The sequence below is a fragment of the Diorhabda sublineata genome, chromosome 8 (genome assembly GCF_026230105.1).
Source record: "Diorhabda sublineata isolate icDioSubl1.1 chromosome 8, icDioSubl1.1, whole genome shotgun sequence".
Lineage (NCBI taxonomy): Eukaryota > Metazoa > Arthropoda > Insecta > Coleoptera > Chrysomelidae > Diorhabda > Diorhabda sublineata.
Window position 1 is genome coordinate 15,360,296 of NC_079481.1, and position 288,358 is coordinate 15,648,653.

The following is a 288,358-nucleotide window of genomic DNA, read 5'->3' on the forward strand; positions in this document are numbered from 1 at the left end:
ATTAAAATCCAAGACTTGATATTTCTTTTATATAAAACACGCAATGATGGTACACTGAAAAACGTGGTTTTATTACGAAAAATTTCAACTTTAAAATTATATCTCTCGCTTTCTAAATCATCTCACTAATTGTGTTTAGTAAGTTCTCACTAATTTTTTGTGCAATAATGATTCTTTAAATGTATTTATTTTGTTATATCTATTACAGCTACTTCTCTATTATATGATAAACATTTATGTTTGTGAACAAATTTAGCCCATAATACTGATTTAGAAATTTTAATTTTTTTCCCTATATTCCTAAAAACTATTATCATTACCGAACGATCACGACAATTTCCTGTCGAAGTAAAAAATATAAACATAAAAGAATGGACAGCTAGGAGGCGACATGCTACCGGATCTCTTCCCCGACTAAAGCTATTGGATCGCCGCTTTCTCGTGAACACTGGATTACCAGGGTAAATTTTTGGCTATGTTTGGAAAATAGTGGATTGGAGTCGAGTATTCTTTCTGATAACTCGCGATTCTGTTTTACATATTGAAATAGATATGTGAAAGTGTAGCGACAAGGCGAAATATATGCTCAAGCGTGTATTATCCAGAACTTATATTTTGTGAAAATCAGTTATGATATGGGTGGCATATCAATCGACGTTCACATGGAGTTAGTCTTAATTAAGAACGGGATGTTAACTGCACACAAGTAGAAGACCATCATGTATCATTGATGTTTATTCTTGAAGACGACGCAACATTTTTGCATGATAATGCACACACTGCTCGGATAGTTACCAACTGGTTTCTCTGATTTTTTCAAACACTTCTGTGCACCATCCAGAATTGACCGTCCTACGTTGCTTTCACAGAACGGTGCGATATGTCCAAGCGACCATTTGCTTCAAAGTGCTTCGAGCGAGATTTGTTGCATTTGGCTCTTCTTGATACACTCATACTATCAATTGCTGTTTAGTTTCGGGTTTATATCCATAGATACGTGATTCGTCGCTGGTCGCGATTTTATAGACGTCTTTTGAAGCACCGTTATTTTTATCAGCATTTTTTCCATTCCATTTATTAATTGGCCATTGTCTGAGATATAATGAATTGAGTTGATTGGTTAAAAGTTATAAAAAAATATTTAATTATTTGAAGATTAACCATATCTGCAAAAAGCGCGAAACAAAAAAATTTCACTGATGATTAAATTTGAATTGAACCTATTCTTACTTTTTGAAAATCACGGTAAAGTAACTCTTCTTGTAGTCGGAAATAGTCAATATGCACTTAATTTTTTTCAATACATATTTCTCATACTTATATTTGAATGCTCTTGAAAACCCAGTACTTCAATTTTCCTTCTTTTTTATTATTTTCATTGCCGTATTGTAATATTAAATGCTGTTGTACGATCCATTAGTTTTTCAAATGTTCTTTTGTATGCTGACTTACTGGCTGGAAATCTCTACCAGTCTACAACATTTTGTGATATCCGTTGAAATAACAACGAAACATCGAAAAATGTAATATGGTACACTCTGTATAAAAACAAAAGAAATTGTTTCCAATGCATATATGTTTTCACTGTTTATTCGAGATATGTAAATATAAGTGATTATTTTTCGAAGCAGGAGCTCTTGTAATATAAATTATTTAAGTAACCAAATTTATTTATGTTTGGGGAAAAAATGTGTGCCCTCAAAGATATCTTACAAATTCTTCACAGACATGTAGAAATTTTTTTAAACGAAAGGCTATCGTTCAAGAACTAACAAAGAAAAATTCGTTACAACAAATTATGTAGGTATATGTTGGATAGACAAATCAAAACAAATATTAATAATTGAATATTGAGATACCTTCAAAACATGTAATGTGAACGCATCAATCGCGTCTTCAGGTGTAGAAAATCATCGCAATTTATTTTGATCTTTGGGAATAAGAAGAAATGATTGGGTATCAAACACGAGGTCTGTATGGCAGATGACTTATCAATTCGATGTTTTGACCGTTCAAAAACTTTTTGTTTGAACTGATGTGTGAGATCTCGAATTGTCTTAGTAATTTTTTTTCGAACACTTCTGGCACAAAAATGCTGGTGTACCATTCAGAACTGACCGTTCTACGTTGCTCTAATGGAACCGTGGCGACATGTTCAGTTATTCTTAAAAAACAGACGACCATTTGCTTCGAAGTGCTTAGTGTGCGAACAACTAATGCCCAACAATTTACGCACATCATCGATGTTTTCTGGCACATTCACCGATTGCAATGAAGTGCGACAACGATTGAATTCGGTGACTTGTGATGGTGTTTAATCAGCAAAAGTCGAAACGAGTTGATCAATAGACTGCGGTTGCTTTAATCCTCGTCTACAGTCATATAAAATTATCGCACGAAAAAGTTCGCGTTTTAATTTCAATTTGTGAATGTCTGTAAGTGTCTATAAACAACTCAAATAGCACTCGTATGACAATACGTTTACCATTAAAAATGTCATTGTCAAATTTGACATATTCATATCAGTGTTGCCATATGTCGAAACTTGAGTAGCAGCTCTCCTAAACTCCCATTAACGATTAAGTTAGTTTAGTCTACAAGATCAGTGTTAATTCGTCATACTATAATCAAATAAATCAATTCACCAACTTGCTTTTTAAAAACAATTAATTTAGCAAACTGAGGATTTAATGATTTAAAGTTACAATTAGTTACACCAATCTGACAGACTTAATGAGGTTAGAGTTCATAATAATAAATAAGTAATTGATGATGATGCGCCGCTTTGAAAAGGGTTGTTTTGGATTACTTAACTCTATTACTTAACTATAATAATAAAATTATCTCATTCAATCCAGGGGCAGATCCAGATATCTGTGTTGGGGGGAGAGGGAGCCGACAGCCAAGAATTATAAAAAAAAGTTATAGCTAACTGCCACTGGCACCTGTTAGTATGAAAGGGTTATGAATAAAACATTTGACAATTTTAGTGCATCCGACTGCTCACATGTCTCGTAAAAGTTGTCCGACAAGGTTATCAAGTTATAGCAAAATTTTTTTATGGCAGATTCTCTTGGTAATAAATGTTTATTTCATAAATCTGACATAATTGGCCGACTCTTCAAGTGACCCATTATTTTTTACCGACAATTTTTTGTCACTAATTATATGATAAAAACTATTGATTAATAATATTTCCAATGTGGTTATAATTTTTATAATTTTTTTAAATCTTAAAACTTACCACTACTATAATGCGCCAACCAAATAACATATACCTACAAAAAGTTTCAACGGTGTGATCATAAATAAGAAATTTGTCGCTTCGGCCCAAGGACTACTACAAATTGAATACATCAAAATATTGACATTAATTTTCTCGTCAGCTATTTTATTCATATTCTTAAATTGCTCGCGACTTTTTAGCTTGATTAACTATCAAATCGTTTTTTAACTATAATTTATTAATAAAATTAATAACGCGATTTATATCTCCCATTAAAATGAATGCTGCGTCTCTATAAACGTTTTAAGCTTACCTTATCATTTCTTGGCAGTAGAAGATTAATATGCTTACCTGAAACAAAAAATGTTTGTACTTTCACTTGTGATTAATGGCATTACTCTTAATAATAATAGTTATTAACAATCTATATATAAAAACTGAATTGTTGTTTGTTAGTCTCGTGAAAACTCTAGAACAGCTGGGCCGATTTGGTTAATTTTCGTCTTGAATTATTTGTGAAGTCCAGAGAAAGTTTATAAGGTGAATGAATATGAAAATGTTCGGAATAGAACAAAAACAACAATTTTGTTTTTCTTTGATGTTTTTTCACAAATTAAATATCTGAACTATAATATATGACATTTGACAACAAACTAATATGTCGATCCATCCTCTATGTCGATCGATATTTCATAAAGAGTGATAGTGATAGTGACATTTCAAGTTAAGTGCTCTTTTTCTTTTGATGTTTTGTGATAGTGACAGTTCACTGCTAGCCTGCAAGTAACAATGAAATGAAACTGCAAATGTGTTTGTGAAACAGTTTTTAGACATTGGAAATAATAAAGTAGCAGTGGTCACCTCGTGCGGATTCATCACATTACACACATATTTCTGTCACATCATAGACTTAAAAGAGAAGCTTATTCAGCTGGGAGAACGAGCAATATTGGCGGCGAAAAATAAAGATGTCAAGAATGCAAGAATGCAACCATTCAGAATTTTCTTCAGGGTCAGTTGGTTTCCTTCAAATCAGTCGACACTGTTATAAACCAGGATGACGTAGTCAACTATCCCATGGAGTTTTTAAATTCACTGGAATTGCCTAGATTACCACCTTACAACTAGCAGTTAAAAGTAGGATCAGATGTCGTCATGCTGCATAACAATAATCAACCTCAACTGTGCAATGAAACAAGACTGGCTGTTAAAAGGTCATTGAGGCAACAATCATAAAGGGAAAATACGATGACCATAAATAAATCACAAAGCTAGTCGTTGGGAGTTTGCGGAATCAACTTGTAGTTTCCCTGAGTGGCGCATGGACAATTATAAGTCGTATGTTCATGCGTCGAAAAATCGTCATATTCATTAATTTGCGCGCTTCAAAATTAAATAAAAATATAGTTTATCAGAAAGCTTTGAATTGATTAACAAACTGTATCATAACTGTGTTTGTCTTTCAATATAAAATTGGAACCTTATAAATAGCCAGTGTTTCAGGAAAACTCTGTTCTGTAAGTAACAACATCATGTGTAATAAATTTTTCAATTTGTTTTTATAAAAAAATTATTTCTTTCGTTTGTTTCAAGTTTATTTTGTACAAAGTTAGAAATAATAATATACAAATGAAAAACTTGCATAGGCTTGTTGAAAGTTCCAGCATCCTAACAAATACATCATGAAAACAATCCTAGGAAACATAAGATATCAAAATTTCTAGGACATCCCCAGATATTAACAAAGAAAGAATACTACACGATGTAAAACTTCCAATTCACATAACAATAAAAGTAGCTATTCATTTAAAATATTCTTCATTGCCATTAATTCAATAAAGAACTGAAAATAAAGCTTCATAAATTCACTTACAGCTTAAAGTGATATGATATTTATAACATGAATGAATGCTGAAAAGGCGCCATACCATACTTGAAAAATATTTTGCCATTTTTCTTAATAGACAGCGTTTATTTGATATAACTGAAATTCTATACATGCTAGCTAGTGTAATTTATTTATGCAGAAAAGTATAATTATGATATTTTCAGGTCAATAGAAACTCAGAACCTTGTTCTACATATAATATAACCATCAGCAACTGTCTCCTATTGAATATTTTATTGAGAATATTCGTAATAAACCAATGCAATGAGATTGTATTCATTCGACCTCTGTTTTGGTTCACCATCATCTGCTCGGGTAAATTATCCAGTAGTAGTACTGTAAATTCTTAGCTTCGCTACCCTTGAGATATCTTTAGACCTTGATAGGTTTCCTAGAGCATCAACTGTTTTATTGCCTCTTGTCAATTTTATGTCGATTTCTTCAATTTCGTCTCCTTTACTTGTTACCGTCACTTCCAAGTATTCAAGCTCTTGTACTCTATCAAACCGGAACTCCTTGTTTTAAACCGGAGCTCCTTGTTTTGGTCTGTTGTGATTTTTAATTGGTTGTGATTTAAAAAGTCGTTACCCATTTCCATATACTTGGTTTTGACACGTAGGGCGTAATTTTTGGTGTCTTTGCAAATTGTAAAAACATTTTCTGTAGTTCCTGTTTTGTCCAAGTTATGAGCACTACGTCATTTCCATATGCCTTTTGCTATTATGAATAATTCCTTGTGATCGTAATCCACTATCTCTGATAATCACCTCTAGAAGGAAATTCAATAAAACTGTTGATAACGCGTGTTTTAAGCCTTTTTTGTTTCGAATTTTTCGGATAAGCTTCCTTCTATGTTTTCTGTTTTGTTTAGTGTCATTCTCAACAATCGTATTAATTTCTTAGGTATCCTAAGTTTTGCTAGAGCTTGGTACAGGTGTCTTCTTAATTGAATATATACCTGTTTAAAATAGATAAATAAGAGTTTCGAATTAAGTCACTGTTCATAGCTATCATTCTATTGGTAAGAAATATAATCTTTCTAATGGTGTTAGTCGTTATAGCGATTATTGTTATAAATCAAATGCATAACCAGTAACTGAGCGGAAATTAGGAAAACGGCCATATTGGTTCTGGCACCCAAGGAAAACGCGCAAAATTTAAACACGTTTATTATAGCTTCTATTTTATTTTGGCTCATTTTTAGATTCACATACTAAATATTTTCTAGTTGATTTCATAAAAAGATATCATAATTTAAAATCGTGGTTACAAATTCAGATTAGAAAATATTTTTTATTTCCGGTCCGAAATGTCCTCTGGGAAAACTAAAAATACCTATCAAATGCTCCTAATCTTCTCGTTCCAAAAATATTTTCCTTTTTGTCTAAAGTCTTAGGAAAACCTGAAAAAACATTAACAAATTGTTTCGGATTATTCATTGCGCACAGGGCTGTGAGTTGGCTGTGCGCTTGCGCAGAACTTGAATAATCGCAAAGTCTCCATTGGATGGAATAACTGTCGTTTGTTTTGATGTTTGAATCAATTTGATTTGAAGTGATTGAAATAGTGTAGACGATAGAAGATCGTTCTATTTACTAATGACATACTAATGACGTACTGACAGTAACAAATGGATCTCTCAAAAGTCATCGGTGTCATTAGATTATACCTGTACACTTTTTAGACACCAAGATTCTGTTGGTTTAGGTTATTTTTGGACGTTTCCGATTTAATTTCAGTGAATTTCACAATAAGCAAGGAAATAAAACAATAGCTCTTTCAAGGACTCAGGCAAAATTATCAGTCAAGGTAAATCGATAAATTATTTATTGCAATTTCTTTCTACAAAAAACAGTACGTTAATAAATCAAATTGTTTTAGGATAACAAGATTTATAAAACCAGGAACCAATCAAGCTGTACAACTTTACAATCAGCTTTGAAAGCGGGTAACTACAAAAGAATTGCAGAGTTACTTGAAGAATTTTGTTTGAAAGTAGATGACAGTTTTATTAACTATGAAATTATGTGTGTCACTGTAAGGAATGGAAATCCAAAAATAATTCAGTTGCTGCCAAACAATGGTTGTTGTGTGAATAAGTCAAGAGTCAAAATTTACTCTCATTTGCATTTAGCAATATATAAAAATTATCCAGAAATTGTGAAAACGTTACTGGAACATAGAGCTAAAAGTACAATACCAGCTTTTGGCAACTTTGCCTTGATGGTGATGTGTAGAGAAGTTAAACCTTGGCATTGTACTGTTAGCCCTATGTTCCAGTAACGTTTTTACAATTGCTGTTGTTTTACTTTTTACTTTTACTTATTGTGAAATTCACTGAAATTAAATCGGAAATGTCCAAGCATAAATTAAACCAACAGAATCTTGATTTCTTAAAAGTGTACAGGTATAATCTAACGACGCCGATGACTGTTGAGAGATCCATTTATTACTGTGATTACGTTACTTAATTAGTAAATAGAACGATCTCCTATCGTTTATACTATTTCAACCACTTAATTCAAATTGATTTAAACATCAAAACAAATGACCGTTATTCCATATCATGGGGACTTTGCGATTCATCAAGTTCTGCCAACTCTGCGCAATGAATAATCCGGAATAATTAGTTAATTTTTATTCAGGTTTCCCTAAGACTTTAGACAAAACGGAATATATTTTTGAAACGAGACAATTAGGAGCATTTGATAGATATTTTTAGTTTTTCCAGAGGACATTTTGGGCCGGAAATAAAAAATATTTTCAATTTTCTGAATTTGCAACCATGGTTTTAATTAATTTCTTTTTATAGAATCAACGAGAAAATTCGGGGTTTGGATTTTCAGAGCGAGCATTGAAAATCCTTTCGATTCATATATTTTTTTTTATTTTTCCGAAGGCAGAATAAAATAGAAGTTGTAATAAACGTGTTTAAATTTCGCACGTTTTCCTTGGGAAACAGAAACAATATGGCCGTTTTCCTAATTTCTGCTCAATTACTGGTTATGCATTGATTTATAACAATAACCGCTATAACGACTGACACCATCAGAAAGATTAATTTCTTACAAATCAAATCTATGTACACAAATCTCGCGGCAATCCTGATTTAATTTGTAATCAAAGAATTTAACTATGGATCCCTTAAGAGCCCACAAAGTCAAATTCCTTTAGATTTTGATGAATTACACCAAAAAAGGGTACCATTGGATTCGTCATACTCTACTCTATCAAAAAATATATTTGTTGCTTCACGACATTTCATGCAGCCTTCTTGAAGCGTGCCTTCATTAGAAGCCTGGATTCAAGAGTCATATTTCAGTACTAAAGCTCGTGGTGATTAAATACTTAATTCTAAGAGTTGATCACGCAAAAATAATGCACGCAGTCCTCTTGAAAAATTAATTTCTTTAGTATGATGAGTTACCGTCAAACTATTCGGAAGGACACGCGTGTAAATTACAGATTGAGACTTACCCTTCTCAGTCTCGATAAAGCCCATTTTCAAATATAGTTTTAGTTAAGCCAGGGTACTGCAACTAATAGAGACCTTGCAGAGTTTTCACATAATAAATCTTCTTCATTTGACCGGGAGCTTTCCTTGCTGCTAGAAAAACTGCTATTTTCTTCAATGATCCCGACGATCCAGCCACCCAGCCGTGATGGAAGTGGAAAACGAGAAAAATTAGATGGACTATCTGTCGCAGATAAAACGAAGAGAGCAAACGACGCAGGAAGTACTATTATTAGTTGGTCGAGCTTGCATCATTACCGAAGATCACTTGAAGTAGGGAAGCCACATCCACTGATGATGTACATTTTGGAACCGCAGCTGCTATTTAATTGTTGCCACGGACCTCCTAGAAGAATCTGCCTCCTAAGAGGTACGAGGATCGCACGTTTTGGAGCCCTGACATAACATAACCTAACCAAAATCGCGTTGCTCAGCAATGGCAGACGTCATGACAGAAACGATCCTGGTGCGCAAACTCAACGAATTTCGGTCGGGTAAATTTGATGAATACTCAATCATTCATCTCATTTACCAAGTTAAAGAGAGATCATGATAATCACCCATAAGGCGTCGCGTCATTTTGAAAGTAATCATTATGGCTTCGAAACCAGTTTTATTATACACTTTTAATAAACCTCATTCATAAATAATATCATTCAGATAAAAAATTCATAATAAATTATAATATAGACGTTATTTTTAGGTATTACATAAAATAAACAACAGTTTAATCGGTATACATTTATTTTATAGCTTATAATTGCAGGTATTTGTAGTGCTGAAACTTATGTTAATATAAATTAGTGCCATGATAATTGATTCAGTTGTTTTTTAATATATGTACGAGAATTCCTTTTATTAATGAGCAATCGGATAAAGTGAACGAGTTTCGATCTTATTGAAGTTACACCGCTTATCTACAAATTATATCATCAAAAAAAACACACCTTTTTTAGAACCCATTAACTTGTTTTAAGAGGTTTTAATTACATTTTTTTCACTTTGCATCGTTGTTTGTTTATTTGTAAGTGCATCCGCAATTAAAACATTGTAGGAGGATTCCAAAAAACATAAAAATCCGGTTACGTGCATTAGGACCATGAATTTTATTGGTCACGGGTTACAGAGCAAATCTGACATTATGATGGATGCCGACCTCTTTCAGTACGTACCAATCAGTCTTATAAATAGTATATGCTACGAGGATCGTCCTTAGACATGGCGGTAGCTGCTTTAAAAATACCACTGTATTTGTGTAGAACACAAGTTCTTCAGTATTTGTTTGGCAGCCATCAATAGTGAACGTTTTTAGAGTATTTGTAAACATGGAAAAATTGGTCATCGTTATATGACACAATTCTTTTATTTGAAATATGTTGGCTCAACTAATATAGAAGAAGCTGTACTAGATCCTTCTCTGGAGGAGACTGCTCCTTCGTTGTCAACAGTAAAATATTGGGTAGCAGAGTTTAAACGAGGCCATACGATCTGCGAAGACCAGCATCGCATTGGTCGACCAAATGAGGTAACGACACCAGAAATGTTGAAGATAATCCACAAAGCCGAACTGGATGATCGTCGACTGAAAGTGCGCGAGCTAGCAGGCATTTCAAAAAGTGCGGTACATCGCATATTAACTGAACATTTGAGTATGAGAAAGCTGTTAGCGAGATGGATGCCGCGTTTGCTCACAGTGTTTGAGAATGTTTCACAGAATTTTTTTCGCCATTTCATAACTATTGATGAAACATTAGTCCATCACTTCACATCTGAAAGGAACCGGCTCCAAAGTAGACAAAGACAGTTTCATCTGCAGACAAGGTTATGGAGTCAGTTTTTTGGTATGCGAGAGGGATAATTTTTCATTGATTATCTTAAAAATTGTAAAACTATCAACGGCGAATATTATACGAACTTTTGAGAAAAGAAATTAAGCAAAACCCGCCGTATTTAGCTAAGAAGGAAGTGTTGTTTCAAGACAATGCACCAGGTCACATATCCGTTATTACAATTGCCAAAATTAATTAATTGAAGTTTGAATTGCTACCTCATGCACCAGTTTTAGCTCCATTGGATTATTTTTTGCTCCCAGACTTGAAAAAAAAAACTCGGTAGTCAAAGATTTTCCAATAATGAAGAGGTGATGCCAGCAGTTAATTGCTATTTTGAGGAACTTGACGATTCTTGTGTAAAAAAGGTATTGAACATAGCTAGGAGAAGTGTATGGAGCTAAAAAGAGATTACGAAAAAAATGTTTCCACAATTTTTACGTTTCCTTTGTTAGGCCAGGAACTTTTGGAACCACTTATTTGAGAATTGTTTCAACCGAAGAATTTGCGATCGTCACCAAGTGATTCAGAAACTTTCATCTGCAAGTATAAATTTTAAGCCATTTTCAAACAATTCTGAGAAGTTTCCAGTTGAAAAGGATTTAATATTGTTATTTGGTTATTGATAGAAGTAGAAACTTTTGAGGTTGAATACGACACGCTATGCATCAATCTCTCTATTGGTTTCCAAATGCTTCTTCGTCGACTAATATCTATTGTTGATTCCCTGGTATATAATATGTACGAGGGTGATTCAAATATAAACCGGAATTTTGGAATAAGCGAGAAGAATGTACCGGTGTCTTTTGCGCAACATTACTCATTTTTTGATCAGATATAATGTAAAATCAGTGAAAACTTATCAAAAATTACTGGAGCAATTCGAAAATGAGTGTCTCTCGAAGACTTAGGTGTATGAATGGTGTTCCGCTTTCGGAAATAGCCGAGATGTAGTGACAACGTCATCGCTAGAGAAAAACTCATTTTAGAAGACCGAGCAGTGCTGTACGAAATATGGCTGAAAAATTGGGCTTCAGCATAGGTGGTATTGAACAAATATTTGTGAAAGGCTTGGTTTCCGCATAATTTCAACCAGATAGATGCCAAGACTTCTGAATTTTGAGCAGAAATTCGCACGCTGGGAAGTTTGCTGCAGTGCTCTGAAGAGAGTAGATGCTCTAGGAGGGTACAGGAGCGGAGGTGACGTTTTCGGGCTACGTCGTAGTATCATTATCGCCACGTTTGACCGCAGTATCGAAATTCGGTGTGTTTTAAAAAAAACTATAACGGCCAACAGTTTTGTAAGGCGATAACGGCAACATCGAAATATTGTCTATACGGAGTGTCACGTACGTCTTTTTTAATAATGGGTATACTGTTTTGTTGATAATGATGGGAGATATGTCAATGGTAAAGCCAACAATTAACGCCATTGGCATACTTGGCAGAGACTAAGAAATCTGGTTGGTTATTAAATTTAACAGGTTTGGCTAAAGAAATTTAGTAGAACATATTAGATACCTCAGTTCAATTATGAACTAGAAAATTGATTCCATTGAATATTCACCATAGACGGGACTTGGGTACACCACTATATTCCGGAGAGTAAACGCGAGTCTCTGGAGTGAAGGAAGAAAGACTAAGGCGCGCAAGTTAAAGTGGCCATACTGTCATCGGGGAAGGTGCTGTGTACCGTGTTTAGGAACTCAATTTTTTCTCATTGAACAAAAAACTGTGAAAGCGCAACTTTCTATAAAACCCGGTGAAACTTGTCAAAACTATGCGATATTCCTTTCCGTAAAGCAATATTACAGTAAGACAATGCCAGACCACATACAGTTCAACTTACGATGGAAACGTTGAACGGATTATTTGACTATTATTTATTTGTTCTATTTAAAGAGGCATTTGGCGAACTGCGATTCGAAAGAAATGCGCAAATGGTTACATGCAGTAAAATTTGGATTCATATTTGTTGTTATTTTCAGTGGGTTTGGGTCTTTTGTTGAGACTTGATGGAGTCCAAAGTTGACAAAATGTTCAGTTTATTGAACAGAGTTTCAAAAAGTACCTTTTGAATCGTTTGACAATACTTGTTTTGATTAACAAAACTCTTGCTAAACAATCGTCGAATTGTTGCCCAATACTTAACAATTCTTAATATTACAAACTAGAGCACGTTTGCCTGTCGCTACTTCATTTCGCTTATCGCCTGCCAACAAATAAATTAAAAATTAACATGAACATGGCTACCAACTTTGACTCTATATAAAATAAAATAGTATGAGGTAAGGATAGAAACCAATCTTATTTAATTTTTTTTCCACCCTGTATTAAAGAGAACGAAGTGAGATATTTCTGGAATCAGTTTCCTCTTTTATAAAGTAATTCGTACTACATCTTAGATTATTCTTTTAAATAATAAATAATTGCTTCAAGATTTTTTCATTTCAATGTTTATTTAGCTGATAATGAATTAGTTCAACAAATGGACAGGTTTGAATTATTAGTATCAACCGGGTATGAACCAAATGCTATTTTTAACTCTTATAAATTATATTTCTAAAACTTACATACATATAAAATTTGTTTTTGTAACAAAAAATCTATAATAATGTATAACATTGAAAAGACTAATCAAAGTATAATGTTAAATAATATTTATAGTAATATAATTATTTTATGAATAGTGGCTACTGGATATGAAGATATTTTTTGCTCCATGTAAACAATTTGTATCGTATAATTGTTTTTATTAATTTCTCCCACAATTTTCTTTCTCTTTCTCGCATAATATTTATGTTGTCGTCAATGTAATCTTCGACAATTGCACTTTCCTAATTTGGATCTTTCGGTTTAGGAATATACCAATTTCTTTGTCCAAAGTAGGTAACCGGCAGTGTAACTAATTTTTGTCTCTGCCATACTATTCATGACACAATGCTTTCAATCAATATGGTCTGCTGTGTCCACTATAACTGGACCAAATGTTCGAAATAAGTTTTTTTATTTAGAAGAATCCATATCATTGTTGGAAATTATGTCATCATCGACACTCTCGATGTATTCTATACTCACGCTCTCGAAAAACCAACACGGAGCGATCCCACTAATATACCCACTCCAGATTTTCCCCAGACCCCTTTTAGAAACTCGGCAAGTGGAGGTAGGGAGAATGATAGCCATCCATACTCTCGATTTATTAAGTTGCTCGCTACGTCTCAGCAATAATAAAAAATTGCACGTGTCGTTGCTAAGCCGCAGTCAATAGAAAAGTGAATGCGGGAGTATGGTTGATTACCCCGTTTCGCCCCTTGCGTCCCTTGAGTTGTACCCGAAAACCCAACACGAAACGGAGCGAGACAAGGGGGTACGAGCGTGCCCCTGGATCATTCTATTTTGTGATAAGCACTATTTGTTTAACTATATTTTCGAAATAATTTTCCATTTTGTGCTCTAATAAATTCCAATACCTGCTTACTAGTAGTTTTTCTTATTCATCTATTGAATTATAGTTACTGGCTTTGGATTCTTTGTATAACTTGATACAGATGAATTAAATATTGGATAAGCTAGAATAAGGCAACGTTGAGAAACATTACCTATTTACAAGAGCGACTTGTTTAAACAGGATACAATGTAATGATAACTATTTTACCAAATCTATTGATACCTACCAAGTATCTTGTATGCAATCGTTTTCAGTAAATAATTTCAAAATTCAATAAATAAATAAACATCGTAATTTAACAATTCACTGGTTGACATTGTGTGAATCTGAACAAGTACTATGTATTCATATTTATTTTTATCTTCTTACACAACATTTTAAAATTCTTTAGAGGATTCGAAGCCTACGTAAACAGAATTATTATAAAAGCACTTTATATTTACCATTTATATTATTGGTCTCGACCTTCTCTTGGAATAATGCAATCGTGTAACCAGATCAACAAAAGAAAAAATGATTGCGACATATAGTCCAAGAGCTACCTACAAAAAATCCATGTTATGAAGTACATGAAAGATTAGTTTATGGAGCTTTCGTCTGCCGGACCGGATCCGTCCCGTTTAAATATGCGAGCCGCGTGAACTTGATGGAAATTCGAGGAAATAAAAAAATAAGATACTCACAAGATTCGTTTCTCTAAACGTTATTTGAGTCGTAAGTATCAGCGGCAAACCATTGGCAGACGTTTTTTCTATCCTCAAGTCTCCGACAGACGTGAAAAAAGTTGATCGGAAAACTCACCTGAAAAATTACATAAGGTATACGCGAGATTCTTTTTTCTATTTCTTTCTTAAGTCATCAACAGCAGCGGAAAACCTATGGCTGACGTTTTCTCTGCAGCCGAGTCCTCGGCAGACGTGAAAATGAATCGTTGGAAAACTCACCTCAAAAATGCCATAAGGAAAAATGCTACAGGCAAAATTCTTTTTCCCATTCCATCTGTAAGTCATAACTAGTAGGTAATAAGCAATGACAAATATTTTCCCGGTCCCAAAGTCCCTGGTGTCGAAAAAGAAAATTGCTTTCCTCGCACTAAAGTTAGTGTATTTGGTTAGTTCTTACAGTTTATGGAAATTTTTGCAAGCTACCCCAAATTTTAAATAGGCGAGTAGAAAATGCTTATTTTTCCGGTGTCCGGCATTTGAAGCACCTTGGATCATTATTACCCATCTCAGCTCGAGGTTGAGCGGTTAGGCGTTTGCGCGTGATTCATTTATAATTCACAAGCGTCTGCCCGTTATTGTTGACTGAGATGCCGCAGTATCCAAAATTTTTTTATTTTTTATTTATTTTTATTTATTTATTTATTTTTTTATTTATTTTTTTATTTATTTTTTATTTTATTTTTTATTTTTTATTTTAACGATTATATGTATAATAAAAATATTATAAAAAAAGTGTAATATAAATATAATGAGATATTTTCTCAATTTATGGGTGAGAGAGGTGAATGCGACTGTAGGTATCTGAATTATGTATACCATGAGCTGGCACCTCCAAGTCACGTACACGGCGGCTGGGCAGTCCAAATATCCGTTAGTGATAAGATCAACGTCTCCAAGAGCTGAGCGAATTGAAGCTCGAGTTGACGTGATGAAGTCAGTCATTGCCATAGCTGCTTAAGAAGCACACGCAGAAAATCAGTCCGGATGAAGATTCGCGCTGTTTTAATTAATTGAGGCATTGACGTAGATTTTTATCGTGATGGAATCGGAAGCATCGGAACCAGAGAAGTGTTTCCTAAGCCATCATTGTAGTAATATAGACAAACTGCGATCGTTTAACCTTTTCACTGCTAATATTACAGTATCAATCATTTCTGGAATGATGAAAATCTTGCACCCGACTAAAAGGATGGTCCGCAAGCACAGAATATTGATCTGGACCTACTAAAATGGGGCAAAGCCAGGAAAAATTCACTTGCCGGACTATAAAAGGGCGTCGCAGTGAAAAGATTATAAAAAAAAGTTTGAAAGATTTCATAGAGACCTGCACACAAGAAAAACATTACAGCTTCAGTATCGTGATATAATTTAATATCAAATACTGTGGGTTATAATTCTCACATTTTATAGACTTTTCTATGCTATTAAAAGCAAACAGCTAGAAAAAAGCAACGTTGTGAAATCGTATCAAAGCGTAGTGGATCAAAATCAACGTCTCGTTTGAGTTCTTGCTGTGGTTCTCCAAAAAGTACCAGTACTGATGAAATCTGACCCAGCTATGGTAAACAAATGCTTGTCGCCAATTACAAACGTGTAAGCTTGCAGCCGCTGAGATAGATAATACTGAGTCAAGGTGCTTCAAATATCGAACGCCGGAAAAATAAACATTTTCTACTCGTTCATTCGTATCGTATCGTAAATATCAAACTGTAAGAACTAACCAAATACATTAACTGGGCGAGGAAAGCAAACGGGAAAACAGCTGTCATTGCTTATTACCTGCTAGTTTTGACCTGCAGATGAGATGAGAATTTTGCCTGTGGCATTTTTCCTTATGGCATTTTTGAGGTGGGTCTTCCAACGACCCATTTTCACGTCTGCCGAGGATTCGGCTGCGGAAAAAACGTCTGCCATAGCTTTCCCTCTATTGTTGATGACCTAAGAAAGAAATAGAAGAAAAAACCTCGCGTGTACCTTATGTAATTTTTCAGGTGAGTTTTCTGATCAACTTTTTTCACGTCTGTCGGAGACTTGAGGATAGAAAAAACGTCTGCCAATGGTTTGCCGCTGTTACTTACGACTCAAATAACGTTTAGAAAAAAGAATCTTGTGTGTACCTTATTTTTTTATTTTCTCGAATTTCCACTAAGTTCACGCGGCTCGCTTTTTCAAACGGGACGGATCTGGTTCGGCAGACGAACGTTCTATAATGTGTCACGCGAAGTTATGCACTAACCTTTCATGTATCTGATAACGCGCATTTTTTGGAGATAGCTCTTGAACTAATATACAACGGTAAAATAAATTTACAATAATACGTTTTGTCGACATAACCAGTTCTATCTGCCGCGTGTTGGCTGGTGTTTTAGTCGTCTAACTGTGCACGAATATCTACAACTCGATTGTCGGATGTATTTAAATATACATTATTTTCTTATACATTTGTTGTAAATATTACAGAATCCGTTTGACACCCTTTAATCTCTACTTCTAAAGCTGGCTCTTGACATGGTGTTCATTAGATAATTGTTTAGGTATTGCATATGATTTGGACTTGCCGGATGCAACCCAAGCAGAAGTTGAAATCACTATTACCAATATCAGAGCACATGCAGCAAGAATGGGAAAGCAAATACCTTAGCAATTCGGTTTCCAATCAAAAAGAAAACATTGAAAATCGTGCATTCGAGATTGTAGACGATTTTGTATATCTTGGAGAGCAGAAGTGACAACACACGAAATAAGGCTAGGTGTCATTGTGGTTTAAAAAGAGAAGGCAAAGTTCTATGTATCATCCTCGGCATAAAGCTTGAAATTAAGAGATCGGGGCCTCGTCGCCCACCATCTTGACGTTAGACGAGAGATTGTCCGACTCAAGTCAAGGTTAATGTACAGTGTACAATGTTTAAAAGCGCGCCCCATTACATTTTCCTTCATGTTCATAAGAACTTTATCTCATTAAACTCCGAATATAGTCCTCCATCATATTTTCGTAGAATTGAAAACGATCTCTTTGTTCTAAATACGTCCCCATGTTGTTTTTAACTATACAAAATGAGCATACAACATATGTATTGTAAAGGTATTCTGTAGCCCGTAGTTTCAAAATCTGCTGACGTATTATCGAATATTTCTCGAAAATTTTCAATTTCCTAAGAATCCAAAAACTACTACTTTAAAACTGTTACTACTTTTTTGTTTGGCAATGGTGAGTAGTTTTGGAAATTCTCTACTAAAAATTTTTTAATTGCGGACAAACAAGAATTCCAACTTTGGATAAAAGGTTTTCAAAAATGTGAAAGCTTCACATCTTCTAGCTTTTCCATGAATTGTTTCATAAAGCTTGTCTTGATATGTAAAATCAGCATCAATACATTTTCAAGATCAGCAATAGGTTTATAAGTAACCTTCTGTTTCCCAATAAAAATTCAATCCTCAGTGGCCATGATCGTTGACTATAGTTTTCAGCTCTACTATTCCACAAACAGAAATAACACAGATATTTTACACATCCCGTTAAGAATGTTACCAACTGTCCAATGAAATACGATTCAAACTCTTTATACTTTAAAGCTTCTGGTAAATTTTTTACGCTTTTATAGTTTTTTTTTCGAGCGACTAGAGGAAAGGTATTTCCGTTATGTAATAGATCTGCTTTCGTTCTTATCGTCGAAGTATTAATAAAAAACGCCACTGAGAACACAGGGCCATCCTAAATGCTTCAAACAAACCTCTTATGTCGTTCCAACTACAAAGTCTATCTCTTTTGGTAAAGAACTTAGAAAACGTCTTCGTTGGTATGTTATTTTTACATCATAAGCAAATTCCATTGTTTCAAACGGGAACCTCAAGGTCTGCTCTACTCTTATGAAAATTCAAATCTCTTATTAAGTTATTAAAGTCTTCTTTGAACTCAGAAATGAGTTTGATTGAGACAATTTTTTGGAGGTTCAGGTACTGGAAGTTGTGGGCTATTAACGATTGAAGCCGAATAGGAAGCTAGATCAAGATTTTCGATGAGTTTTGCATTCTTGTCTTTACGTCTTTTAGCAGGATTAACTGAGCAAAAATACCCAACGTGGTCTTTTGGCACTCGCCAAAGAATTGGGCTATGAAAGATTGAAACCGAATAGGAAGCTAGATCAAGATATCCCATGAGTTTTGAATTCTTGTCTTTACGTCTTTTAGCAGGATTAACTGAGCAGAAATAACCGACGTGGTCTTTTGGCTCTCCCTAAACACTTAAGGTATGAAAGATTGAAGCCGGATAGGAAGCTAGATCAAGATTTTCGATGAGTTTTGCATTCTTGTCTTTACGTCTTTTAGCAGGATTAACTGAGCAGAAATAACCGACGTGGTTGGTATCTCCACCAAAGTTACAATAAATATTGTACATGTAGCTACGATTGGATACAGGGCTGGACTAAGATTATGAGGCCCCCTTAAGGAATTCGGAAACCCGGAAAAATTAAAAAAATAATATGAATACCTTAGATTTGTGGTATCAATACATCAAAAAATACAGAATGTTTTCCAAAGATAGGGACCTCTTGGACCTGGGGTCCGGGGCTATAGCCTCCCCAAGCCTCTAGCTTAATCCGGCCCTGATTGGATAAACTCGTTTAATTTGAATATTCTTTAATAATTTATGTGCTAATACAAAACTCGTAACAAGGCCTAGTAGCAATAAGTTAGTAAAAATTTAACGAAGCTAGTGCAGTAAAATATTTATACAAATAAAAAAAATACAAATTTTAGAAAACATACAGTAAAGGCGAATACAACAGATACTCAAAATGTTATCCTTTCACTTCAATACAACATTCCATGTAATTTTTAAAACTTCGCAATACATTTTGCAACATCCCTGACTGCTCAATTCTTCTTATCGCTGTGATAATTCTATCGTTTAATTCCTGAATATTGGCAGGTTTGTTTTATAAACCCTCAATGAAAAAGGGACAGGGATTTCCGTGTCTATTAATACAAAAAGTGGCCTCATTGCAACATTACTCAAAGAATTTGGATCGTTTTGATTACAACATTTTTCCATCATTAGGTCTGCAAAATCTTCACGTCTATCAAAATCGTCATCTGAAAACTCTTGAACCAACGTTTTTTTGTACGGATAGAATTTATTATCACGTAAAATTTTCATTAGGGATGTTTGCGAAATATCAAATATCTAGTACTCAAATGTGGATCGTCTTCTAACAGGACACAAACATTTAAAGATTTGTTTACAGTTGATGCAGTTTTTCCGCATCAACATTTCCCTTTTACTAGTTTACTGGCAGTAGATTTTGTTATGGGATTTCGGTTAGGATATAAATATCAATATCAATTCGTTCTTTTTAAGATAAACGATCCATTGTGACTTTCAATATACCTCAACAATACTAATTTAATTAAACGTCAAATTTGTTATATGTAACGCAAATGTAGCTAAAACTCCGAAATTATGGCATTTAGGTATGGAGAGTATTTCATGAAAATTATATAGGGTGATCCATTTGAAATAACAAAATTCATAATTTTTTTGAAAAACGGGAAGATCTGACAATAATGTAAATAAAAACATAATACCGGCCGTATCGGAAGACCCTTGTACAACAAAAATTTATAAAAATCGTTTCCGAGATAATTGACAGGCTCCATATACAAAACTCACTCTGTTTATTAACAACAATAATTGTTGCTTTTAATTAATAATATAGAGTACTTGTAGATATGATTCTGTCTACTTTCAATAATTGCATTAAGAAATTTCGTTTTCATCGATATTCATTTCTAATTCTATACGAATAAAAAGTATTACATCAGCGATGGTTGGGTCTGGTCTATTGACCAACGATGTGAAGGTCAAGTTTTGGAGGATCATTATAATGACGTGGTATCGTAGTATAAATTTCGTCACAGTACATGGCTGGGCGCCGATTAAAATGAGTTTGTAAAAAAAATAAATTACGTAATCCTTATAATTCGATATTTGGCAGGAAATATACAGGTGAATATATTAAGATTGTTGACTTGATTTAGTAATAACAAACTCGATTTTGGTCATTTACACCAAGATTACATAATATTATTGAAATCGCAAGCATTTATTTAATTAATATTAAAAACCATGTTTATGAGTAATACTTATTATTCTATAAATGTGTTTTTGTGCAGTATTAAACGCGATTGTACTATATTTTATATATACCTCTCCCACAGTTTACATTATTATGTAATGCGTTAAGATTTCCCGTTAGATGGCGCCACCATAAATGCATTCAAATGTTCGTATGATCTAAAATATGGGAAAATCTAGAATCCGAAACCAATCGTTTCCCAGCGATTCCGAATTTACGATGTTGTACTATATTAAAAAGTTTCCAGCGCAGAACTAATATACCGGGTCGGACGCATTGTAAAAGTTGTACCCGGTGCGTCTACTAACTTTTAGATTCTATAAACATAATCAAACAGGACCGACTCCATGCTGCTAGTGGACGATGGAGTTCATAACAGTTCCCTATGGAACTACTGCTTAGCCAATATTGAATGTTTAAATCAGCAACTTCGCTTTCTAGTTTTACGAAAATAACAAGTCATTGTCTTCAGTGGGAACTGAAGACGAAGGTTATAGCTAAAAATTGATATGTTGACACCGAAATCATGGAAGATCACCTCTATCATGTTCCTAGCGACTCGCTAATCTAATTTTGATCATAACCAGTTTCTTCACGATTATAGCACATGACCGCGAATGCTTTGAAGCAATCGCAATGGGTGGATCGATCTCGTTTTTTCATTATGTACCGCGAATTGCGTTTAAAACTCAGTATCTTGCCAGGGGCTGGAATCTGATCTTCCAAGTTTTTCTAAGTACCCAAACTTCTTTCGGTTACCAGCACTCGTGTCCTTTTGATACTGGCGGGGATGGCCAGTAAATAATCTCTCGTAAGATTAAAAGAATATTGTATTTGTTTTTGCTGTTGTCACTTCATATCTCGCTTTACCGGTATCTTCGTACGCTCCCACAAATTCTTCGGCAGGCTCAGGCTCTTCTCGGATATGGTCTACTTCGAATAGTGCTAGTATATTTTAGTAAATAATTTTCTTAATTAATTAAAGACCTTTCTATTATTAGTGCAATTTTGGAGATAATCCTTTTATTTAAGGTCGGATTGTGCAACCATACTTTGTGCCCTTCTTTAAAACTGTGGCTTCCGTGTCGTATCGTTTTTTCATTCTGTCTTGAGGATTCAACCACATATTTTAAAAATTCGAAAGTAGCTACTAATAATTCAATTGATGGCCGCTACATATTTTTGAAATATAACAACTGAGGAAAACTTATTTTTTGTCATCAAAACAGATTTTTATTCTGATATTCATGTTGTTGGGGATCTGTAGATAATACAATTCCAGACCAAAGAAGACCAAAATAGCTTAAAACGACAATTGTTTGTTTCGGCCATTGTTTTGAGTGACATATGGATGCACCTGTGGTAGAGAATTATCGCTCTTTTGACATATAAGTGAAGATAGACTAAGACAGGAGGTAGACAACACATAAACATAGTTAAGAATAAATATAAGGAAACAGAAAATGTGGTACGAGTAAGCAGGAAGATGATAAGTAGTTTTGTAACTTATAGAGGAGTGATACAAGGAGGTGGAGAAGAGGGTGGGTTTTTAATTGGTGGGCGTCCGGCTAGCGGACGAATCCAGCACACCTGGGACACCTTCCCAGGCGTTTTTTGAAGATTTTCCCACCCACACCAAAAAAAAAGGTTAGGTTAGGTTAGATTATATATATATATATATATATATATATATACATAATTTTCTCTATAACATACTAAAATTTTAACGAAATCGGAGGGGTGTAACCTAATCTAAAATCTAAATAATAACCAAATGAAATTATATAATTAAAGTATGGAAAATGGGTTTTTGCAATCTCAGTTCTCTTAAGTTACCTTAGTTTTGATTCTGTGATATAATTAATGGAACGATATTAAGTGATTTTTTATCATGACAACTACCATAAACTACGTCTATTGTCTAAAATCAACAATCTCAAAACCTATCATCATATGCCATTATTAATCCAAATTCCAATATAATCAACATTCACAACCAAGGTCAACAGTAATTTATTTAGTTCGTTCTTCTAAGCAAACAAAACCAGATATTTTCAGTAAATTATATCACACAAAAATACATGCTAAAAATTCGTATAAAACTATTTTTACGAGAGCGCCTTAATATGTTTTTGACTTTGAAATTGAAAGCTCTAAACAATTTGTTCAATGTTTTTTCATTTTTTTTATCCCTCTAAAAAAATAAGATTGATAGAAAAAATTAAAGTAGGTATATACGAATTTATCGTTACAATTGTGAAGGGTAGGCGCTACTAAATGATGAATTATTAACGGCGTTAACATCAATAGAGAACATGAAGTGTGCTCGCCAAGTTTGTGAATTCAATATTTTTAATGAATCGAATTATTAGCGATATAGAGATTATAAAATTTATTCTATTTGAATATTATTTCGAATTTGTAACCTAATAAAATTATGCTTTGAGAGCTTTTGCATGAGTGAATAGTGGGAGGGGAGAAAATACATGTGGTACAACAATCATTGACAGAGACAAACAAAATGATGGACACAGGGAGTTGAAAAATAAGTTAGAATCAAGAGAAACTTCTAGTAAAGATATTTGGGAAGGGTAACAGGAGAATCCAAAAACAAAATAGTAGACAGGAGTTGAAAAAATAATTAGGGTCAAGAGGAACTTGTGGTAAAGATATTTGGGAAGAGAAACAGGAGAATACAAAAACAAAATGGTGGACTAAAAGAGTTTGAAAAAGAGCCAGAATCAAGAGAAACAAAACGGGGGACAGAAGGAGTTGAAATTGAGAAGAGCTTGTGGTAAATATATTTGGGAAGGTTTACAAGAGAATACAAAAACAAAATGTTAGACAGGAGCTGATAAAGAAGTTAGAATCAAGAGAAACTTGTGGTACGTGGTAAAGATATTAGGAAGGATAACAGGAGAATACAAAAACAAAATGGTGGACTGAAAGAGTTGGAAAAAGAGCTAGAATCAAGAGAAACTTGTGGTAAAGATATTACGAAGGGTAACAGGAGAATCCAAAAACAAAATGGTGGACAGAAGGAGTTGAAATTGAGAAGAGCTTGTGGAAAATATATTTAGGAAGGTTTACAAGAGAATACAAAAACAAAATGTTGGACAGGAGCTGATAAGGAAGTTAGAATCAAGAGAAACTTGTGGTACGTGGTAAAGATATTAGGAAGGGTAACAGGAGAATACAAAAACAAAAAGATGGACTGAAAGAGTTGGAAAAAGAGCTAGAATCAAGAGAAACTTGTGGTAAAGATATTACGAAGGGTAACAGGAGAATCCAAAAAGAAAATGGTGGACAGAAGGAGTTGAAATTGAGAAGAGCTTGTGGAAAATATATTTGGGAAGGTTTACAAGAGAATACAAAAACAAAATGTTGAACAGGAGCTGATAAGGAAGTTAGAATCAAGAGAAACTGGTGGTACGTGGTAAAGATATTAGGAAGGGTAACAGGAGAATACAAAAACAAAAAGATGGACTGAAAGAGTTGGAAAAAGAGCTAGAATCAAGAGAAACTTGTGGTAAAGATATTTGGGAAGGGTAACAGGAGAATCCAAAAACAAAATGGTGGACAAAAGGAGTTGAAATTGAGAAGAGCTTGTGGTAAAGATATTTGGGAAGGGTAACAAGAGAATACAAATTCAAAATGGTGGACAGAAGGAGCTGAAAATGAAGTTAGAATGAAGAGAAACTTGTGGTAATAATATTTGGGAAGGGTAACAGGAGAATTCAAAAACAAATTGGTGGACAGAAGAAGTTGAAAAAGAAGTTAGAATCAAAAGGAACTTGTAGTAAAGATATTTAGGAAGGGTAACAGGGGAATCCAAAAACAAATTGGTGGACAGAAGGAGTTGAAAAAGAAGTTGAAATTGAGGGAATTTAGAGATTCCAAAACTATAAAGAACAAAGCAAAGACAGTTTAAAAAACATCTGGAAGAAAAATGAAGAAATATGCTAAGGTACAAGCTATTCTATGAAATAATGAAGAATCCGAGGAAAAACAAGTAATAGCAAATAAGTGTAGAGGAATAATAACGAAATAATAATAAATGACCAGGAAATAATACAACGGTGGAAGGGGTGCTTCTATGAATTACTAAACGAAATACTAAAAAAAACCTCCACTAAGAATATTCAATAAAGCTTGGAAAACGGTCAAAGTATCCTACGGTTGGACGATTGGATGAATGGAGTTCCAAAACATACAGAGTGTACACGATCATGTATTCAAAATTCAACATATAATAAAGAAAAACAGAAGTAAGTAGAGATTTCCTTCATAGACCTACAAAAAGCTTTTGACAGTTTGATAACATCAACGGATACATTAGGAAAAACAACTTGGATAGTCTCAAAGTTTCATGATAAAAGATCTCCCTAAAACATGGAAAGGTACTGAATCCTCTGTTGTTTATAATATTATGGATGATAAAATGAAAGCAAAAAAATAGGATGTGAGAATATGAGAATGGATCAAGAATGAGCCAAGAATAATATACATAGCGATAGAAGGGGGAAATAATTGATTAAATATTTAGGGGTGACAAACACGAAGAAAGAATATCTAGTACATCCAAACTGTATCATATATGTTCAAGGACATTCAAAAGCGAAAAAAGACATCAGTAGGAAAACAAAAATAATAGCATACAACAGTATATCGGTCAATATAACAAATAAATTTAACAGCTGGGTACTGATATACAGAGCAAAACAGAATACAAGCAATAGAGATAAAGTACTTATGGAGAGGAAAGCAGAATCAAGAGTTGATTCAATAGATAGTGAGACGCTATATTAGTTTAAACAAATAACTAGTAAGAGGTGAACATAAGAAAAGCGGAATGGAGAACTAGCAGAAAATTGCAGATAAAGAAAAGGAAAAACATGGCACCAAATAAAAACTATGACAAGAATGAAAAAAGAAAAGTTTATTTATAAAAAGAAAAAATTGTAGGGGCTGAGCTTCACACTTTTGAGCAGACAGGGTTTTATGATTATATAAACATAATCTAGACATATATCACGAAATTAATTTGACAGATATATATCTTGAATTAACCAAAGTTACTAAAAAATGGCACTGAAAAACTTTTTTCTCATCTCTCATTTCCAGAATTGTATAAATGGTGAAGCGCTACCCGAAGAGTGGAAAACATCTTACATGACTACCGTATATTAAAAAGGGGTCAGAGAAAACTGCGACAGCTACAGGGGACTTGTAGTGCTGTGTACAATATCCAGAATTTATAGAAAAATTTATAAAAAATAAAATCGAACCGGAATATTGCAACATGGAGGCAGAGGAACAGGCAGGCTTCAGAGCAGGGAGGTCGACTATTGATTATTTATTTACGATCTCGCAATTAATTGATAAGAAAGCCGCCAAAAATCAAAAACTCCACCTTTTGTATGCTAATCTTAAAAAAGCATATGACAACAAATATAAATGCGGCACTAATAAAAGCAGTACAAAAGCTTTATGAAAACAATAGGTCCCAAGTAAAAATAGGAAACAGGGTCTCACAAGGATTCTCCATTAATAAGGGGTTAAAACAAGGATGCTGTTTGTCGCCCACACTTTTCAAGAACACGCACTAGCACACTGGAAAAGAAAATGTAAGAACATGGGCATTCCACTAATTGATTCCACAATATATACCATGTGTTTTGCAGATGACCAAATTATCTATTATGGGATCGGGAAGTAAATTTGAGTAAAACGGAGTATATGTGTATTGGAGGAGAACAATGAAATTTAATACTTGAAGATTAGATGATGCAATCTCACAAAGAAATAACCAAGGAAGACAAGCAATAAGACAGTTAAATAGTGTATTGTGGGACAAACAAATATCCAAGGAAAACAAACATCGAATATACAATAACATAATAAAAAGTATAACAACATATAGAGCGAAGTCTGGCTTCTAAAACAAAAAACAGTAAAAATGCTTGAAGTCACAGAAATGGATTATTGGAGACGCGCGACAGGAATCTCAAGACTTGAAAAAATAAGAAACGAGAGAATTAGGGAGATCATGAAAGTGGAGCATACGATTACATAAGACATTAGGGTGAATCAGTTAAGATGGTACGGACATGTCCAAAGAATGCCTGAAGACCGCATACCCGGAAGACGGCGAAGAACATTTTAACACGATTAATATATATATATATATATATATATATATATATATATATATATATATATATATATATATATATATACATATTTATATGAAAGCAGTTCTTAATGAATTGTTTGAAGATATTCATTCATTATATAACTGTGAACCTTTTTGGACGACAATGTAAATTGAAGGGCGATGCCAACAAGCATTGATTCCTATTACGAGGTACCAATCCAATGTTTTTTTTAAATAGCAATCAACGTTATCAGAAATTGAGGAATTTTTATAAATGTATAATAATGTTTAATAACCATTGTATTAGCTATGACGTAATTTCCTTTACAATCACCGTTTGTTTATTGTTTAAATAGTTATTTGAGTATCATACCAGTTGAATATTATTTAAAATGGACAGTGATGATGATTTCCAAGTGTGTGAGACATCACTGAAGTTGATAAATGCTGTTAAAATTATTAGAATAGAAGACGCTACGTAAATAAATTGTATTACATCCAAAATTTTTGAGCAAATAAAAGAAAATATGAAAAATTATTAGAAGAATTTTATATGGTAGCTGAAAAATAATATGCTTACAAACCTTACATGGACTATAATCGACCTTCTAATCTAAAAAAGCCATGATTGCATAGATTTACCAGTGTATCTTAAAAGTTGAAGATCCAGGATATGATTAAATTACTCCTTGAGAGTTATGCCAAGTACATAAGAAGATATTGATATTACGAATGTTTAGAATTACTTCTCTGAAAGGTCAAAGTGACAACTACGAGGGCTGTTTGATTGAAAAATGACTATTCAGAAGATGACAAATATTGAATACTCATATGAAGAAAACCGTTTCCGTTGATAGGTGTGTACATTTCCGTTCATTGAAATAGCATAAAAGATTTTTACAATTTATGTGAATTTACTTGACATATACAAAGAATAAATTCAATTTTAGTGTTATTATGAACTATGCGAAAAAAAGGGGTCATATATACATATGTAGGGATACATTGTTAGAAAGGGATTTTAGTTCTCTGTTCAGCAACATTAAGTTTTTTTTTCAAATTTAGTGCAATCATAACTGGGAAAATGGATTTTTAATATGTAAAATTTTGATAATGTTTCCATCACAAAACTTTAGATAAATAATAAATAGAGATAATAATGTCACAAAATATTTATAATCCATTTTCAATGTACTTAACAATTGAATTAAATGTTCAAAATGATTGCACCAATTTAGAACAGAGGACTAAAATCATACAAGGTGCCACATGACCCCTTTTTTATTATATTATATCAAAATTTTCGAGGGGGTACTTAAAATCCACGTGATCTGATGGAGGATAATATTTTCATACTGTGAATAGTCGTTTGAAAATAAAAATGGACCTGTTCTAGGTTTTTTCGCAGAGTACATCATCATCATCAAGCCTTTCAATCCTTTGGATTATAGCTATTGCTTTTAGTGCTTTAAAATCCTTTTTTGAGGTGGATTACTCCTCATTTTCTATTTTTGTTTTCGTTATAGTTTATCGCTTGTCTTGACTGTTTTTTTTATTATTTTCCATTCCTCCAGTTTTCTTATGTCTTCCTCTATATTGTTTCTCCAAGTCTTTCTCGGCCTGCCTCTTCTCCTTGGCCACAATAGGATCCATTACGTTCTTCTTTTAATCAAAATTCAGTTGATTTTTTTCTCATTTAATGCCCAACCCAGTTGAGTCTTTGTGATTTTATATAGCTCACTATATTTTCTGTCTCTTGCTTTTTTTCTATTTCTTCGTTTTTCTTTGCTCTTCTTTCTCTCATTATCTTTTTCTTGGTTCTTTTAAGTTTTTAATCTTCCTTTTTGTTGATTACTGTTGCTTCCATCGCATTCGTGATTAACATAGTACATAATAACGCTAAAATTGAATTTATTCCATAAATATGGACCGCATTGTATAATTTGGTAATCTGCATATAAATATGAGAAAATATACAGGGTGTTGCCGTAATAACTATACGAAAAACTGAATAAAATTGAAATAATTCTCAGAATTCTCTTAAAGCATTGTAAAACTGTCTCTTTTCTACGATATACTAACAGAGTTATAAACTACTTACTACATTGTAATATATCTTTACTAATATTATAAATGAGAATGTAAGTTTGTTTGTTACACTTTTACGTGAAAACTACTTAGCCGATAATCATAAGACACCGTACACATATTCTTGGAGGTATTAGAAATAATATAGAATACTTTTTATGGAAAAAAATTGTTTTTTACGAGGTATGAAACAATTTTTTGTTAAAAACCTCAAAATCTAGCTTCCTCAACGCCATCTAGCATTCCAGTGATGGAGCTCCAGCCCTTAGTACTATATTACCGACGGTCATGTCAATATCTAATCCAATTGACTATAGTTTCAACTGTTTAGTAACGTAAGTCGTAAGTAAAAGCCACGTGCGGCAAAAGTTGCGCGAAATAAAGAAACTTCGGTTCACGCAGAGCCGAGAAGACAACAGCGAGCAGAGCGACGAAGTGTTTTAAGAGCAGCTGAAACTTCTCTTCCGATACGAGTTCGTTCAGAAAGACTAGATACGCTGCCGGTAGCTAGAAGAACGATAGAAAGTCCAGAACAATCGCAGACGAGAAGAATTCATAATGCAGAAATGCAGACCACCCGCCTTCGAAATTTCATGCGTAAGGATTTATCAGCATTTGAAGGTACTAGGTTTTAATATGATCCTTCAATTTAACATCATAATCATCCTTTGATGATCTTACTATATTGTAGAACGTTAAATTGTCTATTTTTCTACAAAAAGTACTACACAACTGTCCTCTCTGCGGAAGTGTCATAAAAACATATGTGTATGTCAAAAAAATTGAACTAGGAATAAAATAACCGATGTGAAATTATCTAGTTGAAAAAAAATGGGACATTTCGCAATGAATAATGATAAGTTCATAGAATATTTATCTAATAATATATCATAACGATAATATTTGATAGGAGATAGATAAGAAAATACTTGAAATATTACAAATAGATCTCCGTAGTCACACGAGATTTTCTGTTTAATCTCCTATATCCACAAATTTTAGGTAGAATTAAAATAAACACGAAAAAAAAATGAGCGACGAAAGTGTATTGTTAAGTGATTTACAAACATTTAAGGATAGTTTTTATCAGGCAATAAGAGAAGAAAATGTAGCGGTGTGTATAAATTTTGGTTAAGTACTAATATTATATTTACGTCATTCGACACCCAGTTCAATTTCAATATATAAATTTTGTAGACTCTCATAAAAGTTAAACTCAAAATTTTAAAAAAAATAGTTACAATCTGAATTTATCTCTACATTCATAGTGAATTATGTCTTGAATACTAGATGTTCATAATACTAAACTTTATCATCACCAGCTTCTATTACTTAAATCATTCTTAAAGACCAATTGTACCAAAATTCACGTCAAAAATATTTCAAGTTAAATGTGGTGCTACAGCATTGTGATTTTTGGATTACCGATACATCGTAATCAAACAGTTTGGTTATAGATTATACTCTATTTGGAAAGAGCGTAGAGTAATAAATGCTCATCATAAATTCAAAACCCTAAAATTTTTTGTACGGTAATTTACGTCCAAAAATTGGAATATATAAATATGTCAATGATAAATAAGTAACTGGACATAGATATATTTTCCCCATAATTGATAATCCGAATGGCCATCCTTTTCTTTCCAAAATTGAAGGATATCTTTATATCTCTATTTTAATACTTTCACACCATCCTCTGAATCTACCCAAAAGTAAGATTTTTCCCATCATAGCCGTTGCAATTGGTTTTTCGTAATTAATAAAATATTATAATTGCTTTTTAATATATACAGTTATTTTTATTTGTTTTTCCCAATAATAATTTAGTTCATGTAGAATCTGCGAAAGCCTATTTCTGCTGATTGATGGCCATCCGTTTTCCAAAAAAGACGCTAAAATTTTATCAATGATAGGAATTTTCTTCTTAAATTAAAATGAGTGGACTTTCCTGCGGATTTCATATTTGTAATCTTTATCGATGTAAGCCTTTGGCCTGCCTGACCGAGACTTTGGACTACTTAAACATCCACTTGTTTTTAAAACTGTGTTTCGCTAGCATGGCTAATTTAAAAGAAAGCGTATATCGCTTGGTGATGAGACACGTCCTGGAAAAGACTGTTCTTCAGTTACAGTAAATTTCATTTTAGATTATCTTCATGGGAAATATTGTTAATCGTTGATAGCCACACGTGCTTAACGATTTCCGGACAAAGCCAGTAAGAATTGAGCTTGAAATACTAGAAATGTCAAATTATAGTGAAAATCGTACTTGTTCTAAAATAATAATAAGTAATAAAACATTTTATGATATTCCTGTTCGCTAGAAGAGCTATGTGTAGATCATACAACCAACAACAAAAGTCATGGTACGTCTAGCCTAGTCTACTGATATTACCATTTCTGAAATCTGGTTATTCCTTTACGTGGTCGACGTTGAGAATGAGATAAATAGAGGAATCCACTCATTTTTCGAAAACATGACTATTTTCAGGCAATTAAGTTGTGGAAGCTTTAGTTCCGAAAGTGCATGTAGATGGTGTTTACTTTGGATATAAATTATATAAAAATATATACCATAACTCATGTATTAGTACCCTGTCCGGTTATAATGAAAGATTAAATTTGGCGACAGCGGAATTCGTTTGAGATTTATTTTAATCTATTTTATATCATAGAGGCGATTTGTTTACATTTTTTTAGAACTTATTTCTAAGGAGAATTTTTCATTCATTTGTTCACTTTCTCGAATTCTAGAAGTGCAATTTTTGCTGTAAAATCGAGCATGTTTAGCGAATTTTAGTTAGTTTATAATAAATAGTCCTAGTAAACCGAACAAAAATAGAAAAGTAACTGATTAATTTAAATAAATTATATAAGTTAGTTAAGAATTAGTGATTATTAATCAGAAACTCCAAGGTCCCGACGCACCCTGAGACAGCTAATAAATTTTGAATCTTTCCTTTACTATTCTTACCCTATATTATGATTATTGTCAAAATTAATTAACTTTTTTAAAATTGAAATTTTAGGGTCAAGTCGATATGACAAAGAAGCTGGGTATCTTAGCCGAGCACTTGGGTCAGGAAATAACAAGAACAGAACTTTTGCCATTCATTCAAGAAAACATCGATTTTCATGACGAAATTCTATTGAACCTTTCAGAACAACTGAAAGAATTTATACCATTAGTTGGAGGATACGAGTATTCACAACCGGTTCTTGATCTTCTGCGGAAAATCTGTATCACAGATGAAACAGTTGTTCGAGAAAAATCACTTGAAACGTTGAAGAGTATAGCTAAGGATTTGAATAGCGAACTTACAGAATCATTGTTTCTTCCCCTTTTAGAGACTTTGGCAAACGAAGATTGGTTCACTAGTAAATGTTCAGCTATTGCACTTTTTCCAGTAAGTATTGAAAAATAATAAGTCTACAATATACAATCTCATAAATGGCTACTGTCGAAATTTTAGCCAGATCTGACGCGTAGTGTATTTTTGAAGATGTGCGGAAACGGAAATATCTACGGATTTTAGAAAATATTAGTCGGCGATTCAATTCTTGTTTTGGTAAGAGAAATCATGCAGTGAAATCAAAGAACTTTTGAGCGCTGTATATGGTGACTTTTCTCCTACGATAACGGCCAAAAAAATTAGTTTAACGAGTTATAAAATGGTAGATCTTCGGTTTTTGAAGAGCCATGTACAAGTACCCCTAAAATGGCTACTATGGATGATAATGTGACAAATATTCACGATCTTTTATTGTCATACCTCCGATAAAACAGTTGTTGGGACGATGGGTACAGCGTCTATTTACTCACACCACAGGCGCAGCCACGAAGGAGAGTACCGTTTGATGCTGATTAAATACAAAGGGGTTACTGCATCGTTTCGTGAGGATGGACGAAGCAAGGATCCATCAGTGTACATCAGAGACCAAAGAACAGTCGTAATAATGGACTTTACCAAAATCTAGATAGAGAAGGACAAAATGTTGACAGGCCTATACGATTACGAATTATTGAATCTATTGAACGCCGAAGAGGGGAAAAACCTGGAGAATGCGCCGCATTCATTTAACATGTAGCAATTAATGGTTGAATTAGTTATCATAATTGAAGTGGGAAATTTTCACCTATTGATCTATTGTGTACGCCAACTTTTCATCAGTCAGGTTGAATCGAATTTATAATGTAAGCTACCTGTCTGGGGGCTCTAAGATGCATGAATATAAGTGGCTTCGTCTTTGGACAACTTCTTACCCACAGATGAAGTTTTTGGCTGTTCCCTTCAGTTACTTGAAGAAACGACAAGAGTTGTCGGTATTTTCTCCGATGTTCTTTGGATGGTAACTCACGTCGAGTGAGCTCATGTTTGCTTATCGAATTGGCTTTTAGGGATCAGTTGGTAGAATAAGAAAGAAATCTTCTTAATTACGACCATGATTTGATAGCTTTCTGGAAACCTATAAAATGTTGTTGGTCCATGAACAGCTTGTTCATTGCCGTGCACTCGGATGTGCACGCTACAACACTTTGTTGTTTGCCAAGATTGTGTGCATTCTCATACTAACTTTGAGTCCATTTTCTAAGAGCCAAGTTCTTGAAGGACTTATCTGATACAATAAATATCTTTGCATTCCGGTTGAAGAGTTTTGCCCAATGAGCTGCGCTATAGATAGCGTGGAAACGCAATTATTCAATACTGTCGGTTTGTTATCGTAACTTTCTATTTTTAATAAAACATAATTTGGAAGACATGGCATCTATCAATGGGCACCTTATATTCTGATTTCTTTTATTTTCATAGTAATCCAATTCATTTTATTTAATATTGCTTCATATCACAACCAGAGAATAATTAAATCAATTCATGAGCTGAACGAGATAAAGAATAAAAAATTTAGCAGAATAATAATAATCCAAAATACTTCAATAAAAAAATGTGTTATGTAATGTTGAATCTAGTTTAATTGTGACTTGTTTGATAACAGCTTGCTCGCATTTCAGATCGTATATTCGAAAGTTAAAGAAGATAAAAAAGAAGATCTTCGACATAATTTCCGTTTACTGTCTCAAGACGATTCACCAATTGTTAGAAAAGCAGCTGCAATTGGTCTAGTTGATTTGATACCTTTATTAGACAAAGAAAGTATCAAAAATGAGTTCATATCAGTATTTGACAATATAGCAAATGATAATATGGTAAGGTACTAAATTTTTAATAAAATTTCAAACGTAGAAGATTGAAAATTGTTGTTATTTCATCAAGAAAAACTTATCTTTAGTATTTTCATATAATATGAATTATTTCATAAATTAGTAGTTCATTGTATTCATAATCACTTTAATTCTAAACTCAACTAATTAAATTTTACTTTCATTATCAACTATATACAACTATTTTATAAGATTATCAACTATATATATTTTCTCTCATGGCCTCTGTTTTTGATTATCTAAGACTAGTAGTAAAGAATTCACGCTTTGTTCAATTATTCACATTGTTTGTTTACATAAATTCTTAAACTAACTTTTAAATGTTTAACATTATTGTGAATGTAATTTTGTTTGTATCAACCTTGTCCTCGCGTTGGTTCAATTTGGTTCATATTGGCTTTTTACGACCTTCGGGGTTAATAATGACCACACATTGCTTCACAGGAGAATAACGCGCAATAATTAACTAGTATCCAAGTGTAAAGTTTGATTGAATTATGGGCTGAAAACTTCGAAGGGGGCGGTACTATTTTTGATAGAAAAATAAACAGGGCGACCTCGGGAAAAGAGAAGCGACTTTGGCGCGGGACGATCTACATACAAACACTCAGATGTTTTGCCAGCAGCTCGGACAATCATATGACAGATATTAAAGTTGGATTGAAACTGTAAATACAGCTATTGTAAGAATTGAAAAAAATTATTTAATAATATTTTCTACTCGGAAAAATCCACTTTCACATAAATAGGCATTTCAACATACAAAATTGCAGGTTTTGAGGTAGAGAAAACCCTAAAGTGGAGCCCCAAAGACCTTTACATTCTCTAAAAGTAACGGTTCGGTCAAGAATATCTTCAAAAGGCATATTGTCCACTATTTTTATACAAATGCAAACTTTGCATGTGAGAGACGTTTTTCGCTCCTCTTATTTTGAGGTTTACAATAATAGAACATAAATGCAGCAAGATTGAGCAATATGTCATACATCCTACAAGAGTTTACCCGTGGTTAAAAAACTGTTTACAAGTGATCTCACGTAGAGGAAAATTCCATGGCCTCACCGCATCTCAGATTGCAGCTGAGTGAACGTGAATAATTTAAAAATAATATGCTCAATTGAAATTCGTCAAAAAATAGCTACCACACCCAAGGCTACATGTTGAAGAGTTTTCTAAAATAAAGCTGCCAGATTCCAGAAATGCCAACGGCAAAATGATGATATTATTTTAAGTAATAATTTTTCGTTTTATGTTCTTCATTTCAAATGAACAGTTAAATAGATCGCAGAAAACGAATCATTCTCCACCACTACAATGCGAGCTCTCACACATAAGTTCAAACAAAAACGTTTTTGAACAGTCAAAACATCGAGTTGGTGGATCATCCGCTGTACAGTTCTTGTTTGACACCCAATTATTTCTTATTATTTCCGAAAATCAAAAATAAATTGCGAGGTCTTATTTTTTCACGCTTAAATAGGCGGTTGATGCGTACAAATCACATGATTTGGAGTTACCTCAATCAGAATGGAAAGATTGCTTCGGCAATTGATTCAAACTCATGCAGAACTATATCTATCTCAATAAAGAATATTTTGAAAATCAATAAAGCCAACGTTAAATATTTATTTTTTATGTCTATCTAAAAACTTAAGTAGCAGCCCTCATAGAACTTCCAGTTTCAATAGCAAAGACTCTTCGAACCCAACAACATCGCGTATATCCGATAACAACGTAATACTTTGTTGGGTAAACTGTTCACAACTGCTCACAACCATTCAAGGAATGTCGAGCATTCGCTGTTATAAAATTTATCTAACTATACAATAAACAGAGCCTAGCAAAGGGCCAAACATCGCTACTACATGTTCATGATCTCTCTAGCTAACGTTCTAGTTCAAACTCGTCAAAATGATATTCTTCATGAAGATACCAGATCTGACAGTTACATATGCTGAATTTATTTTCGTGGGTTATTATAATGGAAAAACAATAAAATTGAAAGATGTGGGCAAATAAACCTGTTTGATTTAGGTTGTCGTTAAGTTAAAACAACAATAACTGAGTTAATGACAGGAATTAGGCTCGGCAAGAAGGTCGAAACAAATTTACTGTCTTTTCGTTATAATACTTGCCAGACAATTCGATTATAATGCTGGCTATAACGCTCTCTTTTAAATTTTCGTAATGTAACATATGCAGGAATGCTCATTAAAACTTTATCAGAACCTTAACAGGATAATTTAAAAAAAAATCAATTATCCACTGATCGCTTTCATGTGGCACAAAATAATAGCAGTTTGAAAGCCTGATTCCTTAAAAATCCTTTCCGCTCGACTATGGGACATGCTCTGTCAATTACAAAAGCGGATCATGATATGTCAGTTAATTTCAAGATTATGATCCAACAGAAGCTTCACGAATGTAATTTTGATCAACGAAGATAACAATGGATTTGTAAAGAAGAAGATTACCATCCGCTTTACTTGAAAATCACTGCGAAGTCCTCCAGTTATTGTGTAAGATGGCGAAGTTTAGTATCTTTGGATCTAATATTTTGGTAGCACAATTTAATGCTTTGGAATATAGTACAGCAATAATATGATTTCAACAGAATGAAGTAACGCATCTCTGGAAGTAGAAAAATGTTTGATGTTAGCCTAGTTTCACGTTTGGGTGATCCCATTGGTGACTAGAATTCGAAACTTAGTGTCGTAAAACTCGTACATTTGACAAAAATGTACCAACATAAACTGCAATTGCGTTTTATATTCAAACAAAACTCGCCACATATTCCTATTTACGTTGCTAATCTGGTAAAAATGTATTCTTCCCTATGTTCACACACTAGTTCACAAAATTATATAAATAAAGAAGAAAACAAATAATGAGATTCATGAGAATGTTCTTATATTCGGTCTCCGTGGAACTTGTCGATAGAATTCACATATTGATTTTGTCGCCTACTGCGGCTTACTACTGACAGGGTCAGTTCAAAAACTACACCCTGTGCGTAAATTTTATATTAGTGTTCCAATAACATACTAAACCTCCTAAACCCTACGCCTACGGTCCATTGTTTAACTATTTTCCAGTGATAAATTCTGGTGTAAAAAGTATTTATGTTTCAGGACTCAGTTAGAGTTCATGCCATCAAAGCTGCAATTATTATCTGTAATAGATTAACAGAAATAGAAATAGAGGACTTCATTTTCAAGACTTTGGAACGTTTGGCAGGTAATTCAATTTTCAACTAAACTTTTGTAAAAAGGATTATAAAAATTTGGTATTAAAAAGTTGAAGGGTTATAAAAAACATCATTTATTCCGAAATTTTGGGTCCTGCCTTCAGGCCATATAACTCTTCAGGGATTTGCCTCCAATCGTCATATTTTGAGTTCCTCTATACGCCTCTGCTGTATGTCAATTCTTATGCAGGACACCCTGTATATCATAGACCTAGAATAAATTTCACTTCAAGGCAAATTCAATTCATTTGATTGTTGAAGGAAAAGAATATTTACTATATTGATTTTTTTATGTTGTTATTTTTTGTTTTAGATAGCGATTCCTGGAAAATACGGCAAGTGGTGGCCATGAACATAGCAGAAATTCAGGAAGTAATACCATTCCCAAAATTAAGAGGGAAAATATTAGCTACCTTTCAAAAAATGTTGAAAAACACCGAAGAAGAAGTGAGAATAGTGGCAGTTAAAAACCTAATTCCCTACTGCAAAAATTTGAAAAAATCCTACGAATACCCGAATAATTATGAAAACAACTTTGAATCTGTAGTTGTGCAAAGCATCATTCCGCAAATATCCCTTCTAGTAGTTGATACTTGTATCGACGTTAGGTTAGAATTGGCTAAGCACATATTGAAGTTAAGTACTGTGTTATCTAAGCAAGTTTTTATGGAACACGTAATGCCTTTGGTGATAGATATTTTAGAGTTAGATACGTCGGTACCTGTAAAAGCGAACGTTCTAGAAAACCTAAATGATCTTCCAAATGACGTAGATTTCGCAAAGTCTCTACCTTCTATTAAAAACGTCATGAGGACTTTGATAGTGTATTCACAATCTCATTGGCGTACTAGGAAGGGATTGTTAGTGACATTCATGCATATAGCGCGCTTCGCATCAAAGCAATACTTTTCGGAAAACGTGAAAATATTCTTCGCCAGCTTACTAGGAGATCCAGTATTCGCTGTCAGAAGAACTGCCCCTATTATACTACCTTTACTAGCTAAACAGTATGGAATGATTTGGACTGATAAGCAGATAATACCATACTTTAAAATGTTCAAAAAAGATAGTAGATATCTGTATAGATACGTACCTTTATTTGGAATAAACGAATTATTGAACCCATCTATAATTTCGGATGAAGAGATAAAATACTTGAAAAGCATGGAACAGTATAAAGAAGAAAGTACAACAGCTAAACTTTTATGGAAATTACAATGTTTGTTGGAAAAGTTGAAAAGTAAACTCGGAGAAAAAACTTTTGAAGATATTTTATCTTTAAACAAGAGCATAGATGATTTTAAAACTGATACAGTTTTTTTATACGCTGGCGACACGTTAACATCATTAAAAGAACACTACAACCAAGATCTTTTTACATGTGAAAAAGAAAATATGGAAATAATAGACGACTGGTATTTGACAGGTCTAGTTTCGCTAATCTATAGAGAATTCTTAGAGTTACTTTTAACTTTATTCGATGATAAAATTGTTAACGTGCAAATTAGATCTATATTTACATTGAATAAAATAAAAGTTTTTACGGATAGTTTATCTAAAGAATTTGAAGAACCGTGGATAAAAGAATGTTTATCTTCACTCAATAAAGAAAATAAAGAAGAAATAGTGAGACAAGTCGATATTGAACTAAGTGTACAATGTATGGATGTGGAAGAAGAAAATATAAATACTGAATTGATGGAAAATATCTTCAGTACTAATCAAATAGTGTCATCTAATAATGAATTGATATTCGAAAATTCAAAAATGAGTGCAGAAGTTAATATAGATGTGGCAATTAATAACAAAATTAACGTTGTTAAAAATAGTTCAGATAATAGTGATAACAAAATTTTTTCTAGCGAGGAAGAAAATGGAAATGGCACTTTAACCGAAAATGTTAACAGTGCATTGAATACAGACACTACAGAAGAACATATAACCGACCAAACTGTATCAAATTTGAATGATGCCAGTACGTCTGGGGCAGGCAGTAATAGCATTTCATAAATTCTGAAATAGCGTCATTGATGAAAGCAGTATTTATATACAAGTTGGTACATTGTATAAATTAATTTCTATATAAAAAATGAGGGTAATGCTTTTTGTACACTTTTTTCAATTTGATAAACGATATAAAACCTTTCAAAGGGATTAATTGAGTACGTAATTTGTTCAAATATATAGGGTACTCATTTTTTTAAATATTTATCCATGAAAATAGTTGAAACGATTAGAATTTTTTTTTAATGGCACACTTTAGTATCTACACACTGCTGTAAGCGACTCACGGCCTATTAGACCCCCTTTACCCATAATGCTTCCCTTTGAACGTCGATTTTATTCTCGGGAATAGAGAAGAGTGGGGCCAAGTAGATCCTAACAGATCGCCTTACAGTTGTCCTTTTGCGCACATCTTTTTCATTGCTAAGTTTTCTGTGACGAGCTGAAAAACTTGAGTTTGAGGAATTCTCAATTTATCAGCAATCATTCTAATACTTATCCTACGATGAGTATTCAATAATTTTTTCACTCGTGACCCATTTTCCCCATTTCTTCTTTTGCGTTGATTTTATTCTCGGGAATAGAAAAAAGTTTGGTGAGGCCAAGGAAATCTTGGCAGATCGTTTATTGGTTGGCCTTTCGCTCCTCTGACAACATTCGCGGCACCAACTTCGCGCACATCTTCCTCATGGCTAAGTTTTCTGTAACGTTCTTAAAACCTTGAGTTCAAGGAATTCTCAATTTATGAGCAATCAATCTGATATTCATCCTACGACGAGTGTTCAATATTTTTTTACTCGTGCCCTATTTCCTTGTTGGTCGAAAGGCGGTTAAAGCGGTCTCCTTACTTGCTCAGAACAGCTTGGGCCATTCAATAACACTCGATCTAGCCATAGCAGCATCACAGTATTCAATCCCTAAATTGATTTTTCAAAGCTAGTCCTGAAATGTCTAAGTTTAGCTAATACCAGTCGAATGCTTCATAGTAATATACTATATCGTGAAAATATTCAAAAAATTTAAGCTGGATAAACACTACTATAGCCAATGAAATTTATGGTCCTTTTCACAAATCGCCCTTAAGATTAATAAAGTACATAACTGACTCTATACATTATATAGAAATTATACGAATATTTAACAGAAGTCATAAACGAACCTTCGATTTTACACACATTCTGAAACATTTCTGAGGGAATCTATAATATTGAGCCAAAAGCATAGCGAATATAGCAGGTTACCTTGTAGAGCAACATTATTTTCTTGCTATTAAAATGAGTTTACACTTAGTTTTGGGCAGCTCATATTCCAATAATTTTCAGTCGGTTTGAAAAAAAGTGTACATCAATCAGCGCTTCTATTTCTGAACCTACTATCAATTAATGTTCATAAGTCTAGACCACCTTGTATATATTATCTCGAAACAAAACTAAGAAATGTATTATAAATTTAGGAATAAAATATTTTCGTATTGTTCATTTATTTATATTGTTAGTACCTAAGGTACTCTTTACCATAATTATTAATAAATAGGGGAACGGCAGGTTTTTTTGGATTAAAGTACTTTTTTGCACAAGTCGATATTTTATTGTGATTAGTCAGCTCCTTGTGTACAGGGTGTCAAAAATAAGGTATACTTTTCTCCAAGCCTGTAAGAGTTATCAGAAAACTTTAATTACAAAAGTTCTTTGTATTTGAAGGAATTTTTAGTTTATATTATACAGGGTGTCCCAATTCTTCAGTATCGACATCAATTCTGGAAATTGCGTTTTTTGATTTAGTGGTAAAAACGAAGGTAACTTTCATAGGATTGACCTATTCGATTTCCGCACCGTTTAGGAAATATTAAAGGTTGTTTGAATTTTTATTGAGAAATCATCTTATTTGGAAAATTTAGCAAATTAAAAATGAGGCTAACTAGAATCATTTTCAAAATGAATTTTCAACACATAACTTATGAAATTTTTGTAATTTTCGAGTCTAGAATCACACTGGGTGTCTTTTTTTACTGTATGAGCTTCGAATTTTGTAAATAACAGAATCTAATTTTTTAAATGGTACCCTCTGCATATTATACCTTCAATAGAACGCGCTGGAAAATAAAAATCATTTCATATAACGCGTCAGACAGTATTCACCAAAGGTTCCAGAAATTCCAACTTAAAAGCAGCTTCACTTAAATGGCTGTCACTTTTTTATCACTGATCGAAAAGTCACGAAATTTTACACATAGTCTTCTGAAAGTTGGTACTTTATAAATACCATATGGATTTGACAATGGCAACGCCATCTGTGTGACAGTCACACGACTTAATGAGTGATGTTACACCTTTACTAGCTACACCACTGGTATGTAGAATTCTGTCATTGAGCGTTTGATTTGTGAAATGTTTTGAAGCATACAACTACTAACTTTTCCAAAACTCTGTAAAATTTATAACTAATAAATCAACTACCTAACGATTATATAATAAACTGACAATTTGAAATCCTCACATTATGAATATGGTTTATTGACCTTCGTTACTTAAATCTGGCACAGCATGCAAATCCTAAAATTAAATTTTGATTAAATATTCTTCCCGTCATCCACATTCGGTTAACTCTGATATTAACGTTAAAAATATATGTCTGTAGATTATTTTCGTAACAATATTACGTAGATCGTTCTTATTTTTGTGATTATTTGATTTATGACAGAGACAATTGTTTCAGTGTTCTCACACACGCATTCATTAATTAGAAAAATTATCAATCAGCTCCTATAATTCCTAGAATTAGATAATTGTACATTGATAGTTGAAAAAAATATAAATTAATAAACAAAATTATATGAATTCATTCAAAATAAGATAGAAAATTCAGAGATAAAATTTGCTTTTAAAATGAACTATATCAGTTTCACTAAACCTTCCATGACATGTAAGTAGTAGTAAGTAAGTAAGAATGCATAATGACATAATGAAATAACGAGCAACTTTCAATTAACACCTGTAAAACTAATTTTATTTACAAGAAAAAGAAAGGTGATGTAAATTAACAGTCACTTTCCAATGAAGTAATATCCTGGTTAAACACTTACTTGGATCGACCATCTAGACTGCTAGCTACTGTGGATATATGGACTCAATCTAGAATTACCAAAGTTCAAAACCAGTGACAAACCAAGGGACCAAATGCATTACACACATCCCATTCGAAGTAGTAATCAATGACCCCCAATAATGGACCAAAAAAGATATTGTACAGGCTCGAATTGATTCGCTAGTATACCGATTGTTCAAAGGTTGCGCATGGATCTGTATTGGGCATAGAAACCTATATATAAAACACATTTTCTCCGATAGCAAAACGGCTGAGTTTGAGGAACCTCCCGTGATGTCTAAAATTAATATTAAACTGGTGGTCTTGCGGTCAGAGCAGCTGAAAATACAAAATGACCCCCTAAAAAAATCTACAAACATTATTCAGATATTCTTTTGGAATGTTTTCCCCGCCCAAACGTTAAACCCTTAGCCCCTTTTCCTAGCGCAAGGAATCTGTATACTCTTCGATGTTTTCAATAGCTCTTCACAGATAAAGAATGATTAGAAAAGCTTATAATGGACCAAAAAAGATAGTCTACAAGCTCGAATTGAATCTCTAGTATAGTTCAAAGGTAGCGCATGGATCTATACTGGGCATAGAATCTTATATATAAACTACATTTTCTCCAATAGCAAAGCGGATGAGTTAGAATAGAGAAGAATACTTAGCTTTCGGTTTCACCAATTTAAACGGGGAATACAGATCTCATATGCTACGAAGTTTTGTCGAACAAGTCAACAAGCTTATCGTGAAAAATCAAAAGCCTTTTTCAAAGCTAAAGCCTCGCTATTAAGCAAAAAATAATGATAAAGACTGCTGTTGGGACCAATAACAAAAGTTCTGTATTAGCGAAAAGTATCCGTGCTAGCTGCAAAAAGTGGTAATCCCCACAACATTACTGAAGAATTAATTCGTGCTCTGAAATTATAATTTCTGCTTTGTTAGGCGATAAAGTTTCAAAAAAATCGGACGTTGTATCCTTACCAAATAACATAGTGAAGAAGAGAATTGTTGAAATGTCGAGAAATGTTAAAGAACAGCTGATGTTGAACGTTAAAGCGAACAGATCTTATAGATCTTATAATTAGATAAGAGTACAAATATTAGCAATGATGCAAACTTGCTTGCATGAGTGAGGATTTTTTTATTTTTTTTACCTCTGCCTTTGCACATTACAATTGAAGTGGCAGTTAGCACCGACAATGCTCGGGCTATGACCGGCACACGAATAGGGCTTCGGGCGCGCGCGAAGAAGATAAATCTGTCAACATTGCTGCATTCAGAAACAGTGTTAGATGACATAGTGCAAGTAGTAAATTAAAACTAGGTCTTCAAATTCCCGTATTTTCGGTATCATTTATGAAGAAATGGGAAGCATTCACAAGCAGTTGTTCTTGTACGCTGAAGTGCGTTGGTTAACTCGTGGCAAAGTTGTGTCGCGTATTTTAGAGCTGAGAGATAAGATCTGAATATTCTTTTTGAAGAAATACGTACACGGCGTTTACAAACATGTTCATCACTTCAATACCTTTTATAGCTTACAATGGCAGCATATTTAGCTGATATATTTAGTGCCCTTAACGAAATGAACTTGGATCTACAAAGGAGAGATGACAACATCTTCCATTTCGATGATAAAAGTGAAACGATGCTGAAAAAGCTTTGACCTCGTACAATTAAAAAAAAACTATAACCACTTTCCAACACTTTCAGCGCTTTTGGAATCAAGCAATGAATGATTTAATATGAAGCAATATTGCTAGCGGTTATAGAAACGGTTACAAGTAGAATCTGATTTGAGATTACAACTTAGTAGCAACATCAACCCGAATATCACTGATTTAGTTGCAAAAAAGCAACACCAACTTTCATAATAAACAGATATAAGTACTTATTTTGTATCTGTAATCTTAATATATAAAAATTCAGTGTCCGTGTGTATGTTGAATGAACTCAAAAACGAGTCAACTGATATTGGCATACATATGTAATTAGGTCCAACTTAATGATAAGATAGTTATTATTTAAACTAATGGTCTCAATAATTGATAAATAATAATAAACTGATCATCAACATTGATTGTTGTTATTAATCGTAGTTCCAAGTCTGGAACAGATGGCGCCTTAAGCGAATTTCTTTATGGAGAACTGTAAAATTTTGTTCTTCGCACCTCATAGATAGCGGCACACTTTAATGTGATATATTTTCTTAGACTACACACTGTACATGTCTTATTTTGCTTATACCACTTAACATCGCTTCTTTCAAATCATTGTTCATTTTGTCTTCGTGGCGTACATTACTTCGAATATGTTTTTCTACTTCTAACTTACAGTTATTTAGAGAACAGCGAAATTCATTCACATTAAAAATTCTATATATTTTTAGTAAAATGCTACCCAAAAAATCCAACCTTAATACCCGTATAGCAAGAAGACTCGATGTGCACGTGTTGAAAGAGCTCATGAATCAGTCGAACAGAGAGCAGAAAGAAATGCATCTCGAAGAATCCGCACAGCTGAATCTATTCAAATAACCCTTGAACATTGAGAGCTTGTTGCTTTTTCGAACAATTACCAATGTCCTTGGGTTATTACTACTGATAATTCATTTATGTTGAACCTAGTTTCACCAACCGCTTGGTTGAATCGCTGAAGTATTTGAGGCAACAGACGTCCTTGATCCCATTCATCATGAATATCAGTTTGTTCAAATTACACTCAACTCATTCTTCGATGACTTTCCCGTGCAGTATTTCTTTCTGTCTGCACGAAACGAATAACAGCTCGCAATTCACACTTGACGGAAGGATCAAAACGATAGCCACGTTCATGTGACTGCAACTCAACGGAAAATGACTAGAGAAGGGCACAAAATATCGATATATCAAACTATCGATATTTTTTCAAAAATTAATCGATAAATATCGTCGATACTTTTTTATCTTTAAATATCGATATTCAATATTAATTTTTGAGTATCGAATTCGATATTTTTTTAAGAAAACTTTATTTTATTTTACTATATACTTCATATTCATAACCTCATATTTCTCTTACTGTTGTAATATTTTACCTGTCCTCATATTTAATTAATTAATTATTTACATCAACGCGCAAGCTTTGATATAAGTGCTGCCTCTATGTGTAACACTGACAACCATAGCTGTATTGTGTTATGTTGCTTATGTATGTGTGTGTGGTGTACAGTAAAATGGCGGCAAGCGACATTACGTGGTGTGATTTGTTGTGTCTTTTCGTTGTGTAATTCTAATTTTTTCATTTATAATGTCTACAGTGTGGAATTTTTTCACTAAAAATGGGAACAATCAACCTGTTTCATGTTATTTATGTGGTAACACATACAAAACATGAGGAAATACGACAAATTTAGCGAAGCATTTGGAAACAAAATATTATAATGCTTTTAATCAAATGTCAACAAATTCAAGATCACTAAAATCTAGAAAAGGAACTAAGGATTCTATATTAATAGATAGATAGATAGATATAATTTATAATACTTTATTTAAATAATAAATAGAACTGACGAAAATAAAAAATGCATTAATTTTTTTTAACGTTCGAATAATTCTTTTATTTTTGAATACTCAACGCTCTGATATAAAAATATAGACATATCGATATTTTTTACGTTGCATACATCGATATTCATTGAATATATCGATACGATATTTATCAATATAATCTTTTCATTTGCCTATCCCTAAAAATGACTTGTTAGAATCACCAGTGACAGAACGTGTGAGGCAATCGCCTACTACGCACACCAATTACATGCTACATTACTGGCCATCATACTGTGTGATGGGAGTTTGAAAATAAAATAACAAAACTTGTTGACTACTACAAAGAAGCTGTATAATAAATTTTAACACCGGTATGGACTCATAGATCTCAAATGGGTCAATTTTCATAAATTCCGGGAAAATAAAACGGTCAACAAATTTCAAATTTGCCTAAAATTTTTACCCGAGTTAACCGTTAGCTTTTCTTAGATATGTTGATTTCTTTAAAATCTAATACATAATTCTTTTAGCCACCAAAGTTCATACACTATTTAAATTAGTTATAAAAAAACCTAAAGATCAATGAATATATAAGTATATGAAACAACAAGCGCTTCTGGTCGAATTTTTGCCAATCAAATATCATTTTCCATAATTAACTTTCTTTCGAAATTGTTTATATTAAATTATTGCATAATATAAGCATGACATCGTGCCAGTGAAAGCTCGTATAGATCATCACTATTTTTATAAAGTAAACGTTGGTTCAATAGTGACGTTTTTACTAATATGAAGTCACTGACGAAAAAATACTTGATACAAAAATAAACATACAAAGATTGAAATAGATCGACACAACATAGTCCTTTTCCAAGATAAAAATGTTATACAATTAGAACGAAAATAGCTCACAACTATTTTTCTAAAACAATTTGTGTACATTTTTTCACAATGTGAATCTTCTACAAAATCTAAAACTATTCAACGAGCACCGTTTAATCATGTTTCGTATTGTTTGTTATAATTATTAATATATTCGTTAATTCACATGAAAAAAAAAACGAATGAAAATAAGTCACTTATCTAGAAAACTCTAGATTGACTTAAACTGAGAAAAAGGGGTAGGGGGTTACACTGCTGTGTCCTCCAATTGCTCCAGCTATGATGGAAACTTTTGCTAGAGCTCAATATATTGTTTTATTTACCCATTCAGTATTTCAAAACATTCAATGACCATCTTCGACTTGATTATTTGTGAGATGGATCGCTATATCTTTTGTCCAATATTTCTTTATCGTCCAAAAAGAATTGCTCACACATCTAATTTAAACCTGGATGATTTAATGATTTAAAGCAACCGGATCTTGGCCAATATACATTCATCTCCGTTCCTCAAGCGGTTTTATAATCATCGATATAATGTCTGATTGAGTTAAGTATGTGTTTCTAATTCGTCACTCAGCAATATTGAAAAGTCTTTCAAAAAATTAGCTATTTTTGATCAATCATCTATTGGAAATTGTAGGAAAGATATTTCTACCACAAATTCTTTTCAGAAATTATAAGTCTCTCTTTCCTAAGTTTCCCTTTGGCCATGTCTTTCCACGACAGTATTTAGTAGAGTTATTTCTAGTATGATTTCATTACTCCAATAATGCAAATACATGCTAATTTCTGCGCTTACCTAAAACGTTGCAGTTATTACTGGTCTGAAAATAATAGTGTATATCCGTCGCAGTATGCTGAGGCTACATTACCACCATTTTTGTGCTATTTTGCAGGACATCTTGATGGCTTTAAAGGCGAAATAATCTCCAAGTGCTTTTTCCAAAGAACTTTACTATCTTAGTTAAATACGAATACTTACTGTTTTGTTATCCTTGTTATCTTCATTATCAATACACATTTTTATTGTTGAACCAAAAGATTGGAATAAGATTAAAGAATATAATGGAATGGTAAATTAAACCGAGGTAGGATGAATTTTATTACTGTCGAGAGATTAGATACAGTTAACCAAGACGCGAAGACAATTATTTTTTAATCAAATCTCCAAATACATATTTCTATCGATAAAGGAAATATATTTATGATCTTTGAATAATTATTAAAAAAAATCGTGTTTGAGTTCATACAAGTGTACAATTATTATGGTATCACATTTTTCTTATTGTTTAGGGTCGCATTAAGGCGTATCTGAGGCTTGTCGGAAAGACGAATTAGTGAAAATTTTGAAGAATAAAATTTCAGCTCAAATTCCAGATTCCAAAACACATACAAGTAGATCATTTTTCATTACTCATCCAGTATGGGTGAAGATCATTCGAAACTACGAGAATTTGAGAAAATAACATAGAAATCAATAGATTTTGTGTTCAGTTTAGAGGAGGAATACTAAGAAATAAACCAATTGGGCACAATACAATAGTTAATTTTTCCCAAAAAATTGGTACTTTTTTTTGAATTTAGAGGACTCGCTCGAAGTTTTACAGGCCACGCTCTAAGAAGAACCGTTACGTGACTTACCAACAACGGTGCACATGTACTCCAATTAAAAAGGCTGTGAGGATAGAAATCTAGTATTGTGGCAGAAAGTTATTCTGTCCCAATGTGCGATGTCTTCTGAAGCTGTTGAAAGTCATTTATCGACCAAAGAGAATGAGAGCGGGAAGTAGAGGTGTAGAGGACACTTCCTAACCTTCAATAACGTTGATTACGTTGCAATGCATATCGCACACTGAGAACGAGAGGTTCACAACTCAAAAAAATCGATTTTTGAGTTATTGTCATGAGTAGATTCTTTTCTTATAGCTGAACATTTCTGTAGCAACGTCAATTTTCTAGTGTTCGTATACGCCGAGTGAGAGCGCAAGTGTCTCAGTAAGCAATTTATTGTTGTATTGTATATTTTTTGAAATGTGACTTTTCTTTTCGATTTTCAGGCATGATGCAATGTCATTTTTTTAATTGTAACGTTGCTGTTCTATTTTTCATTTAAACTGATGTCCCCTTATTAACAATATTTTGGCACTATTTGAATTTTGTCTGTATGCATTTATAGTTTAGAGTATGAAGCAACGTCACATTTCGACATGTGTCTTAAGCTTTTTAAATTGGATTGTACGGCTTTGTTCCTATTTACATTGTGAATGAGATTTATATTTTATTCAAATGAAGCAATGACATTTTTTGGGTTGTGACAATTTTTATCGTGTTTTTTCTTTGATGTAACTTTGCTATGCTTCTGTCTCAGTTTGGATAATTCAGCAATTTGCTCTTGAAAGCCTAACTACACTTTCCAAACATAAAATTTCACAATTCATTAAGTACTTCCAAATGATTTATAAAACGAAAATTGGTTTTTATTTGAAATATTTAAGACCATTAAAAACAATGGAATCGCACTTTTAATGACAATTATTGCCCTCGACGGAAGAATCAATTCACTGAGATTTAAAAAAAATTCTCGGATTACACACAAATATTTTATTAAAGGTCACACACAAAATAAAGGGATGGAATTCATTCAACAATTGAAAAGAAAAGGTATTGTAAATACGAAAGTCTGGACCAATTTTCGTACTTACAATATAACAATACATAGAGCTAATTAGAACTTCAAAAAAATCCACCTCTGTAGGTAGTTAATGAACTATTTTTCAATGATTTTTTTTATTTTAAAGTTTTGAATTCGAAGCACCAGCTTAACTAGCACACTGGAAAAGGAAATGTAAGAACATGGGCATTCCACTAATCGATTCCACACTATATACCCTGTGTTTTGCAGATGACCAAATAATCTTGGCACAGGACTACGAAGACTTAGAATATATGACAAGAAAGCTAGTAGAGGAATACAGGAAATGGGGTCTAGAAGTAAATTTTTGTAAAACGGAATATATGTGTATTGGAGGAGAACAACAAAATTTAATTCTTGAAGAAACACAACAAAAAATAATAAGTCATTGTACAAAATACAAATATCTAGGCATGATCATCACTAATGATGGAAGATTAGATGAAGCAATAGCACAAAGAAATAACCAAGGAAGACAAGCAATAAGACAACTAAATAGTGTATTGTGGGACAAACAAATATCCAAGGAAAACAAACATCGAATATACAATAGCATAATAAAAAGTATAACAACATATAGTAGCGAAGTCTGACCTCTAAAAGAAAAAACAGTCAAAATGCTTGAAGCCACAGAAATGGATTATTGGAGACGCGCGGCAGGAATATCAAGACTGGAAAAAATAAGAAACGACAGAATCAGGGAGATCATGAAGGTGCAACACACGATTACGGAAGACTTAGGGTGAATCAGTTAAGATGGTACGGACATGTCCAAAGAATGCCTGAAGACCGCATACCCAAACAAATTTTAAATTGGGCACCACAAGGAAGAAGAAAGAGAGGAAGACCAAGATTAAGTTGGAGAGAAGGTATTGAGAAGGATATTCGAGAGAGAGGATTGGAAGAAGATCTTTGGGAAGATGGAGAAAAATGGAAACTGGGAATCGGAAGACGGTGAAGAACGTTTTAACCCGATTAATATATATAATTCGCTTAGATATGCTCGAATTCTAGCATAGAAAGGTTTGGGGGTTCTGGGTTTATTTGAAAAAAAATTTGGTAATTTCTTGGAGAAGCAGTTTTGGAGGGTCGGATTGGATTTTAGTTTGGCTGCATATGTGAGTTCCCCTGATTGGCAGTACAGACTTGCTATGTTCTTTTGTCCAGAGAAAAGAATGTAACGAGTCTTTGTAGTTGTAAAAGTAAAACCAGTTTTTTGTGACCACAGTTCTAAGTTATGGATAAACGTCTGACTTTGTGAGAAGAGATTTTTAATATTTTTTCCTTTACAGTAAACAACCAAGTCATCTGCGTATAGTCGAGCTTTTTCTGGTAACTTTTTCAGGATGTCGTTGATTGCGATGATAAAGAGTGTGGGACTTATGATTGTTCCTTGGGATATACCATTATTGAAATATGTTTTTCCGGAGGTGGTGCCGTTGGTTTTTACTTTAAATTTTCGATGTCTCAGGCAGTGACCATGTATGTTGAATTCGTATAATTTTTTTATGATGTAATCATGCCTTGCAATATCAAAAGCTCGGTTAGTGACAAAGAAAATATGTAAACAGCTGTTTTTTAGGGCAAATGCGTCGTTGATTTCACTTTCCAAGTCTATTATATTATCCAGGGCGGATCTATGTTGTCTAAATCCGCTGGTATAATAAGGTTTCGTTTTTCTAGAGTCCAGAGTAATCTGTTGTTTATAATTTTGTATAATATAATAGAAATTATTATGAATTCATGCCACTTTTCAGGAAAGTAATGCTGCAGCCAAATAGTATTGAACAGGTTAAGGATGTATTCGTGAGCAATTAAGGGGAGATGTTTCAAGAAGACAACTGGTCCTGGTGACGTTTCCTTCAAGTTTGAAAGAGCTTTATCATCTTCTTGGGTGGTTATTGGGTAAATTAATGGGTTCGTTTTCATCGAACTGTATCATTATCTCAACCTTTTCCTTTTTCTTATAGGTAATAACAATATCATCGTAATTGCATGTGATGGAGCGGTTTTTGTAAGTAGTAGCTAGTATTCAGACTATTTTGGAGTTATCTGTGGTTGTGCGTCCGTCTTTCTCTAGCATTTATATATTATGGTGCTTGTAGAGTCCTGATATTTTTCTCACTCTTTCCCATACCTCAGTCATGGGTGTTTCAGAATTTATTGTAGAGTATTTGGGTTTAGTATTTTTTATTGTACGTCTAGCTTTGGCTAGTGTTTTCAAGAATTCGATTTTGTTTGCTGGTGTATTGTATCTTTTATATCTATTGAAAGCTTTTTTGTTGCTCTTAACTGCTGATTCGCAGTCGCTATTCCACCACGACACAGGATTGCGTCGTTTCAGGCGCGTATTCTTCCGATTGATATGTTTGCTGCTCGCTGAAAGATACTAATAAGGTTTTCTAAAACTTCATCTATATCTGTTGGAATTATGTAAGTTGTCAAACTATTTGAATTGATTGTTTTGATAACGATTGGATAGTGTTCACTGCTGGAGGTATAGTCCAGTCGATCCCAGGAAAGAGCCGGAGTCAAAGTTGGGTCACAGATAGTGAGGTCGATATATGAACCCTGTCCTGATTGTATATTGAATCTAGTTGGTTTCCCATCATTTAAGATGGAGAGATTTGCGTCATCAAGAATATCTCCTAGTAAGTGACCTCTGTGGTTTATTGATGTGAATCCCCACATGGTATTACGGGCATTGAAGTCTCCGACTATTATTCTAGGTTGAGGGATTTGTTCCAATAATTCATTTAATTATTTAGCATCTACTTGATATGCTGAAGGAATATATACATTGCAGATATTTACTTTTGGATTAGTGTGTAGTTCGATACGGCTTCAAGGTTTGTAAGGATCGTGATTTCTGAAGCGTGAAGAGATTTTTCCACAAATATTGCTACTCCTCCCTTAGCTATTTCAGTATTTAACGGCTTTTGTAGAAGCTGTTAAATTGCCTGAGCGGTTCATTGTTATTGTATTTGAAATTGGTTTCTTGAAGACAAATATCTTCGCATTTCTGTTTGGATAGAATGGTTTGCAACATTGGTAAAATGTTATAAAAGTCATTGATATTACATATCCATTAGAATACAGAGAGAAAATAGAAGAAAAGGAAAAAAATATTGAAGTAAGTTATTGGTTAAGTTAGTTCATATTTGTTTGAGATGATTCTCTTTCTGTTTCTGAGAGGTCTGTTTCTAGTGTGTTCATTTCTAGGTGAGAAAACAGTTTCTTCTTGAGTTTAGTGCATCTGCTTTTGATAGATCTGTGCTCAAAGAAAGGGTAAATTTTTGTTAGCATGTCTATTAATGCAGTAAAATCATTTGTTTAGTTCTTTATAATACTTATTGGATCAGATGAACTGTAGACATTTTCAAAAAGGTCAGATATCTGGTTATGGTCCAATATGAAAAGGAGGATTCTGTTCTGAAATGACTTTTCTAATTGGTTCCATGAGAATTTCTGTAGAAATGTCTGGTTTATTTTTAGGCTTTTTACTTGGCCTATTTGGCCTATTTGCGGAATTTCTTTTATGTTTATGGGGGATACATTCTGGGAGTAGCGGATAATCGGGTACTTGGATTGTGGATGGAGAAATAAAGATTTGTCTTCTGAAGCTGTACATGTGGTTATATTCCGGAATTGTGGAGCTAATTTTGAAGAAAGACATTGGTGAGAGTGTGAATGAGACCTATTTTGTTAAGTTCATCGATTAGAGCTGAGTGTGGTATGGTGGGGCATACATTTGAGAGTATTAATCTTTAGGAAGGTGTTATAAGCTTTCGGGCTTGGATCAGAGTGTTGTTGATAATGACCAGCCCTTTATGAAAGGTCATGAAGCGTTCTACAGTATCTTCATTTGCGAGGTACATGCATATTCTATTGTTTGACAGCCTCGATGTGAATAGTATTGTGGACCGATTAGTTCTTCAAGTGATATCAGGTAATCCTGAATTTTCAGGTTATCAACAGCTAGAAAAACAATTGCTTAATGTTTTGTAGGAAAATGTGGTTGGCTAAGTGCAGATGAGTATGTTTTTGTAGGGTTTGTATTCTGAGAGCTTCTGTAGTCAGTAGTCCAAAACGTTTGTATTTGACATAATTAATTTTAGAAATATTTCCGCTTTGATTCGAGAGTACAGACCTGTTTTGGCACAGGCCACTTCATATTAAGTTGATAAGAGCTGGTTTTTTAGCGAATTCTTCTTCCGAACCGGTGTAAAACTGATAGCACTGTGTGTAACAAATTCACTGTTTTGGTATGAATGTATGAAATTCTACTTACCGTAATATGTTTCTGGGTATAGAATACTTCTAAAAGTTGCTATCTATAGTTTTATATATTTTTATAACTGTGATAACTATCGAAAAAAAGTTATTTTTATAGGAACTGACACTTTCACTGTTAACGTTACGGTTGCCAGAGCCAGACTCCTCAGAAATAATCCTTTTTTGGTGCATTTTAATACAAAACTTTAGCTACTGTTGACGATTCTATAAAATTTTTTTGTCCTCCACCAAACAGGACCAGCTAAATAAATCAATATACTTGAAATAATGGACACAAGTCATCACCGGCAATCTTTGTATAGTTTGATCAATTAGATGTTCCTAAAATGTGATATAGATTATGTTAATGTATTTTTTAATAATATTACACGATGTATAACTAAGAATAATTTGTAATAAGCACTAAGTTACTTAACTACATTTTATTTATCTACCTTTTACATTCAACTATATTTAAGAAGTATAAAATTTGGAGAATCAATACTGATTTAAAGAAATTTTTCGATGAATTTTCTTGCTGTTTATAATATATTAAACTTTCAACCTTAATTTCCCGCAAATCAAGTTTTTGGAGCTGTGACCCTCTCGCTCTCAATGTGCGATATATAAAAAATATTGCACGTCAAGAGTAAGTATAACGTTTGAAAAATATTACCATACTTTGAAAATGATTCGATAATTGAGAAAAAATAGAAATATTATAACATGCTGCTCGGCTTATTCTTTTACTGTGCATTGTGATTTTGTACTCACCATATGCCCTATATCCCTATGTCGGGTAACACATCACGTTCATTGTTGTTCGGAAACTGATCTAATCAATCAGGTTCTAGTGATAGGATATGATCTACTTTCTACTCTAGTATACAAAAGTGAAAATTCCATCAGGTTGTTCAAACGGGTCGTTTCATTTGTCTACTGTTTGTTGAAAATTATTCATTTCCCTTAAATAACTGTCTACAATTAAAACTTTCGCGCAAAATCCGTATGAGTTTTAAATCGTCAATAACTACTCAATATCAATTATTAAACATCTAGAATCTATTATATAACTAGATGAATATCATGGAAAGATTGGTTCTGGGCTAGGATCCACAATCATCTGATAGGTGATCTGCTTGAAGTCAGATCATAGTTTCCAATGAGCCTTTTAGTAATCCATAGGTAATGTAATAGTTGTTGATATAATTACACAAAATTTACGTCGTGGTTTTACTTTATTTTTCGAAAATAACATTTATCGTACACATCATAATCATCGCAGAAAGCAAAAGTGTCAACAAACGGAAATTAATACATATTTCATTTAAAAATTAGTATATACTCGTAAAATTTCATTTTTCTACTACCGCGCGTAAAGTACGTACTTTAGACACACTTTCGAGTGCGTGAAACTTTACGCACTAGTGCGTAAAGAAACATACTTTAAGCAGTAGTGTGTAAAAAACGTATTACTAAGGTCTCCGTAGTCAAGTGGCTAGAGTACGAGATTCACATGAGGATGGTCCCAGGTTTAAGACGCGCTGATTCCATTTTTTATTTTTCTCCTTATGAAGTGATAATTATTTTCAGGTGACATTTATACATGCTGAATGTTATTTTGTTCTAATCTTGATTAAACTTTCAAAAATATTAATAAATTTATGAAATATTTTATGATGAAAATTATCATTTAAATATTGTATTTTGATAAAATTTTCGCTAGTAGAAAAAATATTATATGCAATTCGTGTGTGAAGTCATTTTTCGATTCGTCGAAAAAAGGCTTTTTCACACACTTATTACATAAATAACTATTTTCTATTGAGAATAACGGAAAACATAAAAATTCCACAAAGTAATATCTGTATAATATTTAAATTTAATGTTATATTCTTACCTTGCAATAAGTATATGGTAGCTTGATATTCCGCCAATTTTTCGTCAATGTAATCCTGTGATTGATTAGCGATGATTTCGGCAGTTGTTGGTCCAGATTCTTCATCCTCTTCGGGATCATAATTGTGTGGTAATGGCGGGGGCTCGAGGGGTACACCAACATATTCGAAATCGCGATTTGGTGGTCCGAAGGAATAATCAGGAGTGGTAGAATAGGATTGAGGTCCGCTCCTAAAATGATCAGGGGAGTAAGATTGGATCCCACTAAAATGATCCGGTGAATAAGGCTGGATCCCCTTAAAATATGGAGAGTCTAATGGGGAAGCGCACCTGGTTGGAGCTGGGGAAGGCTGAAAAGACATTTATAAATTAGATGTGTGTATGTAGTTAATTTGTCTTACATTTAGTAGTGTGTGTGTGATTTCAAGGGAGAATTTTTTACTGTTATACCAGAAAATCCAGTAGTTTATAGAAAATAGAAAATTATTTCGCTACTCTGAACGGATTAAGCCCAATAGCAGAATAGCTCATCGAAAAATTCTCATTTGGATAACATGTGGAAGATTTTTTTGTTTTGAGTAGATTTTTCTTTATTAATTTTTTCCAAAAAACCTTGTTAGCTTTAGTATAAAATTAAATTCTCTACAAAAATATCTCTTTGGTCGAACCACCAATTTCGAAGTTATAGCCCATCAAAGAATCATATTTAAAAAAAATGCGCAGTAAATTCTAATCAAGTTTCAATGAATATACTTATTAGAAACATATACGGCTTAATATTATTTTGTCAAAACCATTGAGACATAAAAAAATTTGAATCAACGCCCAGCTGTTGACTAGAAATATTTGAATTGAACAAAAAAATTAGTAAAGTTACTAAAGATATTAAGGAATGTGACTGATTAGCAGTTAATACTTCCAGTAATTTATAACACAAATAATATACAGGGTGTTCCACGACGAGTTAAAACTATCTGTATATGGCAAAATACTCATAGTAAAATCATGAAAATTTCTATGTTTGGATACATAGAAGATACGATCTTTTTAACTAAAATATTTTCAAAGATGGCCGACTTCTAGTTACTGTCGACTTCTGCCGAAAGTCGACTGTAACTTTTTTATTTTGAATAGAACACTCTGTATATTAATACTTTTTTGAAATCTATGTAGAATTATAGTATACTTTTGCTTGAAAACTTTTTTCTAAAAATACATACTTTTTGAGTTATCAATTTTTTTGTTGCAGACCCTTATAAATTATTTTTTTACGAGAATAAAGATTAAGAATAAAGATATGAAAATGGTTTTTATTCGATTGCTTTTAGCAGGGTCAGACGTATTTAAATCTATGTTATTAAATTGAGAACGACTCATTTTAACTATTTTCGAAAGTATCAACAATTGACTAATGACAGTTAAATAAGAGTCATTTATTACAAAGCCTACTAAAAATATACCTCAAATATCTCGGAAACGACTAAAAGTTGGAATAGGATTAGTAAATACAATTTAATTTGATTTTTTTACAGACCTTGACAAGATAAAGAAAAATACTTTTTTATTTCTTGGTCAAAAATAAATTTAGACCACACCAGCATCTCTACAAATTTACAGAAAACATGTAATATCGGGATAACGGTAAGGTTTAGGTATAGGAAAGTAAAGGAAAGTAAAAAAATAGTTTATAAGGATTTGCAATAGTCAAATTTTTTACAAAAAAGTTAATATCTCTAAAAGTATCCATTTTTTGAAAAAAGTTTCTAGACAATAACAAAGTAACAGTCGACTTCCGGCTCTACTCCATCTTAGAAAATATTTTAGTTAAAAAGATCGTATAGGAAAATTCAAATATTGTCATGATTTTACTATGAGTATTTTGCCATATACAGATAGTTTTAACTCGTCGTGGGACACCCTGTATACTGGCCAACCTCATGGAACACTCTGTATACTGAACGAGAATATAATAACAAAGAAAAATGTAGCGGAATTTAGGAAAATACCGAGACGCGTCGATATAACATCTGTCATTTTCAAACCTCCAATGACAGTAACAGTACAGACAGTTTTCAATATTTTGACAAAAAAATGTATCTACAATTTCGTTTACATTTTATTTATTACATGTGCAATCTTGTTGCAACTAGTAAGAACTGAAAAAATTCATTAGTGAATTACTAAATTACATTATTCATATTTCAGGTTATGCTTCAGTACAAACATCTCTGGAAATGTTAAATGTTATAATATTTTTTGCGGAAACTGATAAAATACCTTCTTGCAATGACGGTATACGTTTTTTAGAAATGCAGGAAATGGCCAGAGTTAAGGTATTTGAATTATAGTTTCAACAACACTGAAAGAAACTTACAAAAAGTTTGTGATTATCTATACTTAAGTACATAGAAATCGGCTGTTTGAAAGACAATTTAATATGCTTTAATGTTAGTATAAATCTATGAAAACTTCCTATGTTTAACATAGTGAACATTAATATAAAAAGGGTTATTGACAATTTAAAACTCAACACTTAATTTTTTAATAATGATTAGGATCTCCTCTTGTCCTAATCATCTCTCATACGATTAGGCTTAGATTTATCAAATTAGCTATTGTTTCTTAGGGAATGTCCTCTTCTACTACAATAACCTCTGGGATCGTGTTTGGGGTAAGAAGTCTACCTCGAATTCTCCTTCTTAACTCATTCCATAAATGTTCTATCTGATTTAAGTCAGGACTGTATGCTGGCCACTCCATAACCCGAAAATCGACTCCTGCAATGTAACCTTGCACAATTCTGGTGGTGCGCGGTCTGCATTGTTATATATCAAGGTAAATCACTCTCTGGATGTTCTTCTACGGTCGCTACCATAAAGGCATATTCTGGTCTCATCTGAGAACAGAACAGATCCCCATTGTTCCAAAGTCCAATTCAGATGAACCTGTGCAGAGCGCATGCGTGCTTGCCGAGTAGCTGGAGTATATTTTGGACTAATCGTAGGTGTTTTAAGGGTCAGGTTATTTTCCTGCAGTCTACGTCTTACTGTCCACTAACTAATAGGACCCTCCTCGCACCTCACGGAGCTGTCGTTGCAATTGAACGGCATTAAGGTGAAGATTTCTTAATGTTGTTGACACCATAAAGCGGTCATCACAAACAGTTGTAAATCGTCTTCTGTCTATTCCAGGTCAAATACCAAAGGATCCAGTCTCCTCATAATGCTGGCACACTCTGCACGGGTCATATCCAGTTGTCTACTACAGTTTGCAGACCAAATAGTCTGATCACAGCTCGTGACCCACGAAAATTAGTTATGTCCCTGATTTTCTGGATATTTAGGTAGTTCTCAAGGTGCTTAATCGATAAAGTGATAAAGTGATAAAGTTATCATCAAAATTTTGGCCGCTAAACGATATATTTTTGTTTAAATTTTCAAAATTCCGAATTTTGCAAATAACTCGAAATTTATGCCAAATTTCGGAAAAAGTAAGGGTGTCAAAAATGTAGTTTAAGAAATTTGTGATTTTTTTGTAATTCTTTGTAGTTTTTCCCTAAGAGCTGTCATTTCTTTATAAAATGCGCTCAAACTTCGGGGTCGCAAAAAGATTTGGCGCCACGTAGATTCTGAGGGCCGTTACGTCCGCGGCTGAAAAAGAAACTGCTGTATCTCCTCGAAAACTAAACATTTCGGTACGAAAAGAAAGTGCATTTTACTCGTTAACGTCTCTACGTTTCATCTGCACCTACAAAAAAATTCAGACTTGTAAAATTTTCTTGGAAAACAACACGAACGGTATTTTTTGCTGGTTGCCTGGGTGAACTTAAAACACATGTGCTTGTGACTCTGCTACGACCTCAGCAAACCCTTGTTTGACCACCACCACCCTGGGGGTGGTTGCCACCCCTTCTCGATGGTGTGATTTTTTTTTCAAAATAACCTGGGATATCGATAAAAGGCCCAATTTTGAGAAAAAAAATGTTCCATAAAGTTTTTCAAAAAACCCAATACTTTTCATATTATTGATAATTGAAAATTCGGAATTTTTTCAGTTTTCCATTGGTTTTTTGCAATATCTCCAAAAATATGCATTTGAACAAAAATTTTATGATGAAAAAATTATAGCAGATAAAAAGCTGAACAAATGGGCTATTTACAAAGTGTTCTAAGTGCAATATTAAGCAAGATATTAAAGTATAAAGTCGTTTTTTATTTTGTCTGAAATTTAATCGATGTATTTAATGCCATCTAGCGGCGAGCAGATACATTTTATGCATTCTAATGAAATAGGGTTTTGTAGTGCTTGAAATAAGCTTTAAAATGAGCACTGTGAAAAGTATGCATATTTGCACATAAAATCAGTGCGGTGTAATGTAAATAAGAAGAACTTCTAATGGTTTTTTCTTTTAAATCGATGGTTTTCATAAGTGCCATTTCCACCAAAACTAAAATTAATCGTATTCCGTCTAAAATTAACTTTAATATAAAGAATTTGATGGACTCTAGAAGTTGGGCTGCTTTAGGAGGCATTTTTTCAAAAAGACCACAATTTTAAGGAAAATACATTTTCGAATTTTTTAAAAAAAAACACCTTCTCTTTATAATCTCAAAAATTATGAAAGACACGTATAAAAGTATAATTATGAAAAATGTAAGTTTTTTCTGACAAAAAATTTCTGTCACAAAAATTGACAGAGATATGACTGTTTAAATATAGTCTCTCTCGAGCCCTTTGACCCTTCATCGTTTTAAAATAAAAGGTTTTTCACTATATATTGTAATGAAAAAAGTTGTAGCTCTTTTAATTATCTTTGAAATAGTCTTTTAAAAGTTGTTATAGCATCAAAATTGAAGTTCTGGTCCAAAAAATAAATTAAGACTATGGGTTTTCTATGGTTTTTTATGCCTTGTTATGCTCTTGTTGCAAAATTTTTTAAATTGTATTACTTATTCAATCTGGTACAGTTTTAGACAACTTTTAATTGAACAGCTCGAGAAGGGTTGTTTTGAAGGGTCAAAAGGGCGTTAAATATTCAATAATCAAGATAGTGATAGTGAAAATAAAATATTATTTACTCTATACTTAAATCTTTTTATCATACCAAAATAATTTTTCATGATTTTTTCAATTTAGGGGTTGTTTGCAAGGATTATAAGGTTTTCAAGGGGTTGAAAATGATTTTATTATGAGGTAATTGTGTTAGAAAACACTTTACAATTTCACCCCTTAATATTAAACACATTTTCTAGCGATAAAATGGCTCAATATTAATTTTTCTATTTAGGGGTTGTTTACACCCTCAAAAATAATCGGCGGAGCTCAGATCATTTTCACATTTGAAGTTAAGGATAAGATGAGCCACAGTAAAAAAATTCGGAGCAATAACGCTTCAATGACTGCACTACTACAATTTTTCTTAATTATACATTTTTCTCAAAACAACCTATTTATCGAACGTTGTCTTGAGATTAATATACTCTGTTTCAAAATATCATTAGAATAAATAAACTTTTCCATACTTTATTTTTAATATACGACAGTAAAAAATATATCGTAACGTAATTTCAGCGTGGATATGAAACGAAGTATTCGAATAGAAATCTATTTCGAAGAAACCCTCAAACCTGCAAGGAACTTCTTGAACGAAGTCTTGAATCTTTGGTTCGTTTCAGTGAAAATGCTCTAGGGATGAAAACTGCTGGTGAGTAATCGATGAAAAAGCGTTCTACGTCTTCCAACACGTCCTTTCTATCATTTCAGTACGCACCTTCACATTCTTTATTTCGCACATATATCTTATTCTAGATCTTTCATTCTTCTTTTCTCCTCCCAAGTTCTAGCAACGGGGTGTGATCATTAAGTAGCTTACAATTCATTATACTCCCAAAAAGCTACAGTCCAAAAAATGCAAAAAGACCAAAAGCCAAAATGATATCAATAAATCAGAATCGGTACTTTCTGTCTCTTTTTTTCCTTTTGGAACTGTTGTAATGGAAAGTATTTGGATTATCTCCGTCAATTACGAGTGAAATTCTGAAACATCGGAAAGAATCTCCACATATGATCTGTATCACTACACAAAGCATACCTGCATATGATATGTAGGCGGTTGTTTCAACTCTTCCGGAAATCCAGTCCTTTGTTATTGACTAAATCTATTACTAAATTATTTTTCGTACAGTAGAAATAGCTTGTGAGACACTCCGCATTGGTGAAATTTATTTTACATAATCACAAACTCACTTTTTCACATTTTTCTGTTTAAATAACTCGAATATTTTTAGTTGTTAAGACAGAATGTCATCATTTCGTCGCGGCATCTTCAAATAATAACCAATACGAGAACTCCATTCAATATGACCAGACACCGACTTCGAATAAAGCAAAACGTAAAAAGATAAATGAAAACCTCATATTAAGTCCCGAGCATACTGAAGTGTTTAAAATACGAGTAAAGAGAAACATCAGCGGAGGCGAGGAATTTCAAAATCCTGAAAATAGGAAAGCGAAGAAATCTGACTGGGATGTCTTAGATATTATGTCGCATGTGAGATTTTCATTCTTTGGAAATCTGTTTGACAATGGTATGTATTTAAACAATTTGAACAGTTTAGTTCTATAACTATTTTAATTTTTATGGATGACATACTTTTAAACACAAATAACGAACAGGGAAGAACAACAAGGTTTCAGACGAAATAAATCCACGACCGACGTCATATTCATTATTAAATAACTAAAAGAAAAATCGATTGAATTTAATACACCAGCGTATGTCTGCCTTATCGATTTGACCAAGGCATTTGATAGGGTCCGCCTCTCCGACATCATAAATATACTGATATCGAAAGAAACCTCAGACACCATCGCTAGAGCAATCCGCAATCTCGATACAAACAACACGACCAAAGTAAAGGCAGGAGACAATTATACGGAAGAGATACCAACACTAGGAGGCATCAGGTAGGGCACCAGCCTCGGCCCATTTCTGTTCAATCTCTTAATGGACAGAATTATAGAGAAAGTATCATCACTAAATATCATCACTAAATACAAAACGAAAATCATAACTTTTGCTAAAGAACCCGTACGATGTAAGCTGGTAGCTCGGGACAAAATCATCGATAAATTGTAGTACTACAACTTCAACCATCCGTAAGCTACAGTCAAGATAAATCGTACCACTACAATTTCCGCATGTAAAATGCAGTCGAGATAAATCGTAGTACTACAACTTCCGCCTTTAAGCTATAGACGAGACAAATAGTAGTACTACGACTCCCGCCTGTAAGCTACAGTCGAAATAAATCGTAGTACTACAACTTCCGTCTTTAAGCTACAATCGAGATAAATCGTAGTACTACATCTTCCGCCTGTAAGCTGCAGTCGAGAGAAATTGTAGTACCACAACTTCCACCCTTAAGCTACAGTCGAGATAAATCGTAGTACTACAACTTCCGCCTTTAAGCTACAGTCGAGATACATCGTAGTACTACAACTTCCGCCATTACGCTACAGTCGAGATAAATCGTAGTACTACAGCTTCCTCCTGTAAGCTACAATCGAGATAAATAATAGTACTATGACTCACGCCATTAAGCTACAGTCGAGATAAATCGTAGTACGATGAATCCCGCGTTTAATGTGTTTTAATATCCCGCGCTTAAGTGTTTTAATACAGGCCCTACTTCTTTCATGCATTTTTAGAAAAAAAGATGTTGTCCGAAGAAGAAAACGACGTATTAACCAATTTGAACGAAAATTATCCAGATTTGTCTTCATTATTCGAAACTGTGAGATCGACGTTGGATAATCTTCAAGAAACACCTTGCAATGGGTTCCTTATGGTCGTATTCGGGGGACATTTGCACGAAATAAGTGATATTCATAGCCCTTTGACTCAAAGTTTGAAGCATGTTATTGAAGTAACTGATCCAGAAAATACTTTAATCGTGGTTACTTCTGCCTGTCCCGAAATTAAAAGGAATGAACATAATATTATTGAGATTAAAGAGGGTGTGAAGATGGTACAGAATCTTACGATGCTACCTGTATATGCCAAAGGTAAGTCCACAAAAGCAGTTGAACAAACAAATAGTTTGATTTGAACGCATCAAGCGATTGCTTTTACTTATTTTTTTCGAACACAACTAGCAAACAAATGCTGGTGTACCATTCAGAGTTAGTCTAATGGAACAGTGGTGACATGTCCAATTATTCCAAAAAGCAGGCGACCATTTGCTTCGAAGTGCTTCCTTCCTGCGCGAACTTTTGTTGAATGTGGCTCGTCTTTTGTATGCCTCCATCTCACCTTATGTCAAATGACGATCTTGCAATATCAGTTTACGCACAGCATCGATGTTTTCTGGATCAACAGTTGATTTTGGACGACCTTCACGAAATGGCAATGTCAGTATTTCACATATCCACATCAGTGTTGCTATATCTCAAAACTTAAGTAGCAACCCCCGTATTCTACGAAGATATCCGTTGAAGAATGTAGAATTAACTTTACATTAGTTATAAGAGATGTTAATGCAAGATTGTAAAACAGAAAAACCAAAATTGAAACCGATACGAAACGAAAAAAAGACTACATATTACCTATATAATAATGAAAGATGTAACAGTTTTTGACAGTGTTTAATGACATATGACGGTTTGTTTTTGTAAAAGACAGTCTCAAAAGACAATTGGCGGATTGTTTTGGCTAAAAACAGATAAAAAATGATTTCTTTTTAATAAAAACAAAGTTCAGTATCTTCAAGAAAATCTGAAGAATAATGACGATTTTTTTTTGAATAAGACAGTCTCTAAAGAAAATTGTCGGTTTGTTGTTGTTAGAGCCAGTTTCTTAAGACAAATGTCAGTTTGCTTTTGTTGAAGATGAAGTTTGGTTTCTTTAAGATGATCTCCAAAGACAAATGGTAGTTAACTAAGAACCTCATTATTACTTACAACAGCATCGGTATTAGTACACAAACAAACAAACAAAATAATTAGGAAAGTAAATAAAGATATTTATGGTTTAATACAGTCGAACTGATTATGAGATGAATAATAAATAATTGAAAATGATACCTTAATGGGGTTAAAGTTGAAATACAAACAATTTATTGTGATGATAATATAACTAATAATAATAACTAATTGATAATGGAGCGCCACTGCGAGAAGGGCAACCTGAAAAAACGTCATGTTCAATTCTAATTGGTTGAGAAACCGTGTAACTAGCGCCCTATATGAGAATCAGACATAAAAACATTTATGGGATGTATCAGTTTCCAGAATTGTAGAAAATGTGTATTTTAAATACGGATGACGAATTTTTCATTAAACAAACCCCAATTAATTTCCAGTTTCCTAAAATTTACTAAAATAAAAGTACCTTGAATAGGAAAGTAAAAACGTATCTTTCATTACTTGATAGAATATTCTTCCCATTTCAGGACCTAAAAGTGAATGTTTGACACAATGCACAGTATTATATGACGTCCCATTAACTGTGAAAAATATACTAGGAGAAATTTCTCCTACGTTTAAAAGAACTTGAGTAAATATTTTATGGCATATAATATTGTAATAATAAAATCAGTAATACATTATATCGTGAACTTTCATTAAAACAAATTATACTTATCATACTATACATCAGAGTCTCCCAAACTTATTCTGTCTACTGCCCGCTTTTTTACGTTGTAGCGTCCCCCATTTTTTAACTACTTAAAAACCACCATACTGAAGCTTCCAATGAAATAAATTGATGTGAGCTATTTAAGCAGACATTAAACATTTATTCTAAACGAGTCTTTTTATTATAACCCGCAAAAGTTTACTTGAGACCTGGGATCTAGCCTGGCTATACCTGCCAATTAGGATGGTTATTGGAACGCAACTTTATAATACTCAGACAGAATATATTTTATTTAAAATAACACAAACGAGCTGAAACTTACAGCATCAATGACATTACTCATCGACTTTTATATAAAAAATAATGCATAGTATCAATATGATCCTGTTTTATAAGTTTATTGATATCGGATTCCAATTAAGACAACAACAGCCGTAGTCGCAACGTTCGGTAACATGCAAACGATATTTCTTTTTCTAGTAATCGGCGTTGCCACAGCATTAAAGCCATATTCACACAAATATGACTATGGGTATGGTATCAAGAATCCTGGATACAATTGCGCTATAAGTTTTTGTACACAAAATTCTTGATAACCATTTTTGAACTCGTTCGTTGTCAATTCTATAAATTGATGTTATATTACTGTGTTGTGATTTGAAAACTGATCCAACTTCTAGGCTGATATTTCCAAGTTCAAAACGTTCTGGTTTCGGTAGAAGAAGTAATTGTGGAGGTTTTCAAAATGTAGGCAGCAGGTAAACAAGTCGTTGTCACTACAGAAAAACTGTAAAACTCACGTCTACCGATATTCTTTTTGTGGAAAAATAGTTTGGCTGCAAAAGTGGCAACAACATTTTTTGTTTTAACCAAATTTAGTTCATCGCCTCCTGCAGTTGGGTATTCATATCGTTAAACAATTTATATAGGTCAAACAGGTTGTCAAATGGAGATACACTGGTTTCATTTCAATTTTCGTCGTTTTTGTTGAAACATATCATTAATCGTTATTTATTGTTGGTTGTGGTCTTTTTTCACTCTTATGCAATACTACTTGTGTATTTTTAAATTTTTAATTGTAGTAAAATGTCTAGCACAAACACAGCAGACCAGAATTTTGAGGATGATTTTAGGATGTCAAGATACAAGTGGGTATGTCGATTTACCGAGGTCAATCCCCTATAATGAATAGACTAACCGTATTCTCTGGCGAATGATCTTTTGGACTGCCAATTGTTAATTTTTTCTTTTACCTCATCCAAAATTTTCTGTTTCAATTTCAAATTACGGTCACTTTGTCTCTTATAGAAAGGACCCATCTACGACAGAATCCAAAAATAGTAAACAGTAAAAAAGGAACATCCAAGAGAACGCACGCTTACTCTTGGAGAAGTCCTCGTTGCTGACTCTTGGATTTCAATCCCTCTCGAAATCCCTCTCGAATTAAAATTGAATTAACGGCACTAAATAAGTCTATTAAGGCGTGTAAAGCACATAAGGTCAAATTAAAGATACTCCAGCTCTACGGTTCTGGATACTGGCGTAAACATAACCTTTTATCGAAGTCAAACTTGTGAATTAAATGCATAAAAAGTTATAATGTCAAAGTCAAAACATAAAAACATTAATAATTTACTTTTGGCTGAACCGATTTCAGTAAAATTTTCAATATAACTTACATTTGACATGAGAAATTGAAAAACGTGTATAAAAGCACTTGAACACTACCTACTTCCAATAAACTCGTACTCTTAGATCGCGCGTACTCTTAGGCAACCTTACGCTTGTTTCTTATAAACAATTTCAATTATTGTTCAAAAGATACCAAATTCCGTTTAAACCTTTTTTTAAAAGTGCACTTCTACAATAAATGAATAATTGTAATTTTTAAAACCTGAATCATGTTTAAAAAAATACACCAAGCAATTGAAAATGTTTCTAAGAAGGTGATTGACTCTTAATTGGAAAATGTATATTAATAACCGCAGCTGGACTGTACCGGAAAATGAATGTACATATTTTTAAACTTGTCTGCTTTATATTTATAAAGAATATTTACATGCACGTTCGTTTGTAATTTGTTATGAATAATTAGTCTGTGCTAGTTCCAACAGTATGTCAAACCGTGAAAAACAACTTTATGGAAAACAATTTATCTGATAATCGCATTCCCGGCCTTGCTCTCATATAATGCAGACGACCAAATCTAATACCGTCCCAATAAAAATACTTCTAGTCCATATACTAGAATCTATTTATAGTTTAACTATGGGACAAAAATTATAAATCGAATCAAATAAACAGTTATTTTGTTTGTTGGTATACGAACGCTACAGAGCTTAGTCCAATAAGCATTCTCCGAAAAGGATTTAACGTTATGCTGGTGTGGCTAATCCATAAATTTTTGCTAGGTAATTTCGTACCTTTCTTTGAATTTTAGCGGTAACTAATTATGTGTGACAGCTTGAGCTTTTTCTAAAATCTTCGGTGGAGCTCTCATAATTTCATCACTTTCACTACTATCCGACATATTCGTAGATAAAGTTGAGAAAATGTTCGGATACAATCATATTTTGTTCAAGAAATTGACAATATAAATTACATGACATTTATTTTCATAGCATGCAACATAAGAAAACGTGTCCTATTTTTAAAAATATTGCATAATGTGCTGCCTACATTTAGGGACATCATTCTTTCAATCCTAAATATATCTCGCTAATGCTAAATTTTTTATGTTTTTTAATTGAATAAATTTGTGTAAATAGACCAAATAAAGTCTTACGTAAATAAAAATTTTATTGCAATTTAATTAAACAAAGAAGTTTCAGTTTTCTTCTCAAAACGCACGTGTATGTTATAAGATCTCATTACGTGCATGTTATTGTTAAATGTCATTTACAAGGAATGTTGACAGTGCGATTTTTGACGTTTACAGACAGGGTATAAAAAAAATATTTTTTCTACGTCCGTTATAATATTCACGTGTTTTTTATTCATTTGCATTCATAAAGAATGTAATTTGTCAATCTCATGCATAAAGTATGAAAGCAAGAAATTTTAATGTAAGTTTAGATATTATTTGTAACATCTTTCAGGTTGCTTTAATATTCGGAATCGTAGGAGCTCTACGGAGGAAGGAATTATATAAAATGAAGTGTAACGATATTAATAATACCGGAAATGTTTTAATTATGACAGTATCTGATACAAAACCACATGTTTAATGTCGATTTGGAGCAAACCACCCACAAATGTCAAAATAGATCAAGCTGTAGGTATCAATACATTTTCAAAAATTCCTTCGCTCATTGCAACATTTGTATTTACTTAATCCAAAAAACTACACTGGGTATACATTTCGACGCTCTTCGGCGTCTCTATTAGTGGATTCTGATGGTGAAATAATCCAACTAAAGAAGCACGGTGTGTGGAAATCCAACACAGTTGCAGAGAGCTACATAGACGACTAAATAAAAAACAAAATGGATTCCGCAGTGAAAATTTTAACAGGAACAACTAGTTCAACTTCAAGCAACTTTGAAAATGTAGATCCTACGATCCTACAAACAATCCAATAAGTACTAATACGACTATAGACGATGTTATTTTTTCAACATCAAATTAATAATGCTCACATACTTTTAATATTACTATTACAAAATGAACGTTTTGCCGAATTTTTTTATGTCTACGAACGTAGAAACAATTTTGTATGACGCTTGAGCCGTCAAACCGTCCTAATGGTGAAAAAAAGTATCAATTTACTTGTTGTATAAATAACTCTTAAGTAACTAACTAAATTCATAGTCGCGTTAACGTAACTGCCTTAGTAATTCACTTACAAAATAACGTATTATATAACCATCACTGTTTAGGTACTTTTTGTGACCTTAAGATTGAGATGGAAATTCTGCTTTTTCAGCCCCTCTATCTTTTGTGTCTAAGTCTAATTGTCTAGCTGGTTTTTCGGAATGTTCGATATCTGGTGGTGAGCCTTTGGTAATTACTTTATTATCCCTTTCTAGAGATTCGGTCCTTTTCTTGAAAATGCCAAAAATACCTCTTCTTCCAGTGTCATTACTTCGATCCTTGAATTTTTTTTGTTTTTATTTGTTCTTCATTATCGACAACTTGTGACGTGGTTTTTCCAATAATTTGTTTGGCATCATTGTAATTTTCTACTTCTGTTTCTAGGAAACTGACATGTTCTTCACAGTATCTTCTGACAGTACAATTTTTGGTTTTTTGATACCAAATATAGGACTCCTTTTCTCTGGTCTTCTATCTTTCTGAAGATGTATGATTTCTGCTTCTTTATCTTTTGGACTTCCTTTAACATCTCGTTCCAATGATCCTGACGTTTTCTTAGAAATACCAAACCGTCCGCTTTTTTCTTATTGATTTTCTGTATCTTTAGGTATTTGAACAATTTTTTCAATTTCTATTGTTTCTCTCTCCTTATCAACTATCTTCATATCTTCAAATTCTCCAGGAAGAGCTTTAAGGTCCCTTTCGGTAGATCCTTCCCTTTTCTTGAAAACTCCAAACATACCCCCTTATTGTCCACCAGGATACAGTGTTTCCTTCTCTTTCCTTTCCGGTACAAGGATCTCTCTGGGGTTTCAGATCATAGTTTTATCACCCGTCACAATTGCGCTGAGAATTCGAAATACCCACCTTGTACTAATTTTCTCAGAGCACTTGTTTTGGAATATCCGTCTCTGCTGCAATTTCTTTTGCTCTCAACAGCCGATCAATTAAAACAATTTCTTCTACTAATTTAATATTTTCTGGAGTGTTCACCGTAAGAGGACCTCCAGAAGGTGGGTTATCTTTCGAGTAAATCATTAATGTACAGGAAACAGACTTCCGACTACGGCGCTGATCTGTTTCCAAGCAGTAAGCTTTCGGAACCTGTTATAAAATTTTTCCTAACAATTATCGAGATCGTTGGGTTATTACTAATGAAAATTTGGTCCGAGCGTATTCAACACTTTTTTATATTAAAATATGTTTCACCAATTTTTCTGAACAGCTTCATATTTGTTTTTGAATTTTATGAGTACGGAGAGGCTAATGTACCTTGGACATAGTGTACCTTGAAATGATTTATATTTAAAACCAGTGTCACCATCTATCAATCCATAAATGATCCTTATCTAATATATCTAATATCTAATCACTTTTCTTAGCTGTAGTGCATCGGCTGCGGTTTGTAGCAGTAATACGAAAAAATTGTTTTCAAGTCATAAAAGTAAATATTTTTAAAATATTCAAGTGAGATTTTTTGCTAAAGGAAAATTATTGTGGATAAGTGGTGTTTTAGTTACATCTTGCGACTATTGGTAAGTAATTATACACTGTTATTTGTTTCGAACATAACCTCTAAACTATAAAATTAATTTATTGGAAAAATACATCACAGAATGATAAAAAGACCAGAAACAATATATGAAAAAAAAATATTAAATAAAAAAAGATTTACCAAAACGCAACCCCGTCATAAAAATGAAATACATAACTGCCCTGTATATAGGTCTGCCAGTGAGACGAGTTGAATACAAGGATTTTAGATTTTTAGAGAAATCGTGCACTATGACCGCGGAGGTTGGTGAATTCGAAAACTTACGAGCTTTCTACTTCGACTAAAAGCACACTGAGACTCTTCTAGAACCTCAAGCCCAACAGTGAAAAAATGCAGGCTCTACTGGAGCGAAAAGAAATCGACCGTGTCTAAAAGACCTGTTTAAGGGTTAAGTTTCTTTATCAATATATGACTTGGCCTTGACTATTTGAGTTATTATGTTAATCAATAGATAAAATCAAAATAGAAATCTGTTTTAGTAAGAAAAATAAATTTTTTCTCAATTTTTATATTTCAAAAATATGTAGCAGATACCTATTTGCATTAAAATTTATAAAATAGAACCATAAATTTTACTCAAATTGTTTAGTTTTTATCATTGACAGCTTTGTCAATGATACCAAGATACCAGGATATCATGTATATGACCCATTCTCTTTTTCGTGCAGTTAATTCCGTTTTAAAAAATTTTAAAATTGAATGTATGTTTTTTTTATATTTCATTGTTTACTAATGCTGTTTTATCTTCTTTATCATATTGATTAACTTTTACTCTAGTTTATAAGCATTGAGATGTCTGTCCTATGTAAATAGCGTCACAATCATTACAAGATACTTTATACATAAAGTTATTTTAAGGTTTTCAAGTATTTTCGTTTTCTACTAATAGAGAGCTTTACTTTATTATTTGAATAACTTATGTTAGTGCTGTACTTTGCCGTTTGTCACGTGATACTAGTCACATTGACGTAGCTTTAGAAGTTAAGAGGTTTGATATTTGGGTACCTCACGAATTGAAAGAAATTCATTTAACACAAAGAATCAACAATTGCGATATCCATCTTAAGCGCAATGAAACTGACCCTTTTTTGGAAAGAATCATCACTGGTGATGAAAAATGTATTCTGTACAGTAACATAGCTCGAAAACGATCATGGAGTAAACACTATGAACCAGCACAAACCACATCGAAAGCTGAAATTGAAACAGTTTGGTGTTGTGTTTTTTGAGCTGCTTCCAAGGAAGCAAACGATAAATTCTGATGTTTACTGTCAACAATTAATGAAACTGGATGAAGCAATCAAAGAAAAACGGCCACAATTGTCAAATCGGAAAAGTTTAGTGTTCCACCAAGATAATGCAAGGCCTCACACATCTTTGGCAACTCGTGGGAAACTATTGGAACTTGGCTGGGAAGTGATGCCACATCCTCCATGCAGCCAGCATCTGGCATCATCTGATTACCATTTATTTCGAAGTTTGCAGAATTTTTTAAATGGTTAAACTTAAAAAAGGTTGAGTAGATCTATCAGCCAAACTTATTATCACTGATCTTTTTTGTGACATAGGATGACATCAATTGAAGTTTAAATATCTTGAGGACCAAGTTCGTCTTCTATACCATTTTAGTTTTATGTTATTTTTAGTTTGATCAAATTTGACATTAAAAAAATTTTATTATTTTGTATTTCGATTGTGAATTGAAATTTTTAAGATAAGAGCAGAATTTTTGATTTATTTTCAATTTCATTTTTTGCTACAGCAGTAACGCAATTAGCGTTCCAATAATGGAGAAATAATATAATATTAAAATTATTAAAAAAAGTTTGTAATGTGAGAAAAAATTGTTGAAGAATAAATGAACACAGTTATACCATAAAGGATGGACGTTCCATCTATTTTTGGAGGATTATATCTCCCAATGGAATTAATAATAACATTGTTTGTGTTACCGTTGGGTCCCGTTTAACTTGACTCGCACTGTACTATGGGCTTATGCCAAACCACTCTAAAAACCTATAATTATATTTGAATTATTTCTATTGACATTTATATCACTGTTTATTTTTATTTTTTGGCTATCATCCCATAGAAATAATCAATTGTAGTATGTTAATAATTACGACGCCGCGCCGCTTTGAAAAATAGAAATGATACAAAGGATATTTTGAATATACAATAAACAACAAAAGTATTTTTAATGATAATAAATTTCGGGTATAAATTTCCATTGGAAGTACATAAAATGAAATTGATAATCAATTGTTCTAACCCCCTCCAATAATTATTGGAAATATCGGAGAATAATAAAATTAGACTTGATATAGCTAATACTATAGCTAAAAAATGATATAACTCGAATTATATTTAAATTTTGAACTAACAAGAGACAAAAAATTTGAAAAAATTAACAATAATTTCGCTACAATTATGTTACGAAGTTTGCAAACTAAGTAGTGAAACTGAGGCTGTATAAATATATTACATAATTTCTTTTGTGTTGATTTATAATGATTTTAGGTCTATTTTAATATAAAATCGGCTCAAAATACCAGATAAAAAATTGACGGTTCCACCTATTTCGATGATAAAGACCGAAATAGATCGAAACAATTTTTTACCTGTAATTTCGACCAGATTTCTGTTATGAGAAAACTGAAATTATTGTTCGGTTTGTCTAAAAAAAAGACCTTAAAAAATTACCTTCTTTGTTAATATACCCGGATGTTATGAAATGAATTTTTTGAATATGTTTAAGACCTTTCAAAGCCCCAGAATCCAAAAAGATTCAACTGAACAAATAATCTTATTGTAAGTGATCGACGAAATCAAATAGATACCAAGATATTTACTAAAGTTAAGTACAAAAGTACAATTAAAATTAACGTGTGCACGTATATCCGAAGTAGTTGTTGTTAAAGAAGTTTCAAATTGATTTATTCAAAACAACATTCAAAATACTGTTATTTTAAGTGACTCTAAATCGGTGCTTCATAGAAGATATATTTGGAATGTAGTGTTTGTGCATGTGTATGTTTAAGAAACATTTTCGATATTTAGAAGGATAGAAAGATTTCCTGTTATGAAAAGAAATCTATAATTAAAGCGTAGGGCTTGAATGCGAAAATAAAAGTAACATCATCCAATAAAGTTAGATGCCTCAATTTTCAAATAAGCAAGAAATAATACGTAATATCTGAAATATAGAATAATTATTTTCCTGGTTATATATGCCGCTACGAATATTGAATTATATAGAGTGGTTCGCTCTAAATAGTCTCATATTTGGCTATATTCATCAGATGATTTGGTATATTTCCTCTTTAAAAATAAGGAGATTGTAGTGAAAAATAGAGGGAGCTTTTTATTGTGGAAATTTATCCTCCTCATAATATTTATCATTAAGTTTCAGCATTTCCTCAAAATCTAAAGTATATTTTTATTCAGTCAATTCACAACTTTATTAAAAAACAATTTATTAACCAAATTGAAAATATATTTACTCTTGGTTTTTATTATCTGGCTAGTGTACTCGACGAATATTAAACTATTGAGAACCCAGTATCAGTGTACAAACTGCCTTAAATACTAAATCTTTTCGTATACAAAAATATTTATAAATAATTTTAAAATCAGTAGATAGGGATATTTATGATCGCTTAGAGTCACATTAATATAAGATAAATAATGAAAATGGAATCCTCTTTTAAAAAAAATTGACGATTCAAATGTTCTGAATCTATTCCCGTTAGGCGAATTTTTCAATCACCTCTAGATTTTTCAAAGAGATTTTTTTTAACTTTGAATAATTTGGGTTTTTTTTTAAATTTCTGGCGCGTACAAAAGAGTGAAAACTTGTGTCATAATTGTTTACATTTTATATCAAATGTTTTAGTAAATTTTGCAAAAAGTTCATGTTCTCTATATTGGTTTTGAGTTTTTTATTTGTAGTTCATGTATTTGTTATTAGCAAAGCCAATAAATATAAAATAGATGTTTGAAAATCATTTTAAAATAAATTTACGTTATAAAATGCCACGAACTTGAGAAAATTCTACAGATTGTTTCTGCTACATTCGTACTAAAAACACAGCGAACTGTCATGACAGATCTTGTTAAAACACCTCCTTATAATCCATATTTTGCCAATGGTTTGGAGTGAGCTTCAGATTCATGAAAATGATTGTTATTTCTACATGACATAAACACGAGAATTCTCAAAAAAAATAAGATTGTATACTCGAACGTCCTATCTACAAAGAGACCAATTTCTCGTGGTGAAGGCACTTCACCTCCAGTTCCACCAATTAATGAGAAGGTGGAAAATAAAAATATTTCTGGTATAAAATCTCAATCGAGTTTTCTTTCTGCCGGTACATCTTCATCCTCATACACTTTGTCTGGATCTACCAGTCCACCTAAAGAACCTCATTTACTTAAACAAGATGATTTAAATGATCTTGTAAGAGACTTGGGACTTTCAAAATCTAAAGCGCAATTAATTGGATCAAGATTAAAACAGTGGAATATATTGGATAAAAGTACTAGAGTTTCATATTTTCATACGAGGTAAGGAGATTTTACCAGTTACTTTTTCAACGAAGATGATTTGGTACATTATAATGATGCTACAGGGCTTCTTCAAGAGCTGAGTTTTCCAGAAGATTCTAGCGAATGGGGACTTTTTATTGATGTTTCAAACATAAGCTTAAAAGCTTTTCTACTTCATAATGGTAATAAATACCAATCTGTGCTCGTTGCACATGCTACGAATATGAAGGAAAATTATGTAAACCTAGAGGTATTTCTCGAAAAAATTGAATATTTTCGATATCTGTGCTGGTTTAAAAGTCGTCGCTGTACTCATTGGATTACAAGGAGGATACAGAAAGTTTTGCTGTTTTTTTGTGAGTAGGATAGTCGCTCAAGTGAAAAACATTACAAAATAAAATCTTGGCCACTAAGAAAAAGCTTAACTTCTGAGCTTAAAAATTTATCTCAGAAATCTTTGGTGCCAAGTCAGAAAATTTTTCTGCCACCAATTCACATCAAGAAAACTTTATGACAGATATGAATAAAGATGTTGCAGGTTTTCAATATCTACAAACAAAATTTCCTCGAATCAGTGACTCAAAATTGAAGGAGGGAATTTTTGTACATCCGCAGATACGTGAGATAATGAAAGACGAAGCTTTTGATGCGAAGTTGAGCAGAGCCGAAAAAAGAGCTTGGGTGGATTTTGTGGAATTTTGTCATAATTTTCTTGGGAATATAAAAACTGAGTTGAACATGGTGAAAGATTTCATTAGGATATACTGCAGATTAAAAACGCTATAGTGGGAAATGGTCAACAGAAAGGCTTGCTGATTTTTGTTGGTTAATTCGCCGAGAAACTCCAATGGAAACGATCAAAAGGAAAAAACCAAAAAAAATAATTTAGGATTTTTCACACTTTGAATTACTTAACTATATGATTAACAGATCTTAAGGGTTGCGTTGGTTCCCACAAGCAATGGTAAAATAATTACTGTCAAATTACGGATTTCCCTTTATCGTCAATTCCCATAATCCATTTGTGTTTAATATTCCATAAGAGAACAGCCTATTAAACGATTTCGGTAGCATTATATACCTTCAGAGCAAAAATCATAGCAGATACTATGTATTTTGAGATATTACAAGTATTTTGGGGAAATTTCAAATAATCTTCTTTACTCTCCTATGAAGTTTGTGTGGCATCCGGAACATAGATTACATTTTCTTCAACATAAAAATGATCATGTTAATTTGAATTTACTATAGCGGAACCAACATCAACAGTTGCCACAATATTGGTGATTGAAAAATAGGACCTTCCAGATCGTACCAGCAACTCAACGCAGTCAGAGCTCACCACTTAAAGATTGTAATATTTAAAAATGCAGCGTTGCCAGGTTTAACTCCTCTAGTTAAGTATGCCAGTACCACTTTATATGTACTTTCTACTGTAAATGTGGCAGGTATTCCAGTATTACTTCGAGGTACGAGAATATATACCGTTAAATATTTGATTTTAGAGGTTCGCTTGAAACTATATTTTGCTTTGTGGTAAATGAGTCGATTAACATCAAAACTGGTCCACATGCATTATTTGTAAAAATCGATGTTCACAAATAGTTCTTGAAAGTAAGGTTACCACTTATTTTGAGCTATCACACCTTAAGCTATTAAAAAATATTTTGTTGTCTCATTAAGATTTACTCAACTACTAAGCGACAAAATTTTTGTTGGTATACAAGGTGCGAAGACTTATATGAAGAACTGGAACCAATTGACACAAGATGATAAAGCTATTCAAGGATTTCGGATTTTTCAAGATTCACTCAAAAACATGTTCATGGTTATTGTTGTTGTTAAGTGTCCTTTTCGTTGGCTCAATAAATTACCCGTTTTCCAAAAATTTTCAATAACCTTCAAAACTACAGTATTACTTGTAGAACGTTTAGTAAAGCTTTGTGTGAATTAATCAAGCAGTTATCGCAGACTTGATCCATTACGTCCACCGATTCCGTATGAGCAAAAATAATGCTCCACTACAAACAGTCCTCTATACTTAATACCATTTTAAACAATTAGGCCCCACTAATTAATTCAAGATTTATTTGACAGGTCTATACTAGTTAGTGGTGATAGCGCGTACATAGAGATACCTATGTTTCAGTTTTAGTACTGTTTATTCCGGACTATACAGTATTGATGAGCTCCTTGAAAGTTCTTTGTTATAAATAAAAAATATACATTTTAAGCGGAAAAATAAAAACTTACTGGATGCATTGGACGTCTAAATGGCTTAGGTCCAGGAGGTGGCCCTGGTGGAGGTGGCGAAAAAGCATGCGGTGGCGGTACCGGAACAGGCGATAATGCTGTTGGCCATCTCGGTCTCGGACACGGCATCCCGTACGGCAACCGAGTGCCGAACATATTAGCGGCCGGGCTACTCATTCGAGGTGGCGGCGACGGGGCGTAAGGGGAGGTAGGACGAAAGTGAAGAGGAGACCAACCGACCGGTGTGCCGCTCCGATGGTTGCCCGGTACTGGTGGCGGGCCTGGTCCGCCCGACATTTTTATTTAGACAAGCGCGGGTTAGTTTTGTGTAATAATTGCTTCTCCTGCCATCGGATCTATAAAAAAATCATTGAAGTTATATGAAGAAAAATCTAGATTATTCTTAAAACATGTTTCGGCATTTATTTTAATATAAAATAGGATTACTGTAAACACTTGTCAATGAATTGTAGTTAATTCATTCAACTTTGTATAAATATTATAATTTTGAATTTGATAAATTTTTAAAAACATATTTTCGGACATCGAAAATATAACTTTCATTCAAATCCAAATATAAAATAATAATTTTAGAATATGACAAGTCATTCGGAAATGTGTGTAAAAAATTATTATGTCTAGCAGTTAAAATTCATATTAAATTTTGTGTGTATGAAAACAAGATATCGTTATCCTTTAGGGTACGGTAAGAACATGTTGATTACGTTCGAAACTTGGGTATTGTAGAATGATATTTTTTTTGTACAACTGTCAAAAAACTTGACATTTTCGCACCTCTATTGATTCGTGGATGTTCACTTTTTTCACTGCCAAAATAATTTACAAAATAAACATGAAATATCACTTTTTGAAGGATTTATTTTTAACAGATTCCATTATTAATTGATAAATAAAAAAATTTCATTTACTGGAATATTAATTGATAATAATGTTTGAACAATTACTTCCAACATAAATTCCCGGAGATGTTTCATGTTCCTGCTGTTAAGAAAACTATTTCTTGGAAAGTGGATTCCACAATTCTTTCAGATGTTTCAATTTGTTGGAAGATAAACATTAGAATTTTTTTTTTTCGAAATTCCAATATTATTAGTCAAACTATGTAACTAAGCAGATTTTCCACCACCGTGATTATGGATTTATTTTTTTCAAAACAACATGCGCACACTGGGGCAGAAAGATCCTATATCTGGCAATAAATCACCCATCCCTGTACTAAAGTCAGGTTTCTACGGATAGTGTACGTGTACTGATGTAGATTTGAATTTTGAATTTTTTGGGAGGTTTTAAAGCTATATTTTAATAGTTTCTGTTTGAATTTTAACATAGAACCTTTGACTTCAGGTATCTAACAACATTTTAATAAAATTACATCCGCAGAAAAGTTTATGTATTTAGTTAATATTATTTAAAAAAGAACAAAATGAAACAATATTATTTTAACAGTTTTCAAATAATATTTTTTATAATTGGTATTAGTTTAGCTTCTCAAAATTGTGTAGTTTTCTTGCACTTTTTTGCACTTTCCTTTAAAAAAATTTTTGTCTATGTACTGATGAAATGAGATAGTGTAAGAATAATGTTCTAATTTTATCATTATTTTATTTCAGAAACGAAATCAAACACCATGTTTATTTCAAGGAGAGAACTTTTTAATATTCTCAGAATTTCAAATAAAAATGAAATTGATTAACAATTTGATTATTTAAACGATGAAATAACGAAGCGAACAAAATGTGAAAGTGAATAGCTTTTAAAGTGCTTAAATAAAATCAAATCACAGTTTAAATAGCGCTGGATGAAAGCGTTCAGGATAGAAAAAAGGTTTCTCCAAAACAATGCTGAGTGGCTTGATACATCAATTTCATTTATAATGAGAGAAAATGTAGATACTCCTAAAAGAAAAAAAGGGCGCTCAGAAATTCCATTTGAATCTAGTTCCAAGCGAACGAAACGACTAAAAACAAAATAGTTGAGAGAGTCTACATCAATAAATGTATTAAATTATGCCACTCAAGTGAATTGAAGAGCTACTAGACAAATGCAAGCTTCAAAAGTGTTAGATGATATTATCAGCACATCTCCGAAACGTACGAGTCGATACAAAAAAGCATTTGAGAAGTCGCTTGAGAAACAAATTATGTCAGGTGAAGACCCGAAGTTATCTCGATACCAGTATGACATAATCAGGATTCAGAAGTGCTCCAGAAAAATCTCCTTCTTACAAAGTAGTTCAAGCTGCAAAAAAAATTGTTATCCAGAAAAAGAATCTATCACAGTGACCTCTACTTGAGCGGAAGTTACCTTACAAGCTTTACTTAACCAAACTGTGAAACACATATTAATGACCCTGGAACCTGTGATTGGGTCATTTAAAGATGAAGAACTGGAAAAACTCTGTTTATTATTAAAATAGAGTTTTGATGGCAGCTCAGGACATAGTTCATACAAACAGACTTTTTATGCTTGCGATACTAGTGATTCAGCTGTGTTGTTCCAATAAGCCTCGTTTGTGGTGAGAAAATCGTGTGGCAAAATCATCGTCCTGCGTCCACCCGATACTGTCGCCCAAAACCACAAAAATGTTTTATTTGTGTCGCAACTTCCAAGGATTTTAATTGTATTGACAAAATGATTAATATAGAAATAAAAACAGAAAATTTGGAAATCGAATTATCGTGTTGCTTGGATGGATACGAATGTTTGAATGCCTTTTACATCTTTCACACAAATTACCAATTAAAAAGTGGTAAGCTCGAGGTACAGATAAAGAAATTGTTCAGGAAAACAAAGTCCGTATTCAGAGAGAATTTAGTGAACGAACTGGTTTAATCATAGACAAACCTAAGCCCGGTTTTTGTAATTCAAATGATGGGAATACCGCTAGACGGTTTTCTAAGGAAGCAGAACTTTCAACTGAAACTTTCAACTGCTTACATTGACATTAATTTCATTAAAAAGATGCATATTATAATGATAGTAATTTCAAGTGGGCATGAAATTGATGCAGAAAAATTCAGAGATTTCACACACGAAACCGCTCGATACTTTGTTGATAAATATCCTTGGTATAATATGCCTCCTATTTTACATAAATATTTTATACGTGACCCTGAAATAGTGTCCTCTGCTTTGCTGCCTATAAGTAGAGTTGCCAACCGTCCTGTTTTCCCAGTACATGTTTTTGTAGTGTTCTGGGACGTCCTGAATAGTTTTTAAGCAGCGACCTGGGTTTTTAAATTTTGAAAATTCGCGTGCCTCTTTTCAAATTTTTATGCTACGAGCGGCCTCACGGCTCGCAAGTAATTGCGTTGTGGCGCTGCGTGCTGTCTCAAAACAAAGGCGCAACGTGCCACTTGATGATATCTCTTTCGTTCTACTATAGTCGTGAAGTGCTTACTATTCCGTCTCTTTCTTGCATTAGACATTCAGATTACTATTTAGTTATAATTTGTTTGTATAAATGAAAAGAAACATTTAAAAATATTACTGATTGACTTCTAAGAGTAAAAAGTAGAATGACGAGGGAATTAATACGGAAGGATTTTCAACTAAAATTAAAGATTTTTATGATGAAATCAATGACTATTTGAAAATGTGAATTGAACCATTTGAGGATCTAGAAGTTTCGACTGGATTGATCTAACAGGGTCTTATCTGCTAGATTGGAAGAACATTGAAAAATCTTTTGTTTTTTAAAAGATCATAATATTGAAATCGACAACGAAAAATTATTTGACGAGTGGGTTAATTGGAAAAATTTTAACACAAATTTGTATCTTACTCAAAAAGACGACAGCATAAACGCCTTATTACTAACATATTTCAAGCAATGCATTTCTTAGGAACAGTAATCAGAGCTACAGAAAGTGGTTGAATATTTTATACCGGGTCATAAGATTAATGTTGAGAGAGTCTTTTCCCTCATAAATTCACAGTGGTCAAAAGAAAGAAATCAATTGCTGCCAACAACAGTAACTGCAATAATCAAAACTATATATAATTGTATATATAAATGTAAAAATTAATAAATTTATAATATTAAAATGTATTAGGTAGTACTAGTTACAGCAAGTTTCAAAAATTTGTTATAAACTAAAGTGTTTGTTTTATATTTTAATAACTACTTTTCAACTCGTATAATTTTATTCAAATACTTTTATTGAAAAGTGTGATTATTTTAATTATGTACTTGAATTTTATTTCACCTCTTTTTAATAGTTATTTATTTAACTATTGCAACTTTATTAATGCGTCCTGTTTTTAAACTGAATTGTCCTGGTGTTTATAACGTGTGTGTTTATAATCCTGGTTTTTTAAATTTGAGGTTGGCAATCCTACCTATAGCCAAATTAACAGAAGAAGCTCAAGAAGCCATAAACAAAAATTTAAAAAATATCGGGAGCATTTTTCAAGAAAGTGTAGTCGTGAAAAAGAAACGAGTATATTTTTAATTCATATTTACTGAGTTCTGACCTTTTTATAAGCAGTAAAAGAAAATTTCAAAAGAAATGAATTGAGTGCCTTCCTTAAGAAGCATGGATTTATTAAAACCAGGACTTCTGCAAGACTGTGGTTTTGACAAAATTAATAACGCCAACGATGGTAGTGCAAGCGATGACAAGATAGCTCTTTTGATTCTGAAGATGATGAAATGTAATAGCTGCATCTTTTTTGTATGGATATATAATCACGTAAATAAATAACTAGAAGAAAATATTTATATCTTACGATAACGTCTTTTTGAATTAAAATAATAACTATGTGTTTTATTTGTAGTAATAACACATCCTATTAATAATAATCAACATATATTTATAGAGTTCCTGATTCATTTCCAGGTATAGAACGTTTTTTTCCCATTGTGAGTCGTTCAAAAGCGTAAACTTATTGGGACAAAAAAACACGTCAAAATGTATTGGAAGTATTTATTTTCAGACGATGTAAATTCTCATGCACAGTTGTACAAAAAATGTTGTTTGTATTTCGTTTAAGATATTCGTGTTTTCGTGGCACATTCGAGAAAATTTTTGGTCTCGACCTACAATCTCTCAACACTCATTTTACGTTTCAGTTTCCCTTCAGTCTCTGAAGACGATAACTTGGTTATCGAAGTGTCAGACGGTGCAATTGTGAGTGTTGTTGTAATGGTTGTAGAAACAATGTGTTCAGTACAAATATTAGTCTTCGAATGTGAAATAAAAAAATTAAACATTATATTAACCAAAGATTTTGAAGTTTGGTATATCTAGGGATCTAAATACTGATTCTAAACAACTTATCTCAACAAATTTTTATCATATATCCCACATAAAATGCTCAGCGAGTTTTGAGATATACAAAAACAATTTTTTATAATTTTATATGGCTTTATTGTTTTTCAAAATATTCTCCATTGAGATAAATACAGTTATGCATGCGTTTTAACCAATTGTTACATTCCGATTGAGGTACCTGCAAAACTGGTAATTTGAACGCGTCAACTACTTCTTCAGGTGTACGTTGACCTCGCAATTTATTGTTGCAGGAATTAGAATAAATCATTTGGTGGCAAACAAATACTGTACGATAGATCACCCATTCACATTCGACGTTTTGACTCTTCAAAAACGTTTTTCCTTGAACTAATGTGTGAAAGCTCTTTTTTTGGCATAGATAATGATTCATCTCCTGCTATTGGTTTCTCTGATTTTTTCACACATAACTGGCAAACGAATGCTGGTAGACCATTCAGAATTGACCATTATACTTTGCTCTAATGGAACGGTGGTGAAATGTCCAGTAATTTCGAAAAAAGAGGCGTTTCTGTAGGTGTAGAAAAACGTAAAAACACAATATATTTAATCAAGTACTAAACATGGACGGTAATGCAGATGGTCCATCAATTTGATGTTTTAACTGTTTAAAAACGTTTTTTTTTTAAATGATATGTGGGAGCCCCTATTGTCGTCGTGAAAATGATTCTTGATGGTTTCCAAGATTTTTTCGAACACTTCAGAATTGACTACATCGCTCTTATAGAGCGACATTCAGTTATTCCGGAAAAACAAGCGATTATTTACTTCTGAGGGCTTCGCGAACAATATTTGTTGGATTTTGCTGGTCTTTAATGATATAATGATTTAATGACCCATACAGTCGATTGCTGTTTAGTTTCAGGATCATATGCATAGATCAATTATTAGTCGCCTGTTACTATTTTATAGATGTCTTTTGAAGCACCACGATTGTGTTCTAAAATTCATGTGACCTAAGTTATGGGTGGCCCTTTGCTACAGCCTTATAATGAACCTTTTCCCTTATATGCACATGTAGTGCATGTAGAGTAGTAGATGAATTCTTTAATTGTATATTCAAATGGGTGTCTCACATTTACTAATATAATTCCAATGTTATATTAATTCTACAAATGTGAAAATTACAACTATAGATATACGAGGCGGTACCCAAAAGTAACTGGAATAACTTTGTCATGGGTAGAACTTTTGTAATACTGATTTCTCCCGCTAGTGCCTGCCTAGCGCAACTCGTTGCCAGTTCAGTGCCGCGCGGGCCGTATTTTTTTATGATGACAAATTTAAGTGAACAACGTACCTCTGTGAAATTTTGTTTTCTACACGGTAAAAACGCTGCTGAAACTGTTTTAATGTTGAAAACTGCTTACAAAGATGATGCTATGGGGAAAACTCAAGTATATGAGTGGTTTTCTCGATTTAAAAATGGCGACATGTCGATTGATGACAAAACTCGATCTGGACGTCCATCAACTGCCCGAGTCGATGAAAATATTGAAAGCATTCGAGAGCTTGTGCGCACAGACCGTCGACAGACAATTGATCAACTATCTGAAATCAGTGGAATATCTTGGAGCTCGATTCAGCAAACAGGTGACTGATTCTTCCACATGACAACGCACCTACACACTCAACCATCACTGTTAGCCAGTTTTTGGTTAAAAATAACATGGTTCCGCTGCCCTACGCACCTTACTCGCCTAACCTGGCTCCGTGCGACTTTTTCTTGTTTCCACGCATGAAAAGGAGCATGAATGGACGGTGATTTGAAAACATTGAAGACATCAAGAAAAGGACGAGACCGGAGCTTGCAGCCATCTCTAAAGATGAGCTCAAACAATGTTTCGAACAGTGGAAGCACCGCTGGGACAAATGTATTACTTGTAATGGGGAGTATTGAAGGGGGATAAGGTTGTTTTGTAAATATTTGTAAATATATAGCATTTAAAAAATAATTCCGGTCATTTTTGGGTAGCCTCTCGTACATACCGTGTGACCGGATTGTTGGTAAGGTTTCGCTGTAAACCGGAAAGTTTCGAATTTTGAAAATGGTTGCTGTGATGATGCAGCCCCAATTATTTTTTTTTTTCAATTTTTCTAGAGGTATATTATAACATATTAAAACGGCAGATTCCGTAAAAAACCTTAAAAACTCACTTAATTTTCACCTTGCTCACCTTAATCTTGCTCACCTGAGGGACCCCAATGGACAAAATTTTAGCTACCGTAAAATATTTCTTGTCAGATTTAAGCTGGCCGTCCTGTCCAGTTTTAGTAGATTAGAAAGTTCGTAATCTTAACATAAAATGAAATGATTTTTTTAATGAACTAATCAGCCCCTACAGGGTATTACATTTTTTCGTCCGAATATTTTATTCTAAAATAAGATTTTTCGAAAAAAATGATCACTAATGAAGACACTTCATTTACACCGTGTTCATACTGTATACAAATTTTAGTCTTTATTAAAAAGTATGTAAGTTTTAAAAGATTAGTATAATCAAACTACAATTCCTATGATTTAAATGATTGAGATAATTTGATCAAAGATGGGACTTTTACAAATGACACGGTATTCGAAAATATCACAAATTTATCAAACTGATTCATGACGAATAAAATTATCCTTGATATTATTACAAAATAGAGAGCAGTAACGAGGTGTCTGTAGAGAAATTTGTAAATTCATTCGGAGAATATTTAAAAATAACTTCGAAAAACGAGCGAAAATATTTTTTGCAACAGAGTAGGCGTTGTATCTGAATCTTTGCAATCGTATAAAAGAGTATATATAATATTTATTTTTATACATTTGTTCACATATATAGCCTGTTGATCGTAGCGGAATTTTATGTAGTGGGTGGTTTTATGATTAATTTAAAGACAACAAAATCTTTTCTCCAAATAGTTTTTGTGATACGAATGTTTGTAAACGGTATCTATAGTTATAAAAAATTGAAAAAGACCAATTACATGAAAAAGAGGTGATAATACAGATATTTCAGAGATACTACGAAGTACGCAAAGGAAATACTGTCGACACATTCTACTAAGAAAAAATTATTTATTGATATACATACATATATATATATATATATATATATATATATATATATATATATATATATATATATATATATATATATATATATATATATATATATTAAACGCTGTAATAAATGTATCCAATTAAGAGAATATGTTGAGTGATAGAATATTTTGACATTGAAATTTTGTTTGTTTCTATAGTAGCCTAAGAATTTTTCAATATATATTAATATATATGGTTTCGTCCATAGAGATGGTCTTGGAAGGAGACTTCAGCTACGTAATAGTTACAGTGTTGGCAACTCCTAGAACGAGTTCTAGGCCCAAAGTTGAAACTTATTTTTCTTAATAGACAAATCCTGCATTGACATGATATTGTAATGCGCTTAACCGATTTGTACAAGGATTTTCTAAGTAACTTTGCATAAAGTACTAGCTTCAATCTCTGATTTAATGCAGTGTTAGTGCAGTTTTTAATTAAACTCCACTTCACAATCTTCCTGACTGTACTTTTGGTAATTTGGTTGCGATTTGTATACGAATCATTTAATAAGTGAGCTTCTTCTTATTCGGTAAATATACGTGAGTTGTATGAAAAGTCAGTTTTTGGCCGTCCCGAACCTTCATCGTCATTCAAAATGCTGCTCAAAATGGTCATAAATGATTGTACAGAGTCTTCGTACACAATGTTTTACTCCTGTTTTATTGGCGTAATCATATTGCCTTTCGAAAAACAAATATTTTATGACAGTTCTATTCTAATTTTTTCTTAATATTCGCAGGAAAATATTCAAAGTGACTCACTTCTATTGACATTGCAGTGATAATCTATCAATGCTTGCGCAACTTGCTAACAAATTCAGGTTGCAGTCAAAAACTTCTAAGCGTAATTAAATTTCTCCAATAATATCGTATGCAGCTCAAACAAAAGTTATTTTGGATTAACGGTGTATTCTTATATTTATTAATTCTTTTATTAATAACCATAGCCTTTGTTGGCTCGTAATAATGAAAAGTTGTTTGTCATATCGTGGAGCAAGACTTGATAAAACAAACAAATTACTCATCGTATTTCCATTCTGCATCAGGTTTTCCGTGCAGCTACTTCCAATGTGTTTTCTTAATCCAGTCTTTGATATCATTACCGCTGTCAGTGTCGTTACTGATTTTTGAGTACATTTGACCGTTACTGCCTCTGCGAGATCATCAGCATATCCAATCACTAACTTATTGAGAGATACTGCTTTTTTATTTAATAAGCAAACACTCGAGTTAACAGTGTTTTCTGGAGATGCCTGTGAATATTGATCTTGAACTTCTGTAAGTTATAGTGTTCGGGAAAGACGGACCTTGGTAGCTGATGCCACAGGCTTGCACTTCTCCAAAGAAATGAGTCCTTATTAATTGAAGTTCTTATCTTCAGCAGGTGAAATTGGTCTTACAGAAACTGCTCTAGGCGATATTATGTTAGACAGCTTGGAAAAGAATTTGCCATGGTAGTTTTCGGTAAAACAGAGTCAATTCGGCGCTCATTCTGTCTGAGTTTCTTATAAACTCTGGATTGCCTATAAGTCGAACTACTCTCTTCCTTATTGAGTCGAGCATCTTCAGGGTATGCTTGGAAGCCGAACTCTAAATACGGAAGAATTTGAGCCTTGTGGAGGATTAGAAGCTGTTGCTCCAAGTTCTTGTGAAACTGCCTTGGCTGAATCGACCCCGTGACTATGCAAGGGCATATTGCTTCAAACTTTAACACCAAACAAGCGAATTTGCGGTAATGGTGACAAATAATAACTGTCGCTCTGGAGATGCGCAGATTAAACATGACGTGGGCATCATGATCAAAAAGGAACTGCATCAACATGTCGCCAATTTCGTGCCCTACAATAAGAAAATGATGCTGATTCAAATGCGCACCAAAGCACAAACTTTGTACAGGTATATGTTCTCATAGCCGACAGCGATGAGGAAACTATAGAGAGATTCTACGCAGACCAAGAAATTGAAGAAACAGGAGCTTAATATTACTATAGGAGATTTCGACGCTAAGGTTGGTAAAGGCCGAGTCTCTGGTAACTTCGGACTGGGCGGTAGGAATGACAGAGGTGAGAGGACAGGAAAAAGACTTGGTCATCACTAATACTTTCTATAAGCTATCTCTTCGGCGTCTCTACACTTGAACATCACCACGAAATAATGAAAACAAGATCATGAGGAACCAAATTCTTTTGTATCAACAAGCGGTTTAGGAATAGCATTAGAAGCGCTAAGACATACCCAAGTACAGACGCCGACACCGACCATGAACTACTCGCAGCCAATGTAAAAGTAAGACTGAGAAGGCTACAACGAGTAACAAAACCAAAAATATTGAACATAGAAAAGCTCAACGAACACCAATATCAAGCAAAATTTAACGACTCAATTTCAAATGATTTTTCCGAAGCAGCTGCTTGAAATAAAATGAAATCTATGATTCTGAATGCCGCGGAAGAAATTGCAGGCAAAAAAGAGTATATTGTGAAGAAGCCATGGATGGCCCAAGAAATTATAAACCTTATAGAGGAAAAGCGTAACTCTAAGAATATTAGCCCACAAAAAGATATACAATTAAGGAAACAAGTGGAACACCGCATAAGAGAGGCCAAAGAAAAATGGATAAATTGAAGCCAGTTATCACAAGAAACATCGAAGGAGATATCCAGTTGACAGAAGATGACAAAAAAGGACTTGGAAAGATTACATCAAGCGCCTATTTGTACCAGAAAAGCAGCCGGACCTGACGACATTCCAATAGAATACTTGAAGGCTTTGGACGATAGGATCTTGACCCATTTAAAAAATTGTTCAATAAAATCAATAAAACAAGGAAAATTCCAAAAGATTGGCTTAAATCGGTATTCATTGCCTAAAAAGAACAAGCTTAAGTCCTACAACGAGTATCAGATGATTAGTTTGATGAGCCATACACTAAAAGTACTCTTGAAAATAATCCAGCAGAGAATATATCGAAAATGTGAAGAACAACTAGATGAAACGCAGTTTGGCTTTAGAAAAGGGTTAGGAACTAGAGAAGCATTATTCGCTATCACAGTACTACTAAAGAGTGCGGAGAATACAACAAAAATGTATATGTCTGTTTCATTGATTTCCCGAAAGCCTTTCATAAAGTCCAACACGATAAACTTACGGAGGATTTAACAACTATTAACTAAAATCCAAGCGATATACGATTAATCAAAAATTTCTTTTACAATCAAACGGCAGTAGTGCGTGTTGAGAATATGGAGACAGAAGAAATCGAAATTCAAAAGGGAGTTCACCAAAGCTGCGTTCTTTCTCCACAACTATTTAATCTATATTCTCAGTTTGTATTTCAGAAAGTGCTGAAGAACAAATATGAGGGGGTAAACATCGAAGAAACATTAAGCAACAACTTACGATTCGCCGATGATACTGCTATAATGGCTAAGAGCAAAGAAGAATTTCAAATCCTATTAGAGAGAATCAACCGAAAAAGGCATTTGTCAAGTATTCCTTAATGGTTGTAAACATAAATCTAAACCTCCACGTCAGAATAGGATACATGGAATGTTATGTGTAGTCAGTACTGTGTACGGAGTGAAAACCTGGACCTTGAAAGCTCAAATTATTAACAATCCTGAAGATATCCTGGGCTGACACAATCACCAACGACGAAGTACTAAGACGCATTCGTCGCAAAAGAAACCTGTCGACATTTATTAAGATAAGAAAAACATCTAACATAGGAGACATCTTACGCAACGATAAATACCTATTGCTACAGAACCTAATGCAGGGCAAAGTATAGGGAAAAAAAGACATCGGCAGGAAGAAGAAATCCTGGCTCCGTAACATAAGAGAATGGACAAATCTCAGAGTTGTTTCATGTTGCCAAGGACAGAGGCGCATTTAAAAACGCGGTCACCAGCCTTCAATGAGAAGACGGCATGAGAAGAAGAAGTGACAAATTCAGGTTGCAGTCAGAAACTTCTAAGACAATCAACTTAATTAAATTTCGTGTACCGTTTATTTTAGTTATTTTAGTCTTGATTGAGCCTCGAAGAGTGTAACAACCACAAATAATTTTGTTTTCATGAGTAGACGGAAAGCAAGTACGAGTGGAAATGTTCATACTGGTCGTAGTAGAAAAAGAAAGTTTAGTGTTTGTGTTTTATCACCCAATATGAAACGGCATTTACATCAGCTTCGGCGAAAAAACTTCAAAATATCATGAACATGGAGATTCCCATCGCATCGAATTTCGCGTATTGCATTTTGGAGTTTGTTTCTGTATTCGCTGCAATTTCTGATGTAAAACTTGTAAAAGTGATGTGTCTATTTCGCAATCAAGTTTCCGTAGCTTAGGTCTTAAAATTATTTTATGGTGTGAGTGTAAAATACAGACAGTTATAAACTCAGGCCCATTGATCGAAAATACATTTGAAGTTAATCGCTGGTTTGTATTTGCAGCTTCATGGACATATGTTCGGGTATTGGAAATTCAACTTATACTGCATTAATAAAAAACATTCATATTGCCACGTCTTCACTGTGTGATACTTTATTATCATTCGCTGTGACGCAAGAAAAAACTACGAATGAAGAATCAAGAAAACCACAGGATGAATTGATTGTGTTAGGTGACGGTACTTGGAAGAAAAGAGGCTTTTCATGTCTATTTGGAGTTTCTACATTGATTGAAAAGTACACTGGGAAAGTTTTAGATTTCATGGTTATGAGTAGTTTTTGTGATGCATATAATTTGTGGAGAAGTAAAAAATGGATCCTTTAAAGTACGAAATTTGGTATGAAACGCATGTAGATGAATGCACCATAAACCATTCCGAAAGTTCCGGTAAAATGGAAATAAGTGCCATCACGAAAATATTTTTGAGGTCTATGGAAAAATATGGCGTAAAGTATCTTACATACATCGGCGATGGTGACAGTAAAACTTACAAGAGGATCCTAGATGCCAAGTAACAAAAAAAAATGGATAAAAAAAGGGTAAAAAAAATAAAGGAAAAGGACTAGGTAAACTTATTGTTAAAGTTATTCAAGAAACGACGAAATTCTACGGATTAGCTATTCGACGTCATCTAGATTCGCTGGAAGATATGAAAAAGGAAGTTTGGGCAACGTATTATCACATTTTTTCTTCAGATAAAAACCCTCAACATCAATTTTGTCCAGAAGGCGAAGACAGTTGTTGTAAATGGCGTAATAGAAGCTACGAATGAACTCGACCAATTTCATCCACCTCTAATACAAGTAAAAGTAGCTATCAAACCGGTTTTCGAAGATTTATCGAAAAACGAATTATTAATTCGTTGTTTAGGAGCAGAGACACATCTTTGAATTTGTTGATTTGGACTTCAGCTAAGCATCTTCATTCTGGCCTCCAGATTGTTGAAATTGCTAGCTACTTGTCAGTTATCATCTTTAATGAAGGTGTTTTAAAAGTAATGTCGGTTATGAGATGCCCCATTGGCCGCGAAGCCCATACGTATGTTGAGAAACGTGATGAAAAGCGAATCTCACGTTCTGAGCGGCGCGTAAGTGATGTCGTTATACAAGCCAGGATTGACTCAAGAACTGAACAATCTTCTTTAAAAGAGTTTCAAGAGGAAGAGGAAGGAATACTCTATGGACCAGGCATCGCCGATTGAGGGTAAGTTGAGATTTTCATAGTTTTAAATGGACTTGAAACTTTAAACGCGTTTTTCACAAAACTGTGTTTTTCAAACTTTCCTCCATCGTATCTCAAAAACGGCTTCTCCGAATGAATTGAAATTTATAAGGCACACTCAACACATATAAACGCATGGAATGAACTATTATGAATCGAAAATTTCCAAAATTTTTATTTTTTTATAGCAAAAAACAAAAAAATTCGAAACTTTTATTTCAATTTTCTACCAAAAGTCCAATTTTTTGCACATTCTTTTGATGATATTCCATTCCGTGCATTTAGGCTTACAGATTAAAACGCAATTTTTTTTTCAAATAAGCCAATCAGCCGGAATCGTGGAGGAAGTGCGAGCACATTTTTTCGAGGCGGGGGGTGTTCAGAACGCTGTAACTCAAGGTCTACAAAATATTTTTAGCTTAAAATTTATATTTATACTGTCGAAATATATGTTAATAAATGATAATAAACTTAAAGCTTTATCTATTTACTGGTCGTAGAAAAAAAATCCTAAAAAACTCCTTAAAAAACAGGCCGACAGTCACTTGGGATTACCCACCAAATATTTTGGATTAACGGGGTATTCTTATATTTATTCATGTTTTTCGTTAACTCACTAGAAATAGAAATATTAGTTACGTTATTTTATGAGCACACTGTAAGTATAACTGATGATTACGATGTAGAAAACTGATTTATTCAATCAACGATCCGGATGATAGATTATAGCCTCATTTATTAAAACTAAAGTAAACCTATATAATTTCATTAGTGTAAAACTGGCAGTTATTTCTATATTTATGAGAATCTTGCGAAAGTCAATCGAAATTATCTGTAAAATTATAAATGTCAGTTGAATATATTCTGAGCAATGCATCTACCACAGATGTGTAAGAATATATTTTTATACTTATAATGTAATACGTATTTTTAGGTTAGCAAAATAGATTTTAAAATCATACCACGTCTTAAATTTCCTCGATTTCACTATTGTCAATAAAAAAAAAATTCTAAAAATAGATTAATTCAATACACTACACAATTGAAATGAATTAACTATCGAATAAAAACATATACACGGTGTTGTAACGAAAATTCGATCCCTTCCCACATAAACTTTAAAACCAACAGTTTTTTAAAAGTGTTCGTTTTGTTAATCTCATAAAATTTAATAGTTTTTTGTCCTCCTATAGAACCTCCTGGACATTTCCATAACATTCTTTGTGAAATAGACGCTATGGAGGAAAAAATAATTGTCTTTAGAGCACGATTCTGGTGACAGAGAAATATTATGTTTCAATACGTTTGAAAGTATTCTAACGTGTGTGTCTAGTTTGAACAAATCATATTAGAAAAACTAATTTTAGAATATTTCTCCAACGAAAACTTTTAATATAAGGATGAAATTTATGAGACTATACAATTCGATGAATACAGATATCGATAACCATCTTTTTGTAATTAAAAACATACTAATGAGAAAACAGATAATTTGACTAAAACGTTGTATTCTCAATCAACTGGAATGTAGTCACGATTGATCCTTGGGGTGCACAAGGCCCCGGCAGAACGATGCTAACGCCATCTATTAAGCAGTCATGACAACAAGGCGTCGGCCATGTTGTTGATGCGTTTCGAGGAGCATTTCTAGTAATTATTGTTTGATGAGGTATGTTCTTTGTTGAGGGAATATAGTGAGAAATTGACTCATCCTGACCATGAGCACTATCAGAAGAAAGTTCAGGACCTTGGATATGACCTGTTTGAGCTGCAGTTGGAAGGTAAGTGACCGTGACCAAAGTAGCTATGAATGATTACAAGAGCTCAGAAGCTCACAATTTCCTCACATCTAATCTTGTATTTCCTTCTCGTGTAAAAGTGCTGCCAGGGGAACGTGTGATAGTGTCTGGCAAGGTTTGTATTCCACTTGTTCTGCATGAAGCACCATAGTGTTCTTGTTTCCTCTTGGTCGTCTAGAATCAGGATTTAATACTTATCACATTTTATCTTAATGTCCGAATAACTTTTCTTCTACTTTCATTCCTTTCAATTCTCCTAAATCATTTTATGTGTGTCCTTATATATTTTTTTATACTTGATTTCAATTTCCCCATTAAAATTTATGTCTTGCGTCCCTAGTAGGAACTGAGATTTTTTTCAGACATTTAGATATCAAAATAATAAATTCAGGTTCTCAAATCATCTTTGATATTTTCGATGTTTCCAATCTTGTTCAGTTCCATTATTTTCTATGCGGAAAACCAAAAATTTTCTCTTTTATATTCATGTTAAACATTTTCAACGGAAATAAGGATTGATGATTCGTGTAGAGTAGATGTAAAAAAAGCAATATGGGGAATTAGTCCTTGGTACTATCCTTTCCAGCAATCTAAGCTTTTGAAAAGACTAAAAAACGAAATTTGTCGTAATGCTGAATAGCAGTTCATATATATGAACGGTTTGATTGCTGATAGAAATTTCACGCGTCCCATGACTCATTTTTTAGACTGACAAGGAATTATCTGTCCTATGAATACAGTTCTATGATCACCTGGTTTGTTTACGAAAAACACAACAATATGGCCGACGCCCAGTTCTCGTATCTGACCGCTAGATGGCGCTCGCGTCCTGGGACAAAAATACAACCCGCATGACTTGTAAACCCCAAGAATCGTAGATTGATGATGTATATCAACTCTATTTCGTTATTCGTACTATCAGTTTTGCTGTTAATTCAAATATTATCGAGCGTTCGTACAACCAACACTGAAAGTACTGATTAATTTGAAATACCTTGGCTAGATACTTCGGCAGATCTTAGTAAGTAAGCAGGCTGCTGATTATTGTACGAGAAGTTTTGCACAAAAAATGACACAGGACAAAGGCATATAGGGCCCAAATAATGACAATTGGGGCAATTTATGTCTATACCAAGCTGCATCCTTGAGAAGTTATAGAGCTTCAAAGTGGGGCCCAAAATTACGAAAAAATTTAATTTCTTGATCTCATAAATACAAAATTTGATACACCGCAAGACTGTTGAGGGTATTAAGTGATGGTAAATAGAAGGCGATGGGACCATTCTGGAAGATTAATCAGGAGTTTCCTAACCTTAAAAATTCTCAGAAGTTTTATATGTGTCATATGTCATGTTTATTCGTCCTCAGCTGGTTCCCGTGAAGAATTGTGAAATTGGAAATCGCATTACAAACAAATGCTATGTAATAAAAATGATCATCAGCTATTGGCCAGAGTAAAAAAATTATAACAATTGAATTACTAGAAGAACTACATTGCATATTGTCATATTTCATGTTTATATCCATAGCGGGCTCTTGCATTTAGTTAATCGACTTGTCATTTTCTATGTTTTATGAAAAATTAAAAGAGGAGCAAGTTTTAGTATTAAATTATGCATTGTATGAAAATGAAATTCTTTAAATCAACTGACTGACGGATGGAAAACTATAAAATTTTAAGGTTATGCACTCCTAATCAAACCCCCAGAATGTTTCGATCACCTTGTACATTACTTAATGCCCTTAACATACAGTGTACCAAAGTTGGTATTTATAAGATAGAGAGTTGCAAAGAAATTAATTTTTTCAACATTCTTGGTTTTGCTTTGAGGCCCTATAATTTCACAGGGTTTCAACTTGGTAAATTAATCCCAATTGTTATATTTTGAGCTCTCCTATACGCATCTGCTCTATGCCCTTAACTGGATACCCTGTAGAGAATGTGCAATTAAGTTTTATATAACTTTCTACTTATTACCTGAAATTTTAGTTTGGATAGAAGATTTATTCTAGTTTTTTTCGTACTATAATCAATAAATGTGATAGCAAAGTAAAAAACTTATATGACGTATTTGAAGAAATGATTGTTTAAAAGTTTTTTTGTACCAAGTGCGTATATGAATGTTTTTTTAATGGCACAAGAAAGTGTTCATTTTCGCCGAGACCCTAAGTCGAAGTTAAAAATTTTCTCGAATGTGCTGTGGAAACACGAAAGAAAAACTACATTGTCGCTTTTGAGCGACTGTTGTCTTCAAAAAAATAAGTCCATAAAACGTCACGGTCACTAGAAATCTGCTACGTTGCAGAAGCATATATAAAAAATAGTTTGCTTAACAAAAATGAGATTTTTAACAAAATATTCAAACGTCCATATTCTTTCAAACAAATTGGAATATTGTGAAATCAACTCTTCAAAAAATTGATCTGATCTGCAGCAACATAGAACATCTTCGGGAATTGTTATGATGAATAATCAATTGAAAATTAATTAATATTATTTGATTTTTATTTTGTGAACTATTTTGGAAATAAAAAAAAATAACATTTATGCATCGATAGGATGTTTTAACAGTTGTAGAAAAAAGTAATTGATTTTTCAATTTGGCCAAAGTGACTTTCAGTATTTGAAAATTCTTTAGTATAATAAATTAATAACAAATTGATAATTCAAGGTATACTAAATCACTGTTGTACCTAAACATCACTTCCTTAATTAAATGGATTAATCGGTATTAAACTTCTACGTCCATTCTTCAAATCTTATTTAAAGTTGGCCTGATTTTCCATGCAGAATTTAATCAAAATCAAATGAATTAAAATGGTAGCCATTATAGCAATAAAATTTTGAAAATATCAACTTTTGTCCACTAGAGATTGTATAAATACTCTGTAAATGTAATCATATTTTTTTAATAATACGTCGATAAAGTGTTAAAGAGAAAAACTTTTTAATTTTATCATGAAGAATTGAACTTCATTATAAGATCGTAATTAAGTACATCACATGTTCATGTTTCCAAAAGAACTTCTATTTCATTAAAAGTTAACTCATCACAATCACCCGATAAAATTACTAAGTAGAATAAAAACAGAAAAAAAAATTACCGTCAATTTTCGTATACGCGACGTCCTACCGTACGTTGGTAGCACTTAAAAACTGGAAAATCTAGACGGAGACGTCTAATACTTGGTATTAGACGCCCCTTCCTGTAGAGCAAAATTTTAAATATAGATATTGGCACCGCGACGCTTTCGTTTAACGCCGCTTACGTTTTCTAAGATCTAGATCACGAAATTTCTGAAATATTAAGTTTTATACGTTTATGGATATTTCATCACGTTATATATTGCATGAATACTAAATTTGATTTAGTTATTCGAGATAACTTGTATCACGTGACATATATAAATTACTTAACTTGTAGAAGTTTTGTTGCATTTGTTAAAGTTTTGATTTTAGCAGCTCTTGTACTGAAATATTGGATTATTAAAAAGGTTAACACGAAAGAAAAATATTAGTCACCAAACATGTAATATTGAAAAATGTCAACACAGATTTAACCGTGTTGGAAGATTCTTCGCAAAACTAAGAGATGTTTCGGGTTCAAGACAGAACCTCCATTGAGATTTTACAATTAATCTATTTCTTATACATTAAATATAAAATATGATCTTTTGGGTATTTCTATAATGTCATTGTCGGAATTATTGTCCTCGTTGAGGACTCAAAATAAAACTGTCGCAAGAGTTTTTTAAAATGCCAAGGTTTCGATCTTTTATTTGATCTTTTCCAAGGCTTCAACATTCTTGTTACCTCTGTGCCATATGTGTTGTAGATAGTTTTCAAAATCTCAGGTGAAGATGTCTTCGTTGAAATTATTGTCCTTCCTAGTATGTAATTTCGATGGTGTTGCAGGTTGAGGACTCAAAATAAAACTGTCGCAAGGGTTTTTTAAAATGCCAACATTTCTATCTTTGATTTATTGAGCCCTTAACCTGCAGCACCATTCGAAATTACATATTAGGAAGGGTATTAATTTCAACAATAACATCTTCACCTGGGTTTTTCAAAACTATCGACAACACATATGGCACAGAAATAACAGGAATGTTGAAGTCTTGATAAAGATCGAAACGTTGGCATCTTAAAAAACTCTCGGGCAGTTATATTTTGAGTCCTCAACCCTCAACACTATTCGAAGTTCTTATATAACTTTCGCACTGCTTTATGATTGAAATTGTCTAGTTTAGATATAATCGTTTTTCAGTGTATGGTATGAAAAGATCTGTTAAACGATCTTCGGTCATCGAATTTCTAAGAAACGTTTTAATTCGATCTAGCATTGAAAAACATCATTCGGCCATGTATGTTGTCATGAAAATAAATTTTTTTGTCTCTTTCAGTGTATCTGAGATATTTTTAAATAGGTTTTATTAATTTAACCTGAATATTTGTAACAGTTTTTACCTTATTTTGAGCGATCAGACTTAATTTAACCTTGTCAAAGACTGATGAGAATACAATAATTTGATCTGATTATCCGCGCAGTTCCAGACTTACAAAATCTAGATGCAACCATCAAACCCAGGTTAGGTAGGTAGATTTATGATTCTTCACAATTTCATTAGACAAAAATTAGGTAATCCGAGAAGATACGTTAATGGAGGGTAAAATAAGGAACACTTTGTATCACTTAACTAGATGATTAATGGTTCCCATCACCAGTAGTGAGATAATTCCCTTAATTTTTTGCATAATATTTTTTTCAATGCTCAAAACGCCTCCTAATCCATTCCACTTGGGTTTATGATAATAGGACTCTGAAGTAAGTGGAAAGAGAACGATCGTGATTGTCGTGAGTGCTTAGTGGAATGCACCCTAAATCACTTATTTGAGTTATTTCAAATTTTACATTTTAAGAAAATCACGAAATCGTAATTATTAATCATACACAAACAATGTTTGCATTACTCCAGAACTACAAGTTCAAGTAACAAAACTGGTGAGAAGCACCCTGTGTATTATTACACAACCATTTGGAGCCACTTTTGACCCCCTCATAACTTGAAACTATTTCATATAAATGTGTCAAATTTGGCTCATTTATTTAATTTGTGAGATACATATGTGCTCTAATTTCCTAAACACATCTCACAATGTTTATTTAGATATCCAAAAATCATCTTTTTTATCCCTGACTGATAGATCAAACCTCTAACCCAGTTTCAGATGGTCTAGAGAAAGTTTAAATCCGCTATGCATGATAGGTACTAAGGTGAATAGATCAGAAACTGGTAAATTTCTATCATTTTATTATAATTTTTCACTTAATTGATTATATTAAGAAAACTCAACTTATTATTTAGTGCATATAACTGTAATAGATGTAAGAATCAATCAAAACTTATGATGGCCGGTCTTTATGTGGATTTTAAGATTTTCACGCTATAAGGTGGGCAACTAAGCCCTTACGCTTATAACTGATATAGAGCCTATGTTTCATTTCTTGAATAACTTATGTTAGTGCTGTGATTTGCCTTTTGTCACATAATACTGTAACTTTAAGCAAGTACTGCACGATTTTTATAAAAGCTGTTAATTGTGGGTTGACTTTGCTTAATAGTTAAATGTATAACACAGCAATTTATATTTAACACATCTATTCAATATTTATACTACTTCTTGAAAGCATTAAGTTTGCATCCAGCTTATCTCAAATGTACAATGTACATTCCAGAGCCATTATTAGTAGTTAGTAATAAAAAATTCAAATAAAATGTCATTGAAATAGGAAAGTTGATGTATTTTTTACAAATTGTCTGTATTTATTAGTATTAATTCCATTACATTCATTTAACACCAAAAATTAATTCTATCATACATTATAAACTGAAAACTATATCCTATCCAATGCCTCCAACATTATAATGCTGTTTCCACGAATAACCTAAAAATAAATTTACCTGAAAACAAACTATCTATGCATAACAAAGTGAATATCGTTACGTTAATTATGAACACGGTCGACCGAACAAGATAGTAAACTTAAGTGATTGTAAAAAAATGTTGAATATCACAACTTATCAAATATAACAAAAATATTAAAGTTTCAACTTACCACCATCCCAATACTAACTTTACTCTTATCTTTAAATTCTTCAAAAGATTCATCAACTACTAAATTCATAAATGGATCAAATCCTCGTAAAATACCAGTAACTTGTCTACCACCATTCAATTTTAAGGTTAGCCTCTTATCCATAAATCTAAAAAATACAAATACAAAGTGATCAATTTAATTTTTTGAATAATATCTTACTTTCTTAATTCTGGTGGATGAGCTTTAGACATTTTATAAGCTTATAGAAACTGGGGAAAATATACGGCTGGCAATTTTTCAATTTAAACCTGTCATCAACTTTAATCAAGAGCAAGCGGCATAAAAGGGACAAGCTTTGTAGAAATTTAGAAAAAGAACAAGAATGATTAGTGACTAGAGTTAAAGAGAGATAGTTTATAACATGGGTTATTCTGTATTGATCATGAATATATCTAACTGCGCATTACTTTAATTTGACAGCCAACAGTTTTGAATATGAAAATCATAGACCTTGTACACATCCAGTTTCAATAGCATGTCATGGAAATATATCAACACCTTAAAACTATAGTGTTCCTAATTATATTTTAATTCCATTCCCTATTTTATTTTAGAAGAGTCATCCATCAAAATTAATATAATATAATTTGATACATTTTTCCATCGTCATTCCAAATGCACAAAACACTTGACTATAGATTTGAAGTTTAAAAAATAACATGTAGCTAACAGCAATGAATTTTGAAATGTATTTTAAGTGTATATTAATGCAAACAAATGAAATACGAAATCTCACGCTCTTGTCTCAGCAGAAAGCGAAAATTGATCTAATTTTTTGATATCTATGACTACTTTTTTCTTCGCAATAAACAAAATTAAAACGGTAAAAAGTATTAATGAAGCCTTGCTAAATAAAAAAAAGTACTTTATATTTCAAACGATCATCAATTCTATTCAACTCTATAGATATGTAACTAATAGAAGAACAGTGTGGTGGCTGCAGATTAAATTTAACCACGTACTTAAGGACATTAAAAAAGAAGACCAAACAAAGTGGCAAGTGACATTTCTCTCGTTTTCCTTGGTTACCACCTCCATATGTGAAGTTCGTTATTTATAAGACAATTTAGATAGTTATTAACATTTATCGTTTGTAAAGGTATAAGGTTCTTCAAGGAAGATTTAGTGATCAATTGATTGGAATAATGTATTATGATATAATAGCCTCGTAAATTATTTTTTTTCTCAAGATTAGTGCATCTATCATCTGGTATTTTATGAGTAATAAAATTTGTGTAGGCAAATTAATTGATGAAATCATAAGTCTTGTATAAATTTTTGTTTTAGGATACAATGTCAGATTCGGAGATAACTGCACCTCCACCTCCTAGTTTGAAAAATACCATTGAAGGTGATTGGAAATGTGAAGATTGTGGAAACCTAAATTTTGCCCGTAGAAGTAATTGTAACAGATGCGGTAAAAGCAAATCTCTCAGCTTGGCGGCAACAAAAAAACGTAAACTAGGCACTGAAATAGGTAAGGCAGCTGCAGAAAAGAGTAGAGGACTTTTTAGTGCTGATGATTGGCAATGTAACAAATGTGGAAATGTTAATTGGGCTAGAAGACAATCTTGTAATGTTTGCAATGCTCCCAAATTCGGAGATGTTGAAGAGAGAACGGGATTTGGGGGTGGATATAATGATAGAGGTGTAGTTGAGTACAAAGAGAGAGACGATTCTGATGATGAATACGATGAGTTTGGAAGGAAAAAGAAAAGACGTAACCTCTCTGAAACTGAAGATAGAAACGAAATAAGAAAAGAAAAACTCGTAGAAAATGAGGAAGAAGAAGAAGATGACGAGGAGGAGGATGATGATGGTGATTTGTCAAAATATGATCTTTCTGATTGGGGGGACGTAAGTGATTCCAAAAATAGTAAATCTAGGTCACGCTCGCGTTCCCCAATTAGCAAAAAGTAATTTTTTAGCATTCACAGGAATATTTTTATATAATTGTGTGATGGTCAATTCAATTTGTGGTATGTTTTATTTTTAATATTATTATGTTGAAAAGTTGTATTTCCATTCATCATAATTTTAATTAGTTGTTCAAACCTTTCTGGGCCAACGGCTTAGAAGTGATTTTCAAAATTTTTGTTGCTTAAGAATTATTCATCATATTTTTTCTCCTAGCAGATCCATTGCCTTTTGTATTGAACTCCAAATATTTGACTAAAAAGAAAACTATAGAGTGATTGGTATGGACTTATTAAAAAATTTACTTTATCTACATCTTCCATGTTGTTATTGTAGATTTTCACATACTTACTTCAATGTATTTCTTTTTAGTTTTGACCCAACGATGACAGTTGTCTTAGTATCTTGTCAAATATAATTATGACTGAATTGTTGTCACACCATTTTGTGAATAACACTTCAAATTTATACTTAACAGCAAATTTAATTGTACAAAATTATTTTAATTTTCAAATATTGATTATAAAACTATTCAAGTGTATGGAAAATTTATATCGAAAAGACTTACAAGAAAGATCGTGAATTCAACTTTCGTGTAGGTTGGCAGAAAACTATAGTACTGTCGCACAATATACTATTTGATATTGTCTATGTCATTTATGCAACTTTTCAACATCTTAATATGGGCATTTTACACCCCAGTTTTAATTCTGTTTTATTATATGATATCACATTTTAACAACTTTTTATTGGCAAAATTTGTAATTTCTGTTATTAACCCTTCAGTACTAACATGATGTTAACAACAGAAACTGAATAATGAGTAAAATGTTTTTCTTAGTCCAACAAGGATGTTTAGCCATTTTATTTGGTTGCCACTAGGTTTTTACAGTTTCTGAACTATTTTTCGCTACATTTCTGAACATCTTTACTTGACCCTTTAAATACAATTTGTTTTATTTTAATAATTCATAGCACAAAATTTTTATTGCTAATTTAGTTTGACAGGAGAAAACAAATATTTAATCAAATGATCATATTATTTATTGATTATTGCAAAATAATAATTGGGACATATTGTCCCAATAGTATTGGTGAGTGGGTCGTATGTATGCAAACAGTATTTTGTGATAGTAAAATAATGGAGAAGATAAAACATATGTTGCGTTGAATAAAAAAAAATAAGAAAAGCAGCGTTGTAATACAACATATCATTTTTTATTGCATATATACAATGTAATCAAAAAGAAAACTTAGCAAAACAATTGTTACACTGTGCACATTTGTCCTCTTTTCTTTTTTGAATCCAACACATTGTATACATGGTTTTCTTAAATTTCCCAGAATAGGCAGATGATCCCAAATATTATCCATCTTTCTTCTTGTTCAGCTGGGAATTGCCAGTGGTTATCATATTTTTTCATAGTGGTATAATAAAGTTTATAAATGTTAGTTTTGAAAATCTTGTTTGTAGGCCCCCCTCTACTTCTTAGCTCTGCATTCATGCATCGCGGCTTACTTGATATCAAATGTTCAACAAAATCTTGCAGTATATTCTACCATTCTTCAACAACGACCTCTATGAGTTGGTTGTGATTAGAAACAGGGGGACAAGACTTCAAATCCTCTTTTGGAGATAGTCCCATAGATGTTCTATAGGATCAATATCCTGACTGTTAGCTGGCCACTCTAATAAAAGGATATTGACATCATGTAAGTAGTCAATAACCTGTCTAGCCACGTGGGGACGAGCGCTGTCCTGCATGAATTTAAAATTAGGGCCAACAAACAGATTACATGTTCAAAAATAATTTTGTCTAAGTAATATTGGTCTCATACATATAAGGATCAATTTCCTCCCCAAATCATTTTAGAGCCACCACCAAACGGCACTTTAGGAGAGATATTGCCGGGCAAACCTTTCTTCTTACCTTGACAGACATGCTCAAGTCTATCTTGAGCTTAAAGGATAACTCTGGTTTCATTGGAGGACAGACCCCATTTCCAATCATGGATGGTCCAATTCTGATATAGTCTTGCAAAATTTAATCTTTGTGTTTCTGTTAAGCAACGGTTTTTTGGCTGATTTTCTGTTCCTGAGATCATTTAAACCGCGAAATCTGAATTTAAGGACGTTTTTGTAAGAAACGCCTCAATTGTTAATGGTGATTTTTCTCTTCGAAACTTCACGACATATCAAATAAAACAGAAAGAGTTTCTGTTCTTCGTGGATATCAATATTTAGAACCCAATAAATCATTGCACTGACCAGAGCGAATATTTTTATACCGTTATCTCGGGTTTGCTTGAGGTGTATTACTAAAATAAAATTTTTGGAAATATTTCACCTGCAGTCATGTACTCTGAAGACTTATTATTTACTTTGCTATTCTCAGAAATTCAAATAAAAAATTTAATTCGCATTAGTGACATAGTTGGTCTGAACATTTCAATTTATGTGGCGTTCATTTTCTATAGATTACATTCTCCTGCTAGATTCATTGGTGGCCCTTTATGTTTTGTGATTAGATTTTTTGAAAAAATCTCATTCTTTTATTGGAGGTATGTCCCTTTTTGTTAGCTGGACTCGAAGAGTAGGGAAGATATTGATCATTTGTTCTGAAATGGGTACAAACTCCACATTCGTCAAGAAAAATAAATCTGTACCAAACTAGCGCGTTATTTGCTTCGATAAAGAAAGAAAAAAGTGACGATTGTTAGCACTGAAGGGTTAAATTTGCACCTTTTGATAGTCTTCTATACACCACTGAAAACGTGCTAAATAAGTAGATAAATTGATGATTATTAAATAGTTTTAAATATCTACAAATATACTTCTGAAAGTTACTTTCAAATTCGATAATATTTAGATCACTATGCTTAAAAATGATAATCTAAGAACTTGATATAACTGTCAATTATTCAGTTACTTCATCTATATCATCTTGTGTATATTAACTCATTAGAAAATCCGATGAAATTTCCCAATTTAAAATCGTTCGTTTTTTCAGAAAGATACTATGTGCTATATGTGAAAAACTCCCTAAAGTTTTCAATTTTTTATCACTTTTATACAAAACGAAAATTAGACATTTTTTGTGGGACAATATATCTGCTTGTTTCATCAGTCATTAGGGTAGTGACCTCTTTGGAATGTCTCTATTCCTTTTTTTTTATTGTCTCCTTCCGAATTTCTCGATCTTCGGCATAGTTTCATCAGACTATCTCATAGGCGATTAATCTTTACTTCTCCCACGGCTATAAGCCTTCTAGCAACAAAATATTACAGCACTTTCTCGACTGATTAGTTCTTTTTATAGCACAGAGACTTAACATTTTCCTGTAGCAATTTTTAATAAATGAAAATATTTGCGCTCCTTAGTTCTAAGTGTGCACTTTTCTGAGTTGTATGAAAAGATTGGGAAAACTAACGTTGAGACCGGATTTATTCTAGTGTTTTTGGTTATGTATGAACTTTTCGATATTTTATAAGTCACAGCATCGCATTATTCGTCAAGGCTATCCTTCTTTTAACTTCGTCTCTTGATTCAGCCTTATTGCTTATTATTGGTCCCCAGATATGTAAAATGTTTTACCCTTTAGAGATCGCCAATCAGATGGGTCCTGTTCACTATGTTTTTCGATATTCAAGAATGATACATTTTGTGAATATTTTTCAAAATACAACTCTCCTGCATCAAGACACTTTTCCCATCGAAATTTAATTACATTATGAGTTTCCTGGAAGACTTCAACAGGAATTTCCTTCAAAGACCTCGTCTTAACGGCTCCAATATTATCCAGGATCTCCAAATATCTTTTCAGTGATCTCTTAAACCTTGGCGAGATCGGGGCAGCAGGCCACCTGGGAAATCTCGTTTTTTTGTCAGTTAGTCTGTCGCAAGGTATGTCGAGTGAGAGGGCGTGGAGCTTCCAAAAATCCTTAAGAACAGGCCTGACGCGGTTGACTCTTCGATTTAATCTTTGTAGCACTTCGATGTAAACTTGAACAGTAACGAGTCCAGGTGGCAGAAATTCGAAATGTCTTCGACCTTATCTCGTAACATCTTGTGCTTCCTCTCCGACTGGAATTTCGAGAGACAATCATCCTCAAAAGCCTGATGTATAGCTTACGATTTCTTGAGTCTCACGCAAAACTTGATCGTGTATCTTTTTTCGTCGACCACCCTCCAAGAGACGCGTGTACCAATCCAAACGTCCTGTCGCTACAGTAGCTCGTAACTCATTGCGGTTTTTTTGTTTAGATTTAGTGACAATTCTCGAATCTCTTCGGGTTGTTAATCGTCCCAAATGCATTAAACCAAAAATGGGTCTTATCAAAGGTGGATCTTTTGAAAGCTTGTCAAATGTCCAACGTCTAAAAAGGAAACAATTCGGAAGGTTGATCGGCTTCAATTTTTGTACTAATTCAAGTTGTTGAATACGACAAATCAAGCTGTTGAGAACGGCGACACTGCACCGAAATAAGTCTTTTCATTGCCATTATCCTCCAAACCGCAATCTTCTGTCATCTGCGTCCAATCAGGAACGATGGTGATATTACTTCTAATTGAGGGATATATGTCTGATTGTTCCATTGGTTCGATGTCAGTTTCAGTATCATGTCGAACAACCGTTTGCATTGTCTCTTTGTACCAGTTGCCACCATTCTATGATGTGCAGCATCACCTGGATAGTATTATCAGGGGTTATGCTACCAACAGTCTTTTCTAGTTCCTCTCTCAAATACCTACAGTAGTTACATACAAAGTGTGTTCACCATCATCTGACTCGTGTTCTTAGTAGACTCAGATGTCTGTCCCTTTATTTCATGACGATTCTTTTCTTGATGTTCTCTTCCTCATAAATCATACATGAAGCAATGTGGTATCTTTCTGAAAAAGTATTTAAGATCTAATATTAGTACAAACTATTACTTAAGGTGTCAATTAAATTTGGCGAGCTGAAATTTCAATATATGACACTAATAATGTATGAATGTGGTGTATGGATAGATCACCTGTAATAATGTTTTAAATATAAAAATTTCTGTGTTTTAAATATGTAAGGTAGTTCAAATTAAGGATAATGTTTTCATATGTACATGAAATAAATACGTTTAGATCAACTCAGTTATTTATTGTATTGTATTGGTAAAAATTAAAATAATAGTTTTGAATTTTACCCGTGTAAAGTTATACACGTATTTCTATCACGAAAATCTTTTTTGCAACATAATGAACTTTTACGACGAAATTTTGATAGGATACAGACAGAGGTCGCTATAAGTCAGACAACGCTCTAGAAAAATCGACGTGAGTCTGACAACACTGTCAAAAAATATTAAAACAAACGAACATGATAATAAATAAATAAAAAGAAATCTAATCGTGTTAAATCACACACAACTACCAAAGATGGTAGTGGCAAAAATAAAATAGTTGATTCCGACAATACTAAAAATAATAAATCGGCTTACTTTCAAAATCTCCTTAGTCCGATGTTTACGGTTTATCAGGTTTTGATACAATTCGATTTAAAATGTCTCTATTTAACACCCTTCAAAGCTCCTAATTAATGGCTGATAGACTTCCGCAGATGGCTCGGACAGACGACTACAGAAATTTTCGGAGCTGCGGTTTCTCGTGCGATAATAGCCATTTGGATTGCCAACCTCCGCAGGAGACTGTGTCGTAAGAAGAAGAAAGCCCCTAATAAATTGGTTACAACGATATCTATCGGACAATCGCAAACCTTTATATACCGTTGCATCTCTTGAAATTAGTTCAAAAGCTCCTAAGTCTGCATTTTGCGTTCGACCGTCATTGTTCAAAATGTGCTTATGATTTTGAAATAAATACTAAGAAATATTCAAGAAAGTGACTGGTTTCTATTAAAACAAGATATATGGGGGCACGAGAAGAAATGAATATATACTATATCTAGTTCCAAATTCAAATTGAACTACTGGTAGATCAATTTCCTACTTCCAATAGATACTACCTCAATTGAAATGAATAGATTCCTAATAATGATGATCTGGAAAAAAATAAAATCAATAGGAATGAAAGGGAAAATTATTGCGTAGAAATAATTTAAAGAAGTTTTTGATGGAATCTCACTAGTCTAGACTTTCATCGATTAAGAAGTATTTGGCAAAGCAAAGCTGCATTGTACAGGAATTATGTTGAGTACTGCGCAGATAAGAACATTAAGTCTCTTTCCTTAGTTTGCTTTAAATAATATAGGCTAATATTCTCCAAAAAAAGATCAATGTGACATTTGTGTCTTCTATGAAGTTGGAAACGTCGTTAACAGTTATATAATCGACATAATTAAAAAAAATGGAGAACACATGAAAATTCTTTAAACCAAAGTAATGCCCGGCTTGTTTTCACAACGGATTTTCAATCAATACTTCTTTGTCCAATGCTTAAGGCATCAAAAATTTATCACAAAAAATTGGTGGTCCACAATTTACCTTTTATAATTTGATAACAAATGATGCAGACAACACGAAGCTCGAGGAAAAATGACTTCAAATGAATCTGCAACAATTTTTTATAATTTGATCGAATCTATGTATCACAAGAGAAATAAATCATTTTGTATAGTGATTGATGTGTCGCGTAAAATAAAAATGTAACTATCAAACGCACTACTGAATCTATCAATAAACAAGAGCGTAATAATAACTCAGAAGTAGTTGGTAAGTGGACATACATAGATGGAATGTGATAGCATGCATTCCACAATTGAGCGAAGAATCCGTAATAGAGAAATTTATTCCTCTGCTGGGTATATTGCTTCTTGTAAATCGGCTCGCTCAAATCTTCGATCCTATGAAATTAAATATTTAAATAATAGATATTTCAAAAATTTTTCGTCTCTGAAATACTACACTGATGATAATTTGTGTAACGTATTTATTAAAATCCCCTTCGAACTAAAAAAAGTAAATACGACCGTTTACAGCAACTGAAGGAAGGAAATCTTTTTTATATATATATATATATATATATATATATATATATATATATACATGCAACTCATAAGTATGTAATTCAACTGATGGAGAAATTTACCACAACAGGGTCTGTTTGCAATAAAGTGCATAAGCGAGAGGGACTCGTAAATAACGAAGCAATCCAAGTGGCAATTTTAGGGCAAGTCAGCTTAGAGGCTCAACAACCCCAATCGTTGTCAACAATAAGTAGAGCGATCGGTGTTTCATCTTCTACAGTTTTCCGAGTTCTACATAAATTCAAGTACCACCCATACAAAGTTAAGTTGGTGCACGAGTTGAATGAAGATGATTTTGATCGACGTCTAGAATTTTGCGAATCAATGACGCAAATTATCAATAACAATCCACAATTGTTAAACAATATTTGCTTTTCTGATGAATGCTCATGGTCATTAAATGGCTTAGTAAGTAGGCATAATTGTAGATATTGGGCTGAAAGTGATCCACATATTATGCGTGAATTCCATACACAACATCCCCAAAAGTTAAACGTTTGGTGTGGTATCCTAGGTGACCACATTGTCGAACCTTTCTTCATCAACGGAAATTTAAATGGTGAATCATATCTTGAGTTACTCAGGGAAGGGGTTGATCCACGTATTACAACAATAATAGAAAATGATGATAACCTTTCCGAAGATTTACTGGTATTTCAACAAGACGGAGCTCCCCCACACTATGCTATGCCTGTCCAACAATTTTTAAACGAAACATTCCCCGCTCGTTGGATAGGTAGAAAGGGGCAGATGATGGAGTGGCCACCTAGGTCACCGGATTTAACACCCCTAGACTTCTTTTTATGGGGGTATTTAAAAACAAAAGTTTATGCTACCCAACCAGAATCTCTGGATGATTTACGAGAGAGGATAGAAAATGAATGTCGACAATTGAATCCAGCCGTATTAAGCAATGTCAGAGAGGCATTTCAAAATAGATTATACCATTGTATGGAAGTGAATGGTACTCATTTTGAACACTTATTGTAACTTCATAATAAATAGCACAGTTAAAAAGATTAAAGAGTTTGAACTGTTGTACAACCCATTTTAGTACAAGCAAATAAGGTGAAAGTAAATAATAAGTAAAATTTGTGCTCTTAAAAGAAAAATTGTTTATCTCATAAACTAACCAGTTTAACCTACAAGTATTATACATTTTTGAAATCAGCTCAAAGAGGAGTATCCAAATTTTACATAAAAAATATGAAAAGTAATTTAAAAAAATAAAGGGGATGCTGCTAGGGGTGAGAGGGTGGCTTTTCCAGTAAGTTTAAATAAGCCATAATGCTTGCCCCTTCCAACATAAATTGACGTGTTTTTGGATTTTTTCTAAATACCAGTATTACAAAAGTTATTAAAGGTGGATACTTTTATCTGAAAAGCACTGTATATAATTCTTCTGTACATGTGTTTACAGTGGACTCCTCCTAATCGGCTGGACCGATTTGAATGAATATTTTTTTGTGTGGATTCGAGGATGGTTTAGATTCACAAATAAGCCCGGCAGATGGCGCTGCATTCGGTATCTATGTTATCCGATTCGAATTAATTATTTTATGTGTGTTCAAGTGGATTTGAGGATGGTTAGGTTAGGTTAGATCGCATAGTGGTGGCATTTGGTGGTGGGCCACAATAATACTTCAAACGTTCTTGATGTTAGGTCTCTTTTGTTTCAAAAGATTTTGATAAAAGACTCAAAATTAGCCGAAAGGTCAATGTTTATCTTTCTTTTAGAAAATTATTTAAAAAACTTATTTTAAAACAGAAGATACCTAACATCAAGAAACATAAACATATCAAAAAGTCTAAGAAAGAAGAAATTAAATTAAAAACTTCAAAAAATGGTACAGGCACTAATAAAACAGTTAATTATAATATGATATTGAACTTCTAGATATACTTTTAATTCCCAAATTTTTTTCTCATTTCCCATTGTATTAGAGGAAATCCTCGACTGGATCAGTACTACAAACTACATTTAAAACTAGTGTGATTCAGATTCAGTCCTTTTACTGCTATAAGATTTCTTGTTTTATATATTCAGTTGATGATGTTGAGTTCTTTGCCAAAAATTCTATATCATGTTCTAGAATAAAAAATTGCTAGAATAAGGTCATTTTTGACAATGGATTATTATCTAATGAGAGTTGATAGCTCTTTTAAATACCTGGCTGGAAAAACGTTGCATATAGCGGAAATTCAATTTTACAGGAACAGCAACATACAACGTTTTTCCACTAAATAAAATTCACTTAGTTGTAAAAACATACTTATTGGTATGTTCATTCAAGTTTTGGTGTTCAACAGAAAAATGGAATATTGGAGGAGCGATAAGAATAAAATTGAAGCGGTTGAACCAATTTTATTGTCAGAAAATAAACAAATACAATTGCACAAACATTTACAATGAACACAAATTAGTGTTACTGTAGAAAACATAAACGGGTGCTTCACTCAGCTTGCTCATAAATACTACTAAACTGATGGAAGAGTTTCATTAAATACCCTTGGTCAGAATCTGTGAGATACCGACCCATAAGGTCTTTCTTCTTCTCTTTTGGTATCCGCAGGAGTGCTGAGTAGAGGTCGGAAAGATCCTTGACGTCACATTGATTAAACCGTCACCTGTTCTGAAATCTAAGGGCATAATATGTTGTGTCTCTCACATACAGTGCACTGGGTCATCGGCAGTTATCTTCATCCAGACGTATTTTATCTTGATTTTTTTAGGATTTTTCTGGAGAAAGTGGTTCAATGTCTTTAAAAGCACTTTGATCCATTTCAGAGAGTCTTATATGCTTGGTAAGCTTTGCAATGATGTAGACTACTGTCAACTTAGATCGATTTCCTCTCTTTTCCATCCCGAGACAGTACTAACTTGGCGTAAAATTGATCGCACTGTTTGCATATGTCAAAGCGAGGTGTCCCAAACCTCACATTAAACTCTGTTTGAAAATCTTACTATACAAAGTAGACCTTGCTGGATTATCTGGGTATTTCTGCTTAAATAAACGACATATTTTGGAGACACTGAGATAAGGATTCAAACATTTTTTCTATGAGACATTTCTACTATAATGATTAATTTCTATAGGGAACGATTCAATGTGCTCTCTAATGTTCCCTCTCACTGTAGCATCGATCGCATGACGACGGTTCAAGTGAGTGTCCTTATCTTTTGGTGTAACCTAACCATATTTCATTTTTTTGTTGTAAAATTTGAATTCGCCTTGATGTGATGACAAACGTGTTACGACACACATGTTTCCTATCTAATGAATAATCAAAAGAAGCTTGTAGTGTTGATGTGGAATATGATTTACCGGTACGCCTTTTCTGTGGTTCCCATAGGGCGATGAATTTAAGGAGTAAAAGACTGTTCATTGTACATCAAACCGTAAAACTGACGAAATAAACTATGTGGGTACGCAGGACTAAGAGAAATGAATTATCTTTCTCACTATCCGCTGAACAACCAACAAGTATTTGAAGATGAAATCTTTTCAGCAATGACATTATCCTTTCCGCGATTGGCTTTCATAATTTTACTCTTCTTGTCACTCCATTCCGCGAACTGTACAAGTTCACACAACAAACACTATGAAACGTCACAGAACCATACAACGTAGGTATCAACGCTGCCAACATGAAACGTTTTTCCATCAAACGCAAGCATGATTCGCCTCTCTTCTAGTGCATTATAGGCTATCTAGCAGTTTGAAAACTAACTACTTAGAGGTTGGATTCGATCAAGCAAGTAACAAAGATCGTTTATCCATCAAAAACCGTCTTTGTGAAAAACGACATGTAACATTTTCCCGGTCACTCATTCATTTAGGAAAATTATAACTCCCAATTTCATTGGAATTCAGTGCGTTGCCAAGCGTTTAAAAGGAGTTAATCCAAACAAAAAATTATTTCAAAAATGGAAAGGACATTTGCATAGTTGTAATTGCGAGGTTTCAGTAAATTTAACTTACAATTTACTAAATATCCTGTATAAGAAACGAATGGTGAGATTATTATATACAAAGTAAGGCAGAAAATGTTCCTACTTTTAAGTAGGCTTGCTGAAAAAGTATCGATATTATTAATTCAAAATTGATCGAATGAACAAAATTTCCAGTATCGAAGAATATATAATTTTTTATTATGGAGCTGTCGTCGCTGGAATCCAAAACCATAAAAGATAGAAACGAAAATTAATTGTATTGTCATGACTGTTGATTATGTTTTGTTTACCTTACATATAGTTGTCCCTTGTTTTTCGAGCGATATCGGTACTTCGATAACCTCAATCTCGACACTTTTCTAATTCGGAATTAGTGTTTCACGAGGTAAATCATGTCGTCGTCCAGCAGTAGTGTTGGATGGAAATTTTTTTTAAAAGACCAATAAGCTCATGTTACTTGTAATTTGTGTGGTAAAAATGATAAAACTAGTGTGAATACAACAAATTTTACAGTTTAAAAATGCTGATGTCAAGTCAATCTTGGATTCGGAGCATGAAACTAAAAAACCTGCATTGGAACAATAATGAAGACTATCAATCGGAACTTGATCGTCTAATAACAAGGAATACTGATAAAATATCTTCATGTTTATTGAGATTTTTGTACATTAAGATATGTATATTTTAACAAAAATTATTTTTTTTAATTTAACCCAGTGGTCGTCAAACAGTCGATCGCGAGCCCCCAGTGGCTCATGGGGCAATTTTTATTACTTTTAAAGCAATGTGTAAAACACTATCTAAATTTGGTTTCATTTCCTAAAAGCCTCTCTGCACGATCATATTATATGTCTCTTACCACTTATCTAGTGGTCAAGGAAAACTTTGAATTCTTATTCCAACATAAAAAAGTAAAATTTTCTTTTTCCCCCAAGTGATTTTCCTGGTGGTGATTATCAAAGCTACACATATAGATTTTTAAAAACCCGCATCGTGGAAGTTGCTTTTTTGTATATTTCTCATAAAATATATTTTGGGATTATAAATTTGAAAATCTATGTTAAGGTACATTACTATTAAAATATTATATTTATCAAAAAATGTACACAACCGAATGAAAATTATAAATTTTAAAGCTTAAAATGATTTTATTACAGAATTATCAGTTGTCAAGACTTTAAAAAATCTAATTAAATACTTTGTACGAATAAATAACAAAATCAATATCAAAAGATAATTACAAAATAAAATTTCATTCATACACATATTCACAAAAACTAAATATTTTAATATATATTTACAAATATTTTGAAATGTGACTTTTAGCAGATCATTAATCAATTGAATACTACAAATTATGAATAATAAAGCTGAGATCGTTCAGACCTGCTGAAAGTCTTTCTTCGAATCTTAATAATTATTCAAAAAATCTGTTCATTTATTATTTTCATACAACTTGTCTCGTAAACATTTTATTTTATTGACGAAATACGCCTCCAGGGATTCTGCACATTTATAAAAAGGAGATTCCTTTGGATTGTAATATCTACAGTTGTCAAATATTTTTGTCATATCTCCTATGAATTCGCTTAATTTAGTGTAAACTTGATCGTTGATTTTACCTTCGATCATTTGCAAATCTGAAAAATTAAAAGAAACATCTTTAAAGCTACCTTTAAAAAATTACACCTGAAACATAGATTACACTCAATAAAAATTCATACAAAAATTTCTTCTTACAAGCTTGTGAAATTACATTGACTACCAACATGGTAGTCATAGGAACCATATCTAGACATGCTCTTATTTAGGAAGAAAAAGGTTAAACTCACTTATATAATATTTTACGTCGAAATTTAATAAATCTATACAGAAAAAAAACTGAGCACGAAATTGTATTTTTCATTATCAGCTCATCGCTAAGAATTCAGGCTCTTACTGGTGTACAAGTTCAACAAGAGTTAAAGCAGCTAGCTTTTAGTCAAAAAGGCCAGCTACTGGCCCCAAATTAAACCCAGCTCATAGAGTATATCGTTTAAGAGTTTCCAGAAAACAAGTTAATAGGAATGACAAATAATGAGGCTCTATTCTCTTCTCAGACGAAAGAAAAGTGTGCCCGCATGTTGGCGATACACGAGGACGAATCTAAAGACCTGGAAAAAGAATCGTGCAGTTTGCATAAAAGAAACGTCGCATTTGGAGGAAATTACTGGATAGTTTGGGCGAGAATTTCAATAGAAGCAAAAAACGAGTGAATTATAGCAAACCTATAAGTAGAATAAATTTTGGTAAGTTTCATCGATGAAAACTTCATCCACATACTGCAGGTTCTGTAGAGTAGCATTAGATTGACTAGAGCATAGCCTGGACTTAAACTGTATAGAAAAGTTCGGGCTAGAAATCCTGCACCAGTCACGAAATTGGACCTCAAAATGACACTCACTGAAGAATGAGGTAGCAATGAACAAGATCGAGTAAAGAAACTTAACCAGGGAAGGGAGGGAACTAAATATTATTGGTTAATTTCAAATGAATTATTATTTTGACGAATTTAAGATTTTCTTTGCTGTTAAATTATAACCCTTTCTCATTGTTTCAGTTTTTGCTCACGAGCGTAGTTCTATTGACTTGACTTACATTAAACTATGAATATTTGTGTAACTAATCCTAACAATCCTAATATTAACAAGAGGTGAAGGGGCTCAACACATCTTATGAAACTTTAGTTGGAGGTAGGAGAGTTGAAAATAGAAAAAAATGAATGAAATGTTTTTAGCAAATCTTCAAAAGTGTTACGAATTTTTACAGTGTAACCGCGCCAGTTTATGCAGTGGTATTCTCATCTACAGATTAAAACACCACTGATGCCAGAAAAAACTATTCAGTTGATTTTGACTCTTGTATAAAAGGCAATAAGTAAAATCCCAAATATTCTTTTTCATTAAGATAACTTTGAAATAAATCACTGTCGATTGCTTCAAGCTACTATCTGAAAATAATTTCAAATAATTTCGTGGATACAAATCAATCATTTCATTTAGCAAGGTGTCTGAACAGTGGAACGAAATAAAATCGTAAACTGTAATTCTCCTTGCAATACAATACAATTTTGACATGGCTTTTGTGTAACAAAATCCTCATAATAAATCCAGAAAAATGAAAATTCAGATTTTAATAGTTGTGAACCAAAAGCCCAGAATAACGTATCAAAGTTCAAAAATCAAAATTTAATAAGAAATTGTGGATAAATAAATTTTTCTTCTCACCTCAGTCAAAAGTACATACTTTCGTCCCTTCACAAAGTACTTAGTTTTGACCAACATATAAAGAAAAATCGTATAAACTACACGGTCCTAAAGTTGAAATCAGGCATCATGGCGTAAACTTTCGGCTCATTTAGTGTGGTATACCACTCCGCCATCAAAGTTGAAATTTAACTTATCTTTTCCCACTTATCACGCGTTGCTTTTATAGCCAATATAAAACTTTCTAGAATATCCTTAAGAGCACTCTAGAATATTCATTTGGGCAAAGTTAGACAGAATCTAACTAATTGACTAACTAACAAAGCTAATCATCATCATATTGGTACAGTTTAGAGAAATTTCTAGATCTCTCAGAGATATTCATATCAATTGCTTTGAAAACAAAGTTACTACTTACGAAATTAAACAACTTACGACGATTATTAGGAGAAATAGCAAATAAAGTTTAAAATACTGGAAAAGCAATGAAACAAAAACCAATAATAGGTAAATTAAATAGACAAGAAATCGGGAAACCACAGTAGACAAAGAGAAGAATTGAGGAAGATAGCTGAAGACAGGGAAAAGAGACCAGTTGGATCCAAACCCTCATCCACAACATGAGAAGGGATAAGAGATCAAAATTTGACAGACTGCGATCAGTAAAAGCATCAAAACCCATTTTTGGTGTAGCCAAAGCTGTAACTATTACATCTCTCAGTAGTTTGGAGACTAGAAACTTCAATAAAAAAACTAAAGGGATGATCAAGAAAAAAAAATGGATAAATCACATAAGTAATAAAAAAAAACTTGGGATAATTGAGGAAGATGGCATAGAAATGAGAGGTACAGAAAGAACCAAAACCCTTATATAACACCTGCAAAAGTAATTGGAATTTCCGGAACTGTTTGTGATATTCACACTGATTACCGCCACTACTAAACCAACCCTCGCTAACTGTTTACCTTCGGTCTCCAAAGATAATGAATTGTTTATTGAAACGCGAGGTGTGGCAGTGCAATGTGCTCATTTCAGAAAAGGTGTAAGGTCATAACGACCATTAAAATAGTGGACAGGAAACTCTAAGATCACAATACCAAATAATGGTAAGCAGTTAGCTCCAAGATGGATGGTTGCAGAAGAAACCTGAAAAAAGTAGAGTGCCAAAAAGTTCTACAAGAACACACTGCTTACTTACTTGATCATAAACTATATCAAAAATCTTATTAAATATATAAATTTTCACTTACCCATAGGTTCCTTTATGACTTTATAATAATCTGGTGCTTCCGTTGGATCCACTGGTTCCATAAAAGGCCAAGCACTTTTGTGAACCTAAAGAAAATAGCAATTCAAAATTAATTGATCACAAACTGTTGTAGAAATATATTAATTAAATTGATAAAAAAAATTTACTTGTAGTTGCTTGATGAGTTTTTTTAAGCCATCAAAATCTTTAGCTTGTAAATCTTTCATATTGGCAAAATTGACGGAATTATTCCTTTGACATCGTGGACAAATATATTCATCGATATTATCTGCTTCGGATTGTAAAATACCCACACACCTACCATGGAACCAGTCTTGACATCTATCACAGCAGATATAAAATCTAAAATAACATAAAAACGTCTATGAATTGAAGCTTACAACTTCTATATCTTTCAAACGGCTGGTAGTGACAAATGAGAGCCATAAACTGTCCCTATAATACATCATTTTCTCTAGCAATTTAAAAATTTGAGGCTTAAAACAATCAAGTTTCATTTTCATAATTTTTTTCCTGATTTTTCTTGAATTTAAAAATTAAAAAATACAGATAACGAAACAAAATCTTTTGGATTTGAACATTGTATACAAATGAAAAAAAAAACTAAAATATACAGCAAACATCGGAAATTTTATTATGTATTAAAACATTTATTTTTTTGTATTTCTGAAAACATGAATCATCTAAGCAACTAGCAATTCATTCAAACGGGAAATATAAATAAATAAATTCAATGTCTTCCTTTAATAGTGATTTATTGGAATAATGGCGATTTTTATTGAAGCAGACTTTACTTTTAATAAAGTCGAAAATATTAGAACGTTGTCGCATTCAACTCATAGCTAGTATTTCTAACCTGAAATTTTGTCTTTTTTATAAACTGATAGTTAATTTATAATTTTTTTTCACTTGATAAATTATGAGGGTTAACTATAGTGTTAGCAGAAATGAAATGTCAGTAGAAATAATGATTGTTTGAATGAAAACCTAAACCTAACGGTATTGAGTTATTAGAGTATTTCAACACAAAAAAAAATTCTTCAAAGATCCTAGGTTTTCCGAATCAACAAAGAGGACACCACCCGACACGGTAAATCCGCACTTCATAAGCAAGGTCATTGGGGACATCTGTAAAGAAGGCAAAGAACCAATCATATTAGATCTTTTCTTGTCGAAGAAGTTTGGAAATGACTAACCCACGGCAGGGAAAACGCACACTTTAAGTCGTCCAGACAACCAAGAAGACAAGGATGTATACCCAACAAGGTAACCCTTAACAAAAAGATAAGACCTCCAGAATGTATTGAATTTTTATAAATATTGTTACCTTGTCATGAATCAGTGAAGTAAAATATACAACCTGGGATTATACAAGGTAATTATATAGCCTTGTGTGATTAGGAGTCTTTAGAACAAACTTTCTAAAACTCCTTGCCCAATTAACAAGGCACCCTCACAGACTTATATACCATATGCATTGCTTAAATTATTAATTATACTTACTGTGATTCATCGTATGGTTGTTGGCATAAACAATACAATTTATGTGTATCTCTGGCTTGTTTACATTCGTTACAAATAAACTCCGATAACGATTTGCTATTTTCCTCCGTTATACCCACACAATCGCCATGGAACCAATTATTACAAAGATCACAACCGACGTAAAATTTAGTTTCATCATAGGGTGTCCTGCAGATGCAATAAACCTAAAATGGATAGATGATTCATGTAAGCCATTTGAAAACAAAAGATAAAATAATTTTGTAATGATAAAATTGAAAAAGATGAAAAAATTTCTCTCGCAACTTTTGAGAAAGGCATTATTTCTAATAGGCAATCAGATAATGGCTTCATTTCACTGTGTACAGGATGTATTAACCCTTCAACATCCACCTTTACCATAAAACCTCCATGGGATCATCTAGCATCCTGCAATGATGCCTTACCTCAATAGCTGCTTGTCTATAGGTCAAGATGATGATCTCCTGTTTGCGATACTTCCTTTCAAGATTGAGCTGGACTCATTTTTCAATTGCATGTTTCTGCTCAATGTGTTGTCCACTTTCAGTTTTTGTGTCTAGGCCCATAGGTTATAAGTATTCAATTACATACAAATTTATTGTGCATTCTATGTTAATTTATTACAAATTAAATTTAAATTCAATATTTAGGAAAATATTCCAACTGACAGTAAAAATTAAAAGTATTCACTCTCGAAAAGCAAAGAAAAAAATGTGATGCACTATTTGTTTTTTCTAATATCTTGTAACCATAATTTAGGGTCAGTCCAGAATATTGTACTGCCTGACAAAAAAAATGAAATTTTACATATTAAAATCGTGCATTTTACCAACCTTTTCTTTTTTATTATGACTTTTGGAATGAGTGGCCGTTATAGTGGGCGACACTTGAGGCACTTGCTTCGGATTCTTTTTATGCCTAGAGGATGTTTTCGGTTGCGGGGTAGGAATTGCGGCGGTGGTTGCTGTAGGGGCAGATTTCCTTTTACTGCTTCCAGTTCGAACTTCATCTTGTTTTGTTCTTTCGATTTTTGTACGGGCGGCCAATTCTTCAGTTACCTCTCGCTAAATAGAAAAAAACAATTACAAAACATATTGTTACAGATGGTACATCCAAAAATTGTTGTGAATTATTTTTTTTTCAGAGCATTGAATTTCTCTCATCGTTTTTCAGACGGGAAAAGAAGACAAAAATGTATAGAATCATCATAATATGCAAAATTCGTTATAAAACACTTAATTGGAAAGAAATTTTACTAAAGGTCACCACGTGGTTATCCACCACCAGATTATTGGATAATTTCGTATTATTAAATTTAAAATTACATTAAATTGCACAAAGTAGTACGAAATTATTATATTTTATTAATTCAATTTGGAATATTTCAAATAATACGACAAAAAAAATCTTCAACACATGTCGACTTACCGAAAGATGAGCGAGAAATGAATGAAGGCAACATGTGGATGACGGAAATCGTCATAATTACATTCAAGAGCGCAAGCGCATCGAAAAATAAGTTTTAGTTGTTAAAAGGCGGTTATTTTAAATTTATAAATTAATTTAAAAACCGCTGAAAATTGAATTAACCAGTTTTATGGTTGATTGAAAATATTTGATACTATCTTTTAAAAGAGAACTTTTTATACAATGATAGAATATTATTTTTCAATATTTTCATGCCTTCATTTAGACATTTCAATCTATTTTTGTTCAATAATAGATAATAAATTTCTTTAATTTCTTAGACCTTTTGATATATTAATGCTTCTAAATGTTCTTGATTTTAGGCCTCTTCTGATTTAAAATTAGTTTCTTTTATAATTTTCTAAAAATTTCCTTCTATCTTTAAAAAATAATAAAAGAAACTAATTTTAAATCAGAAGAGAGAGAATAATTATCACCTGAGACAACTACTCACGGGACATGGACGTTTCACGGTTTATTTGTCTTGTTATAATATTACAGATTCACAAATTTGTCTTTAATGTGAAAGTTACTGCAGCGCAAACTTTTTGCAAGTCAAAGATGGTAGGAGGAAAGTAAAGCAACCATACATTAAATCGGGAGCTTACTGTCCCCAAAAAATATTGTAGCGAGGAAGCCAAGAAAGCTCTATCTAGGATGGTGACACAGATAATAAATCAAAAACAAAAAATCTATTAGATAGACCAAGACAAGTCCAAGCAGTATGATGAATTAATACCTTCCGGTGTTTTTTATACTGTCTGTTGAGAAGCTAGAAGGGTGTTTTAGTAGATAAAAAACCCACACATCTTTGCAATTCCAGCAGCCGAGATGTCTTTTGTAGATTTTCCACAAAAAAATATTTGCATACAAAAATCTATAGTTTTTTTTGTTTACCTCTATCAATATATAATTTAACCAATCGCCCGACTCTTTAGGTTTCGGTACCGAATTTTTTGATGGTATGTTCTATAAATTTTATTTTTATATACCCCACATTTCTCAAAATGAATTTTTATTGAGGATATTGGCAAATTTGGACACCCTCGTTCCACAATGTTAATTTTTGTTTATTTATTGATTTGTTCAGTAATAAATTGAAGATTCTTGTTGACTCAATGACCTATTAACTAGAAATTAACCATGAAAACTGTCTGAAAATGGATACAATCCCCTCTCAGTCTTAAATTGTAGCACCGAATCAGGCTGGATTGACTCACCAATTCGTGGCCATTTAATTCAATCAACAGTTAGGCAAGTATACCAAGAATTTTTAGATACTGTGAGCTGTAGATCGAGATGATTGTTTTTTTGGGGTATCATAAGAATACATACTTGACTGATGTAAAGGTGAACTTCGTAATATCTGTGGAGTGACTGTGTGTGATTTGGACTACACTTTTAACTCCTACTGATTTCATATGAGGGTAAAATAAATTTTATTGGTACCTATATACGTAAAAAACTATACTGTAGACAGGAAAGATTTATACAAGCTTGTATTCGGAAAAGCCTTTTGGAAGAAGTTGGTGGCTGAATTTCTTCACAAGGAAAAAATGATCTTCAGTTCGTATCCAATCCTTGTTTAGGCAATTTGTCTACACAATACATCCAAGAGATGCTAGAATAACATGTAGTACAAGACGTTGGTTTTTTAAAGAAGTGAGGTAGTAATAGTAACAGTAGTACTGTTATGAAATAACCAGCAAGGAATCCTAACTTTAATCCTTAAGAGAAACGTGAGGGTCAAAATTAGCTCCCAGAAACCGCATTGAAGAGGAGTAGGAAGGTGAACCACAAAAGTTCCTAAAAAATTAATACGATTGATTAAAACTACAATAAAACCAAAGTGAGACAATTCTAGTTATTGTGTCAAGTTTTTTTAATAATTGATACATTTTCATTACAAAATTGAGCAATTTTAACTTAGTTTGTTTTTCAGTATTTACAATAAAAAACCTCACTATAAAAATGTCTTATGCGATTTATCTTTTAATAAATAGGATAAAAATTTATTGTTTACAGGGAGGATCGATTTTATTGGACGCCAAATAGTAAAGAATTTATCTCACCTGAATTTCATACTGCAACTCCTTTTCTAAGAGAGCCCGTTTCCTGAGTATATCTTTCTTCAACATTTCTTTATGTCTAAATAACGTAACCAATATTTTTGTTTTCATTGTAACTTTCTTTTCTGTCTCAGATACTTCTTTAATTTTCACTTTGCTTCTGGGCGATACGATTTTTTCTTTAACGGGTTCTGGACTAAAATGCAGTTAATATAATAATACCAACTTATTTGAAATTGTGAAACATTGAATATAATTTTTTTTAAACTGTAGATTGGTTTTAGCAGTAGAATTAATTGATCCAAATGAAGTGTAAATAAGATAGAGCCTTAAATGCATCCTTTACAATAGAATTGCAACGAATTTTCACAAAATGATTTCAGCTATGAATCTTAACTCTTTCTTAGTATGTGCTAATGAAACAAAGAAAAATCCAATGACAATGTGTTGTTTTAATCTATGGATTAACAGCTTTTATAATCTACTAGGAGAAAAAAAAATTAACATTAAGCCAGTTGTATTTATGCATATATTTATAAATTTCTTTAATTTCTTAGACTTTTTGATATGTTTATGTTTCTAAATCTTCTTGATTTTAGTTGTTTTTTGTTATAATTTTTTTTTATAATTCATCATGAGTATGTAAATAAAAATAAAATCAAAATAGAAATTTATTTTTTCCCTTAAATTTACAACTCAAATTTTGGTTCTACAGTATCGCAGCAAGAAAGGGGGACACGATAGATCCTTCGGGTAGCAGTGAATATTCTTCTTCTTCTTAAAGTGACATCTTTGGACGAAGATTGGCGATCATCATGCCTATTTGTATTTATTCACAGCTGATCTAAGCAATTGATTTAACGTGCAGTTAAACCACTTCCTTAAGTCTCGCAGCCATGATATTCTTTGTCGTCCTATACCTCTCTTTCTCTCTATCTTTCCCTGCATAATCAATATCTGGAATTCGTATCGTTGTCCCCTTATTACATGACCAAAGTACTTTAGTTTCCGGGCTTTTATGATAGTCTATAATTCTCTTTGTGTTGCTATTTGCTATTCTATCTGTCCATGATATTCGTAATATTCTTCTCAATATCCTTATTTTAAAGACTTTCAGCTTTTTCATTATTGCTTTCTTTAAAGTAAGTGCCTCTGTTTTATCATTCTATTTTTAAATTCTTTATTCAAGTTTTTAAATCGAAAGAAGTTTTTCATTTTATAAAATGTACTTTCCAATTTGTAACTGTCCATTCTGATCTTGCATATATATATATATATATATATATATATATATATATATATATATATATATATATATATATATATATATATATATATATATATATATTCAAAAATTCCGGTATACATTTGAACATTTGAATCACCTTCGTAATATTAACTATACATTTAATAATGGCAATTTATTTCATCTTCATGAGTAATAGCTATCATTATACGTTTGATGAATGAATGAATGAGAAATACAAATTGCTACTTACTGAGTTTCAACTTCAACTTTTTTAACTTCAATGATTCGGTTTGGTCGGCTCCTTTTCGGCGTTTCCATTACCCAATCGGCATCATCGTTTTTGGATGTACTTAATGGTCGCTTTCTTGATGAACTGGGATGTCTAGAATTAATTATTGGTTGACTCAGTTTAGTAACAGAAGCCGGTATTTCTGGTTCGTGTTTCATTTGTCTTTCCTGGTACCTCTGAAGTTGGAGAAGTTTCTCTTCGATTTCGGGATTAAGGTTTTCTTGTTTTAAAGCAGTTTTTATAGCTAGAGTAAAAGTAAAATGATACATAAATGAAAGTTTAACTTTTCAATTAAAAAGTAACTTTAATGTGAAGAGAGTTTCCAATTTTTTCAAATCAACCAAAAATTTATTGTTTCAGTAGTGCCGTATAATACCTCTTCACCTGCCGCTTTGCACTAAGCCATTTTTTTATGTTTGTAATTAGAAAGTAATCGGAGGGAATTAGATCTGGTGAATATAGTGTATGAAGTAGGCAGATTTTTCTGCAGCAACAGGAGACTAATGGAAAGCTTCACTGGCCCGACTATAGAAGGGCATTAGTTTAAAGTCAACTTTTAATAGCAGAAAATCACCTAGAAATCATTCCTTGGAACAGATCTTTTTCAGAATAATATTTACGTAACTTTTCCTTAATTGTTTTACCAAGTATAAAATGTTTCATTAACTCTGTTAATGCATTTTAGCTCCATATTTATCCAACAATGAAAAAAAAAATCAAATTTATGGAAAAACATCAGCACATCCGAATCGAAAGTGGTTATAACTATCAAAAAGTCAATCTTTCGTTAAATTAATACATATCCCTAATCACTTATCCTGCTGAAAATTGGAGGTTCTACTAAATTTTCAAGTACAGTTTAAATATGAAATAGGAATTGTCGCAAAATTTCTTAAGCACTGGAGAAATAGAAAGTAATTCACTAAATTATTAAAACCTGCTTGTGAGACAAACGATATAGGATTTGAAGGGCCTTGAACCTGCAACGTCTCTAGACTTTTAAAAAAAATGTTTCTTTTTCTCTGCAAACCAGACCTCCACAGTTTTTATTACCTCCTCGTTGGAAGAAAATTTACAACCTTTTAAACTTTTTTTCAGATAAGGAAAGATATAATAGTCGGATGGAGCCAAATCTGGTGAATAAGGGGGTGTTCTAGTGATTCGAACCATAAATTACGAATTTTTTGCATAGCAACATGAGATTTGTGTGCAGGCGCGTTGTCCTGCAAAAACAAAACACCTTGTTTTCTTTATTTTTTTCCCGACTGACACAGAAACTGGCCTTCTCGATCGGTCATCATCTTCAATGGAAAATTTACCTCTTTTGAAGCTTGCACTCCAATTTTTCGCGGTCGCATACGAAGGATATTGATCACCAATGGCATTAAGCATATCTTCGTAAATCTGTTTACTTCTTAAGCCTTTTAAATACAGGTACTTGATGATGGCACACAATTTTGTTGGACACCTTTTTTTATTTACTTTATTGCGTAACTCCGGTTTACTTCTGACTTACTTCAAACTTTACACTGACACTTCTAATAAGTTATTGTTTGTTGCTATGGTAACTAGATATCAATACATCCTCGTATGTATGTAGATATTGGGGTATCATATACACTACACTCAAAGGATTTATTGTGTCTCCCATTCTTGCTGCAATACTTAAGAGCCCAGTGTTTACAGCCGATATGTTAACCCCGTTCCTTTCAGGAAGTCCAGAATTCTTACTTAGGCTGATACATTCAGCAGATCTTCTCTAGTCATAGCCTTCCAGGAGTCTTTGCCTGTCTCGGCCCCTGTAGGTTGACACCTATCTACATTCTTTTCCAATACTTTTTCTAGGGTTCTGCAGCTGTTCCCACAGAAGGGTTCATGTTCCACGCAAGGTTTTAGATGCCTTATCAGCTATTTCATTTCCGTTCGCTCCGGTGTGTGCCGAAATTCATTGCATTATTTTTCTAGGCAATCGCAAACGAGTTTGGATTTTATAATATTGGAGCTTAAAGCTCTAATCACTGCTTGACTAACGGATAGGATGATGATCTCCTGTTTGCGATAGTTCCTCTCTAGATTGCATTGGATACATTTTTCAAAAGCACCTTAGGATACTTTCTGCCTGATCCAAGCAGTCTTCTGTAATTGACATTCGTTATTGTTATGTTTTGGAACCATTTCTGCAGTTTCCAAATCTGCCTTGATATTTAGTTCGTCTGTTATCATTCGAACCGTTAACCGACTATCTAGAAGGCTTAGGGCGTGTTCGTGTCGGCGCGCACCCTCACACCACTTGAGCCTTTTATGTCAACAAAACGCTTGCACGACTCATAGAATCGTCACCACACATTTTTAATACTTTACTATGTGTTTCAATAGTTGAATCGTCTGATTTAACCCAAAACTTAATCAAGACGCGTTGCTGGAAGTTTCGATTTTTGTCAACAGCACCACTAACTTACATGTATAAAATGCACAGCTTTGAGAGAACTAGAGATCGCACGCAACTGAAAAAAATATGTATGGGTAGAGCAGGATGACTACAATTTGTGGTACAAGTTTCGTTGTTCAAGTATTACCACAAGCGCAACAAAAAAATCAATCTTATTTCTACATAGACTTAAGTTAGTGCCTCCTGGTATGATATGAGCAAGCTGTAATATCATGTATAATATCAAATAGATTCTTATTTTAGTGAATATGCTTAATAAATTATATAAAAATAAATGAAAAAAATAAAACAACAAAAATTAAATCTAAAAATAAACCCAAAGCAAAACGATTACAAAATATAAAAAAAATAAATACGATTTGCAAGGGTTTTAACACAAAAAAAGTCCAAGTAATTGTTTAAACGATTTTATTGTTATAATTTCGAGTACAGTCTAAAACATTTACATTTATGTAACGATATTGGTCCGAAAACGAAAAATACCTCGATATGAGGTTAAAAAAGCGGGGAATACCTGGCACGGTTCAAATTAATTTCGTATCTAATTCCCAGCTTTTTTTTGTACGAAGTTGTTTTAATAGGAACGCTTCAATAGGATAAAATATCAGTCTTCTATTCATTTCTTAAATGATTGAGAACATACTTGTTATTTACTTTTATTTTTGAACACATTATTATTTTTAAAATTTGAGCTGTCAAATTTTTGGCTAATTCACTCCATCATTTTTCTAAACAATAAAGAAGAGAAATCCATATGTCGATGCTGAAGTACTCAACAATCAGAGAGACCAAAAAAGACACCTTCTAGAATTGTTTATGAGTCTTGAAGCATAGAAACCTTTCCATTTCTCATAGTACATGCACAAAGGAGCATGATTCAGAGGTTATTCAAGATAAAATGTTACAAGCATACATCTGAATAAATTTAACCCAGAAAAAGCCTTTCAAAGTGAGCAACAACAATCGACTAGTCTCCGTACATTGCGATACATCAATGAACAAGCCGAACATCTGGCGAAAAAAGGCGGGACAATTCCATTCATAGGTTTCCTAAAAAGCCATCCCATCAAGCCATAGTCATAAAGAAGTGTGAAAACGATAGGAAATCAGAAACATGGAATAAACCCTACGTCTGAAAGATCCCTTTCATTGAACAAATACGAGCTAAGGAGAGTCACTAGTATGCTTACTAGACACCATTTGAGGTGAACTACCATCTGAAGAACATCGGAAAACTACCGACAGTTTTTGTCGTTTCTGAGAAGAAGTGGGAAAACGAGAGGAAATCAGAACCATGGAATAAGACCCTAGGTCTGAAACAATCGAAAAGATTTCTTTCCTTTTTCAGCAACTGGTCTGAAAGATCCCTTTAATTAAATAAATACGAGCTAAGGAGAGTTAGTGGTATGTTTACTAGACACTGTCCGGTGAAACACCATCTGAAGAACATCGGAAAACAACGGACAGCTCTTATCGCTTCTTTGAAGAACCAAAGGAAACCGCCGAGACCTCCTTTGTGAGGGCGAGGCAATCCCTAAACAAAGACTACGTCTCATGCACTTAAGCTTTTCAAAGCCAGAAGAAGTAAGCACAGAGAGGTAGCTAACTTTACAAAGTTACTACCTGACAGATAAACAATTCGGGGCTATCAAGAGATCAAAGTAAGGTAATAGTTGGATTCACGACCCTACGCCCATCTAATCTATTCAAATATTGGAATCCAAACGATATATTGTTAATCAACAATATGTGATTATAACTGTATTATAATGGATCGATTGAAGATGTTAATCACAAAGAAGCTGATGCATATGCAGAAGAACAAAAATTCTCTTTATCAAACAATGCAACAAGTCAAAAAATCGCCTTGCAAACACCTTATTTTCTGGATCTGTAGACAAGCGACTACCAGCTATTTTTCAGACCAGAAAAAAATGCTTCAAAGAAGTAAATGTCAATCAAATAATCTAAATTATCATTATATTACAGTGGATATCTTTTATAGATAAAAAATGAGGGATGTCTACCACAAAGCTGTCAAAATGTTATATAATTATCGAGTCAAATGACTGAGGTATTACTTGTATACAATAACTGGAGGCATCCTTTATACCTACCACATTAACAAATTGAGCGAAAGATCAAATTACTAATCACTAGACGTTCATAGATACATGTTGAAAAATTTTCCGCAATTACTTAACCAAAGTAAAAAGTATAAAGCAATTTAGAAAACGCAAGGAGAAAAAAAATTGGGACCAGAACTAGGCCAAAACAGTGATCATATTAAGTATTGAGATATGTCAACACTGATGTAAAAATTGTGCCCATCAACTTGCTTTGACTTTTGGTGATAAGGCACCATCTCGATCCATCCTTTTTCGTTGGTTTTCCGAATTCAACCGTGGTCGCACTTCGCCACAGGATGAATTTCGTGAACTTCGTCCAAATTTGGCTGGTGTGATACAAAATATCGATCCTGTGGGTAAACTGATTGTGCAAGATCGTCATGTGACATACCGTGAGATCGAGGCATACTTGGGCATTAGTTCCACTCATATACATTCAATATCGCATGAACATTTGACTGTCAAAAAGGTTTGGATACTGTATAATTTGACAATCGTTCAAAAAAAAAGCTTGCGTCGATTGGTACAATAAAGAAATGCTGAAAAAATTCAATCGCGGTGCTTCTAAAGACGTCAATAAGATCGTGACAGGTGACGAATCATGGATCTATGCATATGATCCCGAAACTAAAATAGGTTGTATGGATCTTTCAAGTCGAGCCAAATCCAACAAAAGCTGTTCGGAATAATTGGACATGTCGTCACCGTTCCATTAAAGCAACATGAAACGGTCAAATCTGAATGGTACACCAGCAATTGTTTGCCAGAAATGTATTTCCGGTTGATATTTAGTTTGTTTGTTATCATTAGAACCGGCGGATTAGGGCAGATTTACGCTGCTTGTTCGTATCAGTGCGCATCCTCCCCGCAATTATATATGATTCATATAATCATCACCAAACATTTTTATTATGAATTTCGATATTTGAATTGTACAATTGTAGCACAAAATGTGATCGCGATTTCCATTTTGGATCTTTGTGACGAACACCACTAACTCGTATAATATACAAGGTTTAGGGAGAACTAGAGATCGCACGTAGCTGGAAAAAAGGTAGAAGTTTCGTTGGCGCAGCATTCCACAAGTGCAGCAAAAAATCAATCTCATTACCTGATTGTGACAGAATGGAATTGTGTCGAACTTATAATGGAAAAAAAAGAAGAAGAAGAGCTTCGAACTAATAGAGAGGTTAAGTCATTCGACTCAGTTCCTTCACCTTGTAAAAGGTCATAATTAACTTTGCTGATACAAGATTTTTAAAGTTTCAAACATTTTTTGGCTTATTGAAAAACATAATGATGTCATGTTTGTAATTAATAATTAGATTGCTGTTTTTTCATAAAATGATGATAATGCAATCAATTTGATTTGTCTCGTGTTACTATATGACAACTTTCCAAAGTGGGACGTCTTGTATACATTATTATTGTATGTACAAAATCGCGATTGGAAATATTAGTCTCATTTTTTTAACGAAGTTATTCATAGATTAGTAGATTCTTAGTATTTTGTCAAAATAAAAATTCACATTGAACTCCAACTTATTATAAATACGAGGACCGATTTTTTTAAACCTCCGACAGGTTATAAGAAAAGTTCATATAAAACAATAATTTTTTTTCAAAAGATTGGTTACTTTTCGACATAATCACCTCTTCAAAGAAAGTTGCTGCCAACCGTTCAGTAACAATAGAATACAAAACAGACCTTAAAACTTCTGGAAATTCCATAGACAAATCAGTAATGGTGAATCTCTAACCATTCTGTCAAACCGTTGAACCAGGTCATCTGGAACGACAGATTTACGTCCTTGGTCCCCTTCATCAAGCCATCTTTAAACTTTCGTCACAATTCTCGCTCAACATCATCACTGATGAAGTTTTCCCCATACACACGACTCATTCACATCAGACTTCCCAATTCACACTTGGCGCACAACGCCGACTGACGCTTGAATGTCAACAATTGCGGAGTGTGTAGTGCGAGAGCTTCGCAGTCGCCTACAGCGCATGCCGACTTTCTTCTGCCCGCGTAACGTCTGCACGGTGCGATCGGAGGTTGAAAAAATAAAACGGTCTTCGTATTAGTTCGAACTCAAATTAATTGAAACTATTGATATTAGGAAAGTATAGAATACTATAATTGAAAATCAATTGATCTAAAGTACAAATTAGAAATCAGGTACCTTAGTAACAATAAATATGAATTAAATTATGATATTATGTCACTAATATTCCAAAGGTTAATTATTTATACAGTGTGCTTGATGTGCAGTAAATTTTGATTTCTGTTAGGTTTACAGAAAAAAATGTTCAATAAAAGTTTTTTCGAATAATTCAGCCATCTGCGTAAATTGATTAAAAAGAAACACCAACCTATTAACATATTTTTATTCATAGATTTAAATTTTTTTCATGACTATGAAATTACAAATACAGGGCTGCATATTTTTATAATTTTTTTTCTACAGTTATTGAAAACATGAACTTGAGTAACTTTTTTGTTTTAAAAATCATTAATAGAAACCAATAACTGATTCAACTTTATTTAATTAGATGATCAATTTGTCTTTCTTTGTCCTTTTACAAGTATTCAAGTCTGCTATAGAAAGCAATTACATCACTCAATAAGTCGTGTGACTGAAACACAGATGGTGCTGCCATTGTCAAATCCATATGACGTTTATGAAGTACCAACTTTGGAAAGACTATGTGTCAAATTTGATGACCATTCGATTAGTCAGGAAAAAATGACACAGATTTAAGTAAGGCTACTTTCGTTATTTAGAGAACAGTGGATTCAAAACAATTTTGTGTGTTAATTTATCATTTAGTCTTGATGAAAAAAATACTGTACAAGCTCAGCAATGCCTTCAAAAGAGTTATACTGACTCCGCTCCAACGAAAATCCCCATTTTTGATTGGTTTGCTGAATTAAAACGTGGTCGTACAGACACCGATGATGGCGAACGTTCTAGTCGCTAAATTGGGGTGTTTACTCCAGGAAACATCAAAAAAGTCCACAAATTGGTTATATCCAATCGTAAATAGAAATTACGTCAAATATCTGAGGCAGTAAAGATATTACAATTATGCATGAACATTTGACTATGAGAAATCTTTACTCACAGTCAATCAAAATTAACAACGTGTTGATGATTCAGAACAGTGTTTGGCCAAGTATACACGTAATAAATCAGATTTTTTGCGTCTATATGTGACAATGGATGAAACGTGGATTCACCACTTCACTCCGGAATCAAAATAATCATCAGCTGAGTGGACTGCAGCCTGTGAACCACGTCCGAAAAATCCAAAGGCCCAACAGTCAGCTGGAAAGGTTATGGCTACAGTATTTTGGGATGCGCATGAAATATTGTTCATCGACTATCTCCAAAAGGGAGAGACAATCAATAGCGAATACTACATTAAGTTGTTGGATCGTTTGAATGCAAAAATAAAGGAAAAATGGCATCATATGTCGAATAGAAAACCATTGTTTCGCCAAGACAATGCACCGATTCACAAGTCGATGGCAACGATGGTTAAATTGAACAAATTACACTTCGAATTGCTATCTCATCCACCGTATAGTCCTGATCTGATCCCAGTGACTAATGGCTATCTCAAAAAAATTCTCGCCGCTAAGAAATTCGATTCATATGAAAACTGAAGCCTATTTTGAGGGAAAAACAAATCCTTCTACAAGCACGACATCGAGAAGTTAGAGAAGCGTTGGAATAATTGTATTGATCTTGAATGTGTTTTTCGTTAATATGGTTATTTAAGAAGACGTTATCAGGTTACTATTTTTCAGTTCATCCCGATTACCACGTTATATCTTGTACATAATATTTTATAGATATGAGGGTGCCTTTTTTAACCCTTTTTTCTCTGTCCCATCATGAAAGTCCTCGACGGAGGGGTGTGAAGATTTCCCCTTTGAGAAAGCACAAAAACTGTTGATTTTTATTTATAAATTTCTATAGTTCAGTGGCATTTCATACCAACGCTTCGACCGAGTTTTTTTTCAGAATTGAATGCTCTACAGAAATGTCCAATGCGGCCATGCCGTAACTCGAACCGGCGAGGTAGTTTAGGCCTCTAAACTTCCGTGAAATCACTTAAGACAAAATGGTCAAAAGAGGTGGAAGATGATCGGCAGGACAAGACAGGACATAGAAAGTTGTTACGGGAAATAAACTAGAAGGTATAGACATTGTTCAAGGGGACTGATCCGCTCCAACAAGAGGATCTAAAGAGCATGTTTGTGACGTGTTTATTCATAATTTTTATTTTTATGAAAGTAAGTTGGAAATGGCATGTAAAAATTTGATATTTCGACCTACTAGTCTTTATCAAAATATATATGGTACACTCCTTAAAAAATATTTATTGGTTATTTTGGAGTTACAGTACACTTCTAATCAACTTGAATCATTTGAAAAAAACTTTTGATCAACATTTTTTTGGTAATTTAACATCAACAATTTACATTCCTTTATGAACACACTATAAGAGATATGTATATTTTGTTATAATAGAGAGAATGAATAATTATTAATACTGTAGTTTCGAAAACGTTCCTATTAAATCATTAAACAATACTAAACAAAAAATCAATAAACAATTCAGTCTTCATTCATGTATAGAACGAAAATATCACAGAATATAATGTAAAAATTATTTTAAATAAAAACGAAATTGTGAAAACCCTTGCTTATCCGTAATAACCGATTGATAATTGACTTGTGGAGAAAGTGTTATCCATTTTGGAACAATTAGACTATAATATTTATGATTAATACTTAGAGTACGTTTCATTTCTAAGCCATGATCTTTCATTTGTGGAAACCGAAAGTATATACCAAAAAAAGGTTTACCGCTCAACAAGTGAATTGAAAAAAATTTTTCTTTTCGAAATCGATAGGTAAGTGAAAAAATGTCGATTGCTTGATAGAAATCCGTAGTGAAATCGTTTTTCCGTACCTAGGCACTGAAGTAACCGAACTATCATCCACTACAGTCAACTAGCTTACAACCTTTTAACATTACGAACACCTCAAACCGTTCTATTACCATTAATATAAATAATTGAAAAAAAAATAAGATTTGCATGCCGATTTTTGAAAAATAATCATATTATTCAACTGAGTAACTAAACACGGTCATAAACACAAACATAACCTCGGCAACTAATCTCCAACCTCGTGACATAACTTTAGTACCTTGATACATAAATATATATTTTGTAGTCGGTAGGTTGAAGCATTTGATACCATTAATAAATAAATAAATGGGATTAAAAAATAAGTGGACAAAGGTGTCATGTAACATTTTAAAACTTTCACATGTCATTTCATCAAGGCCTAGTGCTGCCAAATGGCCACAGTAAACAAATAATTTTACAACACTAATTTCAGAAAGCGTAGAAAAATATTGGATAGATGGCAGCCTATATATCTGCTTGAATGTGTATAACGTCTTCTCTATTCATGGCAAGTTGCAGATAGTGGTCGAACAACTGTTTATCAGCAGGGTAACAGAATTCCTCGTGGCCGTGTCGATAAAAATGGACATACGGTTCGAGTAAGTACAAATTCTCTTTTCACCAGAAACAAATATTGAAACTTTTGTAACGTGGTATTTAAGTAAACACAAATAAATGTTTCTATAAGAAAATGTGTGAAAGAACAAAAGTTACGGATGCAGTTGAAAAAGCTGCAACATTAGTAAATATTGACAGATTCTCCAGATTACGCTTATACCAGCATGGAGACATTGTGTCCAATTTTGAACACAGAAAATTTTTATAAGCGCATGGCGTTAACCAAATCATTAATAATAGTACAAAAGAGGCAAGAACATAGACAACATACGTTCTAGAACCAATTATAATCTATGTACTCGCAAACTCGCTGGTAATTTAACGCATTAACCGTGATAATAGAGAAGTTTCTATAACTACAAGGCTAGACTTAACTTATTAGATTCTCAAGTCCAAATTCGTCCAAGCTGATCGTAATATATAAGGTGTTCCATTATAAAAAAAAATCAACTTTGATTTGGTGTGACTTCATGAAATAACCTTTATATTATAAAATGCTGATTGCTAAAATTTGTAACAAAATATGACGTGATAAGATAGTAAAAATTTGGAAAAAAAATCAAACACTTTCATCCACATAATCCTCAAAAAAAAAATATTCATCGTTTATGAAATCTCACGCCAAAATCGTTTTGCAATGGGTATATACAGTTAGGATTGTATACTATAACAGACGGTTGAAAAATTAACATACTTTGTTGTATATAATCTGGAGTTACCACAAACTGCTTGTTAGCATCAGCATTCGAAGTCACCACACGTTGCTGTTGGGGAACTTGAGATTGGGACTGTAATTGCACTTGCGAGGAAGGTTGTTGCGGCAATACTTGTTGATGTTGTAGTTGGGGCTCCACATTCGATTTGAGTAGTGTAGATTGTGATTGTTCGCCATTCACTAAAATTTGACGAACGTTGGTGGGAGTTTCTATAGACTGAAATAAATATGAAATATTTTAGTAACAGAATTGAGTTTGACGTGTAAACGTTTTCATTAAACAAATTAAACAGTTTATGAACCAATTTACGTCGAATGCATAACAGTTTAAATCATTTCCAGATATTAGAGTTGATTAAATATGTTTTATTTTGGACAATAGAGCAAATTTAAATACAATAAGTAAAATTACATATATTCCTCAAGAAAACTACCAATGATGACCTTTTCCCAAAGAATTATTTTTTCATCGCCTACTTAATACTTTGATAAATAAGTTCCCAATTTCTCCTTAGATATATTAATTATCTTGTCTTGATAAGACATTGAACTGGAAGCAGCATCTGCAAGCAGTTCCTCCGATCGTATCTTATCGGAAGAACATGGAACTTAAGCCCCAAAATTATAATTTGGATGTATAAATCCGTTGGGCGACTTATGATAAGCTATGCAGCTAATAAAATCCGAAATGAAGAATCGTGTAAAAGAACAAAAGTTACGGATGCAGTTGAAAGAGCCACAAGTTTAAAACGGAACTAGGCTGGTCATGTCACAGAAATGTCGGATAATATATAGACGAAGATAATACTAGAATGGTGTCCCAAGGATGAAGCATATAGAAACAGGAAACAGCAAACGCGACGGATGAAAGGTTTGGTAAGGATATCTTTCAACAGGTTCCAAGATACCCAAGACCGCGCAAAATGATCTAGGATAAGAGAAGTTTATGGAACCTAAACCTCAACATTATGATCTGGATGTATAAATCCGTTGGGCGACCTAAGATAAGCTATCCAGCTTTCATATGGTGGCCAAGAACAAAAACAAAAATTGGAGAAACAACTCTAGATAAGATGGAAAAGGCGACTTGCTTTGCAATAGCTGGAGTAGCAAAGTCATGTCCCATGGTTATACTACTAGTCATATTAGACTTGCCCCCTTTAAAAACCTTCACACAGAGTGAAAAAATAAAATGGGCAATGAAACATACAAGGAAGAGAACAGGAAGCCCGGCGACCTGTCTGAGCATCTACGCATTCTACAAAAATGTAAGGTGGCAATTAATACGATCACTGATACAATATCTTCCAAATTATGCTTTATCAAAAACTATGAAGTCACAATTACAAGTCGACAGTAATGTACAAATGCAAAAATTACGTTCCCACAAGGTTCAATAGTTTGGAAATGGTAGGGGCAGGAATATGTGGTCGAGAACAAAGCTTCCTATCTCAATGAACTCAAAATAATCGATTTCCCAGACGAAATATTCGTAAATGCAAGCTCATTGCGCACGATGCAACCGCAACGCCAAGATATTTATGTGTCAGACAGCAGAACAGCCCTCCAAGCACTTGATTCTCATAAAATTAAATCCAAGTTGGTATGAGAATGCACACAGTCGCTGAACTCACTAGGAGCAAACAATAAACTCACTCAAATGCGGGTATCCGACCAGATGAAGTACACGGTAAAAGAGAAGCTAATAACTTGACAAAGAAAGGTGGAACAGCTTCTTTCATAAGACCACAACCTTTCATAGATTTCCAAAAAAGCCGTCAAGTCTGATAATAAAAAAGTGGGAAAACAAGAAGAAATCAGAAACATGAAATAAGTCCCCAAGTTTGGAGCAATCGAAAAGATTGTTGTCTTAATCTACCAAGCCGTTTCCTTAAACAAAGATGAGTTAAGGAGAGTTGGAGGCTGTCCATCGACAAAGACTACGGTATTCGCATTCACATTTCTCCCAGACAACAGGTACTTTAACAAGTAATTGCTACCTAACTAGTAAACAGTAATTCAAAGTATTAGATAGGCGATCGATTTACATCCCTAACGCTCCAGCTCATCTAATCTAAGTCCTAAGCATGGAAGAAAGAACTAGCCAAAAAAATATATCTGTCAAAGAGTATTTCAGCATACACAAATTCTTTATAAATGAGTACTTTATGGCGAAATAAAAACAAAATGAATTGATGATTCATAGCGCTGTTTTAAGCTGTTAAGACAAAATAAAGAGGATTTTTTCGTCGATATGACACCATAGATGAGACCTGGAGACACCACTAGGAAATGAGGTAAAAGTGAGAAGAGGGAGAAGAAAGAAGGTAATTAGATCGATAATTTAGAAAACTATATTTCAATGAGACAATGCACCAGGTCAAAAGACAATGAATTACTTCAGTGCCCACCATATTCTCCTGATATGATCCTCAGCAACTACTGTCTGTTTTCATAGACAAAAAAGGACTAAGGAAAAAAATATGAATCAAAATAGGTAGTAATAAGTAATCGCTGATGTAGGTTATTTTGAGACCAGGTATTATATAGAAAGATTGGGAGAGCGTTGGACTGATTGTCACAATGTCTTGATGATATAAAGAAATTTAATAGAAAACTTTGCGTTTACTAGAGCAAAGACTTATGAATCGATAACTTAATTCTAATGCCTTTCTATCTTTTCAAGTGTTGAAATTGAGTAATTGCGTGGGTTTCTTTTTTCACAGTTGTTTCCATTCCTATCAGGTGTTTTTGTTTTATTTCCTGCCATTTCATTTATCGTTTTCCCCTGCAATATTTGTTTACTCTGTCCATCTCCTCTTCGGTCTTTCTTTCTCCCATCCTCATGACGCGGCCAAACCATTTTAGTTGTCTTTCATCGATTTTGTTTAAAATTGTTTTTAAAATCAAATTTTTTCTCATAACGATATTCCTTATTACGTAGCTTGTTCTATTCCCTATTTTTCTTAGAAATTTCATTTATCTCTACTCTGTACTTCTCTTTTTTGTTTCTGTGTACATATAATCGAAAGTTCGGAATATATTAGAGTTAGTACACTTTGGTGTTTAATTTTGCCACAATCCCAATACGAAAACGTTATAACGTCCTGCGACGTTGTCAGATGTCCATTGGTGGTGTCTTCACCAATGCAGATATATTCTGTTTTTGTAATATTGATTTGAAGACCCAATTTTTCGTACTCTTCTTCAAGTTTTCTCACAATGTGATCAAGATCCTCTTTCTCGTTCAACCTCTATGCCAATTGCTCTGCATTTTCTTTTTCAATGAAAAAGGGCTTTTGCCGCATATATCTTAAAAAGTATCTGAATCAAAAATGAAAATTTATAATTTTGGTATTTCAAGGTCAATGTTTGAACACAAAATATTTTATCATTATCTTATATTCTCTTCTGAATATTCATAATGAGTTAGCTGGTATACAAAATATGTCATTTTGAAGATAACATTTCTTGTCCACAGTGTATAAATCTTATTTTACTTTTCAAGGGATTTCAGTAGATTATTAGAATTCTCTTATCCAAGACGAATCAGCAGAACCCCATGTTTTGTGATATACATTTTTCTAATGAAATTACAAGTATTCTTTTTTCTAATGGAACTGTTTCAAAACAATGATTTTCTGGGTTTGGTCATTTATCATTACGGGGGTTGTTATTCATATTTTTGGCCTTGATTCTGTTTCTGTCACTATTTCCTCAACCACATTTAATTGCGATTTTTGTTATTAGTGCAATTATTCATCTTAATGCACTGTGAAATACTATTATAATTAATTCAAACGTGAACCATGTTCACTCCGGGATAAACTACGCAGCAACCGTTTAAAAACTGTCGTTGTAGCTGAAAATGTCGATGATGTTCTAGAACGGATTAAGTGGATCGTCATGTGACATGCCCTAAACGTGTGGCATTGATATAACTAGCATGAACATGACTCTACATAATCATTTGACCGAAAAAAGAAAGGATGCTCCTGTCACCTGGTCCATTGGAATTTTTTTCAAGATCAATGGCTGTACATGAAATATGCACATTTGGTATGATGAATCTACGCATATGACCCCAAACAAAGTAGCTATTAACTGTGTGGGTCTTTTGAAGATGAGCTAAATCCAAGTTGTTTGTCGAAGAGGCACTTCGAAGTAACCATACCAAAGTTATTAGAAAACTTCAATGACAATGTAATCTCTCAAACTGCTGTTCAAACAATCGAATTTTTAACAAGTCAGAAGGTCGAGATTATGGAACATAAAGCCATAAAGCCCCGAATTGGTATCCAACACAACAAAAACAATAAACACGGTTAAAGATTTTCGTCGGTCAAAGAAGACCTATTTTTGTTATTCTTATTTGTCATACTTCTCGTTTCTAGCAACTACTTCTATTTTCTCCAGAATGTTTCCTTCATTTGACCAATTCATTGTCTGCCCCCTTTTTCCACTGTTAACCTACCTCCATTACTTTCCTGGTCAATATTTAATGAATCATACTCAACATATGTTACAGCACATCCACCATAACGTCCTGAATTGGCACTCAATGATTTATTTGTTTCTGCACAACAAAAACAGACTGCGTGGTGAAATAGTTTCATCGCCAGAATAAGTTATTTATGTGTTATTCTCCTTGTCTATTTTTGTCATTGTTTTTCGACCGAGGCAACTACTTCTATCTTCTCCAGAATGTTTCCTTCATTTTCTGCTATTTCCTCCATTTGACTAATTCATTGTCTGCTCGCTTTTTCTTGGTCAATATTTGATGACTCATTCTCAACTATGTCCATACCAATTCAACTGTTTTTGCTTAATCATTTCCCCTATGTTACCGTTTTTGATTCTATATTCTTCTTATATGTTTCATTTAAATTCCTTAAATTTGAGCTTCATGCTTTTTCTGAATTAACCAATTGTCAGTTGAATATGACTAAATACCCCCAGATACACATATGCCGTTTCTCTCTCCGAAACGGTTTCCTCTTAATTTTTTTCTTTACTCTTTTAGTCATTTTTGTTTCTTTTCTCGTTCATTTTCATATCTTCTGACTTATTTATATTCCCATTTCCATTGTATCAACCTCTGTATTTCAATATATTTATTAATTTCTGTATTGTTTTATCAACTGTAGATAAGACAAAATTTGTATTTTGTTTTCCTTTTTATTTAATTTTCTCGCAATTATCACATCGCCAAAATAAATGCTTACTAGACCAGAGACTTATTGATCGATGTGTTATTTTTTGAAAAAATTTTTTACTGAAGCGTTTAGACTATTCACTACAATTAAAAATACAATTTGAATTTGAAAAAAGAAAAACAGAAAATTTCCTTCCTTTTCCTTCCAAATAATTTGAATTGAGTATTTAACATTTTCAACAAGATCTCATTATTAAAAATAAAGAATTTATGAAAAAAAAAGATCATCAAGGATTTATTTGCATGATTATTTGTATCAAATTCAGATCTTCTGGAATTACATTAAAAGAAGATATCAATAGAATAGGCAAAAATAATAACTAGAGAATAAATCGGCAAGTACTAAACACTATACAATAACATACTACTAATAAAAATGTATATAAGTAAAAATTGGACAGTGAGTAAAAGGGATAAACACAATTTAGATGGAAGATGAAGAAGTATGTGTAGCGGAAAAGAATCAGATAAATATAAAAATAAAAAGATTAGACAAACAAGAACCAATAATAAGAAAAATTAAAAAAAAACTGTTAAATTGGTAGCGGCGAATTTTTCCTTTTAATGTTTTGCTATTTTTGTCCAAAATCTTCTGTTGTCAATTTTTGGGTTGGATTTATTTCTTCTCCAAATTCTCTCTATTTTGATTTTTGAACACTCTCTTTTGACGTGTTTCTTTTTATGTGATATCTTCTTGTATCTTTAGTTAGTATGTGATTCTCATATACTATTTTCTTTTCCTTGTCTTACCTCATTATTGTTCCAAACTGTTCTTCTGTTCTTTTTATGTCCCATACTCTACTTAGTCATCAAACATGATCTCTTGAGGAAAATTTCCCTTCTTGTCAATCTTCTCATATAGTTGACGGTTCTGTTTTTGTGTGATGTCGATCTTACAAAAGAGCAAGAATGTTCTTAATCGAATGAACCAACCAGAGATATCAAGATGTACAAAAGAACGTAAATTGCTAAATCTATACTGATAAATATCGACTACTCCAATTGATTCTTCAGGGAGAGGTAGCTGGATAAAAAAGAATCTTCTGACTGGTTAATTTATTTAAATAATTATGGTGTAACATTTATTTGTTCAGATCCGCAATAATCAAAATAAAACTGGGAATATATGTACCGCACAACGCTAGGGAGTTTTAATGAAATTAATAATTGAATAATTTTCGATAAACTGATTTACTAAGTTAAAAAGTTTTTAGCAAATGACATGCGATGAAGCCAAAGAAACAGAGAAGGTAGAAGCAAACAAAATGGTAAAGTTAACACATTTATTAAATTGGTTTCACAATGTGAGAAAGTGAAAAGCCAATATCGTTAAAATTAGTACAATAAATACTGAACATAAAATGTAAATAAAGCAAATTCGAGTACATGTTAAAATATTAAATTCTTCCGGTGGATGCTTACTGACTTTATTAATATAAATGCATTTTCATTTATTTTGTAGCCTTTCTCATGGAATTGTTTTTGATTATATGTTAATATTTTTCGAGAACTAAGAGTTCGTGTATTCAAAAAATGTGTCAACAGACTAAAAATTACAAAAAAAATACTAGAAAGTCTCCTAGCTCCATATGTGATTTCGTATTTACAGTACCTGTCGTGAAACAAGGAATTTGAACAATGCATTTAGATCAAGTTTTGATTCATGTTGAAAAACATTTCAAAGAAGCTCAAAAAGTATTAAAATTTGTTTATGGTGATAGGTTAATAAGTTCGAAGATTCTTTACAAGTGATATGTGGGTCGGTTAAGAAATAAAAAATTGACAAACGTACAATCCAAAAACTGGATAGGGATACTGGAAAGTTTACAACTTTCTCAAATTGTTAACCAGCCAGAAGGTAGAGTTTAAGGACCATTCACCCTACAGTTCCAATTAAGTACCCAATGATTTTCTTTGTTCTTAAGGACGCAAAAAATTGACAAACGTATTAGTCCAAAAACTCGATAGGGTACTGGAAAGTTTACAACAACTTTCTCAAATTGTTAACCAGCCAGAAGGTAGAGTTTAAGGGCCTTTCACCCTACAGCTCCAATTAAGTACCCAAGGATTACTTTTTGTTCTCGCTCATTAAAAACCAACTGCATGGTTAATGACTTTCGACATTAGAAGAGAGTTTTTGTTCCCATAATTCTATCTTATCCTTATGACTTATGTCTTCTTGGTCTGCCATTTTGATTTTTCTACCATTTTTTTAAATTAATGTTCTGTCATTTCCCTTAATCGCCTCTTTGAGTTTGAAAACTGGTTACAAGTCTTTTGGGCGAGTTGAAATAGGAAAAAATCACTTAAAAATGAGGATCTTTAACCTCTAAATAGGTGATCCAACAGCTTGCTTCTTTTTCATGATGAGAATGCACCGAGTAGGAAGTTGATTCGCAACATTTTGGCTGTACTGTACTGTCTATCAACTTCCACCTTACTAGATTTAGCACAACGTTACTTGTGGCTTTTTTTAGCTAGATGGAAATGATGAAAATATGAGTAAACTTGTTTGTTCAAATAGGCGAAACGTAACTTGTGGCTTTTTTCGAAAATATTAAGAGCTAAATGGAGAACGTTTGGATACCATTCATGTCAAAAAAATTTAAACCAGAAAGAAGTCTACTAGAAATGGATTTCCTGTTGGGATTTGTGCTAGACAAGAACTTTAAAGCTGCATTTTTCACTACACCCTCTTTTTTTATTTCTTCAAACAATCACTGAAGTTTTCAAGATTACGACGAAAAATATTTCATTCTTAGGTTAAAGTATCAATTTTTTCCACGAATATAGAAGAGTAAAGATCCACAAGAAGGAATTTATCCAAATATTAAGATTATTAATGTATACAAGAAAATGCAACATCCACATACACATTAAAAAAATTATTTATTAAAGAATGGTTTTCAGCTGTAACTAGTCAATTAGTTTAAAAAACAAATAAAATGTAATTAGTAGTACAAACCGAACTATTAACAAAAATAAATAAAATATGTTACAAATTCATTAAATATTCATAGTCTCTAACATTTATGCAAGAGTATATTCTCTAACGTAATGTAAGTAATAAAAGTTAATTAAGTATGAGGCATGTTTTTTTATTAAGGTAAACACCGTTATAAAATCCCACAACTACGCCATTGCGTTGTGTATTTAAGATGCCCCCGAAATCGAGAGTCTTGACTGGTTTGGTATGAACGCGCATATGATGCGCTATAGACGTTCATGAATGTCAAAAATAGTTTAACTTATTGAGAAACTGTAACAACGCACATAATGATCCTCTTGTACGCGCTCTTGACGTCGAAATTAACCAACTTTCTAATTTTTACGCGCTGAACGTCAAAAACATTAGCTCACTTTTCTAGTGTAGTTAGGTTAAGTTAAAAATTGACTCCTCTGAGTGAAAGGTTGATAGAATTCGAACGTGCTCATGAGTGTTTATATAACAAACAGTCGGCTGGATATAAGAAAAATAAAATTTGGTAGAATATAGGGAATCATTTTCCCATTTGACAGCTGCCATGGCAAAACTGGTGATTAAATTCGTGATCCAATCCACAAACAGGTTTTCTTATTGAATTTTTTGTTAAATCTCTGCTCAATAAGTTCAAAATTTGATCATATAAACCCCGATTCATTCATCTATGTTCAAAAAATTCGTCTGGATCTATTTCTTTAATTTTAAAATATGTTGTAGTAAAGTAACTGTTCAAATTGAGGGATCTCACCCACCAACACCGTGTCAAATGACTCTTTGTCAAAATTGTTGATCAATGTTCAAATTTCTTTATATACATGGACTTTTAAGGTTATGTTTACGAGCATCATGTTCGCGTTCATTCTGTGTAGCTTTTAAAAGCGATCATTTTGACATATGTGCAGTGTACTTAGAAAACCGCATGACGAATGATTCGAAAGTAGGTTGGAACACACCAATATGTGTCCTTTCATTATTAACGATTTAGTCGAAAAAACTAACAAAAAAACCCAAAAAAAACCATAGATTATGATTAAATCATAAAGCGTCTAAGACTGACAGTTTATAAAAAGGCGACATACGACTTAACCTTCTAACGCCAAGGTTGAAAAAAAATTGTCATGTATGGTGTATTTTGAGATAGAAAGGGGATCGATTTTTACCTCGCGGGGAATAAATTTGATTAAGTATTATGAGGGTATACGGACGGATCAATCAAAAACAGCAGACGGAACTGGAATAGGAGTGTACGGGCCAAGCACCAAACACTCTAAGGGCCTGGGCAACGCATTAAGCATTTATCTATGCAATTGAAAAATGTGTCCAGTTCAATATATAGAAGAATTATGGGAAACAGGAGATCAATATCTACAATGGATTCCGGGACACAACGGAGCTAAGAGAAATAAAAGTTCGCTAAAGCGGGGACAGACCAGCTCTTCTTGAGACCTGAACCCTTATGAGGTATCAGCTACAGAACAATGGAAAAAACACTTGAAAAGAAGGTAGATAGGAGCAAAACCAAATATTGGGACAACCTACAAGGGCGGAGACAGGAAAAGACTCTTCTGGAAAACTAACAGGAGTTTTATCGGAGCACCATCACCTCAACAAACACCTGAAGACGCCATAGGACGAAACCTCTATCCACATTCTTTCGAAGTGTGAAACATTAAGTAGCTCTAGTGCACTACATCTGGGAGCGCTTGAAATAGAAGACTAAGATATTTGCATCCCACATTCTAGACTTTTTAAAAGCAGTGGAAGGAATGGATCAGCTGTAAACACAGGGTTCGTAGCAACAAAGGGGGATACAATAGATCCTTTGGGTCGCAGTGAATACGATTCCCCAAATCTATATATACATATACAAGTATTATGAGACTTTGAGAAAATTCTATTGTGGTTTACAAGCGTGTCATGGTGAGTAAAGATGCAACCTTTGGTAATGTTTGTCTCCATGCAGCTAATCAAACTCAAGTTATAATCAGATTGGGAAATAACTTGATTATACTTCCTACAGTCTCGATCTAACGCCCAGTGAATACCAAATGTTCCTCAATTGATTTGACATCTACTTAAGAAACATGCTTTGTGTATCTAAGCGTTTCTTTTGAAGAAGCCCTACACTTAGTTGGTTTTATAGTGTTGTTTATAATATGAAATGATTCAATTTTATAGATTTTGAGTTATACAGGGGCCTAGCACGATTGCACGTTTATATCAAACCCTGTTTGTAACAGCTGTAGAAACAGGAGCCAAGGAGTAAAGCCGAGGCAAAGTATTAGCAAAGTGAAAGTTTCAATATTTCTGTAGTTAGTTTATTATTATCGTTTTAGTAAAGACATAATTATGAGCAGCTAACTTAAGTTTAATAAATCTTGAATTATTTATTTACTTTTATCGAAACGCAAATGTTGCTGTTATTATTTCGCATGAAGAATAAATGTGCAGAAGTTTATCTTTAAGAAAATTGAGGTACCGCAATAATTTACAATCTGTACAAATTTATGTTATCAGAGGAAGAATATGAAGACCTTAAAATGTCTTTAAGAAAGGGTACCAATGGAGTGTGGAATTGGTTTTAATGTCCTAAATTAGATTATTAGAGAAGAAACCTTCAACTTCCAGAGGATCAGTACGTTTATTTGAAGAATAAATAGTTCGCAGAATCATTAATTTCTATACCGTAATTATTCATAAAAGGAGACTAAGAAAAAGAATTTCAAGAAAGATATGATATCAAATCAAATCGATATCATTTTCTTAAAAATAAAATTGGAAAAGTCTTTTTCAGTTCAAATTACATATAAAACCCATTTCTGAAACAGTTTATTCAAAAAATTCATTTTGGAAGTCGTTTTTCACTAAAATTCAAATTGTATTAGTCATATTTTTACGAAATATTAATTGCACAAGTTTTATTTTCCAAAATGAAATTGGAAAAGCTAATTTTGTCAAATTAAATATGTAAAACCAATTTTTCCAAATGAAAATAGGAAAGACCATGATTTTCTTCAAAATAAAATTGGAAAGCTATTTTTTAACTAAATAAGCAATATCATCCATAAATGTCGCAAAGTATGATTGTTCAAATTTTCTCAGGAAAATATATTTTTTCGAAACATTAAATTTGGAAAAGCCTCGTTCTGTCAAAATTATCAATTATCCAATAAGAAAAAGCTATTTTTTATAAAACTCAATTTGGAAGCCGTTTTTCACTCATTTCACACTTCATTCAAATTGTAATAGTTATTTTTTACCAAATATTCATTGCACAAGCTTTTTATCCAAATTGAAATTGGAAAGCTAATGTTGTCCAAATTAAAAACATTTTTACCAAATTGAATCATACTTTCGTTCCACAAAAAATTGTAAAAAAATGTTTTGTTCGAATTAGAAATGAAGCCCACTACTGCTACAAAACTTTTTTGTGAAAAAATTAAATCTATTCATTCAAAAAACATTTTTTTTGTAAATTGATTTGGCCAAAACATAATTTCTCAGCTTCTATATAGAGAGATATTTATTTAGAAATTTATTACTCAAATTTAAATTTAATAACTTATTTTTTGACAAAATTTTATCTAGAAAAGTTATTTTTTCCAAATTGAATCAGACAAATAATTTTTTTGGCATTCTAAATTAAGATAGGGATTCATATTTATTTCCAAAGTAGAAATGCCATTTTTGGTACAAATTAAAAGTGGAAGAGTCAGTTTTGTCCAAATTTAATTAGGAAAAGCGATAATTGTTTAAAGGAAATCAGAAAATGATAAAATTAAATCAAGAAAATAACTTTTTTGTCCAAATTGAATTAAGTCGTTTTTGTCCACATTTAATTAGCCAGTTTTGACAGAATTTCGAATTGTAATAATTTTTTATATTTTTTATAATAATAATTAATGCTTTAGCTCCAATTTAAATATACAGAAAAAAAAAATGAAATACGAGGCGTGTTTTTAAAGTACCGTTTTTAAGCCATTACTGCACTTCAGTCGCTGTTTAGCGGAACTATCCGATCGAATTTACGTCTGTTTACGTGATTTTACTGTCGCTATCCATTGAGAATCCCGCCATCTGCAAGGTGCCTGATGTAATATGTTTTCTTAGTACTAAAGTCCTAAATCATTCATTTTTCTGGTGAATAAATTAGAAATGGATTGAAACCGCACAAAGATTCTTGATAAGGAAAGAAGTTCAGTAATTACCAATGACTTGATTAAGAAAGTGGATGGTAAAGTGAAACAGAAAAAACTATTCACCATTTCGTCATTAAAGAATTTCCTGTTATCTCAAGAAGTGTCTTTATGAAGTTATATCTGAATGTTTAAATGATCAAAATTTGTGTCCACGTGTTCAGGTTGACTGAGGATCATAAAATAAAAAAACGATTGGACAGTTTCCTCGAGGATTATGGTAACAAAGGGGATGCTTTTCGTTATTCTACGACGCATCAGGACTGTTCGACGTCAGTTGAGCAGGACGAGGGAGTAGATATCCCTTCACGATAAGGGGCCTGCTCACTATGCAATCCGAGTGAGTTGATTGTTGGCACAGCGTGGTGTGACTATTTTCCATCATCCATTATACTCCCTCGACCACGATGGAATCGTAAAAGGAAATCGTTTTATGGACGTATCGACCATCCAAGTACGAGTGACATCCGTTGTGCGATCAAGTCCACAAGGGGCATTTTATGATTATTTTCAGAAGCATTATGAACGTTGTCAATAATGTGTGGTATACAATGACGATTACTTTGAAGGCTAATGAAGGTGATTTGTTTCTATCTTATCCTTATATCATTCACCACACATTTTAGATACAATTTGTCCGATTTGGTTTACCAAGTTTAACGTCCAAGAAAACACCATTGTTTATAACCATTTTTTGCAAAAGGACTTAATAAAGTAAGTAATAAAAGCGACAAATGAGGATATCCTAAATAAACTTCTGGTCAATTCTGATACTAGGATTTCAAGGCTTTAGACCAAACTGTTCTTTTCAAAATTTTATTTACAAGGAACAATTCCCAGAAACACAATTGTTGCTTGTTGAAGATAAATTGCCTCAAAAAGATGACTATGATGATAAAGATGATTCTTTGATGATGTGTGAACCACTCGGATTATTGGATGAATGTGGATTTATTTAAATGAGTGTAATCAAAAGGACTTCATCATTTGGTGTAACATATAAAAATACAAATACATGAACACTCCAATTTTGAAGTGAAAAAACTGTATTATAAGACCATGTCCAAATAATTACCGATAATGATGAAGTTAAAACGACCTTACTGCATTGATCATTATCCAATCAATTGGCAATCTTATTTGACGATGGAATTCCAAAAGGTGACACTATGATACAATAACTGCCTTAATGAGAATTATGTTTAAAAGAAATGAAAATTCTCAGAAGGGTGTCGGGAGAAAAATTAATAGATCGAGAAAAAAGCGAAAGCAGTCAGGATGAGGAAATATATCAAAGAAGGAAGAGGCGATAGAGCTGTTATGGGAAAAAGGAAAAGATGTTTAAAAGTAGAATAAAGTATAGTCTTAAAAGTGTTTAAATTATTTTTGAAAATACAGTAATTTCTCTTTATAATGATTCCCCCTAAGATGATAATTCCTCTTCAACAATTGGGCTCTACGAGTAACATAGAGCTTCGCTTACTACTAATCGATGAATAAGTAGAAATGTACCAAGATCCACAATTTCATCAAAAGGTGGTGGTCTAATCGAGAGCAATCTATTAAGATTGACAGAACGTCACTTCTTGAAACCAATTCCAAGGACCAAAAAAAATCGGCTCCAACACTTAGAGTTTCACTTACTACTAATCGATGAATATGTAGAAATGTACCAAGATCCATAATTTTATCAAAAGTTGATCGTCTAAGCAAGAGCAATTCATTAAGATTGACAGAATGTCACTTCTTGGAACCAATTCCAAGGACCAAAAAAATTGGCTCCAACAAAAAAATGTGCTACCTGCTACAGTAAACAAAATGAGAAGAGGAAGCAAATTCGGCGTGAAAGTCGGTATTATTACCCTGACTGCAACGTGGGTTTATGTTTGACACATTGTTTTAAGATTTATCATACAAAGTTGAAATTTTAATTTTTTTAAAAAATTAATGTTTTTTTAAGTTTATATTATGATTTCTACTTTATCAATATTATAAATAAAAACAGAAAAAACTGCTTTTTTGATCTCACGTCACAGAAACAACCCCACATTAAGTGGTTTTAATGGAAATGGTCAAAACATATCAGGAACTATCAGGCCAGTATCTTAAACGTAGTACAAATGATTAAATAGATAGAAGACCAAGCGGCAATAGAAGATGACGATTATAACTTACCATTAGCAGTGTAGGCTGGACAGTTAGAGCTTCCCAGTGTTTATTAACCTGAAAAGCTGCAGGATTTTGAAACCGTCTATGAACAGTTGCTACCAGAGCTGAAATATCAGATGAAGACATGTCCAATGCTGTCCGTGTAAATAAAGACGAAGATAGTGATAGAGGAATTTGATATATAGTTAGAACCAGTTCCAAGGTCTTGGAGGCGGTTAAAATCTTTTACAAATTTTTCACCTATCACAATGATAATCCAGTGGCTATAGAGAATTTTTTCCAGTTACAAAATAAAGTCAGTGCTATGGAAGACGAGAAAATGTCAAACTATGTGGAAAGACTTCTCTCATTACTTAATTAATAACATTAATAATTATTGTACTTGAAAATATGTACTGTATGTTATTATTCCACCTTGTCTTATTAAATTTTTTAAATTGGTTTCGTTAATACTCTCTCTTTATAACGATCAAATCGTCAGGTCCCTATAATATCGTTAAAAAGAGAATGTGTACTTTTTTCATGTCGAAACAGTGTTTACCTTAAAAACACGCCTCTATATACCAGTTTATATATCTGCCCTGTCCAAAAGCCATGAACAATCAAGTAAAAAGCAAAGGATCTAATTGCTGCACAATAACTTTAGGTTGTTTAGGTGATTTGCATACCTGATTTAACTGTTTAACAAGCGTTTGCTTCGGCGTTACCACAGATGGATTAACAGTTTGTTGAGTAACAACTGATTGAGAGATTTGAGACTGAGGTTGTACTGGCGTAAGAGGTGGAGGATTAGTAGACGTCGCTTCACTTGTTTCTTGATTTGTATTAGGTTGTACAGCAAGATATATTTTTGTTGGACCAAGGACACCTTGTTTACCAGTGGATGCTTGAGCTGTAAATTGAATCATTTTAAACACATTATAAATTATAGCTCACAACTTCACAATTTCTATAGTGGAAATCTTTCAATTGCAATTAAAAATGTTAGTACCTTTGAGTAATTGCTGTTTTACTTGCTGTTGCACAGCCGTCAACTGTTGAGGAGTGAAATCTGCTCCTTGTAAACCTTGCAGTACAATCCTCGGTCCTTGTTGAGTTTGTATAACCTGAGCTGTCACACATTTGATAACGGTACCCTGCGGTTGACCGATCATCAATTGGTCCATCGTTGCTTGATCGATTTGGTTATCTTGTACCTAAAAATATATTGCAATTAATTTGAACAATTACTATATACAGAGGTGGAATTAAAACGTGACAAACATACAATTAATAAATAAAAATGGATTTGAATATAAAAAGCAACTCATTTTAATAAGACATATTTCCTCCTCTACAAAATTACACCTTGATTGCATCTAGCGATGATTTGAATCTAATTTTTTATTTCATTAATGTTAAGTGCGTTTTAATATTTCAATAAGGTTTACATTTTGATGTCTACAAAGCAAGCCTTCCCCTATATGGTCAAAAGCACTGTTATCATGGAAAAAAATTTTCTTCGATAAAAAAAGCATGTAGCTTTAAGGTCAATGATCACCATGTAGGTGAGGTCCTCCTTTTAAATGCCATCCAACAAAATTACTGATCCATAACTATGTTAATACCTTAGTTTTACACAGTATAGACTAGAAATAGACCTATGCGCCAAATTCTTACACAGAAAAAAGTTGAATGTGCAAATCAAAGATCATGATCTGGCTGATTTGTTTTTTCATCATCAAAGGTATTATAACGCACAAGAAAATTGTTTCCCCAACAGTGTCAACCAAAAGCACCCCTGTTGATCTTCAACTTCCTATTCAACTGAATCAAGTCCTTGTGACTTTTTACTTTTCCAGAACTTGAAACATGTCTTAGATATTACTTTGGAGCTCAGGAGAATATTTAATAGGACTGAGAGGGACTAGCTAAAAGCCAATTGAAGACTTTTAATGCTGCTACCAAAAAACAATCCGCCGAAGTATAGCTGTCCAAAGTGGATAATTTAAAGGAGACAACATTATTTGAAGCGAATAAAAATTTTGGTAAATCAATCTCATTACTTTTTTCGCGTATTTATTTTGTTTATATTTTCAAATTGTTTGTTAAGGTTGCTTAATCGTACAACAATTGTTTTACTCCAAAGAAAAAATGATGCAATTTCGTTTTAGTGGGTGATTATAACATGAAGAGCCCTTTTCCAGTTCTTCCCTTTTTTAACATTAAACCCAATTTTTGAAAAAATGTTTCCCATGGGTTTTTATTTTTTCTAGACGTTTTGGAGATAATTGATAACATTTTATAATGACTTTTAACCATTCGTTGTCAATACTAACCGTTTTAGATGGACTCTGCAACGCTTGTTGCAGAGACTGTGGTGACGATTGCTGCTGAGCTTGTTGGACAGCTGGCGTAGTCTGTTGGATTTCGGATGATCTAATAACTTGCTTAACTGGAGTTTGGACTTGTAACGATTGACCGATGGGACCAGGAGTCAATTGTGCAACAACTTGTGCTTGGTTGTTGCCAGTTGGTCGAATCAAAACTTGCTGACCATTAATAGTAGCCACTTGAACCTTACCGGATGCTAACTGCTGAGCTAGAGATTGATTGTTGACAACTATTTGATTCGTGATGACCTGCAAGTATGTGACAAAAATTAGTGTTAAAATATACGATACGATATGAAAATCGCGTGGGAGTTTATCTGCTAAGATATTCTATTTATATTGATTCATCTATCTATAGATTTCCAATTGTTTTTTGAAGTTTTGAACCAGAATTAATGATTTGTGCTAAAAGTCCAAACGTTTCTTGTACAAATTGTGCAGCAATATTAATTAAACTGATAAAAAATGAGTCCAAACTAACCTGCTGTCCATTTTGATTAGAAGTTATAACTTGATTTGTGCTCAGAAGAACCTGTTGTTGCATAACTTGTCCGCCGGCACCTAATACAACATTTCCTGGGGCAACTTTTTGCACCAACTGTTGACTGGGTTGTTTAACAATAACTTGTTGCTGTTGCGACTGTATTTGAGGTTGCGGTGACTGTTGCGAAACTGGAGATTGTTGAATTTTATTCAACTGTTGATTTTGGACTTGCTGCTGGCCGATAATCGTTTGCTTCCCTGGAGTTGTTTGAATCAACGTTTTGGTACCTGTAGAAGTTTGTATAGCCTGTTTAACAATAGCTTTTGCAGTTTGTGGTTGCGCAGGCGCTTTGGCAGGCGTTAACCCCGATGATTGCAATTGAGAAGTAGTAAGCACCTGAAGCTTACCATCCGGATATTGTACGAGTTGTTGACCGGGCAAAAGACCTTTGACGGTGATGCGACCATCGGGTGTACGCATTATTTGAACGCGTTGTGGTGTTTCTTTGGCGACCGACTGTTGCTGAGTCTGTTGATTTGCTACAGTCGTAGTTGAGGTAGCTGCATACAAAAAAGTACCGAGTTTAAACAAAATATGTACGAAAATTTGAAAATAATAAAGAAAATATGTACATAAAAGCATACGTGTTGAATACACTTCTCAAATTTGGTATAAATTTCAAAATAAAACAACTCCGTTGTTTTATTTAACAAGTTATATTAAAAACTAACAAAGAAATGAATAATCAAATAAAGGTAGAGGTAAAGAGAGGAATTGAGAAGAATGGAAAAACACATAGGTAGGGTAAGAGGGATTGGAACCTTCATCAAACGCCTGGCATACTCTAGTTGCAATACTATGAATAAATATAAATAAATGACATAGACAAGTTAATAAATAATTACAAAATATATTAAAATGGGATAACACACTTTAATTATAATTTTTCGAATTTTTTTTCTGGGATATATCAAATCAAATGATTTGAATTGTACGAGGTATGACTATTAAATAACGAGACTGGTGATATAACACATTATTCAATTCCTTACTTTTTAGACCTCTTTCATATGGTTTCAGCTTTATTTTAATTGAAATCGAAAAAATTTATTAACAAAAACATTATATTTGAATATTAAGTATGTTACTTTCAATATATACTCCTCCTTTGCCCCTACAAATCTCCATGCAAATCTTCCATTGTTCGAAACAGTGCAGGAAAACCTTCCATTATTCGAAGCAGTGCGAGGTCCTTCCATTATTTGAAACAGTGCAGGAAGAACTTCCATTATTCGAAACAGCCCAAGAAGACCTCCCATTATTCAAAAATTTCATTCTTCCATTATTCGGAACAGTACAGGAAGTCCTTCTGTTGTTCGGAACAGTACAGGAAATACTTCCATTGTTCGAAACAGTGCAGGAAGTCCTTCCATTGTTTGGAACAGTACAGGAGGTCCTTCCATTATTCGAAACAGTGCAGGAAGTTCTTTCATTGTTTAAGACAGGAAGTTTTTTTCTGAAAGTTTCTTCAGGAAGTGAGTCCTTTTTCTTTCACAGCTTTAACAGACTCAAATATTGTTTCTTCCAATGCAGATTTGATTCGTCACACGTTATTACCTTTTCTAATAATTAGAGTAATTTTGAATCGCATTCAAAGGGTCTAGACAAATATTTTTGCGAGCCTCTTGTTGTTCAAATGTAAGGATTTTAGGCACCAGTTTTGCCTTTGGCAATTCTTGTAGCACGAATTGCCGAATACTCAGCCGACAAAATTACCGAATTATTCGATATTTTTATCTGTTTTTAACGTGGAAGGGCGAGTCGAATGTGAATCATCTCGGTCACCTTGAAAACGATTCATCAAAAACCCTTGTACGCGACAAACATTCATTGTTTTACACTTGTTCAAAAGCACGGACCCCATACAAACGAAAGCAACGGCTACAGACACTGTAGAGATCGCGTTCGAAAAAGTAGGCTTCAGCTATGACAATCGCTAACTTTGAGTGCATGCGTACTTTTTCTGTAGCATCTCTAGTCTCGTTACTTAATAGCCACATCGTATATAAATACTCCAAGAAAATTGGTACTCAAAGGGAAAATCTGTGGTTTCTGAATTTTTATTATAAGTTACTTTTAATGATTTGGCCTGGCGAAAGAGATTTGCTCTAATATCAGTGAAGCTTCGAGGATTCTTCCATTATGGAGAGACTCCACCTGGTAGAGTGACCAGAGGTACTTTAAAGAGATTCCTAGGCAATTAGAACCACCTTCTCATTCAGTTTTCCCCATTATTCGTGGTAGTACCATAAAATGAACCTGTCAAAAATATTTTGAAATGGTCTCTGGGTAGGGATGATGAAAGAAATGAATAAGGGGCTTCTTTTTAATTTTGGAAAATCTAAAAAAAACTTGAAAACAAGCTTATTTAAATTTTACACAAAAATGATGCTGATAGTTGGAAAAAATCGTACATTCAAAAAATTATGAATTTTGATTTCATAGACTTTTCTTCATTGTGTGTAATAAAATTATAAGAATTTAAAATTTTATTTTCAAGAAAAGTTACCCGCTTTTCTATTAAATAATCCAAAAAATAAAAAACAAAATATATCCCCAAACCTTAAAGAACCATTTTTTAATCTGTAGTTCTCCTCTTTTTTCTTCTTTCGTCAAACCAGCTTGATTGTTCTTTTTTTTATTTCTTCAGCTTGAGCAGTGCAATCACAAACAAAAACCACAACCCCAGCCCTGCAGAAGAACAGCTCCCAGTTCAAAGCCGATTCCAATGAATCCTCCTCGCTATAAAAAACTTCCTCATCCCACCCAAATATATAGAACGAATCTCTCTCTTATGAACTACCACTATCGGTTGGCCATCAATGGTTAACAGATACACATCAACGTTAACAACAAACAAGAATTCTACAATAAAATGGAAACAACGAGTGATAAAGCTGCTCAAGCGGTCACCTTGAATGATACAAGGGCTAGAGGCAGCGAGAAGTGGCCAGTCTGCTAATTTCAGTCTTTACCGCCGTTACTAAGAGACTTATAACTTTGATAGAAGACGCGTTTTCAGAGGAAAAGGTATAGAAAAGCTATTACTAATTCATTGTCAACACTTCGTTGAGAAATCAGATTCTCACTAGAGTTCAAATTCAACAAGAGCTCAGAGAAACGCGAGGAGCGACTGAACAGTCAGAAGAAGACTTAAGGCAGCTAACCTTAAACCAAAAAGGCCTCAAATTAACCAAAACCCACCGAGGAACCCCGTCTACGATGTGCCAGAGAACACGTCAATTGGACTGACGAACAGGTTTCATTATTCTCAAACGAAAGCAGAGTGTGCCTGCATGGTAGCGATGGAAGTGGACGAATCTACAGATTACCTGGAGAAATATTCGCGCAGGTTCCCGGATGGTTTGAACGAGCATTTCAATGGAAGTAAAAACTGAGTAGGTTTTTGTTGAAACTGGCCGTAAAGAGGGGGGATTAACAGCGAACTGATACATAAGAGCAATTTTAGGGGATCACCTCAGTTTTATCGACGAAAACTGCATCCTAATGCAGAGTATTGCCAGTTCACATACTGTAGATTCCGTAAGGCAGTAGTTACAGAATGCTATTGCAGTTATGGATTGGCTAGTGCATAGGATTTAAATCCTATCAAGCATTTTTGGGATGATCCAAGTGAAAAGTTTGGGCTAGAAATCGTGTACCAGCAACGACATCGGACCTCAAAATGGCGCTCACTAAAGAATAAGATAGCAATTATAAATAAATTATTATTTTGACGAAGTTACTGTTAATTATAACCCTTTTTTATTTTTTTTGTTTGATTTTTTTTCTTTGCCAAAAATTAACTCAATAACAACATAGACAAATCTAACACTAATGGCTTTGAGAATGGAAGCTACAAATTTTTTGCTAAATACTTTTGTTTGAGAAAGAGCGACTTGAGTCGATTTTTTCCCCACGAGAGTATTTTTTATTATGCAATGCAATTCTTAGCAGTATTTAAATGTTTTTCTACGAGTACAGGGGTTTAATACCAGCAAAATTTTTTTATGTGACATAGAAAGTCCCATAATCAAACAGGTACGATTTTTAAAAAAATTTTAAAGATGTAATTATCATCATCTAAGCACTCACACTCTGCAAATATGAGTAATAGCGGAAAAATTCCTGGCAGCTCTAATTAGGATCTTTCAAAGTAACTTGTAATAAAAAATCAGAACCTCGAGGACTACGATCGATTATAATATGATGGTACTAACTTGGCTGTTGACTCAAAGTTTGTTGGTTTCCTGTCGAAGTTTTAATCAAACTCTGTTGAGTAGTAGGCAGATTTTTAGGTAGAATATTCGATGTCCCGGTTATAACTCTGGTAGTACCATCTGGTCCTTTGGTCATGAGTATCCTTCTGCCGGCTAATTTAGTAGTGTTCGAGGTAAGTAACGAAGTTAGAGTATTTTTACCGCTGACTACTGCTTGATTGGGCACCACAACATTTTTGACGATCTTCATCTGTCCATCAACCGTCGTGGCCACTATATTAATAAAAATGTTAATAATATTAGAAATAGACTTTAATTTAGACATTAACTCATTATTTATCAGTATTTAAGCAGTTAGTTTTATCTGTTCCAAAAAGCGTAAATATTTTCTCAGAAAATCACATAAAATAAAATATACAACTCTAGGAAAAAATGTACCGATGATTATGACCAATAAATTAAAAAAAAATAAAAAAAATACATGCAGAATAATTTACTGATATTTAGAAATGTTAGCCGTTTAACGAATAATCTGTACTCTAATGCAAAGAAAAATTGAGTAAAATGCGGAAATATATTAATAAATTCATATATGAGGTTTCTTCAAAATTATCGAGCCCACTTATATATATTTGCCTTATTTGATTAATAACACATTTCCAAGCGATTTTGACTTCCTGAAGCAATCCTATAAGTCTAGTTTTGAAATATCTTTCAGTTCAATTATCGCATTAGTTTCAAGCAGCGTTTTCGTATTATGTAGCAGGGAGCTACGTCGGGATTGTACAAATGCTGAAGAAGCTGTGCTGTGACTGGTACTTCAAGTTTCAATTAATACGCTGGATCATTGCAGTGGAAAAGCAGACGATCAATGCTTGTACAAATCTGTGACTTTTTAATTGCTCCGACTTTGATTCAAAAAGTGAAGATTCTGTTGCCTATATCCCACAAAGATCGCTTGGAAGTTTTGAGGCAGAAATATGAAGGTTGACTCGTTAATTTTCCGATGAATATCTTATACAGGGTGATTCATTAAAAATGTCCAATCCCTGAACTGTAGATTCTAGACCTCAAAATATGATTCTGCTCAGCATGCCTTATACAAATATTGCTAGTTTCCGAGATACGGGGTGTTCAAAGTTTAAATTTTGATTTTCGTAATAATTTTTTGTTTTCACAATTTCTCTTTGAAAATTGGCAATTTTACGTTTTTTGACATGAGGAATCATAATTTGCACTCTAATTTAACATTGCTAATAGAGGGCGCTAGTTACACTAGTAAACTTTTTTTGGGCTAAACTTACAACTAAAATAATGAAAAAATATTAAAAAGCGTTAAATTCTACAAAAAAAGTTACTCTTTTTTTATTCGTGTAACTCAATCGGTTATCGAGTTATTTGCTTCTAAAAAGTTCAATAAATTTTAATTTTTTAGCAAGATAAACAAAATGTTAACCGAGATTTTCTGGATACAATTCTTTTTACTAATGAGGCAACATTTAACAGACGAGGAATAATTAATTATAAAAATAATCATTTGTGGGATTTGCATAAGGCATGTTAAGTAGAATCATCATATTTTGAGGTCTAGAATCTACAGTTCAGAGATTGGACATTCTTAATGAATCACCCTGTATATTGGAACTCGCTTTTATTAGCTTAAACCATTTTGATAATTTAGTTACAAATAAAAGTCAATTATCATAACACATCACTCAATAAGTCGTATGACTTATGACTAACTAAGAAAAATTTGAATTTATTTGTCAAAAATCAAAATTCATCAATGTAATCTCCTTCAATAGCAATACAATCATTCCAATGCTTCTCAATTTCTTATTGTCGTGCTGGTACAAGTATTTGTCTTTTGCCTCAAAATAAGCTTCAGCTTCAGCAATTGCTTCTTCCTTTGAGCGGAATTTCTAACCGGATAGATCAGCGAATAGCCAGTAGTCAATGGGGGCCAAATCTGGACTGCATGGTGGATGAGGAAGCAATTCGAAGTGTTAATTCGTTCAGTTTAACCATCGTGTCAATGACTTGTGAATCCTTGCATAGTGCATGGTAACCGTTGAATTCAAATGGAGAAAATAGTGAATATTTAATTATATAAGTAGTGATAAGTTATTTATTTTAGTAACTAGTGTATAAATTCACCCCCCCCTTGTTTAGTTTGAATCGATTTATTTTTGTTGTTTTTATAACCAAAAAAATCTTTTTACTTTCTAGAATCCTAGAAATTCATTTCTGGTATAAATTCGTGCTATTTTAGCAGCTAGAGTCAGTATTTAATTCAAAGTCATAGTTAACGTAACGAAATAGTACATAGTAACCAGTGAAATCAAATAAATTGAAAAAATAGTGAATATTTAATTATATAAGTAGCGATAAGTTAATTATTTTAGTGTCTAGTGTAAATAAATTTAGTAAGTCAGAGACAGTGTGTATAAAATCACTACCCCCCTCCCCCCGTTATTTCAAATATATTTATTTATTTTTGTTGTTTTTAGAACCAATGTCAAGGAAAACCTTTTTATTTATTTGTTTTTTACTTTCTAGAAATCTAGAAATTCTTTTCTGGTATAAATTCGTGCTATTTCAACAGCTAGAGTCAGTATATAATTTAAAATCATAGTGAACGTAACGAAATAGTACATAGTAACCGTAGAATTCAAATAAATTAAGAAAATAGTTAATATTTAATTATATAAATAGCGATAAATTAATTATTTTAGTATTTAGTGTAAATAAACTAGGTGAGTAGGAAACAGTGTCTATAAATTTACCACCCACCGTTTAGTTTAAATAAAACGATTTGTTTTTGTTGTGCTTAGAACCAATTCTAGGAAAACCTTTTTATTTATTTGTTTGTTTACTTTCTAGAAACCTAGAAATATCTTTCTGGTATAAATTCGTGCTATTTTAGCAGCGAGGGTCAGTATATAATTCAAAGTCATAGTGAACGTAACGAAATAGTACCTAGTAACCGGTGAATTTAAATAAATTGAAAAAATAGTGAATTTATAATTATATAAGTAGCGATACATCAATTATTTTAGTGTCTAGTGTAAATAAATTAAGTAAGTAAGAGCCAATATCTTAAGCCGACCATTTACAAAATCACGATTGAACTGGAAGCAGTTCTACTTTATGACATATATTGAATCGAAGTTCATTAATGATGCAACGCTGTGTTCGAGTTACTACAGTAATATTCACATTTAATAAACATCATCAACGAGAAATAACCTACCTTTAGGTTGGATTGGTTGCAATGTCGCATTACTTGTAGTTGATGCTTTTGTGGTTGTTACCGTAGTACTAGCAGAGGAAGCTTTGTAATAAACCAAACATTACTTCAGTTATAGTACAAACGAAATTAACAAATTATCATTAACACAATCAATTTATATAAATCAAATGCTTTACGAATTATCTAGTGATAGTGGTATAAAATACTCACATTGCGTGGTAAGACTCATATTTTTCACATCGAGCGCCCTCTTCTGTTGATGTGCAGCCCTCTGTAATCGGAGTTGTTGTTCCATTTTCTCTTTGATTTCTTCCGCAGTTGCTTTACCGCTCACAGCTACTTTTATATCTGGTGCTTCGATCACTGGTTTCGAAGGTGGAAGATTGCCAGTTCTACTCCTAGTGATAACTTGCTGATTAGCCTTTTCCATCCTGCGATTAAAATCATAACACAACACAAGCGGTTAGTGGACAAAACATGCATAAGGTAGGTTGGGGGAATATATACAAGTCTTTAGTATTTTCGTTTGTACAACTATAGGAGGCGGGAGTAAAATTTTGGAAATATATTGTAACAAAGCAAATAAGAGAACGTATATGCTTCGGTCTGCCCAATTTCTGATTTCCTTTATTAATGTTGTAAAGTATTTCAAAGGACATAACAGGTGGGCAGTAAAGTTTGTAGGCTCGCAGAGGAAAATCTTTTTTTTTTTTTGATAAAATTCAATTTTATTTTTTAATATATTTTTCTTTAAAGGCGACATAACTATTTTCGATGTCATAACCTCTTTATTGGCGCGTTCGAACTGCTTCTTAATATCTGAGAAGAGGAAAAAGTCGCTAGGAGCGTGACCTGGAGAATAAGATAGATGCGGAAGTAATTCGAAGTCTAATTCATGGAATTTTGCCGTTTAATCATTGACTTGTGACATGGTGCATGATTTTGATGAAAACAGCACCTTCTTCTTCTTCTTCTTCAAATAAGTCAGTTTCGTACGTGCTCCAATGACGATGTTTATGATGTAAGCTGACAAAAATACAACCATTTCTTTATTATGGAAATTCCAAAGTTTAAGGGTCAGGTACCTATGGTGATGGATGGTTGGGAGAGTCTTGAATATTCATTTTTGGCGTATAGAATTCTCGTTTTATTTCAATTTCTGCATTGATTACAATCTTTTTCCTCTTTTAAAGATAGTCACTAAATATTATACCATGCGCATCCTAAAATGATGATCCAGTAACCTTGCCAGTCGACTTTTGCGTCTTTCCATGCTTGGAAGTCGGTTCATTACGTGCGATCCATTCGACTGAATATCGATGGGACACTCCTGTATTAAATGATACGTTTGTTCCAATTGTTCTGCTCCAAGCACTGCTCAGAATCATCAATTTGCGTTTTGAACAGAGCTTTCCAATGCCTAAATATTTAGGTTCCCAGTTAGCTCAATCAGCTTCACTTTACGGCTATCCGAAATTATTTTGTACACTCTTTTTATGTTTTGAACGGTGTGGCAGCTTCTTTGAGGTGTCTACTGCTTGTATCGTCCTCGGCACACATTTTTCTTCGTTTAAACTTAACAAACCTCTTTTCATCGGTTGATTTTATTGTGGCAAAATCCAAATAATGTTTATCGAGTCAAGACTCGGTTTCAATAGTATTTTTTGGCCAAAAAACAATGATTAATCAACACATGAAATTCTGTTTTATCCATTTATCCAACGATTACTTTTTGTTCTACAACTACGATAAGTATAGAACAGGTATTTTTCTCCACATTCAAGAATGCATTTGGTCCAGCAAACCACAACCTTCTGTATGCCTTCCTGGTAGAAGGTTTTCGGTTGATCATGTGGATCCACTGTTCTGACTACATCTAAGGCGCCTCTCAAAGCTTCCTTGAGCGATCCAAAGAGATAGAAGTCTCAGCGAATGAGATGAGGGTTGTAGGGAGGGTGTTCAAAGATCTCAAAGCCCACTCTGTTGATTGTTTCTATTGTGTGATAGGTCATATGCGGCCGGTCGTTGTCATGTAACTTTCTTTGAGGAAAGATCACGGTGTTTGGTACCTCGAGCAATCTGATAGCGAAGCTTACATGTTTCTGCCGTTGTAGTTTGACAATGACTGTCGCAATCGTGAATCAATGCAATACAAATTGTTGTAGAACAAAAATTGTGATAAGCTTTTGACCTACTGGAGTAATATAGAGAATAGAAAATAGTCTTGTACTTAAATTTTGGCTCTTTCTCAAATCAATATTTTATAGCCAATCCGATTTTCTATAATATTTCAGTTTTTTCTTGCAAGACAATCAGAACAGTTTCGGAGTATTCGATAATTTCACAGGTAAAGGATAAGTTACAGGGAACAGGAAAACTAATCAACAGGTTTAGGATTCCAATTGAAGTGGGCTATCAAGTAGTAATTGCTTTCAATGATGTGTTTCTGCTGATATTGCGTTTTACGAAAAGGAAAAAGTTACCAAGGGTAAATTGCAGGAGTATCTACCTTTTTACAGGTGCAAGTGCAATGTTTACTGTATGTCCCACGAAATACTGTTAGTCTCATATTATTAGAAACTTGCTTCAATATAAAATGGAATATTAGAAATGTTAATCTTTGGTTACGAAGATTAAACTATATATAAAGTTTATGTCAAGTCCATAGATTGTAATAAAAAAAAATGAAATATAGAAAATCGAATATATGTTAAGAGATTGATTCGTAGGACAAACAGTATATAATATGTGTAAAATAGATATTTATATACAGAGTGATTAATTGAGATATCAATTTGTAACTTTGAAGGATTAAAGCCATCGTTAGTCTTCATATTTTAAAATTATTTACATGGTATACCAGAATTCTGTGCTATATCAAAGTTAAATTTTTTTAAACGAAACACCCTTTATTTTATTTCATATTAGGAATATACTCGTATTCCCTATGACAATAATATAGGGTTGTGATTGTGTTCTGCGAGGTATTTAAATTTTCTATAAAAATCATAACAAGTTCAATACCCTGTGCAATGTAAGAGAAATTAAATAATGAAGATCTGTTGCCACTAAAGCATTTGAATAGTACTTAAAATTCCGGAAAATTATTTATTTCGTTAATATTCATAAAATCTGATAAAATTAAGAATACTAATACATCTCTCAATTTTTTTAAATGAATCACCCTGTATTTTAAGTCAGTATCGAAAAGTACTACTCCTTTTATATCGCGCATTCCCTATACCTAAAATTATTAGTTCTTGAGATATTTTTTCTTTGCAAAACAATTAATTGTTAGCTGGCTGATTTATTTGTTAAAATTTGATATTTTTTGGCTTAGCACTTTGGTACATTTTTTGTTGTTTTGAACTTGAATTAGAACTAGGACAAAAATTAATTTCACTGAAATGCGGTAACCTATTAAAGCAACTTTGGAGAAATTGATGGGGCAGTTCAATAGCACGGGTTCGGTTAATTATGAAAAGTATGACGATTAAAAACTTCTGGGACAAATAAAATGGAATTCATTTTTTACTGGCAGTTAATGAGAACCCACACACAAGTGTGAGAAGCAAATGCACCCTAAGCACTTTTACTTGCAACAAGAATCAATTGAAGATAATTTTGAAAGAAGGTGCAGGTGGGATTTACCAAAAGTTAATCAACTTTTTCGAATATACTCTATTTGTAGAAGAAGCCACTTTAATGAAAATGGTTGTGTCCACAGGCAAAACTTTCACTATTATTCATCAACTAATCCATATCCTATAATGACATAAAGTCGTTGAATAAATGGTCATTGAATGTGTGGGGAGGTATCAATTACCTCTTTTATTGAAAGAAGTTCCACTTAGTATAACAACACTCAATAAGTCGTGTGACTGACATACAGATGGCGCTGCCATTGTCAAATCCATACAACGTTTATAACATTTCATGACGTTTCGATTAGTCAGAAAAAAGTGACAGTCATTTAAGTGAAGCTTCTTTCGTTATTTTCAAAACAATGGATTCAAAACAATTTCGTGTGTTGATTTATCATTGTTTCTTGATAGAACTTTACAAGCTCAGCAATGGCTTCAAAAGTGTTATCCGGACTCTGCTCCATCGAAAAAAGTTTTTAGATCCTTTGAATACAAAATGCAACGATTAAAAAGTCGCTGGAAACGTTAAATTGAACGAATTACACTTTGAATTGCTTTATCATCCAGCGTATAGTCCAGATCTGGCCCCCCAGTGACTACTGGTTATTCGCTGATTTCGAAAAAATATTCGCTGGTAGGAACTTCAGCTCAAATGAAGAAGCAATTACTAAAACTGAAGCCTATTTTGAAGCGAAGTACGGCATCGATATTACATTGACAAATAAAATCGCCCTTCCTGTTGTTTATAAGGATCAGAGGCGGGCGTGGGTAATACAAGAAGTGTTCAATGTTTTTAAATCTCGTTGTGCCTGCCGCAAATAAGCACTTGATGAACGGATAAAAGCTCTTTTACTGTTAGATCACGCTCCTGGACATCCAGGTAATTTTTTTTGTTTGATAGGACGCAGACATGACGTCACTTTTGAAGAAAATTAATCCTGGAAAAATATTTGGTTATAAAATCCAATGCTCACACAAAATGTAGCAACGAAGTTATAAATGACACACATGATAAAACTAACGCTCCTTCAGAATCTTCAGAAGATCTTAGAAGATGGATCATAGAAGATAACTTGAACCCCAACTTTACAGTCGAAGATATAGTAAAAGAAACAATATCTAATGAAGATGAAACATTAGAGGAGCTCCCGAATGCTAAAATTTCTGTTAGCTCTGACGAAGCTATATCAGATGCAAATGTTTTAGTACGCTGGGACGAAGAAAGAGAACTTGATTGCAACAAAATTTTGGTTTTAAAATCTCTTCCAGAAGAAGCCATGACTAGCAGTCATCACAAAAAAAAATTACAGTTAAAATCAATTATGTGTATATGTTTTTCAGTTTTTTATAGTCAAGGTGTTGATAATGAAAGATGGTAGATTTTTCTTGAGTATGTACACGGCTAAAATAGTTCAAAGAAATACAATATTTGATAATCCGACGTTTTTTGGTTATTGAGTGCCAACTGTAGTAATTTTAGGTATAAGGAATGATTCGAGTGTTTCATTGTAACTTTGATATGGCACAGCATTCTGGAATACCCTGCAAATAATTTTTAAATGTGAAGACTATATTTATACAGGTGCTTCACGCAGGCCTTTTAGGCCCATACCATGGAAGTGATTCCCTTTCCTATTTTTTGCTTCCGTTTTCCAGTCCTAAATTACCCCCCCCCCTCTCTCTCTAAGGTCTTCCATCACCTCTGCGTACCATATTTTCCTTGGTCTTCTTTTTTCTTGTTCCTCCTTGTTTTATGACAATCATTTTTTGGTTTCTCTAAAATCTGGCATTATCTTTATGTCACCCAGCCACTCTATTCTTTTGGATCTTATTATTTTGCTTAGTTCTGCTTCTCCAAATATTTATTTTTTCTCATCACCCATAAATCTCCCTCCTTTTTACCGCCTAGTATCCTATTATTTTGGATCCTATTATCGCCAACTGTTTACTTCCCTTCGTCATCCTCGCTTCCAGATTTTCTCCCTCGTCACTTTCGTCCTTGATAACCACCCCAAAATATATATAACTTTGAACTTGTTCTAAGCTCAATGCCTTTTCTTCGTTCAGTTGTATTAACAAACTTTTCATTGCTCTTTTTCTTTGTGGTGTTGCCATTATCATGAACTTTATTATGTTTGTTGACTCGTAGATTCACACCATTTCTTTGAAGGCTCTGCAGGTTTCCTTTAGCTCGTTATCCGATGTTGAAAGGATTATTACATCGTCTGCGTATGCCAGTAGTTGCGTTGTTCTTGTTTTTATTGTCTCGGTTCTGTTCAAACCAATATCACGTACTATCCATTCTAATAATATATTGATGGCTATAATCAAATTTTCAAATTAATATCTCAAAGGACAAAGGAGGCACTGGACTTTATCACATTAATCAATCACCCTCTATAAGAAATTGTGAAGCAGCTCTCAAAAAGTCTGAATCAATCTTTGAACAAAAAAAAACAATTATGTCAGGGTCTCCAAAAGACCTGTTAGTAAATTAAAAAGAACTGGGCTTATACTGATATTATCTAATAATAATACCAAAAAAATAACATAAATTAGAATATTGTTTATTTTAAAACTAGGAAAATTAAATTTAATTATAATTCTCTATCAACTAATATAAAATATGAGTTTATTTTGGATTTAATTTTATTTCAGTTTAATTTTTTTTTTGAAAAATTTGAACGAATCCAAAAATTTATTCCATATAAATAAGGGGAAAACTTAAATTGGAGAATGTCACATGCTAATACTTGGACAACTTGTATATGTTACGGTAAAAGTAATAAATTCGGTGTTTATATAAAATTACCCGTGAATTTGGTAAATATGATGAATTATTTGATATTTATCAAACTTATCAGTCAGTTTATAAAATCCACAACTCGTAATGGGGAATGTGATAAAAGTCCGTAACTTTACGAAAATCCGTTCAGTTTGTGCAGCCGCTTGGCACGTGATAACCACGTGATTTCAGAAGTAGTTCTAAATGCGTTGCATGTAAACGTTTCTTCGCTTTGAATTGAATAATGGGTGGTATGCTTGAACGAATTCCAAATGACTTAATATTATGGATACATAAAAAAACAAAAAGTAGTTAGGTTAGGTAGTAGTAGTAGGGGAACCCAACAGCATTCTTTGGATCGCAGTGTGTATAATACCTCAATATCCACATAAATATAAGGAAAGCTTTTGAGGAAAAATATTATATGGAATCAAAAAGAGTTTGGACATTGGACTGGAGTTTTAACAATGCCCATTATTATCCATAAAAAAATAAAAAGCTCAACATGAAAATTTTCAGAACAGAATTCGAATCAGAAAAAAGGTGCGGCGAGGAAAAGGATATGGAATGGGTGACAGAGAAATCCTGTGGTATATCAACGACGCCATAATAAGTGCCGAAAATGAAGATGATCTTCAAACATCAAATTACTTGAATGCCACAGGAAAATAGTATATGAAAATTGAAAATAAACCATATGCATGTTAACATCAAAAGAGTCCATTAGAAGACGCCACAGGAACACACTAATCTCAATCTGCTCTAACAGTAGAGCTACCATACAAGCCATAACAGCTGAAAAGGTGTGCTGTAAGCTAGTGCTGGATTGCAAGAGAGTCCTACAGAATCTGGTGAGCGATGGCTGCAAGATCCAACTCGTTTGGTTGCCCGGTCAATCGGGAAACAAAGGCAACGACGAAGCGGACTCACTTGCCAGACTGGGATCGGGGAACCCACCGATGGATCCAAAACCCATCCTTGGAGTGACCAAAAGCGCTGTCATCACGTCTCTCAACAGGCTTCTCGCAAGGCGGGCTCGGCAGAAATGTATGGAGACGCCTGGCATGAGACAAGCGAAACTGCTCCAGCTAAGTAGGCGCGAAATCAGACTAGTGACTGGACTTCTAATAGGACACTGACATCTAAGACACCATCTCCACACCATGAGCATCACGGACGATCCGGAATGCAGTTGATGCATGGAGGAGGACAAAACATCTGCTAGTGTCTTGCATTCACTCGAGTGCGGTTTAAACACAACCTGTCTAACGATATCAAAGGGTTTAAGCCAAAGTGCCTGATCGGCTTCTCAAAGGACATCAGTCTCTGGTAACGTCAAGTGGGTGCTCAACAGCTCCCATTAGATGCAGTTTGAAATTATTAAATGATACAACAAAGAATGAATTTAAAGTACTTTGGGATTTACATAACCAGTTATGGGACGTAGAAGACGAGATAAGAGGAAAACTAGCTACAGGAAATAAGGTCGCGGGATGTAGTACGGCGGAGCAAAGACAGTCATTTAGAAAGCAAAAATCAGACTTATAATGACCTATACATATACATCAGGAACAAGTCCAGATACATCAAAACCCAAACAGCTCTTGGACACCACAGAGATGAAAATTCTCAGACGGATCTCTGGGAAAACACTACTAGAACGAGAATGAAAATATAAGTCGAATGACAGACGATACACTAGTTAAAATAGCAAGGGATAAAAATCTTCCATTAGGACATAGATTACATGTCGTCCAGGTGGAATGATCACCTATAGCCACGATGTGGAAAGATATCAAAGACGGAAGAGGCGATAGACTTATTATGTAATTATTATTATTATGTAAGAAAGAAGAAGATTCCATGCAAGAATCATGATTATTAATCAAGTTTTTAGAAACTTTTGGTATAATTTATTATCTTTAATATTAATTATTAAATAAAAATTAAAAGCAATATATTTCATAAAAAACAAATGAAATATCAGTATTAGATGTATCAGTATCCCTAGTCCTAATGAAAACACCAGATCCCAAACAAACATTACATCAGGCTAAGAAATTATTAAAATCACTTACAGATTTATTGATTTTCAAGTATAAAAAATTCATTATACAACAGAAAGTAACAAAAAATCAATATTTCAACATTAAAAATTAGTTTGATTTTTTGTAGTATGAATTAATAATTTCTACAGCACTGACCAGAAAGAAAAACGTACAGATTTTTCACCAGCATTAGTCAACTATACAGAAATTTTAAAAGAGTTATGAATTTTTTTTGACACGAGTTTGTTATAAGCAGTCACTAGTCGAGGCAAAAAAAATCATTAAAAAAGCTCTTCATCGCTAACAAAAAATATATCATACAAAAAGAAAAGATAAAACTGTTACAGTCCACAACATGTCAAAAAGTTAAAAATATTGCAAAGAAGATCCCTGGAGCCGCGGAGCCAAATATATTTGGCCAAGCAACTGTCTACAAATCGTCTGGAAATACCCCGTTACTTTTGGTACCACGATTTAGCAGAGCCTCACATACCAAGTATGTGCGACCAGTTGGGGTTCCACAAAATTATATCTGTATTTACCCGTAAGTGGGAAAGGTTCATCAATATCATATCCCTTACAACAATCAGAGGTAATTGTTGACTCGGGTACAATAAATTTGTTTTCTCATGTAATTACCCCAGTCACCAGCTCATGTAATTACCCCATTCCTCACTAGGGTTGTGAATCGTTCCTAATTAATCCCGCAACATATTGAAAATTTCAGATCATGTACCAACAATACCAATAACACAAAGGTTACAAATCTTGTATTCTTGTAGATTGTATGGAGACTCCCCTTGACTTTACAGCCAGTGTGGACCTATACAAGATTCCGCCATCTCATTGGTCTGATTACAAAATAAGTAGACTCCACAATGAGGATAGTTCTCTGGAGTTTTTATTTCCTACTTCCCAAGATGTTGACACCGCTTCATCGAGAAGTCTTTTGATGAAATTGGCAGAACTTTCGAAGATTAGATGCTCTGCTGTCTCCATGGCTTACTCTCAGAATTGGCAGTTGGAGTCCTTTTCATAGTAGACTAAAGAGTCTTCTGATACTCCCATTTTTCCCCACTTATAATTACCAAAGGCTGATGAGGCGCTTTGACTTGAACCTTTTAACTAATCAGGATATGACTCCTAACTATCCGAAGATGGATAGGTTCCGCTGCTGGATGGAACGTCGCGCCAATGACATCCCGCAGCTGTTCGGCTTTTGGAACCAACTCATTGCTAGGTGTAGGAGCGGGGGTTCTTTGCCGCTTAACAGGCTTTATCTGCACCTCTGGGTTGAAAGAACCGGGTGGAGGAAGATTGGATGTCGTGGCAACCTTAAAATCCGGGGCCGTTAAGGCAGCCTTGGCCTTCTTTCTCCTTTTTTTTCTCCGCCCCTATGATGCTGCGGCGTTTGTGCCGGGAGTTGTCAAAAGCACCAATAAAAGCTTCGACAATGGTAAAAATGATGCTTTGGGGGTACTGCTTTCCGTTGTCTCTGTTTGCCAAGAAACCCTCGGGAGGAAGTCCCCGCTTTTGCTCGTGAAATTCCGCTATTTATCCCTCAGCATGATTAAGCTTTGGATTAAGCTCATACAAATTAGCCGTCCTTTGTACTGGTTCCCAGGAGCCACCAGTTTAATGTCGTTTTTGGACCATGCATACATACTGTTGTAAAACACGGCCCGCATTGAATTTCCAAACCAACGCAGCTTTTCCAAAATACAAATACAATTCAGTAATTCGATTCAATATGAACATTGTTTAAGTATTTGTGGAATTACTGAAACTGGAAATGATAAAGAATCCGTAAGGAATCATGAGCTCTCCAATAAAGACAATGCAAGAGTTTGATCCATCATTCGTCAAGAGGTTATTGGCCAAGTTTAGTGTTGGACTATCGTACTTATTCTTGTATCCAAATGAGTATATTAAGAGCTACGAAACCACTGCTGACCAGTGTAGTTAATACAGACTTGTGCAAAAAAAAAATAAAAATTTCATATTTCTGTGTATTGTATATTTTATCTATTTTATTGTTTTTTTTTAACATTTCATTATGAGGTAATTTTTCCATTAAAGTTATCTTCTGAAAAAGTTCTTCCTCATTTTCATATCAAGTCATAGCAAACAAGATTATTTTCTTCGACCCGTTTCAATATATGAGATCTTAAGTATTTTTAAAAGAGTTATGAAACAACATAAAAATGAATAGATCATTAATCCTCTGATTACTGTATTAATAGTTTTTACGTTTTTCTTTTATTTAAAAATTACAAAAAGTGCAAAAAAATTGAAAACAACTCACTTTTCTCCATATTGTTTAATCTCCCAAAGTTCCAGCTTCTCTTCATCTACCCATTCTTCTGTAACTTGAGGGTCCATGTTTTGTGGAGATTCTGGTCGCTTTCTTTTTCGAAGTCCGCTTCTTATCGACGTCACCTCTACAACAAACATTTTTTGGTATCAAATATTCCATATATAATTTTTTTACTACCGTGCGTAAAGTACATACTTTAGACACACTTTCGAGTGTGTAAAACTTCATTTTACTCACTAGTGGGTAAAGAAACATACTTTAAGCAGTAGTCGTATTATGAAGGTCTCCATAGTGTAATGGATAGAGGACGAAGCTAATTTTTTTTAGGCAAATTCTGTATATATTTTGGGTTAAAAGTATTCATGTACCAAATCAAGAGTAGTTAACAGACATAGTTTCCGATCGTACAGCTAAATTCTTCCTGTATGCAAAGCCCAAGAAGAAGGAACAAAAAAAACTGAATATTCACCAGATTTGTACATGAACCTGTAAACTGTATTATAAAAGATCTATATAAAATAAACCAACAAGAATGATAAACAATGCCTAGATATAATGAAACAAAAAGCTATGGTAAAAGCCTCATTTCAAGAATACAGAAGAACTGGGAATCAAATCTATAGAAATATATAAAGATCCTCAAAAAAGTAGGAAAAAACTTTGTTAATGCTCATTGGTACAATTGAAATAGTGATTTTTATTGGGTTCGGATCATATAAGACGGAGAGTTTGGCACAAATCATGAATTAGCTCATAAATTAAACAGAAAACAGATAAATTGAGATAAATAATTCAATATAGAAAAATGTATCTCCATTGAGTGCAAACATGGATTTTTGAAAACAAGACTTAAAAACAGAAAAATAGATGCAAATAATACAAAATAAAAAAAGTATCAATGTCAATATTCATTGCTACATGAAATAGTGATGTCAATTGGGTTTCGGAAAAGGACCACCATAAAACTTGAGATAAATCCTGGACAACAGTTTTTAGATCAAGTGAATGTTGAGGCTTATCGGCTTTTCGACAACATCAATCAACAGTCAAAAAAAACTAAATCATTTGAATTAATAAATTGATTAATAAAGACAAAAGAATTGAGAATTACACCCATCAAAATATACAGATAAGTAAAGATTTTCAAAAAAGTGTCATAAATAAATCCTTAGACTACATGAATGCTAAAGTCATTTAGGTCATCAACATCAAAAAGAAAACAGAAAAAGGGAAAAATTGAGATAGATAATTCAAGATTTAAAAAAATGTATCCAAGAAGATTTTTGATTGCTCATTAGAATAACTGAAGCAGTGACCTCCATTGAGATCGGATATAAATCCCCTATGGCAGATGAACCATAATTCCTCAACATCATTAAACAGGACTTGAAAACAGAAAAATTGATGATCAATATTTCAATATTAATGCATGTTCGTGATTTTAGGTCTCTTCTGTTTTAACATTAGTTTTTTTAAATAATTTTTGAAAGATTGTTAAAAAATTGGCATTTCGACTTAACTCCAGTCTTTATCAAAATATCCAATGCTTCATAAAATAGTTGTCAATTGGTTTTTAGAAAAGGACCATGTGAGACAGGCAATCATAGAGTTTGACATAAATCATGGACAACATTTTTTTGATCGATTGAATTGTGTTTGGCTTAAAGAGCTCCTATTAAGAAACTCCATTTGTTTCAAGACACTGGAAAATGGAGAGATTAGTTAAGAGATATTTCTGTGGATGGATTTGAGCAGAATGTTGAAATCTCATAAATTACACGGAAATGTATGTGTTCTTTTATTTTTAAGTTAACAAGGAAATGTCTTAGAAAATCACAATAACAGACAGCATTTTTATCTAGAATAAGAAAATAAATATATAGTTTTTTACAAACCTCTTACAGTTTTTGGAAGCTCTAATGGTATAACTACTTTTCGTCGTAAATATTGCGTCTTTCCCATAAATTGTCCTACATGCCTATGTTTTAGGAGTTCCAAAGATAAAATTTCCGTTTCTGTAGTAATCTGATGCTTCCCATCAGCATTTTGTGGTTTCACTTGCATATCGTCCCATCTTAGACAAGCCCACAGAATTTTTAATTGAAGAGCCGCACATGCCAATGATTTCAAATTGACTGTTCTATATATCCAGCAGGTCTTAAATAAAGGTCTCGCACAGGGGTAAGGCCAAACGCTATTGTTTGCTTTAGCAAGATGATGAAAACCGGAAACGTGAATTCTTCCTGCATTTCTAGCCAATTTTTTTGTATCATACGGTGGTAATACCAACAGAGATGTGTGTGTTTTCATTGTTCTGAAAGATGAGCATGCTGGATATTTCACTATTTGCTTATTTTTCCGCTTATTGTCCAATAAGGATATTTTCCTTAAAATCACCTTTCCTTCAGAACTCTGAGCTGAGTAAATTTTTTCAGTACCATCTTCTGCGTGTTCTGTTTTAACTGCTCTCTCCTCTCGCTTAACACCAAGTCTAAAAGCACAAAATCTTCGATTTTGTTGAGCACTATAAACTGTAGATTTAGCATTTAAGGTTTGTATTGTACGACTAGGTCCATCACTGGATGAGGCTGTTACAGAAACAACATCTGTGAAGTCTTGAGAGGAAGCTACACTTTTCACCACACCATCAACTGCTATTGCATTTGCTTTGGATGTAGTAGTAACAGACTCTTCTGAACTTTTCACTTCCTCATCTGTTTCATTCTTAACTTCAACTTTATTTAAAGGGATATAAATGTCACTTGGTTCTTCAACTTTCAAAGCTGCATCCAAAGCATTTATTAGTCCTTTACAAATAGTTTCCCTAGTTGGGGGAACATCTTTTTCTTTTTGAACTACTGGCAGTGGTGCTTTTAATGTTTGTTCTAAAATTGAAGGTTTCTTAATTACATTTCCTGTTTGAGGTAATGTCACCAACTTGTTTGAAGAGTTAGTAGCTAAATTTGCTTTTCTCAATAAACCTAATAAATCTTTTCTCACTCTAAGTCGTTGCATGCATAAAGGAGAGTAACAAGTTGAATCCAAACTGGTACCGGCAGTTCCAGAATTACACCCTTTTACATAACATTGAAAATCTTTAGCTAATCTTCCGATGGTTGTGTACTGGGTCCTTAAAATGTTGATACGTTTCGCTATAGAATTCAATATTTCTCTATTGGGTTGAGTAGATTGTTGACTGTTGGATATTGCTATTTTACCAGACATCATGTTATTTAACTGTTTATCTAGACATTCACTGCTATCTTCTTCTTCTTTTTCAACATCAATTTCTTCTTCCTTTGCCGTATATTCTGGTTTTATCAAAGATATTTTTTGTTCTTCCATAGTTTTTAATTGGATCCTTCTTGCTAGGAGATTGTCCAATTTTGTTCTTTTAGCTATTTTTGGATATAATAACCGACCGGGTGAAGTTAAAGCTTTGCTAACGTTTATTTCTGCAAATTTTGAAACTGGAGGAACAATTTCAATACTCTTTAAAGACGAGGGTACACCTTCACCAGTCAAGTCCCCTGTCATAAGGAATTTATGTGCTGCCGGATCCAAAGACATCATTTTACTACCATTGTCACCGTCTTTTATTTGTACCATAATTTTATTTGGTACAGCTAAACCTAATTGTCGAGAATCTACGTGTTGAAAGTTTCTTGGCATACGAATCCACAACCAGCCCCACCTGCCATGGATTCTATATTCTTCTCCCTTTTGCTTCCACAACTGATGTTTAAAACTAATTGTATATTTCACGTAACCGCTTATAATCATTCTATTTCTTTCTTCCTCCTCTTCTCGTTCTTTCTTTTCGCGTTTTTCTATTTTCTTTCTTTCTTCTCTTTCAGTTGCAGTAATCCTTGCTAACTTAGTATGACCCAACTGTTCATGCCATACATTAGCGAACACCACAGGTTTTATACAAGCTTGCAATACAACTAAAACCTTAGCAAAGTCCTTTGGTTGTTGGCAATTGGAAACTAGATTTAACCAATGTTTGCGAAGTAAATGCCAATTTGGATGCATAAAAGGAGACTGAATCTGTTGTTCTAGCTGTAAAATTGTGTGTCTTAAAGTATTGCTAAGCAGTGTTTTAGTTCCACTAACTGCACCTGTCCATTTGAACTCTGAAGCAGGGGTTAGTGAGAATTTATGAGATAAATGTCGTTTCTTATCTCTTTCCTCATTTCTTTGTGGTTTATTTAGGGCGATAACATTTGTTGTGAATTGATTAACATAGATTTTGAATGAATTTTCCATTCCCAATTTGAATAGATATGTTCCATTAGCAATTTGACTTGATTTTAACCTCGTCATTCTAGATTCATCCCTTTCAATTTCGTCTTTATTTAAAAGTCCCAAACTTTTCTTTCTTAAATCATCCATATTGAATGTTCTCGGAGTCAAAACACCAGATTTGGACCTAGTTACAACTTCCTTTGTTTTATCATTTTCTTCATCATCGAATTCTTTATCTGTTTTAATGGTCTCTGTATGATTAATTGTGGTATCCATTGCAGAATCTAAATCTGAAGTGGTGACTATTTCAGTACTTTCTACAACCATCGGTATCTCATCTGTGGTTTCAACTTCTTCGTGCATTTTTGTAACTGCCGTATCTGTAGTTTGTTTTTCTTTTTCACGTTTTTCCACTTCCATTTTATCATCTTTTTCTTTATTCATCTTCAATATAGCAGTATTTTCAGCATCAAGATATGTTTTCTTATTCCCCTTGTACTGATTTGTCAGCTTTTCTGTAAGATCCATTTGTCTTGTAATTTCGTTGCTAAAATCTTGCAATTCTCTATGTAACGTACTCTCCATCTCTTTGGAATCCAAAATTTTAAAGAGCTCTTTGAATTGTAACGTTGTGGTGTAATAGTGGACTTCTCCATCTTGACTTTCCCTGTATCAAAACAAACAATAATTAATTAACATTTAAGTATTTTGCTTTATCAATACTATATTAAACAATGACCATGTTACTAGTGAGCTTTTTTATTGTTGGTCTATGATGGACCACTAAACCTAGACCCAATCAAAGGTTTGAAAATGTAAATAATAGTATTTTTTTTCAGAAATTGTCAAAATTAATTCTTTGCTATATATTACAATATTATAAATTGAATATTTTCTATAGCTGATCGGTAAGCTAACTATAGCTCTTTTCCTCTAATGAATGATTCCAGCATTTTATGCTCATATACTAAATCATTTCACTATAGTCGCTACTAAATGGTTTTGTAAAAATAGAAACACTAAGCAAAAAAAGAACTTTACTAAGATGATATTTGAAAAGAAATCAGCCAAAAATTCAAAATATCATTACGTGTCATAAATACAATTTAAAAATCTAGAATTTTTGGGCTGGTGTCAAACACTCTTGTTTACACACTCTTAATGCTAAGCTCTTGTTTGATGTCTTGCACGCAGAAATACTTGTTATTGAAAGATACATGAAGCTATAAAAATGTGGAAATAAACTATCAAAAATGTGACATATTGATTCATTTTTATAATCAAACAGCTATTCAAAGCATTCAGCTTCTCCATAACATCAATACAAAGGCAAAAGAAATTAAGAGGTCACATACAAATGTCTTTTATTGACTTGAATTTCAGGCAGGAATTGTTCCTGTATGAGATTTTCAGAAATTGGCAGTATCTTGGCAGTTAGACGAATACAAGAAGTTCCTTCAGTTTTTTGATACCAGGGAATTCAAAAAAGAATTAGATCTCAGCAAATACAAGTACTGCCACATCAAGAAGCACCTGAGGAGATTTGGTCCAGTAGAAACTTATGAGTTTTAATTCTGAAATTGCAGTTTGTCCAATTCTAGAATGTCTCGATATTGAAAGTATACTCAAAAAATTATTTGGACAAGAAAGCTGTAGAAACTGAAAGGCAATAAATCTTACATGTATTCTCGGTTACACTTTGAGAAAATTATGAGGAGGCTTAGGGAATGTGAAGGTATAAAACTTTTAATTTTTAACATAATTAAAATATGAATACTTACACAAACAGCCTCCTACAAAGAAAATAGTATTTCCGGCCATGTCTATCATATCCCAAAGGTTCTTGTCTGGATAATTGTCCTTGTTTCTCTAAATCCAAGACACAGTCTACAACACCAGATACTTTATGTGAACGGCATATGCCACATTGCCAATCTTCTTCTGGAATATTGGATAAGGGAGGATCCACACATTCCAAATGATATACTGCTGGGCAAGTTTCACAACAAAGAAGGTCACCAAGCTTATGGCATACTCGACAATGATCATCATAGTGCATAGGCACTGAAAATGAAATAATATTTATTAATATAATTCCAAATTTATTTATTATATCAAATATATTTTAGAGGCTCCCTAACACACCCATGTATTTTTATAGGAATACATGCAATTTTGGTCACCTAATGAACATCCTTGATCTGTCAGATTTCTATTACTTGCTATATGCATTATTTAAACATTCAACCAAAAAGGCTTAATCACTGTCCATGGAAGGTCTCATGAGGGTGATCAAAAGGTTCTTATCAATGTATAAATTGTGCTACTAAAAATTTGCAAAGCTCTAAAGTGACTTGATTATGAATTATTGGGTGCTCCTAGTAAAATCATTTTATTAAACTGATTATTAAAAGACCAATATCTTTTAAAAAGATTTCAAATTATATTAATATTAAATTTGAAAAGCCTGTCCTTACTTAATTTCACATTGTTCAGTTTATAAAGTTTTTTAGCCGAATTTGCTTGATTTTTGACAATTTAGATAAGGCAATAACCAATATATTTAGAAAATTAGATATAAAAAAAATACTTCAAAACACTGGTTTGGAACTTAAAATATTTGCATCATGAGTGCTAAAAATCTGTAGATTTCTTTTTTAACTAGATAATGTTTTGAGCAAATCCCCTAGTAAGGTATATATTTAAAAGTCTTTTTAATCTATGTATAAACAAACAAACAAGGAAGCAAAGATTAGCTGACACTTTCTTGTTTCATTCTCAAAATTAAGAAAACTATTGTCGAATGAACAAGAAATCATGATATTTCTCTGAATTCTAATAAGATATTGCTACTGTAAGTACTCTTAAATAAATAAATTAAATATATGGCAAAGAAGAAATTTCTTATAAGAAAGATTAATTTAATGTAGTGTGGTGTGCTAAGAAACTAGCAGCTGAGTTAAAAATAAATCTTGATGCAAAAAATTACAATATTGAATGTAAATGGTTTCATGTGTTGCTATCCAAATTTATCTGAGTTTATTAGTCAAAATTTAACTAAAAATTTGTAAAAGAGAATTTTTACTAAAGTACCTATGTAAAATCTGTATTTGTCAGATACTGATGATTTTTTGTACCTTTCATTTAAATAATTATAATTATACTATTTTATTTTTCAACATTTTATTTATTTCAGTTTTGTTATTAATTTATCAGTATTAACAGATTGTCTGCAACTGGTACTCGGTGATGTTTCTCTGGTCATGCCACATCTAGCATAGGACCATTTACACTTTTAAATAAAAAATGCATATCCAAAGAAATAAAAATCTTCATAACTTCTAGTTATGTCAGTTTACTTGGTACTATCTATCAAATAGCCCTCAGTAAAAATGAAAGATATTTTTTTTTATTTGAAATTAAATTGTTTTTTCAAAGAAATATCCTCACTAAAGTGACTGCCACTGGTGCTGTTACCTTTTAGCACTACTAAAAGTGAAGAGATTAGTTAAGTGATCAGCATAATTTTTAAAAACAATAACTTCCAACTTTGCCTATAAGTAAATATTGCAATAATAAAGTAAATAAATATTAGATGTTCAAATACACATGTGAAAGAAATTTGAGATGGTTAGTAATATATAAAATTATATTTTATGTCTTACTAATTAGTAAAAATCACCCTATTTGTATTTGGTTGTGGACCCTAATGAATTACATGTTATATAAAACTGTTTCCTGACATAATTCACAAAGCAAAACATTAAATATAACATGTAGGTAAATGAGATATCGCATTTCACAAACAACTTTTACAAATTACTATTTCCAGACAAAGAATGGATTATTAAAAATTAATATTTGTTACTACCTACCTTCGCTCAATAAATCTTCTCTAACTGGATTTGTAATTAAAAATTGGTCAGTTAAAAACTGAAGAACTTTAATTCTATCTTCAAGTGTTGAAAATGGATAATCAGTTGTGGATAATATTTCTAATACTTTTTGATCGAAGCTTTTATCACTTTCTACGTAAGCTCTCAAAACTTCAGGATAAGTAATATAGTCAACCAGGTACAGAGATATATTTACACTGTCTTTTTGGTCAAGAGGTCCAAAGTGAGTCTGTTGAGAATCTTCTTCCCTTAGTAATGCTTTTAATAGCATTATATGGATTTCAGCCAAGAGACTACTTTGATCTTCGCACATTATAGCAGCACAAAAATCTTCTAATCTAAATGGAGACAACCTGACAAGATTTCTAAAATGTCTTAGAACTTCATAAATGCTAACTACTTCCATTATTCTTTCTCTAGGTACTAATAAATCATCAGAAGATTTGGGTAACACTAAAGGAGGTATTTCTCGGTTTTGTAGCCACAACGGAGGATCTGGCGTTGGAGCTCTATTAACACTAAAGCCTTTACGAGGAGTTCCACTCATAGTACTGAAACTGCTTAAGGAAAAGTCACTATCACTACTAGGATCACCCACAGAACCCTCCGATTCACTTTCAGATATCCCCAGTTCATCTTCAACTTCACTTTTGTTGTCACTGGAATCGTCTCCGAAATCTGAGCCATAATGATATTCAGATTCATGATATTCTGTTGATGTATTGTAGCCCCTGCGCTGGTAAGCAGAGCCGACATAACCAGATTTTCGACTAGCCCTATGCCCATCTTTGCCTCTTATTCGAGTACTACTACGTCTACTTGATTCACTCTCATGCGGAGAAGAAGCTCTGGAAGCTGTTGGAGTACTGGTCTGAGAGTCAGGCGTCTTATAATTTAATAAATATTTTGGTTTCTTAAGAAGATGAAATTGAAACTTTTTGGATCTTTCTGATACTTGAACCTTAGGGGGACGCCCCCTCTTTTTCATACCTCTTGTTGACATCCTGGTGGTCAAATGTCAATCAGTGGCTAAATTACACGTGGTAGATTGGGAAAACAAACCTGTACACAAATGCGAATGTCAAAATTTTACTTAAAACGATTCATGGTCCGATCTTTTCGCCATAATAATCGGGTAGGTCACGTGATAAACAACAGAAAATTCATTTCGCACTGATGTATGATAAATTTCTTGGCTTACTATCATTTCTCACGTAATTTTCATTTTGTTTATTCACGAATTATGACTAATTTATTCAATTCACCAAAAAAAATCACAAAATAGTTTAATGACGCGTATCGCAGGCGAAAAAGAACACTTAACAACCAACGCATCCAGCGTTCCTATTGGTCGATCACACAGCCGCCATGACAACTTGCAATTATAATTAATATGTACACAGAATTTTTATATTCTCACTTCTTTTGCACACTTCCGTATTCCTCACTAAAATTTTATTCCACAAATAATATTATGAGAATTATAAACTTTGATATTTGCAACGTAATTTAATTTTCGTGATGTGCTCAGACATTCAGTCCAAGCTTTCAGAAATGACTCTAAACAAAAATTGAAGATGTCGCTGACATAGCCCTGAACGCTAAAACGAAAATTTTGCAATAAAAACTAATTTGATCAAAATATGTTGCAATATTATTTGTTTATGGGTATTTTTAAAATAAAACTGTAATACAAATTTTGACATATACTCAATATTTTTAAAAATTTTTTAATCATTTCCGGTACGTGCCGGAAAAAGAGAGAGATGCAAAATTGAATTAACACGGTTTACGCCGATGCAGTAACTACACAATCCAAAATGGCCGAACGACAGAATGATTGTCAACGATCATTATCGGCTCGTTCGTGGGTTTTATTGAACATTAAATATTTGTTTAAATTAGTTTATATCATATATTTACAAAATATTATGTCAATTTAATTGAAAAATTAATAGACTGATAGTGTAATAATAAAATTTAGCCATATTTTAAGTTTATAAACATTTTTATTTTGATATATATCCTTTTTAACGTACGTTTATGTACAATTATATAGCCGACAAAGCCTGACCGAACAAAAAACTAAGTGAATTTGGTAGTTATTTCACTAATTTGGAAGTTGAAAAATGAATGGTCCATTGAAAATGTATCGAACTAAACCAATTATTATACACGATCAACAAATGGGAACTCCAAAATGCATGTATAGTCTGATAAATATCCACTCAAAAGAGTCTAAAGAAATTGTTGGCCAGTCTACTGATCACGTTTCCACAACGAATAATTCTAGGATTTTCGACCAGGTTAAACAGTTTTTAAAGGTTTTATATATTTTTGTTATTATAAGTGTGTTCTAGTGTTTTTCTAATAACTTTTTAATAACGTATAAGGCCCTACTTACCTTAAATTTCACAAAATCACCTAGCATGACACCACACTTATCAATTTTTGTGAACAACTGTCAAATAACCATTCGAAGCAAAGAATGAACTATTAATGTTTTCACGTCGACTTTTCTATGTCCTCTGTTCTGCTTTTGAGATGCTTTCTCGTGTTACACTTTCCAATATAACAATAATATGTATTGAATCATCTTTTAATCATTTATTGCACTATATTTTTATTACTTTATAAGAATACTAAATTAATGATTTTTTAATTTAGTCAAACCATCAAATACCTGGCATGGCAGAACTGGAAGCTAAACAAACAGAAATCTTAAAACAACTTGATAATTTGAAGAAACAAATTATATCCATTAAATTGGACCTTAAAAATAATTATTCCAGCCCAGTTATTTCACAAAGTGCATTTTCTAATTCAACATCAGAGAAGGTAAGAATTAAAAAAGATATATTTGAATCAAATTTGTGATTAAATATTTATTTATACAATTTAAATTCCTTTTTAGATTTTATTGAAATCTTAAAATGATTAAAATTTCAGTTTATCTAATGTGAAATGTATTCTGTGACATTATGCTTTTTAATCCATAAAAAATTTAGTATGATTGTTTTCTTACCTTATTATTTTTCCAGCTTAGTGGTCTTCCAAATCTTGTTATTAAGACAAGTCCAACAAATCCCCCTCATTCTCTGAGAATCCTTCAGAAGTTACTGCAAGATAAAGTTGAATTAAACTTTACTTCCCATCTACATTCTTCAGTTTCAGAATTAACAGAAGATGCGAAAGAGTTAGAACAATCCCTCATTAACCACAATTTGAAACATAATGTACCAAAATTGAATATTAAGTTGATATGGAAAAATGGTAAGCAATTATTGATATATTTATAAAAGTTTAATTTTTTTTTGGAAAAAATATTAGTGATAAGGATTATATTAACAGTGGAAGACGCACTAGTAGAATCACAAAGTGGATTTCAAATAGAAAAGAGCACCCAAGATCATGTATTTACAAAACAAAAGAAGAAATTGTACGTGGCTTTCTTAGATCTAGAAAAAGCCTTTGGTAGAGTACTTAAAGAGAAAATATGGAAGATACTGGCCAATAGAGGAGTTATTCTAAACATTATGAAGATTATACAACATATTTATTAGAACAATGAGAATGCAGTCATTGGAAATAAAATTTTTTTGATATTTTCTGGAGTAACTACCTCAATTGAAAGTTTACCATCATCAGTGTCTGTAGATCCACATTTAAATTCAGTGAACCAATAATGGGTCTTTTTGAACATTTTTGAAGCCATTACTGAGCTTGTACAATATTTTTTTTTCATCAATAAGCAATGATAAATTAACACACAAAATTGTATTGAATCCATTGTCTTGAAAATAACAAAAGTAGCTTCACTTAAATGGCTGCCACTTTTTTTGACTAATTGAAATGTCATGAAATTTTACACATAGTCTTTTGAAAATTAGTACTTCATAAACCTCATATGGAGTTGACAATGGGAGCACTATCTGTGTGTCAGTCACACGACTTATTGAGTGATGTAATATTAATATATAGAGTGCATTTCTTTAAATATAGTTTTTGATTTGTGTTTTTTAAGCTGAATATTTTCGGTTGTTATCTTCATGTGCAGCTTTATTATGGAGATGTTTTCTTTTAAATAGAAGGATTTGAACAGTAATTTCTTATTTATAAGTTCCATTACAGCTTCTATGTAAAAAGTCTATTTACTGAGTTGTGGATTGGATTATTGTGGTTGTTTTTGTCCTTTTTCACATTCATTTAGAATGATACTTTATTAATGGTCTACAAATAATTTCGATTTTCTTAATTATTAGGCCTTTTTTATAATTTTTGATTGGTGAAAACAAATGCTATATATATATATATATATATATATATATATCAAATATTTAGCCCACGTTTTTAATCTTAATCTACAATTGATAGTATTATCCCGGTGAAAACTAACTTTTCGATATTTTTCTCATCAATGACAAGTTTCTAGAAAAAGTTTGCATCAAAACAGGATGCATATTCCCACTGCACAGTTTATACCTTTTATTCGCCTCCTCCCAAGCATAAGAAATGTAGGATGTTTTTTTGAAGTAAAACTTATCATCTTCAATTATTTTGAACATTCGAATGTCGTTAATTTATTTGGGAAACTTTCAGAATTTCTATGTCAAAAAGTTTTCATGACTCAACTTATGGATCAGATAAAGTAATCAGTAAAATAATCGATTTTATTTTTTTTTAATGTTATAACAACATTGTCATCGTAAAGTTATTTTTTTTTTATATATATTATTGGACAGTCAACTATGTCATTGAAATGTTGCAAATGTTTCAGTACACAGTTCCAAATCTTATTCAAGCCTCTTTTCCCTCTGTTTTTTTTACCCCTTTAGTTCAGCATTTGTTATTCACATAATGAACGTCTTTCCTCCTTGAAACTTTTGAAGTGATTAGAGTATAGAGCAAGCCAATTTTCCCCTGTGTTTCATACCAAGGGTAACAGTTTACCATTTGTCCCCCTTTAGTTCAGCAGTTGTTACTTACATAATGGACGTCTTTCCTCATTGAAGCTTTTCAAGCGACTAGAATATAGAGCAATAGATTTGGCTTCTGATAAACAAAACGTATTTGTTGTCACAGAAAAAAATTGTGTATTACACATAGGGAAAGTATTGGATTTTAGTTTTAGGTTTATAGTGGTAACAATTTTTGGAATTGAGTTCTAACTAATAAACCTCTTAACTATGTAGATTTCGATGAGAGTAAAAATGTTTTGTTTTCTTTGTTTTCAAAAAATTTTGAAAAAAATTTATAGTACCTTGAAATTTGTTGCTATAAAATAGCTCAGCATGCTAGTAAAACCACTATGAATATGTATATAATTGACAAAATTTGATTGTGTTTTTATTGTTCCAGTTGGTGTCAACACAGAACTTATAGTATCCAGAATCCCAATCATAGGAGAAGTAAATCTAATTAGGTACCTAACCCGTATAATCGATTCCTCACTTTCCTATAGTTCGGATCCGAACAGTGTAGAAATCGATTCAATTTTAGATACATGTCATCAAATATTACGGTCTAAAACCAAGACTGAAAGGGCCATTCATCTGGTAACATTGAACAAATCACTAGGAAAAGCGCAATGGTTAGGAGGAAGGAATAGTTATAGCTTGGGAGATATTGCCGCTTATTCTGCTCTCAAACAGGCTTCAAATAGAAACGAGATTAACGCGAATTTATCGAACTGGTTTCAACGATGTAAAAACGTTTTATGATTGAGTTTTTGAAAATAAACGTCAATTTTAAATTGTTCATACACTTTAATTGTAATTTTATCTTACAGTAGCACAACTATACTTGTGTGCATAGAAATCGGCCCCCTGTAAACTTTTGACTTTCACTGTATTTTTTTTAATGATTCATCAGATCTAAAAAAAATTGCTGTTTGAAAGACAATTCAATATGCTTCAATGTGAATACAATTTATGAAGACTTCCTATGTCTAACATAGTGAAATTCATGCATTAAGTAAATTAAGTTTTTTTATTTTTAACATAAATAGGGTTATCGACAATTAAAAACTTAATAATTAATTTCTTAATAATGGGCATATGACCTCCTCTTGCCCTAATTACATTTTCATGCCACTCTTCTTCTTAAGACTTGTCACTGTTAACTCTACTATGGGTTTGTATGTGATGGATATTAGCAAATTGTCACAATCACACTAATTTGGTATAAATAATACAAAACAATATATGTAGTATATTTATTTTTATATAATAAAATTGGAAAATCTATAACTGCATCTTTTGAATCTTGTGTAAGCTTGTACGTAATTGGTATTTATAAAATTTATTTATTTCAGTTCCTTTAGAACTTCTCTGAATCGGTCTAATAGTATATCTACATGGTGTTCTTGTAATGTTAAAGAAGGTCTAAATCGTATCGCTTGATCACCAGATCCTCCAGTAAGAACACCTGAAATATACCAAGTGATTTGAATACTTTATTTAAGAATTATCAGAATTGATTTATGACATTCGAGTATATTCTGATTTCTTTAAAAAGCAACACACAAGGTCGTATCACATTATGTAGTTTTCGATATCGTTTATTGTACAGTTGTCAATATCGACAAAACTGTACAGGCAACTTTACATCTATTAGTTTGTTGGTTAAAGTTTGGTAGGATAAGGAGGATTTTTATAAGTAGAGGGTTTGCTGGAGTGGGCCCTGATATAGGAATTTTTCTTCTGCAGAGCCGGGGTTGTGGTGGTTGCGTAAGGTTGTGTTTGATAACTTCCTGGAGGAGGAAAAGCGACGATTTAGGATTATTGGCCAGAAGAAATCGAAAAGAGACTTTGCAAGCAAAAACGGTTCTTCTCGTTTTGGTGTTTTTTTTCTTTGTTTTTTCTTTTAATTTGGCGGGTACAGCTGCCAATGGTTATTCCCTATCGTCGACCATTTGGCTGGAGAACTGGTTAGCTAGGTTGCAGGGAAACCGCAGAAAACCTGCAACACCGACCTTCGGGTGTGTGGGAGATCGGGCTTCTTCTGATTATGGGAGAGCCGGCGAAAAGTCTGGGTTGGTTTTAGTATTAGCGAAAAAGGGACAACATGGAGTTGTACTTCAGTGGAAGGTACTTTGCTTTTGGATAAAGGCGAAATGGTTGCGGTGCAGTACAGTTGTATCCGTAAAAGAGGGAATGAAGCGTTGGGGATGGCATTTATGATGGTAGTTTCCAGGATTTTGGTGTCAGTTGAGAGGTCATAGGGAGGAGGGTTTTTTCAGAGTGACTTGGTCAGTTTCCTGGGTGATTTATGGAATTTCCATCCTCTTTGGACACCGAGGGTGGAAAACGGGGTGAGAACCGCCGCAATTTTTGCATGTAGGGGAGTTTAATTTTGGGCATTTCTCTGGTTTGTAGTCAAATGCACCATAAGAGGGGCAGAACAGTTTGGCCTTGCAAGAGTCTGCGGAATGGCCCGTAGAAGTGCAACGGATGCAGTATTTTGGATTTGCGGTGCCTATACGTAATTAAATTTATTAGCAGAGTTACTTTTATGTAGATCTGCAAGGTTGGGCTTAGAAATTATGTTAAAATTAGAAGAAAATTAATATGTAGTTGATTTTATTACCTCTCTTCTTAAGGTTTCCTACTATTTTGTCTCTCAAAGCTGTTGTTTCCACGTTGACAGCTAAAAATGTACCTCTTCCTCGCACTGAATTTATAATTGGAAATTCTTTTTCGCATTCATGTAAACCAGATTTAAGTTTATCTCCAACAATATTAACTTGATTCAAAAGGTTCTGTTTTTTGACTACCTTCAGGAACGCCTCTAATAAAAGTAACTTGCTGGGATCGCCCATCCACGTATTGTAAATTCTATACGACTGACTAGGCCTAAAAAGTTTAAAATCTAGTCAATAATTATTTTTATCTACAACTAGAACATATTCTATTAACTAACGGTGTCTTTTTTTTGTAATGTAACGTCCGATAAAAAAATAAATTATGACACTTAAATGAAATCGTAAATTTATGATAAGAGAGGGTGAAGAACCTTTGCGCACATAGGCTTCCTAATAAACCCTTTGTGCCTTCCTAAAAACTATCAAAGGACTAAGTTATGGAGTGTAGAGAAGGAGGAACGTCTCTGGGTTAAAAAATGTGAGCTGATTTTTGATGGGTAAATAGGTGGCGCTGATTATAGAGGGTATTCGCTTGAATTTTACGCGCTGATTTGAAAATAATTGTATAGTAATGCTTTAAATAATGCACCGTGATAATGAAATTAGTAGTATTAAAATAATGAAACGATTAACAAAACAGAATCTCGTTAAATTAACTTTATTATTTAGCTATTTATTTGGTTTAGATAATACATATATTATAATATGAAAAAAAGTAGAATGATGTAACAATAATGAAATAGTATAAAAAAACATTTTGGTTGATTAAAATAAAATATTGAATTTTATCCGTAACTAATATAATAATTATAGCGATATAATTAGATCAATAAAAATAATAGAATAATAAAAAAATATATTTCGGTTCATAAAAATAAAATATTGAACTTCATTAGCAACTAATATAATAGTTATAGTCATATAAAAATATCAATAAGAATAATAAAATAATTGAAAATAAAACATTTTGGTTTATAGAAATAAAATATTGAACTCTATCCGCAACAAATATAATAATTATAGTTTTGTTAAAATATCATTGGTAATTAGCTTATGCAAGCAGGTACGGAAATATATCAAGTTCTTAATAAAAAATAAAAATCTAATAAGATACTAAGGATTGCACAGCTTTTCACATGAATATAATCAAACGTCAGTCACAACTTTGATAATTTCTTATACAGTAAGTGTTTAACTTCAGATCTCAATCCCATAGTACAATCAGCGCCACGTATTATCCCTACAGAATTCAGACCATATTTTAAACGTACCGTCCATAAGAGATGTTACTCCTTCTCTACACTCCATAGACTAGGTCTTTGAAGAAGACAATTGCGCACCTGGCCTTGGACTTTTAATTAATGTCACACAGCAAACTGAAAGGCTTATTCATAGCTAGTCACAAATTGTATTCAGTACCAGTTCAAAGGGAACAGGTGATAGACAGAAGGCCTTAACTTGTTCTAAGCTACTTGTTGATGTGCTATTCATCTCGATAGAAAGTAGACTTCTCAGCGATATGATAACTACACCAAGAATTACTTCTTTACCAAAATAATTAGTCCATGTAGGACTTCTTTGCACACCAGCATACTCCTAGAGTAAACCAATTCGGTCGTTAGACTTTTATCAGATATTTAATGTGTAACAGATTAAAATGAGTTTTTTGGTAGTGACTAAGTATCGCCCGACCACTTTCTATTACAAAGTATACTTTGGCTTGATTCCCCAAGCGAAAAAATGTCTCATTTTGGGCTGTTCTCTATAGAAGCCTGCTTCAATGAATCTATTCATTCTGGAGCTATTTGTGTACCAAATGGAGTCGTCCGTTATTTGTTCTGTCAGTAATATGCAGTTGCAAGCGCCATTATATCACTGATCAATATAAAATCATAGGATATTCATCTGCAGTCTGTGTCTAGTTTTAGGTTAGGGTTATACAGATATACAGCCTATATGCCATCCCTAAAGCTTCGAATTGAATCATAAGGTCCAAAGATGGAAGATCTAAAGGCAATTGTACAGCAGACGTCTGAAAAACTCACTTTCCATTCATATGTCACAAACCACTATTTTTTTAGAATAAGAATAATAGTTTTTCTTACTTATGATCTAGATTATGATAGAATCCACCAGTCAACATTTTTTTACTGAACGTCATTACATCTGGCGGAGAATCCAAATTAAAATGTTCATGGCACCACATTTTACCAGTAGCCCCGCCACCAGTTTGCACTTCATCAATTAGAAAACCAGCACCATATTTTTTGGAAATCCTCTGTAATTGTTGAAAAAATTCGGGAGAAGCTTCATTGTCGCCACCTTCTGATTGAATTGGTTCAATGATTACACCGGCAACAGGGGAACCTAATAATAAAAACAATTTTCAATTAGTTATAAACACGAACACTCGGAAAATATTTTATTCCAAAAACATTTGAACAGGGAAATTATTTTACCTGCCGTAGTTAAAATGAAGATATTCCCATCAAGGATTTATTTGGGCGTGCCTAGACGTCGAAAAACATCAATATTGACTCTTAAAACGTGATCGCAGCTTGTCCGCCGTTTGATTTCAAGATTCTGGATATTAATCAATACGAGGTCTGGCTATTAAATAACGAGACTGGTTACAAAAAAGGGTTTTAATATAAAAAATATTCTAAATTCGAATGCCCCCTTCAATATTCTACCCTCCCCTCGCCATACACCTTTCAATTAGGTTTTTTCCATTGATCGAAGCAGTGCTGGAAGTCTTCTTTGGTGAGGGTCTTTAGGAGCTCTGCCGTTTTTTGATTTACCGCTTCCATCGACTCAAATTGTGTCTCTTTCAAAGCGAATTTTATCTTCAGAAACAAAAAAAGTTGCACGCTGCCAAATCTGGTGAGTATGGTGGGTGTTTGAGCACCGGTGTGTCCTTACTGACCAAATACTGCTTCACAGATAGGGCGTTATGGGTAGGTGCGTTGTCCTGGTGCAAAATCGGGCCGTTTTCTATGAACTCGTTCTCGCAATGTTGCCAAAACTAACAAATAGTGAGTCTGGTTGACAGTATGACCCTCTGGAACCCATTTAGTCATCACGATACCGTTCATGTCGAAAAAAAAAGGTTAACATTGCCTTGAATTTTGATTTGCTCTCTCGGCCCTCACTAAAGCGCTTAAACCACTCAAAAACACGCGCACGAGATAGAGAATTGTCCCAATTGTCTTGCAACAATTTATAGGACCCAGTCGGAGTTTTTTTCAATTTAACGAGAAATTTGAGATTGATACGTTGTTCCTATTTTTCGTCACACATGGTTTTCGCCACGAGAAAAAACTATACTGTGAGGGAAACGTGTTTTGTAACGTGCATAGACAAGATATCTAGATACCCAACGCACTACTAGTTTTTCACCTCATCCGTTAGGGCGCCCTATAGGCGCGCAGTCTCGTTATTTGATAGCCAGACTTCAATACCTTCAACATGTATACCAATTGAAAATTTGTTTTTGTTCATAAGTCATATTGATTTAGGTTCCTTTTGGTTGGAAATTAGTTTTTGAAAGAGGTAAAAAAATTGACGTCTGAAAGCTCTAAAAAACATGATTCTTCTTCTGTGGCACATTGATTGATATTGATACGGCACAGGGGCCGGAAGCGGCTCGCAGGCCGTATATTTGACATGACAATATAAGTTTTACTTCGTTTGAGGTATATCTGTGTGTTTTTTAATTTTTTATTTTTTTTTTGTCACCTAAAAATACCTGTTTCCAATAAATATAGATTTTTATGAATGTACCGATGTTCCTTTTCCTTTTTTACAACTCGAGTTTCCAAAATTGTTCGTCTTTACAAAATATCTAACTGATCTATAAGGACTAGATCGATTCATCAACAAAGGTTAAATGGAGCCGGCTTTTTTCATAATAATGTGTCTACTATCTCTCAGTGTGAAGGTTGTTGGACCAGAAAGTCATTGTTAATTGTACACAATAAATAAAAAATGTGTAATACTAGTCGATTAGCAGACACGTTCAGTTAGAAACGCCAACCAAAAATATAACAAACCTTGTGATTATTTCGATTTAGTCGATAATTATTCGATTTACTTATGTTGAAGGTACTCAATATTTTGTATAATTGTATGATAAACGAAAAAAAAGGTGACGGTCACCGATATATTGTCGGAGATCAGCATTCATATTAGCAGTTGTTGTTATTAAATGTGTAAATTAAAAATATAACAGTGATTTTGAAAATATTGTTTTATCAAGTTTCCACTGATTGGAGGCTCCTTAACTTCAATCAACTGACTACTCTTTATTTGATAAGATATATTGAAACCTGTAATATCAAATATTTGCGAAATTCTATCACTTTCACGTTCCTTAATTAGATTGTTTTTGTAAAATTTCTTTAATTGTTTCACATTTGTTATAAGTGTTATGTCGCCTCTGTATTATGGATTATATCTTATTAAGTTGGAATTTCTGGATCTGTTGGTGATATTCATACTGTTCACACTATCACTACACTAACACTTGAAATTACAATGTCTGACGCGCGTTTCGATAACCAAATTATCGTCTTCAGAGACTGAAGATAAACTAAAATCTAATTCTTATTGAGAAACCCGTATTTTTTCTTATTAGACATATTGATAAGAGATGCGAACTTGCCTACAGTATGCAATGCAAATTTCTTATTTTCATATATAGACAACGTGATGTTCTATACAAACCTTTTTTATTAAAGTCTTCAAATAATTCTTCTATTCGAACTAAACATTTTTCATCTTCTTGTTTGTTTTCTCTAATATGTTCTTCTAGAGGATATTTATATTTTGGAAAAGGTGCAATTGGCCAATCAAAAGCAGGTATGTCAATCTTGTGTATAGCTTTCGAATGTGTAGTAGATAAAGTACCCATAGTCCTACCATGGAAAGCTCCTTTGAAAGAAAGTAACGACAAGTTGGGTGCACCAGGGGGCTTGTTTATCATACAAGATGACAATTCTTCGTCTGAAAATGGAGCGCAATTCATAAAAGCGTACACAAATCTAGCACAAATGATTATAAAGGGTGTTTCTAAATTCATGCGACAAAAATCCGGAGGATTGCTCGTATGAAATTAAGATAAGTCTTTCCTATAACAAAATTTCCTCAGCCTATCTCTTTCCGAGATATCAACCCTTAAAAGGTGGTGACTGATATTGAGTTTTTTTTCCTTCTAAACGTATACGACAATTCATGACATGTTGACTACGTTCATGTATTTTTGGCTAAAAATATTTATTTCCAGCAGTTATTATGAATCGTATTACATTTTATATCTTTACTGAATTCATTAAAAAAATTATAAATTATGGTGTTTATTTTTTTTCTGCAGCTATTGGATTTGTTAAAAAAATTTTAGAATAACAAATATGTTTGAGTTATAATTTTATTTCATAAAACTTTATCTTGAAAAAAAGTTTAGATATGAAATATGGAAGCTTGTAAAAACTGAAAAACAAACATAAAAATAACTAAATAAAGAAACAAATAAAATAAAATTTCCATATACAAAAGAAAACCAAATTATAGAAGATAGTAATAGGTGATAATTAGTATGTAAGTCGTATATAAGTCCATAAAAAAATTAAACCAGTATGCAGCGCGCCCGGATTTGAATATTATTATTAGAATAGAAGAAAAACAGAGTTAGAAGGCACTTTCCAATAAATATGACCTCAAATTATTGCTAAATGCGGGAAAAAATGTTATACGTTTGATTTCAATTAGCAAGTGATTGTGCATTTTTTTGCATTGTAACATATTGAGCCCATAACTAATTCTGAATATGGAGTAGGTAGGTAAAGGCCGTGCTCCGCGTTCCTAAGTGGATAGCCGTGCAACGATCTTTCTGAAATTAAAGAAGTGTGCTTACGAATCTTGCAAACGGATTCAAATATGAATAATGAAGGAAGAATCAGAATTTTTAATCTTTTAAATAAGACCGGGCAGTGAGTCCCGCTGTTTAGTTCGAGTGTAGTTTGAAGATTCCCTCAAATTGAAACGCACTACTCGTAGTCCAGAAGGGAAGGGCATATTGGAGATGCCACTCAATAAGGGCATAATAAACTGTTAAGGAGGTGGATAAGTTCAGTTCTTTGGAAACTGAAGATTTGAATTTTTTAGATAAGGTGGCAATATGTAACTCCCATTTAAAGGAATTGTCTTCAACGAGCCCTAAGAATTTTACAGATTCAACGACGTCAATGATGGTGTTATTCAATAGAAAAGGCTGCAATGCATTTTTATATGATAAAACTTTTTAGCAACGTTTAGACCGAGAAGGCTAGAATCACACCATGATTTAAGGGTGATTATGTCACTAGATATGAAGTGCCGTGAGATCAGGGCTGCTCCAAGAGAAGTTTCGTCTTCAAATAGACATATTTTACCACTGATGTCGTTTATAAACAGAAGAAACAAAATAGGGCCTAGTATTTAGTCTTGGGGCACTCCACATTCTATTGGCTTGCAAGAAGACGTATCAAGCCTTACAAGCTGACTTCTGTTTGTAAGGTATGACTTGAACCATGCGAGAGGTATTCTGTGGAATCGTAGTACTGCAATTTATTGATTAAAACATTATGATTGACACAATCGAAAGCCTTAGAAAAATCACAAAAAGTTGTTGCAGTGGAGTGATGGCTGTTTAGGCTAGAGTAGACATTATTTATGAGGGAGAATATAGCATCATTTGTGCATTTTTTACATAAAAACCCGAATTGATGGGTTGTAAGTATTTTATATTTAAAGAGAAATGATAAAAGCCTCTTTTTGACCAATCTTTTTATGATCTTAGATAACGTGGGAAGGAGTGCTATTGGGCGATAATTCGATGATTGATTTTTATCTCCTCCTTTAGGCCGAAGTATAATTAAATTACAAAATTTTAAGTTTCTAGCATTACTGAAATTTTAGAAAAGAAAACTCAATTTTGGTCACCACCTTCTAATTGTGATATTTCGGAAACGGAAAGCTGAGGAAATTTTGTTATAAGAAAGACCCATCTTAATTTCATACGAGAAATCACCTCCTGAATTTAGAAACACTCTCTATAAGTTATAATTTGAAAAATAGTAAATAATGTAATACCTAAAAATTCAACTTTTTCTCCTCGTTGATGTTTCCTGTATGTCATAAATAAGCATTTGTAAGCGTTTTCATTCGAGCAGGAGCCACACATCATTGTCATTACGTTATCAAGTCCCGGCGAAATAGACATTAGAACATCTTTAAGCTTCTGTGGCCAAAATTCATTAGGAAATGAGCCCAATGCAGGACGATTGACTAACGCTTTCTGTAATAATATATTTTATTTCAATAAAATGTTAAGTTGGGAATTGAATCATATATTCGGGATCTATATAGGGAAACTAGTGAAATTACAAATAGTGGATTGTGTAGTATATGTACCGCACGGAAAAAATATATCAAAAAACTCCTAAAACTAAAAAACTAAAATTAAAATTGTTGTATCTCAATTCTTCGGTCCAGTATCCTTTGATGAATTTTGGTAATTATTTAGATTAGGTTGCATACGCCCGATTTCCTTGAAATTTCAGTATGTTATACAGTTTTTTATGCTGAAAAAGAATATATATATATATATATATATATATATATATATATATATATATATATACAGGGTCTTTTTAAAACGTTCGCGTGCGAGTTATATCACTGCATTAAGCGAAAAAAATCGATTAAAAATCACCAAACAATCACATGTATATAACGCCTAGATCGTTCAGAACGATCGATAAAAATATGCTCCAACAAACTTTCGAGTACGTTTTAGAATCAAAGGTAAGTTCAAAAATGCGGCAGCAGCTAAATACTTTTTCTGGACCGCTCGATAGCTAGACCACAGGCTTTGATTGGCTAAACCTTATTGTTAATTTGCGATTAGTCTATTCGTTATAGACATGTGATTGTTTGGTGATTTTTAATCGATTTTTCTCTCTTAATGCAGTGATATAACTCGCATGCGAACGTTTTGAAAGACTGTATATATGTTGGTCGCGGAAAACATTCCTTGACATAGTTTTTAAGGTATGAACATTGGAAAATGTACACCATCTTGAATAGTTGATATTTTGCAAATACTTAATGTTTGTTGAGAATTAATGGCGGGGGGGAGCTATTAAAAATTTATAATATCTTTTAACACCCCGCCACCTTCCCCCAATCCTCTCCAACATTAAATTTAATTAGTTACGACTAATGTAATGACACAAATCAATTTCTAAGAATAATCACTTATTTACACGTACAAATAATCATCAATTTCTATTATATAACTTTCTTCAATAAATGCTTCAACTCTATTTGAATATGAATAATGTCTTTTAAATAGAAATTCCCCAAAATACTGACGATAATGAGATTTAGTTCTTCCATAACGAGGTATGTAATCACGAATATCTCACCAGAGCTGCTCAATATTTTGAGTATGAGCGTTGGCTACAAGATATTCAAAATTCTGTTCTCTAGAAAGACCTCTATACCCTCGCCAACAATAGGAAATAATCGTGGTACCAGGAGCAAAGCGTCATGTAATAATTTCTTGCAAAACCTTAGCGGAACTATTCTAGAACTAACAGTCTGAGTGAAGCACCCCTTAGATACCGGATCTATTCCTCCAAACATCCACGTTTCTCGAATGATACGGCCCTTGTGGTATTTTCTTTGGGTCCTTTTCGTTGTACCACAACCATCAAAATAATAATAATAATAACGACGAAATACAATGTTTTAGAAGAAAGGCAATTAAAATTAAGGTGGAAAACGCAAAAACAATTCATATTTTCAAAAGATTCTACATACATAATCCCAAAAAATAAAAGTATATGATATTTTTCACAATTTTGTATCGAAATCAGCAATATCTTTAAGAATTTGCTCAAAAGATTCGACATTTTTATATCTGGAAAAATACAAAAAAACTTAATCAATATATTTCCATCCCAATATTTCCATAATAATTTTTATTTACCTAGACCTCCACATGAACTCGCACTCGTCAATCTCTACAGTCATGCCGGGTCCCCCGATCTTCCTTTTATTTCGGAGCAATGAGTTCACACAAATTTCCGTTAAATAATTCCTCCAATCGCTCATAGCCCAGCTCTCGTTCTAAAAATTTGCAGAGGAATACTCCTGGGACCAGGCATATATGAAAAGAGAGATGGTCTTTAATGATAGTCTGATACCCTCCAACCATGTACCGATTCTTAGTCCCCTCTCCTCATTATACGAGCGTTTACTGTGTATCCACCGATCGTAGTTACCGCTGAACGTAAGAGTCATAGGATGTTTCTTCCTACACAAACGCCCTTTTTTTATTATGCCACGGTCTTGAAAGAATTTTAATGCACCTTCTTTATCTCCTACAAGTTCTAACATACCGAAAATGTTTAAAACGGACATGTCTTTGTTATAAATTAACAGCAACTGAAGAATAATTTGAACCGAAATCCAAATTGTGAAACGAAACCACTCTCTCCGCCTCTCCCAACCTAACCTAATCTAGCCATTTTTTTATGTAAAATAGTCTTCCACCCCATCCAGACACTTTTATTATTCATACTTCATACTTTCTTTTACCAAAATGCGCTTTATCCACTTACACAATGTGCCCTTCGCCACCAATTCTTCTTGACGTTCGGTTTACCCAAAACTCACAAACCTTAAAAAAAAACGAAATCCAGTCAACTGCGGTAGCCGATGAAACATTGAAATCTTTCTTCAATTCGGCCTGATGTGGTCGGTGATACAAAAAAAACGCGATTATTCTGCACGCGTGTTGAGTGTCAATATGCATTCCATGGTGCACCTGTTAGTGCACTTAAGGAAAATGGAAAGATAAAGACTCCCGATTTATAGAAAGCAATGAACTACATTCTGTACATATTATTTCACCTCTTAGCACATTTTGATCAATTAAAAAATCGATTAATTTTTCACGATCATCAGCGAGCTCCAAAAATTGTTATTTTGTGATCATATTCGCTACAATATTTCAACTGATGGAATATTTGTCATATTTCTAAATTTTTGATTAACAAATCACAGAAGCACACAATAACAAACAGATGTAAACAAAGAAATCAATGTGTCGTGCAAATTCTTGCGCGATGATTTCATTATTGTCGGAAAAAGAGCTACTAAGTTACATGAAGAAAAATCTAGAGTATTCTTAAAAATAAGACATAGAAAGAATATATTCCATAAACATGTATCAGCATTTATTCTAATATGAAATAGAATTATTGTAATCAACTTTTTAATGAATATTAGTTAGTTCGTTTGTGAGATCAATTGTATTCATCCAACTACATAAAATTATTGTAATTTTGTGTTGAATAATTTTTTTAAAAATAATTTTCGAACTCCAAAAATTATAATTGGCGCAGTCATTCGGATGCGGTCGCGATTTTTCACGCACAGTGCGGTAAAAGTTCGACTACGTATTTTAATACAGAAGCACTCAATCTACGTTCTACGCGGGACAGGACTTCAAATCATTGTAAGTGCCAAGTCTCCCTATTTTTTATTCCTTTTTATCTACCCTTATCAAATTATTTAGTAAGGAAGAGATAATTTATAGATTTTTGAATATTTAATTTTTATGAACGATTTAGATAATTTCATAAATTAAACTTAAAGGCTAATCCAGATTTCGAAAATTATAATTACTGTGATAAAATCTAATACACGTTATTATCTAAATTTTCTTCTCCAAAACATACTAAAATTTCAAGAAAATTGGGCGTATGTAACCTAAACTAAATAATTACTGAATTTTTCCGTTTCATCATTTAAAATTGAGTGAAATTTTTTCAAAAAAAGTACACACTTTATTTAAAATGGAATAAAAAATATTTTTATTATTACGACTGCCCGCATTATTGTATGTTTAATATTATTGAAATGGTTTGGAAGACATTGAAAGGAAACTACGCAAATATAACCGTTTATCTACTTAGAAATATACATCAAGTTATTTGACGTTGATGTATGAAAAATTTGTGTTGAATATGTAATAAAGAAAAAACAATTAAGTTAAAATTCGAGTCATTCGTTCTAAAAGAGACTTCAAACCATTCCATCTTTTTTAATAGTGGAATCTCAGTATAGTTTCAGCCCAAAGAAAGAAAAAAAGGAAAAAAAATCTACAAAACATATTAAGGGTTAAATAAGGACGAAAACAAAACAGAAGTTGTCGGATTGTATTAGGTAGCTGACCAAAAAGGAAAACAGAAATCTGCGAGGATATGAGGATGGTCCTAGAAGAACCTGGTCTGACCTAGAGATGGCGGTAGCTGCTTGAACAATACCAGCACATTAAAAAGTACACAATCTATACAGTATATGTTTCAAGTTTGAAGACACCACGTTGTTTACTATTTGTTTGGCCGACATCAATACAGAACGTTTTCAGTGAATTTATAAACATGGTAAAAATTGGTCATCGTTATGTGATACAATACTTTTAGATGAAATACCTTAACACAACCAATATGAAAGCTGAACTAGATTCTACTATGGATCATACTGCTTCTTAATTATCAAAATAAATAATTGACAACATAGTTTAAACGAGGCTGGTCGACCAAAAAGGAGTGACGATTCCACAAAGCGGTAAAGAAGAGTTCGTTGTATAAGAACTATTATTTTTAAATAATTAGCTAGAGAATCTGCTATTTAATGTGTCACATAACATTCAAGTTTTAAAATTGTGTTGATTATTAACATTACACCCTAAGTAATATATTTGATTCTTAGATAAGATTGTAATCCGAACACAAGTGATCGAAACTATTAATAAAATTACTGTTAGACTATTGGAAAAACTAAGTCAAGAAGGAAGTTGTTATTGTTATAGAAAAACCTAAGCAATAGTTAAAATCTATTATATGAAAGTAGTTGATTGTAATTTCTAATTCATTTGAACGTTAGTTAGTTTGAATATACTTACTAAATTTTCTTCATTTCTGAAAACTTCCAACATATCCGGATGGTTATATCCAAGAGGAATGGAAGAAATCTGCATGAATACATCCAGATACGAATTACCATCAACGTCGGTAATGTAATTTCCAATAGATTTCTCATAATCTGCGAAAAATTGTACAGAAGAACTTTGCTGTAAAAGAAAGTCTAATATTACAATTGGTCTAAAATATTTAGGGAACTACGTGGAGTGCAAAGTTATTCGGCTAAAGAACGTTAACAGCGGTCATATAATATCTTCGAAAAATTGGTCTTGTTTAATAACTTAATTCCAAACTTTATAAAAACTATTTATTAACATAAAATATAATTAAATAAAGTAGTTTCAATAATCTGACTACTGTACTCTTTGGATGTCAAAACTATTAACAAACATACTATGCGTGTATATTAAATACTAATCCTATTTTATACAAAAGTTGTAATTAATTATATTTATGGTTGTTACAGTCACATTAATACAAAAAAGGGTGAGTAATTTGATAAGTTAAAAGAACTTCAAGGGTCTAAGGGACATATGGAATCGCTTAAGTAAAATGTCGACTTCCGTCAGGGGACGATCAGTTAACAATAAATCTGCTAGGATAAAATAGTAAGAAGAAGTTAAATAGATAGATTTATAATTCTTCACAGTCACATTAATAGAAATTAGGTAGTCCGAGACGATACGTTAATGGAGCATAAAATTGTAAAACTTAATATATGGTTAACAGACCTTAAAAGTTCTCATCAGGAGTGGCGAGATAATTCGCTTGTTTTTTTACTCTACCCATGGAAACGCAGTATTATACACACAAAAATATTAACGAAAAGGAACAATCATTTCATTAAATACGAGGATGTATTGATATCTAGTTAACCTAGACCAGTTCCATGCATAAACAAAATATTGCGTTACCATAGCAATGAACAATAACTTATTAGAAGTGTCAGTGTAAATTTTGACGCCAAAAAAGTCCAAAAGATGTCCACCGAAATTGTGAAAATCATCATCATCATCAAGTACCTGTATTTGAAAGGGTTAAGAGGTAAGCAGATTTACGAAGATATGCTTAATACCCTTGGTGATCAATGTCCTTCGAAAGCGACCGTGAAAAATTGGACTGCAAGCTTCAACAGAGGTAAATTTTCCATTGAAGATGATGACCGATCGGGAAGGCCAGTTTCTGTGTCAGTCCCCGAAAATATCGATGCAGTTCATGACATGATTTTATCAGATCGTCGAATTGGGCTAAAACAGATATCTGAAGCACTGAATATTTCATACGAACGCGTTCATCATATAGTTCACGTCAATTTGGACATGAGAGAAATTGCTGCAAAATGGATCCCCAAATGTTTGAATGTTGACCAAAGCGAGCAAGAGTAGAAACATCGCGTTCGATCTGTGCTCGATTTAAAAACGATGTAGACTTCTTGAACCGAATTGTTACTATGGATGAGACTTGTGTACATTTCTACGATCCAGAAACAAAGCAACAATCGATGGAATGGCGACACTCTGGTTCTCCAAGACCTAAGAAGTTTCGTGTCCAAAAAACTGCTGGAAAAGCTCTTGCTTCAGTTTTTTGGGATTGCCATAGAGTAATCATGATTTATTTTTTGGATAAGGGTAGAACAATAACTGGAGATTACTATTCGACATCATTGACCACTCTACGGGAAAAAATTAAAGAGAAAAGACGCGGAAAGCTATCCAAAGATGTTTTGTTTTTGCTGGAAAACGCCCCTGGACACAAATCTCTTGTTACCATGCAAAAAATTCGTGATTTAGGGTTTGAATTACAAGAACACCCCCCTTATTCACCTGATTTGGTTCGTAAATTTTCTTCCAACGAGGAGGTAATAAAAGCTGTGGAGGTCTGGTTTGCAGAGCAAGAAGAAACATTTTTTTTTTGAAAGGTCTAGAGACGTTGCAGTCTAAATGTATCCAATTAAGAGGAGAATATGTTGAGTAATAAAATATTTTGACATTGTTTGGTTCTATGGTAGGCTAAGAATTTTTCAATATATCCTCGTACGTACCGTTACAGAATCTAAATCTCCAATTAACTGCTTCGATTTAGGTCCTGGTATTTCAGATGTAACCACTTTTGGTTCGGTTGGTTCACCTGCCAAAATTGTTGATGTCGCACGAACACTTCCTACAATAGAAAAAATCGTTATCTAAACAAAATCAAGTGCTTCTAATATACAGAAAAACTAATGCTAGTTAACGCTCTGACAGGCGCAATATGATTCGTAACCTGAATGGACGAATTTCATTTGAGAGATCAAATACATTTCTTATTATAGTTCCCTAAACTGAAAAAGAGAGGATAGAAGTTTTAATGAGACCAAGAATAAGTGACGATGCAAATTTCTATATTTTGCTGTCAATAAAAGACAACTCACCAGAAATTGTCTTGCAATAAAATATTAGTCAGTCGTTTGTAGTAAAGTTTATGAAGAAATAAAAACTGTACCCATACAAAGTTTCACTTGTTCACGAACTCTTGAGAAAGGAATTTTGTGAAATAATCATGAGGGTTTGTGATGAAAATCCAAAATATCTAAATACCGTAGTATTTTAAAATGTTTTGTTCAAGTGGTACAGTAAATCTACACAATTCTTCCCACTGGATTCGATCAAAACACACCCAGCGCCCCGAAAAATTATATTTGGGTAGGGAAATTTATTGGTCTATATTTCTTCTATGGAAATTTTACAGCTGAGCGATATTTGGAACAATTTCGTACGGCAGTACTTCTAATTGCGTCATTTCCCGATCCAAATGATAGGGAAAATTTTATCTAAATATTTACAAATCATTGCACCATATTGTGGACTGCCAATTATTCTTGAGTTTTCTGGTGTTAATATTATCGTTATACGTCACGACATAAGAAATTTTATTCTCTTATAATTAATTTCACTCAGTATTCGTCTTAACCTCTCAGTTCTTCCAAGGATTGCCGATCACTGCTTAGTACCTCTGCCAGATAGAGTAATTCGACAAATTCCTTGAATTCAGCTACCTCTGAAGGTTTTGCGTCTCCAATTCTTAGAAAATTGGAAAGTCTACTCTCTGTTGTGAAACACAGTAACTTGGTAGACCAAAATGTATTCTATTCATTTTATAGATCAAATGCGCCCGACGGAAGGTTAAATAACTGACGTAGACGTAGATTTTGACTCTCCAAAGTCACATTAGTCAAAAATTAGGTAATCCGAGATGATTACATTAATGGAGCATAAAATAAGAGACATATTGTATAACTTAACAGATCTTAAATGGTTCCCATCAGGAGTGCGAGATATTATTATCACAGTCTTATGATGCTGATGAAAATAAAATAATATCAAGTAATCGAAATAGTAAGAATGTTAATTTTAACTCGGATCGTAATGAGATATTGAACGTAGTCTGTAAAAAAAAAGGCAAATAACGGCTGGTTTTTGTTTAAGACAGATTTTGGTTTCTTGAAGATAGTCTTTAAGACAAATTGTGATTTCTTTTTGAGTAAAACAGTCTCTAAAGATATTTGTCGGTTTGTTATTGTTCAAGACAGTCTTTAAAGATAAATACCGGTTTATTTTCGTTGCAAGCAAAGTTTGGTTTCATTAAGATAGTCTCTAATGACAAATGTTGATTTGTTTTTGAATAAAACAATCTTTAAGAGAATTGTCGGTTTGTTTTTCTTAGATAAAGCAACTAAAGATAATTGTTAGTTTGTTTTTGCAGTCTATAAAGACAAAAAATGGTTTGTTATTGTTAACGACGATGTTCGTTATCTTCAAGATAACAATGACGATGAATTTTGAATGAAACAGTCTTTAAGACAATTGCCTGTTTGTTTTTCTTAGAGATAGTCTCTTAAGGCAAATGCCGGTTTGTTTTTGTTGAAGACAAAGTTTGGTTTCTTTAAGATGGTGTCTAAAGATAAATGGTGATTTGTTTTTGAATAAAACAGTTTCCAAAGACAATTGTTCGTTTGTTTTTGTTGGAGGAACAGTTCGTTTTTTTTAAGAGGATCTCAAGTAAAACAGTCTTTAAAACAATTTCGGTTTGTTCTTGTTTGAGATCCTCTATTCAGACAATTGTCGGTTATTTTTTTCGTTAGAGATAGTCTCTTAAGACAAGTGCCGGTTTGTTTTTATTAAAGGTAAAGTTTAGTTTCTTTAAAATGGTCTTTAAAACAAATTGTGATTTATTTTTGAATAAAACAGTTTCTAAAGACAATTTTTTTTTAGCGACACAGTTCGTTTTCTTTAAGATGAACTCTAATAAAACATTCTTTAAGACAATTTTCGGTTTGTTCTTATTAGAGACATTCTCCTTGGACAATTGTTCGTTTGTTTTTGTGAGAGGAACAAGGCGTCTTCTTTAAGATGAACTCAAATAAACATTCTTTAAGACAATTTTCAGTTTGTTCTTGTTAGAGACACTCTATTAAGACCATTGACGGGTTTTTTGCTAGAGATAGTCTCTTAAGAAAAGTGCCGGTTTGTTTTTGTTAAAGGTAAAGTTTGGTTTCTTCAAAATGTTCTTTATAAACAAATTGTGATTTCGTTTTGAATAAAATAGTGGGCCGCCGTAAGGTTTATACCTCGGAATCCAGGGCCAGTCAATGAATCTTTATATAAACGTTGGAAATATGTTTTTAATAGTATATAGAAAAATGTTAAAAAAATTTATGCGTTCTCAATTTTTTAATTATTATTATAAATAATTATTAGTATTTTGGAGTTTTCTGTTATTTATATTAATTTAAAGTAATAATTTATTTTAATTAATTAATTAAAATTATTAATTTATATTATATTAATTATATATTAATTAATTAAAAACAACAACTATTACAAAATTAATCTTGGATCTGTAGGGACTGCAGGTATACCGATGAAGATTGGGGAGGGGAATAGAGGGGATAACAGCAGCTGTTGGGTATTGTTAATGCGGGCCCTAACAGAATAGTACACGTGGTAACTTGCTAGGCTTAATACGTAGCTGTTGTTTTCGTTCTGAAAAATATTTATATCATATTTTTGTTTATTTACAATCAATGTTCATATTATTGTGCTGTGAGCATGATGGAAGTTAGTTACTGAACATTACTGAGTTCTACAAACTTTGAAAATAGTGGCATAGATAGTAAGTATTTGTTTTTCATTTATATTACATGTTTTTGAAAACAATTATGAATATTCAATTGAATATTCTATAATAAATCGATGTTAAAAGTCAGAATGTAATAGTAAAATTTAATAATATAAGTCATTAATTATTATATAAAGGTTAGTTATTAATATTACCAATATTTGTTGTTGCAGCCTCGTGTCAAAATGGGCGAACCTTCAAGTAGTGATAGTATAAGTAATGATTGCCTTATTTGTGATAAAATCGGATCTAGTTCTGAATCAAGCTCTGAATTAGGTGATACTATAAAAGTCACTAGAGGCATATCGACATTAAAAGCTGCTTCTGCGGAAAGAGCGGATGGATTTTCTCAGTATTTAAATACTCGCGAATTTGTCTACGTGCATTCGGTATGTAGACAAACATATATCAATAAAGCATGCATTAATTCTTATTTAAAAAGGAAGAACACCACATCAGCATGCTCTCCACTTAAAAAAAACTTTGAACGGCTACTTCAATTGGTTTTGGTTGGAAAAGTAGATGCTTTTTATGTGAAAAAGAAGCGGATGAAATGAAGAAAAAAAGAAAATCCAAATCGTCAAGACAAAAAATCAGCTACTTCTGATTTTAAGAAAAGTATTTTAAGTTTGATAAGTAAAGACAAAAGTGAATATTGTAGCAATATTCATAAAAGAATTGTAGGCGTGTTAGATTTAGTAGCTCAGGAAGCTAAATATCACGCTGATTGTTACATGTGTTTAAGAACTACGCTAAAACAGATCCAGAGGGAGAAAAAAATTCATCCAGTAACAATACAAGTAGATGCAGCAATGGAGCAGATTTTCAAATATATTGAAGAAAATGATGACTGTCAATTTTCATTGGCAGAATTAAAAAGTATTGTTACAATTGACCATATTCCTGAAGATAAAACAATAAAAATGAGGTTAATGAACCATTATGAGGATAATATTGTATTCTGCAGTAAATTTGGGTCCAATACAATTATATACATCAACGAGATCGACGATGGCAACGACAATAAAGAACAATGATGTAATAATGTGTATAAATCATTATTTTGTATGGCAGTCTAATAAATTGACATTGAAGTTACTCTGCAAACATAATTTATTGCGTATAAAATTAAATTTTTTACTATAAACACTTTTTCCCCCTTCCGCCTCTCTTTTTTCAGTAAATTGTTGTTAAAAATTGTTGTAATCGAGATCGGCCATTTTTTTTAAACTTTTTTATTTGAGGTTTTTATAATGCAGTCTAACACTTGTTATACAGATTCATTGACTGGCCCTGGGTTCCGTTGAACAAAACAATCTCTAGAGATAATTGTCGTTTTGAGAGACAGTCTCTAAAGACAAATAATGGTTTGTTCCTATTGAAGACAGGTCCTTAGGACAATTAACGATTTTTTTTTCAGGAAAGCAGTTTCTAAAGACAAATGTTTCGTTTTTGACAAAGCTAATCTCTGAAGGCATATGACTGTGTGTTTGAAGGTAAATAAAGGTAAAGATGATTTATTTCTGGAAAACATATGAAAAGAGATATCGAGTTGCTTTTGTTAAAGATAAATATTTTTTTAAAGAGTATCTCTAAAGACAAAAGACGGGTTACGAAGTATCACTACCATCGTAAAATTTCAAGATGCAATCTTTAGCAGGTAAGGTCATGCTAATAGTATTTTCGGATACTGAATTAGTGATTTGCAGAGGTTGAACACTCTTCCTAATTTCATTAGCCATTGCGTAGGTTTCAAGAATATATTGCATACACTGTATGATGTTGAAGGACACGATAGAATTCCTTCTCCAATGGTTCAATGGGAGAAGGAATCCTATCCACATTCCTGTCGATTATGTAAATACGTGCCAAAAAATTATCTTTTTATATATTTAGAAATGACACCAGAGCAGAATCAATTCTACAGATCGACAAAGCTATTTCTATGCAGGAATATTGTTTGTTGTTTCCGTCGAGACTTCTTGAAGTACTTGTTATTAACTGCGTTTTTGACAGATAATTTTTAGTAACAAAAGTCGGAAGTTTAGATTACACAAGTTTTTAGAATATGTTACAAACAGTTATGTCAATAAAAAGCAATTCCTTGATTTCCCATTTGTTTGCTCATTTATGTGAAGAAAACGATTAGTCTGTGAGATATTGAAATCCCTGATTACAAAAAAGCTTTTATTAAATATGAATATTTTCAACTATTATTGAATTTGTGTTTTTACAAGAGACAAACTGAAGAATTGTAATGCTGATATTCATTACTGGACTGTTATCTTCGGTATCTCAATTTTGGTATCTCAACTTGGTTGAAACAAAATCGATAACTTTGGCCTTTGTGTGTAATGTTTTCCTATATCGGTAGGAATACGATACTCGCATTTGTCAAATTGGTCTTATTTTATCTTGACGTATTTCATGTTTGAGGATCTGTTTTATATCTTCTTCTATTGATTAAAAATTATGTTTAATAGAAGAAAAGCTCTTCACCATAAGCGCAGGCGAGGAGCTTGAGCTTTCAGAACATTTGGTCGCAGCGCAACATTGACACAAGTTATCTTGCATTGTGGAGCATTGTTCACAAATACCTTACCGCTTTTCATCATCATATCCCATCGAGAAAGGTTCCAGTTTGCTTACAAATATTTTGACAACATATAAAAACATTCTAAATCAACGAGGTTTTGCACATTAATTTTTAATCGTTACTTAACGTTGTTTATTTATTTTGTTGAGTTTTGATGATAAAATTATGTGAAGTCAACTGACTTAATCAACCGTTAAATTTTTGATGTAGTGTTTTGAATCAATGAAAAAATATTGAAAATGGAATTTTAAAGTAACTTAGCTATGACGGTCTGATGTATTAATTTATTACGGATAAGGAGTCTCTTGTGCAAAATAGTTTAGGAATCCCTGGTTCAAACACAACTCAATTCGTCAGCATATAGTAGATGTTGTACACCATTGGCTCGTTCAAAATACATTTTTTATATTTATAAAATTGTTTGCATTAATATTATTAATCCCTTATTTTTAACTCCACTGAGAAAAGGCTGTTGCTATGACCTAAAATAACATGACCTTGAATGCAGTACTTAAATCAAATTCTGCACTACAAGTTCATGTACATTAAGTAGATAACATTTTCTAAATATAATAAAACAATATCTGTTCAGGTTTACTAGACCTTTATCATTGATATCAGTATCTTATCAAATACAAAAGTACCTACCTCATATCAAATTATAGTTTAGTATATAATCAAGTGATTAAAATATATATCAGCTGAAATAATGTCAGTTTGCCGCATAGAATTTTTCAATACAAGAGTTCATTTTCGAATTTTTGGCCCCCTTAGTTTCTATTTTAATTTCGTTTTGTATTTTCAATTCCAATGATCATCATTGAATTTTCAGCATTTGTATTATATAAGAAATATAAAATAAGAATACAGATTTTTGGCCAAAGCCGGGTTTTTTTTGTAAAAAACGTACGGAAACAGGTATTTTTTTTTGAATATGTTCAGGGGTGTCCCCTGAATGTAAATCCAAGTGGGCATCATGGGGGGTTTCACTTCAGCTGCTATTTTAAAAAACACGTTTTATTAAATATCTCGTGAACGTACGACAAAAATTGTGGAGATCATTATTGTAGTTAATAATATTTGCCATATTTTTTTATTTGAAACTTTGTTTTATATAACGCATAGGTTTTCAATTATAGCGCTCCAAACTTATTTCAATATGGTTTTTGCTACATTTTTAGTTGCATCTTAAGAATTGCTATTGTTATGCTTGTATTATGCTATTTTATATTGTACAGTATTATTTTATATTGTATATTATAATATATTGTAATATTAAAAATAATTTCTTTTTTAATAGAAGAATATGAAAGTTGATATCCAATTTTTTATTTTTTCAAATTTAACGTGAATTAGAGTTTTTCGAAAAATCGCTAAACCGTTTAAATTTTTTGCAACTTTTGTAAAATACTGCGTATATTCGTTTGTACTTTATTTTCCCTGTCTAAAATTGTTGTCGAAATCTCTAAAAGAAAAAGAATTTTACGAATGTTACTTCAAAAAAACAGACTCAGACATTTGTTACAAAAAGTGGCGCATTATTTTACGGGGCGAATCTTATTTTTTTATATAATATATTTAATAAAACGTGTTTTCCAAGATGGCGGCTGAAGTGAAGCACCCCCCCATGACGTACACTTGGATTTACATTCAGGGGACACCCCTGAACATATTCAAAACACTAGTTTTTTTTTTGGTTGGGGCTCTTGGACTATTCAGGGTACGAACAGAACAAGTAGGTCGCGGTTATGGTTGCGATCGACACTCATGTAAATAAAACACATTTTAGTTAACCAGGCATAATATAAAAGTTAAGTAGTCGTGGTGGAGATGCATCGCGGTGCCAACCAGGATGTCTACAGCGATACTTTTAAAAATCAAACTCATTTGAATTACATCGATGCTTACTGCGTGGTTTAGCTGCGTGCTTTCCTGTGATTGGTCCGTTCAAGGTCGAGTTTCCCCGCTGCGTTGAACCTTCCACCCGAGACTCCACGTGTAGTTGCAATCAGTGCTCAGTACATCGACCGCGAGTTCACTTATGGCATCCACCGCCACCTATTTGTTCTATTCGTACCCTATACAGTGTATTACCTTGCAGCCAGAGTCTGACTACCGTGGTGGTTATCGATTTAAAACCTTTCTGGGGATGACACACCCTGTATGAATATTTAAAATATCTTACACCTTAAGCTAACGAAAATAGAATCCTGTTAAATTTTGATAGAATGAGCTAATATTTGCCATTTTATTATAGTTCTAATATCAATTGCAGATTATAAAGCCCTAAATCTTAGTACCAGATAAAACTTTCACTCCCCATTTATTTCAAACTAATGTGGTGCCCTTTAAGTCAATTATTTTATTCTTTTATATCATTACACTAAGAGGTTATAGTTACCATAATAAAACCCTAATATTTCTTATGAATACAATTATAAACTTTCTATAGTGTTTATAAACACTAAAAACCACCGCCCCCATTTAGCTCATTCTCCATGTTTACAATATGTTTCATTTCAAATCTTCTTCGTATTATTCTTCTTCTACTTTTAAGTTGATAACAAAAACCCGATTTTGTCTCTCCAATAATTTATTTTTATAAAAATTTGAAAATAAAAAAATTTCCCATTATTCGTTTTTATTTGCAAATATGCAGCCCAACATTATTTGATCCCATGTTTTTGGAAAAATACGTCTCTAAGCTTCAGTAATGTCACTTAAATTGCAATATTCTTGTTCTTTTTCAGGATATTTGTCAATTCGAACAAAAATATAACGATATGAGCCTCTAAGTGATAATAAACACCTTGATGTGAGACCTCTAGTGCTTTTGTGATACAGTTTTATAAGTTACCAAAATGTATGTATAGAAACCTTCGTTACCGGTATAAAACTAGAAGTAACCGGAAAACCAAATGAAAGCTAACAATTCTCAAATGTCAATTGCATTACCTCACTTTTAAATTTTGGTTTTGTGCATATTAGATTCAAGTTATAACCGGATAACTAATTGAAAGCCAATAGTTCTCAAATGTCAATCGCATAACCTCACTTTTTAATGTTGATTTTATGCACATTAGATTTAAGAGGTAACCGGATAATCAAATGAAAGCTAACAGTTCTCAAATGTCAATTGCATACCCCCACTTTTAAATGCTGGTTTTGTGTAAAATAGATATAAGAGGTAACCGGATAACTAATTGAAAGCTAATAGTTCTCAAATGTCAATTACATAACCTCACTTTTAAATGTTGGTTTTGTGCACATTTGATTTAAGAGGTAACCGGATAACTAATTGAAAGCTAATAGTTCTCAAATGTCAAATATCAATTGCATAAACTCACTTTTAAATGTTGGTTTTGTGCACATTAGATTTAAAACGAGTGTGTTCACTTCTTTTTAAAAAAAGACAAAGCACTTAATTTGCATTAGAATTAGTTTGAGAATTAATCTTTAAGATAGTTCATACAAAAGGAGATGAGATGGGAAAACGCCACCGTATTTGATTGTCATACCAAGTGTATGAGAGTCCTAGCAATGTATATATATATATATATATATATATATATATATATATATATATATATATATATATATATATAAGGGATAATTTTCTTTTATATGAATCTGTGACTACAAAACATATAGTGATCGAATTTTGACTATTAATCATCTATCCATCCAGATTTTTTCTCTTTTGTGACATATTCATTCACTTACAATCAATCATTAAATCAGAGATAATAATCATAATTTCCAATTAAACATTAAGGAAACGCGGAAAACTATAGTCTGTTTTTGAGTCTTTTTCTACTATCATTTGAATTAAAATAACCAAACCAAACATGTTGTAGACTATACGTTATAAACAGATTGAAGTTTATTAGCCTCAATTTATTTTCATTATTATAATCAATTGTTCAATTTATTTAAATCATTTGAATGATGGCTTCAAGTGAAATGAGGGCTCCACAGAAATACATGGGCCGTTTTAAAAATAAGAGAAATTTAACTTATTTATTATACTATATCATAATTTCCGAAGTAACAAACGTCAACCCAGAATTAATTTCTTGGATAAGCCATACATACAATGTCATTAATGGATTTATCCATTTCAGTTTCTGTCTACGGTCTGAAAACAATCCATAACAAGATTAATCTGTGAAGATCGCTTTCCTCTATTCATTATACCATTATGTTGTCTATGCACAGGTATTAATGGTACTATCATCAAAAGTTCCCTGGATATTGAATCAGCATCATGCATTCTTGTCCTTATTGTTGACATTGATACAAAAACACCTTTAGCAATAAAAAGTCTTCGTTCCAGGATTCCGTAGTTATTAAGAGGATTTATATAAGCCATAAGGCCCAGCTAACGATCATCATGGCTTACTTTGGGACTTCCAGTTTCCTGCTACACATTAAGCATACTTGAAATTACATTTTGATATATATTTAGTCCATTTGCATCACATTATCCATCTTTGTTCAGCCTGTTTCTAGTAATTTAATATATATAATATAATATAATATAATATATAATTTCTGAATTTGGATAATCCTGAGCTATACACAGGTCACTGCTTCGGCAGATCATCCGCAACACTTCTTGCAGATATTGGAGAAGATATACTAGAGCTCAAACGACACCGTGGTTGGAAATCGTCTACAGTAGCGGAAGGATATGAAGAGCAATCACTTGCAAACAAACTCAATATTGCAAAACAAATAATTCAAGATGAAGTAAATGACAATTTACAGATACCAAGTACTAGTACATTTGGAGAAAACACAAATCAAGAAGTAGAATTAGAAAATATTGATATTGAAAATTGCAAAAATTGTACATCTACTTTCAATATTAATGGTACAAATAAAGTTAAATTATTCCTCAATGTAAACCGATAGTGTTAATTAATTATTAAATATTTTGCTCTTAAAATGCGCTTTTTATTTTTCTAAGCCTAATAAACCATTTTTTTTGTAGACGTAGAAAAAATATTGTTTGCAATTAGTGCAAAAAGTATTTATTGCACACAAATTCACGTCGCGTGCAATAAACACTTCGTTTTTGCACTTGTTGCATAGATAATTATTCTTCCGGATATGTGTCAAATGTTTTAACTTTTCTCAAAAGGAACTGTAAGTATTATAAAACGGACAAACATGAAAAAACTGCCTGCATTTTAAAAACCACTTTTTATGAATTGTAAAAATTGTTTGAATACTGAATATCTCATCATAAGATCGTAATGAAATAAATGTAAATAAATTATTAACCTGTTTTCAATGCATGTTGCACTATCGTTGAAACTGGTTTCGTCCACATAACTAAATTATCACGATGCGTTGTACTAAATATCACGACGAATATAAAATACAAAACTCCAAGCCAACATAAATTACCTACCTAAATTGGATAAAATAATAACCTTGGATATTTATATGCCGACATTTGACAATAACATATTATCTTGTGTTTACAATCTATAGGCATATACAGGGTGTTTCAAAAAAGGCGATTCCGACTAGAGGATTGAAAACTGAAAATATTTGGAGTTTGCTCAGTAAAAGATTTTCGTAACGGCATCTTATTCAAGATGAGGCGTGTTGAATAAAAAAATATTTTTTGGAAGTTGATACATCCAATGAATTTGTTTTTATGTCTGACTCTCATAGAGGGCGCTAGTTACACGGTTCGTACCACGTAGTATTGAACATAACTTTTTCAATATTAGATTTATTAAGCAAAATTTCAAGTGAACTTAAAAATCATTTATTTTTATACCAAAAAGGTGTCTTGATAAAACTCGACACTGTGTACCATTTTCGAAATATTTTGATTTAAAAATTATGAAGTAATAACCGATGCTGTTATAAAGTATTGATAAAGTTATTAATTATTATTATTGTTTATTAGTGAACATTATGTGAATTGGAAATTTTTTACAAAGGTACATCTAAAAAAATGGGACTGAAGGCTTTCGTTTCTTGAAACGTTTCAGAAATATCAAGTATAATCAGTATAGGATCTTGTTTTTCAAAGTTATGTATAGGCACTAAACTATTGGAGGCCTTAGTATGAAACAAACAACAATTCGATGATTAAGCATTGTGTTTTTTGGATTCAAACTGTTGTTTGTTTCATACTAAGGCCTCCAATACCTGAGTACCCATAATTATTCAACTTTGCCAGTTTGCCATGGAAAACTGTCATTCATAGATAGTTATGACGTTAAGTCAATCATCATTAAATGATTTTTTGAAAACTAAGTAGTTTTCCAAGTTCCTTCTAAGTCAGAACAGTTTCCATGTGCGCCTGGAACGTAAATTCGCAAGCAGATGCTCTGGCTTTCGGCGTTGAAGTATATTTACTCAGAAATAGTGGCTCCAACGAAAAAATGACTGAATACTTATTTTACAGAAAAGTTTGTGTTCTTCATTTTTTGTTCGGACAGTTTTTTCCAAATTCCTCTTCCTCCAAATTTTTTACAAGTTTTTTAAAAGTTACAAATTCCAAAATTTCGAAAACCCGTGACCGTAATTTTGTTAAGAGTTGCAATAACGGAAAATCTCTGAGAATCTAGAATCAAAAGCGCTCAATTTAATTTCGGGTTTAATACTATTTTACCTGTACTAAATCGTTTCGCGTTGGACGCAATAATTGTCCAAAACCCCATAGCGTTCGTCCTCATTTCTATCTAGCCTCCGTGGTTTAAGTGATAAAGCTTCTAGCGCGTAACCAATGGATCTGGATTCGATTCCCAATCCGAGTCGGTCGAATTATTTTTCGAAAACTACTGTGTGAAATTGACTGTGGTGATATTGACATTTATGACTCGATGTCATTTGTCATAATTTTTTACTGGTTTCATTCCAAAACAAAGAATTGGTTTAAAAATGTTTTAGGGTAGGGTATATTTGATTGGAAAAAAATGAAAAAAACATACAACTTCATTATAAAATACATATATTTTCTCTTATTCAAAGAAATTACAAAAATTAAAACGTAAATGTTTGAATACTACCTAGGTACATAGAAACCAATTTTTATATCTAATTTAAAATAGAACCATATGGAAGACAGTAGTTTCGATTATATTTTTATTACTGAGAATCAATACATTCAAGAGTGGTTTAGTGTGATTTACTATTGACCTGAGGAATAAATTACTCAGCATAATTGGGATACAAAAAATTAAACTGATATTCATCACACGAAAAGAAAAGATCCAATGTTATTTTCAATATACTGAAGGTCGATTTAACCTTATCACAATCTATTTCTTTACCTATTCTTAGGTCATTGAATGAAAAACACGCTATAAATGTTTTTACGAGGATATATTGAAAAATTCTTAGCTTACTATAGAATCAAACAAAATTTCAATGTCAAAATATTTTATTACTCAACATATTCTCCTCTTTTCTTTAGTTGAGGAATGAGATGAAAGTCGAACGGAGCCAAATCTGGTGAATAAGGGGGGTGCTCTAGTAATTTAAAATCCCAAATCACGAATTTTTTGCATGGCTTCATGAGATTTGTGTGCAGAGGCGTTGTCCTGCAAAAAATACCTTTGGATAGCTTTACGCGTCTTTTCTCTTAATTTTTTCCGGTAGAGTGGTCAGTAATCGTGATTACTCTATGGCAATCTCAAAAAACTGAAGCAAGAACTTTTACAGCAGAGTGTCGACATTCCATCGATTGTTGCTTTGTTTCTGGATCGTAGAAATGTACCCAAGTCTCATCCATAGTAACAATTTAATTTAAGAAGTCTACATCATTTTCAAATCGAGTATAGATCGAATACGATGCTTCTACCCTTGCACGCTTTTGGTCAACATTCAAACATTTGGGGATCCATTTTGCAGCAATTTCTCTTATGTCCAATTGACGTGAACTATATGATGAATGCGTTCGGATGAAATATTCAGTGTTTCGGGGACTGACACAGAAACTGGCCTTTCCGTTCGGTCATCATCTTCAATGGAAAATTTACCTCTTTTGAAGCTTGCAGTCCAAGTTTTCACGGTCGCATACGAAGGACATTGATCACCACTGGTATTAAGCATAACTTCATAAATCTGCTTACTTCTTAATCCTTTTAAATACAAGTACTTGATGATGGCTCGATACTCCAATTTTTCGATTTTCACAATTTCGGTGGACATCTTTTTTCTTTTAATTTATTGCGTAACTCTGGTTTACTTTTTTGACGTAACACAATATTTTGTTTATGCATGGAACTGGTCTAGGCTAACTTGATATTAATACATCCTCGTACCAACGGCTCGTGAGACATATAAAAACAATAATAAGAGCTACAAATTATAACACATTAAAAGATGTTATATCCGGAGCTAAATGGAGAAGTTCCAAATTCTTTCCAACACGTCTTCAGCTAATCTGCTTCATATCGAACTTAAAATTTTCGCGAAAATAGGGATAGATTTTATAATTTTTAAGAGTAACATAAGATACAATGAACGGGGTAATAATAATACTAATAGAAATTTCAATAGTACATATTACAATAACAGAAACCCTCCCCCCGTTGCTATAGGTAACGGCGGCGAAAGTAAATTTCGAGGACTGTATTTTTAAATCGATTTCAAATGATAACAGATATCAAGGACAAATTTCATTCATAAACATTTCATTGTATCTAATACTTTCTCTTTCTCTCTTTACTGAGTTCTCTGATTACTTTCCGCATAATGTCAAGATAAATATCAGCGTGATGCTCTTTAAAGATAAGAGCTGGTCTGAGACGAATTGCTTCTGTTCCACAACTACCGCTTTGAACACCTGGAACATACAATGGCAATTATTAGAAACGATATTTTTTTAATATATTATCCAAGAAATATGTTCAAAAAATTAATGATATTGCCGCCAATCAATCAGCTAAGTTATAAATGCTATCTCACTTCTACCGAACTAACCTTTTATGTCGAATAACCACAATTTATGGTATTATTATATTTATTTACTTTTTAACTATTTTTTGCTGAAATGCTCTACAGTTTTTATAGATAATCTCCATCCACAATTTATATACTTTTGCAACCTCTTGGGTATTTTTCGTAAAAATATCTCGGCTTGTCACGTAACCATTCACGCACGAAGCTACTTCAGCATTGCTTTCGAATCGCAGACCGCCAAGTGACTTTTTCAATGTACCAAATAAGTAATACTCGCATGACGACAAATCGGACCTATAAGGAGGGTGTTCCAGTGTTTCCCAAGCCAATTCGATGAACTTTTCCACCATCGCATGATGATAAATCGGGACTATACGGAGAGTGTTTTCCAACCCAAGTCGTTCAACTTTTCCATAACATCACGGATTGTTTTGATCTGTAGACAGGTTTCACCTTGTTTTTTACGAGGTTACTATAATACTGCGTGTCCACAGTTCGTTGTTTAGTGAAAATATGAGCCGCAATCAATTCCTCTCATGTCCCTTGAACTGTCGCACCATCGGCTTTTTTGGTCCGCTCCATAGACGCGCGTTTACTATCCGGATTATAGTGCTGTACTTACGCCCCGTCTTTAGTGAATATTCGGTGTAACCAATTTTTCCTTCCTCTCCATACCCCCGCAGGAGACGCGTGCAATCTTTTCAGCGGGCGAATTTCTTCTCAAAGTTTTCACATCCATCGGAATGAAATTTTGCGGTAACCATTCATAAATTATTTGCTCAATACTACCCACGCTAATGCCCAATTCTTCAGGCATATCGCATACAGTACTGCGTCGGTTTCTGAAAATTATTTTCTACAGTCTTGACGTTCTCATTGGTAACACTCCTCGGCCATTTTGAAACACCATTCATACACTTGAGCCTTGGAGAGTAGTTTTCGATGAATGTCCGTGGATTTTACATTATTTTTAACAAACAAATATTGATCCGTTGCGCAACAGTCACTAGACGTGAGGTTACGCAGTCCGGACTTCTATACGTTTCGTATTAGACCAGTTTTGCCACTTCTACAACAATAATTCTTTCACATGTTTATTGAACGTTCATTTTGATCGTCTAACAGGCAATAATAAAGTACTAAATAAATGTATTAACGATTAAACAAAATTGTAAACCTTAACCTCTATCTAGTGAAAAACTTGGAAAATATTTGATTGAAAATCCCAAATTGACTAATTATTCGGTCAAGCCGGAGAGGGGCGCAAATCAACTATAATGAGTCGCACTAGGACAACTACATTTCCTGAAGAATTAACAAATTCTGGTAAAAATTTGGTTCTTTATAATATATTCCGTTCTTAAAAAAAGAGAATATCGATAAATAGGGCGATTGACACTACGCTCTTCAGAGGAGATGTAGTTCAATATTCGTCGAGGCATTAGCCAGGAAAGAAGTTGTTTTCTCCTTTGAAGAACGGCAGAATATATTTTCAAAATATTGAATTTCGAAATTATTTCTGAGGTGAATATTAGGAATAGTTTATTTTGATACATTTTACACACCTCATTTACCATCGGAATCTATATTATCGACGACTAAGTTAGATTTCTACCTGACCAGTGGTTCGCAGTTGGAAGTGAGGATGGCGCTAGTTTTACTTCTTCTTACGGCGCCATCTAACTACGGAGGTTGGTGATCGAAATGGCTATTGTCGCACGAGAAACCGTAGCTCTGAAAATGTTTGTGGACGTCTGTTCGAGCCATCTGAGCAAGTGTTTCAGCCATGAATTTTTTCTACGACCGATTGACCGTTTTCCTTTGATCTTCTATTATCAGACAAAGAATCTCATATCGCTCGCCTCTCATTATATGTCCTAGTTACTGCAACTTTCTCTTCTTGATTGTCGTGAGTTCTTTATTTTTACCCATTTGCTGTAGGACCTCTATGTTTGTCTTATGTGCATCAATTTTCTTCTCTATGGCCGCATCCATGGTCCAACTTTTGGATCCGTACAGAAAAACAGGAAAGATTCTGGTCCGAAGTTCCAGGCTGAGGTTGCGATTTGCCAGAAGGAAAACTCATGTTCTTAGAGTTTTCTGCGCTTGCTCAATTCTTGATATGATTTCGAATTTTGGGTCGCATTGCTGGTTGACGAGCGTGCCCAAGTATCTTAGACACTTGTTCAATGGTCTCTCCATCGAGTTTTAGGTTGGCGTTTCTTTGTATTTTTGAGATTACCAATAGTTAGGTCTTGGACGTATTCATATAAAGGCCGAATTGCTCGCTATATTCTACAATAACGTCCATAAGAGATTGAAACTTGATAATGTTTAACTACATAAACCAAATAGCGACGCTCTTTGACGTTGTCTCCAGTTCGAGTCTCAAGCCCGAACGATTGTTAAACTACTCTGATGAGACGTAATAACGTCGAAACTAGTCAGTGGTTACAAATCACTACTTGCAACTTCTAGCCAGTTCAGAGGAAATATTCAATAAATATGCTAAAAATTCTCTTGAATAATGACTGTACGGAATACTGTTAAAAGCATTTTTGTTATCAATATTGAATCGATTATAAGCTATTCCTTGCAACCGTCTAGACCCTATGCAGCATCTCATTGGGGGGTAATGAGATTATGATATAAATATTCCCCCTGCTATGATATCGGAATTGGTTTGTGTTCTATTCATGATTCTTATGAATTTCCTTGGATATAGGAATAAGTAGCGAAGCTAGTTACTTAAACTAAAACTTATGCACTTTTACTAAAGCACCCGGAAAAGCAGCACCGCGGTATTTCTTTGCTATAGATCATCACTCTATGGATGCTTTTTTACGATTAAGTAAAGACATTAGCAAAGCCACATAAATATGAAGTTTGCCCAACCTTTCTGCAAAAGTGAAAGTATCGAAAAATTATCTTCAATAGTACATATTATTATTCAGAACCTGTCATCGTTGTTCGGGAAACGTTTGAGATTTTTTTAGAATTTCTGGAACTAATTTTTAGTGAAACAGATCACCAGTAGCTAACTTTTTGACATAGTACTGAACACACTGTTTACACTAACACTACACCAACACTCACAATTACACTGTCTGACGCGCGTTTCGATAACCAAGCTATCGTCTTCAGAGACTGAATATAAACTGTTTACATCCAGTCTTTGAAGACGATAACTTGGTTATCGAAACGCGTGTCAGACAGTGTAATCGTTAGTGTTGGTGCAGTGGTACAGTAAATAGTGTGTTCAGTACGACTATCACTAACGTTTCCAGAAATTCAAACTTTCTTGACATAGTGAAAGTGGTAGATAGTAACATGAATTCAAATCGAAAATTATACCTTCCATAGAAAGTAAGTGTTCGTTATAATTTAACTCACCATTCCTCTTCAACTGCATGATAATTTGATTCCTCAGATCGGTTCCTTTTGCGTTTATGGCAATAAATGTACCTTTACCCCTAAGGGAATGTAACATATCAGGAAACTCGTTCTGTAACTGTTCCAGTCCGTCATATAACCTTCGTCCCGATTTATTCACTTGGTCCAATAGATTTTGTGTATTTATAACATCTATGATCGCTTCTAAAAGTATAGTTTTTCCAGGATCACCCATCCACGTATTGAAAATTCGAGACGGAAGTTTTACTCTAAAAATTTGTTAATGTCAATCACAATAGAGATATATGTGGACTCTTCTGGGTCACACAGTATTGGAAATACAGGGCACCAAACATGTTCGAATATTGATGTAAAACAAATGCATGTTCAAAAAATCATAACTACCAAAATAATTGTAGGATTGAGCTGAATTTCTAGATATTTGTTGAGGAAGATTAGATGTACGTGGAAAAAAATCAGGACTTTTCTGGGTCACACGTGGATAATTATAAATTAATTACCGAATAATACAAATAAAAATAGGAATGAAACGTATAAAATGAAGAAAACGCTGATAATTGTTGATATAAATTAATGGAACTTGACTACTATTTCAGTAAATTTCGAAAAATTGGTCGGGAACACTATGAAACAGTAAGGAACAAGTAACATTAATAAAATAGAAAAAATAATATATACGGGGAGCGGCAGTCAATACTGCATTTTTGAGATAGCTGTGAAAAATAGACGGACGCATTTTTCTAAATTTAATTATTATAATTTTATTGTGTATTGAAAATTATAGAAGAAACAAAAGTGTGATTAATCAACGTTCAAAAATAACACCAGTCAGATGGCGTACTACTCAATTAATGCATTTTTGCAGGTGATTTCTGAAATTGTCCATCCCGTCATGAAGCATGCGTTGAGGAATTCTGTATGTAAAGTTTTGTTCGTTCACAAATACGGAGAGGAGATTAAAATGTGTCTCGTCTTATCCAGATTCTAATCCAGAAGTTGTATATAATAAGCTCCCCAGTTTCTTTAACCATGTACAAAAACGTTTTGAAAGGATAATGGTGGAAATTTGACCTCAATATTCTTCGAACTGCCCTTTCAGAAATTCCAAGAGCAGTATTCTGATTTCGCGGGATTCTTCCTACAGCAACTCTCACGCGTTCAACATTCTCAGGAGTTCGAACGGATCTCGTACTGCTACTTCTTTTGCTTGTTGCTTCAACGATATTTTCCAAATTTGTCACCCACAACTTCACTTATACTGGGTAATGGCTGATTGCGCTATTAATTTCAAAATAAATACGACGCCGAGCTGTTACATACTTAACGATTTGGTAAAACGCTTTCACGTTAAATGCCCGGTGTGGTTTTGACCATTGAGCTAGGGAACATAACGATAACCTTCACAAGGTTATTTCTATTATTTTCTACGTATCAAAAACCATTTCAAAAATGCAGGATTGACTACCACATAAAGACCATTACATAGGATCTAAGGTCAACTTTGAAAGTAGGGTGAATTATATGCGTAATAAGCGTAATGAAAAAATGTGAAATTTTCATATTGGTGTTGCAGAAGAAGAAACAGAAATAAGTTGCAACACAAATTATAAATGTAAAAAAATATTGCAATCAAGCATTAAAACACTGCTGGAATGTTGGAAGAGGATAGTGAAAAATTATCATATTATTTACTAAATTGAAAAGCACAATGTAAGATTTGAAACATCACATGTTATATATTGAAACAGAGGCTATAAAAGAAATAGGACCAGTACACTGCTATACACAAGGATCTTCGATGAGGCTATAAAAGAAATAAAAACCTGTCCACTGCTATACACAATGATTAACGATGAGGCTATAAAAGATATAAAAGTTTAAAAAGCTAAAAAGGAGGGCAGTGGAAAATGGACAAAGTTACACCAACAGAAATATGCTACGCTGATGACATGGTAATATTTGCAAAGGACGAAGAAACATTAAATCAAAATCTTGAATTTTATATAAACAAACAATACAGTATGAACACACATAGATAAAATCAAGAGATGATCGTACGCACATCAACAAAGATAAACGATATGAGAATAGAAAATAGTCAAATAGAAAAATTGATGCAAAAGTCTCGGTTCAATGATAACAGGAGACGGAAAATTAGACAAAGAAATCACAAAAAGAAAAACAAGCGCCAGAAAACTACTTAACAAGATAAACCATTTTTTTTATGAAACAATGAAATACCCAAAGAAACAAGAGTAAAAATTACAAAAGAGTAGTTATATCATTACTAACATATGGTTACGAAATATGGATAACCAACGAAAGACACAGAGAAAAGATACAAGCAACGGAAATGAGATTTTTCCAGAAAATCATATCAAAATATTTTATATCACCAGTCTAGTTATATAGAGTGAGTTTTATAAATTTTTGTGTGCAAGGGTCTTGTGATACGGCCAGTATTATGGTGGTATCTACATGGTTGTCAGATCTTTCCTTTTGTCGGAAAAGTTGAAATAATACATTTAGGAGGCTATGACTGCTACAAAAACAAATTTTATGTTTCAATAAATTATTATTGTTGAAGTTTATTGAAAGTCACAATGGATCGTTCATCTGAAAAAGAACGAATTGATATTTTAATGATATTAGGATATAGTGATAGAAGAAGCGTGTAGTATCTTTAATAATTTATATCCTAACCGAAATCCCATAACAAGATCTACTGTTAGTGAAAAAGTTTAATAAAACTGGTTCAGTAAAAGATTTATCCAAATCAGGTCGCAGAAAAATTGCATCAACTGAAAACAATAGTATAGTGGTCGCACCTTGTATTATCTGCATACTTTTTAACAAAGAATAGCTTGAAGACTGAAACAACCCCTTAATATTCATCTTCACTACCAAGTTGGTAAAGTTGTAATAAAAAAACTGAGGTAAATAACCTTAGTGTAACCTATTTTGATGTTTTAGATTTTGAAGAAGCTAATTTTTTAAAAATATCATCGTCATTCGAACCCACTTTTCATTGGACGGGTTTAAATTTCAACAACAAAAGAAATCAATGGAATAAAACAAAATATATTGTATCCTATTTGAATATGAATTAATTATCTTATCTTAAAGTTTTCTACCCCGATTCTTAATTGATTTGTAAAAGTAGTTGACTTTTTTCGATTATTTTTCAATATAAACAAGTTTTAGTCGCCGAGATTAACTACATAGTTATTCAAAATTATTGTTAAATACGTACGTAATTTCATCCGAATGGAAGAATCCGGCCATTTGCATTTTTTTACTGAATGTCATTATATCCGGCGGATGTGGTAAGTTAAAGTGTTCGTGACACCAAAATTTTCCAGTTGGTCCACAACCAGTTTGTACTTCATCTATAATCAGTGCAGCTCCGTACTTTTTACAAAGTTTTTGTAAGTTCTGGAAAAATTCTGGAGAAGCGTGATTATCACCACCTAGAAGAAATTCTTCATGAAAGTCATATTGAAAATACGATACAATGGATGATCAAAAGAAATGTTACAAACCACAACATCCGGAAATTTCATATGTTGAATATGTTTATTCAGACTGGAAATAAATGTTCCCCTTTGACAAACTGCTGGAGTATGAATCAGACGATTGGAAGACAATTGAAATGGCATAACGCTAAGTAGGGCTTGTGTGGACGTGAGTTATGTTAAGTTAATTTGCACAATCCATATTAGAACTTTATATTATTATCATTAATTTTGTTTGTATTGCTCTTCTAATATTAATTGCAAAAGTCAGTTATGCGAGGAACAATCAATATTTCATAAATACGCACGGCACTCATACTAAATTAAGAAATGAAAAATAATGTTTATTCCCCGTATAAAATATCTAACAAACAGTCAGTCCACGTGGACTCATCATCTTCACTGTTTACCAACGAAAACATCGAATCGTAAACATAAACGCATTTCTATTGGCCGAAGCTTTATGTACACAATTTCTTATCAGACAACCTGCGATAAACAGTGGCGTCGCTTGGTGACATTCATTTAATTCATTCTTTCCACATAGCGCATATTCTGGATATGACTTTCATTTTCTCTATTATTATCTGATTGCAATATTGTAGGAGCACCAAATGTTGAAAATATTGGAAAAACGTGATTCACCATTAAGAACTTATACCTACTATCTCTGTTTGACTGCAGATCTATAAAATCAACTTGACATCTTGAGTTTAACTTAGAACTGATCACACAATACCTTTTCTTAGCTGGACAGTGTTTCATTTGACATTGTTTTTATAAATTTACATTACAGCTTCATGTATAACTTATATCTTAATTTGAAGTCTTTAACCATACATCTGCGGACTATTCTGATGTGAGATTCATAGAGAATAATGAACAATTCTTCATTGGTAACACAATACTGTATATTCGTTTTTCCTTGTTTTAATGGTACAATTAACTTAACGTCAAATCGTTCTAATCGTCTGTAATCCAAAGATGTGTTGCACTTTTCTTAAGCAAATTAAAACAAAGTCTTCTCGTTGACCTTTATTTTTTAAAGAAAAAGATCTTTTAAAGAAAAAATAAGGAAACGTTGCTCTTACTATCAAACTTTGCATAAGACTGACAGGACTGGCAGAAAGCTTTAAATTGATTAACAGATTGTATCATAACTGTGTGTAAGTCTGTCTATATCAAATTGAAACCTTATATATAGCCACTATTTCAGGAAAACTCTGTTTTGTAAGTAAGCAACATCATGTGTAATTAATCGAAAATAATAAAAATAATAATGAAACTTCATTCATACCGAGCATTTTTTTATTTGTTTTAATAAAAAAGGATACATTTTGTTTATTTTAAGTTTATTTTACACCAAAGTTTTGGTCTTTTATTTACCGATTGAGCCATTGCCGGGCTAGCTAGTTATTATAAATGAAGACCACAGGGAAAAATTTGGTAAGTCACCATTTTGGAATATTCCGGAAAATTGTCAGAGCTATGAAATTAAAGTGTGATTTTACTGTTTTGTATCTATATTATGGGAACAAAAACAACAAAAAATGATCTTAGGAACCTTTTCTGCCAAATATTTCGTAGCTCTATGGGAACCTTCTATCAACAAGTGCTATGTAGCCTTCACTCTAGTTTTAAGTTACAAATAAAACTTTGTATCAACAAATTCATCTTTGTATTTAATTTTACTGAAATTATGTTCGCTTGTTATATCAAGTACAACTCTGTTGTACAATTCTTGAAGATTCCTATTTACGTTTGTAAGACGATTATAGTTTTACAAAGTGAGAATTCCTGTGATAATATTTTGGTTATTTGATGACCGACTTTTCACACAAGTGCAACAGAAAACTTTATGTATCAAGGGCTGTAACTGGTTAAGAAAAAAAGTTTTTTTTTCACCATGGTCATATATCCGTTAACAAATCCGCATATTTGCAAGATTTAGCCCCCTTTCTTGTTCTGTTCTCAAACTTAAAAACAAACGCCTCAAAGATTTTCCAGTTATGTTTACAATAAATAGCTATAGAGTCTATAGAGCTGAAAGGAGATTATTTCAAATATTTAATATATCTTTTTGTTAGATCTAATATATCTAAGACCACCCTCTAATCAATCCGGAGTAGTTAAAACTATAATTACAATTACCTTCAGATTGAATTGGTTCGATTATGATACCTGCTATTGGAAAATGTCTTTTATGTTTTACCATAAGATCTTCGACTTCTTCTAGACATTTTCCGTCAATCTTTTCATTTTCCCTACGATTGTCTTCTAAAGGATATTTGTACATCGGAAACGTAGCTATAGGCCATTGACTGAAAGATGGAATATCCAGTTTGTGTATAGCCTTAAAAAGTTTAAAATTAATTTATCTTCTTATAAACATATTGCGGACGTATAATGAAGACAAGTAAATGGAATGAGATGTGTACACCAGTTTTTAATTCAAAAACTGGAGAACCACCAAACCACCAGTTATACTAAACATGAACAATACAAAACGAAGATAAAATATAATCGAAAGTGCCATCTATTTAGAAAGAAGAAAAAGTACTAGAAGAGATACTGAAAATAACAGAAAGTGCCATCTATTTAGAATAAAAACAGTACAAAATAAGGTACTGAAAATGACATCGAATGATGCAAAAGTCACTGTATAAAATATGGTATTCAACAAGTATTCAAAACTATTTCAGACCAATGTAAAACTACTAATATATAAGGTCGAAACTTGGAAATATAAAAATATGTTCCAGAAATTTTTCAACATTGTTCATCATGTGCATATGCCAAAATTTTAAAATAAATATAATACAGTTTCTATTTTATTTACACTTTTATCAATTACGATTAAAAATTGAAGAATTCAATTAATTAGATTGTTTATTCACAACAAAGAAAATTTTTGGTAATTATCTAGATTAGGTTACACCCCTCAGATTTCATTAAAATTTTAGTATGTTATAAAGAAAATTATGCTGAAAAATTTCATATGTGTTTTTAAAAACTAACTTTATTTCTAACATAAATTCTACCAACAACTTCAATTACAAGACTGATATTTTTTATTACAAACGTGAATTAAATAATCTTTTGGTAAACACAAGCTAAGCAATTCTACAATAAAATAAGTTCTTAATCAGCACAATATACTGTCCACCTAAGGGCAATGGCCTAGGTGACACCTCCCCCTTTAGAAGGAAGCTTCTCCTGGAAGCTGGATCCCGTCTTCTGTTGCCTGCGGGTGATTCTTACTTGTCCTTCCTGAATGTTTCCTCTTATACAAAATCCACAAGAAGGCCAATATCAATGCTATATAAAGAAGAATGGTCCAAATACTGGCAATGTGAAAATTAGTGTTATCCGTGAATATTGGCGTTACCAGTTGATTTGGAATATCCTTTAATTTTAATTTTTTTAAATCAATCTCCATTGGAGAAACGTGTAATTGATTTAATTTCAAATTTAATTCATTTATTACAAAAGGTTGTCCAAACGTTTTTTGTTGAAATGTTAACTCTTGGTTCCTAAATATAATTTTACATGCTGAATTTTCTATTAAATAAATGCCTTTAAGAGTTCTCACTTCAGTTTCTTGCTTACATTTTATGATTAATTTTTCTTCTACGGGAAATATTGCCAAAAATTGATTTATCTCCGGAATAATTTCAATGTGATTCTTAATTATTTCAATTTTTGTATATTGACAATATGTAGAATTTCCTGCTAGCAATATGTTCTCTTCGCATCCATAATTATTATTGTCTTGCAAATGGTTAGGACATTGAAATATATTGCCGCGAGTACAAATGTCATTTAGAGGTTTAATGACATTATTTGATTTAAGTAAAAATTATGAATTAGGTATTAATGTTACGTATTCTGATTCAATTTCTGTAGGTATAGGTAACATATAAAAAAGATTAAATAAAATATCATAATTAATGGGTATCGATAAAAAATATTGAATTTGATTATTTTCTACTTTACAAACTACGTCTATGACGGCTTCAAATTCTAAAATATTTTTATGTTTTAATTCAAAGGGTAATTCCGCTTGGTAGTAATAATGCACTTTTTGCAACTCTATAAATAAATCGTGAGATTTTATAATACTTGGATGTAACATTCTAAGTTTACAGAAGGTCAACGAATTTTCAACCGTTTCTAAAATGTCTTGAATTACATTGAATAATTCTTTTAAATATTTAATATTTTCCGCATTTGCTTGAAAATCTAGAATATCTCTTATCTCAAATATTTTCGTTTTTAATAATTTTTCATTATACTGAATGTCCTGAATTGTCTTATTAAAATTATCAATTATTTGGCGACTAACAGAATATTGCATTCTTATTTGATTTTGCAAGTTTTCTTGGTTTTGTTTTAAATGTTCCATAATTGAATTAATTCTTTCTCCATCTTCAGAGTCCAAGTTTCCTGTTATTGTTTTTACTATTGATCCAAGACCGTTAATTAACACTCTCTTTGGTCTATCTAAGGTAGAATGAATATGAATGTTATCAAATTTTTCTTCTATACTATTCCTAGTGTACTCTATTATATTTACAATATTTTCTGTTTCAGAATGAAAAAATGTATTATTAGACATATTATATTTAACGTGATTATATTGTATACTTAACTTATTATATTCTACGAGTAGTGGACTTAAATTATAAAAATGAACAAAAGTATGACTGGATTTCTGCAGCTTGGCATATCCAAGATTTATGGGAAGTATACCCAAGTTATGGGTAACATCTTTTATTTTGACTGTTGCGTCTCCGGCGGTGACGAACCTAAAATAAATTTATAAGGAGTCTTTTTAGGACGTTTTATGTTTGAAAGATGAATATTTTCTGAAGTATTTTTGTGTCTAGTAGCGATTTTAGCTGTTTTTAATCGGGTATTTTTGCTTTTGATTTCTTCACTTTTATATTTATTTTTGGTTTTACCTTGTGCCTGTTTATTACGTACATACACTTTAGTGGGTATTGTATCTGGTAATTCTTCACGGCTTTTATTTGCTTTAGAGATTACTTTTGATTTATTTTCCTGTAATTTTTTATTTAAATTCGAGTATAAAATTTTCATTTTATCTTTATGATTTTGTATATAATTATTAACTACTTGTTGATCAATTTCTATATCGAAAGGTGTGTTACTGTTTATGTGTCCGGTAATTATTTCGTTTGGTTTCAATTTTGTTGCAGAATGAACGCTATTATTATAGGCTAATAATGCGTAAAGTATTTTATTTTCAATAGTCTCATTTTTAAAATCTTTTTGATTATTCAAAAGTCTGAAGTGTTCAATAATCGTAGAGTGGAATCTTTCAGCAATTCCATTCGATTCTGGATGTTGAGAACTTATGAAATGAATTTTAATTTTATGCGTTTCTAATAGTTCTTTTACAACAGAATTTTTTAACTCAGTTCCATTGTCCGAAATTATTTGTTCTGGTATACAGTGGTGTGTAAAATATTTAATTAGACTATGAGCTACCTCTATTCCTTGTCTAGATTTTAATTCATACATTTGACCATATTTGGAAAATGAATCTATTATCGTAAGAAATTTACTATTTTCTAAGGTTATCGTGTCTAAATGCAAAATTTAGAAAGGTTTAGTAGCTGTGGGGGTAACATTTAAAAATGGTTTTATTGGTTTTCTATCGTATTTGCTTAACTGGCAAACTTCACATTCGTTTATATAAGTTTGTATAGATGCTCTTTGATTTGGCCAGTAATACAAAGCTTTTAATTGATTTTCAGTTTCATCTAGTCCTCTATGATTAGTCTTACCTTCGTGGTAATTTTGAATCACTTCTTTAATTTCATTTAAAGGAACATCTATTAATTTCTTATTACATTTAACAAAGTCAATTTGAGAATCTTGAAAGTGATTTTGTAGAACGACACTGAATTTTTCATAAATTGGGTCTTCGAAATAAATAAAATATTTAGTTTTTGGTACTATGTATTCTTTCACGAAATTAATGACATCTTGCTCAAAATTGTTTTTAGATAATTGAACAACAATTCTTTGTTTATTTTCATATAGTTTCATAATAGTAGGTACGGCTGGTTCGAAATTTACTCCCGAAAATATTAATTGATTTTTACCAACATTTATCGCTGACTCCGAAATTGGTATACCAATTACAGGATTTTCCTCATTTGTATGAACAGTTATATCTTCGTCGTCATTCTCATTATTATTACTTTCATTATCTGTTTTAACTATTAGCGATACATTATCGTCGGGAGTTGATGAGAGTTTTTTATTAAATTTGTCCATATAAACTAATAATTTTTTAGAACATTGAGGTTCTTGTAATTTAGTTTCATTGATAATTAGTTCAGTTCTAATTTTCGAAACATCAAATTTAACATTTTCACAATAAATTTCATTAAAATTTGGGTTGAGGGTTTGTTCGTATTCATCGAATGTCTCAACACTAATAGAAGGGCTTAAATCTACTCGAAAGTTGGATTCTGAAGGATTTAAAATTGTACATAAAGCTATATTATTTTCAACTTTTGTTAAACATTCAGGGATTTCTAATTTCCCAATTCGTGTATATGGTATAATTTCATTACCATTTTTTACATTTTCAATATTTAATTTAATTACTTGTTCACAACGTGGAGGCACTACTATACAATTCGTGGATCCAGTTTTAATATCAAAGTAATTCAATTTAATTTGACTATAAGGAGTCATAAGCAAATTATTATTTAAATCGATAATTGCATTAAGTATTTTTAAATTATCCAATACTAACAAACAATCAAAATGATCGTGAAATTTGAAAACGCAATATTCTAAATTGAGCGGTTTCCTATAATTAAACATTTTAGGGATTGGAATGAGTGTGCAGAAATTTTGTTGACTGCTACCAAAGATAATTTTGAGGGGGTCTAGATGTATTTCTTGTAGACATACTCATTGGAGTTGGATTTGGAAATCCTTGGTTCTGATTGGGTTTAAAGACGTTTTGACCATTATTAGAAAAGTTTGTATTATTCCTATTAGAAGGAGTGTAAGAAGTTGATGGACGATTTTGCGGGTTTGATGCGGAATTTCGATTAGTATATTGATAATTCGGCATAGAATTTTGCCTAGGAGGTGGCTGCCTATATGCCACATTATTTTGGAAATTGTTTTTATTTTTATGTGAATTATTTTGCGTATTCAAGGATGAAAAAACATTTTTCGAATGATTATTCTGGGTCATATAAACTTGAAAATCCCAAAATTAAATGTTCACTAACATTAGAATGTGTCGTGAGATAAGAAATTTGAAGATTTAATAAATGTTGAATTCTATTATAAAATTCGAAATGCGTTTCATTACCTTGTTTCATTTTTGAAAGTTCTATATTTAAAGTGTAAATATCTCTTTTGTCAGCGTAAGTATTAAGAAGTGCATCTTTTAGATTTTCCCAAGTTCTATTACATTAGTACAAGAAGAAATGTTTATGGCTGCTTCACCTTTTATTTTTGCTAAAATGCTGGACATCAAATATTCATTTTGAAAATCCCCTACATCCACAGTATTATAAAACTTACTTACTAATTTCTCTGAAATTTCTATAAACCTAGGAAGTAATGCATTGTTTCCATCAAATTCGGGTATCATATCAAGATACTCTTTTTTTAAAATAGGTAATTGTGGAGTAGCCATTTTATTAAAATTATTCGTAGAAAAAAGTTTTGGTGATGCTAAGTTAAATTTTATTTTAGTATTAACAGAGCTTGAGCCTGAATTTGAGTTATTTGAATCAGAATTTGAGTCAGAATCGTCAGATGTGTCAAGTAAATAATTAATATTTCCTCTATATGACATTAAAAACACTTACAGCAATAGAATGAAGATCCTTTCCATTGGCTCGGACTGCACAGGAACAACCAATATCCTCTTGATTCTTCCGGTTTCTAGCACAACACAGATCTTCTAGTTGAGTTACTCAGTTCGCTTAACTAAGAGTTCCAATAATTAAACTTTATTTGTTCGAATAGTCAACAAATCGTAGAAACGAACCGAATGTTATATGCTTTAACTTCCGATTGACTATCCTACTGACTGCGCCACTTAACTTTTAATTTACTGGAACCGTGTTTTTAAAAACTAACTTTATTTCTAACATAAATTCTACCAACAACTTCAATTACAAGACTGATATTTTTTATTACAAACGTGAATTAAATAATCTTTTGGTAAACACAAGCTAAGCAATTCTACAATAAATTTTTGTTTAGTTCTCTTAGTTAGTATTCGAAATTATTTAATGTTATAGTGAATTCAAAAATTCTGATTACGAACTATTGAAGCTCACGTGATCTCAAGACCAAATCATATTAAGGAATGTTGTACATTGAGCTGTCTTTTCATATACATATACATATTACAACTGAAAAATCTTACCATAGAATGTGTGCATGATAAAGTGGCAATAGTTCGTCCGTGGAAAGCACCCTTAAACGATAAAATAGATAAATCAGGACATCCTGGTGGTTGATTTAATATACTAGATTTTTTCTCAGCATCCGTAAAATCTTTATTATTTCGTTCTCTTGATCGGTAAGCTATAAAAGCTGTTTTAATTGCGTTTTCGTTTGAGCAGGCACCGCACATCATCGGGGTGATTTTCGGAAGTTTAGGTGACACCTAGTGGAAAAACGAGGATTTGAAACGGGTTGATAGTAAGTTTGAAAACGTTTCTTTACCTGCTTTAGAATATTTTCCATTCGCTTAGGCCAATCTGTACCTGGATAAACACCTAGTGCTGGTCTATTTATTAGACTCCTCTAAAAAATATTGTGATCTTTTGATAAATTAGTGATATAGTTGATGTAAATAGTTCTACAACAATACTTCATATTAGAGTACAATGAAATTGATGCCATGTTTTTGAAAACGGATAATAAATGTCATAATAATAATTAAAATAGTATTAGAACGCGATAAAACAAGAATGCGTGCATCGAACGCACGTGAGTCGAGCGCACGGTGGTTCGAGCGCATTGATTATATAGGAAGGTGAATCTAGCGCATATTTGCAGGTATAAAGATGCCTGTATTTAGCTTGAAATTTATTACCGTAAATAAAAGATGAACAATTATGAAAGAGTTAACAACAGAGTATCAAAGAGTAAATACTTTCTCATTAATGCGATTATAGTCATAACCTAACCTAATCGAACCTAGCTTGTTCTATTAATTTGTGTCCAATATTTCATATAATATTGAACATTTGCTTATTTTGGAAAATCTTAGATGTTGCTGATGGTTTTTCGTTTTGTTTTAGATATAAAAAATTAACAGTTAATTTTAGCGGCCGTTGTTTTCTATATTTTAGATATTGTGAAAATTTTTAAAAATATAAAACATTTTGGACTTTTGATCTCAAAGGGTTATAACTCATGAATACTCAAAGTAGTAGATATCGACTTCTTGGGGTCGAAATCGATTTAATCGGTATCGATTGTTGCTTTGTTTCTGGTCTCATCCATACTAACAATTCGGTTTAAGAAGTCTACATCGTTTTCAAATTGAGCACAGATCGAATGCGATGCTTCTACCCTTCCACGCTTTTGGTCAACATTTAAACATTTGGGGATCCATTTTGCAGCAATTTCTCTCATGTCCAATTGACGTGAACTATATGATGAATGCGTTCGTATGAAATATTCAGTGCTTCAGATATCTGTTTTAGCCCAATTCGACGATCTGATAAAATCATGTCATGAACTGCATTGATATTTTCGGGGACTGACACAGAAACTGGCCTTCCCGATCGGTCATCATCTTCAATGGAAAATTTACCTCTTTTGAAATAAAGTAAATCCTTAGAGCTACCTCCCTTCTCAGAAATCTTGTGTGTACCAAACGGAACCTTCACTGTTCGGTGAATAATGAGAGTTATGTTCCTAATCCCAACTACCAGGTTAGATGAAGAAGGTTTTTTAGTAATAATCAATATTTTACTCACCAAATTTTGCTCGTTTTTAAAAACATTGAGCAATGCTGGATGATTGTACCCAAGGGGCATTGTAGATATCTGTGTGTAGGTGTCTAGGAGTATGTTCTCATCTGCATCGACGATATAGTTTCCAGCTGACTTGTCATAGTTAACCAAATATTGTGTGGCTCCAATGTTCTAAATGAAATGAAAATAGAATTAACTTTGAAATCATGTCATACTAACACTACTCGAACTAAAGTAATGTTATTGGAAAAATTTTGAGAAATAAAAACTATTTTGGACTTTTAATTTGTATGCTTTTAAGGGTTTTAGCGCTTTGCATTATAGGCACTTGGAGTATGGAGACTAAAATAGTAAATATCGACTACTTGGGGTCGAAATCGGTTTCCCAGAGGTCAACTTAAAGGAAATGTATTATAAGGAGAATTTCTTTGCGTAATAACAGGAGATGAACATTCTTCTTACAGAACTATAAATTTTCTAGTAGGACGAGTCTAGAATACCTGGCAATGCCATCAGAACATGTTCTCAAACGAGTATTAGTTGAGTTCTTTACAGATACTTGAAACATTCATCTTGGTAAAAAAAAATGAATTTCGTGAAGGTCGTCCAAAATCGGCTGTTGTGCCAGAAAAATCGATACTGTACGTAAACTGATAATGTAAGATTGTCATGTAACATACCTTGAAATTGAGGCTTACTTGGACATCATTTTCACTCGCATACATTCAATTTTGAATGAGCATTTGGTTTAAGAGCAACGTAAAACAGTCAATTCTGTTTGGTACACCATTATTTGTTTGCCAGAAGTGTTCGAAAAAATTAGAGAAACCAATCGCAGAAGACAAAAAATTCTCCAGCATGACACGAGCTCTCACATATCAGTGCAAACTCAAACGTATTTGTACAGTCATCCGCCGTATAGTTTTTGTTTGGTAGATAGAAAATAAATTGCGCGGTAAACGTTTTTCTACACTACACTTTCTGAAGAAGGGGTTGAAGCGTTCACACTACTTGTTTTGAGGTACTTCAATCGGAATGGAAAAACCTCTATTTCAAAATTCAAGTAGCAATCCTCGTACGTAAAAAGAGTACATTCTAAAAAAATTTAATTGACAGTACTCCTTTCTCTGATGATTGATAAAAATCCATTCTAATAGATGTAGCTGATTCAAATAGAGCAGCAATGATGCTAAATTAATAGAAATAATAAATATTACTCACGTAAACATTATCTAATTGTTTCATCAATTCTTTACTTTTTGGTCCAGGGATCTCGGTTATCATACAAGGTCCTTTAGGCTCTTCAAAGTTCATAGAATATCTTCTGCATGACATTAATTTTGTAATATATTCTGAAAATTAATATTGGAATTTTAATTTCCATAGCTTTGGAATGAATATTATCAACGTTATTTTTAGTGATACGAAAAACCAAACACCCAGTAGTATTTTTCCATTTTTTTATTGGATTACTAGACGAACCGGTATATTCAGATCAAACAATACAGAATTTTTATCAAACCTATAATGCGATAAAACAATCGGAGTTCGAGAAAGGTAAGCTGTGCTGTCTGCACTGCATACTATTATCAGATACACAGTACAAGAAGGTCGAACAAGAATAGCCAGAGGCACAGGACGAATAAGCAGGACAAGATTGTATCTTAAAATGAGTTTCTCATCATCAAAGGTAATTATAACTAAGTGGTTTATAAACAATGAAAGGGACTTTGTAATGCGAAGGGTTTATAACTTTATTCGTGGATTAGAATGTTTGGACTTTTTTTTACATCGATCTCAGTTGGTGAAAACGTTAACTCTGGAACATCGATACAACTCCACCCCTTATTTTAGTAGATAAAGTGAAACTGGTGTACGATAAATTCTATTATTATGTCTTTGAATAGGAATGTTTTTTGAACTTTCATGATTAAGTTACACTTTCTATTGGTAGACGTACAAAACATGTCAAAAAATTGTTATAATTTGTAGATAAATGCTCGTAAAATTAAAAAAAAAACATAAAAATAACTAAATAAAGATTCGATGCGGAATGCGGGAAAAGATGATATCAATTTGATTTCAATTGGTAAATGATTGTGTATTTTTTTGTATTGTAAAATATTGAGTCCTAAACTAATTCTGAACGTGAATTAGATAGGTCGTGCTCCGCATTCTTAAGTGGATAGATGTGCAACGATTTTTAAAAATTATTGAAGAGACAAAAATACTACTCAAGAAAAGAAGAGAAATGAAAGTCAACATTGACGTACAGAAACCGAAATATGTAAAACAGTACGAAAGAAGATTGCAGAGGTCATCAAAAAAATAACTAAATAAAGTTACAAAGCGGAATGCGGAAAAAGATGAATCCATTTGATTAAAATTGGCAAGTGATTGTGCATTTTTTTGCATTGTAAAATATTGAGCTATTAACTAAATCTGGACGTGGAGTAGGTAGATAAAGGTTGTGCTCCGCGTTCCTAAGACAAACGGATACAAAGATGAATACGAAAGGAAGAGTCAGAATTTTTAATCTTTTAAACTATTTTTAAGCTGTTCTCAGCGCAAAACAGAAGGAATAAGATAGATAAGGTAACAATATTTAACTCCCATTCCAAGGAATTGTCCACTACAAGCCGTAAGAATTTTACAGATTCAACGACGTGAAGTCAGGGTTGGTCCAAGAGAAACTAGTATCGTCTGCAAACATATTTTACCACTGATGGCTAGATAGGCAATGTCATTTATAAACAGAAGAAACAATGTATGATTGAAACCATGCGAGAGGTGTTCACCTGAAACCGTAGTACTGCCATTTGTTGATTGAAATATTATTATTAACACAATCGAAAGCTTTAGAAAAATCACAAAAAGTCGAGTGATGCTTGTTTAGACTAAAGTATAGAAGAGAAGGGAGAATATAGTATCATTAAAAATACATGATAACTTGTCTTATATCTTAAATTAAAATGTATTCTTAGTAAATATAAATATTATTATTTTGTTTTATAATGCCGATAAACAAAGCATTGAAATTTTATCTTATACTTTCATTTTGCTGACCATACAGAAGACCATTTAAATTTGCCAATTTGAAATATAGTTTCACCGATTTTGTTATGTAATTTCCAAATGATGATGATTCAGGGAGGTTCTCTCGCACTACATACTCCGCCATTGTTTATATTCAGGTGTCAGTAGGCGTACTGCAGCCACGTAAATATGTCCGCTATTATTGATGCTCCCGCTATGTGTGATTCATTTTCTGCAAGCTACATATTGCTGTAGAAATCCATCGGAGATTGAGTCGTGTGTATGGGGAAACTTCATGAGTGATGGTGTTGTGCGTGAATGGTGACGAAAGTTTAAAGATGGCCGTAATGATGTGCATGATGAAGGGGACCAAGGACAAAAATCTGTCGTTTCAGATGGCCTGGTTAGGTTTAACGAGTTGACATAATGGTTAAAGAAAACCGCAGAATCACTATTACTGCTTTGTTTACGGAATATCCAGAAGTTCCAAACTAATGAGTACCTTCAAACCAACGCCAAGGTCTACTTGAATTCGTTGGCGGTAACTTTCTTTGAAGAGGGTCTCAATCTCTTTGGTGATTATGTTGAAAAGTAACCAATATTTTGGTAATAAAATTATTGTTTTATATGAACGTGTCTTTCATTTCTAGTCTATAGGAGGCTGAAAAAAAGCCACTCGTATATAGGGTGTGCCTAAATTCATGAGACAAAATTTAGGAGTTGATTGCTCGTATGAAATTAAAATGAGTTTTCCTTAAAACAAAATTTCCTCAGCCCGCTCCTTTGCGAGATATCACCCTTAAAAGGTGGTGACCAAAATTGAGTTTGGAACAAACCTAATATCCATTCTTATTTATATCTATAAAGTGTGAGAAGGAAGAGAGTAAAGTACGAGGAAAGAGGGGGTGAATATGCTATCAATTGCATTACGTTTCAATTATTTCATCTATATTTTGTCTATTTATACTTTTGAGTTTGAATATAATAGGTTTCATTTTCATATTCAGTGAGTTGTAAACTTTAGGTTATAAGTAAGTATAGCAGCGCTGACTTTTCATTTCTGTTGAACAGGTTGGTTCTAGCAGTTAAGGTGATATCAGACGGTTCACTATTCGCTCATTTCCTCGAATATGTCGTCAAACGAACCTGAGTGAACGTTCTCTTCGTGTTGGTATGTTTCATTTTTCGATTTTTCGTTCATTCGGAGTGCGAGTGATTGATGCCGAATGCCGAAATCCAACATCACTGGATTGGTTCACTAATAAATTGATTTATCACTTTTGATTCATTTAATGCCTAGACGTTTCATTCTTAATGAAAGATGCTGAGTGAGAGACAGAAATGAATAAAAAGTAAACCGTCTGATATCACTTTTAGAATTTGTTCTTGTCTAGTAGAATATCCATGTTCAAGAAAATTCAAAAGTCTCTTCTGGAATACCGTGATAATGATATTGAAATAATTGTCTAAGATCACACACGGACTCTATAAAGTTGTTCTATCGGATATAGTTCTTATATGTAAATGATCTTCAGAAATAATTTCTGTAGAGCAGTTGGTTTTTTTTTTGGTTGACTTTCGGCTACAACATCGCATCTAAGTACTCCATATTTTAGTCGAGATTCTACAAGTGTACGCATAATTATTATATGTCAATAGTATAGTGCAATACCTGGAGTAGCAGATATAAACAATCTAGAAGTGGCAGAAGGAACTATCAACAGAAGATCAATCAACCAAAATGAATAAAGAACCGCACAAGCAATTGAAAAAAGCAATTAAAAATTGTGGAAACTTTATATAAAACAAAGCTTTTCATCATTAGTAACGTCAGTGATATAGGTCGCTATGATTTTTATATTTACATGGGAATTTATATCTGGATCTTCGAAAAAAAAATCAGTGAAGAAATATCACAAAATAGTGATAATTTTGGTACAATCTTTATTTTTTCTGAAACGTCAAATAAAAAAATATAACATAACGTACCTATTTGCTTCGATCTATCCAAAACTTGTGTAGTTAACTTCGAAAACATTTTCACAGTTGTAGATACTCAAAATAAATTCAGCTTACGGCGACTCTAAATACTCCCAAATTGATTTCGATCCATATGACTACTTGAGTGCATGCGCCTTACCACATTAACAGGGCTGGATTGGTTCCAGAGAAAATTATGCGTAATTTTGTCTAAAATTCATTTACTAACCAAATTAATAGATCTTTGACCACCATTTTTGTATTTGATTCATATGTTAAGAAAAAGTTGCAGTTGCAACCAGGATTTATTTTTATTTCAACTTTAAAAAGAACAAAATTAATGAAAACCAAAAATTAACACTATCCTCATCGTTGAAAATACGGTTACTAAAATTAGAAAATTAGGAATCTAGTTCGAACAAATTTACTTGCAATTCACAGAGGAAAAACGCTTCACTAAGAAAACAAATGTACAAAACAGCCCGAAGGAATAAATAAACTTTCCAACAAACTTCTGTGCTGGGAAGGAACTTGTAATTTTTTTCACTTATAGCTTTATAATGTGACTATTAACACGTTGACTATCATGGGAATCGTCAGGTAATGAGCAGGAAAATTTCCATTACAGCCCCGAGAAGTTGCCATTTATTCTCTTGTAGGTTTACTTTTAAAAACCAAATGCGCAAGAGTTTGCTTCTCAGATCACTACAACGCTTAAGCAATCCAAAAAACAGCGTTGAAAACTAGAAAGTTCCTAGTAAATTCATTCATTCACGTGCAAAAACTAGTAACAGACAATCTGGAATTACAGGAAAATGTAATTATTTTGTATATAAAGGGACTTTAGAAAAGCGCAACTTGAGCAATAGTTATTGAGCACTCTAAAAGATAGTACTCTTGGTTTATGCGTGTTATTTATTAATTTTTGCAAGTTTTTCGTAACAACTTTGCTTTTAACAATTTGCTGAGTATGCGGTTGTCATGTTTCGAATTTTTTATCGATATCTTCTCATTTGCAACTCATTGATGCAAAATGTGAGCATTTACCAAACAAGCACCCAAAATGAGTTCAATAACATTTTACCACTCGACGGGAAGAAGATCTGTATGTTTCTATTTGGCCAGATATACGAGTACTGTTTTTCAAAGTATTCTCCATTAAGATCAATACACTTTTACATGCGTTTGAACCAATTGTCCACCAAAATATGTGATTTGAACGCATCAACTGCTTCTCCAGGTGTAGAAAAACGTTGATCTCGCAATTTATTTTTGATCCGCGGTAATAATAAGAAATCATTGAGTGCCAAATAAGGACTGTACAGCGGATGACTTATCAATTCGATGTTTTGACTGTTCAAAAACGTTTTTGTTTGAACTGATGTATGAGAGCTCGCATTGTCGTTGTGGAGAATGAGTCATCTTCTGCGATTCGTTTCTTTGATTTTTTCCAGCGTTTCTGGTAAAGAAACGCTGGTATACTGTGATTGAATTTTTTCAGCATTTCTTAGCACCGATCGACACTAACACTAACTTTTTTTCTGCAATTCTCGAATTATGCGGTATTCAGCGTGAAAAATTCTTTTTGACAGCTAAATGTCCATGCAAAATTGAATATATGCGAGTGACTAATGCTCAAGTATGCCTTAACCTCACGGTATGTCACATAATGATCTTGCTATATCAATTTACGCACGGCATCGATGCTTTTTAGTACAATAGCCGATTTTGGACGCCCTCACCAAATTCATCCTGTAGCGATGTGCGACCACGATTGAATTAGGAAAACTAGCGAAACACAGTTGCTCGAGATAGTGGTTCATCTTCAAAAGTCGAAGCGAGTTGATCGATACACTGCTGTTGGTTTAATCCACGCCGTCATAGAAAATCATGGCACGTAAATGTTTGCGATTTAATTTCATTTTTCGACTAACATGAATGTTTCAAATATCTGAGTACGTTCTCGATTAAAAATGTCAAACTTTATGATGCAATGTCAGATGTATCATATTCACATCACTGTTGTCATATCTCCAGCTCAAGTAGCCATCCTCGTATCAATGTGAGTTTTATATTTATTATAATCGATAAGAGCCGCTTGTTTTTGACTTTTTTACCCTAATAACTATCAGCTTCCAGTTCAGCAGTGTGTTTTGAGCTTGGGGTGCAAATATTATGCTTATCTTTCCACTTTAGAATTACTACATCTGTATTGCTTTATAAGAACTGGAATCTATTTCAAGAAATTATATTTTTGATTTGGTTATCTCACCAAACCAATATGATTCAATGAAGTCGACAGAGGCCTGTCCAAATCAAAATCCAAATCAAACATACAATTTCCTCGTTATTTGTGACACATCATTCGTGAATCGGCGCTCTGGGAAATTTCTTAGCCGCTCTATACTGGGCTGTATATATGTTAGTCTCTGTCGTCATTAGTTCCATGACTTCAGCGGCTAGAAATACGTGGTGCGGTCAATGAGCTTTTAGCCTAACCTAACCTAATATAATCTTACCTAATATAACTTTACCTGATATAACCTAGCCTAACCCAATATAGAAAGAGAGATCATAAATAAAAAAATTATCTTTATTTCTCAATATATTCTCCTTTTATTGCTACACATGTTTCAGAACGTCGGACTAAAGCTTTAATGCTACTATAAAAATATTATGCAACTTTAGAATCAGAATGTACGTACACCGCCTTAACTCGGCCTTCAGCATTGCTAACAAAAAATAGTCGGACAGGGCCAGATCAGGGCTATATGGTGCGTGATCAATCTCTGTGAAGCCACATTCTTGTACAGTAGCCTTGACTTAGGCATTATTATATTATTTTTCGTGAGCTTTGCTTGTTTTGGTTAGGTTATGAATCTCTTAAAGATGTCGGATCATAATAAAAATTCATCATTTTTCTCACCAGTTACCATTAATCAGATTACACTTTTTTGACCCTAACAGCAAAGCTCTAAAAATCGCTCGCAACATTCTACTCAACGCTGTTTTAACTCCTGCAATTTATTTAGTATCTAGGCGTCGATCCCTTAGTATAATTTGATGTTATCTGAAGTTGTCACTGCCACAAAACCCATAGATCATCTTCTAATAATTCTCATCCCCAGCGAAACAATTTTTAATTGTTGAAAATGATGGACGTCACCGTAAACAGCCTCCATTCTGTTTTTGATTTATGTTGGTGTTAAGCCTTCTCTAGTCAATATCTTTAAAACAGCGCAAAACTCAATTCGAAAATTTTTCAAATCAATTTAACTGAGTGGTCGTTCTAGCTCTACTAGAATAGAATGGATCCAAGCAGCAATTTGAAATTTTGTGAAGTTTTTTGAGACTTGTCACTAGCTCGTACATAAAGATTCTTGCGACCTCATTGTATTTACTATATGAAGCCAAGAATTCAAGGAACAGAATACAAAACTGGAAAAAATCACAAGGGTCTTCACTACTAAAGTAGTACCCTGTACATTGAAGCATATGTGCCCAAATTTTCCTTTTGTCTGTCAACAGCACAGTCTCAGTTATTTCTGGTGCCAGTTCTAAACGTTTCCTTTTAAGCCAGTTTCCTTCGTATTCTACTGCTGTGTTAAACAGACTCATCAGAAGTTGTTCTGTTATAGTTGCTACTACCAAGGCGACGTCGTCTTCAAAACCATTTCTTTTCTAAGATCCCATCATACCATATGATTTACAGAGCCCAGTACAGTGGAATTCTGGGAGTGTTAACGTCATTTGGTTTAACTATTTCCAGTCTATGACGTCTCTTTCGTAAGGTGGAGTAGGTATAATACTAATGAATTGACTCAAGTAATAAGTAGGACGTTCTCGGCGAGACTGGTCATCGTGAACAGGTTTAAATGTGACACTAATTTATAATGAAACACATTTCTTTACGCTAGACTAATGCTTGACTTTAGTTAGACACATTATTATCACAAACAACTGGATTAATGACATAGACAGCTTATTATTACAAAAAGGTAAATTAATTACATAATTTACTAAAAATAAATAGTTGGAAACATTAGATGAAACTCAAGAACTATGAAATTGTAAAACTATGATCAAATACGTTGCTATAATTGAAATAAAACTGGGTAATAATCGTTGATTTATGTCAAAGAATCCTGCAGCTGAAAATTTGGGAGTTAAATCCATAGCAAAATTCGCTAAAATCAGAGCATTTGGATCGTTTGTTGAAGCATGTGTGTATAAGCAGATCTTTATTAATTCCTTTGCTTTTTTTTGGACACCATCGCAAGATAGAATAATGATAATGGAAAATACCTACAAAGAAAATGAATTATTATGAAAAATAATAAGATAGTGATTGTATTTGAGTTATTTTCACTTTTTAAGTTATTGAAGGGAACAAAAAAGTTTAACTACAAGATGTCAAAAGTGAATAAACTTTTGTTGATTTAAATAATTTTATACATGTTCATAATCTATAGCTTAGTTAAGCTTAAAATCGATCGAAACCTCGCAATTTTAAAGACCTTCATAACCCCTTACTCAAATAAATTGAAAACTAATGAATTAAAGCGGTAATGGGCTATAGTTATATTCAAATATAATAAATGTTGATTGTTTTACAGCTCACCTGCCCTTATAAATAACGCCTCATACAAAGATTATATAAAAAATGTGGTAAAAAACATGATTTTTTTTTATTTTGGATCGTAATAGGAGAATTTTTTTCTTCGAGTATAAGAAATCTGACCCCTCAATATTTTTAATAATGCAACCACCAAAAACCACTCCTCAGAATGAAAAAAATTACTAAATGGAAGTAGTTATAGAGCTCATTATGTTCAAACATGTGAAATGATTGTTATGTTTTTACAATGTAAGTGAAATTTCTATTTTTTATATGTAATTTTATTTTCGGTTTTGAGTAGAAAAAATATATATAATTTAAATATAACAAACCCATAAGTTTTTAATTTAATTCAACCCCTAAAAAGTATATGAAGATATAAAAAGAAAGAAATTTTAAGCAGCATCACGTAAGAGCCCCTTCTTCTCTTGAATTTTTCTCTCTAAGAATTGTGACGGAAAAAGCGCACCTTTATTTTCTATTTTTAACTCATATTTTTTTGCATGTATTTATACATACGGGCATCCAGATATATAAATACAAAGGAGACACAACATGTATAAAAGAATAAATACTCCAAAAAGATCAACACTTCGACGTTTCGTGATTTTCCAGCATTATCTCTAGAAAAATGTATTCGGTTTTTTAATAAATCTCGGCTTCCCTTTAAGCTTTTCCATTCATCCATACATCATTTAGTTTGTAGGGAATTTCATAAGCTACAAAACCATGAGAGTTGCAACCCTACGCCCTTTTCTTCAAAGAATTTTGATGTTAAGGGGTAAAAAAGACTCAGTATTGTCAAGTCAATACTTTAAACGCTTATATCTCGTTTAATTTTCAAGCTACATCAGTTTAAAAAATGCAAAATGTTTAGTAAAATAAAAGCTAAATTTAAGTTATAAAAAAATTCTTTCGTCGATCCAATAGTTTTTGAGACATTTTGAAAAAATAACGGTTTTTTTTAAATCGAAAAAAAAAAATTCACAATAAACAACTTTTTTCAAAATATATGTGTTCCAAACCATTCAAACTTTTGAAACGTGTTGTTAGGGCTTGAATAAAGATAATTTTATATGGGCTACGATTAATTTTCCCGCACATGGTATCAAATTTACCGACATTTTTTTCTTTTTTCAAATTCGAGTTACACAACTTATTTTTGTCATAACTCGCTTAATTTTCATGCTAGACAGTTTTATAAAAGCTCATTTTAAAGGTCTGAAAAAGTACTTTAGAAATATTTATCACAATTTTTTATGAAAAATTGATCGTTTTACCGTTATTTGACCTCTACATAAATGTATGAAAAAAATTGGCTTTCAGTGACTCATAAGTTGCTGAATATTATTTAAGAAATTTAATCAAACTGACTAATTTCTTTTTCAAGCTTCAATTTTGATAAGAATAATTTTTTTCCAGAAAATGAGTAATTTTCGTGTTTTTCGTGAAAAAATGTTTAAAAACGTGTTTTTCTTAATTTCCAAACGCGAATAAATAAATAGTTAAGTAAAAAACTTCATTACGAATTTTCCTCATAAAATTCAATTCTCTATCGATTCCCGGTGTTATTTTGAAGTTTTAAATTTCCACCCTCGACTATTGGTGGCATTCACCCCTGGCGTAGAAGGATACATTGGCACCAAATCAGATTTGTTATTTGCATCATTTTTGAGCTTCTGTCAAAATTTCAAACTAATCCATGAAGGTCTTTAAAATTTCGAGGTGATTTGTTTGGTACGTGTTTATTCACACAAAATATCAATTTCTGTGTCTCTTTTGTATTTTGCTCAACATGCCACTGTTGAATTTTCTTTTTTTATTAGGCTAATTCACCAAAAAGATTTGAAATTTCATACGTAAAATTTATCTGTATTTCACGTGATTGAATCCAGAGGTTTTGTTTACAAAACAAATTTATATTTGTCAAAAAATTGTTAATATTTGTAGACTAAAGCTTATAAAATTAAAATACAAACATGAAATTAACTAAATAATGTTACAAATACAATAAAATTACAATATACAGATTGAAACCACAATGAGTAACAAAATTATAGGTGTTAGTAATAGGTGATAATCAGTAAAGTCCATAGCAAAATCAAACCAGTACGCAGCATGCCCGGAATAAAATATTATTACTAGAATATATATGCCTTCAAATTATTACGGAATGTGGGAAAAGATGATATCGAATTAATTTCAATTGGCAAGTCATTGTGAATTTTTTTGCATTGTATAATATTGAGCTCTCAACTAATTCTGAACATGCAACGTCCTTACTCAAATTGGAGAAGCATGCTTACGAATTAGGCAAACGGATACAAAGATGAATAAGGAAGGAAGGATTTTTGACACGCCCGAGGAAAAAAGAATTGGATGCCAGACTACTTAGTGTTTTTATGAATATAGAAAATTCGAAGTCTACATCACCAGAGAGCATCTTCCAGTCAGTTGTTTGACAACGGTGCTTGAAGTTTTGAAAACTTTTTTCCCAAAAAGATACGGCATAATTTGCGAGAAGCATGTTTAGTATTAGATTTTATCGAAAATTTTGCTTCATAATCGGAGAGACCTGAATTAAATACAGTACTGCTTGTAGATTCTGGATCATACGAAGACCCGACACAGTCTATAGTACTAAAACTGGTTTTAATTATTCTGGTTGGTGCCGTTTTATGCATGACCATACCAAACGACTGACCATATAAAGAATTCGACATTTTGTGAAGTCCTGAAAAGGACAATTAAAAAGATCGATCAGTGGGAATGGAATACTTACGTATAACATCGAAATATTGAACATTGATGAAATCCAAAAAATATTAAATTGCGCTTCTGAGTTAATAGCATAAATTAAAAATTCTAATGAACTAAGAAATGAGAATATAAAATAAAACAAGCTCAAAGTTCCAGTTTTTTCATTACCAATTCTTGTGGTTTTATACAAAAGATAAAAAGTCTTCTTAAAATGGATAATGTCTTGTGAATACTGCGAATGAAATAATCTTCCAGAAAAGGTATGAGGTAATCTATCAGCTACCATCTGGTATTGTGAACGTAAACAGTTGAGATAAGCCGAAATTAATAACACACTGATAGCCATTTTAATGTATGTCATAAATTCGAATGAAATGTATACAATGTCACTAAAATTCAAAGTTTTAGCAATGAAAGCACTCAGTAGTCGACCACAAGGTAGAAGAATTAAGCTAAGAATCTTCAAAATGTAGTACCTTCTATTGAAGTTAATTTTATAAGATATATTCAAGATGGATATATTGGAGAAAATCTTTTTCCAAGTAATACTTTGATTCAAAGAAGCAATAAACCAGAGTAAGTGGAAAATTATAATTAGAAATGAACGTAATAAGAAGCTATATGTGGGGAGCTTTTTGAAAACATTTGCAATATTAATTGTGTAAACAACACGTGGTAGAATGGTGACAAAACTCAGGAGAATTATTATGGAGCAAATAATTCTACCAGTCTCTCTTCTTTCCACAACAAAAGCACCAAAATATACTCCTATTTTGAGAAACAAACTTAACATATACATTTGAATAGGAATCAAATTGTAACTAGTTTTAAGTTTGATATAATACTGCCTTAACATGGAATCTGATAATTTTGCTTTGGCGTAATGGATCCAGTAAATGTATTTGTTTTTGATTATTGATTCATATTTTTCATTCGTTAATGTTATGTTCGATATATTTAATGTACGAATATTTGTAATATAGACACCATTAACAAACCTTCACCTTAAACAATATTCATACAGCCTTTTATTAAATTTGTTTATTCAATACATTTATCATTTCTTCATACCAGTATCGGGTTATTACTTAATAATTTTTCCAATCCTCTTTCTCGAATATCCTTCTCGATACCCTCCCTCCAACTTAATATTGGTTTTCATCTCTTTCTTCTTCCTCGTGGTGTCCAATTTAAAATTTGTTTAGGTATGCGGTCTTCAGGCATTCTTTGGATATGTCCGTACCATCTTAACTGATCCACCCTAATGTCTTGTGTAATAGTATGCTGCGCTTTCATGATCTCCCTGATTCTCTCGTTTTTTACGTCTTGAGATTCCTGCCGCGCGTCTTCAATAATCCATTTCTGTGGCTTCAAGCATTTTTATTGTTTTTTCTTCGCGGCCAGACCTCGCTATTATATGTTGTTATACTTTTTATTATGCTATTGTATATTCGATGTTTTCATTGGATATTTGTTTGTCACTCAATACACTATTTAGCTGTCTTATTACTTGTCTTTCTTGGTTATTTCTTTGTGCGATTGCTTCATTTAATCTTCCATCATTAGTAATGGGTATGCCAAGTATTTGTTTTTTGTACAACGACTTATTTTCTGTTGTGTTTCTTCAAGTATTAAATTTTGTTGTTCTCCTCCAATACACATATACTCCGTTTTACTCAAATTTACTTCCAGACCCCATTTCCTGTATTCCTCCTCTTGTCATATATTCTAAGCCTTCGTAGTCATGTGCCAAGATAATTTGGTCGTCTGCAAAATACAGGGTATATAGTGTGGAATCAATTAGTGGAATGCCCATGTTCTTATATTTTCTTTTCCAGTGTGCTAGTGCGTGTTCTAGATAAATCTTGAAAAGTATGGGCGACAAACAGTATCCTTGTTCTAACCCCTTATTAATGGAGAATCCTTGTGAGACTTTGTTTCCTATTTTTACTTGGAACCTATTGTTTTCATAAAGCTTTTATACTGCTTTTATTAGGGCCGTAGTCATGTATAATGTTTTCCACTCTTCGGGTAGCGCTTCACCATTTATACACTTCTGGAAAAGCATTTGCAGATGAGAAAAAAGTTTTTCTGTGCCATTTTTAATTAACTCTGGTGCTATTAGACCCGGATCTGGAGATTTTCGATTTTTTAGTGGCTGACAAACGTCTTTTATTATGTTCAATAATACTTGGTACGAACCGTGTAACTAGCGCCCTCTATGAGAGTCAGACATAAAAACAAATTCATTAGATTTATCAGCTTCAAAATATTCGTACGAATTGTCAATATATTGTTGCCAGTAGTTGTGGCAAAATAGTGAAAAATAATTAATAATAATAAATAAAAAATAATAATAAATATATTTTTCCAATTTAGTTGATTAATTGCACAGTTACACGGTTTTTATGCCCCAGCTGAAAGTTGCTATTTTGTTATTCATTTAGGTAGAATTATGCGGAAAAAATAATAAAAAAAATCCTATAACGTCTGGTTAAAGAAATATTTATTAATTTGACTAAAATACATATGGTATTAATATCATAAATGACCAATTTTTGCTTTCTTTTTATAGCTTTTTGAAATAATTTCTCTTAAAATAGACCAACAGTAATCCCCTAGCATGTTTTCATTCCAAAATCGTTCTTCGAAAACATTTCAATCTTGGTGAAAATGTTTCCCAATTCGTCACTCATACTTCTTAAGTTTTTAGTGAAAAAAATTAGATGTGAGTGCAGAAACTGAAAACATGTTTACTCCCTTTACCCCCTTATGAAATTTTATTAATAAATTGGTAACAAACTCTTTTAGTTTGAAAGTTTTGAAAGATTTTTGATAATATTCTTCACCAGCAAAACGTTTTTTTATTCAACAAAAATTCCAGCTTTAACCTTCACTTCTGACAACTTTGGAAAAAAGTTTCTTAAAAATGTAAATGGTTCAGGTTATTCATTTAGCTTTCTTACAATTGTTTTCATAAGACCTTGCTTGATGAGTAAAACCGGCAATAATACATTTTTAGGTTCAGCAACAGGTTTACATTCAAGGTTTTGTTTCCCAATACAAAACTCTTACTGACCATGATCGTTGAATATAGTGTTCAGATTCTGAACACTATATTCAACGATTTCTACAAGATATGAGAAATAAACAATTTTCTGACTATGAATAAGCCAAAGCCTTATCTGGAGTTCAAAATTACTATCGATATGACACCCGTCGTAAAAAAACCCGAAAACTTCATCCTGACGAGTCACGGGAGAATGAAAGAACAGCTGTATCTGGAGAAGAAAATTTTCGAACCAACATTTATTATCCAATTTTAGATACTTTAAGTGTACAATTGAAAGAACGTGATAGTAGTTATCATAATCTTTACAAAAAATTTTTTTAATAATTTATATGAAATTGATACAAATGAATTAAAAATTCGCGCAGAGGAATTAGTTATTAAATATCCTAATGATTTGGAAGAGACTTTCGCATGAACTGCCTGTCAACTCAAAGATTCTCTATTAAACACGAAAGCTATACGTTCGGCGCAAGGAATATACAATTTTTTGTATTCTCAAAAGCTTCAAGATGTTTATCCGAATGTAGACATTGCTTTACGTATTTTTTTGAGTATTCCGGCTACGAACTATTCAGGAGAACGATCTTTTTCCACCTTGAAAAGAGTAAAAACGTATTTACGTGCAAGTATGGCTCAAGAAAGACTCAATGCTTTGGCACTACTTTCAATTGAAGCTCAACTAGTTCAAGAAATTAATTACAACGATATAGTTGATAATTTTGCTGAGACGAAAGCCAGAAAGAAGATATTTACAAATTAATTAATACATTATAGTATAAGAAAATTGACTGTTATTTATGTTGTTAATATTTATTTGTATTGTTTAACAATTTTTTTTACGAAATAAATATTATATCTAAATAATATAAACGGACTCAAAGAAATAAAATTTCATCCGTTGAAAAAGGACGGCTAATCAGATAGGGCCTAAGGCTGCAAAAAGCTTAATTCGCCACTGGTTCAGAATCCGCTCTACTATCCCACAGAAAGAAATAACACAGATATTTTGTATATCCACCCGGTAGATCCATAAAGAATCCTACCATGTTAAAATCTCCAATGAACTGCCACTTAAACTCCTCTATATTTCAAAACTTCTAGGAAAGTTTTTAAACTTTAAAAATTTTCTTTTAGATGTACATAACGAGCGATTTGAAGAAATAGTAGAAGGTATTTTCGTTATGTAATAAAACTGCTTTCGAGCTTATCGTTGAGCTATCAATAAATAAAAACCTCTTAAAAACCTGGAAACACAGGACATTTCAATCGCTTCAAACAAACCTCTAAAGGCTGCTTGACATGATGCAATACAACGTGTAATGCAATGCAAGACGCAATATAACATACAAAATCTCGTACGATTTGCAACATTATCGATTTGGTGCCATTTTAATTACGTGCCAGTTGCACTTTGTTATCTTCAGCCAGTCACAAAATAGTGAAAAAAATTTGAGGTTAGGAATTTATTTAATTTATTTACAGAAGTTTTGTTAGGGGCAGCGAGTGGTAAGTTCAATTTTTATCTATGAAATATTTTGACTTTGGTAAAAATTGCATGCAATTTCTTGCACATTGTCTTGCACCATGTCAAGCTGCCTTAATGTCGTTAAAAAGTCTATCTTATTTCATTGCTTCAATAGGGAACCCAAAGATCCGCTTTACTTTGCTGATTCAAATTTCTTATTAAGTCATTAAAGTTTTCTGAAGTGAGAAAATGAAGTTTTAGTGGTTTCTGTCATACATATTCTGCATGTCCTATATTTTATTTGAACTTTTGTAATTTTGTAGGGCACTCTGTTACGGGAATTTTTGGGCTATGATAAATTGGAGTTGAAGAGGAAGCAAGATCAGGATATTTGTTGAGTTTTGCTGTTCTGCCCTTACGTCTTGTAGTGGAATTAACTAACACAGGATCTAGATTTAATATGTTTTTTTCCTATTCTAAGGGTATTCCGAATAATTTAGGTCCACCGTATGATAATGGAAGTTTGACCAAATTAAACACTATTCTAAATGAGTTATAAATAAATGTAAATGGAGGAGAAAACATTAAACGTTATAAGTTACGGCTTCTTTCGAGATGTGGAAAGTCACTTTTCGAACTAGTCGTGTTGAAATAAAATAAGAACAAAAATAATTTGCCTTTACTGGCTATTCGATCATAACACCGCATGGGATTCGTTTTTGTTTACCTTTTGTTTCCCAATTGACTTAAATAGTTCATTTCTACCATACTGGAGTTCATAAATAATAATGCAATGATTAACCCAGAAAAATTCTTAGTTTATCTCAATAGAAACAGCACAGATGGCTATTGAGAAGTTTGCATGGTACTACATGCCGTCCACGGTGTATAATAGTTTGTAGTAAGATTCAGTGTCATAGAGCGTACATGTTATTACTGATACCTTTTACAACGAAAAACATACTTATTTACTTTTTGCATAGCTCCCGTAGACGCTAGCGTCCTCACGTGCAAACCAACTAGAGACTTATAATTCTTGTAAGCCCCCTGGCAACTTCTTCATAGTGATAACGCCTCAACGGCCATCCGACTGTTCATCCGATTCAGTGATTAGATCATACCTATTATCACTACTGATGATTTTACTCGCTTGATTATGCCGGTGTAGAGTGTTCGGATCCTTAATAACATTTTTCTTCAGTAAACCATCTGTTTGAAGCTTCTTTGTCGATTTGCAGCTGGTTGAGGTCATGATGATGTCTATCTTGTGACCATTGTTCCAGCTTATTATTATCATCTTCAAATCAGATGTTGGCGACACGAGGTTGAGGAATGAATAATCCTAATCTGCTTTGGATGTAATCCGATGTAGGGCTGATGTTTCTGGTTTCCTATGAAAGAAGTCTCTCTACTGCATCTTTCCAACTTAATAACATTTTTATTTTAGTTATTGATGTTGATAACTTGATCCTGGATAACCATCATGAATCCTTCGATCTCTGGAAAAAGATTTCTTCTAGTCAGTCGCCTGTTTGAAGCTTCTTTGTCGGTATGCGCTTTGAGGTCAACTTTGTAGTGCCTCTTGTGACCATTGTTCCAGCTTATTATTATCAACTTCAAATCAGATTCTGGTGACGCGAGGTTGAGGAATGAATAATTCTTACCCGCTTTAGAAATAATTCGATGTAGGGCTGATGATTTCCTATGAAAGAAATCTCTCTACTGCTTCTCTCTAACTTGTTGTATTACTGCATTGCGCCAGTTCGATATCCCTAACATCTGCAAGTCTTCCTCAAATGCAACTAGCCATCTTCTATGTGTAAGCTCTCTTCTTCTTATTTTTGTACATTCTCTTCTTGTTAAGGCTTCTTTCACCCACCTGCTTTCTTTTATCTGGTCAGCAACACCAACTGTTTTATTGCCTCTTGCCAATCTTTTGTCGATTTATTCAATTTCGTCCTTTTTACTTGTTACCGTCAATCCGAGGTACTCTATCGAATCGGTACTTCTTGTTTTGCTCTGTTGGGACCAAATAGTAAAAATATTTTTTTTAACAATCTTAGCACATACTTTACCAGGACAGATTGTATAATAGATGGGGTTAAAAAAAGGTTACCATCCTATAATTAATTGAAATCAAATTTTTCATTACAACAAAATCGTTAACGAGATAACAATAGTTGTGCCCCTGTTCTCAAAATAAATATATCGAAAAGAGAAAAAACGGAATTTATTGGAAAATGTACAGTAGAACTTCACGTTAAAAATTTACAGCGACCTTGCCTTTCGGATTCATGTCAAATTAGGGCAGCTTGCGCACGTTGAAAATTTTCGTTTAGGTGGATCGCATTTTTTTCTTTTCTTTATAACTTTCTTACATTTCTTATTCTGCTCCATCCAACTGGAAGTTTTTTCCAATTTCTTCGTTTTCTTTGAGCTTGTTGATGGTTCAGAGGGCGTTTTCGGAACAACTGGTGATAATTTTGCACAGCGTTTGGGTTCTGACTTCGATTCTTTTTCACATTCAATTTTTGTTTTGCTACAGTCAATATTTTTGATTTTTTGTTTACCTTCACATATCGATTTTTTTGGTATTTCTTCCCGTTTTTTCGGGTGATCTTTGTCTTTTTTTAAACTATCGTTGCAGTCAAACGTTTTAATATTTTTTTCCTCCTTACACACAGACTTTTTTGTTGATATCAAGCTTTTGCGCTGATTCTTTTTACACTCAGATTTTTCTTTAATACATTTTCCTTCATTTATTTTCTCTCTACTTTCACTCTCTGGTTTTTGTTTAGTTATACAAGACTCAGATTGCTTTTTGCTGCAATCATGTTTTTGTTCCTTGCTGTTTAACTTATTCACACCTTTCTTACATTTTGTTTTTGATGTTTTTGGAAGCTTTTTCTCATCATCTGAACATATTTTCTCACTTTTCAGCTTACTGACGTTCTGTTTACCTTCGCATATAGATTTAACAGATTGTTGTTTGTTACATTTGAGTTTCTGTGCCTTTAACTTATTCTCTTTCCTCGTACATTTTCCTTTTGAACTTTTTGGTATCTTATTCTCATCTTCTGAACATTTTTTTCCACACTTTAGCTTCCTGATGTTTTGTTTACCTTCACATATCGATTTTTTTGATTTGACACGTTGTTGTTTGTCACATTCAGATTTATGTTCGTTACAAGTCGATGCTTTATCTTCTCGTTTTTCTTTACAAGAAGTTTTAGCTTCCTTTTTTACAGATTCTATCATATTTTTCGAACGTTTCTTTCCGCATTTTATGGTTTTTATGTTACTTTTTCCTTCGCATATTTTTTTCCTTGGTTTTAAGTGGTTAGAAGATTTCGATTCTTTCATACATTCATTATTGGATGATTTTCTTTGTTCATTACACTCTTTTCCTCTGGTATCAGATCGAGATGATGTTAATTGTGTATCTGAACGTGCTTTACATCTTTTACTTTCCAAATTTTCTTGAGGACATAGAGACTTACTTTTGGATTTAGTACATTTAGATTCAAATTTTATTTCTTTCAAACAATTTGATTTAACATCATTATCCTTAGGCAGGGAACATATTTTTGGCTTCAAACACTTCTTTGGTGGAACGTTTTCGGTTTTTTCTGCTGGACAGGTTTCTTTTTTCGATACCTTTGGGCATTTGGCCTTTGATATTTTTTCTTTCGCTTTTTCGCAAATAAACTTTTTCTTAACGCATCTTGCTGCTATCCGAACTTCTGTGGTCGGATCTTTTGGTTCAATCAACTCTGTTTCTTTTAATAATTGCTCTAATTTATCTAGGAGAATACAAGCATGAGTTTTTGTGAAGATTAAGGCGGGTCTCAATGTGATTCCACTATTTCCACATTGGCCACATAGTATACCTACAAGAAAATACATTCATAGATAGAAAAATAAAATTATATAGGGATGTTTTTACCTCTTCTTCGAAGTTTTTGAACAAAATCGTCTCTAAGATTTGTACATTGAACATCAAATGCTAAATATAATCCTAAGCCTCGAATCGAATGAATCAATCCATCATATCTATTTGACATATCTATTAATCCGCTCAACAGAGCGTCTCCGGTTGTTCTAACGTTGTGCAATAAGTTGTGTTGTTCTATTTGTTTGATTATTTCTTCGAACAAAAACAGTTTTGTTGCTGATCCAGCTGACAGGTTCACAAGACGGTCTTTTGCTTTTGGACTGAAAATAATTTTGTGTGATTACGATGCTTGGTTACATAGTAAATAGGGTACTTGCATGGTTTGAGAAAAAAATAGTTTTGGATAGTTTATATACAACTTTCATTATATCAATTTTCATAGGGAAAACAATTATTGACAATTCAAAAATTTTATAAGTAGTTTAAAGATTTCAGTAAGGCCGCCTTATTACGTGAAGGTGTACAGGTATAAAATAAACACTGAACATTTGATACAAAGTAAATACGACAGTTATTCTAAAGGTGCGATATTATCAAACTTTGGTTAATCTGAAAAACGGTATATGAATCGTATTTTGTAACAAGATGTAAAAATACCACGACTAAAAGACTTAATAAAGTTTTTTTTTGATGCCTAGAAATTCGAATATACAATAAAAAGTCGTAGGAAACTGTCGTGTGTTTACGTTTCGTGCGTTGTCTTTGTCTGTATTGAATATTTGATTTGTTTTGATTTGACTTGTTTTTTTAATGTTTGTTTCGGTCCAACATCTTATAGACGTGCTGGTTTTCGCTACAACATGTGTTGTTTAACTAAAATTGACCTTGTGGACTTAGCAGTTATATTTATTTACTTTCCAGACTAACTAAACAATTTTATTTTGGTTTCATTGAGATCGAATAAGGATTATTGAATTTACCTTAATATGGCTGAATTTAAGTGTGATTCTTGTCAAAAGATCGTCTTGTAAAATGAGAAATATATACTACACTGTAGTGGGAGTGTCGCAGAAATTTTTGCATAAGTTGTACAGGACTGGAGAGGTCACAAGAAAGGTGCTTTATCATCAAAAGTACCATAATATTAGGTTTTTTGCACTGTTTGTGATTCTCCCACTCTAAAATATCCTCAATATAAACTGTCACAGCTACAGAAATCTTAGATCAATCTAGTTGTAGTTTCCTGCTTGAAAAAGAACAATGACATATTTCCAACTATCTCGGAAATATGACATTCTAATGTCCATGACTCGAAAAGGTAGATCTTATAAAATAAAATGAGGATATACATAGTCTCCACAAAAAAAAGTCTAAAAATAAACAACGATCTCTATTCCAATTTGTTAGGTATATGAAACAAGATATTCACAACTTAGGAACTAGTTTCATGGACTATCATGATGGATCCGCCCAAGTCAAGTTCGAAAGTAAAAATTTGTGTTGATGTCGATGCAAGTTTTGGAGATTCTAAAATAGTTACAATATTGTGTTAAGAATGAGACCTGTGTCTCGATATTAGGAAAACAAAAATTGTTTTGTGATTTTAGTCTTAAAAACTCTATATTATACGTCTTTTTCTTTGTCAATAAACTTGTGCAACAAAATGCTTGTATTGTTTTTTCCCTAAAGGTGCTACAAGTAGAAAATCGGAATTTTTAATTCCAACTAATTTCGATTCATCTTCAGTTCTTCTGGCTACAATATCCTGAGAGCGATGGGCTTGATGCTCGTTATTGCGGTCATCAGTCTTGTGGAAATCATTGAATTTATCTAATTCTAAATTGTCCTCAGATTTATTTTCCGTGGTCCATTCATATTCTTCAATTTTTTTCATTATGTTTCTTCTCTTTGGGAATACTTATCGTGAAATACTCATTGGCAACAGATTTTCCAGGTTCGATTCTTATCATCTTCTTTCTCTTTGGAGTGCTTGCTTTTGAAGGAGCTCTATTTTCCTTAGGTAAATCCAACAACAAATTTTATACGTACTTTTCCATGTATTACAGATTTCTACATACAATTACAAATTCAATATCTAATTAATAAATACATATTTTCCAAATCTATTTTCTTGGTTAATGTTGAGTTATGTGAAAATATTTAGTATTCGAATATATTTGTATGTAAATTTTCATTCAATGGCTATACTACTTTAATGATAGTCTGGAAAAATAGTTACGTTAAGGAAAAGTTATTTGTTTGTAACAATTTATACAATAAGAAAATTGTAATATACTCAAATGTCTATAAAACCAATTCATTGTAAGGGAATGTTGACAATGTGTTAGTAATATCAAAAGAGAACAATTTGGACTAATTTTAGAAAAAAATTGTGAATAGAACACAATTTTATGGAAAAAATTTTCTGAACAAATATCAATTTATGATATCAAAATGAAACAAAACTAATATATATATATATATATATATATATATATATATATATATATATATATATATATATATATATAATAACACCAACTAATTCAAATATTCTGAAGTTTCTTGTAATCGAAGGATGTTATTATTAATTAATATCAAAATAGATTAGAACAAAGCTCAATTTGAAATTTTTTCGAGTAAATTTCAGTTTCATGAAAATGTCTTACAGTTTGAGTGAACATTTTATTGACATGAAATTAATCCATCAGTAATAATAATATTCTACCAATGAATAAATACTATTTCAAAAGTACCCGCTGAGAGGCAGCGCATACGCAAAACGAACAAGGAGGAACGGACCCGTTTGACATTTATCCATTCGTATATGTATAACTAAGGCACAAAATTTATATTGGCTTATGTTGTTAGTAGATTCTTTTATTTATTAATCAATTCAGTTTCAAATAAGCTTACTTTAGATTCTCGCTATGCATAAATCCGGATATTTGAGCCTTTCCGCCAAAACTGACCAAGTCCGGTGGACACTTCAAACAGAAATGTTCGTGTGCCCAAAATCGACCGGTAATACCACAACATGTTTTAGTTTCGTCCAGCATGAAATATAAACCATATTTATAAGACAGTTCTTCCAATTTTTGATAAAAATGCGCAGAAGCTACGTTGTTAGTTGCACATTGTATAGATTCAATGATGATTCCAGCTACCGGTATGCCTGAAAAATTATTAAAACTAGCTAAAGAACAACGTTTGAATTACATTATACCAATTTTGGTCTATGAACTTCTAAATAATAGTCCCATTATTTTCAAAATTAAGTGATTTAAGAGAGCAGATTGGGTAAAAAATGTTTGTTGTAGAGGATTGGACACAATCTACGATTTACATTGGTAGCTTCCAAATTTAACCCGGGAGAACTCTCTCACCTGCAGACTTTTTTTGGTGCCAAATGGCTGCTTAGCAAGAAGGGAATATGATCGTGAATCTAGCTGCTTTTGGGAGGGGAGACAACGCGGAGCTATCATTGGCTTAGATTCAGTATTCATCTGGAGCGTGTACTGGCAGGTGATTTCTGAGGTATCTACGATTGTGAGCGTTTCTCTCATAGTGAGTTATCGCGTTGCTTTTTATTTTGAATTCAATTAGCCAAGTTCTTCAATCATATTTCAGTTTAATTATGACTAGTAGAGGAAGAATTCTTGCAGCATTGGGGAAAGCTCTCTGGTAAGTAAATTTGTTATGACTTATTGATAAAATTATTATGTTTTTTCCGAATTTTTTTGTGATTTTTCTAGTTCAGCTATCATGGAATGTCTAGCATCCCGACAGACAGTATCTCAATGACCATGCAAACAGATTGGATGATCCAGAGACTGATACTGAAAGTGATGATTTTTATCACGATACGATTTCTGAGCAATTGGAAGATGATCTCAGGTCATTTAAAAATGATATATCTTTAAACTGCTTTATAAAAAGAGACAAAACAAGAGTTTGGCATCGCAATTCTGTCCGAAAAAATGTCATTACTGCCAAGAAAAACATTATCATTCGTCCCCCTGGTGTGAGAGTTGCCTCTCGAAGTACGATGACACCAGTTGATCGCTAGAAGCTTTTTTTCCCTGACTCTAAGATTGAGACTATAGTACGATGCACAAATTTTTATTTAGATCGATTGAAGGAAAATTTTAAGCGAGATTGTCGACTGATTTGTCATAAATTCATACCTTATTAGGATTACTATACATCAGTGCTTCTTAAACTATGGGTTGTGCCTCCAAATGGAGTCGCGAAGCAAAATTCTGCGGTGGCGAGAGATTTTAATGTCAAATATTTATATATACCATTTTATAACATCACTAGAGTTGGCGGAATACAGTGGACTTGCAGCATCTAGACACGCGCATTTGTTGAAGTTTTTGAGCTATCTCCACCGATATCAGTAAACGATCGATGATAGCTATTATTATACTGTGGTTATACATTGCATTTGTCGGTATCATTCATGTTGAATAAACCGCGCGCCGCTGACTTCCCACTCTGATCGCTACCTTTAAATATCACACACAATCAAAGGGAGATACACGCGCGTACACACGTGCAACCTGCAGCTAAACAATGATTCAATAACACTGACTGTAATGTGAAATGTTGGAGTGTGGACGCTCTTCTAATGTGGACAATTCTCAGTGTTCCGTCGTAACAAGATTTTAGCTTTTATTTTTATTTATTCGGTAATTTATAAATCAATTATTATGTGCAATATGTTAAATTTATTGTATTTCATGATCAAAATAATTTTTGTCCATAGATAAATGACTGAACTTAAATAAGAATGGTAATGACGCAGATGATAATGTTACAAACTCTTCTCAGGCAGGACAAAGTATTGAAAATATGAGTCATTCCTTTAATTTGGCTTTACATTTCAAAATTGTAAGGGTACTGAACAACCTCTTTGTTTGATCTACAATGAATTATTGTCTTCGGAGGGTATGAAACCATCAAAATTAAAAAGACATCTTGAATCAAAGCATGTTTCATATGTCAATAAACTAAAAGAATATTTTGAAAGACAAATAAAGAAAAGAAAATCTTTGAAAAATTTATAACCGTTAATGAAAAATATTTACTAGCGTCATATGAAGTTTCATACTGTATTGCTAAAAATAATAAGCCGTTCACTATTGGAGATCTTGTATTACCTGCTGCTATTAAAATGGTATAAATACTACATGGAAGAAAATATGGCGATGATATTCGAAAAATTCCTTTGTCGAACGACACTGTCTGGAATAGAATTTCTGATATTAACAAAGATCGATTAGCACAAAATTTTCAATTCAGTTGGACGAAACAACTAATATTACTAAATTGGCTCAGTTATTTTTGAAACTATAATAAATACAATTTTATAATTTTTTGTGCAATTTTTAATTTCATATTTTTGTATATTTCAAAACGAATTCTAAAACTATATATTTTCATATGTATATATATATATATATATATATATATATATATATATATATATATATATATATATATATATATTGTTACTTAATAAATAAATCATCAAAAAATATTAATTTAATTTTCTTTTATATTTGTATGGGGCCGTCAAGAAACTCGCAATTATAAATGGAGTCGTTAATGGCAAAAGTTTAAGAAGCCCTGCTCTACATGGCTTACCTAGAAAAACCTCAGCGACTGAATGTGAAGGAATAATGGGCTACTGAAAGCACTGCTCCAGAATGCTTTAGGGCAAATATACTACGTGAACGATTCCTTTTACTACTGAGGGCTCTTCGATTTGAAAATCTCAATGACAGAAAAACCCATAAGGGACACGATAATCTAGCCCCAATCAGAGAGATATTCCAACTATTCAACGAAACATGCAAAGAAAGCTATTAAGTAGGGGAATACCCTATCATCGACGATATGTTTGAACTTTTACGTGGACGCTGTAAATTTATATGCAATATATACCAAGTAAGCCGGCAAAATATGGTTTGAAAATTTATGAGCTTGTTGCTTCACGTCCTTTTTACACTAGTTACTTGGAAATTTATGCTGATTGACAGCCTGATGGACCCTTCAAAAAAGATAATAGTGCTAGTGAGGTGGTCCAGATATTCACTTATCATATTTTGTATAATGGATCTAATATTATGATGTATAACTATTTCACATACCCTCACGATACCCTTAGTCAAATAAATGCTGGAAAAACGAACAAATGTGGTTCGCTCAAGAAACAAGAATGTAAACTAGTTTCCTACAAAACGAAACGGTCCCATAATATTCTGGTACTTTTTACCTTACATAATAATGACAATATAGATGAGAGCACCGGAGCTTTATCCAAACCTGAAATAATAACCTAATGTAACTTAATCCGAAATAATAACATTTTACAACTTGGTGTTGCGGATGAAATGAAAGCCTCCTACTCAGTGGCAATTGATCACTGACCATATTTTTCGGAATGATGAATACAGGTGTCATCAACAACCAGATCATTATATAAATACTGACAATTTGATGGAAAGGGTTTTTTTAAAGAGCCTGACACTGAGTTTGATGAAACCTCACCTTATTACCAGATATGTCTGTCCAAAATATAAAACCTCAAGATCGTACTGCCATGAAAAGAATTGCAAGAATATTGCAGAAACAAATACCAGTTAGGTGAGAAATAAATTTTGTGCTTTTTGTCCCAGAAAGAAAAACAAAAAAACTAAAAAAGTATGTGGTAATTGCAACACATCCATTTTTCCATTCCACACTGTATACAGTTTCGTAAAATGTGCTGATATTGATTAGCAAGATTTTTCTAGTAGAACAAATTTTTGTTTACACATTTATTACTTTTTGTAAAAAAGATTAATTTTTGTTTTTTGTAATTTTTCAAATTTATATAAACAATTTACACATTTGGATTGAAGAATTCAATTAGTATGTGAACTATATCACATTATTTTCTATAGATAAACATCACAAAATGTTCAAATACATTAACTTACGGTAAAGTTATTTCAATAAGGCACCATGAGATAAATTCTCACTAGCGATTTCTCCCGGATTAAGGGAACTTGCAAAATTTGAATTGCACAAGTTGCATTCATTTTTAAAATTTATAATATACGAGTATAATATAATCTATTAGTAACATGTCCATCGATCTGTACGTTTTTCATGAAACATTATTGTGGCGCAGTAGTCACTCCTGTTTTATAGCCACTTACAAGTTCAAAAAACGGTCTTTGTCGCGGTCCCCTCGTTTTTTAGCTCTAGAAAATCGAAAAATCATCCGATTTCGAATATTTTTTTTAAAATCTTCGTTTTTTCAGCGAATTTACGAAAATAATTATGAGAATAAAAATAATTTGATGTTATATTGGTTTCAGGGTTTTAAATGTTCATGAAAATGCACTCATTCACGTAGAATTGTTGATAACTATTTTCCAAATAATCAAATGAAGTTGTTATATCTTTTTTCATAATCTACAAAAAAACGAGAAAATTGAAAAAGCATTTATACAAAAATGTTGATTTATCATGTTTTTACAATTAAAAATAATACCAATTTCTCGTAAAATTGACCTTTTCTCACATATAATTATTTGTACCTTTTTTAGTACTCATTGAAGTTATATGAACAAAAACATTCTTAAAATCACTTATAGGAAACAAGTGTACAATATTAAAAGTTAACTTTGAAAAATTGAAAATTTTTACCATTAAAAAAATGGTATCCTACTAAGGTAGGATTCATAAATCCGCCGTAAAAAACGAAGATTTTTAAAAAACTCGGATGAATTTTCGATTTTCTCGAGCCAAAAAACGAGGGGACCGTGAAAGTATAAGATTATTCAAAAAAACAATTAGTTATCGATCTCTCAATACAAAGAGTTCAAAACATCAGTCTCGAGTTCGAAAGTTTTTCTTTCCTATGTCGCCCACCACAACCAACAACTTAAAAGAAAATTTTAATAAATCCCTAGCTAGCTTTTTATAACTTTGTTTTATATGTGTAGCGCTTTTTCATGTTTATATTCTTTGGTGTTTTTCCATTATTTCTTTTAAAACCGTACAAAGCAAATTTTGTAAATTCCTTTTCGCGGAAATTCGTATTTTCTATTTATCTAGGGATCATAACGAATAGAACAGATTTTTGTATAGGAGTTACTACTCAAGTTTTGAGATCAGTGGTTGGCGAAATTTTCAGCCGAAGAGCCAAATATAAACATCATAATAATTTGAATGCTGGTGAGAGACGATGTGGTTGACATTATAAAAAAAGTAAGGGATAAGAATGATAGATTAGTGGACTGAAAGAGGTAGAGACAGAAGAAGATGGAGATTGAGATGGTTAGATAAGATAGAAATGGATTTGGAAAGAAGGAGGTGAGAAACTTAGAACAAATGGCTTTGGTTAGGCAGAAATGAAGTGCGCTAGTAAACGAGCTTCAGGTGTAGGAAGATGGCTACTGAGACTTGCCTGAAAAAAGCTCTAAAAACTCTAAACTCTAAAGAGAGATAACATCATACACTGATTCTTCTCAATCATCTCATTCAATAAAAAATTTGACTATCATAATTTTCTCTAAAATAGACCCTCACCTTTTTTATCCCATTTGACAATAAGATCCTCTACCATAGTTAGAGCTTTGCTATCCTGGTAATCATTATATCCAACATTTTCTATCAGAGGGTATCTATACTCCGGATAAACAGCTATTGGCCAATCGAAACTGGGTACATCAAGCTTCAACCAAGGATTGAAATGAGTTACATTCAAAGCGCCCAATGTAGATCCGTGGAGAGCATTTGTAAATGATAAAATTGAAATCGGCGGTGAACCTAAAAAATAACTAAAACATACTTAACTTTTTATACTACAACGGTGATGTACAAAGTTGTACTGTATACTAAAACTGTCTTTAGAAAATATGATACTTTCACTTAATCTAGCCAACAATCAGTTTATTGAAAATGAGAATTTGAAATTTGGGGTCTTGCAATTAATATGATTAAGACCGAAAGATCGTGTGTCGAAGAAGAAGATGCATAATACAACTATTAAGAGGTATCAAACTTTCAAAAGTACTGCTAATAATAATAGGGGGTATAACGTAACGGACCCTAGAACAACTTGGCTGAAGTATAAAAACTAAGTGGGGGTCAAATTTTAGTGTGAACATTTTATAAGATAATTTTGTTAATAGGAAATTTATTCAAAGAATTACTAATAAAATGTAGAGAACGACGTGTTTCTTGTGTAGGAAATATGCTTTGATCCACAAGATAACATCTGCGTATTCCACTGGTATGCCGCGTATTCCATGATAGATAAACAATTGATACCATCCAAGAATAAGATCTAATTTCTAATGCAAAACTTAGTACGGTCATTTTAAATATTTTTGCAGAATAATCTAAATATTTCCTAAAATATTCATAAATGTACCTGAGCTAATACAAATTTTTTATCTCTTATATAACCATAAGCTGTACAGAATATTAGAAATAGGTTTGAACAGACCAAAAGCCGTGTGTATAGATTACAAAGCTGTATCATAAGATTTTTCCAGTAAGTACCTAATTTCCAATAAAAGAAATTCCTAAAATCACTCTCCAACAATTTTTTTTCATCTAATAAGCAGGTCCAAGTTGTGTATCCTCAACAGTTAAGTTTAGCTGCAGCTTGCAAGATACAATGTGCAGTCTATTCTGCATTGTGTGTTAATTAATAGTCAATCAAGAAACATTAATATTGGTTCCTTTGAATCATCCGCAGACAAACTTTTATGTAAAAGTTTTGATGACAAGCTGGAAGTGGTTAGTAAGACTCTAGATGTCGGGAAATCGACCATTTACAGATTAATTGAAGATGAGGAATGTGACGAGTTTCAAACAGAACGTAAAGCTCCAGGATAACCAAAATTTCATGTAGAAAATAATTTGAAAAAAAGACTTCGCAGGAAAATACATGTGCTCTTTTTTAGAAGAGGATTTCCGATAGTAGAAAAACTTCTTTTTACGGTTCGAGATGACAAGAATTACTATGGAAGGTATAGAAGCAAACTATAGAAAATTTTTCAAAGAAATAGGTTTCCGATGGAAAAAATTGTAAAAGAAACATCATTGTAGTATGAAGAAGAGTTTACCTAAGCACTATAAAAGAAAAGAGAAACCAAATAAGACATATATTACATTTAGATGAAACTTAGATCGACGAGGGACATAGGTACATCAAATTAATTTTGGCAAGATGAAGCATGTCAAAGACAGGCTTTTTATAATAATTTATCTATTGGTTTAAATTCGTTACAGGGAAAGGAGCGCTAACTAATAATAGTTCACATCGACAGTTCAAAAGGTTTTGGTTTATTAACTTTTGAATCTACTCATACTACTCATGAGTGCATTAATGTCGATGTCTTAAAAGAATAGTTTGAACCTCGAACAAATTATATTGATCCTATTCCTTAGAACTGTGTAATAGTAATGGTTAATGCAAGTTATCACTTTAAAAAAAATTGCCCAATGGTTCCAAAAAAAGGTTTACAGAATTTGCTAAACTCAAAGAATATCAAAATTCCATTCCAGTTCTATGAGATAAAAACTTTATTCTTTGTGTTGTTTCCATAAAGAGAAACTCAAAGAATATAGAATTGATGCAATTGCTGAAAATGGTGAAATAACGGTGGTTAGATCTCCACCACATCCTTGCGAAGTAGGTAAACTTGATTGAACTGGTATGGGCACAGAGAGAAGTTTTCAGAAAAAGAATTCTGTTAAAATTTGATGTTAAACGGCTGTTTTTGTAGACTATAAATAATGTAAAGCCTGAAAACGCAGTAAATCACACATTTAAAGATGAAGAGGAAATGTGTAAGTTGGACTGATGAAATGGTCGAGACAATCATTGTAAATATTGGTTGCGACAGTTCATTTTCTCATTCTGATTTGTAATAAGTTTTTTATTAATTATTAACGTAACACTGTCTAAAAGTTTAAGTCTAAACCCTTATACCTAAACAGGGTGTTTCAATAAAAGGTTATCCCATCTCTAGGATAAATAAAAAACAGAAAAATATTTGGGGTTCATGGGTGGATTTACAGGGGTGCCTGGCACCCCCTGATTTTTCAAGATTTTTTTTTTCAAATTTCTATCATATTTTTGTAATAATGTTTTTGCTTTGGATCAAAGGAGGACAATAAACTTTAACAAGTAAGACGTAAGTAGGCAAGTCGCGTAATCGAAAAAACAATATTGAAAGAAAATTAAACTATATTTTGAACACAATGCGCGCGCGCGTGTGTATGTGTGTGACGCGACGACAATTCCGGTCAGTTACACTGCACGGTTTCCGGCGAATGCGAGACCCGACCCTGCTCCCACGCTCTCTCTGCAGGCCTCCCTTTATATGATGCCATCGTTGCTCAGTACTTAGTTGCCAATATGCGTTTTGGTTATTAGTTCGTGCAGTGTGTGCAGTGGCCGTGATATACGATCGTTTTTTTCAAAACCAAATGAGATAAAGAAAGTACATCTTTCAAGTGCCTGTGCATCAGTTCCGTTGACAAGTCAACGCTCAACCTCAAAACACTTTAAGCCGAATGATAACTTATCAGGTGAGCTTTAGCTTGATACGGATAGGCCAACGCCTGTTGAAGAAAATGATTTGGGAAATCTTGCTTCCGGCCCATGTAGGCCTATTTTGGCGCAGTTTCCGGTAACAGACTTTTCTGATAAACCTCGTTTTTTCAATAGCAAATATTATGACAGCCACGAATGGAAAGTAATTCAGTTTCCAAAAACAAACGACGCACCAACCCCATCTGAGGGCAGTGGTGATAGGCAGTAAACGGCGTAGGGTACTGTCTAGCAGGCTTGACAGCTGTGTCTTTATCACACCTGATGGGCACAGATTCGCTGACAACATTGAAAGCACAAACTCCAATGGAAAAGTGTCAGCGGCATCAGTTAAAGCATCAAGCTTCAGGAGAAATTTCTACTATCCTGTTATGGACTTGCTATTGAATGAGATGAAAAGAAGATTTTCAGAAGAGTGCTTGAAACTGGCAATGTCATCCGAATGTGCGATTGAACATAGACAAAAATATGTTGTTCATAGACACTTACGATATGGCAAATGTCAATATAAGAAGTTTGAAAGCAGAAATGAACCTAGCTAAGCTTGTTGTGCAAGAAAAGAAGGATGCTGACAATATTTTGATAAATTTGGAAACTTCATCATTGAAAAAACTTGTTCCTGTTTAAACCATCAGCGCTTCAACGTACCCCAACTTACACAAAATGATGTGCGTTGCTTTTACCTTACCTTCCAACAATGCAACATGCGAAAGGACATTCTCAGAAATGTGGAGAACAAACAACTGGCTGCGTTCGACAATGAACCTCTGGCAGACCTAATGGTGCTGTGCTCAGAAATGACATAGTAAAGGACATGGACTATGTTAAACTTGCAGACTTGTATCTTTCGAAAGGTAGACGAATATAAGGAAAGCCTAATTGGTAGACATTAATAACTATGAAGAATGAAAAGACTTTCGTTATACAGGAATCACTATCTAACAACAAAGAAAACAATCTTTTGTTGTACATTTTTTTCTTGTTAAACTTGAAGTTTTCACAGTACTGTGTCATTAAAATAATGTTGCTTTTAATTTTATTTTTATACTCCTTAGTTCTTTCCTACGGTAATTAATTAAACAAAATTGACTTGAAGGTTAAATACAGGTAAACAAACTATTTTCTTTAAAAACAGATAAATACTATTTAAAGATTCTCATAAAGCTTTTCTACCAACGAATAAAAGCAATATTCTAGGGCGGTTTTCATAATAAAATTCTGAGGTGGATAGGTAGTTTTCTCAACTGAAATGAGTTATATTAATAAAATATTGGGGGTTTTATTTTTGTTATAATAAATGAAACAGCTAGGGCCTACTTGGGATAGGCATTAAAACGGACCATTTAAATAGGATTTTTGTGTTTGAATTTGAGCATACAGTGACTCATAGTGTAGGATAGGTGGCACCCCCAAAAATTTTCACCTAAATCCGCCCATGTTGGGATCTGCACAGTAATAAAATTTCAATACATTGTTGCCAATAGATGCGGAAAAATCGTGAAAAATGTGTATTTTTTACTGAGTAAACAACAAATATTTTTCATTTTTCTATCTATCCCAGAGACGGAAAACCTTGTGGAAAATGAAAAAGTTTACTTTAAGCTGTTCAAAAGTTAGTTGTAAGCAGGTTAAATAGGTGAAAATATAAGTGTTCACCCGATATATTCATTATATTTATAAAAATATTATTTCATACGAATATAATTCAGGTATAACTTGAAAAAGTATTTAACTTGTTTACTAAAATAAGTGATACGCCTATAAATCACGAATAAACTACATCCATGAAGGGTATCTATTCGAAGTATAAGATAAAAATTATCAAAAAGTTCCGAACGCATAACTGATACGTGCCTGTTTCGATCAAAAAATGTATAAAATATTTAGTTTGGTTTTAACTATTGGCAACGTCGCAGACCTGTATTGAATGCATGTTAAAATTTATTCAATTTCTTCTTCGAATCCACGTTTAGTTTATAACTTTTTCATTTAATTTTATTGAGGGTGATGGCTTTTCAGCATACTTTTGAGGTAGATAATTGTAAATAAAAAAATAACATCCTTCCTACCTGGTGGTTGATTTAACAAAGCTGACTTGAGAGTTTTTTTGTCAACTATTTTGCCCCTCTCATATTTTTTGTAACTTATCATCATTGACTTCATACCTTGTTCAACAGCCGAAGAATCACAAGGACATATACAGACATTTGGTATCTTTGGAGATATCTACAATACAATTTAATCATTCCGACTATGTTTTTTTTAATTTATATTTTTATTCAAATTAACTCGCTTCCCTTTTAATCTGAATATCAACTTAGTAAAATGACAGAGGAAGATAAAATTACAATAAAAACTATTAATGAAAAGAAAACAGCAGGACAATATGAGGTATATTCAGGATTTTATAGAATTTTCGACAATAATATGTTACATTTGGTAGCAAATAGAATACTAGAAACATTACAGAAGAATGGTTCATCAAAGCATGGTGACTTACGAAAAAAGAGGAGAGTTTTATCTAGAGGTATTGGCCGCCAAAAGATGTTCAATAAATACAAAATGATTAAATGGACATCTTCGAGGAACAGAGAGCTAAATGTTAAATCCGCTTTATATGAAAAATTCTGTATACAACAAAGACCAAAGAAAAGTATACCGTGGCTTAAAAAGACACAGCTCCTAATACGTTTTTTCTTCAACCTCCCATCGCTCCGTGCAGACACTACGCGAGCAGAAGAAAGCGGGCATGCGCTGTAGGCGACTGCGAAGCTCTCACACCACACACTCCGCCGTTGTTGACGTACAGGTGTCAGTCGGCGTTGTGCTACAGCAACGTAAGCATGTCCGCCATTATTATTATTATATTATTATTATTGATGCTCCTACCAAGTGTGATTCGTTTTCTACAGGCTGAAGGCCATATTGCTGCAAAAATCCATCGGAGAATGAGTCGTGTGTATGGGGAAAACTTCATGAGTGATGGTGTTGTGCGTGAATGCTGACGAAAGTTTAAAGATGGCAAGATGAAGGGGGCCAAGGACGCAAATCTGTCGTTTCAGATAACCTGGTTCAACGAGTTCACAGAATAGTTAAAGAAAACCGTCACCACTACTGCTTTGTCTACGATTTTCCAGAAGTTTTAAACAAATGAGGATGATCTTCAAACCAACATCAAGGACTACTTGAATTCGTTGGCGATAACTTACTCTGAAGAGGGTATTGAAAAGCGTCTCCACAGATATGACAAATGTCTCAATCTTTTCGATGATTATGTCGAAAAGTAAAAGTGTACTAATCTTTTGATAATAAATTTTTTTCTTAAATGAACTTTTCTTTTATTTATGGCCTATCGGAGGTAGAAAAAGAAAAGCTCCTCTTAGTTATCAACGAATTGTTTAGAGCTACCTTGAACAAAGTTATTATATCCAAAAACAAAAAAGGAGAGATAATAACGTGTACAATGAAAATCGAGCTTTTATACATATGGCCGGCGTGAATCCTAAAAGGACAATTCAGCTGTCATCAAAACAGAGAAAGAATATGTTCCAATAAATCACACTGAATATCTTGGTGTAATGTTTTATCAAAACTTCTTTTCAAACTAAAATCTCGAGGTCGTTATTAGTGAAATCAAAAGAGTCCTCTTCGAAGGATGTTCGGAAGTACATGATTTAAACCAAAGCTAATCAACTTGATTTTTAAATCAACTGTGCGGCTAATTGTTATCTACATAGCCTGCACCTTCTCAATAATAAGACAAAAGCCCTAGAGAAATTGTGAAAAACATGAGAACATGAAAAAAGATAGTATACTGGTGGAAATATTAGTTTAAATTTCGAAACCGAAATTGAGAGGTTAATTTACCAATTCAAAGATGAGTCTCTTTCCAAAGAGATAGAGCACGATTTGGTGTCTGTGGACCTAATATTAAAGACGTATGAAAACTTGTGCCTGTGACCCAATCCACGTATCGCGAATTGAATAAAGAGGAAAAAGCTGCTGTTGTACTATGTTTTCATGTTAACACACAACAACCTCATTTATGGCCTATCAAAAAACATTTCGATTGCATGTTGCAAAGTATTTAACGAGTCTAATGTTCTTGAATAAATTGTTGATGAAAATGGAATTGACGCTTCTCATATTCACAACGTCGATGAAGAAACCACGATACAACTACTAACTGCAGCAAATTTCAATAATGACAAAACAAAGTTTATGGAAATAAAGAATAAATATGGAAGCGAGACAAAAAACAATTTCATTTATTTCGGTGTATGGGGTGTATTTGAGTGTACATCTAGATGATAAATGTCAAGAAGAAAAGGAAATCAAACTAAAAATTGCCAAAAGTAACAGCTGTGCAGGCAGCCGTAGAAGAATATTAACATGGAAAGTGATATCCAGACCTACGAAAGTTCGAATTTATAAGACAATGTTGAGACCCATCCTGACCTAAGCCTGTGAAACTTTTATAATGACGAATAAAACTAAACAGAAATTGGATATCTAGTAGAGAACGAATAACGAAACTCTCGAAATGAGTTTCGTGGAAGATACCAGAGGGCAAGAGGAAAGGAGGTAGATCAAAAAAACGGTGGAGGGAAGCTATGGAAGAAGACCTTAGAGAGAGAAATATCCGGAGCTAGAGAGAAAAAGCAAGACACCAGAAAAAGTTGATAAAAATTACAAAGCTATGAACCTGAATGATCTGCATATAAGCCTATATATATAATGTCCTCGAATTTCTTGTTCTTAAAATTGTTGACGAAAATGAAATTGACGCTTCTCATATTTACAACGTCGATGAATGAGGTTTTTCTACGAAGGTAAAAAAGTCTTGAGGCACTATTACAGCTAGTGCTAGTATATTGTCGCAATACGACAGATTCATATATACATTCAAATGAAAATATGAGCGAGCAGCACTTGGGAATAATGTTTGTCTAGTAGCATTGTGAAATCCAAGAGATTACATAATGAAGAACACTTAAAACATGCTAATATATTTGTTGCATCAAACCCAAAATAAGGAATGCATACTTTCGCTAGATGGACGTTCAAAAAACCTAGAATAAATTTCAATCACACTCTCTTGAAGATATCAAATAATTGCTAGTCAAAAAGTAATCCAGTTTGAAGTAGCAGCTTTGCTAATAAAAAAATTTTAAATAATAACTAATGTGGTGAATGGCTTGAAAGCCTCGGCGATCAGTAAATAGAAATATTTTGAGTAAATTACATTTTGCAACGGGTGAAAATTTATTGGGACTATTGAATTGAAGCATGCCTGTTTCTATTCTATGTTATGATTATCCATTTTTATAAATTTAATCATCCTAGTTCTGATTTAGTTTGATTCCATTCCCTGATTCAATGATCCTTTTTCTGAGGTGAGAACGGAAATAACTATTAATTTAATTATACTTACCTTCCTCAATAAATTTTCAATTTTTACTGGGTAGCATAAATCAGGAAATGTAGACAAACTCATAGGGTTTAAAAGGGCAGGCTGGAAAAGAAATTTTCTCATTCAAGTCACTGTGATAGGTGAAGCAATAATTTTGATTTCATCCTAAGAATCCAAAGAGCTTTTTTCTAAGAAAGTAATAGTATATCGGGAATGAGCACATCGATGCAAAAAGTTGCCTGTTTTTTGGCATTACCCATTATGTGGCAATAGTGCAATTGATGGATCAATTTTAAATGGTACATTTTTTCTTCCTTCGCCTATTCCTGGAGATAATTTTTTGCTTATTTTATCAGATACAGCACCTTACATGAAAAAGGTCGGGCAAAATTTGAAAATCTTTTACCGCAACTAAATACATGTAACTTGTCTTGCCCATTGTTTAAATTGGTTTGCTGCAGAGATTGGGAAACATTTCTCTATTATTCTATAATTCAATTTCAGACAAAATTTTTTTCTTAAAGCGCCTATAAGGATTCAGTTCTATGAAAAAAGGGTTGGTTTTGTTTTAGGGATGAACTTGACATACAGATTAAGATTATTTTATTGTTCATTTCACTTTAGAGGAGTACTTCCTCCATAATTCCATCCACCTCCTATCTTTTGTTGGAGTCGTCAATCCTCTCATCTACTTCCTACGGGCTTAGTGAAAGTGTATTCTTTCTTCAAAGTAATCCCACTTTACTTGGTTCTGACATTCGCTTCGTGTCTATTTCTGCAGATTATTAGCCGACTTATAACGAAAAAAAACTACTGTAAAGGTTGGATCCATCTATCCCTTGGATGTCTGGCGTATTATTCGCTGGTTTAGTCTGCCAGCTTTCTCAGTTGGATATTGCTGTGAGTGCATAGCTTCTACAATTTTCTTCGGATAGGTCCTTCCATGATATCTACTATCTTATTTTAATCAACTCTCAGTAAATCTGCTGAGTCTCGATGAACCAAGGAGCGTTCATTACTTTCCTGAAGCTGATAATTTGCTAAGTTGAGGCTTATAACAATATGTCTCCATAGGGTGGATCCATACAGCATGATGAGGTTAAGAATGGTCCTGGTGATGTGGATCTTGGATTTCGGTGCCAACTTGGATCGTCTTTCGATGAATCTTGCTACTCATTCTCTTGACTTCATCGTTTTGTCTACTGGGTAGTACTTAAATATCATACCTTGGCATTCAGATGTCTATGTGTCACTATCGCTGGTTCTGTGCTTCTGGTATCTATTGGGGATGTCTACTAAAAAGAGAACCACTCCTTGTGGTAAATTTCTTTCCCAATGCGTACTCTGCTTCAATTACGATGAAACTCGTCTATTTTTGGTGTCGGTTTTACCTTACCAATAATGAAAAAATTGCGCCTTGAGTTGGAATTAGTTGAAATTGACTCACCAAACAATCTGGTAAAATCTTCTCCAATTCTTTGTAGTTATATCCTAGAGGCAACCGAGATCCTTGCATATTAACATCTAGAAAAGTATTTCCATCTGCATCTACTAGGTAATTGCCTTTTGATTTAGAATAATTTGTAAACAATTCAATATCTTCAACATTCTAAAAAAATATTTTTCTTGTATTCAATTGACGTTTAACTTTTATTGTTATTAACAGAAAATTGTTTTCAAGTAGAACTATTTCTTACTTGGAATAATTTCAATTTAGAAAATAGTTCTTTGCCTTTGGGACCTGGTACACTTGCTGTTTTGACTTCTGGTGCTTTTGGTTCTGCTTCTAAATACTTACTTGTATTTCTTATAACTGAAACTGATTAAATATTTCAGTTAAGTTATGGAAGTAATGGAAATAACGTTGTACCTTTATGTACATCTAAATTTTTGGTGAGATTTAATAACATTTTACTAAAATTTTATTTAATTACTAACATGATGATGGAGTGTCACTTTGTATGACATTTATCGAATATCATATTGGCAGATGTAGTCATGAAAATATGAGTCATAGAATGACGACATATTTCCATGAAAGATGTAATTTGACTAGTTTGTGTAACCGCCAGTTTCTTCATATTTAAATATACTTTGAAAATTTCAAGTAACAAAAAAATGATTTTGGTGTATGGATGAAAATCGCCAAGGCGAAAAATTAACTTAACTGGCTTAGAACATGCAATGCCAACCTTTCTTTTCTCACCAGCAAGAGGGAAGTTACAATAAATTAAATATATCTAACGTATATTCAGTGAAACCTGAATACGTGAGAAACCTCTATTATGAGAGTAGCAATGACGTCTCGGATCTTTTTCGTTAAATTACTTCTGTTAATGGGACTTTTTAAACCTCGTAAAATGAAATCTGAATTCTAAGACTTTTCCGATGTTTACCTCTATAATTAAGACTCTGCAGCTCAATTATCTGTATAAGTGAGACAAATTAATAAGGTTTCAACACATTTTGACATGTTTGTTTACGTACATTTCGCGCATGCTTTGTTTGTCAGTACTATCTTAGGCTTTGACCTAAGAACTAGGGAATAAATTGTACAAAATGTCCAAACGTAAATATAAAACATTATCAGTATCTGAAAAATTACAACTTTTATCAGATTATCATTGTGGAAAGTTGCGCGATGAACTGTGTAGGAAGAATAATATACCAAAGTCAACCCTGTGTAGAATTATTAATAACAACGAGAAAATTCAGTCTCTGTGTATTGATAGAAAACGAATACCAGCAGCAGAGTATCCTGAAGTTGAAAAGTGTTTCTGTACTTGGAAAAAGCAGCTACGGAATAATATCATTCCAATAAGCGGACCAATGATTAAAGAGAAAGCTCAAGAATTTGCAAGTAAACTCCTTATTGATAATTTTTCTGGCAGTAATGGGTGGTTGGAGGGATTTAAGAAAAGAAACGATATCACATTAAAAAATTTTTGTAGCAAGAGCAATAACAAATGTAATGAGTGGATTAAAAACCTTCCAGCTTTATTACACGATTAGTCTCCCGATGATGTATTCAACGCAGATGAAGCGGACTTATTCTATAAGTGTCTACAGGATAAAACATTTTCATTCAAAAGTTAGCCTTGCCATGGTGGAAATTGAGTAAAGATCGGGTCACCGTACTTGTAAGTGCGAATATGTCTGAAACTGAAAAACTGCCACTTCTTTTAATTGGAAAATCTAAGGGCCCAAGATGCTTCAAGGGTATTAAAGCGTTGACGTTGAATTATCAAAACAATAAAAAGGCCTGGATAACTTCTAAATTATTTCCAGATTGGTTAAAAAAAGTAGACGCCGATGTGAGGGCCCAAAAACGAAAAATATTGTACTTACCCGCCAATACCACAAGTAAATTGCAGCCCATGAATCAGGGTATTATAAACAACGGTTTACTACAAGAAGGAAGTTTTTCAGTATGTTCTTTAATCTATAGAAGATGATAAAAACCCAGAAATCAACATCTTCCAGGCCATGAGATTTGCAAGAAAAGCTTCTGTTAGCAAAACCACAATTAGTCATTGCTTCGAAAAAGCTGGATTCAAAGTGACGAATATATCTGAGCCTGAGAGCCTACAATAGGAGCTGGAGATCTGTCCAACGTTTCCAGAATGGATTAAAATATTTATCACATGTAGGAATGACTTATATGAGCAGTAGGCGACTTTTCAGTAGCTCGTTTCTATGGATGATAATGTACTCATTTCAGAGGAGCTCAATAATGATGACTTAGTTGCTATATATTCTTCTTTGAAGAAGAAGAATACTGTGAAGAGTCAAAATTTCAAAGCGTGAAGCAATGGAAGCCTTAGAAACTTTACACAAGTATTTCGAAATGTCAAATATTGATAATTCTAATATTTTTGATCAAATTTATTCTATTCGAGAAACAGGTTTCAGCAACTAGCAATCAAGTACAAACAATAACCGATTAATCTAAGTCATAAACTTTACCGAGTTACATGGAGAAACTTCCAGAAGATTCTTTAAATAAAACGCTATAGGATCAAATATCATAAACACTTTGTCAGCATTTATTCTATTATGAATACGAATGTTGTAAATAACTTTTTAATGAATTATAGTTAATTCGCTTGTGAAATCAATTTAGTTCATTCAACTCTATCAAATTTTTGTTATTTTGAGTTTAATAAGTTTTTTAAAAATATATTTTCGGCCATCAAAAATATAATTGGCGGAGTCAGTAGGATTAGTGCGGTCGCGAATTTCACGCATAGTGCGACTACGTACTTCAGTACAGCAGCACTAGATCTACGTGTTCAACAAGGAACTTCAGGACTTCAGATAGCTGTAAGTGCCAAGTTTCCTTATTTTTATTCCTTTTGTTATCTATCCTTATCAAACTTTAAGTAAGGAAGAGATAATTTATCAATTTTGATTTGGTTGATTTTTTATGAACGATTTAGATAATTTACTAAATACATACTGTAAATTAAACTTGAAAGACAATTCAGATTGCCAAAAAATGGCAAGAGCAAATCCAAAAATCAATCCAAAGCCTGATAACATTTGGGAGTAGATTGCAATTATTAAAAAGTCCATCAATACATAGAATAAGTAACAATTTGAATCTAGGTGAGATCGACAAGAAATGCCAAATTAATCATTGTGAAAAAACAGCCTTGAACACCTTTATAGCAGGATGTTCAGGTACTATACGCAATAATATGCATCTGAAAAAGCCTAGCTCGTTAGAAGGTGCTATGGCTTAAATCGACGAATTTGAGAATTTTGAAAAACTCTACGGCCAATTTTATGAGCCTAGAGTTAGGTACAACAATAGCAATAATAATAATTTCAAAACTAATTCAATGAAAAATAATAGAAATAATTAATATAATAATAACAATCCCTACTATCAACAATATAATAATAATTATAACAGAAACCAATTCAACAATCATGAAAGATATAATAATAATTATAATAACTTTCCAAGTTAACCTATTAATATAAACCCCATACCACAAAGGAGACAAAATTACCCAACGAACGTACAGGTGTTTGGCACCAGAAAAAATGTTTTCCGGCCAAACCAAATACATGCAAATAGACTACCTAGACCAGAACCGATGTCACGACATCGAGGAATTTCACAGACAGACCTAGTAGAAATGTAAATATAAATCATATAACAATTATAATAACAATAATATTTCATATTTCAAATCGAGGAACGAAAGACCAAATTTTACATCGGAAGAGTTATATAATAATAATTACAATAATAACGACGAGGAAACGAAAGAAATAATTGACTTTCAAAATTCATTTGAATTAGAAGAGAATAGCAATCAAACTGTAAATAGAAGAAATAAATTTTACTCCTAATGATCCATTAGCATACTTTGAAAATTTCATAAAATCTAACGAACCAGAATCCAGTAAAAAAATAACTGAAATAAATTTCACATCTAATAATTCATCACTAAAAATTCAAAAATTCATAAAAATGAAAGAATCGGAATTAAATCATTGTAAAGAAATAAATGAACAATGTGATGAAGAAGAAAAAGATAAATTGAATGTAACAGAAAAGAATTCGAAATAAAATATTATAATGGTAGGAGAAATGAATATAGATACAAAAGGAAAAATAGAATTATTTGGTAAAGTGGAATTAAATGTAGAATTACAATATACGGAATTAGATGAATTAAAAATAAATGAAAATGATAATGAAATTGAAGTAAAATAAAATTTAATAGAATTAAATAAATGAAATAAATAATGATATGACAATAGAAGAAAAAGATATAAATGATAAAAATAGATAATGATATATTAGAAAAAGAATGTTATGTTATAAAACCTGAATTAAATACAAATATATTAAATCAAAGTAATATGATTGATAAAAGACAATATTGAAAATGAGAAAATGGTTATTAATTATTAAATAATTAACAAACAATTTGATTAGAATAATAGTAATATAAGTTTAAAATATTTCAATAGAAAATTAAACGCCATGCTAAATTACAAAATAATAGAATTTTGGAAAAATAAATATTATCATTCATTAAAATGGTACGCAATTCAAGAAATTATAAAATAGATTTTTTATACTAAGACCTTTCTTTCTAATTTATTATTATGTTATAAGAATAGATAAGATTTAGAATCAATAGAAATTAGAATAAGTAAAATACACAAGATAGTTAATATACTTTTAGAAACTAGAATAATTAAAAAATATATATTATTAATTAGGTTATATAAGATATTCAATAATATAATTCATAACTTTGTTTATTTAACTAATGGAAAAAGAAAATCATATAAAAATTCAAATTATAATCAGTGTAACACAAATTAAACGTTTAAGACAATTTATATAACTGTAAATGAACCTCTTAATGTTTATCCTTTTGAAACTAGTCAATATGAAATTCATAATTTTAATTACTTAACGAAAATCGAAAATATAAGTAGAGCAGAAATCGAAAATGGAAAAGAAAAATATGATCGGCAAAAATATAATTGGCGCGAAATAGATATAAGTAAATTAATTCGAAACAATCACATGAATATTTATTCATTTTACAAATGTTGTCAAAGATATTTTAACTGATGAGGAACAAAAACAGAAATTAGAATATTACCATATATACAAAAAAGGACACAGAGGAATTAACGAATAAAAGAAATCATTAATGAAAAATATTATTGGCCTAAAATGTTACAGGATATAGAAAATTTTGTTAATAATTGTGAAATATGTCAAAAGAATAAATACGATAGAAATCCCCCAGTAATTAAATTTAATTTAACCCCAACAGCTAGCAAACCATTCGAATATATACACATAGATACTTTTAAAATAGCCAATCAGTCATATTTAACTATAATCGACGTATTCTCTCGTTACGATCGGACATATTCAATGTCAAGTGTGAATGGAACCTCAGTTGTTGACAATATATTAAATTATGTTACTCATCACGGTTTACAGCTGATTGTGGTTCAGAGTTTAAGAATAACGACCTTCAAGATTTTTGCAAATTGCACAAAATTGAACTACATTATACGACATCTAAAAATAGTAATTCTAATTCACCTGTGGAACGATTCCATTCTAGTTTAATCGAACATTTTAGATGTTTAAGAGAAAGTAATAAAAATTTAACACCTGATCAATATTGGCATATAATAACTCCATTCATTCAGTAACACAATTTACACCATTTGAAATTATTAAAGGCCACATAAATAATCCTGATCCTTTTGATTTAAATGATCACTTAATAATATCAAATTATATTCAGTATCATAAAGAAATATCAAAATTATTATAAGAAGAAAATGAAGATAGAAACTCTGATGTTAAAGAAAGAATAATCAATAAAAAAAATGAAAATAGAAATGATCCTCTTTCCTACGCAAACCAAGATTTGTTTATATTAAGACAAAATTCAGAGATAACAAATTACCCAATTTCAAAAAGGCAGAATCGTAAAAGACTCTGGTATATTTTTAGAAACAGATAAAGGAACTTATCATAAAAATCCAAAAGACATGAAAAATACCTCCGTAAGAAATCGTTGCCACTCTGTCACCCTTAGTCGGAACAGCTTCCACTTATAGAAACTGTCCATATAGAAGTCTTACGTATATGGTCTAACGTCAATTAGTGGGGATCTTCGATTCGCTCTTGTGTAAACAAGAACTACAATACGTTTTGATTATTGTTTTTCCCTGTTCTCTTTGGCTCCATATTTTCGCATTATTTTCTTTCCCTTTGTCTTCATTTCTAGAATTTCTTTTTCCATCTTTTTTTGTTCATTTTCTATTTTCCTAAGGAATCTTTGTTCCATTTATACGGTCTATTTAATTTTGATTCGATGTAGATTGTCTGACAACTGTAAAGCATGGTAATCCTCAGTACTTTTTTCATAATTTCTTTTTACATGTTTTATAGCACTTCTTTTTTTCCCAAAAAATGATGCTTCCATAGTATTAAATAATTTACTCACTTTTCCTATTTTTCATATAATTCCTGCTCTAGGCTTTCATTACTTTCTACTATTGGGCATAGATATTTATATCTTTTTACTTGTTCAATTGGTTTTTCCTCTATTCGAATTTTATCTACTTCATCTTCCTTCTGCCATTATCATACTTTTAGTTTTGTTTTATTCAATTTCATATTAATGCATGGCAAAACTCTCTCTATCTTCAGCTAGTTTAAATAACTGTCCTGCTTCTCTTATGCCAGTCCATTCTCTAATATTCTTCAACCAAGAAATGATGACAATGTGATATAATTTGAAGATAATTTTCTGATGAGAGCACATTTCTCGTACACTTTACAGTCATGTTAATAGTCAAAATTGGCACTATAGGATGAGAAAAGAAGTTATGCAATATCCTTAAAAACTAAATGTTTGAGAAGGAATTGTTGGAAATTATATAATTCACAACCAAATTTTTCAAAATCGGTTGTTATAGAAGTGCAGATCAATTGAATGGCCAGCACGATCTCCTGATCTGATGCCATTAGACTTGTTCGTGGCAAACATCTCTTACAATAATATCAATGTTTTTTTACATTATAAGGAAATATTAGTTATTACTTATTAGGTTTTTAGTGTAATGTTGAAAATTTGTGTAATAAAATAATTTACTTTTTTTAATAGGAAAGTTGGTACTAGCCACTGTCACATAACATACCCTGTAACATTTTTTTCTCCGAAAAATGCTCATAAAAAATACTAATCGGCGTGTTTAAGGGTTTTTTCCATCACGCCCTTATTTATTATTGATGAATATATTGTATTTGGCTGTTGCATACCGTATATATTCTATATTTACCTTCTTTTTGAAAAATTTCAACTTTTCTTAAAGGCAGCTTGACATGGTGCAAGAAATTGCATGCAATTTTTCCCAAAGTCAAAATATTTTATAGATTAATATTGGACGTCGTCTAACAAATCTCCACTGCATGATGGCTGCCCCTAACAAAACTTCGATAAATAAATTAAACAAATTCGTAACGTTAAATTTTATTTAATATTTAGTAACCAGTTTAAAAATAACAAAGCTAAGTGAAATGAACAAGAAAGAAGTAAGTAGACTGTTGAACTTTTGCACACGCTTTTGATAAAAAAAATTTGTCTTGCATTGCATCATGTTAAGCGGCCTTAAGAGTAGATTTCATCACAATAACTTAAGTAACTAAGTTTTCTCAAAAACTAACATTAGTACTTATGCCCCACGTATATATATATATATATATATATATATATATATATATATATATATATATATATATATATATATATATATATATATATATATATATATATATATATATGTTATAACCTTTGTACTCTAGCCCCTCCAATTGAAAATATTCGATTTAATCTGTTAAAAACAATCAAAATATTATTCATAATATACCTACTATCAATAAACAGTACCAGTCTCCCTCGGAAACTAACCACCATATGTTTTCGTATATCTTTCAAGAAAATGGCCATCGCAAATCACCTTATAAATAAATTTATTATTAATTATTAAACTGCATTATTTATAAGTGACAGATGATTGTGCATAACAAAATACAGTTTTAAAATAAAACTTTTTTCAATATCAGAAATAATCTACAGTCACATCAATTTGATACGGTTACTTAAAGGCTATTTTTTTCACGTAACCGAAAAACTGTTTATTATTTAACATACTGTTGAGTTACGTGATGAATTAAATAATAAACACTTACTATAAAACGCTTTATTGTCAATTACTTAAAATAACAATATAACACATAATACATAACACCTGTTCAATTCAGGATCTTAAATAGAAGTAAGAGGTGTGTTCCAACATGCTAGTCTGGACCGTTCTTGGAACGGTTATCGGAAACGTTTATAGATATTTCCTGTGTAATATCCGGCTATGCAGGGTAACAGTATTTGCTATAATATATATAACAACCAAGTATCGAAAAGACCGTCCCGGAAACTGTTTACAAACGCAAAACAGAATAGTTCGTTAAAAGTTAAAACCATCAAACTGGATAAATAAATAGAACGGGAAATAGCTATTTTTTGATATCCTTGTCGCAGTCTTTCTCATTGCATAAGAACTAAGAAAATTTTCATGTGTTGAATTATATCTTCGTTATTATTAATAATTTAAATATTTTTTTATTATATACTGATAACAAATAATTCTGAAAACTCATGAAAATCAATGGTGTTCACGCCAGAATTAATTCAAAACTCATGAAAACTGGCAACGCTGTCCGACCAACCGACTACTGAGCGAATGGAAGAAATGAGATAATATAATAAGTTCTGTTGTTAAAGCTATGTAAAAATTTTCTTACAAATAAATGTTAATGTGAACGTGTTAATAATAACTATAATACAAAAAATGGTCCTTACGAGCGGATTATAAACAAAACCAGTGAAAATTCGCAATAAACAATATATTATTAACAACTATAACCCAAAAACAATTTACCACGTGCTGCAAGCAACTATCAACGAGTGCAAAGTGATCGACCAAACAAGTAGTCGATACAATATCACGGCGACCAGACATCAACTCAACTGGCCGACTAGTTCAATTGCAAGAATCAGGCAGTTCGACCGAAATCAGAGTGAGTTTGTTCCAAATTATTTATTTCCGAATTTTTCTTTCCATTTGCGATTTCAAAGCTTCTCTGTTTGTGCTTGAACAATTTGACAATATAAAATGGCAGAACTTGGCAAACTAATAAAGAAAAGAGGTGTAATTAAAGCTCAGTTAACTATTTTCACAAAAGCGGTAAATGAATTTGCAACTATATCTAATTTAAGCCAAACAGAAGTTACAAAATTAAAAGATAGGTTACGTGATGCCGAAAATTATCTTGACGAATTCAAATCATATCAATTAGAAATAGAGTTACAGGATGATATAAATTTAGATGAGCAATTAATCGAACGAGAGAGATTTGAAAATTCATATTATGATGCAATCGCTGTTGCTAAAAACATTTTACAAAGCTACAATAATCACGATAATGATACAAATCTTAGCGTGATTTCAGACAAAGCTTGTTGTAAAAACGAGGGTATAAAGCTTCCGGATATATCACTTCCTAAATTCAGTGGAAACTTTGAAGATTGGTTAGAATTCAGGGACACATATAAAAGCCTTATTCATGATAGTAAAAAATTAGATAATATTCAAAAATTTTATTACTTGCGAAGTGCACTAGGAGGAACAGCAGCGGCGTCCATTTCCAAAATCAAATATACGGCCGACAATTATGAAGTGGCATGGGCCACAATTTCAAAAAGATTTGACAATACTAAAAAATTAATATATGAACATATTAGAGCTATTTTTTCATTAGAAAATATACAAAAACCGACAGCTGAAAAACTACAAAATTTAGCTGACGATATTCACAAACATTTGGGATCTATTGAACAATTGGGGCAAAATATAACTAATTGGGATCCTCTACTAATTTTTTGGATTACTAATAAATTAGATACTAGCTCAAACCTTGAATGGGAAAGGGAAAATAGAGATCAGGAAGAATTGCCAAAGTTAGATAAATTCCTACAATTTTTACAAAAACGTTCCAATTTTCTTAATATGTTAGAATCAAAGAACAGTCTCAGTTTAAATAAATCAGATTCAAAATTTAGTAATGAGGAAAATAAATTCAATAAACAAAGTAGAGTAAGGTCATTGACCTCAAGTACATATACATGCTCCTATTGCAAGAAAGAGCATTCAATATATCGTTGTGCAGAGTTTCTCGGATTAACAATAACACAAAAAAAAGATTTTGTCAAAAAATCAAATCTTTGCCATAACTGTTTGCGTTCGGGTCACTCTGTCAAACAGTGTAAATTAGGGCCTTGCAAAGTGTGTAAAGCTTGGCACAATACAATTTTGCATGAAAAACTCGAGATAGCGGACAACGCGAGCTCAAGTTCCGCAGCACTAAGCAGTGGCGTAGTGGTACCAGCGGCGGGGCAGGTGCTATTATCTACCGCCTGTTTACTCATTTCAGACAATTTCAATAATTTTCACAAAGCAAGAGCGTTATTAGATTGTGGTTCTCAAACTTCCTTTATAACGGAGGATTTGCAAAAGCGTTTGAATATTGCGACACATAAAACAGATCTTTCAATTTTCGGAATTTCAAACAATATTTCAAAGGTCAGTAAAAGGTGTAAGGTTTCATTTAAATCTATACATACCAATTTTAAAGCGCATGGCAATTGTTATATTCTAAAAGAGATTACAAGTGTGATGCCGTGTTGTCGAATCAACACGCAATCTTGGGCGATTCCAGGTGATCTAAAGCTAGCTGATCCACAATTCAATATTCCCGGACCAGTAGACATGCTCATTGGCGCGGACCTATTTTGGACAATTTTAAGCAATAACAAAATTTCGTTAGGAAAAAATATGCCGCTATTAATTGATACAGTGCTAGGTTGGGTTGTATCTGGGCAAATAAGTACTAACAACGTTGAAAAGGCTTCTTGTAATTTAAGTATAAACCAGGAATTATTAAATTCAATAGCCAAATTTTGGGAAATCGAGGAAATATCTAGCACGCGACAACTTTCTCCAGATGAACAATTTCGCGAGGACAATTTCATCAAAACTACTACCAGAGACGCGAACGGACGTTTTACAGTCACTATACCTTTGAAGCAACAACCTTCTAGTTTAGGTGAGTCGAAAGCTCAAGCCGAAAAACGTTTCTATGCATTAGAACGAAAATTCAGGAGAGATCCAATGCTGCACAGCAGATATATACAATTTATGAACGAGTATAAAGAGCTAGGCCATATGACAATTTGTAACGGCAATGATTCAAGCTTCGAATATTTCATGCCGCATCACGGAGTTTTGAGAGAAGAGAGTTTGACCACAAAACTACGGGTAGTTTTCGATGCATCAGCGCCCTCTAGCAACGGTCTATCCTTCAACAATATTCAAGTCATTGGACCCGTTTTACAAGACGATTTACTATCAATAGTCTTAAGGTTTAGGAAATATAACTATGTAGTTTCGGCAGACATAGTTAAAATGTACCGGCAAATTTCAATAACGCCCGAGCAAAGGCATTTGCAAAAAATTGTATGGCGCGAAAATCCGAGTGATAACCTGGAAGTCTACCAGCTAAATACCGTTACATACGGGCAAGCCTCTGCCAGTTATCTTGCAATACGCTGTTTAGCTAAACTCGCTGAGGATATTCAAGAAATGAACCCGGAAATAGCCGAAATCATTAAGCACGACTTTTATGTAGATGACCTGTTAACAGGTGCACCTACACTTGAGCATGCGCAATACATATGTAAAGCGATAAGTGACACTCTTAAATCGGGATGTTTCGCACTCCGAAAATGGTGCTCTAACGACACCAACGCGCTCAAAAATATAAGTTCAAATGATTTAAAATCCGATATACTAGAATTTGCGCATGATGGCAAAACAAAAACATTAGGCTTGATATGGGTTTGCAATAACGACAAGCTTCAATATAAAATTCATACCAATCCTATAGGTACAAAGGTCACAAAACGCACAATTTTATCTACTATATCAAAAATATTCGACATCCTTGGTTTACTAAGCCCATGTACTATTATCGCAAAAATGATAATGCAAAAATTATGGGAAAATAAATTAGCTTGGGATGACGCTATTCCAAAGGCTATATCTGAAAATTGGGTAAGGTTGGAGAAGGAGCTTCTTATTTTGAACGATCTTGAGTTAAACAGACAAGCTATTTGCAAGAATGCTGTTGAATTACAACTGCATGGCTTCGCTGACGCTTCGGAAAAGGCTTACGGAGCCTGTGTTTATTTGAGAAGTATTGATTCCGATCAAAAGGTTCATGTATCCCTGTTATGCGCCAAAGCAAAGGTGGCACCTATAAAAACAATACCAATCCCGCGGTTGGAATTATGCGCAGCATTGCTTCTAGCCCGCCTAACAGATAAAGCTAAAACTGCTTTGAAAATTCAATTCAAATCTTTCACACTTTGGTCGGACTCAACTATAACTCTAGCTTGGGTACGCACAAGCCCGAATCTGCTAAAAACATTCACGGCCCATAGAGTGGCAGAAATTCAGTCTCTCACTAAACACGCCGATTGGAGGCACATCCCCACCCACGATAATCCAGCAGATATTGCTTCAAGGGGAATATATCCTAGTCAAATTTTAAACTCTGATTTGTGGTGGCGCGGCCCTACTTGGCTAGCTAAGGACCCAAGTTTTTGGCCCAATGACAAGCTGGAGGTGCTTCATGATTTACCTGAACTTAAATCCAGTCTTCTGACCAATGTTGCGCCCCCTACTCTGAGTTTTCCCTTTGAACGTTTTTCAAATTTCTCAAGAATGCAACGAACAATGGCATACATTTTACGATTTAAGGATAATTGTCTTCAGAGAAATCGCAGAAGAGGCGGTTCTCTTACAGTACAGGAGTTAAGTGATTCTCTAAAATGTCTCATTCGAATTTGTCAATCTCAATCGTATTCTACCGAAATTGAAACATTGAAAAATAACAAGCCTTTGAGCTCCCATAGTAATCTATTAAGTCTTAGTCCCTTTCTAGAACCCGATGGTTTGCTACGCGTAGGAGGGCGACTAAAACATTCAAATTACTCCTTTGGCAAAAGGCATCCAATTTTGATCAATTCAAAGCATCATTTTTCAAAGCTACTATTTTTACAAGAACATGAACGCCTATTGCATGGCGGCCCTCAGCTGCTCTTAAGCACTATAAGAGAAAATTACTGGGTTATATCCGGTAGAAATCTTGCACGAAAGACTGTTAAGAATTGTGTGAAATGCTTCAAATTCAATGCTAAAACCATACAGCCAATTATGGCCAACTTACCGCGCGATAGAACTAATCCTTCTAGTGCATTTTCAATAGTGGGAGTTGATTACGCGGGGCCATTTATGATTAACGATAAGAAAGGTAGAGGTTGTCGTTTAAGTAAATGTTGTATTGGCGTATTTATTTGTTTATCAACTAAAGCAGTCCATTTGGAATTGATTTCTAGCCTTTCTTCAGAATCATTTATTCAGGCGCTATATCGTTTTGTCTCTAGACGAGGCAAACCATCAAAAATATTGTCCGACAATGGAACAAGCTTCGTCGGGGCACAGCGAGAGCTAAAGGATTTTCTAAAACATGGCAGCAACACTATAATCGAGAAATGTAGCTCTCAGAATATAGAGTGGAGTTTTATACCACCCTACTCTCCTCATTTCGGAGGTTTGTGGGAAGCAGCTGTCAAAAGCGTAAAGCATCATTTAAGGCGCGTTTTGACCCAAGTTCATTTATCATTTGAAGAATTTGCCACAGTTCTCGCACAAATCGAGGCGATTTTGAATTCGCGTCCTTTATGCCCACTGAGCTCTGATCCCAACGATTTTGGACCTCTTACCCCAGCTCACTTCTTGATTGGAAGACCAATAATTGCAGCACCTGATCAAGATGTCACCGACATAAAAATGAATCGACTTTCCAGATTTCAGCTCGTACAACAATTAGCACAGCACTTCTGGAACAGATGGAAATCTGAGTACATTGCGGAGCTCCAAAGACGCACCAAATGGAAGTCCAACCAAGGCCATCTAGTAGAAGATTCTCTCGTTTTAGTGAAAGGCGAGAACACTATGCCCACTCAGTGGTTATTAGGTAGAATCAGCAAGCTCCATAGAGGCCCTGACGGTATCGCTAGGGTCGCTTCTATAAGAACTCCCTCTGGAGAAATCATCAAAAGAAGCTTTCAAAAAATCTGCCCCCTTCCAGTTGACCTTTGAAAGCCATCCTTATGCTTTCAACGCGGGGAGTATGTTCACGCCAGAATTAATTCAAAACTCATGAAAACTGGCAACGCTGTCCGACCAACCGACTACTGAGCGAATGGAAGAAATGAGATAATATAATAAGTTCTGTTGTTAAAGCTATGTAAAAATTTTCTTACAAATAAATGTTAATGTGAACGTGTTAATAATAACTATAATACAAATGGGAATAACGTAATATTATTGTACAAGTCAAAGCATGTAATTAAAAAAAAAAAAAAAGTAAAACGAGTATTAAATATATATATATATATATATATATATATATATATATATATATATATATATATATATATATATATATTAAATTACATATACAACTGAAAATTACCTTGAAATTTTAGTCTAATCTGTCTTACTTACTGCATAAAGTAACTTACTTAAAAAAAAAAAGTAGCAATTTTTGAATAAAATAACATAAAAATTAAGATAGACGTAGACGATTTTCCATCAATTTCCTCATTCAACAACTTGAAATAATGGTGCATTTTAAATTTTAAATTAGGATCCAGCTCCATTGGTTCTGAATATCCAGCAGTGACATCTGATGGTAGTAAAGGTTGCCTACATAATCTACTTGTTCTCGACAGATTCCAATCGTTCCTGTGTATGGCTGTTATCGAAAGTGTTAAAATTTCTGTACCTTTAAAAGGGAAACTACAAAAACATTCTCAAAGTTTGAAATATTTGTGGCAAAAAATATCAAAAACAGACTTATGTATGAAAAGAAAGAGCCTTGTTTGTGTCATGCACATTATTGCAATTATATGCAACAACATTATAAGTTGTTGTTGTTCAACTTTAATGTTCTAAAATGTCAACACACTCAAAAATCGTATCAAATAACATCACTCCAAAGATTATACATTAGCATATGTGCTAATAATATGATGAAAATGTCATCACCACTTACTTCACTAATTTTTGTATTCACAAAGCTTCAAAATTCTCATAAATTCAAAATCAAACACAGTAATATGAAATCATATGAAATATTAACAATCCTAAAATCACCTCTCTTACAATTTTGGACACAAATTTGCTCGCGTTTGCACATTGACGAGTCCCTTCCATTTATTTATCGAGTTCAATGAACGGTAACCGCCCAGTTGGATCACATAATCGCTATTGCGCGGAATCACTATTGCGCAGAATCATCACCGTATTAAGGACGGTTTTTTGAAGAGTTGGAACGAACCACTTCTCAACAAATACATTTAATTTAAATAATTATATATCAAACTAATTGTTAGATATACATCCGAAAAATAAATACTTAGTTAAATAAGTAAATTTATTCATTTATTTTCTTTAAAAATACACGTACAATGTTGCCAACTATTAGACACAAATAATTTTATACTACATAGTGGTGACTCAGTGAGGAGTTAGATTTTATCTAAACAATTTAGCTTAAATTTTAATATTTTGAGTTCAAAATTCAACAGTTGGAATATAACCTATTTTTAATTATAAACACGAATCTAGTAGGATAGATTGTCAATAGCTGTCATTATCTGATTGTTTCAACAATTTAAATTTATTGAAATGTCAGTTCAGAAAGTGAAAATGGCGAGAAAAACTATAATGTTAAAGTGTTTTCAAGAAAGAGAAAAATCCATGGAAGTTACAACAAATGCGATTAATTCCTTGGAATCGGATTTACATTGTATCCTGAATTCGGTGCAACGAAAATTATCTTTACAAGAATTATTTGGAATCGTGGAGAACCTACATAATACCCATCGCCATCTTTTATATGAAAAACTTCATGGTATTCTGGAAGAGGTATTAACACAAAAATTGGAATATTTACTAAATAATACCAACCAATTGTTGTTCATTTTCAACAATATATGGATAGAATTTTGTACAAATATTGCAACAGTCAAAAATATTTTTTTGAAATGTGACAGATCATCCCAAAACAGCAACAAATATAATACCGTCCATCAACTCACTACTAATTTATTCAAAAATATTATAATGGGAAACCACAAAATTAAAAATTGTTTAACGACCGGAATTTTGGAAGTTATTTATAAGCAAAGAAGAGGAAACGCTATCGACGTTGATTTACTAAAATCGCTTTTGGAAATGTTGAACGAACTGCAAGTATATTCAAATATGTTTCAAAATGAATTTTTAAAAAACACTAAAATCTTTTATCTCGACGAGGGTAGCGTTTTAATTAACGCTATAGATATACGGGCATATTTAAGACATTGTCAGGCTAGAATAAAAGAAGAATTGATTAGAGGACAGCTGTATCTAAAAAAATCTACTTCAAACGCAGTTTTAGAACTCCTAACAGAAAATTTAATAAAAGAACGCCTCCCAGAAATATTGGCAAAAATATTTATTTTATTAGATAAAGGCGTCGTAGATAAAATCGATTTGAAAATATTATACGATTTAGTAAGAAAAGTAAACGTCGGTTTGAATAACCTCATTGTCCACTTCATAGAATTTATTATGAAAAGAGGAAATTTCATCGTGAGTAAACCGGAAAATGATAAATACATGATACAAGAGTTGTTGGATTTAAAAGATGAGTTGGATGATATTGTTGAACATGGATTCCAAGCTAACGATATTTTCAACGATATTATAAGAAATTGTTTCGTGAAATTCATGAATAGTAAGCAGAATAAATTGTCTCAATTGTTGGCAAAATACGTTGATTTGAAATTGAAATCGAGAGATATATCGGAAGAGCAACTAGATAACGTTTTTGACAAAGTAATGGTACTCTTTAGATACATTCAAGGGAAAGATATTTTCGAAGCTTTCTACAAAAA

General features: G+C 32.7%; 10 protein-coding genes across 19 annotated transcripts in view; 5 read left to right on the plus strand and 5 right to left on the minus strand.

The window, feature by feature from the left end:
* Window positions 1–414: 414 nt before the first annotated feature.
* LOC130448466 (uncharacterized) lies at window positions 415–96,724 on the minus strand. The gene is made up of 4 exons (XM_056785872.1): window positions 96,645–96,724; window positions 77,665–78,020; window positions 55,857–56,205; window positions 415–3,577 (listed from the first exon to the last, which is right to left on the minus strand). The coding sequence occupies exons 2-4, from the start codon at window positions 77,959–77,961 to the stop codon at window positions 3,519–3,521; spliced, it is 705 nt and encodes a 234-aa protein (XP_056641850.1). The 5' UTR covers window positions 77,962–78,020; window positions 96,645–96,724; the 3' UTR covers window positions 415–3,518.
* On the plus strand, window positions 29,947–40,965 carry LOC130448465 (serine/threonine-protein phosphatase 2A 65 kDa regulatory subunit A beta isoform-like). Of its 2 annotated transcripts, none has more exons than XM_056785869.1 (5): window positions 29,947–30,129; window positions 32,045–32,422; window positions 34,027–34,221; window positions 37,368–37,473; window positions 37,797–40,965. In XM_056785869.1, exons 1-5 carry the CDS (start codon window positions 30,046–30,048, stop codon window positions 39,491–39,493), a joined length of 2,460 nt encoding a protein of 819 aa, XP_056641847.1. In that variant the 5' UTR covers window positions 29,947–30,045; the 3' UTR covers window positions 39,494–40,965. The 2 variants fall into 2 exon arrangements, with proteins under 2 accessions (XP_056641847.1, XP_056641848.1); XM_056785870.1 differs by having other exon boundaries at window positions 30,095–30,145.
* LOC130448467 (zinc finger Ran-binding domain-containing protein 2) lies at window positions 68,408–101,821 on the plus strand. Of its 5 annotated transcripts, XM_056785876.1 has the most exons (3): window positions 68,408–68,534; window positions 68,591–70,840; window positions 100,988–101,821. In XM_056785876.1, exon 3 carries the CDS (start codon window positions 100,994–100,996, stop codon window positions 101,618–101,620), a length of 627 nt encoding a protein of 208 aa, XP_056641854.1. In that variant the 5' UTR covers window positions 68,408–68,534; window positions 68,591–70,840; window positions 100,988–100,993; the 3' UTR covers window positions 101,621–101,821. The 5 variants fall into 5 exon arrangements, with proteins under 5 accessions (XP_056641854.1, XP_056641851.1, XP_056641853.1 ...); XM_056785873.1 differs by lacking the exons at window positions 68,408–68,534; window positions 68,591–70,840 and adding an exon at window positions 100,703–100,799; XM_056785875.1 differs by lacking the exons at window positions 68,408–68,534; window positions 68,591–70,840 and adding an exon at window positions 100,731–100,921 and having other exon boundaries at window positions 100,965–101,821.
* LOC130448468 (probable small nuclear ribonucleoprotein G) lies at window positions 98,836–100,053 on the minus strand. Its single transcript, XM_056785878.1, has 3 exons — window positions 99,860–100,053; window positions 99,659–99,806; window positions 98,836–99,487 (listed from the first exon to the last, which is right to left on the minus strand). The coding sequence occupies exons 1-3, from the start codon at window positions 99,889–99,891 to the stop codon at window positions 99,437–99,439; spliced, it is 231 nt and encodes a 76-aa protein (XP_056641856.1). The 5' UTR covers window positions 99,892–100,053; the 3' UTR covers window positions 98,836–99,436.
* An 11,902-nt stretch (window positions 101,822–113,723) lies between the features above and the next one.
* LOC130448018 (nucleosome-remodeling factor subunit NURF301) lies at window positions 113,724–180,954 on the minus strand. Of its 4 annotated transcripts, none has more exons than XM_056785166.1 (19): window positions 180,905–180,954; window positions 176,386–176,668; window positions 172,252–175,271; window positions 170,345–170,480; window positions 159,773–159,993; window positions 159,563–159,643; window positions 156,310–156,582; window positions 152,027–152,589; window positions 151,492–151,794; window positions 150,165–150,369; window positions 149,842–150,065; window positions 134,590–134,827; window positions 123,671–123,953; window positions 122,175–122,367; window positions 119,469–119,699; window positions 118,615–118,820; window positions 117,258–117,453; window positions 117,092–117,176; window positions 113,724–114,235 (listed from the first exon to the last, which is right to left on the minus strand). In XM_056785166.1, the coding sequence occupies exons 2-19, from the start codon at window positions 176,661–176,663 to the stop codon at window positions 114,030–114,032; spliced, it is 6,942 nt and encodes a 2,313-aa protein (XP_056641144.1). In that variant the 5' UTR covers window positions 176,664–176,668; window positions 180,905–180,954; the 3' UTR covers window positions 113,724–114,029. The 4 variants fall into 4 exon arrangements, with proteins under 4 accessions (XP_056641144.1, XP_056641141.1, XP_056641142.1 ...); XM_056785163.1 differs by lacking the exon at window positions 180,905–180,954 and adding an exon at window positions 178,480–180,270; XM_056785164.1 differs by lacking the exon at window positions 180,905–180,954 and adding an exon at window positions 178,480–180,198 and having other exon boundaries at window positions 159,773–159,960.
* LOC130448020 (probable aminoacyl tRNA synthase complex-interacting multifunctional protein 2) lies at window positions 180,302–184,257 on the plus strand. 2 transcript variants are annotated; one of them, XM_056785169.1, is made up of 4 exons: window positions 180,302–180,824; window positions 181,168–181,338; window positions 181,542–181,773; window positions 183,859–184,257. In XM_056785169.1, the coding sequence occupies exons 1-4, from the start codon at window positions 180,630–180,632 to the stop codon at window positions 184,218–184,220; spliced, it is 960 nt and encodes a 319-aa protein (XP_056641147.1). In that variant the 5' UTR covers window positions 180,302–180,629; the 3' UTR covers window positions 184,221–184,257. The 2 variants fall into 2 exon arrangements, with proteins under 2 accessions (XP_056641147.1, XP_056641148.1); XM_056785170.1 differs by having other exon boundaries at window positions 180,303–180,806.
* Window positions 184,258–184,354: 97 nt separating this feature from the next.
* Window positions 184,355–211,368, minus strand: LOC130448019 (4-aminobutyrate aminotransferase, mitochondrial). Its single transcript, XM_056785168.1, has 8 exons — window positions 211,220–211,368; window positions 200,219–200,337; window positions 198,159–198,326; window positions 193,271–193,475; window positions 190,868–191,146; window positions 188,248–188,509; window positions 186,088–186,353; window positions 184,355–184,926 (listed from the first exon to the last, which is right to left on the minus strand). Exons 1-8 carry the CDS (start codon window positions 211,266–211,268, stop codon window positions 184,805–184,807), a joined length of 1,470 nt encoding a protein of 489 aa, XP_056641146.1. The 5' UTR covers window positions 211,269–211,368; the 3' UTR covers window positions 184,355–184,804.
* A 1,521-nt stretch (window positions 211,369–212,889) lies between these two features.
* On the minus strand, window positions 212,890–236,946 carry LOC130447329 (4-aminobutyrate aminotransferase, mitochondrial-like). The gene is made up of 9 exons (XM_056784094.1): window positions 236,823–236,946; window positions 233,019–233,149; window positions 231,801–231,968; window positions 230,536–230,616; window positions 230,234–230,476; window positions 223,945–224,146; window positions 221,532–221,748; window positions 218,258–218,526; window positions 212,890–214,748 (listed from the first exon to the last, which is right to left on the minus strand). Exons 1-9 carry the CDS (start codon window positions 236,869–236,871, stop codon window positions 214,606–214,608), a joined length of 1,503 nt encoding a protein of 500 aa, XP_056640072.1. The 5' UTR covers window positions 236,872–236,946; the 3' UTR covers window positions 212,890–214,605.
* Window positions 236,947–280,403: 43,457 nt separating this feature from the next.
* Window positions 280,404–285,512, plus strand: LOC130448255 (uncharacterized). The gene is made up of 2 exons (XM_056785537.1): window positions 280,404–280,860; window positions 282,115–285,512. Exons 1-2 carry the CDS (start codon window positions 280,404–280,406, stop codon window positions 285,510–285,512), a joined length of 3,855 nt encoding a protein of 1,284 aa, XP_056641515.1.
* Window positions 285,513–287,684: 2,172 nt separating this feature from the next.
* Window positions 287,685–288,358, plus strand: part of LOC130448256 (cullin-4A-like) — a gene marked incomplete at its 3' end in the record, with an annotated part of 5,971 nt that continues 5,297 nt past the window's right edge. The window contains exon 1 of the mRNA XM_056785538.1: window positions 287,685–288,358. This exon is cut by the window's right edge and continues 882 nt beyond it. Within this exon, the coding sequence (XP_056641516.1) occupies window positions 287,685–288,358 (674 nt within the window).

Excerpts from the sequence above, each read along its gene's own strand:
- LOC130448465 (XM_056785869.1), top strand. The coding sequence starts at position 30,046 with ATGAGCGACGAAAGTGTATTGTTAAGTGATTTACAAACATTTAAGGAT. Across the intron at positions 30,130-32,044 it reads TAAGAGAAGAAAATGTAGCG|GGTCAAGTCGATATGACAAA; the intron begins GTGTGTATAAAT and ends TTGAAATTTTAG. Across the intron at positions 34,222-37,367 it reads ATATAGCAAATGATAATATG|GACTCAGTTAGAGTTCATGC; the intron begins GTAAGGTACTAA and ends TTTATGTTTCAG.
- LOC130448466 (XM_056785872.1), bottom strand. The coding sequence starts at position 77,961 with ATGTCGGGCGGACCAGGCCCGCCACCAGTACCGGGCAACCATCGGAGC. Across the intron at positions 56,206-77,664 it reads TTAGACGTCCAATGCATCCA|CCTTCCCCAGCTCCAACCAG; the intron begins GTAAGTTTTTAT and ends ATGTCTTTTCAG. Across the intron at positions 3,578-55,856 it reads TACCATATACTTATTGCAAG|GTAAGCATATTAATCTTCTA; the intron begins GTAAGAATATAA and ends TTTTTGTTTCAG.
- LOC130448468 (XM_056785878.1), bottom strand. The coding sequence starts at position 99,891 with ATGTCTAAAGCTCATCCACCAGAATTAAGAAA. Across the intron at positions 99,807-99,859 it reads CATCCACCAGAATTAAGAAA|ATTTATGGATAAGAGGCTAA; the intron begins GTAAGATATTAT and ends TGTATTTTTTAG. Across the intron at positions 99,488-99,658 it reads AAGTTAGTATTGGGATGGTG|GTTATTCGTGGAAACAGCAT; the intron begins GTAAGTTGAAAC and ends ATTTATTTTTAG.
- LOC130448467 (XM_056785876.1), top strand. The coding sequence starts at position 100,994 with ATGTCAGATTCGGAGATAACTGCACCTCCACCTCCTAGTTTGAAAAAT.
- LOC130448018 (XM_056785163.1), bottom strand. The coding sequence starts at position 179,503 with ATGTCAACAAGAGGTATGAAAAAGAGGGGGCGTCCCCCTAAGGTTCAA. Across the intron at positions 176,669-178,479 it reads AGAAGATTTATTGAGCGAAG|TGCCTATGCACTATGATGAT; the intron begins GTAGGTAGTAAC and ends TTTCATTTTCAG. Across the intron at positions 151,795-152,026 it reads CTAATCAAAATGGACAGCAG|GTCATCACGAATCAAATAGT; the intron begins GTTAGTTTGGAC and ends ACATACTTGCAG.
- LOC130448020 (XM_056785169.1), top strand. The coding sequence starts at position 180,630 with ATGAATGGTCCATTGAAAATGTATCGAACTAAACCAATTATTATACAC. Across the intron at positions 180,825-181,167 it reads AGGTTAAACAGTTTTTAAAG|TCAAACCATCAAATACCTGG; the intron begins GTTTTATATATT and ends TTTTTAATTTAG. Across the intron at positions 181,774-183,858 it reads TAAGTTGATATGGAAAAATG|TTGGTGTCAACACAGAACTT; the intron begins GTAAGCAATTAT and ends TTATTGTTCCAG.
- LOC130448019 (XM_056785168.1), bottom strand. The coding sequence starts at position 211,268 with ATGTGGACGAAACCAGTTTCAACGATAGTGCAACATGCATTGAAAACA. Across the intron at positions 188,510-190,867 it reads TGAAGACTTTAATAAAAAAG|GTTCCCCTGTTGCCGGTGTA; the intron begins GTTTGTATAGAA and ends TTTTATTATTAG. Across the intron at positions 184,927-186,087 it reads AGGAAACCTTAAGAAGAGAG|GTGTTCTTACTGGAGGATCT; the intron begins GTAATAAAATCA and ends GGTATATTTCAG.
- LOC130447329 (XM_056784094.1), bottom strand. The coding sequence starts at position 236,871 with ATGTTTTCGAAGTTAACTACACAAGTTTTGGATAGATCGAAGCAAATA. Across the intron at positions 230,617-231,800 it reads TTAAAAACGAGCAAAATTTG|AGGAGTCTAATAAATAGACC; the intron begins GTGAGTAAAATA and ends AATATTTTTTAG. Across the intron at positions 214,749-218,257 it reads CATGCAGTTGAAGAGGAATG|GTGTTCAAAGCGGTAGTTGT; the intron begins GTGAGTTAAATT and ends TGTATGTTCCAG.
- LOC130448255 (XM_056785537.1), top strand. The coding sequence starts at position 280,404 with ATGGCAGAACTTGGCAAACTAATAAAGAAAAGAGGTGTAATTAAAGCT. Across the intron at positions 280,861-282,114 it reads TAAAAGCCTTATTCATGATA|GAAAAAATATGCCGCTATTA; the intron begins GTAAAAAATTAG and ends AAATTTCGTTAG.